Source organism: Homo sapiens, chromosome 6 (assembly GCF_000001405.40).
Source record: "Homo sapiens chromosome 6, GRCh38.p14 Primary Assembly".
Lineage (NCBI taxonomy): Eukaryota > Metazoa > Chordata > Mammalia > Primates > Hominidae > Homo > Homo sapiens.
Window position 1 is genome coordinate 55,041,147 of NC_000006.12, and position 243,793 is coordinate 55,284,939.

Consider the following 243,793-nt stretch of genomic DNA (forward strand, 5'->3'; position numbering starts at 1 on the left):
ATAGGGCCTTGAAAGAGATAATTTAGTTAAAATGAAGTGATTGGGATGGGCCCTAATCCAATGACTGGTGTCATAGATGAGGATATTAGGACACAGACACACACACAGAGAAGGCAGCCATCTACAAGCCAAAAAGAGAGGTCTCAGAAGAAACCAACCCTACTGATACCTTGATCTTGAATTTCTAGTTTCCAGAATTGTGAGAAAAATGAATTTCTATTGTTTAATCCACCCAGATTGTGTTGCTTTATTATGGCAGCCCTAGCAAACTTGGGAGTCATTGTCATACAGAGGGTATTTAAGGATATTAAACTGGGTGAGGTTACAAGGAGAATGACTGCAGATAAAGAATAGAAGGTATCCAAGAAACAAGCCCTGCAAAATTTCACTTTTAGAGGCTGGAGATAAGAACAAAAATGTCTCAACAAAAGAAACTGTGAAAGAGTGACCAGTCAGGAAATTAACAGATTGAAATATCCTGGAAACCAAGTCAAGAAATTGTTTTCTATACAAAGGAGTAATTAATTAATTGTTTTAAATGCCCCTGATTGTGCAACAGGTTGAAGATTGTGAATTTTTAATTATATTCAGAAATGTGGAGATCATCGGTGACACTATCAAGGAAACTTTGATGAAATAGGAGAGGAAGTAAAAGTCTAATTAAAATAGATTTAAAGTGGAGAATGAGAGATGTGGAATTGAGACTAATTTATCTTTTTGTTTTATTATGTGCCTAGCACAGAAGTCTCATTGAATCTATATATTAGATCTTTTAAAAATAAATGTTTTTATCTGATTTCCAAATCTGCAAAGCTGAAGCACAGAGCCTTCATGGAAGTGATCTTTTAAAATACCTTGAGAAGTTCCCTGCTGAGTTTCTCAGAAACCTTTCAAAACATTAGTCATGACATGCTTTTATAGAGAAATTTACTTGTAGAGTAGCATCCCTATCAATAATGTAATATCAGAATGTGCTTCAAATTTTGTTTACTATAAAGAAGTAATAACTTCTTTAGGTAATTATTTGCTGTTTTTCATTTGATACTTTAATGGATTTCCTCAGAGCACAAATAAATTACATTAAATAATTTCAACTGAAGAATTGGTTATATAAATTAGATTTACTAGTAAATCCTATTAATATGCCTTTTTATATCAAGACATAAAGGCATTGTTTTAGAGATACAGACTTTCAAGAGAATGAAAACATTATCTAATGCCATATGGAACTTTTCTGTAACCTAGTAGCTTTAACTACATTAGGTTGTATCTGTTGGTTATTTAGTACATTTTAATAGCAATCTGAATAGTGACATTTTGGTTAATGCAATTTTCAGCTGATAACAAGTGGGTATTCTGTGGTTTATTTTTAAACTTTTTTCTTAGACGTTATTAACTCATTATTAAAAACACTTTATTTTGTAAATAAACATAGTACACATATATATTTAGGAGGTACATAAGTGATATTTTGATATATACAATGTGCAGTGACCAAATCAGGGCAATATGCATATCTGGCACCTAAAATAGTAATCATTTCTTTGCGTTGGGAACATTCAATATCCTCTCTTCTAGCTATCTGAAAATATATAATAAATTATTGTTAACTATAGTCAGCCTCTAGTGCTATAGAACACTAGAACTTATTCCTCCTATCTAATTGTAATTTTATATTCCTTAACAGATCTATCCCTACCCTATCCTCAGTCCCACTTTCTCAGTCTCTAGTAAACATTAGTCTACTGCTTACTTCTGTGAGAGCAACATTTTTAGCTTCTGCATATGAGTGAGAACGTGGCTTTCTCACTTTCTGTTTCTAGCTTATTTTACTTAACATAATGATCTCCAGGTTCATCCATGTTGCTGTGTATTTCATTCTTCCCCACGGCTAAATAGTATTCTATTGTGCATATATGCCATATTGTCTTTATCCATTCATCTGTTGATGGACGCAGGTTGATTCCATATCTTAGCTATTGTGAGTTGTGCTGTAACAAACATGGGAGTGCAGATATCTCTTCAATACACTGATTTCCTTTTCTTTGGATATACACCCAGTAGTAGAATTGCTGGACCATATGATAGTTCTAGTTGTAGGTTTTTGAGGAAATTCCATATCATTCTCCATAATGGCTGTACCAGTTTACATTCCCTCCAATAGTATGTAAGAGTTCCTTTTTCTCCACATTCTCACTACCATTTTGTTGTTGTTGTTGTTGTTTTGTTTTGTTTTGTCTTTTTGGTAATAGCCATTTTAACTGGAGTGAGATGATATCTCATTGTGGTTTTGTTTGCATTTCCCTGAATGAAATGTTGTTAGGCATTTAAAAGATAAATTTGTTGTCCATTTGTATGTCTTCTTTTGAGAAATGTCTTCTCAGATTGTTTGTTCATTTTTAACTGAATTATTTGTGTGTTTGTTTGTTTTGCTGTTGAGTTGCTTGTGTTTCTTGTATATTCTGGATATTAATTCCTTGTTGGATAAAAAGTTTGTAAATATTTTCTCCCGTCCTTAAGTTGTCTTTTCATTCTGTTGATTTTTTCTTTTGGTGTGCAGAAACCTTTTAGTTTGATACAATTTCATTTGTCTATAAAATTAATACTTAAGAGACGATTGCAAACTAAAGACGTTTCTAATATTTAAGAGCAAAAAGAGGCTATATGGTAGATGTTATTAATGTATCTTCACATTTATTCATACATTAAACATGTTTTTGTAGGTTCCTCTTTTGGGCCCTATATTATGCTGGCTATTGTAAATAAATAGGCTAAGCAAACAGGCATGGTCCCTACCTCACAGACCGTGTAATCTAATGGACGAGAAGACTAACAAATAACCAAACAATACATAATTAAAGTTTGTGATAAGCTCTACCATAGTGATAATATTAGGAGTATAATTCCTAAGGTCAAATAATAAAAATGTAATTGCTACTTGGGAAACATTTTATGAGAGAAACTATAAAAAGACTTCAGTGGTCTATAGAATGTAAAGGAAAATACTTTAGATGGCACGATCAAGAAAAATCAGAGATGATAATTAATTTGAGATATGGATGATAAGAGGAAACCCTCTAAGCAAAGAGTGGAAGACAGAGTGCTCCTAGCAAAGTCTTGAGTTAAAAAAGAGATTAGAAGCTGAAAAAGAACAGGAGCTCTCACTCACTAAGAGTGAGAGCTCAGTGGTTTGAAGTAAAATTATAAAGACAGGGAGAAAGATCATCTTTTTTGGCCTTGTAGGATTTCATGCTAATCCCAATGGGAGACCTTCTAAAGGTTTTAAACAAAGAAAAATAATGTTTTAGAAAGGTCACTCTGCTTTCTGTGTGAAAAATGAATCAGAAAAGTACAGTCAAGGAGACTGGCTGGAAGGCTCCAGAAATATTCTAAAGTAAGAAAGGGATTGTGTGGAAGAAATGGTTGTAGAAGTAAGTAGTGGACTGAGCAAATATTGGAAATAGAATTAAATGGACTTACTGATAAATTAGATATAGGAGATGTGGCAGTACACTTCCATAGGAATTACATAATCTTCCACTGAAGAATCCAGTATTTTGTGTGCCTCTCCAATGAACTGAAGAGCAGTTCTTTGCTCTTCTAGAAATATGTCTAAATAAATGAAAGCACTATTTATGATGTTGATGCTTGTTTCCCAGTTATTATGTGCTCACATTCAAAATTCCTTAAAGCATAAAAATAGAATTAAATATACAACTGAGAAATAAGGATACATCCTATTAGTCAAAAAGGAAAGGAATGCTGAATAGGAACTCTCTATAAAACACATATACATGCAAACAAAACACACCCTTTTAGAATGCAACTCTTAAAACATTTTTTTTTCACTCACAAGAAAAAATATATTACCTCAACTTAGAGTTTATTGCGTAAATCATTCATCATAGTGGCCCAAATGAAAGTCATGGCCTTCTTATAAGTAGAATCACTATTAAAAATCTCTTCTTGAATTTCAGATGTGCCAAACTAGTTTAAATATATTTAAAGCTTATATTCATGCTGTTGTATTGTAAAAAGAAAGAGTATTTCTTACTGATTACTTTGGAATTTCATTCTAGCTAAGACAGCATAGTTGAAACCAAAGAGAAAGTTTTACTTAGTCAATAAAACTGCATTTTAGCTTATTTTTAAGGACATTTTTCTTCAATTAAAGATTGAAGAGAATAAATTAGTAATTCTCTCGTTTCTCTCTCTCTTTGAAAGAAAATTTAAAAAAGCACCCCTTTTCAAGAAAATGGTGTAGGAAGGCAAAATGAATATAACTGGTACCGTTCACTTTAGTTTTGTCTTTAAATCGAATTCTTATTCAAGGAGAAAGATCTTTCTGGAAATCTGAGAACCAAATCAGTACAATTTATTCAAACATTATATGACTCTTTTAAAATAACGTAACCCAATGGAGAATCTACTTTTGTCTTTCTTTTCTTTTCCTTTCCTTTCCTTTCCTTTCCTTTCCTTCTTTATCCTTCTTTCTTTCTTTCTCTTTCTTTTCTTTCCCTTTCTTCCTTTCTTTTTCTCTCTTTCTCTCTTTCTTTCCTTCCTTCCTTCCTTCCTTCCTTCCTTCCTTCCTTCCTTTCTCTCTCTCTCTCTCTTTCTTTCTTTCTTTCTTTCTTTCTTTCTTTCTTTCTTTCTTTCTTTCTTTCTTTCTTTCTTCTTTCTTTCTTTCTTTCACAGAGTCTTGCTCTGTCACCTAGGCTGGAGTACAATTGTGAGATCTCAGCTCACTGCAACCTCCACCTCTTGGGTTCAAGTGATTCTCCTGCCTCAGCCCCCTGAGTAGCTGGGATTACAGGCATGCACCATCATGGCTGGCTAATTTTTGTATTTTTAGTAGAGACGGGGTTTGGCCAGGCTTCTCTCAAACTCCTGACCTCGTGATCCGCCCGCCTCAGCCTCCCAAAGTGCTGGTATTATAGGCGTGAGCCGCTGCGCCTGGCCCTGTCTTTCCTTTAAAAATTTGATTTTATTGAAAATAGTTTTAAATTTATTCTCAACTCATTCTCCACAAAACTTAGACTATATATAGAGCAGTTGATGACACAGAGATTTTAAAATGGCAGAGAAATAGGTGTTTATTCTAGGAAGTCTGGTGCACATTTCAAAATACCAGAAATAATTTGTGAGAAAAGTAAAGAAAATTTATTTTAAAAAATTGTTTCTGAGTGCAGAAAAAAATGTTTTCATAAAGACACACATCACAGTGGCATTCTTGTTCACCATTATTTTAACTTTCCTAAATAAAAAACAGAACAATGTATTTTTAAAAAAGTGCCAGAGCAGCAGAGGATTTGAAATAACAGATTAGATATTATTTCATTTAATACATTTTTTAAAGGCAGCTAATTCTTTTGCCCAGTTGGGGAGATGGGAGAATGGGGGGGCAAGGTGGAGTGAGGGTAGAGGTTAAGAGGGAGGGGCCTTAACCTTAAATATGGAAGAAAGGGAAACAGGATTTTTTTTTTACATCAAACTTCTCTGAAAGTGTAGTTTCAAACGTAGACATCATCATTACTCCAGAAGGTCATGGAAAGGCAAAGCATAGTTGAGCTAAACTAGCTGTGATCTCCAATAAGACTACCAATATTGTGTAAATAACACCTAGTTGACAATGAGTTGGAAGATCAGTATCATGAGTAGATGTCAATCATAGGTCAGGTTAGGATATCCAGAGAGGTTATGGTTTAGTCATCATCGAAGCATACTAGGTACACAGTCCCAAGCTCTACAGGGTTTCCAAAGCATTTAGGTAAAGAGCGAGACCAGCCTAGGAGCAAGCCCATCTCAATTCAATGTGATTAACTCTTATAGTAGCTCTGTTCCCCAGTAACAGAGGTCAAATTCTTATCTTTCGTTGTCCCAAACAGCAGGAGCTGCAGCAACTGCTTAACACTTGTTAGAAATACAAACTCTTGGATCCCAGCCCAGACCTAAATCAGAAACTCTGGGGCTTAGGGCCCAGGAGTCTGTGTTTTAACAAATCCTCCAGGTGATTGTGATGCAAGCTAAAGTTTGAGAAACACACAAGAAGAGTTTTCGACCTTAACAGCCTTAAAAAAAATACTGATTCGTGAATCCCAACCTCAGAGTTTTTAATTATTCTTAGGTGCAGCCTGGGCATTGCAATTTTTAAAATCTCTTGAAAGGTTTCTAGTGTTCAACAGGATGGACAATCATTGACAAAAGCAAGATTTGAGTCCCCAAAGGGGCATGTCACTTCAATGGGGCTGGCCTTCTAGGTCATTGTAAGCAAGTCTTTCTTTACCCATATAGCCCACACAATCCCAGTTTTCACCCTCACTTTGAAAACATAATATTGCTACAAAAACTGTGCAGAATGAAACTCTGAAATACTGTGTAATTTCTTACAGACCCAAAAAAGGAAGGTGGCAGCAAATGTCACAGGTTCCTCAAAACTCTTTCTGAGTAAGGGTTTCCTCTTCTCCTTTTTTCTTTTCGCAGAGAATGTGACTCATTCCTGTCTATTCTTGGTGTCCACATTTAAGTTCATTAATAGGTTCTCTCACATGGTGGCTTTGTGACTTTGTGGACTTTAGGGAGTCACTTTTCAGTCATATTCTATTATATATCTAGGAAATCTGGCACTAGATAAAATGATTCATCCTTCTAATTTTTTACTTAAAATATTAAATTACACTATAGTCTGTGGTGTTCTGTGACACCCATTTCCTCTCAGCGGTGACTGTGACTGTCAGCTTTTACATCCCTTATCTTTGTTCATAGTGTCCTATATATCTACAGAAAGAATATAAATTTATATATATATATGCTTTTAAATTGTCACAGTTCTACTTCTAATGCTTCATTCAGTTGATGAAAATTACCAGGTTTTATTGATCATTTTCATGATGAATGACTCAGCCATTTGTACAGATGCTTTGTTTCAAAAATACTTGTGGAAATGACATTTTGAGATAATGGGATGGCAAGCAGATATTCAGAAATATAATGGGTCATGTGTATATATAGCAGTGGCTTCTCTGGACCTTCCAGTGGATGTTTTGAGACAAGATAAATAATCCTTTGTCACTTGGATCATTAGTTCCCTTAAAAAAATCAGCTCCCTTAAAAAAAAAGTACAGTTTAGCGGCTGGGGAGTATAGATTGTGGAGCCAAACGGTATGAGTGAAGTGTGAAGCCCAGCTCTGTTGTCTACTACATCTAGTCTACTACATACAGTGTGATCTCAGATAAGCTATTTAATCATTTAATGCCTCTATTTTACATCTTTAAACTGGGAATGAAAATTATATATTCTCAGTTATGAAAGTCTTATGGATTAAGCCAGTTAACATATGTAAAGCACTTAGAACAAGGCTTTTCACATATTAAGATCTCAATACATCTTATTGTGTGTGTAAAGATCTTGCTATTCTCACATTCAGATTCACGAATCTAAGTTTTGAAAAGTTGTATTCACTGAATAGTATGAGACAAAACATGAACTCAAATTAGATTGCAATCATCTTTATATCTTGGAGAAGATTTTAAACAAATGTGATAAAACTCCTTGCTTTTCACTGTTGTATCAAAGCTCAGCTGATTTGTTCCTGTGGAGACCAGTCACTGGGATTCCTCCATGCCCTCCACTAAATCCCATAAAGATGTGATGCTCCCACAAGGCAGCAAGAAAGGAGAGGGCAAACAAAAGTATACAGTTTTGCTTCAGATTTTTACAGTTTTGCCTCAGATTTTAAGTGCTGGTTATGGACAGTGTCATTACTAGAGTAGAAATTTAAATAACAGTAATAATTGAGAATCACCTGTCCAACAAGAACAAAAATTCATGGTTGAAATTACATCGAAAGCATCAAGCCCATCTAATTATATGGAGTGCTGAAAATAATGAAAACACATTTCTTGCATGGCTTATAGCTCATAAAGCATTCTTTTTATAATAATGCATTTTATTTGTAAAATGTATTATGCTTTACAAATTGTTTTTAAATGTTATTTCATTTCAGTCACCCAACAGCAATGTGAAGGTAAAAATAAATGTCTTATACACAGAGCAAAGGACAATACCAGAACTAGACATCATACCCTCTGAGTTCTAGCCACCTTTTCAACAGAGTGCATTCATGTCATCAATTCTGGTGCTCCATAAAACCTTAATTCTACACATATGTAGAAATTTTTGGATAACCAGTCAACATTAACATTAGTAGTTTTATATTACACAGCATATGCCTTTTAATCATTTATAATTTGCTATTAAATAGTATATACAAAATACTCTGATGGTCTGAACTATTCTACTAGAACATCGGGAAGATAATTTGTATTGTACAAAGGGTTTTTTTTAAAGTTTTTGTTTCTAACATTTTTTGAAGTATCGTCAGTAGTTACATACGTTTTGTGGGAGAAAAGCATTGCTCTTAGAAGGAAAAGCATTGGAAAGTTACTGAGGATAATGGAAAACAATTGACTACACACTTCCTTCCAGAGTAACTACAATAAGTCAATTATACTGAATATATATATATATATATATATTCATATATTTATATATATAGGATAAAATGTATGTGTGTATATATATATATCTTTAGATATTTCTTACATATTCAAATATGGTACTTATTGCTTCTGTATACACTTTTAAAAGAAGGAATCTTAAAACAACTGCTATTTGGGTTTTCAGTTAATTTTGTATTGGCTTACTAATTAAATAACTATAGCATTTGAAGAGAGAGACAGAGTATGGAAAAGTGATGTTTTCTTCATAAGTATGTTGTGGGAAAAGCCAAAGAAACATAAGAAGAAGACCATGTAAAAGATTAGGAACATGTACCATATCAAGCTATTTTTGTGACTGACTGATTGGGACAAAAGAATCAGATCACATCCATGTGGGTATGGGAGGACAGAGCTGCCTTTAGGAGAACAAACATTTTCACTTTCAGTTCTACTGGGAAGAGGTTATTTGTGAGGAAGGATTAAATGGACAGAATTTAAACTATGAATGTCAAGTAAAGAAGTCGGAGAAAAAACTTAGTGTCTTTGAGCAGAGTATTGTCCAGTTATTATTATTATTATTATTATTATTATTATTTTGAGACAGAGTCTTGCTCTGTCATCCAGGCTGGAGTGCAATGGCGCAATCTCAGCTCACTGCAACCTCTACCTCCCGGGTTCAAGCAATTCTCCTGCCTCAGCCTCCCAAGTAGCTGGGATTACAGGCACCCACCACCACACTCGGCTAATTTTATTTGTCTTATTTAGTAGAGACGAGGTTTTGCCATGTTGGCCAGCCTGGTCTTGAACTCCTGACCTCAGGTGATCCACCTGCCTCGGCCTCCCAAAGTGCTGGGATTACAGGCGTGAGCCACCACACCCAGCCTGTCCAGTTATTATTAATAGGAGTAGAGAGACCTAATGTCACTGGGGATGGTGGTGAATTTCTCCTAGCTATTTAGAAAGGCTGGGTTACTAACAAGGGTTTGTTCAGGTAAGGGGGGCTGTGGATGTTTGGGCACTAGTCAAGTAGTATGGATGGTCACCAGTAGGAGAGAGCTTTGACCAACAGAAACAAAATTACCAGCATGGCAGAAAAATGTGGAAATGGGACCAAAACACCAAAGGTCTTATTTGTAGGCTCAGGAAAGAAAAGTCCCTGGAAAACACTCAGAGTTAGCTTAAGCACATTTTGATGAGGACTACATTTTGTTACTAGGATATTTCACTGGTAATTTGGCTATATTTTAAATAAATGAGACCTTTGTTTTCACGTTTGTAGAACTGTGCCAAAGGGATTTTAGATGTTAGAGTCACGCTTCCCAAAAGAAGCAAGGTAACAACTCCTCTCGGTTTCAGTGAGCTTTGTAAGTCTAGCAGGGCAAATGACATCTTTTAAATTAGCTTTCTTAGAATACAGGGCTCCAGTTGTACATAACCATTTTATCCTTTTGAAATGATTAGCAAAAAATATAGCATGTATGCTCCTCTTCAACTTACGTTTAGTGTTGTTGTGTATTCACTGTAATAAACAAAAGAATATTAGAGGTGAGAATTCAAGGCCTAGATAATTAAGTTACTTGTTCAGAGTTTAAAATTAGTTAAACTATTTTTTTTTTTTTTTTTTTTTTTGAGACGAGTCTCACTCTGTCATCCAGGCTGGAGTGTAGCAGTGTGATCTGGGCTCACTGAAACCTCTACCTTTTGGGTTCAAGCAATTCTCCTGCCTCAGCCTCCCAAGTAGCTGAGATTATAGGCATGCACCACCAGGCCAGGCTAATTTTTTTATTTTTAGTAGAGATGGGGTTTTACCATGTTGGACAGGCTGGTGTCAAACTCCTGACCTCAAGTGATCTGCCCACCTTAGCCTCCCAAAGTGCTGGGATTACAGGTGTGAGCCACCACGCCTGGCCAAAAAACACTCTATCTTAGAAAAAAGTGGTATAAAGAATTGGTTATTTAATTTTGTGACTCTTCACTAACATGAAATAATTCTAAATAAGTCACTAGGACATTTTGTCATTATTGAAATAGATAATCACTGCAATTTACAAGATTTTCCTGCTGGACATGTTTGAACAGAGAAGAAAATATATCTTCAAAATAAGTCTTAGTTTTATTTTTTGTAGGCTTAAATTAGGGAGAAGGGAGCGAGTAACCTGTACCATTATTAACTGGGACAGGCAGGGAGATGCCTAGATTGACTTTTGGACTGATGTAGCCTAGAATTCTTCTAGGGGTTTCTCACACACACTGGGGTATCTCTGGATGATTGAATCCTTTCTATACTTTATAGGGTATTCTCAGGCAATCTAGGTCAAATCGAATATCTGAAGCATAACACAAATTCTTAAAGGAAATTCAACCGCAATCTAATCAGATTCCTGGTCTTCATTTCCTAATACCATCCCCTTGAAGACTAAAATGCTAGAAAAACCTGATATATACTAATCTTTCTTACTTCTCTGCCTCCTTACCTCCCTCCCTGCCTTTTTTTGCTTCTTTCCTTCCTTCCCCTCTCTGCCTTCTACCCTCCTTTTTGTCCTTCTACAAGACTTTATTTATTGAGTAGCCACAGTGTCCTTAGATTGCTCTGGACAGATTCAACTAAATAAATTACATAATGTGTGTCACCAAGATGCCTGAATTGCCATACTAAATGACAATATTTCAACACGAAATATATCAAAAGAAAGTATGTATTAAAATAACAAATGAGTGGCATGTAAAGTTTTCTCTAAAGTCTGCCACTTTCTCTGCATCCATGCTGTCAACCTTAATTTATAATAGTATCTTCGGTAACATGAACTACTTCAAATAGTCTTTTAACCATTTTCTCTACCTCAAGGTTGAATTCTTATCAAATAATTTTCTATCCTTCTATTAGATGGCTTTAAAAATACTTAAATAATAGTGGTTAGAGTTTATTCTGCATTTACTTGGTACCAGGTAAGTTATCTTAAAAAACTCTAAGATGGAGTACTATTGTCATTTTCTTTTTCAGACACAGCCTGACACGTGGAGAAGTTAAACATTTGGCCAAATTCACCCTAAAACTAGGGAAGCTGGGGAGCAAGCCTAGGTTGCCTGACTCAGGGGCCTTTACTTTAACTGATCTCTACAGTGCTTCAAATTTAATTTTAAGTTCTACTGCTTCAAACAAAAGCAGCCCGATTTACAGAATGGTTCCCATTGCCTGTTGTTTCAAAGCCCAAATCCTTTTCATGGCTCACAATTAACTGACATCTGATTTATCCCTGGTTTACACACTCTGGTCCCTGCTTTACTCCCAGGTCTCATCTTATTTCTCTCTCATTCCAATTCCATGAACTAAATGCAGATCTGAAATGTTAGCTTCTGCCTGGGAGCTTTTGAGAATACTGTTTGCTCTAACATTCTTATCCATATTTCACAATGGCTAACAATTACTCATTATTTAGGGCTTGTTTAGAGCATTGGATTTTTCTCTCTAGGGTCTCCCCTCTTACTGGAGTGCATTTTCTGCCCTAAGTTTAGCAAAGTCCTCCTGTAGCACCACAGTGTTCTGAGTCTGCACTGTCATACAACTCAAGTTAGCTTATTTGTTATTAAGGTCAATGTCCATCATTAACACCAGATTTTTGGTTCTATGGGCATCCAAAGAGAATTAGGAACTAACCCTAAAGGAGATTGCAACTATATAGATAACAAAAAATAAAATTTTGTACTAAGTGATTTATCAAATTTTTCAGAAAAATACTGTGACATTAAATATGCCTATGAATGGGTAAGACTCATTCCAATTTCAGAAAAATTAAAATGTGAAAAAATACATTTTAGATTTTAAAAATATGGAGTTATAAATAGTTGCCAAATGTTCAGGACACTTTCTGAAAGTTTTTTTTTTTTTTTAATCTTTTAATTGTGATAGTAGCCACAACCATAATGACAAAGATGCAGGCTTAGATATTTAGGAGGTAAATAGATATTTCAGAGGTAAAAAAATCAAGCCCAAACTTCCATATATGTGGTATACATTTTTCTACAAATGTGTACTGCTATTAACATCCTGTTCTAAGTTAGTTATCTATTTTCTTTTTTAAAAAGAGTGATAAATAAGATATAAAAATATAGATGCCTGAGAATGTTGCTGATATTAGTAACCTCTAGCATTGGAGTTTTACGAAGTGCACAGAGGAAAGGAGATGAAGCTTCAAGTTCAGGACAGACATAAGGCGTATTTAGAAAAAAAAGGAGCAGAAAATAATATGCCCACGATAATCGATACTTCAGCGTTGTGGCTTCTGCTGTGACTTAAATAGATAGATACATACATACATACACATTTACCCTTGAAAAGTAAAACCAAATCTTGGCTTCACATGGGTTAGGGTTCACTTTATATGTCACACACATTGTAGGAGAGCCTAAGCTGAAATATGAACCTAAGATTGTCCAGGATTGGTAGAGTCCTGGGGTTCCAAGGATTGGTTCCAGGACTCTTGTGGATACCAAAATTCTTAGAAGTCCCTCATATGAAATGATGTTGCATTTGTATATAACCTGCACATATCTCCCATATATTTCAAAATCTTCTTTAGATTACCTATAATACCCAATACAATGCAAATGCTATCAACATCGTTGTTATACTATAATTTTATTTGTATCTTTATTGTTGTATTGTTATTTTTATTAATTTTCTTTGAATATTTTTAGTCTACTGTTAGTATCATCCATGGATGTAGAACCTGTGGATGTGAAGGTCTGACTGTGTTAGTTTGCTAGGGTCGCTGTGACAGAATACCACAAACTGTGTGGCTTTAACTCATTTTCTCACTCTCTGAAGGCTGGAAGTCCGAGACTAAAGTGTTAGCATGTGTGCGTCCTCCTGAGATATGTTTTCTTGGCTTGTAGACAGCTGTCTTCTTGCTGTGTCCTCACATGGCCTAGAGAATACATGTACAAACCCTTAGCGTATCTTTCTCTTCTTATAGAAGCACCAGTCGTATCATATTAGGACCCTACCCATATGACCTCATTTAATCTTAATTGCATCTTTGAAGTCCTTCTTTTCAAAGATAGTCACACTGGGGATTAGGGATTCAATAAATACATTTAGAGGGGACACAATTCGCTTCACAATAAAATACATATAATTCTTCTTTGAAATAAAGTAACTTCAGCACAGGCCTTAAAAATATCCATGAATTTACATCAGGCAGTTGAATAAACTCTCCAATAAAAAGAGCTACAAAACACCTAAGGAAACAAACCGAGTGAGTATGAGCAGAAACAATAGATGTCAAAATAGCTATCCTAAGGATTTTACAGATGAGAAGATAGGATATATTTAGAATATATAAAAAAAAGTTTAGTCAAAATAGGTAAACTTTAAAAGGAATGAAAATAGCAAAGAACAAGTGAGTATAAGCAAAATAGACTTTTTTTTTTAGTTTACATGATAATTTCAAACTTCTAAAAATTATAAAGACAAAAATAATATAAGGAATATCTCTATAATATTTTCCTAGATTTGTCTATTAATATTTTATACTATCTTGCATATACAAATGTAGCTCGATGATGTTACATCTCAATAAACCCATCATAAGTCAAAAATATTGTAAATCAAAATGCATTTAATACTCTGATAAACCCATTGTACATTGAAAAAAAAAGTGAATTGAACCATCATAAGCCTAGATGCTCCTTGATCTATGATGGGGTTTTATCGACTTTTCTGAGTTCAATTGATAAACTCATAGTAAAGTTGAAAAATCATAAGTCAAAACCATCTTAAGTTGGGAACCATTTGCATGTGTATATATCACGAAAATAAATAAATCATATATATATGACAAGTGAGGGAAACACAATATATGTTTCCATAATGATTAAAAATTGCTAGTATTTTTTAACCCATGAATCTTTAGATTCTAAAGCTTAAAGAATTTTAAAAAGGATAAGTGAAATTTGTTGGTAGGAATTTTAGTGAAAGTTCAGGCCACCAAAAAACTTGAAAGCTGAATGAGTAGAACTATCATCAACAACAACAAAAAAACCCTGACAATTTGAATTGCAGGGGATTCCTCAACATCAACCATGAAAATCAGAAGACAGTAGAACAACTTCCTTTGAATTCAGAGGGAAAATAATTGCTAATCTATAACTTTGTTCCCAGATAAACATCCATTTAGAATGAGGGCAAATAAAAACATTTTCAGATGAAAGAAACAACGATAATTAAAACAAAAATCTTTCCAGAGATATTCCTACTAACAGTACTTTACTATAGGCACTTGTAAAGAATACAATTAAGAATGGAAGAAAATAATCCCAGAAGGAGGACCTGAAGTATGAGAAGTAGGTGGTAAAATGTTGACAAACATGAGTTTAAACCTAAATAAATATTGACGGTAAAAAAAGAACCATTTGTAGATAATAAAAAGCAAGGCAGAACTAAAATACTGTATAGCAGCTTTATGAGATGGAAAAGGACTCCTGTAATGACTGGAATAATGAAAGAGGTATGAAAGAAGAGACCAAGGGCTACAATAAAAATGAAACAGTGGACAATACCAAATGTGAATATAAATGCATATAGATACAAATTATAGATTACTACCAAATTATATTAATGCAGTTTAAAGGTGGAAAAACATGATCTCCCAAAGGATGCAGAAAAAAAAAAATCATTCAGCCAAATTCAGCCCTCATTTGTGAAATATATATATATATATATATATATACATATATATATATATATATTTTTTTTTTTTTTTTTTTTTTGAGACTGAATCACGCTCTTTCGCCCAGGCTGGAGTGCAGTGGTGCTATCTCGGCTCACTGCAAGCTCCGCCTCCCGGGTTCACGCCATTTTCCTGCCTCAGCCTCCCCGGTAGCTGGGACTACAGGCTCCCGCCACCGCGCCCAGCTAATTTTTTGTATTTTTAGTAGAGACGGGGTTTCACCGAGTTAGCCAGGATGGTCTCGATGTCCTGACCTTGTGATCCACCCGCCTCGGCCTCCCAAAGTGTTGGGATTACAGGCGTGAGCCACCGCGCCCGGCCGTGAACTATATTTTTAAAATCGATATATAATAATTGTACATATTTATGGGATGACGTGATATTTTGATACCTGCATAAAATGTGTAATAATCAAATCTGAGTATCCATCACTTCAAATATTTATCATTTCTTTTTGTTGTGAACATTTCAACTTTCCTAGCTATTTTGAAATATAAAATAAATTATTAACTATAGTCACCTTACTGTGTTATCAAACACTAGAGCTTATTTCGTCTATTTAATTGTATGTTTGTACCCATTAACCAACCTCTCTTCACCTTCCTCCCATCATGGTTCATAGCCTCTGGTAACCATCATTCTCCTCTCTACCTCCTTGAGATCAACTTCTTAAGCTTCCACATATGAGTGAGAACATGTGATATTGTTTTTTTGTGCCTGCCTTATTTCACTAACCTGACCTCCAGTTCCAACCGTGTTGCTGCAAATGACAGAATTTCATTGTTTATGGTTGAATAGCATTCCATTAAGTATAGATACCACATTTTCTTTATCCATTCATCCATTGATGGACACTTAGGTTGATACTATATCTTAGCTATTGTGAACAATGCTGCAATAATCATGGGTATTCTTTTGATATACTGATTTCCTTTTCAGTAAATACCTAGTAGAGGGATTGCTGGATCATATGATAGTTCTGTTTTTAGCATTTGGAAAATATTCATACTCTTTTTCATTATGGGTGTACTGATTTACATTCTCTCTAACAGTGTACCAGAGTTCCCTCTCCCCATATCCTTACCAGCATCTGTTATTTTTTGTCTTTTTGATAATAGCCATTCTAACTGGGGTGAGATGGCATCTTGTGGTTTTGATTTGTATTTCTCTGATGATTAGTGATGTGAAGCATTTTTTATATACCTGTTGGTCATTTGTACATCTTCTTTTGAGAAATGTCTATTCTTGATCTGTTGTTGAATTTAGTTTGCTGGTATTGTATTGAGTACTTTTGCATCAATGTTCACCAGGGATATTAATATGTAGTTTTTGGTTGTGTCCTTGTCATAGTTTGGATATCAGGATAATGCTGACCTTGCAGAATGAGTTAAGAAGATTCCCTCCTCTTCAATTTTTTCTTTCTTTCTTTCTTTCTTTCTTTCTTTCTTTCTTTCTTTCTTTCTTTCTTTCTTTCTTTCTTTCTTTCCTTTCTTTCTGCCTGTCTTTCTTTCTTTCTGTCTTTCTTTCTTTTTCTTTCTTTCTTTTTTCTTTCTTTCCCTCTTTCTTTCTTTCTTTCTCTTTCCTTCTTTCTTTCTTTCTCTCTTTCTTTTTTTTTTTTAATAGTTTGAGAAGCATTAGTGCTAGTTCTTTAAAAATTTGGTAGAATTCAGCAGCAAAGCCATCTGGTCCTGGGCTTTTCTTTTGTGGAAGACGTTTTATTACTGATGCCATCTTCTTACTTGTTATTGGTCTGTTTAAGTTTTCTACTTCTTCCTGATTCAATCTTGGCAGGATTTATGTGTCCAGGAATTTATTCATTTTCTCCAAATTTTCTAATTTGTCAATTATAGCTGTTCATAGTAGTCTCTAATGATGTTTTGTATCCTGTGGTATCAGTTGTAATATCTCCTTTTTAATTTCTGATTGTATTTATTTGGGTCTCTCTTTTTTTTTGTCCTTTTCTAGTCTAACTAGTGGTTTATTGATTTTGCTTTTCTTTTTAAAAAACCAACCTTTTGTTTTACTGATGCTTTGTATTGTTAAGTCTCTATTTTGTTTAATTATGCTTTAATCTTTATTATTTGTCTCTGAGTAATTTGGGGTTTGGTTTGTTGTATTTCTAGTTCCTTGAGGTGCATCATTAGGTTGTTTATTTAACATCTTTCTAATTTTTTTTATGTAGCTGTTTATTGCTATAAATTTTCCTCTCAGCACTGCTTTTGCTGTATTCCATAGGTTTTGGTATGTTGTATTTCGATTTTTATTTGTTTCAATAAATTTTTAAATTTTCTTCTTAATTTATTTTTTGAGTTAATGATTGTGCTGTAAGCTTGGATGTTTGTCCCTACCAAAAATCATGTTGAAATATGATTCCCAATGTTGGAAGCAGGCCTAATAAAAGGCATTTGGGTCATTGAGTGGATTCCTCATGAATAGATTAATGCCCTCCCTTGGGGGTTGAGTGAAGGATTAGTTCTCATTCTGTTAGTTCCTGTGATAGCTGGTTGTTAAAAAGATCTTGGTGCCTCCCTCTCACCCTCTTGCTTCCTGATTTGTCATGTGATCTCTGCACATGCTGGCTCCTCTTCACTTTCTGCAATGGGTGAAAGTAGCCTGAGGCCCTCAGTAGACATAGATACCTAATCTTGAACTTTTACAAACATCAGAAACATGAGCCAAGTAAATCTTTTTTTCTTACAAATTATCCAATCTCAGATATTCCTTTATAGCAACACAAAATAGACTAAGATAGTTGTTCAGGAGTATGTTGTTTAATTTCCACGTATTTGTACAGTTTCCAAAGTTTCTTCTCTTACTGATTTCTAGTTCTTTTTTCACTGTGATCTGAGAGATACTGGATATGATTTAAATTTTTAAATATGTGTTAAAATTTGTTAAGACTTGTTTTGTGGCCAGCATATGGTCTATCTTGGAAAATGTTCCATGTGCTAATGAGAAGAATGTGTATTTGGTAGTTGTTGGATGAAATGCTCTGTAAGTGTCTGTTAGGTCCATTTGGTCTAAAATACAGTTTAAATCCAATGTTTCTTTGTTAATTTTCTGTCGGAATAATCTGTCCTGTGTTAAGAATGTGGTGCTGAAATCCCCAACTATTATCGTATTGGAGTCTCTCTCTCCCTTCAGATATAATATTAGCTTTATATATATGGGTGCTCTGTTGTTAGGTGCATATATATTTAGAATTCTTATATCCCTTTGCTGAATTGATTCATTTATCATTATATAATGACTTTATTTGTCTCTTTTTACGCTTGGTGATTTGTCTGTTTTTTCTGATATAAGTATAGCTACTCCTGCTCACTTTGGGTTTCCATTTGTGTGGAATGTTTTATCCATCCCTTCACTTTCAAGTCTATATGCGTCTTTAGAGATGAAGTGAGTTATTGTAGACAGCACAGAGTTGAATTATGGTTTTTATCCTTTAATTCAGTTTATACCTTTTAGATGGGGGATTCAATCTATTTACCTTCAAGGTTACAGTTGATAAGTGAGGACTTATTCCTGACATTTTGTTAATTGTTTTCTATCTATTTTGTATATCCTTTCTTTTTTTTACTTTCTCTCTTATTGTGAGTATATTTTCTGTAGTGGTAACATTTGACTCTTTTCTCTTTTTCATTTGTGTCTTTTCTCTGCCAGTGAGTTTTATACTTTCTTGTTTTTTCCTGATGGTAGATATTATTCTTTCGCTTCCAGATATAGGTCTCCTTCAAGAATTTCTTGTAAAGCCAGTCTAATGGTAATGAATTCCTTCCATTTTTATTATTTGTTTGGAAAAGACTTTATTTCTCTTTCATTTTTGAAGGACAACATTACTTGGTATAGTATTCTTGACTAGCAATTTTTTTTCAGCACTTTGAATATATCATCTCGTCCTCTCTAGACCTATAAAGTTTTTACTGAGAAATCCAGTGTTAGTATGATAGAGATTCCCTTATATGTGACTTGAATCTTTTCTCTTGCTGTTTTAAAAATTCTTTCTTTGTCTTTGACTTTTGGAAGTTTGACTTCTGTGCCTTGGAGAAGGTGTTTTCAAGTTGAATCTATTTGGGGACATTTGAGTTTCCTGTATCTGAATGTCTTCCAAGACTTGGGAAGTTTTCAGCTCCAATTTTATTAAATAGATTTTCTATGCTTTAAATTATCTCTTCTCCTTCTGGAAATCTCCGAATTCAAAAATTTGGGTGCTTTATGGCACCCTATATGTTGTATAGGCTTTCTGCATCCTTTTTTTTTCTTTTCTTTTTGGTCTTACTGGGTTATTTCAAAATGCCTGTCATGAAGTTTAGAAAGCCTTTCTGCTTGATCTAGTCTATTGTTGAAGCACTCAATTGCATTTTTATTTTATTTATTGAATTATATAATTCCAGGATTTCTGGGTTTTCATTTTTTAAAAAATAACTTCTGTTAAATTTCTCATTCATATCATAAATTAGTTTTCTGATTTATTTGCATTTTTTATCTGTGTTCTCTTGTATCTCACTGAGTTTCTTTAATATTATTATTTTGATTTATTTTTCAGACATTTCATAACTTTCCTTTTTGGAGGAAATTTGTTACTGGTGAATTATTGTGTTCTTTTGGAAGTGTTATGTTTCCTTGCTTTTTCATATTTTTGGTGTCCTTCTGTAGATATTTGTGCATCTAGTGTAACAGTTGCTTTTCTCATTGTTTATGGATTGGCTTTCTTAGGAAAATTTTTTTTTCTATAGATGGATTTATAGTGTTGGTTGGGTAAGGTGCTTTGGCTTTGATTCTGTGTGGAGGCAATAGTGTAGTATCCATATGATTTCTTCAGCTGTAATCAGCATGAGTGGTGTCTGTGAGTTCCTCAGTGGCTTGCACTGCACTTGTTAGAGGAGGCCGTTGTTAGGCTTTGCTGGGGATGGGAATGCCAGGCAGGCTGGCAATTGGGCACCAGTGGTAGCAGTGGTGAGCAGGAAGGCCTGTCCTCAGGCCCCCAGATGGCATGTGCAGATGCTTATAGTGGTAGGTGAGGTGGATCAATCACCAGGCTCCCAAATGTTCTGTTCAGATGCCAGTGACAGTGGGTGAGGTAGGCCTGTTCTCAGGCTCCTGAATGGTTTGTATAGGCACTAGCAGTAGTGGACAGAATGGGTGAATCTTTGTGTCCCCAGATGCTGTGTGTGAAAGCTGGTGGCAGCATCAGCCGGTAGTATGGGCTTGCCTCAGGCCCTGATGTTGTGTGGAGGCACAGGCTGTGGCAGGTGGGTAGGATTGATTCCCAGACCTACAAACAATATGGTTGGGCACAGGAAGCAGTGGGTGAGGTAGACTTGTCCTCAGGCCCCAGATGTTAAGCACAGGTGCTGGCAGTGATGACAGTGGACATGGCAACCCTGTCCTCAGACACCCTGAGGGTGTATGTTAATGGCAGTGGCAGCAAGTGGGGTGAGTCAATTCCTAGGCCCCCATAAGATTTGTGTAGGTGCCAGCAGGTGGAGTCGCCTCTCTTCAGTGTGCTATGGGTACCAGTGTCAGTGGGTTGATGTCCAGGCCCCCAGATGGCATATTTGTGTTCAGAAAGTAGTGGTCATGGCAAGCTTGTCCTCAGGATCTGGATGAAATTTGTAGGCCTGGCAATGTCAGCTGTGGGCAGGGTGGGCTTGTCATCAGGACCCTGGATGGTGCATGCAGGCACAGGTTATTGCAGATGGAGTAAGTAGATTCCCAGGGCCCTGGACAACATATGCAGAGACTGATGGTAGCAAGTGGGGCAGGCCTATCCTCGGGCCTCCAAACGGTGTGCGTGGAAGCCCACAGTGGCAGGTGAGGCAGGTTGATCTCCATTGCCCCCAGATGACATGTACCAGATGACATGGCACCAGTGGTAGCAAGGGCAGACCTCTCCTCAGTAACTCAGCTCTGTAAAGCATTTTCCTCATTCCCTGCCCTGCTTTCATGCTCAGGGCCAGAATCTGCCAAGGAGGTGCATGCAAATCATGACACCAGGAGCTGCCATGGGGATTGACCATGTTGCTGTGGTGTGCGCCCACCTGCTCTGGCCAGTGCAGCCAGGATATCCGAGTCATCCAGTGCTTCACACTAAGAGTCAAAGATCTGGCCGGGCACAGAAGCTCATGCCTGTAATGCCAGCATTTTGGGAGGCTGAGGCGGGAGGATTGCCTGAGCTCAGGAGTTCGCGACCAGCCTGGGCAACATGGTGAAACCCCATCTCTACTAAAATAATAATAATAAAAAAATTATCTGGATATGGTGGAGTGTACCTGTAATCCCAGCTGCTTGGGAGGCTGAGGCAGGAGAACTGCTTGAACCTGGGAGGCAGAGGTTGCAGTGAGCAGAGATCATGCCACTGCACTCTGGCCTGGGTTACAGTGAGACTCCGTCTTAAAAAAAAAAAAAAAAAAAGAGCGAAAGAGTTCCTTTTTTTTAGTAAACTAAAACATATGAATTAAATATTTACTTCCCAAAATCATAGGTTTTTGAAATCCTAACTCCCAGTATCTCAGAATGTGAACCTAATTTGGAAAGAAAGTTATTGCAGATGTAATTATAAAAGTTCAGATGAGATCCTACTGGAGAAGGGTAGGTCCTTAATGCAATATAACAGATGTCCTTATAAGAAGAGGAGAAGAAACACAGAAACAGAGACACACAGAGAGAAAACAGTCATATGACGATTGAGGCAGGGATTGGAATGATGTACCTACAAGCCAAGGAATCCTAAGGATTGCTGAGAAACATCAGCAGCTAAAAGAGGCAAGGGAATATTCTCTCCTACAGGTTTCATTGAAAGCATGTGCCTGCCAAAACCTTTATTTCAGACTCTTAGCCGCTGGAGCTGTGAGATAATACATTTTTGTTATTTTAAGCCACTTAATTTGTGGTACTTCGTTATAGCAGCCATAGAAAAACAGTGCACCAAGAATATAAATATTTAAATTAACCTGATAAATTGTATGTGCCAAAACCTATAAAACAATATACTTAATGCTGACATGATACAGTCATTTATTTTATGATAAAACTGCATTTTTCCCCTTACACCATGCAAAAAACTCAAATCCAAGTAGATAAAGCCACTAATGCAAAAAGAACACCTTCCAAATTCTTAGAAGAGTAACTTGAAAATATATTTAAGACCCCCCTTTAATGGTGTAGGAATAGATTTATATTTTTAAAGGCAAACACCATAAAGAAAATATAGTTATGTAAAGACATATCAATTATAACTTTTCATAGCTGCATGATTTGCAATAGCCTCCAACTAGAAATAGGACAAGGAATAATTGGACTGTGGTATTTTTATGCAATACAATATTATACAGTCATGAAAATGCATGAACTAATAATATGCTACCCTTATTAATGTGGAGGAATTTATAAGTATAATCTCAAAAGTAAACATAATTTGCAAAAGAATGCAGAGTATATAGTTTATATAGATGTTTTGAAACATTTGAAATAATAGTATATATTACTTTATAACTTATACTACAAATTTATGTAGAAAAATGCATAAGTAAATGATGGTAATGGTAAATTCATCTCTAGTAGTGGGAGTAGGGCTATGGCCAGATGAAATCTAAGGGAGTTTCCTCTATAATGCCTGATTTTGTGTTTATTATACTTTTCAGGTTCTTCTTTGTGTTATAATGATTTTAAACAATGACACATCTACAGTCCAGGTTGATTACTTCTGACCTACCTGAAATTTTAGTAATTTCACAGAATGTTTGTATATCCTTGAAGGAGATATTTTCTTGGTACCTCTCAATTTTTTTCTCCTTTCTTCTATTCAACAAATAGTTATTGAGTCTCTATTATGTGTTGGATCTAGTATTAGGTACTTAGATTTTTCCCCCAAAAGAAATAGAAATTTATTATAGATCATTATTCTAATTCCTCCCAGGTCTAATAATGTTTGATCCATTTGGCTCAAATTTGGGATGACTCCCTTTTTTCACAGAGATCTCTCTGGAATAGCCTCTCTGAGGGCACTAGACGGTAGATGGATACCTCCCACTTTAGCTCCTTCCTTTTGCCTATAGGTCACCAGCTGAAAGCTTTCCTAGCTGCTATGTTTCTAAAACATGGCTTTGTTTTATATCCCTCTGAAATGAGTCCTTACTTTTATTTATCTCTCTGAACAGAAAAACAAATAACTCCTTTATTAAAAACTTTTCTCTTCTTTTTAAATTGCCCTAAACCTGACAGACATGGAAATATACACATGGTTCATTGCTGAGGACTTTTACATGTTCAGGTAAAGCTTTTGCACCTATAGCCACTACTACAGGCTGAGTGCTAATCATTTTCCAATTCCTACCTGCTCAAAATATGTTTTATTGTAAATATTTCTAATTTCCAGGAAATCTGATAAGTAGCATTCATGCTTTTCATATTTGCTTTTTTAAAAAATGTGGCTTCCTTGTCCCATTGTGAAAAGCTAAAATGACTTGAGGAAATTCATTACTTTTTTTGTACATTCTTACTTAGCTATTTCCTCACATGACATTTGTCTTGAAATCCTCCCACATACCCTTTCAGAACCTTGCTAAGAAGGAGTTGTCATTCATTGGTCATGCAGAAAGGTTATTTGAGGCAAAATACATTTGTAATTTAGGAAAGTTATCTAAAATATATTACTTTTTGAGATTTTTCTATATTGAAGTCACAAAACAGTGGTTCTGCTCAGTCTACCATAGGAATAGATATAGGACATTATATTTAACCTTCCAAATGTATTTTTCCAGTGTTTTTGCCTGCCATTGCAAGCATCAGATGACTGGACAGGGCACCATATAATGACATCATGGAGCTGTCAGTCTTTTTATCGCCATCTGAGGCAGGCTTCCTGGACCTTGGATTAAGTGTGCTGCTCTTGTGAGGAGGAAGAATGACACCAAACAGTGGCTGTATAAACAGCTAGAGCGGAATAATCCAAAGAGGGTCGGTCAAACTCATGCTATATACAAGCACTGAAGATCAGCTTAATGAACTACTGTTGAATTAGAGTTATGGAAACTGTGTTGTCATAAGGGAAACAGAGATGGAAGACTAGACCTGAGTGTTTGTAGAAACATTTCAGGGGGTAAATTTTAAAATCACAGAGAATATAACTGCAGTGGAAGACCACAAGTTGTGTCAAACGCTAAGTGTTGTGTTAAAAGCTAAGTAAAGGGATCTGAGACAAATAATGTGGAAAGAGTCTGTAAGACTTCATTGTAAAAAAAAAAATCAAACTCATTCAGCACCTGTAGATAGGGGTGTATGTGTGTGTGTGTGTGTGTGTGTGTGTGTGTGTGTGTGTGTGTGTGTGTAGGAGGTATAATTGAGCCCTGTTCCAAAAGGTAGTTTGTGCAGTGATTATACTCAAGGTCAAAATCATTCATCAAAGACAAATGCATAGTCATTTAATTTAACAAGGACTTAAGATTACTCACAGGCTTTTTAGCTACATTGGTACTTGTAATGTTTGATTCAAACCACATTTGAAGAGGTTACAGTCATGGCTTTTTGGCTGAATGCTGCAGGTCAGCCCAAGAAAAATAGGCAAGCTAAAGCACTGGGCAAGGAAAAGGGCCCAATGGAAAGCAACAGCTAATATTCTAGACTTGGCAGCAGTCAGGAGGACAGGTGGCAAAAATCTTTCATGCTGAAAACCAGTCTGAAAGGTGACATTGAACATGGGCAATAGAGAAAGGTTTAACAGTCTGATTCCTCAATTTAGAAATGCTACTGAGAACACAATGTTCCATAGAACAAGGATCAAAATTCTCAGCTAAAGACACTTTGTATGTAGAAAGAAAAAGGGCATTGCTATAAATATCAGATGCTTTATTGCATGGCATGCCAAAGGGAAGATAACGAAAGCAGTATCATATTCTCTAACAGTGAAAATGAATCTGGGGTGAATACTTCTACCAGAATCACAGAAGTGTGGATGTTAAAACATAAATGTGGGATCTTTAGCATTTTACAAGTATAGTTGCCTTTAAAATTCAGACAAATTGTGTAGTACTGATAACATAAATGTATAATATAGGGATAAAATGTTCAGATTTTAGGACAATATTAGAGACCTTCTTCCAGGTTTCATGCAGGTGATTAAACTGCCCAAGGACTTTGAAAAGATACATAAGAAAGCTAAAGAGAAAGGGTGAGAACTGGCAGCAGTTATCTAAAGGAGGATGTAGAGAAGGAAGATGACAAAAAATTGAAGGTACTGAAGTAAACAGCCAACCCATGTAGTATTTGATGTAGAAAACTACTGAAATGTAGACTCATGGGTTGTACAGGCTGGAGAAAGGTAAGAAGAAGAAATGAGACTACTGTATCGCCAGAGCTGTAAGTATCCACGCCAAAACCCCAGACTGGCTACCCTCAGTGCCAGAAGAGGCAGGAACAGGATTTCGGATCAGTATTCAAATGCTGCAGATAGCTACCAAGTGATGTAACTTTTGCCATCAGTGTGGCTCTTTTTTATGCCTGGATATTATTTAATTTCCCTGTAACTTGGGAATATTTAGGATTTCATACACTTCTTTTTCCTTCTTCCATCATTGGCACTCGTTATTTTGCCCCGATCCTTTATGATAAGCACTTGGGTTTCTGAGTGAAATATACTGATATTCTGAAACCTGTTTTTTTGTTTTATTTATTTATTTTTTGTTTTGTTTTGTTTTGGTCTGTGATATTTCAGCAGCTTACATTTCTTCAAGGGAACTTTAGATTTCTGAAATTTCTGCTCCAAGATTTTGCCTTTATTCAATTATTTTTACTGCATACATTTAAGGTGCACGACATGATGTTTTGATATACTTATCCTGATATACATACACATAATGAAGTGATCACTACAGGCAAACAAATTAACATATCTATCATCATATAATTACTTTTTTGTGGCCAGTGTATCTAAAACCTACTCTTTTGGAAAATTGTCAGTATATAATGCAATATTTTTAACTATAGTCCTCAAATTGTACATTAGATCTCTAAATATATTCATCCTACATAACTGCAAGTTTGTATTCTTTGACCTGTATTTTCCCATTTCTCCCTTGCTCCAACCCACCCCCGTTAACCACCATTCTATTCTCTGTTTCTATGTCTTCAATTATTTTTTAAGATTCCACATATTAGCAAGAACATGAATTATTTTTTTTCTGTCTTTGGCTTATTTTACTTAGCATAATATCCTCTAGGTTCATCCATGTTGTTACAAGTGGCAAGGTCCTCTTTTTTAAGGCTGAATAATATTCAATTGTATATACATAAATTTTTAATTCATTAATCTGTCAACAGATACTTCAGTTGTTTTCAGATCTTGACTATTGTGAATAATTGCTGTAACTAATATGGAAAAGCAAATATCTTTACTAGGCGGTGCCTTTACTCCTTTGAGTATATACCTAGAAGAGGAATTACTGGGTCATATGGTAGTTTCATGTTTAATTTCTTTAGGATTTCCATACTTTTTTCCATAATAGTTGCACAAATTGAATTCCCCACCAACAGTGTACAAGGGTTTCTTTTCCTTGATGCCCTCACCAACACTTGTTATTTCTTGTCTTTTCGATAAAAGCCATCCTGACAGGTGTGAGATGATATCTTGTTGTGGTTTTTATTTGCGTTTCTCTAATGATAGTGATGTTGAGCACATTTTTATATAATACCTGTTGCTCATTTCTATGTCTTCTTTGGAAAAATGTCTATTCAGGTCCTCTGCTCATTTTTAATGAGGTTATTGTTATAGTTATTCCTATTATATGCTATTGAGCTGTGTGAGTTCTTTACATATTCTTATGTTAACCCCTTATCAGATATATGGTTCACAAATATTTGTTTCCCAACACAAGCCATTTCATTTTGTTTAGTGTTTCATTTGCCCTGGAGAAGCTTTTTCTTTCTTTCTTTCTTTCTTTTTTTTTTGATGTAGTCCTATTTGTTTATTTTTGCTTTTCTTACCTGTGCTTTTGGTGTCATATCTGAAAAATCATTGCCCAGACCAATGTCAAGAAGCTTTTCTCTTATGCTATTTTTCTTTCAGAAGATACAGTTTCAGATCTAATGTTGAAGTCTTTAACACATTTCCAGTTGATTTTTTAAAAGATAAGGGTTCAATTTTATTCTTTTGCTGTGGATATCCATTTTTTCCTATGCCATTTATTGAAAAGACTATCCTTTCTCCATAGCATCTTCTTGCTGCCCTTGTTTAAAATTAATGGACTGTACATACCTGGGTTTATTTCTGACCTCTCTATTTTGTTTCATTGACCTACATGTCTCTTTTTATGGCAGTGCCACACTGTTTTGATTACTATTGCTTTGTAGTAGAGTTTGAAATTAGGTACTATGATGCCTCCAGCTTTGCTCTTTTCATTCAGGGTTGCTTTGGCTAGTCAGAGTCTTTTGTGGTTCTGTATGTAGTGAATTTTAAGATTGTCTTTTCTATTACTGTGAAAAATGTCATTGAAATTTTGGTAGAGACTGCATTGAATCTGTTGGTCACTTTGGGTAGAATGAACATTTTAACAATATTGAAATGTCTTCCAATCCATGAACACGGGATATCTTTCTGCTTACTTGTGACTTCAATATTTTCATCAATGTTTTATAGTTTTCTGTGTACATATATTTTATCTCTATGGTTAAATTTATTCCTAAATATTTTATTTTATTTTATTTTATTTTATTTTATTTTTGGAATAGCATTCCTATACACTAAAAATAAACTATCTAAAAAAGAAATCAAGACATTGCTTTTTAAAGGGCCTGAAGGGCAACCCAGTGCCTTCTCTGGACTGGACTCCTGGAGTCTTCTTGGCATTCCTTCCCTTCTCCACGTTCCAATGAGCACACCACAGTCTCTTCTTAGACTAAGTGCAGGACCCAGACTCTTGGACTTTTTTCAGAACTTCTGTTCTATTCCTATTTGTCTTTTCTCCAGCTGCCTCTCAACCCTCCATCTGTACTGCCATCTGCTGGTTACGAACAGCCTTGTTCTTTAACAGCTTTGTTTTGGATCTAGTTAATATCAAGAAATAACCACGGTAATAATAAACAGTAAAAGATGATATATATTTAAAAATTATTGTGGACAAAACAAAAATTTTTTTATATCATGGAACTTTAACAATAAAATAAATAAAAATGCATTTGATATTAGATAGAGATAACTGCTAACAAGAACAAAATAAAAAAGAGAAAGGAGTATAAAATGTCTTGGAGGTTAAAATTTGTGATGGGGTATGTAGGGAAGATCTCTTTAAGAAAGTGACTTTTGAATAAACATTTGAGGAAGTGAGGAGCCAGCCATGTGGCTACCTTGTGAAAGACCATTCTAGACAAAGAAGAGCAGGAACAAAGGCCCTGAGGTGACAGCAAGCCTGGCATGTTCAAGACACAACAGAGGAGAAGGCATTGTAGATGGAGAAGGAGTGGTAAAGGTTGTGAGTGGTAAGAGAAGTTTTCAGAGAGGTCATTAGAACCAGTGCATGTAGGGCTCTTGTGGTCATTGTAGACATTTTGCATTTGATTCTAAAGCAGGGTTCTGGACAAAAGAAAGATATGACCTGTTTCATTTTTTAACAGTACTACTCTAGTTGCTTTATGGATAATATATTGTGTCTTAGAGATGTCAACAGATTTACTTAACCTTCTGAGACTTAAAGCCTAGGTGCCTAACCAAAAATATATCTAAACTAGTCAAATTGGTAACAAAAGTGGTTTAACCCAGAGCCAGTGAGTAAGACTTACCGACTTTATAGAATAATCATGCTTCTTAAAGCATCACAAGAAGATTGAAAATGCAACCTAAACCTAGGAGGGTAAAGTAGAATGCACAAGCCAGGGAAGCCTTACCTGAAATGCCTCTACGGCAGCAGTTCTCAAATTTCTTGATTTGGAGACTTCCCGGAACTTCTTATTCTTTAAAATTATTGAAGACCCCAAAGACTCTATGATTATGTGGGTTAAATACATTGGTATTTACCATAATGAAAATTATTAATAAATTAAGATACTTTAAAAATAGTTATATGTTTGTTCACTCAGGAAAGACAATAATAAATCCATTATGTTTACATAAATAACATAACTTTTTGAGCAGTAACTATATTTCCCAAATAAAAACTTGAGTGGGAAGAGTGGCATCATTTTACATTTATGTAAATCTCCTTGACACCTGGCTTAATACATAACAGTTGATTTTTTCTAATCTGCTTCACCATTTCTTCTTTTAAGAAAACACACACCATGTAGCTTGTGGAAAACTACACTGTATAATAAAGAAAGTTTGAGAGCAAAAAACACAGATAACACCTTTTTTGATTATTAAAATATTTTTGACCTGTGGATTTCCTGAAAAACAGGTCTCTGAACTACACTTTAATTTTTACACTCCTGTAAAAAAAGACAAGTTGTTATATGTATAAGGATCTACTTTGCTCCTTAAAACCTATGCCAGTGTCTCAGTAATAGAGGTAAGATGAATTATTATAAATCAGAATAAAGCATAATGAATATAGTAAAATTGTGCTTGGAAAAATATCCTAACCACGTGAGATTTGCACACCTAAATTGTCTTATATTGTTTAATTTGGCACATTCTTTGTTTTTCAAGTTTTATTATTTTTATTAGGAAATACAAAGAATATTAAGTTATTTGCGGGGGTTGGGGCACAATCTTTGTCTTGAAGTATAACATTTTGGCAAGAGATAGGGTGAGAAAAGAAAAATTCTAAGGAAGTAAAATGATTTGGGTAAAGACCAATTCCCTGTGAGTAATAATTGGTGAAAGATACTTTTTTCCTATTTTTCTTCATGACTTGGGACAGAGTTTTAGCCATGAGGGCAGTATTTATTATAATTCAGTGGACATGATGAGGTCTCCAAAAGTACTTAAACTAGACCTCTAGATTCAATTTAAAGTCGTATTCTAATATCTCAAACTAAAAAGAAAATTGTGACTTTTAATTCTACTTCTTTGAATTTCTGAGGCAAATTTCAACAAAGATTCAATCATATTTTTAAATTAATTCAATCTTACTTTAAAAACAGTAACGTTTGATACAAATAAATATACAATAAGGAAAAATCTCTACTTCAGGAAAAAAATCTATCAGCTACTGTTTTATAGTGATCTTAATTTCTTTTAGCACATTCAGTGGCAGAAATTATTTTATTTGATTGTGTTTTCTTTAGAAAAATATCCTTTTATTAGTTCTTGAACTATTACTAGCTTTCACAACACAAAATTTAAAAGGATTAACTTTCTAATTTGTCAAAATTATAATAATAACCCATATTTAAAAGATAATCAGAAAAAAACTTAAGATTTGGACATTGTATTTTTAATTTTTATATTACATGGTAGTTATATCATGTAGTGACTTCATTAACAGAGAACTTAGTTCAATAGTTATTTTCATTTTATGTTAATTCCTCAATTATTTGGTTTTATATTATGTAGGACATATAAGGATAAGCAGGTTATATGTAATTTTTTAATCAGCATTTTAATAAAAATAATTGAAGTCAACACTGAAAAGAAATGTGACCTACAACATATCACGGCATAGCAAAGCTTATTTTTGTAGCATGTGCCAGCAAATACAAGGCACTTGCCGTGATGCACACATACATATCTTCCTAGGCACCTTCATTCATTCTGCTCTCAAATTGTTACCTTCAACACTTCGTGCTTTCTTGTTTCCAAACATTGAGATAATAATATTAGCATGATTGTAGACCATTGTTACCAGCCTGAAAGCAAAAAGGGAATTATGAGAGTGGTTATCAAGTATTTTGGCAAGAGGAGGGGAAGCTTAGAGTAGAAGTGCCTTTGTATGTTAGAGGTGGGCCTTAGGAAGAAGAGGAGAGCAAAAGAGATAAATTTGAGTGTGGTTATTCAGAGGAGTTGATATCCGATGTCACAATGATTCTAACAAAATAGATTTCATCATAGTGCTTGACTTTGATACATTTCGCATTTATCAGGAACTGGGCTCTATCATCTACAGTTTCCCTCTACTCCATCCTTAATCCTCAACACCTGTACCCTTTTCTCACCATCTCCTTATGTTAATTTTGAGTTTAAGAATGTATTGCGGTTTTAAAATAATATTTCAAAGGGCCGGCGCGGAGGCTCACACCTGTAATCCCAGCACTTTAGAAGGCCAAGGCCGGCGGGTCATGAGGTCAGGAGATCGAGACCATCTGGGCCAACATGGTGAAACCCTGTCTCTACTAAAATACAAAAAAATTAGCTGGGAGTGGTGGTGCGCGCCTCTGGTCCCAGATACTCGGGAGGCTGAGGCAGGAGAATCGCTTGAACCCTGGAGGTGGAGCTTGCAGTGAGCTGAGATTGCACCACTGCACTCCAGCCTGGAGACAGAGTAAGATTCCGTCTCAAAAAAAAAAAAAAAATCAAATATATCACCCTTTTTTGATTACAAATAGTTTAGTAAATTCACTATGCTAATGCTTTTATTTTCTCTTTAAAGATTTGTAAAGAAAGAAAGAAAGAAAGAAAGAAAGAAATTATATTCTCCCAGTTTCTGGTCTAACATGTAAGGAGCTTGGATGTCACCACTCCACCCTAATAAATGTGGAGATGAACGAACTGAAAAATCAACTCTTCTTGGATCTGCAAGAGAAGTGAGGATTCAGGGCAAACCAGTGCCCCCAGGATTGGAAAGACAAATAGGCAAAGACAGAGAGTCATGGCTTACTGGAGTACCGATTCATGAACTGAAACATGGGAACAAGTGCTGGGGTAGGAAAAACGGAACTGTAATTGACTAATTGCTGGAAACTTAGTGTGGACAAGTATGATAGACAAAAGCTTCCGGTAGACCTAGTCATAGGGGAGCCCATACAATTTTGTGAGTTTTATCTCCTGGAAAACTACTGAGTTCTCATAGTCAGTACCTGAGAAAAATCCCCTCATGATTCCTGCGGTTGGAAGAGTAAAGGAACCATCTTGAAATATGTCAGATAATTATTTCCTGAGCAAGGTTTGCCCTCAGAAGAAAGTATTTAACTAGAGCTAACTTATCTGGGAAAAGGGAAATATTTAATTCCAGCTGGCTCTAGCCTTCCACTTGTAAGAAGAGAAATACTAAACTCAAGCCCACTCTAGTCATTAAGGGGTAAGGGGAGAAGATTGAGAAGCACTTGTGAAGTTTAGTCCTGAGACACACGCTTACTAAAAGACTGAAACCTAATCATAGGACTGTAGAATGCTTTCCCTCCCTACACTCTACCAGCACATTACTAAAGTTCTGTTTACAGCAGTATCTTTTACCCAACACATCATGTCTGGCTACATAGAAAAAATTACCAGGCATACTAAAAGGCAAAAAATACAGTTGGAGGAGACAGAGCAGTCTCCTCAGAATGAGACAGATACGGCAGAGATACTGGAATGATCAGATTGGGATTTTCAAACAACTATAATTAATATGCTAAAGGCTCTTATAGATATAGGAGACAGAACACAAGAACAAATAGGCAATGTAAGCAGAGAGATGGAAATTCTAAAAAAACCTTAAACGTTAGAGATCAAAAACACTATAACACAAATGAAGAATGCCTTTGATGGATTAATTGGTAAAGTGGACATAGAGGAAGAATCTCTGAGAATGAGGATATCTCAATGGAAACCTCCAAAGCTGAAAAGGAAAGAGAAAAAAAGACTTAAAAATGCCCAGAATATGCAATAGCCATGGGAAACTACAAAAGGTGTAAAATACAGGTAATGTGCATAACAGAATAAGAAAAAAGAGAGAAAGAAACAAATGTTTGAAACAACAATTTCTGAAAACTTCCCCAAATTAATGTCAGACACCAAAACACAGATATGGGAAGTTTAGAGGACACCAAACAGAGTAAGTGCCCCCAAGCCCACACACCCAGGTATGTCATATTCAAACTACAGAAAATCAAAGATAAAGAAAAAATCATGAAAGAAGCTAGAGGGCGGGGAAACATACGCTTAGAGGCCAAAGATAAGAATTACATCTGACTTTCAGAAACCAGGCAAGGAAAAAAACTAAAAGCAAAAACAAAATATTTAAAATATATTTAAAGTGTGAAGTTAAATATTTAAAGTGTTAAGAGTAAAAACCCACCAACCTAGAATTCCATTCCCTGAAAAACTATTCTTTAAAAGTGAGGGAGAAATAAAAATCTTTTCAGATAAACAAAAATTGAGGGAATTTGCTGCTAATAGATCTACCTTGTAAGAAATGTTTTTAAAAAGTTATTTAGAAAATAGGAAAAAGATACAGGTCATAAACTCATGTCTACATTAGAGATTAAATAATTGAAGGTAAAATAAAACTTTTATTTTTCTTATTACTAATTGTTCTAACAGATTTTGTTCCAAATAATAATGACAACAATGTATTTGATTATGTATGTTTATGTGTATATATGACATATATAATGTATGTATAATAGATTATATATATGCTTATATACCGTGAAATGAATTACATCAACGATACAAGGGATGGGAGAGAGGAATTAGAATTATTTTGTTATTATAAAGTATTTACGCTTCCCATGAAATGGTATAATATAGAGTTATTTGAAAGTGAATTTGGATTACTTGTAAATGCTTATTGGAAACTCTATGGCAACTACTAAAAAAAAATTAAGAGAATAATATATAGTTTCAACTTGTTAGAAGGAGGATGTCGAATGTTCCCAATACAAAGAAATGATAAACATTTGAGATGCTAGATATGCTAATTACCTTGATCTGATTACTATAAAATATATGTATTAAAATAACACTAAGTACCCCGTAAGTATGAATAATCATTATTTGTTGATTAAACGATACAATTTAAAAAGCAAAAAAGAAGTATAACTGATGTACTAAGAAAAGAGATAGCGTGGAATTATATAAGATACTCAAAACCACTTTTGTGGTATTTTGCCTTTTGGCAGAGAGAGTGAAAGACAAATGTAAGAAAAATGAATAAGAGCAACACAGAAGAAACAGTAACAATTATGGTAGATTTTAATCCAATCATATTAATATTACTTTGAATTTCAGTGGTCTAAGTACACCTATTAAAAGACAGAGATTGTCAGAGTATATCAATAAACAAGACCCAACTATAAGTTGTCTATAAGAAACCCACTTTAAATATAAAGACACATATAGATTAAAAGAAAATCGATGAAGAAAGGTTTGCTGTGCCAACACTAATGAAAAGAAATTAAGAATACCTATTTTCATTTCAGACAGAGCAGACTTCAGAGCAAAGGAAGTTATCATGAATAAAGAGGGGCATTACTTAATGATAAAGGGGTCATTTCTCCAAGAAAATACAACAATTCTTAATGAATATGTGCTTAATAAGTATGCATCATTGCAACAAAGTGTCAAAATACATGAGAAAAAATGTTATAAAATCACAAAAAGAAATAGAGGATTCCACTATTATAGCTCTTCTATTAGAAATGGACAGATTCAGCAGGCATAAAATCAGAAAGCACATAGTTGAACTGAACAACACTATCAAACAAATGGATATAATTGACAATCTATAGATTATTTAACTTAACAACTGCAGAATACACATTCTTCTTAAGCTTATGTGGAACATTCACCAAGAGAGATCACATTCTGAACCACAGAACACACTTTAACAAATTGAAAGAATAGAAAACAAATGGCTGCTCTAAAACTACAATTGAATTTAACTAGCAGTCAATAACAGAAAGATAACTGGAAAATCCCAGAACACTCGGAGGTTAAGCAACACGCTTCTAAGTAATACATGGGTGAAAGAAGTCTCAAGAGAAAATTTTAAATTATTTTTAACTAAATGAAAATGAAAACACAACATATAAAAATTTGTGGGATATAGTATAAGCACTACTTAGAGAAAAATTATAGCATTAAGTGTACATATTAGGAAAGAAGAAAGATCTAAAATCAATAATTTAAGATTCTCCCTTAGAAAATTAGAAAAGAAGAGCAAATTTAATTCAAAGAGAAGAAATCCAACAAAAATCAATAAAATTGAAAATTGAGAAGCAATAGAGAAAAACGAAGAAAACAATAGCTGACTTTGTTGATCTTTAAGAAGATCAATATATCAATAACCCCCTAACCAGTCTAAAAAAAAAGAGAGAAGGGAAAAAAATGACTAATAGCAGAAATGAAAGAGGAGTATTACTGTGGATTCCATGGATATTAAATGGAAGGTAAAGGAGTACTATGAAGAGCTCTATGCCCTTAGATTTGATAATTCACATAAAATTAATCAATTCCTCAAAAGACACAATCAGCAAAACTTACACAAAGAGAAATAAGTGATCTGAATAGGCTTCTATGTATTAGAATACTTAATTAACAACTTTCCAAAGGAAAAAGCATCAGGTCCAGATTGGTTCACTGGTGAATTATAAACAACATTTAAGAAAGAAATTATACCATCTCTTTCAGAATATACAATCTCTTTCAGAAGACAGAAGCAAAGAGAATACTTTCTAACTCACCTTATTAGACCAGAGTTACCCTAATACCAAGACTTGACGATGACATTACAAGAAAATACTGCAGATCAAAATCTTTCAGGAACATAGGTGCAGAAATTCTCAACAAAATATTATGGAATCCAACAATGCATGAAAAACACTACACCACAACCAAATGGTATTTATCCCAGGTATGCAAAACTGGTCCAACATTGAAAAATGAACTAATGTAATCCATCATATCAAGAGGCTAATACAAATCACATACTCATAGATGCAGAAAAAGCATTTGATAACATCTGACGCTCATTCATGATGAAAACTCCCAGTAACATATAACCTGCAGAATGAGAGAAAGTATTTGAAAACTATGCATCTGACAAAAGTCTAATATCCAGCATCTATATGGAGCTTAAACAAATTTACAAGGAAAAACAACCCCATTAAAAAGGGGGTGAAAAAGATAAACAGAGACTTTTCAAAAGAAGACACAGATGCAGCAAACAAGCGTATTTTAAAAAGCTCCATATCCACATGCTTACCTGTGTAACAAACCTGCAGATCCTGCACATGTACCCCATAATTTAAAATTTAAAAAAAGCTCCATATCATTGATGATTATAGAAATGCAAATCAAAACCACAATGAGATACCATCTCACACCAGTAAGAGTGACTATTATTAAAAAGTCAAAATGTAACAGATGATGGTGAGCTTGCCGAAAAAAGGGAATGCTTATACACTGATGGTGGGAGTGTAAATTAGTTCAACCATTGTGGAAAGCAGTGTGGTGATTCCTCAAATAGCTAAAAATGGAACTATCATTTGACCCAGCAATCCCATTACTGAGTATATACCCAAACGAATATAAATCATTCTACCATAAAGACACATGCACACATATGTTCATTGCAACACTATTCACAATAATTCCAAAAACATGGAATCAACCTAAATGCCCATCAATAGCAGACTGGATAAAGAAAATGTGGTATGTATACATGATGGAATACTATGCAGCCATAAAAAGAATGAGATCACATCTTTTACAGGAACATGGATGGAGCTGGAGGTCATTATCCATAGCAAACTAATGCAGGAACAAAGAAACAAATATTGTGTGTTCTCACGTGTAAGTGGAAGTTAATGATGAGAACACATTGACACTAAAAGGAGAACAATAGACACTGGAGCCTGAGGGTGAAGGTTGGGAGGAGGGAGAGAATTAGAAAAAAATAACTATTGGGTACTAGGCTTAGTGTCTTGGTGATGAAATAATCTGTAAAGCAAACTCCTGTGACACAAATTTACTTGTATAACAAACCTGCATATATACTCCTGAACCTAAAATAAAATTTAAAAAAAAAACGAGTAAAATAGGAATACAGGGAAACTTCTTCAACTTGATAAAGAATATCTACAAAAAATCCTGCAACTAACATAATTCTTTTTGGTAAAAACTACAAGTTTTCCCACTAAGATCAGGAACAAAGCAAGGATGTACCTTCTTACCATTGCTTGTCAACATCATACTGGAAGTACAAGCTAATGCAATAAGACAAGACAATAAAGGAAGAGGATACATATTGAAAAGAAAGAAGCAAAACGGTCTTTGTTTGCAGCCGACATGATTGCCTATGCAGAAAATCTGAAATAATTGACAAAAACTTCTGGAACTAATAAATGATTATAACAAGGTTGTAGGATACGGGGTTAACATATAAAAGTCAATAGCTTTCTATGTACCAGAAATGAACAAATGGAATTTGAAATTAAAAACACAATACCATTTACAAAACACTCCTGAAAATGAAATGCGTAGATATAAATCTAACAAATGAGAAAAATGAGAGAACATAGAAAAAGGTCTAACTAAATGGAGAGTTATTCCATGTTAACTGAGAGAAAGACTCAATATTGTCAAGATGGCAGTTGTTTCAAACAATCTATAGGTTCAATGCAATCTAAATCAGAGTCTCAGCAAGTTATTTTTTATGCTATGTATTTCAACATTTATTTTAGATTTGGGGGTATTTTGTGTGATGCTGATATTTGCTGTATGAATAATCCCATCACCCAGGTACTGGGCATAGTACACAACAGTTAGTTTTTCAACCCTTGCCCCCTCCCTCTCTCTTTCCTCTAGTAGTCCTCAGTTTCTGTTATCATCTTCATGTCCACGAGTACCCAACTTTTAGCTCTCACTTATAAGTGAGAACATGCTGCATTTGATTTTCTGTTCCTGTGCTAATTTACTTAGGACAATGGCCTCCAGCTGCCTCCATGTTGCTGCAAATGACATCATTTTATTCTTTTTTATGGTTGTGTTGTATTAAATGGTGTATACATACCACATTTCCTTTATTCAATCTACACTTGATGGGCACCTAGGTTTATTCCATGTCTTTGCTGTTGTGAGTCATGCTGCAATGAGCTACTGCATGTATCTTTTTGGTATGATAATTTGTTTTCTTTTGAATGTATCTCAGTAAAGGGATTTTGGCAAGACACACACACACACACACACACACACACACACACACACACAAACTGATTCTAAAGTTCATATGTATAGGCAAAAGAATAGCTGACATAATACTAAGAACAAAGTTGAAGGGCTGATACTACCCTACTTCAAGATTTAGCATAAAGCTATACTAATGAAAACAGTGCTGTATCGGCAAAAGAACAGATAAGTATATCAGTCGGAAAGAATGAAGAGTCAGAAGTAGACCTACATAAATATAGTCAACTGATCTTGGACAAAAGAAGAAAGGCAATACAATGGAGAAAGTCTTTTTAATAAATGATGTTGGAACAATTGGACACTTGCATGCAAAAAAAAAAAAAAACTAGATGCAGACTTTACAACTTTCACGAAAGTTATCTCTAAATGAATTGCAAATCTAAATGTAAAACATGAAACTGTAAAGCTCTGAGAAGATAACATAGGAGAAAATTTAGGTGACCTTGCTTTTGGAGATGATTTTTTAGATACAACACAAAAGTCGTGATCCATGAAAAACGGATTGGTAGGCGGGACTTCATTAAAATTAAAGTGATTTTTTTTTCTGCAAAAGATACTGCCAAAGAATAAAATGATAGGCCACAGATTAGGAGAAAATATTTTCAAAAGATGTATCCAATAAAGAATTGTTATCAAAAATATACAAAAACCTTTAAAAACATAACAATGAGAAAAGTAACAAACATTTAAAAATGAGCAAGAGATCTGAACACATACATTGCCAAGGAAGGTATACAGATCACAAATAAGCATTTGAAAAAATGTTCCACATAATAAAAAATCAGAGAATGTAAATTAAAATAATAATGAGATATCATATACTTATTAGAATAATCAAAATCCACGACACTGATAGCACCACATGCTAGTGAGGACATGGTTCGACAGGAGCTCTGATTCATTGCTGGTGGCAGCACAAAATGGCACAGCCATGTTGAAAGAAAATTTCACAATTTCTTACAAAACATAACATATTCTTACTATGCAATCAGCAATTGAGCTTCTTGGTATTTACCCAAAGTTGAATACTTATGTTCACGCAAAAAATTGCACAAAATCATTTATAGAAGCTTCATTAATAATTGCCAAAACTTGAAAGCAACCAAGATGCGCTTCAATAGGGAAATGGATAAATTGTAGCACATCCTGACAATGGAATGTTATTCAGTGCTAAAAAAAAACAATGAACTATCAAGCCATGAAAATACATGGGTGAAACTAAACTGCTTATTTCTAAATAAAAGAAGCCAGTTAAAAAGGCTACGTCCTGGATAATTCCAACTATTTAATTAATATTCTGGAAAAGCCAAAACTAAGACAACTGTAAAAATATCAGTGGTTGCCAGGAATTGTGTGGAGGAAGTGATAGGAGGGGCCACAGCATGTTCTGGGCAATGAAACTACTCTGTACAATACTGTAATGGTGAATACATGTCATTATACTTTTGTCCAAGTCCACAGAATGTACAATATCAAGAGTGAACCCTAAGGTAAACTATGGACTCTGGGCAATAATGATGTGTCAAGACAGGTTTATCAGTTCTAACAAATGTACCCCTCTGATGGACTATGTGGGTAATGGGGACGACTATGAATGTGTGGAGTAGGGAATGTATGGAAAATTTCTGTCTTTTTTTCTTTCAATTTTGCCGTGAACCTAAAACTGTTCTAAAAATGTGAGGTCTAATAATTTTTAAAAAATATTTCAAATCTGAATTAAAATACTCTAATATTCTGCTTTGAGGATTATTTTGCACATTTTCTGGGACATACAATTCTTGTTGGAAACAATCAAAGAAAGCTGAGCTTTGGTTTCCTGAATGCTATATGAGATCTGCCATCAAAATACTCTGGTTTTGATAATACCCCAGGGTAACTTTCCTATGTACTCGACTCTGTCATGTGGGGAAAGATTTTCTTGCTAACTGTACCAATAAATAATTAGACCAATAGCAAAAGATTCTGTGGAAGGTCTTAAAGAGTCTCAGCTGAGAAGAACCAACAGTTATTCTTCTGTTCCCGTAATTACTGGGGCATTGTTGTGGATCACAGAACTTGACAAGCAGTCCCTAGCTCACAGGTCATAGCTATATTTTCCTTCTGCTATGGAAATACTGAGATTTGTCATTCTCCCGTAGTTCTATTATGGTCATACTTGACATTCCCTTGTTTCCTTAGCATGCAGATGGCCATAGTACGCAACTAGGCAAATTCCCAGAAAGGGTCAGCTGTGAAAGTCCAGTTTAAGATTTAAGGTAGGTCTCCAGAGCAAGTTGGCAAGTTTAGGTAACTAATTAAGATAAGTACTGTACATGAAGAGGGTTGTTTTAAATCTATGCCTACTAAACTATAAGTTCTATGAGGACAATAACATTGCTTCTCTGTTTTCCCAAAGTATTTGACTAGCTTTACAGCACCACACATATATTTGGCACTCAGTCAATTATATTAAATGTATGAATGATTGAATAGGCAATAGATGAGTATCAGTTTGTTTCTTTGTTTTTTGAGACAGAGTCTCACTCTGTCACTCAAGTGTGCAGTGTCATGATCTTGGCTCACTGTAGCCTCAACCTCCCATGCTCAAGTGATCCTCTCACCTCAGCCTCCCTAGTAGCTGAGAGTATGTGCACACACCACCACGCCTGGCTAATTTTTTATTTTTTATTTCTTGTAGTGACAGTGTCTCACTATTTTGCCTAGGCTGGTCTTGAACTTCTACATTCAAGCGATCCTCCCACCACAGTCTCCCAAAGCGACTCAAGCAATCTTCTCACCTAAGTCTCCCTAAGTGCTGTGATTACAGGCATGAGTCACTGCACCCAGCCCCATGAGTGTGGGTTTTTATGTCTGTAGTTATTTACTACCTTCTTCCAGAAAAGACAAAAGGCAAATAAGTATTTAAGAGAAACTTAGCAAATTAGAGCTTTTGAACCCTGGGACCTGGGTTATTTGCTCTAATCCCAGTTTCATAACACTTGTCAGGTTGAGTGAAGACTAGGTCCACTGGTATAAACAGTGGGAACTCTGAGGACAGCCAATAACAGTCGAGTCAGATAAAGATGCAAAATCACAGGAATCTAAAGTAGAATAAAGAAAGTAAAACACTACGGAACCTAAACATATTTGTAGTGACAATTTTAGTGTGCTGCTCTTTGATGGCTCTTATGGCCCACTGGCTTTATTTCTCATTGTAGAATTTACATCATCTTGTATCATTATTTCAAACCCAACAGGGAAATTAGAAGATGAGCTTAAATAGCACTGAAATATTCTGAGACAAAAAAATTAGGTAGTGGCTAGACACCTATTTAAATGCTTATGCCTGGAGACAGATTCTATATTGCATTTAAATGGTACATGAGAAAAAAATGAGGAAATTTTAATGACAGAGACAAAATAGTTTTAAAATTTAAAGCAAAACACTTCTGTAATTAATACTTTTTCCTAAAATATGAACAGCATGTGAATTTAGTAAATTATATAGTTTCTAAAACTAATGCAATTTAATTATAATGCTTCCCTTTTGTGTAATACTTTGTCTTACTTTGCATATATTTCTATTACCAACTTATTGATTCTTTTTGCCAGGAAGACATTGGTTTTTAGTTTTTATTTGTTATTTTTACCTCTTACTTATATAGGCAGTTTCTCTTTTCTGAACATGTTTAAGCTTATTCCATTCCTGTAGCAATGTGTGTTCTACAATGAGGAGCCTGTTTTTTCCTGTGGGACACAAAATGATTAATGTCAGTGGAGAATAATGTATTTTCATATATCACAAATTGTCTAAGGTTGCAAGAACTCAGAATGCAATGATATTAAAGAGATACTGACAATTGGTCATTATAGATAGAAATAGTGCCTATTCAGATATACTTCCTGTGATTTCAAATAATAATGGTTTACTCTTTTTTTTTTTTTTTTTTTTTTGAGATGGAGTCTTGCTATGTCACCCAGGCTGGAGTGCAGTGGCACGATCTCAGCTCACTGCAATCTCCACCTCCCGGGTTCAAGAGATTCTCCTCTTTCAGCCTCCCAAGTAGCTGGGATTACAGGCACCCACCACCACACCCAGCTAATTTTTGTATTTTTAGTAGAGATGGGGTTTCACCATATTGGCCAGGCTGGTCTCGAACTCCTGACCTTGTGATCTGCCCACCTTGGCCTCCCAAAGTGCTGTGATTACAGGTTGGTTTACTCTTGAGGTAAAATAATATATCTTCCCAATCAGAAAACATGAAGGTTATTTCAATTTAATTTTTATAAATGTTATAAAAGAAACCAGACAAGTCTAAAGATTCGGGGCATCATATATTAATTTGTTTTAAAGATTGGAAAGAAAGATATATTTTTCTTACTCCTAGATAAAATAAATAATTTTGTTTATGAGGTACTTTCAAATAGTAATCTTTTGTATGCTTAATAATTATGAAGCAATGAGTAGAAAAGACCAAGACCAAACTGATTGAAAACGTTAACAAACATACGCATAATCCAGAAGTTTCTCAATCAGTAAATTACTAAGAAATTATTTTGTTTTTAAGGAATTAGAACAATTTACAATTTCATAATGCATGAATGTTTTCTCTGTCCCCTCCTTTTTTGTTGTTTTGGTTTCAGCATATACAGTATATATGGTCCTGAGTTACAGATATATTTTATAGTCAAAACAAAATTGGATTTTAAGAGGTATTTTCTCTTGCACTTTAGATTGCTTTATCATACCCTTAAACTTCAGAGAGAAAACGGCTCCTCCAGTCTAGCAGTTTCTTTGACTAAGCAGTCATTATATCCAATATTTGCTCTTTGCTATCTATTTTCCTCTGAAAGATATGCGAATTTACATATCTATGGCTAAAAGTACTGTTATTCGAAGACATGGTATCAACCTAAATGCCAATCAACAATAGACTGTTAAAGGAAATGTGGTACATAAACACCATGGAATACTATGCATCCAGGAAAAATAACAAGACCATGTTCTTTGCAGCCACATGGATAGAGCTGCAGGCCATTATCCTAAGTGAACTAATGCAGGAACCGAAAACCAAATACCAAATGTTCTGACTTGTAAGTGGGAGCTATGTGGGCACTTATTGAGCAAAATTTCAGGATACAAAATCAATGTACAAAAATAAGTATCATTTCTACATACCAACAAAGTCAAAGCTGAGTGCCAAATCAAGAATGCAATCCCATTCAAAATAGCCACCAAAAAAATAAAATACCTAGGAATACAGCTAACCATGAAGATGAAAGATCTCTAAAGCGAGAATTACAAAACACTGCTGAAAGAAATCAAGACGTCACAAATGGAAAATAATTCCATGCTCTTGGACAAGAATGAATATTGTTAAAATGGCCATGCTGCTCAAAGCAACTTATAGATTCATTACTATTCCTATTAAACTACCAAGGAATTTTTTTACAGAGTTAGAAAAATCTATTTGAAAATTGATATGGAACCAAAAAAGAGCCTGAATAGCCAAAGCAATCATAAGCAAAAAGAACAAAGCTGGAGGCATCATGTTACCTAACTTCAAACCATGCAACGAACCTATAGAAACCAAAACAGCATAGTACTTATACTACAACAGACACATAGAACAATGGAACAGAATGGAGAGGCCAGAAATAAAGCCACACACCTACAGCCATCTGATATGCAACAAAATTGACAAACAAACAAACAAAAAAGAAATGGAGAAAGGGCTTCCTATTCAATAAATGGTGCTGGGATAGCTGCCTAGCCATGTGCAGAAGATTGAAACTGGACCCATTCCTTTCACCATATAAAAAAATCAACTCAAGATGGATTAAAGACTTAATGTAAAACCTAAAACTATAAAACCCGTTGAGGAATACATAGCAAATACCATTCTGGACACAGGCCCTGACATGGATTTCATGATGAAAATGCCAAAAGTGATGGTAACAAAACCAAAAATTGACAAATAGGATAGAATTAAACTGAAAAACTCCTCTACAGGAAAAGAAACTATTAACAGAGTAAACAGACGACCTCCAGAATGGGGAGAAAATGTTTTCAAACTATGCATCTGAAAAAAGGTCTAAAGTTCAGAATCTTTAAGGATTTAAACAAATTAGTAAGCAAACAACAAACAACCTCATTAAAAAGTGGGCAAAGGACATGAACAGACACTTTTCAAAAGTAGACATACTTGCAGTGAACAAGCATATGAAAAATGCTCAACATTATTGATCATTAGAGAAATGCATATAAAATCACAATGAGATACCATCACCCCAGTCAAAATAGCTATTATTAAAAAGTCAAAAAATAACAGATGCTGGTGAGGTTGTGGAGAAAAGGGAACACATATGCTGATACTACACTGATGATGAGGGTGTAAGTTAGTTCAGCTATTGTAGAAAGCAGTTTGGAAATTTCTCAAGGAACTTAAAAGAGTTACTATTCAATACGGCAACCCCATTATTGGGTATATGCCCAAAGGAATAAATTATTCTACCATAAAGACACATGTAAGCATATGTTTGTTCACTGCAGCACTATTTGCAATAGCAAAGACATGGAATCAACCTAAATGCCCATCAACAGAAGACTGGATAAAGAAAATGTGGTACATATACACCATGGAATACTATGAGGCCATAAGAAGAATGAGATCATGGCCTTTGCAGGAAGATGGATGGAGCTAGAGGCTGTTATGCTAAGTAAATTAGGAACAGAAAACCAAATACCATCTGTTCTTACTTATAAGTGGGAGCTAAACTTCGTGTTCACATCGAGGCAAAGAAGGGAACAACAGACACTGGGGCCTACTTGAGGGTGGAGGGTGGGAGGAGGGTGAGGACTGAAAAACTACCTATTAAAGCTACCTTTAGAGACCATGCTTATTACCCAGGTGATGAAATGATCTATATACCAACCCCCCCATGACATACAATTTACCTATTTAACAAATCTGTAGGTGTACTCCTGAATCTAAAATAAAAGTTTAAAAAAAACTTGGTCAAAGAAAAGGAGGTATTAGGAAAGCTTCCCAGAGAAGTTTATATTTAATTTGCATCATAGAGGAGCCATAACTAAGAAAGACAAAAACAAACTAGATGGCATTTAAGTATCTAAAGTTCTAAATTTCCATTATTTTATTAACACATTAGGATGAGTGGTTAATGACAGGTAGGTATTGAATGCTTACTAATTTTCAGTCATCATGTTAAGAACTAAATGGTTTCATGTCATCCACTTGTTGTAGATTTGATTGTGTCTCCCCCAGTTCATATGTAGAATCTGTAACCCCTAATGTGACTGTATTTGGAGATAGGGTCTTTAAGGAGATATTTAAGGGAGTCATAATGTTGGGACCCAGATCCAATTCTATTGGTGTCCATATAAGAAGAGGAAGAGGTACCAGGGATTCTTGCATGCAGAGGAAAGACAGTATGAGGATACAGAATGAATGTGTCTGTCTGCAAGCCAGAAAGTGAGATGTCACCAGAAACCATTCATGCTGGTATCTTGATACTGAACTTTCAGACTTCAAACCTATAAGAAAATAAATTTCTTTTTTTTTAAGCCACTAAGCTTGTGATATTTTGTTTTGACAGTCCTAAACAGACTAATAGAGATTTTAGAAACCTGACTAATAAACCTCTAAACCACCATATGTTGTATATGCTATAATGATTCTCATTTTCAATATGAGAAATCTGTGGTTCCAACACTTTATTATCCATCACTATGATCCCTAATCACATGGATTTCAATCCAGAGAATATGACATCATAGCATATACTTGTTTTCCTTCTACTTTAGTTATTAAATTCTAATTTTATTATGTTGTGATGAAACTCTGTGATTTGAACGATTTCAACTTTGGAGAATAGTTAGAGGCTTTTAATATTGGGTCAATTTTTTACTTAGAGAGCTTGAGTGTAAGCATCTGTTAGAACAAGTTTGTTAATCATATTAATTTTTATATATCCATTTGTAGGTTTTATTTACTTTGCTTCATGTACTTCATGAATTTTGATGCTGTGTTTATTCTATGCATAAATATTCATGTCAGTTAGTTGTTTATTGTGGTGTGTAAATTTTATCACTAAAGTTTTTTTTGCTTTATTGCTCTCTGCCACAAGTTTATTTTTATCTGATAATTATATTATGACCCTACTTTAAAAAAATTCATTCCTTAATGTTTTTGCCAATATTTTATGCTTTATATATTTTCATTCACTTTAATTTAAAAGCTTTTCTCATATATAGCATCTTCACTTTTGCATTTTTAATCAATTAAGGATTAAAATTTTAACCATTTATCACTAGTGGTTTTACAGGTATCTTTGATTTAACACTTTTATTAATTTTATACTAGGATTTCTGCTTTTAAAGTTCCTGTTGCTCTTTTTTTTTTTAACATTTAACTCTGCAGCCTGTATTTTCTTGTCTTTAAAATAAATGATTGAGTGTTTTCCTTCTGGTAATTTGTAAGGTTTATGGCTGTTTTAGCACTTTTGGTGATTAACTTTAAAATCTTAAGTATATTTACCATAAATATTTGATTTAGCAGCTGTGAAGATATCTTTGGGTCTCTGCTCTAATTGAAAAATCATCCGTATTTACAGAATGTACCTCTCTGACTCTGACATCAAGAGTCTGATTATTTCTGCATTATCAAAGTTTATAACATTTATATTATTTCTTGTAACCACATTTTGCAGAATTGTTTACTTACAGCCAGTCCCTTTACCACAAGTAGGCCATCCTTCTATTTATATTTTGTGTGGTTAGAGTTCATCAAGAAATAGCTCTTTCAGGCTGGGCACGGTGACTCACACCTGTAATCCTAGCACTTTGGGAGGCCAAGGTGGGCGGATCACTTGAGGCCAGGAGTTCGAGATCAGCCTAGCCAACATGGTGAAACCCTGTCTCTACTAAAAATACAAACGTTTGCCAGTGTGGTAACCCAGCTACTTGGGAGGCTGAGGCAGGAGAATTGCTGGAACCCGGTAGGTGGAGGTTGCAGTGAGCTGAGATCACACCATAGCACTCCAGCCTGGGTGACAGAGCAAGACTCTGTCTTAAAAAAAAAAAAAAAGAAAGAAATAGCTCTTTTAATGAGGGCAGGTTTTAGGTTTCGGACTCCCTTAGTTTATATACATTTGAAACAGTCTGACTTAGGCTTCAAACTGATTAATATTTCATCAGTGCTTAAGATGTGCAAGCCATTATTTTGAGGATATTACAAATATATAGTTTAATTTCATATGAAATGGATAATGTTATTTCAAATGTTCAGATGAGAGCACTGAGATCAAGCAAGGTTAAGTAAATTACTCAAAGACACAAAACTAGAATTTTACATCCTGTGATGACAACTTGTCTGATTTTATAGTTATTAGAATTCACTTTATTTCTCTGAGGACATTGCAGGTACTATGTGTTAGTCCACTTTGCATTCCTATAAAAATACTTGAGATGGGATAATTTATAAAGAAAAATGTTTATTTGGCTCTCAGTTCTGCTATCTGGAAGATTGGACATCTGGTGAAAACCTCAGGCTGCTTCCACTCATAGCAGCAGGTGAACAGGAGCTAGGGTATACAAAGATCACATGGCAAGAGAGGGAAGCAAGATTAGGAGTGGGAGGAGGTGCCAGTCTCTTTTTAACAACCAGCTTTTACAGGAACTAATAGAGTGAGAACTCATTCATTACCATGAGGATGAGTCACCAAGCCATTCATGAAGGGTGTGTCCCTAAGACCCAAACACCTCTCATTAAGCCCCACCTTCAACATTGAGGACCAAATTTCAATATGAAATTTGGGAGGACAGACATCCAAACTATAGCATGTTGCTATAAAGGAGTCAAAATTTCCTCACTTATAGATGGCTTTATTTATTTATTTTTGCTTTACTATACCTACATTCCTTTTTAAAAATAGAGCATAATATAGCTTTTATTAATTAATAAAAATATTTTATTTCTTACTTTTTATGTTTCACTCCTTTTGTTACACTCCAAAGGTGTTTTACCTAATTTTGTTTTGTGTCTCTTTTATTAATGTATTCTGTTAACTTCTCTAATAAACTTAAAACATAACACATTTTCTCGATTTGTTTACGTAAGCATTATCTTCTGCTCTCCCCATTATGAAAGATGGGAATATTACTATCATTGAAGTTCCACATGCCATCTCTTTCTTCCTCTGCTGCCCTCACCTCCTCTTCCTCTTCTTTTCATTCCTTCCCTTCTTCCTCCTCCATCCTCTTTCAATGTCTATTAGCAATTCTTGGTATTCCTTGGCTTGAAGCTACATAACTCCAATATCTGCACGCATCTTCACATGGCCTTCTCCCCTGTTTCTCTGTATCACAAACTTACCTCTCCTTTCTCTTATAAGGGCACCAGTCACTGGGCTTAGGACCCACCCTGAATCCAGGATGATTTTGTCCCACAATCATCAGAGGAAGGATTAGGCAGCAACATCTGCTGTTCTGCAGCCTCTGCTGGTGATACCCAGGCAAACAGGGTCTGGAGTGGACCCCCAGCAAACTCCAACAGACCTGCAGCTGAGGGTCCTAACTGTTAGAAGGAAAACTAACAAACGGAAAGGACTTTCACACCAAAACCCCATTGGCACGTCACCATCATGAAAGACCAAAGGTAGATAAAGCCACAAAGATGGGGAGAAACCAGACAGAAAAGCTGAAAATTCTAAAAATCAGAGCACCTCTTCTCCTCCAAAGGAACGCAGCTACTTGCCAGCAACAGAACAAAGGTGGATGGAGAATGACTTTGACGAGTTGAGAGAAGAAGGCTTCAGATGATCGGTAATAACAAACTTCTCCAAGCTAAAGGAGGATATTCGAACCCATCGCAAAGAAGCTAAGAACTTTGAAAAAAGATTAGACGAATAGCTAACTACAATAACCAGTGTAGAGAAGTCCTTAAATGACTAATGGAGCTGTAAACCATGGCATGAGAACTATGTGATGAATGCACAAGCTTCAGTAGCCGATCTGATCAAGTGGAAGAAAGGGTATCAGTGATTGAAGATCAAATGAATTACATGAAGCAAGAAGATAAGTTTAGAGAAAAAAGAGTAAAAAGAAATGAACAAAGCCTCCAAGAAATATGGGACTATGCAAAAAGATGAAATCTATGTCTGATTGGTGTACCTGAAAATGATGGGGAGAACAGAACCAAGTTATCCAGGAGAACATCCACAACCTAGCAAGACAGGCCAACATTCAAATTCAGGAAATACAGAGAACGCCACAAAGATACTCCTTGAGAAGAGCAACTCCAAGACACATAATTGTCAGATTCACCAAAGTTGAAATGAAGGAAAAAATGTTAAGGGCAATCAGAGAGAAAGGTCGGGTTACCCACAAAGGGAAGCCCATCAGAGTAACAGTGGATCTCTCAGCAGAAACTCTACAAGCCAGAAGAGAGTGGGGGCCAACATTCAACATTCTTAAAGAAAAGAATTTTCAACCCAGAATTTCATATCCAGCCAAACTAAGCTTCATAAATGAAGGAGAAATAAAATCCTTTACAGACAAGCAAATGCTGAGAGATTTTGTCACCAGCAGGCCTGCCCTACAAGAGCTCCTGAAGGAAGCACTAAACATGGAAAGGAACAACCCGTATCAGCCACTGCAAAATCATCCCAAATTGTAAAGACCATCGAGGCTAGGAAGAAACTACATCAACTAATGAGCAAAATAACCAGCTAACATCATAATGACAGGATCAAATTCACACATAACAATATTAACCTTAAATGTAAATGGGCTAAATGCTCCAATTAAAAGACACAGACTGGCAAACTGGATAAAGAGTTAAGACCCATCAGTGTGCTGTATTCAGGAGACCCATCTCACGTGCAGAGACACACATAGGCTCAAAATAAAGAGATGGAGAAAGATCTACCAAACAAATGGAAAACAAAAAAAGGCAGGGGTTGCAATCCTAGTCTCTGATAAAACAGACTTTAAACCAAAAAAGATCAGAAGAGACAAAGAAGGCCATTACATAATGGTAAAGGGATCAATTCAGCAAGAAGAGCTAACTATCGTAAATATATATTTACCAATACAGGAGCACCCAGATTCATAAAGCAAGTCCTTAGAGACCTACAAAGAGACTTAGACTCCCACACAATAGTAATGGGAGACTTTAACACCCCACTGTCAACATTAGACATATCAACAAGACAGAAAGTTAACAAGCATATCCAGGACTTGAACTCAGCTCTGCACCAAGCGGACATTACAATAGACATCTACAGAACTCTCCACCCCAAATAAACAGACTATACTTTCTTCTCAGCACCACACCACACTTATTCCAAAATTGACCACATAGTTGGAAGTAAAGCACTCCCTAGCAAATGTAAAAGAACAGAAATTATAACAAACTGTCTCTCAGACCACAGTGCAATCAAACTAGAACTCAGGATTAAGAAACTCACTCAAAACCACTCAACTACATGGAAACTGAACAACCTGCTCCTCAATGACTACTGGGTACATAACGAAATGAAGGCAGAAATAAAGATCTTCTTTGAAACCAATGAGAACAAAGACACAACATACCAGAATCTCTGGGACACATTTAAAGCAGTGTGTAGAGGGAAATTTATGGCACTAAATATCCACAAGAGAAAGCAGGAAAGATCTAAAATTGACACCTTAACAACACAAAAGAATTAGAGAAGCAAGAGCAAATGCATTCAAAAGCTAGCAGAAGGCAAGAAATGACTAAGATCAGAGCAGATCTGAAGGAGATAGAGACACAAAAAACCCTTCAAAAAATCAATGAATCCAGGAGCGGTTTTTTGAAAAGATCAACAAAATTCATAGACCACTAGCAAGACTAATAAAGAAGAAAAGAGAGAAGAATCAAATAGAAGCAATAAAAAATGATAAAGGGGATATCACCACTGATCCCACAGAAATACAAACTACCATCAGAGAATACCATAAACACCTCTACACAAATAAACTAGAAAATCTAGAAGAAATGGATAAATTCCTCGACACATACACCATCCCAAGACTAAACCAGGAAGAAGTCGAATCCCTGAATAGACCAATAACTGGTTCTGAAATTGAGACAATAATTAATAGCCTACCAACTAAAAAATGTCCAGGGCCAGATGGATTCACAGCCGAATTCTACCAGAGGTACAAAGAGGGGCTGGTACCATTCCTTCTGAAATTATTCCAATCAATAGAAAAAGAGGGAATCTTCCCTCATTCATTTTATGAGGACAACATCATCCTGATACCAAAGCCCAGTAGAGACACAACAAAAAAGAGTATTTTAGACCAATATCCCTGATGAACATCAATGCAAAAATCCTCAATAAAATACTGGCAAACCAAATCCAGCAGCACATCAAAAGGCTTATCCACCATGATCAAGTTGGCTTTATCCCTGGGATGCAAGGCTGGTTCAACATACACCAATCAATAAATGTAATCCATCATATAAACAGAACCAAAGATGAAAAGCACATGATTATCTCAACAGGTGCATAAAAGGCCTTTGACAAAATTCAACAGCCCTTCATGCTAAAAGCTCTCAATAAACTAGGTATTGATTAGACATATCTCAAAATAATAAGAGCTATTTATGACAAACCCACAGCTAATATCATACTGAATGGGCAAAAACTGGAAACATTCCCTTTGAAAACTGGCACAAGACAGGGACGCTCTCTCGCACCACTCCTATTCAACATAGTGTTGGAAGTTCTGGCCAGGGCAATCAGGCAAGAGAAAGTAATAAAGGTATTCAATTAGGGAAAGAGGAAGTCAAATTGTCCCTGTTTGCAGATCACATGATTGTATATTTAGAAAACCCCATCGTCTCAGCCCAAATTCTCTTTAAGCTGATATGCAACTTCAGCAAAGAGTCAGGATACAAAATCAATGTGCAAACATCACAAGCATTCCGATACACCAATAACAGACAAACAGAGAGCCAAATCGTGAGTGAACTCCCATTCACAATTGCTTCAAAGAGAATAAAATACCTAGGAATCCAACTTACAAGGGATGTGAAGGACCTCTTCAAGGAGAACTACAAACCACTGCTCAGTGAAATAAAAGAGGATACAAACAAATGGAAGAACATTCCATGCTCATGGATAGGAAGAATCAATATAGTGAAAATGGCCATACTACCCAAGGTAATTTATAGATTCAATGCCATCCCCATCAAGCTACCAATGACTTTCTTCACCGAATTGGAAAAAAACTACTTTAAAGTTCATATGGAACCAAAAAAGAGCCCACATTGCCAAGACAATCCTAAGCCTAAAGAACAAAGCTGGAGGCATCACACTACCTGACTTCAAACTATACTACAAGGCTACAGTAACCAAAACAGCATGGTACTGGTACCAAATCAGAGATATAGACCAATGGATCATAATAGAGCCCTCAGAAATAATACCACACATCTACAAACAACTGATCTTAGAGAAACCTGATAAAAAGATGAAATGGAGAAAGGATTCCCTATTTAATAAATGGTGCTGGGAAAACTGTCTAGCCATATGTAGAAAGCTGAAACTGGATCCCTTCCTTACACCTTATACAAAAATTAATTCAAGATAAAGACTTAAATGTTAGATCTAAAACCATAAAAACCCTAGAAAAAAACCTAGGCAATACCATTCAGGCCATAGGCATGGGCAAGGACTGCATGACTAAAACACCAAAAGCAATGGCAACAAAAGCCAAAATTGACAAATGGGATCTAATTAAACTAAAGAGCTTCTGCACAGCAAAAGAAACTACCATCAGAGTGAACAGGCAACCTACAGAATGGGAGAAAATTTTTACAATCTAACCATCTGACAAAGGGCTAATATCCAGAATCTTCAAAGAACTTAAACAAATTTACAAGAAAAAAATCAAACAACCCCATCAAAAAATGGGCAAAGGATATGAACAGACACTTCTCAAAAGAAGATACTTATGCAGCCAACAGACGCATGAAAAAATGCTTGTCATCACCGGCCATCAGAGAAATGCAAATCAAAACCACAATGAGATACCATCTCACACCAGTTAGAATGGCAATCATTAAAGTCAGGAAACAGCAGGTCCTGGAGAGGATGTGGAGAAACAGGAACACTTTTACACTGTTGGTGGGACTGTAAACTAGTTCAACCATTGTGGAAGACAGTGTGGTGATTCCTCAAGGATCTAGAACTAGAAATACCATTTGACCCAGCCATCCCATTACTGGGCACATACCCAAAGGACTATAAATCATGCTGCTATAAAGACACATGCACATGTATGTTTATTGCAGCACTATTCACAATAGCAAAGACTTGGAACCAACCCAAATGTCCATCAACGATTGACTGGATTAAGAAATTGTGGCACATGTACACGATGGAATACTATGCGGTCATAAAAAAGGATGAATTCATGTCCTTTGTAGGGAGTTGGATGAAGCTGGAAACCATCATTCTGAGCAAACTATCACAAAGACAGAAAACCAAACACTGCATATTCTCACTCATAGGTGGGAATTGAACAATGAGAACACTTGGACACAGGGTGGGGAACATCACACACCGGGGCCTGTCGTGGGGTGGGGGGAGGGGGGAGGGATAGCATTAGGAGATATACCTAATGTAAATGACAGGTTAATGGGTACAGCACACCAACATGGCACATGTATACATATGTAACAAACCTGCACATTGTGCACATGTACCATACAACTTAAAGTATAATAATAATAATAAATAAAAATAAAAACAAACAAAACAAACAAAAAAACAAACAACAACAACAACAAAAACTCAGTGGTCTCACTGGTTCTCCCTTCCATGACCTCATAGAGTTGAACCCACATATGTCTATCTTATGGGACAGCAAGGAGCCCATGGAACTCCATGCAAATCCCTGGAGCTCTTTTGTTTTGTTTTTAAATCGAACTCCCTCCAGTCTAAAACTTAACTCTGCAACTTCCAGCTGCCTCAGCTTCCCTGAAATCTGATATCTGTCTACTCAACTCAGTGAAACCAACATGCTCTGCAGTAAGGTATTTCCTTGGGCAGAAAGTTAGAGTGATTATAGGTCTTTCTTTACTTTCTTTCTCTTAGAGATCAAATCATATTTTTAGTAGAGACGGGGTGGTGGCGGGTGCCTGTAGTCCCAGCTACTGGGGAGGCTGAGGCAGGAGAATGGCGTGAACCAGGGAGTCTGAGCTTGCAGTGAGCAGAGATCGTGTCACTGCACTCCAGCCTGGGCGACAGAAAAAGACTCCGTCTCAGAAAAAAAAAAAAAAAAGTGATCACATAATGGAAACTGTTATTTGATAAATTTTGTCTAGTTTTCTGGTTGCTTAAGATGAGAAAAATATTCGCTTTTTGATCCTAGTGTCCCTGTTATATATTCTTACCTCTTTAACATTTTTTTTTTTACTGTGTCTTCAAATTCTATAGCTGTTTACTTATGTCTATTTTCATCTTTTGAGTTTGTTTTCAATGTATTTAAATGTATCTTTCCTTCAGTAAGCCTTTTACTAAAAGACATTTGCCTGCCTCTTTTGTTGTTATGTTCACTTTGTGGGGGGTTGCTGGGGAAGTAGTATCTACGTTTTTATTTCTTTCCAGATATTTTCTGTTCATAATTAATGAGAAAGAGATTTTGTTTGGACCTCCTCTTTTTCAGACTTGTATAATGATGGTCAGAGGAATGACTTGGGCTAAATGTCCATTTGGTCATTCAGTCTTGAAACACTTTCTTATTAACTTTACCATGTTCTCTGCCTTTGTGTTCACTTTTTCCATCATATTTCCACATTTTTTTTTTAATTTTTATTTTTATTTTTGTAGAGACAGTGTCTTGCTCTTTTGCGCAGGTTAAGAGTGCAGTGGTGCAATCATATGGCTCACTGCAGCTTCAAATTCATGGGCTCAATGAATTCTCCTGCCTGAACCTACTGAGTAGCTTGGACTACAGGCACGTATGATCATACCTGGCTAATTTTTTTTACAATTTTTTTTTTGTAGAGACAGGGCTTTGTGATGTTGTCCAAGCTTATCTCAAACTCCTGGCTACAAGCAATCCTTTTGCCTTGGCCTCTCAAAGCACTGAGATGATAGGTGTGAGACACCATGCCCAGTTACCACATTTTATTTTATACATCAGCAGATGAATCACCCAGATGGTAAGTCTGTAGTAACACTTGTGTCTTACAAGTAACAGGTCTTTAGTTTGTATTTTATTCATTTCTTTTTAGCTCACATTGATCATCAGCTGCAAAGCTAATTTTATCTTCTGTTTGTTTCTCCACCCGATTCACAGACATCCAGTTTCTCTGATTTTTAAGTGTTCAGATTGAAAAGCACAATGAGCAATGCCACTATTCAAAGGAATGATAACACCAAAACTTACCTCTCTTTCTGTCCTCCTTCATTTCTACCTGCCGCGAATTCTGCAGTCAAATAACTTATTTAGTTTCCTGTGGCTTGTTCATAATCTGTCCTTTCATTTTTGAATTAAAACCTTATTGATTATGGTTTCTCAACAACTGTTTTCTTTCAATCAAATAAATCCACCCCCTATTGAGATTCATAGAGATAAGCACAATTTTTGTGTCCTTTCTTCTTTTACTAATATAGCTTGAAGATTTTTCTTTTTGTGGTCTGTGGTTGTCCATTCTCTTTTTCTCTATATATAAGATAGATAGATAGATTAGATAGATAAATGGATAAATAGATAGATAGATAGATGGACAGAGTCATTGTTGTTTTTGTTTCTTTGCTTATTTGGGTTATTTCCCTTGATTTTTGAAATGTCCAACTATTCTATGCCAGAATAAATGTGAAATTATGTTTGCACCACATGCTGCGGTGTATATAGCATGAGAGAAAAGCCAAGGTAGATATACCATATCTTAAATCATTTGACTTATTTTACATTGATAAGGTAATTTTTCTGATTCACATAGATTGGCAGATACATGCAGAAAGTAAAGTTAATTGCTTTCCTTGATTTTGAGAAATTATCTTAGCAAAGTTAAAGCCCTACTTTCAAGTGAAGAGTTTGTTTGTATATGCATGTATAAAAATGGAAATGCAAGATAAACATTGCTTCAGCTACATCAAAGAAGATGTTAATGGAGCTACCCTTTAAGGCCTTGTGCTTCTTATTTGTAGTATTATCACAGGTTGGGAATCCACTCTGATTTTTTTTGAGACATGACAAAATTGCATTAACTGTTGTATACCGAAAACTTTTCATCTCTTGAGCATTTATTAATCATTCTACTTCTGGCTAGGAAAACTAAGTTCCCTGTAGCCCTGACTCTTGGGATCTCTCAAAAGAATATTATATGAATCCTGGGTCGTTTAACTGTCAGAATCTCAGTACTACCTATTGTTAAACTAAATATCCTCACGCCCTGGTTGTGGAGATACATCCTGGTCTAAGCATTATTTTCTTCCAAGTGCCTTGTTTCTTTGTTACTTCAGAAAGGCTATAGTCAGCCACTTTGGCAACCGTATGTCATATATCTCAAATCATAAATTACCTTGATTTTGAAGACTGAGTAGGAGAGGCATCTATTCTCCTATTTTATTCATATCTTTCTTCCTAAGAAAAGCTTAATTGTCTCTAATAGGGATATCTCCAAATCAAAGTTTTATAATGCAGTGTGTTAGGCAAACAACAAGAACAAAGCCTGCAGAACATCCTTTATGCTAACACTAACAATGTATAGCTACACCATGCTAAGTGCACTGAGCAATAACAGGAGGAAGCGTAGTGAATTGGAAAGAGGTTTTTCTAGTGTTTGAAATCCTTTCCAATTTTGTTTTAATTATTATATTTCAATATAATATATTCATAGTTACTATCAGATTTCAATCAAGTCTGAGTTTACAGTGAACAAAATTTAAATAATCTTTTATTAGTTTACCACAATTAGAGACAATTGATGAATTAACAATGGGTGATATATGTTTGGATATAGAATAGTGTGCAAATTTTTGCAATCTTGGTGATATAAAGTAGATGAGTAAAAGAGGTATGATGGGAGAAGAGAAAAAAGAAGAGGGAAGTGTAGAGGAAGAACATTCTCATTTTTCATAGAAGAGCCCACAAATTACTGATTGAAGTTAATGGAACAAAAATAGAGCTATAAGAGTATAATTTAAGCCAGGCACGGTGGCTCACGCCTGTAATCCTAGCACTTTGGGAGGCCGAGAAGAGCGGATTGCCTGAGTTCAGGAGTTCAAGACCAGCCTGGGTGACACAGTGATACCCTGTCTCTACTAAAATACAAAAAATTAGCTGGGTGTGGTGGCTTGTGCCTGTAGTCCCAGCTACTCGGGAGGCTGAGGCAGGAGAAATGCTTGAACCTGGGAGGCGGAGGTTGCAGTGACTCAAGATCGTGCCACTGAACACTCCACCCTGGGTGACAGAGCGAGACTCCATCTCCAAAAAAAAAAAAAAAGTATAATTTAAGTTGTAAAAATAACCAAAATAAGGACTTAAAGGACTTAAAATGTGTATGTGTGTGTACATATATAGACAATACACATACATACGTATATAATGGTAGATTAGGAGTGTAGTGTGAGAAATTCCTCAGTTTTGCAGTAGAGAGTGAATTATGTTATTTAAAAGTGATTACTCAATGCATATATATTTAGTTATATTTATATGACATTTAAACAATGATATTGTCTAAAATTGATGCCTCAAGACATAGAAACACACACACATATATATATTTAAAGTGATGGGACCAACTGTTGAAAAGGCTAAATCAAAGGAGGCACACGGTTTTTGCCTCTGGGGGTGGGCTTTCCATAATAAATTCCTTGCGTTTTTTTTTTTTTAAGCTTGTTAATTTGGAATTTTAAGCATCTCTTCATGGTTTCATGAGTACGTGTCTTTAGCTCAGGTTGAAGTATTTAATTCTGATCTCATATCTTTTAATGTAAAAATTAGAAATCAAAAATAAGAATAGATTAACAACACATATCTTCAGGATTTTGTAAATCCAACCACCCCCTTAAAAGTGAACACACACATACTATGTAGGACATTGTCTGGAACGTGTCTTATTTATTATGATGCCATCTTGAAGTAGTGGAAATAGTGTGAACTTGGGGTTAAAGTGACCTGAGTTTGAATACTGGCTGCACCATCTAGCATTGTTACCTTCTGATGCCACCATGAAGATTAAAAGAGGTAGTTCATTTTAAATGACTAGTTCAGTGTCATATAGACAGTACCAATTAATATTAGCTTTCCTCAGCCAATGTAAAGCAGCACATAGTAAAGGAATCCAGTTGAATGAGCACCTCTCATTTAAATGCTGAAGAAAATAAATTGTATAGACTACTAGAAACCAACTTTTGGAAAATAGTAGGTACATTCATATTTTTGTCATGCAAAAACAAAGATAAAAATGCAAATTATTAGTCAACAAAACAATGTGACAGGAAAATAACAGTTGCACCTTTTTCTCTTTTTCTAAAATACAATATAATATGAATGAGAATAGGATACCTTTCTAAACATAATTTATAGCTTTGTATGAGAAAGCTCATTTAACCACATTTATTAAAATAAAATATTCAAATATGTTCCTTTCTCATTTTAATACTCAAAATAAATGATCTTTCTGTTGTGCCTCACTTTATTTAGAGAAAAACATCCAAAGGCACATTTAGGAAGAAAATTAATTATTTCACTTTGGGAATGTTGTGTTTAACATGATGGAAAGATAAATATCTATTTGGGAAGGTATTTTTTTTTATAATAAGACATAAGGGCCTAAAATAAAGTCAGAGAAAACGGGATGTAGAAAATGAGGGATCTATAGCTTCAGATAGAATCTTGTGGCACAGATTCAGAAAATGAAAAGAAATTGAAAAATCAAATGTCAGTGATGCAGGAGAATTAGAGAAACTTAGGGTCACAGAAACTGCAGGATGGAAAGATTTTTCCCAAGTAAGTAGGTAAAACTGTGAATGTGCTCAATAGTGAAGAAAAGGCCATAGTTATAACGAATCACTTACTTTTTAGAGAAGTTCTGTCAGGGTTTAGGTAAGTGACAAATGGGGCTGTGGGAGTCAATCCAGGAAACCACACACTGCTAGTGAGTTGTCCTTGGAAAGATCAAGCTCTAAAACAAAATAAAATTTAGGTAGCTTTGATAGACACATTTTGGTACAATTTGGTCTATTTTCCATAAAATCAGTGTAGTAAAACTGTGTTAGAGCAAGCACAGAGTTGTTGTTGATGAAATTGCCTTAATCTATGTCTTGGTTTTTGAATCTGCTTTAAAATCAGTCAGTGTTAAGCATGACTCCTTGAAAAAGCATCACAATTTGAACGCTGGCACCACTTTAAAAAGTAACTTGTTACTTTATCAACTCGCTGAGTTCATAATTTCAGAGTCAAGAGAGTGATTGCCAAACCCAGCAAAGATCAGAGGCATGAAGGAGTCTGCCTCAGAAGTGCCTATATACAGAACAAACCCAGAAGTGCCACTTAACTCTGCCACCTGGGCAGCATACTGCTTCAGAGCTGTGCTGAAAGACAGAAGAAGAGAAAATAAAATTGTGAATGTCATCTTTGCTTTGGAAAGCAAGGGCTAGATATTTTTATTCCGTGTTTTGCCAGAATTTTGGTGACAAAGTAAATCAATACAAATATTCTCCGGCTGGTTTCTCATTCTTCATCAGATGAAATTCAACAAATATGTGTTGCGTATCTTGCATGTGAGAAGCATTCTCACATAAATTCAATATTTTTAATTTGAGTAGCGCTATTTAAATTGTAAACTTGACCTATTTACATTTCTTTTTAACATCAGTTTTATATAGTGTATTGCTCTCTCTTTTTCTTTTCTGCATTCTTTCTACCAACCACCACACTGGTCAAAACCACCATCATCTCTCACCTAGTCTAGTAGTCAGCACTTTCTAGTTTCCAGTGACTGAAATCCAAATGACCACTTAGCTCTCCTTTCTGCTGGATTTAGCTTGGTTAGTATGCACCCTCAGAAGCTCAGATTGACATGATCTTTAGCATCAGCTTTCCCCAACAAGGGAAGATTTTCTTCCCTCAGCATCTGTATTAGCTCCTCAAAAAGAACTGGTTTTCCCTCTTTGGGTATATTATTAAATCCAGGACCAATATAATGATGAGAAAAGTGGCTACTCTGGGCATCCAACCCCTGGATAGAAAGAGTGGAATTAGCTTCAGCATACCACTTAGATTAGAAATAGGGGTGAGATGGTTCCCCAAAAAGATAAAGGATGAAATTAAAAAAAAGAAAAAGACTCACTCTACCTAAATCACTAGAGTCATACTCATTTCTTCACATTCATTTTTTTTCTCCCTTATCACTTCCTAAGCAAAGGCCTTTTTGTAAAATAATTATGACAATTATCTCAAAATAAAATAAATTTTCAAAACCTTGAACCAATAATAAGAGGCAATATGATTATATGCTCCCCGTATTTGAAGTATCTCAATGGATTCCTATTGCACTAAAAAGCTATATCCAAAATTCTGAATGTGTTTGTAAGACTTTTTTAGGGTAGTCTCTGCCTCTCCAGCTTTTCTGTGTGCCACCCCTTAGGCCCATGCTCTCCACTCAGCCATGTGGGCCTTCTTTCTGTGTCATTACAGTGTACCATGAAGTTAGCGGGTTTTTTTTAGAAATGTCTCCTAAACACATCTCATTCTTTCATTCCCATGCTTACTCTAATCCTCACTTCTCTCCCCTGAACCCATCTTTTTGCCCAGTCCACATTTACTGATTTTCAGATCTTAGAATAAAGATGACTTCTCAGGGCATTCCTTTCCTGCTGTATTAGATTCTTTTGATATATGTTGCCACAGTACTGTGCATTTCTTCCTTCTAACACTTAGTAACACTTGCTATTATTTTCTAAATGTCTGCCCCTATTTTCTTCGACAGATTATTAATCCCATGTGGTTAGAAATCAGTTCTAGTTTTTCTCACCACAATATTGTCACTGTCCAGCATAGTGCTTGGCACAGAGCAGTAGATAAAGAAATATTTGTTGTATAAATATATAGGGATCAACAGGTGCTTTTACTTCTTTGCATGTAGAACCTAGAACCGTTAGCTATGAAGGTGATGAATTATATTTGAATGATCTTACTTTGGTTGGCTTTTCCGAAATATAATTCTAATATTACGAGGTACTCCATGTGTGCAGAGCACGGTCTATAAACAGCCAGTGTATTTTCATGTTAAGTAGATGAACATATTTCATTCTTGAGATACTTTGGGAGGCTGATATTATTATTCTGAATAATTAATTTCAGTTTATAACTGAGGACTATTAAATTCTGATCTTAAAGAACTTAATTCTGGTTCCCTAGCTATTAAGCAGTGATTCGGATCCAAATTAGATTCAGACACTATCTGTTTTACTTCAAAACTTAAATGTGTTTCAATGCCTCATTCTCTGCATTGCTGGTTCCTTTTTCTAGTTTAAAAATTCTTTAACTTGGTCAAAAATTAGGCTGGGGAGTAGTATTTATGATTTATATAATTTAATTCACTTCATTTCAAAAATGTATTGAATATTCATGTTCTGTCAATCACATTGCTGAATACACAGAAGAAAACATACCTCTTACCATTTAAAAGTCTTGATTATCTTAGTTTATTTGAACTGCTAACAAAATGCCATAAACTGGGTGGCTTGTAAACAACAGGCATTTATTGCTTACAGTTCTGGAGGCTGAGAAGTCCAAGATCAAGGTGCTGACAGATGTGATGTCTGCTGAGGTCTAGTTTCCTGGTTCACAGATGGCGCTTTCTCACTGTGTCCTCATACGGTGGGAGGGACAGGCAGCTCTCTGGAACTTTTTTGTACAAGGGCTCTGACCTCTTGATCTAACCACCTCCTAAAGGCCCTACCTGGTAATACTATGACATTGGTAATTCAGTTTCAACATATGGATTTGAGGGGTAACCGTAATCTTAATCATTCAGACCACAGCAATGATATATTAGGGAATAGAGAATTAGGGAAGAATGAAACAAAAACTGAGAGGAGATAATTAGTAAGATCTTCAAGAAAGGAGAGGTCATTGATCATAAATGGCAAAAAAGGAAAGCTCCAAGTCTTCCAATAGCAGTCATTTGGAGAAGGTAGCAAAAATAACTTCAGGTTAAGATAACCATCCATAATAAGATACTTAGGAACCCGAAATATATTATAGTACTAAAAATAAACAACAGCATACCTTGGCAAGATTAGTAAGTACACATAGGTAAGTAAGAAGGTGAAAAAAATTGGGAAGATGACTCTGGTTAGTAATGGCTTAAGTTTGGAAGAAAGGAGAATCAGAAATTAAACTAGGAGGGCTACTGACAGTTATCCAGCCATGAAGTCTTTGGTCCTGGATGAGGGCAGTGGTGGTATGTCTTACAGACACGCAGACTCTGTGACTGATTAGAGTTGGAATTAAAGAATAAAATGGGATAAAAAAAGGTGTTTGGAAAATTGTTTTTGCTTAAACTCTATAGAAATATGTGTGCTATGAACAGAAATGTGGAAATTAAATGATGAAACTTGGGTAAGTGCAAGGGTTGTTAAACTCAAATGTTTTCAAGAACCAGTCAAGCAGTAGGCAGGCATAAAGCAGGCTGAGGGAAGGAGGAAAGAGAATGATGGGAGGCAAGGAGGAGCCAGTTGATATTCAGCTTCAGCCATTGGGAGATAGAAGTAATCAGATCATCTGACTTGCCAAGAGAACCTAAAAATTCAGAGATACTCTCACTTTAACTGTTGGTAAATAATTCATTTTTTAAAATGTTAACACTGTGTGCTCCAAATAAAGTATTTCCATGTGCTTTAGGTAAGCTTTGGGGAATGGTTAATGATATCTGGCCAGGAAACAAAGGCCTTTGGTTAGGTTCTATGGCATTACTATTAATTCAGTGGTTTTCAGGCGTCGCTCTTGATGGGACTCAATGAATTCCTATTTCACAACTCAAGAAAGCAAGAACAAAGGAAAACAAAACCATTTACATGCTTTTTTCTTGTCCTTTGAAGTTCTGAAATATATTGCAGTTTTGAGTGGCTTTCTAAGCCTTTGTATACAATCTCAAATGGACTATATTATACAACCTAAGTTACTCAGACATCTATTTTTTGATATTTTTGATACAAATTCAGTAACAGCTTTGATATGTATGTTTTGTGATGATCTGCTGTATACATTTAGTATGCTTTCTTTAAATGTCTGAAAATACAAATCCATGTTATATAAGGGATACTATTTTGTAGAAATATTCAAGTAGAAACAAATATAGCACATCCTCTGGAAAAAAAATGTATTTACTAAGCAAACATTTCTTTCATAGAAAGTATTAAAAGATGAACTGGTTTGCATGTTAAAAGAAATGGCTTCCTTTTTATATATTAATGGAAAATCTGAAAGATATACATTTGAGGGAAGAAATACAATGACTTTAAGATCATTGATTTGAAAATCCTGTATCTCTCTTTCTGTTAAGTCCATATTTAAAAATGATAGTTTCACCATATGTCTTATTAGAATCTCTTGACTAATTTACACTACCTTTTAAATGTAGCTGCAACTTTAGGGACATATGGTTGTTATGGGGTGGAAGAAATTACTCCCTATTTTTATGCCCTTCCTTCAAATTTGGGATGGATCAAAGAGAAACATAAGCAACAATAATAATTATGCCAGTAGCAATGCCTCTTAATCTTTTCCGTCAAGAAATGCAAGACTACGGAGACAAATGCACATCTCTGAAAATTTCTTTGAAGTTTTATCACAAAATGTGATATTTTACAATCTGCTCTATAATATAAATACTTTATTATCTTAAATGAGTTACCATAAAAACAATAAAGTTTCCTATCCATCTCAGGGAGTTATAGAACAAGGTTTTTCCTGTAGTTAGAACAGGGAGTCAAACATCCTGGGTTCAATTTTGTCTTCACCACTTACAGTCTTGGGCAAGCCACTTACACAATTGGGAATGAAATAGTATGTCCTACATACAGTTGTTCTCCCTTATATAATTAGGAAGAAAGCAGCACTTACTACATAGCAAGTGTTGCTCTGAAGTTTCACTGTAACGTCACATGCAGAACTTAGCCTATTGCCTAGAACAATATTAAACCCCCCTGTATGGATCAGGCAATATTTTATGTGAATTTCAGGCAACTGAATTTTCATTTCATATCATTTGCAGCTTCTTGGAAATTCCTACTATCTATCTAGGTATCATACTATTTTAAGAGTTTTGATGTATATACATGTATGGATTCAAATTATATCATATTTTCACTGATTAATGAATATCTCATAGTAATCACTGAAGAGAAGTATTCAGCATAGCATTTACCAAAGGATAGGGTAAAGCAATATTTTTAGGTTACTGCTGAAAATATCATTAGAAATATCTTCCTTTCGAGAGTAGAGTCGCACATATATATGAGAGTAAAATGGTTTTTGAGCAACCAGTTAGTATTTTCTATTGGTCAAAGGAAATCCCAGCTCAAGTGCTTTCCTCAACTAAATCAGATTACTAATTATGCCTTTTTTAATGTGTAGATTAATATACTCAAATTACTTATACCACTGCAAGAAGCTTTCTAGATTGAAATCTAAAATTCTGTCTTCACTGGAGTGGTCTTGTTAAGTGTACTTAAAAAAGAAAAGAGAAGAATATTATTATAATGCCTTGTAGTGTTAATGGAAATTCAGTCTTAAAAAATTCTGCTGAGTTTGTCAACTATGGACCATTCTTCACTCTTAAAAACGCATGGAATTACTCACCTCCTATAGCTCTTACCCCTTTGTGCTGACTATTTTCTCCCACGGAGACAGATATTAATTCAACCTTGAGTTTAAAAACTCTTACCAGCAACTTCCCTGCCAACCTATCAGAGCACAGCAAGATCTCAAGGTTACTGCTTATGTAATTACAAAAGATCTTATTACGTATAATAAAAGTTACTGTTTTCAGCATTCCTTTTGACTCACTGAAACAAATCAAGAGGTGAATATATTGAAGTGAGTTATTTTTAGTGAAGGTGGAATTTGAGCATTCAAGGTATGTACTTTAATTCATTTACTCTATATTTTTTCTATTTATTCAAGTCAATTCAATAAATATTTATTGAATAGCAACCATGTTTTAGAAATCGTCCTAAGGAATATTCTGATTTATTAAAGACAATTTATTAAATATTTTGCCACCATTTTTCAACTTTTTGTTAACCACCAAGCATTCTACAGATTCCGTTTTCTCAGACATCATCATGGTAAATATATGAAGCTAGTCCTGACAAAACCCTGGGTTAAATTCAGCCTATGTGCTGTTATTTTATACAAATCTTTTGCACATGCCTACATGCCCCTTTTGCTCATATCACTCATGTAGGCTGTAAAGGGGCCTGTGTTTAGCTTGTTTATTGAAAAAGATACTTAACGTTTTCAATCTCAGACAGAGGTGACTATCTGTAATTCAAGGAGTCATGAAAGCACCTTCTAGTGTGACTCTCCAAGGTGATTGTAAGTGATTGCTATGACTGTCTTTCTTTTCAAGGTGATTCTGCAAGTGATTGCAAAGGGCACATAAGCAAATTACTGCTTGCTGGTTTATCTACATTTGTCATTTTCTTACTTTCCGTGTAGATGTCTTGTTTGTAGGTGCAAAATATTTTCTGGTAATTATTCTTTAAAATTTTATGATTTTTAAAAATTGATCATTTATAAAGTCTTATAGCATTATCTTTGAAATGGAAATGAGCATGCTTGAAAAAATATTCAAATACTATAAAAGGATATATGACTCAAAGTAAGTCTTCTTCCTACTCTGACTTCTTGCCTCCCAGTTCTTTGCTCCCCAAAGCAACTCCCGTTACTAGCTACTTGTTTTCGGTTTCAGAGATAATCCATACATTTATGAATATATAGGTATCTTTATTTTTATCTCTGTCTCTCTGTCTCTTTTCAATATATAAAGGGAAAGGCATAAGGCATAAGTACTTACTTACTATACAAATATATGTATTTCTCCCTTTTTTTCTCCCCATAGGTTCTGTAACATATACACTATAGTTTCTCCTTGACCTTTTTAAAAATTGGCAGCATATTTTAAAAGGTCTAATCTTTAAAAAAATGTATATATTAGTATTGTTGCAAAAATAATAGTTTCACAAAATGTTTGACTTGCTTCAGTTTCCTTTCTTATCAAGTTTTACACATACATAAATTTCAAACAATAAGAATAATATTTTAAATATACATCCTGGTATAGTTTTGATTTTCTAAATTTACTGCTGATTTTTACAACCATCTACTCATTGTAATTAGATGAGTGCTTATATCATTTTCTGTTTTACTCACAGTCAGCCTCTGGAAGTATGCTATGACTATTGTAATACTTCATGGGTGTTTCTAAATACCCTTCATAATTTTGTGCATATTCATTGCTTATGATTTGCTGTGCTTAAAATTTTCTATTTTAAACCACCTATCCATACTTTTGGTTGAAAATATAATAGCACTAAAATCAGAAAAGAAAAAAATTGATACATGTTAACTTTTATTATTATCAATAAATTCATGATGATAAGAGGTAAAACTAAATGAAATTTTAAAACTGCATTTAAAAATTGTTTTAAAACATGCTACATGAAATCAAACTCCTATATGATAATCAGTGGTTTTATTCTGAAGGCAACTTTTTTTATTGCTTCATAAGGAGATAAACTTTATACCCTTCAGATCGGGAAAATGGTGGATAGGAGGTAGGACTAACTTGCAGCTCCCACTCGGATGGACAGAACAGTGGGTGGAGACTCACATTATGAGCTTTTGCTCCAAGAACTACCACAGGAACATACCAGTAAAACCAAAAGAATTCACAGACCCTTTGAAAGAAGCAGCTTGTTGCTGCAAACTCCGAGAGACAGCTGAAAAGCTGTGAGTGCCCAAAATGTGAGATGGGGAAAGTCTACCTCTGAACACACATCCTCACCCCAATTCATTTCAGCTCTAGATAAGGTTAAATTTTTCTAGGTAAGGTTAAATCCTTCTAGGTTAAATCCTTCATGAGAGAGAAGGATTTAACCTTACCTAGAGCTGAAATGAATTTAGAGAGCTGAAAGGAATATAAAAGTAGAAGCAGCAGCAGGAAGAGCCCTGTAGGCACTTCTGGCCCCTAAGGAAGCCCAGGGAACCCATTTCTGACTTTATTTCACAGGTGTCCTTGGGGAGGGCTGCCAGTGGAATTGGGGAAAGGCCACAGGGAGAAGAAAACATCTGGCTTTTTGTAATTTTGTAATAATTTCAACAGAGTGCAAATTTTCCAGGGCAGAACTGGGGGGTTGGGGTGAAGGGAGAGAGCACAGAAAGCATTGTGGGGAGGGGCGAAGCCTGAAATCCTGCTTGTTTTCTCAGCAGGGAGGCTTGTAGCCTGGGGCAAGTTCCCAGCTCCACTCACTGGCTGCCTGCATATAAACTCGGTGCTGTTGAGGGAGCATGGCAGTCCACCTCACTCCCCTCCTGCTACCTCCACTGGAGCAGGTGCTGGTATCCACGGCTGAGGGACCTGAAGATTGATCATATCACAGGACTCTGCAGACACTTCCCAGTACCAGCCCAGAGCCTGGTAGCTCCACTGGGTGGCTAGACACAGAAATAACAATCACTGCAGTCCAGCTCTCAGGAAGCCCCATTCCTAGGGGAAGAGGGAGAGCACCACATCAAATAAACACATATTGGACAAAAGAACTGAGATCTTTTCTCTGTCATAATCTACCCAAATGAGAAGGAGTCAGAAAAACAATTCCTGTGCTATGACAAAACAAGGTTCTTTAACAACCCCAGAAGATCACACTAGCTCACCAGCAATTGATTTAAACCAAGATGAAGTATCTGAATTGCCAGAAAAAGAATTCAGAAGGTCAATTTTTAAGCTACTCAAGGAGGCACCAGAGAAAGGTGAATACCAACTTAAAGAAATTAAAAAAAAAAGTTATAGGATATGGATGGAAAAATCTCCAGAGAAATAGGTAGCATAAGAAACAATCACAACTTATGGGAATGAAGGACACACTTGTAGACATGCAAAATACCTGGAAATTCTCAACAATAGAATCAAACAAATAGAAGAAAGAATTTCAGAGCCCAAAGACAAGGATTTGAATTAACACAATCTGATAAAGACAAAGAAAAAAGATTTTTTTTTTAATGAAAAAAGCCTCCAAGAAGTTTGGGATATGTTAAGCAGCCAAACCTAAGAATAATTGGTGTTCCTGAGGAAGAAGAGAAATCTAAAAGTTTGTAAAACATATTTGAAGGAATAATTGAGGAAAACTTCTCTGGAGGTGCTAGAGACCTAAACATTCGAATACAAGAAGCTCAAAGAACATCTGGGAAATTCATTACAAAAGGATCATTGCCTAGGCACATAGTCATCAGGTTATCTAAAGTCAAGAAGAATGAAAGAATCTTAAGAGCTGTGAGTCAAAAGCATCAGGTAACCTAGAAAGGAAAACCTAGCAGATAAACAGCAGATTTGTCAGCAGAGACCCTACAAGATAGAAGGGATTGGGGTTCTATATTTAGCCTCCTACAACAAAATGATTATCAGCCAAGAATTTTGTATCCAGTGACTAAGGTTCATAAATAAAGGAAAGATAGTCTTTTCCAGACTAATAAATGCTGAGAGAATTCGCCACTATCAAGCCAGCACTACAAGAGCTACTAAAAGAAGTTCTAAATCCTGAAACACAAACCTCAAAATGCACCAAAATAGGACTTTCTTAGAGCATCAACCTCACAGGACCTATAAAACAATAACACAACAACAACAACAAAAACAAGGTATTCAGGCAATAACTAGCATGATGAATAGAATAATACCTCACCTCTCAATACTAACACTGAGTGTAAATGGCCTAAAGGCTCTACTTAAAAGATACAGAATGGGAGAATGGATAAAAATTCACCAACCAAATACCTGCAATCTTCAAGAGACTCACCTAACAGATAAGGATTTATATAAACTTAAGGTAAAGGAGTAGAAAAAGATATTCCATGCAAATGGACACCAAAAGCAAGTAGGAGTAGCTATTCTTATATTAGACAAAACAAACTTTAAAGCAACAACAATTAAAAAAAAGACAAAGAGGGACATTATATAAAGATAAAAGGTATAGTGCAACAGGAAAATATCACAGTCCTAAATATAAATGCACCTAACACTGGAGCTTCCAAATTTTTGAAACAATTTATAGTAAACCTAAGAAATGAGATAGACAGAAAACAATAGTGGGAGACTTCAATACTCAACTGAAAGAACTAGACAGGTCATAAAGATGGAAAGTCAACAATGAAACAATGGACTTAAAGTATACCCTAGACAAACAAACTTAACAGACATTTACAGAACATCCCACTGACAACTGCAGAATATACATTCTATTCAACTGCACATGGAACATTCTTCAAGATAGATCATATGATAGGTCACTAAACAAGTTTCAACAAATTTAAGAAAATCGAAATTATATCAAGTACTCGTTCAGACCAGAGTGGAATAAAACTGAAAATCAACTTCAAAAGGAACTCTCAAAACCATGCAAATACATGGAAATTAAATAACGTGCTCCTGAATGATCTTTGGGTCAACAATGAAATCAAGATGGAAATGGATACAGCAAAATGGTGCTAAGATGAAAGTTCATAGCCTTAAATGCCTACATCAAAAAGTCTGAAGGAGCACAAATAGACAATCTAAGGTTACACCTCAAGGAACTAGAGAAACAAGAACAAACCAAACCCAAACCTAGCAAAAGAAAAGAAATAACAAAGATCTGAGCAGAACTGAATGAAATTGAAACAAAAAACATAAGATAAATGAAACAAAAAGCTGTTTCTTTGAAAAGATAAAATTGATAGAACATTAGTCAGATTAACTGAAGAGAGACGATCCAAAGCTAAATTAGAAACAAAATGGAAGATATTAAAACTGATACCACAGAAATATGAAAGATTATTCAAGGGTACTATGAACACCTTTACATGCACAAACTAGAAAACCTAGAGGAGATGGATAAGTTCCTGGAAATATACAAGCTCCTAGATTAAACCAGGAAGAAATCAAATCTCTGAACAGAACAATAACACGCAGTGAGATTGAAGTGATCATTTAAAAATTGCCAACAAATAAAAGTCCAAAACCAGATGGATTCACAACTGAATTCTATTAGAAATTCAAAGAATAATTGGTACCAATCCTGTTGATACTATTCCAAAAGATAGAGGAAATCCTCCCTAAATCATTCTATGAAGCCAGCATCATCCTAATACCAAAACCAGGAAAGGACCTAACAAGAAAATAAGACTAAAGACCAATGTCCCTGATGAACATAGATGCAAAAATCCTCATTGCAATTCTAGCTAACTGAATTCAAAAGCATATCAAAAAGATAATCCATTATGATCAAGCAGGTTTTATAGTAGGGATGCAGGAATGGTTTAACATATGCAAATCAATAAATGTGATGCACCACATAAACAGAATTAAAGAGAAAAATCACATGATCATCTCAATAGATGCAGAAAAAGCATTTGACAAAATTCAGCATCCCTTTATGATTAAAACCCTCAACAAAATCAGCATAGAAGGAACATATCTTAGGGTAATAAAAGCTATCTATGACAAATGCACAGTCAACATTATACTAAATGGGGAAAAGTTGAAGGCATTCCCCCTGAGAACTGAAGCAAGGTGAGGATGCCAACTTTCACCACTTCTATTCAACGTAGTACCATAAGTTTTAGCCGGAGCAATTAGACAAGAGAACAAAATAATGTGAATTACAGTTGGCAAAGAGGAAATCAAAATTTTGCTGTTTGCCAGTGATATGATTGTATACTTAGAAAACCCTAAAAACTCATCTTAAAAGCTGCTAGAGCTGATCAATGAATTCAGTAAAGTTTCAGGATACAAAATCAAGGTACACAAATCAGTAACACTGCTTTACACTAACACGACCAAGCTGAGTCAAATTCAGAATTCAACCCCTTTTACAATAGCTGCAAAAAAAAAAAAAAAAAACCTTAGGAATATACCTAACCAAGGAGGTGAAATACTTCTACAAGGAAAACCTCAAAACACTGCTGAAAGAAATCATAGACAACACAAATGGAAAAACATCCCATGTTCATGGATATGTAAACTCAATTTTGTGAAAATGACAATACTGCAAAAGCGATCTACAAGTTCAATGCAATTCCCATCAAAATACTATCATTATTCTTCACATAACTAGAAATAAAACCTTCAATTCCTATGATACCATGAAAGAGCCCACATAGCCAAAGCAAAAAGAATAAATCTGGAGGTATCACATTACCTGACTTCAAACTATACTACAAGGCTATAGTCAACAAAACAGCAGGGTACTGGTGTAAAAGTAAGCATATAGACCAAGGGAGCAGAACAAATAACCCAGAAATAAAGCCAAATACTTACAGCCAACTGATCTTCAACAAAGCAAACAAAAACATAAAATGGGGAATGGTCACCCTATTCAAGGAATGGTGCTAGGATAACTGGCAAGCCACATGTAGAAGAATCATACTGGATCCTCATTTCTCACCTTATACAAAAATCAACTTAAGACAGATCAAAGACTTAAATCTAAGACCTGAAAGCATAAAAATTCTAGAAGATAACATTGGAAAAACCCTTCTAGACATTGGCTTAGGCAAAGACTTCATGACCAAGAACCCCAAAGCAAATGCAACATAAGCAAAGATAAATAGATGAGACTTAATTAAACTAAAAAGCTATTACACAGCAAGAAAAATAATCAGCAGAGTGAACAGACAACCCACAGAGTGGGAGAAAATCTTCACAAACTATGCATGTGACAAATGAGGAATATCCAGAATCTACAAGGAACTCAAACAAATCTGCAAGAAGAAAACAAATAATCCCATCCAAAAGTGGGCTAAGGACATGAATAGACATTTCTCAAAAGAAGATACACAAATGGCCAATAAACATTTGAAAAAATGCTCAACATCACTAATTATCAGGAAAATGCAAATCAAAACCACAATGTGATACCACCCTACTCCTGCAAGAGTAATTTTATCCATTTTAACCATAATTAAAAAATAAAAAAAAAATAGATGTTGGTGTGGATGTGGTGAAAAGGGAACATTTTTACACTGCTGGTAGGAATGTAAACTAGTACAACCACTATGGAAAACAGTGCAGAGACTCCTTAAAAAGCTCAAAGTAGACCTACCATTTGATCCAGCAATCTGACTGCTGAGTATCTACCCAGAGGAAAAGGAGTCATATGCAAAAAAGACACTTGTGCATACATGTTTATGGCAGCACAATTCGCAATTGCAAAAATATGGAACCAGCCCAAATGCCCATGAACCAGCAGTGGATAAAGGAAATTTGGTATATATAATGGAATACTACTCAGCCATAAAAAGGAATGAAATAATGGCATTCATAGCAACCTGGATGGAATCGGAGACCATTATTTTAAGTTAAATAACTCAGGAATGGAAAACCAAACATCATATGTTCTCACTCTTAAGTGAAAATGCAAAGGCATAAGAATGATACAATGGACTTTAGGAACTTTGGGGGAAAAGTGGAAGGGTGAGGGTTAAAATACTACAGATTGGGTACAGTGCACACTGCTCAGGTTATGGGTGCACCAAAATCTCAGAAATCACCACAAAAAACTTATTCATGTAACCAAACACCACCTGCTTCTCAAAAACCTATTGAAATGAAAAAATAAAATATATCATTCAAATTAAAAAAAAGTGATAAACTTGTTCTACACACAAAACAACACAAAATAGAACAAACAACTACCTATGTGAGCTACTTGGAAACTTCAATCCCTTTTCTCCCCTGATTAGTTAGCGTTCATCCTGCTCACCAACACTGTTAACAGTATTTCCTCCCAGTAATGCTCCTGTTTCCCTGAGCTGAGTACAATCAAATGACAATATGTTTCCACCAAATTCCGATAACCCAGATTATCCAAATATTTGAAAGCCATTCAGAATTTCTACCCTCTGTATTTGCAACATCCACCTACCTTGCACAAAAACAGGATACTAATATGGAAAAGGAAAATGCTGCTAGTTTTGCTGTCTATACAATAGTTGCTTAAAAATTTATAATTTGTCTCCAAAATTTTCAGATGATGAGTATAAAGTGCTGATGCTATAAGAAACACTCCATATTCCAATAAATTAATGCTCGTATTTTTATAATTTGACCTACACAAAAGCATTATTTGAGCTGGTTATCTAATACAGAAACATAGTGCCTATTCTGTAGAGTAGAAGATACTTACCCTAATCAGAGTACAAAGTGCAGCACTCAAGTCTAAGTTTATAATTAAAGGGTGAGTGGGTGTGGAGAAGCAAGGTTTTCACTACCAAAGACCCTTGTTTTCCAATGACACTGCTGCACTTTCAGAGGCATGCAGACATACAAATTAGAAATGTGCAAGCTAAGGTTTTGGAACTGTAGTCAAGTGACAGAGAACAGAGCTGTGGGTGAGAATTTTCCAATAGTGTTTGCAGAATTAAGGTGTACTACCTTAGCATAGTTAGTATAATCCTGAGTTTATTACCTTATCTCTTCTACTTCTGTACCTTATCATTCAAACATTTCTATCTTTCATTTATCCATGTATATTCTATTGATTTTATTAACTTATGAGTTCTCCAACCTACTTATTCAATTTTGACTCTTGTGGCTTGAGCACAGAATCTAGGTGTTGATCACTTCTAGTTCTCAATCCTAGAGATTCAGAGTAGAGACTTTTCATTTAAAAGAATAATCAATCAGGCCAAGTTCAAGTCCTTCAACTGCTAAAGTAGTTGTATTAAATTGGGCTATTTAATCAATTTTCTAAACTTCTGCTTAGTCAACTGTGGCACAAATATAGTAATATCAAATGCATTGTGTTGCTAAAGAGTGTGTGTGTGTGTGTGTGTGTGTGTGTGTGTGGTAGTAGTAGTAGTAGTACTAGCAGTAGTAGCAGCAGGTAAAGTGCTTAGCGTAGTGCCAGGAATATTCTCTAAAATGCTTGCTACCATTTTATTCCAGTGGAATTTTAGAATGGTAGTTACCATTTTTATTGTTGTTATTGTTATTCCATAATCTTTATTAAGTCAAATGGAAAGCAATTGACATGTCCACCTCAATTTTATGTAGATTTTAGTAGATTTAGGGATATCAGCTGTTACTTAATCAGAAAATGATAATAGCTGAACCATGAGAAGATGAAACATAAATAATACAGAGATATTCATTCAAACTATTACTCTAAGTTAAAATTTAAATATATATATATATTTGTATTTTTCAATTACTACATCTCTTTTGTTTGAGGTTGATATTGTTTCCATGATGTATGTGTGTAAAATATCAAATTATCTATGCATGCATATGTTTCCATAGAGCTTCAAAATGTCTCAGGTATTCAAGAATTTTTAAATCCAAATTTATTTCTTGTAGCCTCATGGGATTTTTTGTCTCAAGACATTTCCATTTTTTTTAACTTTTACAAAATATTATCAATATATTGGCTTGTGCTGTGGTAATAGAAATTTACTAACTCCAAAGAGAAACAGAATTATATGTAAAGCTTGAGAAGTTTTCCTCATCTGGAATCTATGGTCTGAATGCAGAAGTTCTTTTATTTATAAGAAATGGCCAGTAAAACAGATAGACTGTATCACATAGTATAACATTGTTTACTGGCATGTATGAGACTTAAATTATTTTGTTAATGCAAATTATTTGAGTCGACTAATTTTTAGTCTGCATAATCTTGAAAATACTTCGATGTATTTAGATTTAATTAGGGAATATATATATTTTTCATCACTGGTTTTTAGTTTTAAAAAATACTAAAAGAGGCTAAAATACTTCTAGGGGGAGATAGAAAAAGAGAGAGTTGGAAGAGGAAGAGGGAAAGAAAAAAATGGGAAGAGGAGAAGAAAGGAAAGAGGGAAGAAGGGAGAAGCAAGGAGAGAAAAGAATCACCAATTTGTGGTTAAAATTAAAAATATTTCTTCTTGAAATACCTAGAATACAATTGATCTAAAAAAAATTCTTTGTTCATATTCAATTAGACCTGGACATCTGCTTCCAAATGATTGTATCAAAAATAGTGGTTATTCTGAACAGTACTGTAAAGAGAGAGAGAAAAAAAAAAAAACTCTTATTCCAGTGGCAACAGATCAGAAGCCTCTCCTCAAAGGTCATAATTATGAAAGGTACTAACAGTCTAATGATGAGCTCCAAGTGACTAAGTTGGTTCAGAAACTCCCCAGAACTCTAATTTGTGGTAAAAGGAAAGTGTGAAGAAGTCACAGGCCACAGGCAGCAGATTTCCATCCTTGCTAAACGTGCTTTCCTCACTCATTAGAGATTGGACATTAAATAAAACATCTGACAAAGACCGGGGCACTCCATCTACAGTTGTATATAAAAGAGAGAACCAATGAAAAACCTACATGTACAGTATGATGTCAGATGATCAAATAACAATTGCATTAAATGGACTGAGAAAAGCTAAGTCATGATAATTATCTGAACTTGGACACCATTCAAATAGTGTCTGGAATATGATCCATATTGTAAAAATGTCAAAGTTCATAAACCAAGGAAAATGTAAATGTGAGCAATACTTGAGTACAAATTTATAATCTTTTAAAGCACTCAAATACCTTGCTATATTAGATATTTGTCATTGCTCTGATAAATTAAGTGAGAAAGTATCATGGTAGCTATTTCATTTTACAAGACAAGCTAAATGCTCAAAGAGGTTGAATCAAACAGATCTAAAGTAGTAAACAAGGGATTAGAATCCAATATACTGAATCTCAGACAAGTGCTCTTTTTTTGTTTTTGTTTTTTTACTGATACACAATCGTTGTACATATTCATGGGGTACATGTGATATTTTGCATTGTGCATACAATGCATAATGGTCAGATTATTTAGAATATTCATCACCTCAAACATTACTATTTACTTGTTCTAGGAACCTGTAAAATCTTCTCTTTTAGCTATGTTGAAACATATAATAAATTATTAACTATAATCACCCTATTGTGCTCTCTTTAATTACAGAGCAATTGCACCTGTTGTAATTATTTTCTGCATACTCTCCATCCACAGGATTTCACTTCCTGATTCCACTGTGTAGAAACTGGAATTTCTATTGAGGTTTTAGCCAACATGCTGCACCTGCCCTTGGGATAAAGTCTCAAAAAAAAAAAAAAAAAAAAAGGGAACTGGAAAACTTATCCTCTTGCCAGTTACTTCTAATTTTTACTTCCCTCCACAGACTGTTTGTTTTTTTTTCTGTTTTTCCTTTATTTAACTTTTATTTTAAGTTCAGGGGCACATGTGCAGGATCTGCAGGTTTATAATGTAAGTAAACTTGTGTCATGGAGGTTTGTTATACAGATTATTTCATTACCCATGTATTAAGCCTAGTATCCACTTGTTATTTTTCCTGATCCTGTCCCTCCTCTCACCCTCACTCTCCACAAGGCCCCAGTGTGTGTGTTCCCCAATATGCGTCCATGTGTTCTCATCATTTAGCTCCCACCTATAAGTGAGAACATGTGGTATTTGGTTTTCTGTTCCTGAGTTAGTTTGCTTAGGATAATGACCTCCAGCTCCATCCATGTTCCTATAAAGGATATGATCTTGGGTTTTCTTATAACTGCATAGTATTTCATGGTGTATATGCACCACATTTTTTTATCCAGTCTATCATTGATGGACATTTAGGTTCACTCCATGTCTTTGCTATTGTGAATAGTGTTGCAATGAACATATGTGTGCATGTGTCTTTATAATAGAATGATTTATATTCCTTTGGGTACATACTCAGTAATGAGATTGCTGGGTTGAATGGTATTTCTGTCTTTAGGTCTTTAAAGAATTGCCACACCGTCTTCCACAATGGCTGAACTAATTTACACTCCCACCAACAGTGGATAAGTTTTCCTTTTTCTCCACAACCGTGCCAGCATCTGTTATGTTTTAACTTTTTAATAATAGCCATTCTCACTGGTGTTAGGTAGTATCTCATTGTGGTTTTGATTTGTATTTCTCTAATGATTATTGAGGATGAGCTTTTTTATTTATATGATTGTTGGCTGCATGTACGTCATCTTTGAAAGGTGCCTGTTCATTTTTTGCCCACTTTTTAATGGGGTTATTTGTTTATTCTTGTAAATTTTCTTATTTATTTATTTATTTATTCTTTTTTAAATTATACTTTAAGTTCTGGAGTACATGTGCAGAACCTGCAGTTTTCTTACATAGGTATGCACATGCCATGGTGGTTTGCTATACCCATCAACCCGTCACCTACATTAGGTATTTCTCCTTATGCTATTCCTCCCCTATCCCCCAACCCCCTAACAGGCTCCAGTGTGTGATGTTTCCCTCCCTGTGTTCATGTGTTCTCCTTGTTCAACTCTCACTTATGAGTGAGAACATGTGGTGTTTGGTTTTCTATTCCTATGTTAGTTTACTGAGAATGATGGTTTCCAGCTTCATCCATGTCCCTGTAAAGGACATGAACTCATTCTTTTTCATGGCTGCACAGTATTCCATGGTGTATATGTGCCATGTTTTCTTTATTCAGTCTATCATTGATGGGCGTTTGGGTTGGTTCCAAGTCTTGGCTATTGTGAATAGTGCCACAATAAACATACGTGTGCATGTGTCTTTATAGTAGAACAATTTATGTGGGTATATACCCGCTAATGGGATTGCTGGGTCAAATGGTATTTCTAGTTTTAGATCCTTGAGGAGATGCCACACTGTCTTCCACAATGCTTGAACTAACTTACACTGCCACCAACAGTGTAAAAGCATTCCTATTTCTCCACGTCCTCTCCAGCATTTGTTGTTTCCTGACTTTTTAATGATTGCCATTCTAACTGGCATGGGATGGTATCTCACTGTGGTTTTGATTTGCATTTCTCTAATGACAAGTGATAATGAGCATTTTTTCATACGTCTGTTCACTGCATAAATGTCTTCTTTTGAGAAGTGTCTGCTCATATCCTTTGTTCATTTTTGATGTTTTTTTTTTTTTGTAAATTTAATTTCTTTGTAGATTCTGGATATTAGCCCTTTGTCAGATGGATAGATTGCAAAGTTTTCTCCCATTCTGTAGGTTGCCTGTTCACTCTGATGATAGTTTATTTTGCTATGCAGAAGCTCTTTAGTTTAATTACATCCCATTTGTCAATTTTTGACTTTTGTTGCCATTGCTTTTGGTGTTGTAGACATGAAGTCTTTTCCCATGCCTATGTCCTGAATTATATTGCCCAGGTTTTCTTCTAGGATTTTTATGGTTTTAGGTCTTACGTTTAAGTCTTTAATCCATCTTGAGTTGATTTTTGTATAAGGTATAAGGAAGGGGTCCAGTTTCAATTTTCTGCATATGGCTAGCCAGTTTTCCCAACACCGTTTATTAAATAGGAAATATTCTCCCCATTGCTTGTTTGTGTCAGGTTTGTCAAAGATCAGATGGTTGTAGATGTGTGGTGTTATTTCTGAGGCCTCTATTCTGTTCCATTGGTCTATATATCTGTTTTGGTACCAGTACCATGCTGTTTTTGTTACTGTAGCCTTGTAGTATAGGTTGAAGTCAAGTAGCATGATGCCTCCAGCTTTGTTCTTTTTGCTTAGGATTGTCTTGGCTATGTGGGCCCTTTTTTGGTTCCATATTTTTTCCAATTCTGTGAAGAAAGTTAGTGGTAGCTTGATAGGGAGAGCATTGAATCTATAAATTACTTTGGGCAGTATGGCCATTTTCATGATATTGATTCTTCCTATCCATGAGCATGGAATGTTTTTCTATTTGTTTGTGCCCTCTCTTAATTCCTTGAGCAGTGGTTTGCAGTTCTCGTTGAAGAAGTCCTTCACATCCCTTGTAATTTGTATTCTTGGGTATTTTATTCTCTTTGTAGCAGTCGTGAATGGGAGTTCACTCATGATTTGGCTCACTGTTTGTTATTGTTGTATAGGAATGCTTGTGATTTTTCCACATTGATTTTGTATCCTGAGACTTTCCTGAAGTTGCTTATCAGCTTACGGAGATTTGGAGCTGAGATGATAGGGTTTTCTAAATATACAATCATGTCATCTGCAAACAGAGACAATTTGACTTCCTCTCTTTCTATTTGAATACCATTTATTGCTTTCTCTTGTCTGATTGGCCTGGCCAGAACTTCCAATACTATGTTGAATAGGAGTGGTGAGAGATCTGTTCTGTTCCATTGGTCTGTATCTCTGTTTTGGTACCAGTACCATGCTGTTTTGCTTACTGTAGCCTTGTAGTATAGTTTGAAGTCAGGTAGCGTGATGCCTCCAGCTTTGTTCTTTTGGCTTAGGATTGTCTTGGCAATGTGGGCTCTTTTTTGGTTCCATATGAACTTTAAAGTAGTTTTTTCCAGTTCTGTGAAGAAAGTCATTGGTAGCTTGATGCGGATGGCATTGAATCTATAAATTACCTTGGGCAGTATGGCCAATTTCATGATATTGATTCTTCCTATCCATGAACATGGAATGTTCTTCCATTTGTTTGTATCCTCTTTTATTTCGTTGAGCGTGGTTTGTAGTTCTCCTTGAAGAGGTCCTTCACATCCCTTGTAAGTTGGATTCCTAGGTATTTTATTCTCTTTGAAGCAATTGTGAATGGGAGTTCACTCATGATTTGGCTCTCTGTTTGTCTGTTATTGGTGTATAGGAATGTTTGTGATTTTTGCACATTGATTTTGTATCCTGAGATTTTGCTGAAGTTGCTTATCAGCTTAAGGAGATTTTGGGCTGAGATGATGGGATTTTCTAGATATACAATCATGTCATCTGCAAGCAGGGAAAATTTGACTTCCTCTTTTCTTAACTGAATATGCTTTATTTCTTTCTCTTGCCTGATTGCCCTGGACAGAACTTCCAACACTATGTTGAGAGAGGGCATCCCTGTCTTGTGCCAGTTTTCAAAGGGAATGCTTCCAGTTTTTCCCATTCAGTATGATATTGGCTGTGGGTTTGGCATAAATAGCTCTTATTATTTTGAGATATGTCCCATCAATACCTAACTTATTGAGAATTTTTAGCATGAAAGGCTGTTGAATTTTGTCAAAGGCCTTTTCTGCGTCTATTGAGATAATCATGTGGTTTTTGTCTTTGGTTCTGTTTATATGCTGGATTATGTTTATTGATTGGTGTATGTTGAACCAGCCTTGCATCCCAGGGATGAAGCCCACTTGATCATGCTGGATAAGCTTTTTGATGTGCTGCTGGATTTGGTTTGCCAGTATTTTATTGAGGATTTTTGCATCGATGTTCGTCAGGGATATTGTTCTAAAATTCTCTTTTTTGTTGTTGTGTCTCTGCCAAGTTTTGGTATCAGGATGATGGTGGCCTCATAAAATGAGTTAGGGAGGATTCCCTCTTTTTCTATTGATTGGAATAGTTTCAGAAAGAATGGTACCAGCTCCTCCTTCTACATCTGGTAGAATTCAGCTGTGAATCCATCTGGTCCTGGACTTTTTTTGGTTGGTAAGCTATTAATTATTGCCTCAATTTCAGAGCCTGTTATTGGTCTATTCAGAGATTCAACTTCTTCCTGGTTTAGTCTTGGGAGGGTGTATGTGTCGAGGAATTTATCCATTTCTTCTAGATTTTCTAGTTTATTTGCATAGAGGTGTTTATGGTGTTCTCTGATGGTAGTTTGTATTTCTGTGGAATCAGTGGTGATATCCCCTTTATCATTTTTTATTGTGTCTATTTGATTCTTCTCTCTTTTCTTCTTTATTAGTCTTGCTAGCGATCTATGAATTTTGTTTATCTTTTCAAAAAACCAGCTCCTGGATTCATTGATTTTTTGAAGGGTTTTTTGTGTCTCTATCTCCTTCAGTTCTGCTCTGACTTTAGTTATCTCTTGTCTTCTGCTAGCTTTTGAATGTGTTTGCTCTTGCTTTTCTAGTTCTTTTAATTGTGATGTTAGGGTGTTAATTTTAGATCTTTCCTGCTTTCTCTTGTGGGCATTTAGTGCTGTAAATTTCCCTCTATACCCAAAGGATTATAAATCATGCTGCTATAAGGACACATGCACACATATGTTTATTGTGGCACTATTCACAATAGCAAAGACTTGGAACCAACCTAAATGTCCAACAATGATAGACTGGATTAAGAAAATGTGACACATGTACACCATGGAATACTATGCAGCCATAAAAAATGATGAGTTCATGTCCTTTGTAGGGACATGGATGAAGCTGGAAACCGTCATTCTCAGCAAACTATCGCAAGGACAAAAAACCAAACACCGCATGTTCTCACTCATAGGTGGGAATTGAACAATGAGAACTCTTGGACACAAGAAGGGGAACATCACACACTGGGGCCTGTTGTGGGGTGGGGGGAGGGGGAAGGGATAGCATTAGGAGATATACCTAAAGTAAATGAGGAGTTAATGAGTGCAGCACACCAACATGACACATATGTACATATGTAACAAACCTGCATGTTGTGCACATGTACCCTAGAACTTAAAGTATAATAAAAATGTATATATATAAAATAATAATAAAAAATAAAAATTAAAAGTTAAAAAAAGGAGTGGTGAGAGAGGGCATCCTTATCTTGTGCTGGTTTTCAAAGGGAATGCTTCCAGGTTTTGCCCATTCAGTATGATATTAGCTGTAGGTTTGTCATAAATAGCTCTTTTTTTTGAGACATGTTCCATCAATACCTAGTTTATTGAGAGTTTTTAGTATGAAAGGGTGTTGAATTTTGTCAAAAGCCTTTTCTGCATCTTTTGAGATAATCATGTGGTTTTTGTCATTGATTCTGTTTATGTGATGGTTTGCATTTACTGATTCGCTTATGTTGAACCAGCCTTGCATTCCAGGTATGAAGCCAACTTGATTGTGGTGGATAAGCTTTTTGATGTGCTGCTGGATCCCATTTGCCAGTATTTTATTGAGGATTTTCCCATCCATGTTCATGAGGGATATTGGCCTGAAATTTTCCTTTTTTGTTGTGTCTCTGCCAGGTTTTGCTATTAGGGTGATACTCGCCTCATAAAATGAATTAGGGAGGATTCCTGCTTTTTCTATTGTTTGGAATAGTTTCAGAAGGAATCCTACCAGCTCCTTTTTCTACCTCTGGTAGAATTCGGCTGTGAATCCATCTGGTCCTGCACTTATTTTGGTTGACAGGATATTAATTACTGCCTCTATTTCAGAACTTGTAATTGGTCTATTCAGGGATTTGACTTCTTCCTGGTTTAAACTTGGGAGAGTGTATGTGTCCAGAAATTTATCCATTTCTTCTAGGTTTTCTAGTTTTTTGTCTAGAGGTGTTTATAGTATTCTCTGATGGTAGTTTGTATTTCTGTGGGATCAGTAGTTATATCTCCTATATCATTTTTATTGTGTCTATTTGATTCTTCTCTCTTTTCTTCTTTGTCTGTCTAGCAGTCTATTTTGTTAATCTTTTCAAAAACAGTTCCTGGATTATTTGATTTTTTGAAGGGTTTTTTGTGTCTCTGTCTCCTTCAGTTCTGCTATGATCTTAGTTATTTCTTGTCTTCTGCTAGCTTTTGAATGTGTTTGCTGCTGCTTCTCTAGTTCTTTTAATTTTGGTGTCAGAGTGTTGATTTTAGATCTTTTCTGCTTTCTCTTCTGGGCATTCAGTGCTATAAATTTCCCTCTACACACTGCTTTAAATGTGTCACAGAGATTCTGGTATGTTATGTCTTCATTCTCACTGGTTTTACAGAACAACTTTATTTCTGCCTTCACTTTGTTATTTACCCAGTAGTTATTCAGGAGCAGGCTGTTCAGTTTCCATGCAGTTGTGTGGTTTTGATTGAGTTTCTTAAGCCTGAGTTCTAATTTGATTGCACTGTGGTCTGAGAGACTGTTGCAATTTCCGTTCTTTTGCATTTGCTGAGGAGTGTTTTACTTCCGATTATGTGGTCAATTTTAGAATAAGTGTGATGAATTGCTGAGAAGAATGTATATTCTGTTGATTTGGGGTGGAGAGTTCTGTAGATGTCTATTAATCTGCTTGGTCCAGAGCTGAGTTCAAGTCCTGAATATCCCTGTTAATTTTCTGTCTCATTGATCTGTTTAATATTGACAGTGGGGTGTTAAAGTCTCCCACTATTATTGTGTGGTAGTCTAAGTTTCTTGTAGGTCTCTAAGGACTTGCTTTATGAATCTGTTTGCTCCTGTATTTGATGCATATATATTTAGGATAGCTGTTCTTGTTGCAGTGATCCCTTTAGCATTATGTAATGCCCTTCTTTGTCTCTTTTGATCTTTGTTGGTTTACAATCTGTTTTACCAGAGATTAGGATACCAACTCCTGCTTTTTTTTTTTTTTCACTTTCCATGTGCTTGGTAAATAATCCTCCAAACCTTTATTTTGAGCCTATATGTGTCTTTGCACATGAGATGGGTCTCCTGAATACAGCACATTGATGGGTCTTGACTCTTTATCCAATTTGCCAGCCTGTGTCTTTTAATTGGAACATTTAGCCAATTTACATTTAAGGTTAATATTGTTATGTGTGAATTTGATACTGTCATTATGATGCTAGCTGGTTGTTTTACCCATTAGTTGCTGCAGTTTCTTCATAGTGTTGATGGTCTTTACAATTTGGTATGTTTTTGCAGTGGCTGGTACCAGTTGTTTCTTTCTATGTTTAGCGCTTCCTTCAGGAGCTCTTGTAAGGCAGGTCTGGTGGTGACAAAATCTCTCAGCATTTGCTTTTCTGTAAAGGATTTTATTTCTCCTTCACTATTGAAGCTTAGTTTGGCTGGATATAAAATTCTGGGTTGAAAATGCTTTTCTTTAAGGATGTTGAATATTGGCCTCCACTGTCTTCTGGCTTGTAGGGTTTCTGCAGGGAGATCCACTGTTAGTCTGATGGGCTTCCCTTTGTGGGTAACCCGACCTTTCTCTCTGGCTGCCCTTAACATTTTTTCTTTCATTTCAACCTTGGTGAATATGATGATTCTGTGTCTTGGGTTTGCTTTTCTCGAGGAGTATCTTTGTGGTGTTGTCTGTATTTCCTAAATTTGAATGTTGGCCTGTCTTGCTAGGTTGGGGACGTTTTCTTGGATAATATCCTGAAGAGTGTTTTCCAACTTGGTTTCATTCTCTCTGTCATTTTCATGTACACCAATAGAACGTATGTTTGGTCTTTTCACATAGTCCCATATTTCTTGGAGGCTTTGTTCATTGCTTTTTATTCTTTTTTTTTCAAATCTTGTCTTCTCACTTTATTTCATTAAGTTGACCTTCAATCAATGGTACCCTTTCTTCCACTTGATCGATTCAGCGATTGATACCTGTGTATGCTTCACGAAGTTCTCGTGCTATGTTTTTCAGCTCCATCATGTCGTTTATGTTCTTCTCTAAGCTGGTTGTTCTAGTTAGCAATTACTCTAGCCTTTTTTCAAGGTTCTTAGCTTCCTTGCATTGGGTTAGAACATGCTCCTTTAGCTTAGAGGAGTTTGTTATTACCCATCTTCTGAAGCCTACCTCTGTCAATTCGTCAAACTCATTCTCTGTCCAGTTTTGTTCCCTTGCTGGTGAAGAGATGTGATCTTTTGGAGGAGAAGAGGTGCTCTGGTTTTTGGAATTTTCAGCCTTTTTTGCACTGGTTTCTCCCTGTCTTTGTGGATTTATCTACCTTTGGTCTTTGATGTGGGTGACCTTTGAATGGAGTCTTTGAGTGAGCCTGCTATTCCTTTCTGTTTGTTAGTTTTCCTTCTAACAGTCAGGCCCCTCTTCAGCAGGTCTGCTGGACTTTGCTGGAGGTCCACTCCTGACCCTGTTTGCCTGAGTATCACCAGAGGAGGCTGTAGAACAGCAAAGATTGCTGCCCTGTTCTTTCCTCTGGAAGCTTCATCCCAGAGATCCCCTGCCAGATGCCAGCCAGAGCTCTCCTGTATGAGGTGTCTGTCAGCCCCTACTGGGAGGTGTCTCCCAGTCAAGGGTTAAGGACCCAGTTGAGGAGGCAATCTGCCCCTTAGCAGAGCTCGAATGCTGTGCTGGGTGGTCCACTGCTCTCTTCAGAGCGGTCAGGCAGGGATATTTAAGTCTGCTGAAACCCCTTGCCCCAGGTGCTCTGTCCCAGGGAGATGGCGTTTTATCTATAAGTCCCTGACTGGGGCTGCTGCCTTATTTTCAGGGATTCCCTGCCCAGAGAGGAGAAATCTGGCAGTTTGCAGCCTTGCTGAGCTGCAGTGGGCTCCAGCCAGTTTGGTCTTCCTGGCTGCTTTGTTTATACTGTGAGTGTAAAACTGCCTACTCAAGCCTCAGCAATGGCAGATACCCCTCCCTCTACCAAGCTCAAGAGTCCCAGGTTGATCTCAGACTGCTGCTGTGCTGGCAGCAAGAATTTCAATTCAGTGGATCTTAGTTTGCTGGGCCCTATGGGAGTGGGACCCACCGAGCTGACCACTTGGCTGCCTGGCTTCAGTACCCCTTCCAGTGGGAGTGATTGGTTCTGTCTCGCTGACATTCCAGGCGCCACTGGGGTATGGGAAAAAAAAATTTCTGCAGCTAGTTCAGTGTCTGCCCAAACGGCCACCAAGTTTTGTGCTTGAAACCCAGGGCCCTGGTGGGGTAGGCACCAGAAGGAATCTCCTGGTCTGCAGGTTGTGAAAACCATGGGAGAAGCACAGTATCTGGGCTGGAGTGTGCTTGGTTCCTCAGGCTCAGTTCCTCACGGCTCCCTCAGGTAGGGGAGAAAACTCCCCGACCCCTTGCACTTCCCAGGTAAGGCGACACTCCACCCTGCTTCAGCTTGCCCTCCAAAGCATTCACTGTCCAACCTGCCCCAATGAGATGAACCAGGTACCTCAGCTGGAAATGCAGAAATCATCTGCACTCTGCGTTGGACTTGCTGGGAGCTGCAGACCAGAGCTCTTCCTATTTGGCCATCTTGTCAGAATCTTTCTTAAAAGCCTCTCCTGCAGTATTTTGTGATTGATCTGTGAGGTCTGAGAAATCTTTGTTCTTGCTTTCTTGTTGTTGTTTTGATTCCTTCCTTAATTGTCTTATGCCTAACTAACTAGAAGCAATTTTCAGCATCTTCCTCACACTTAGGGCAAAGCTACACAGATGAGTAAAATCAGTATCAGCCTCTTGCATTATAGATCTCTGGGGTTTGTTTCAAGGCATGTCATATGCTTGAGCCAGAAGCCAGAAACAATCTCATCAATGTCCAAAAGGAGACTTGCCTACATTTATCACTAGATGAATAGTTTGTAAAATTTTTCTCCAATTTGTTAGATTGTCTGTTTACTCTGTTGGTAGTTTATTTTGCTGTGCAGAAGCTCTTTAGTTTAATTAGATCCAACTTGTCAATTTTTGCTTTTGTTGCAATTGTTTTTGGCATCTTTGTCATGAAATCTTTGCCTATTCCTATGCCCTGAATGGTATTGCCCAGGTTGTCTTCAGAATTTTTATAGTTTTGTGTTTTACATTTAAGTCTTTAATCCATCTTGAGTTAATTTTTGTACATGGTGTAAGGAAGGGGTCCAATTTCAATTTTCTTCATATGGCTGGCTAGTTATCCCAGCACCATTTATTGAATAGGGAGCCCTTTCCCCATTGCTTGCTTTTGTCCGGTTTGTCAAAGATCAGTTAGTTGTAGGTGTATGGTCTTATTTCTGGGTTCTCTATTCTGTTCCATTGATCTATGTGTCTGTTTATGTACCAGTACCATGCTGTTTTGGTTATTGTAGCCCTGTAGTATAGTTTGAAGTAGGGTGGGGTGATGCCACCAGCTTTGTTCTTTTTGCTTAGGATTGCCTTGGGTATTCACGCTCTTTTTTGGTTCCATTTGAATTTTAAAATAGTTTTCTCTAGTTCTGAGAAGAATGTCATTGATAGTTTAATAGGAATAGCATTGAATCTATAAATTGCTTAGGGCAGTATGGCCATTTTAACAACATTGAATCTTCCTATCCATGCTCATGGGAATATTTTTCATTTGTTTAGGTCATTTCTGATTTATCTGAGCAGTGGCTTATAGTTCTTGTAGAGATCTTTCACCTTCATAGTTAGCAGTATTCCTAAATATTTTATTTTTTGTGTGAATCTGCCTGTTTTTTATTTACTTTTCAGAATATCCATGTAGTTTAGTTTTAAAAAAGATATTTTACAGACATTTTAGGTGTAATCAGTAGGAAGAATAGGGAATAGTTAGGTTTACACCACTGTAGCACACTAGTATTTATTTAATATACTGTGGCACACTAGTATTGATTTAATATAATAACATGATCATGAAGAGATTTGGAAACATCTAAAATTTATCAGGAATAGATGTTAAGTATTCCATGCACCATGCTTCCAAATCTAATGGCTTATTTCTGCATCTGATACAGAAGACTTCTCATTCTTGAACATTTTTGGCTTCTCCTGGTTCCCTTCAACAATTCTGATCTTTGTTTTGTTTTGGTTTTATTTTGGTCGTCTCTTTGTCAGCCTAAATCTTAAAACCCAAGTTCCCTAGAAAACAGTCTTTGACATGATGCTTTGTTTATGCTAATTATGCAATTTAATCAACTCTCCTACGTTTGATTACTGCTTACATGCTGATGACTCATAAATATTTCTCTCCAGCTCAAACCTTGTTCTAAGTTTTCTCACTCATGGATCAAAATGTTGACTAATCATATCCCCTTGTGTTTTCAAATCTCCTCAAAATCAACATATCAGAAATTGAAACTCCTTCCTAAATGTGCCAACTTCCTTAATGTATAAGGTAAGGGCTTAAGCCTTACTTGTGGAAATCCAACTCAGTTTACATCTAAAATGGGTTTTGAAATGTAAGTAAGAGTTAATCAAATGAAGATGGCATGAAATCCCATCATAGATCTAGGAAAATATGTGTGAGTTGGTGTTATTAAAATAGTGATGGAACATTGCCAAAAATGGCAGTATTAGTCATAAAAACTAGAAATTTACAAGTTATTCCATGGTCTCCTCTTTTCCAGTCTTTGTGTTCTGACATACACAATATCATGTTCCATAAATATTTTTTAGCACTTTTTTTTCTTTTCCAATTATTCCTTCCACTAGCATCTAGTCTGGATAAAAGCAATGGCCACTTATCTGGTTCTCCTGATGCCAGTCTTGTTTGTTCTTAAATGCATCCTCTAGGCTCTTTTTACTTTGTCCCTATAAAATACAAATCTGATCACATGTCTTCTCAGCCAATATTCTTCAATCATTTCACTTTTCCTGCAAGATGACATTCAAATTTCTATAGAAGTTGCCTTTGAGAATAAGTTCTCTTTTACTTTAACCCCTTAGTCTCCCTACTCTTCTATTTCCGCTGCTTTTCCCTTACTTTGTATTTAGTAATGCTAACCCACGTGTATTTTCCTGGACCCACCAGTGAGTTTCACACCATCATGTCCTCATTTGTTTAACCCCTACTAATGTTTCAAACTCATTTTAAGTGTCAACTGAGATAGACTTCCTCAGGTAAGCATTAATCCCTTCCCTCATCTGTCAGTACTTTCATCCTTATCCATTTCAGAGGCATTGATCTATACTCAGTGACTTAAACATTTGATCACTAATCTAAGGCCTTTCTCTAAATTATGGACCTCTATATCTAGCTTCCTACCTGATCTCTTCACTTGTGAATCTCAAAGGCAGCACAAATTCAGTGGGACCAATATATAATTGCTTCCACTGCTGATTATTTTCCAGTATTCCCCATGCGATGAATGTTACCACAATGTAGTAACTTTTACCAGTTGGAGAATTGGTAACCTTTTTTTTGTTGTTTTGTTTTTTTTTTCATTTTCTTCTCCTTCATTCTTTAAAAGTAATCCAACCAGTTTCTATAAATTTCATCTCCAATATATTCCTATTTCTTTCAAAGCTATCATCACCTGTCACATGGGCTATGGGTTGTCTTCATCCACAATTCTCTTCCTTCTGTTTATTTCCAAGGCTGAAGCCAAAATGATACTTTGAAAGTTAAAATCTGATGGTATCAATCCTCTACTTACAATATTTCAATAACTTCTCATTACTTTTAGGGTAAAGGCAAATATTCTTAACAAAGCACATAGAACCTGGCCTTGGCCTTTAAATCTCCAATCTCTTCCTTGAAGACTAAAATGTTTTCTCCTACCCCAGGGATTTTCTATATTTTATATAGTTTTCTTCTCCTGCATTATTAATATCCCACCCCAACACACATATACACAGAAATGACTTGTAAACACTACTGTTTTAATATCAGGTCAATTATTTTCTCAATGACAGCATCTCTGGCTTGGGCAAATCTTCATGTACAAAATAAAGATTGCTTGAGATTCATGAATCATAACCATCAGGATTTAACAATTTCCAGAAGGAACTGGAAAGAACTAGAGCTAGGTGAATTTCAAAAGGAAAAACAAGATTCCAAGTGGTGAGATTAAGCTGATGATTCAGTAAGAGTGAGGTTGACTTGAATAAAACTAGCACTATACTTCTAATCAACAAGGCTTAAGGGATAGTTTCAAATATACTTAATAGCATGTCAGCATTTTCTGCAATTAAAGATCTTTTTTTTCATGATGTCAAGGAGGTCACATCTTTAGGGATCAGTTGAGTGGTTTTACATATATTATTATTTTATTATTGATAATGAATACACAGTAGTTCCCCTTTTATAAGATTTTACCTTTTCAGATTTTACCTGTTTGGGGAATGTATTTGGGTTAAGAAAAGAAAAACAAATGTAATTTATCTTTAAAGAAAACATTTATTTCAAACATTCAAATTCTAGATGTTCCTCAGAAGGTCCAAAGATGATTTAATTTGTTTGAACTTCTTCAAAGATGTTTGTAACTTAACAATCTTGTGTAGGTATTAAAGTTTTTACCGTCTCCTAAATTCCTGCAATTACTTATGTGGTTTTAAGGATAATAGCTATGAAATATTTTCAAAATTTAAAGTCATTAATACCATCAAGTTTATTCATATAACACTAAAGTCAGTTAATTTAACATTTCGACAAGCAAAAAAAGGCAAAAATTTTAAGTGGAAATAACAATTTTGAAAATAGTCCTTGTACAAAATTTCATTGGAATAAGACAATTAAAATGTTTTAGATGTGCTAAGAATAGAATTAATCTCATGACAACAGAGTAATATAAGAGCACTTGTTGAAAAATAACATCTTATCCACTTAGTCAATTATTTACTCTTTAAGTATTTGTCATGCCAATACTATGTGAAAAACTCTGCATATGGTGCTGAGGAAAATAAGAAACTCCTGTTTCCAAGGAGCTAGTAAATGAACCTGGAAATGAAGCAACTATGAAACCATGTGGCAAGCTTTATAATCAATTTAAAGGCAATGCGTTTTAGGGGCAAAAATGACAGAATAATGCCTTAAATTCATACTCTCAGCAAGGTTTTTCTGTAGACTAAATAAATAGCATGAGTTGTACATGTGTTTGTGGCCAATTCTAAACATATATAGATATCCCTTTAATTAATAAAATTAATAATCTTTGAATAACACTTTAATTTTATATTTTTGAATAAACATATAAAAGTTAATGACTATCACAAAAGTCTATTAAACACATACATATATATGATTTGTTAATTTAATAACAAGTTGTCATAATAAAAGTAAATTTGAGGGCAATCATTGTGTCTCCTAAACTCTTTCATAAAATGCACACATTTTAAGTGAGAATGAGTAACCTAAGGGTAGCAAGTAGGTTTTAGCCTTGATTAACTGCTATAGACTGTCTGAAGTGCAGTAGCGAGAAGGATTCTAAAGATGTCTGGGCAAAGTGGAAAAGAATGTAGTTATTGATTATCTATATGTGCCAGGGGCACAAGAAAAAGGAATATTGACACACTATGCATGCCAATCCTGGAGTACGTTAACAGCATTAGATGTTACACAATTAGCCTCAAGAACAGAGAAACAGATGGAATGTGGTGCATTAAAGTTAAATGTTTTTTGGGAGACATAGATTATAAACAGTTATTCAAAGATGAGCTACCCCAGTAGGACATACGTTTCAGATTGAGGTCAGCTCTTAAGCTTAAGGGAAAGAAGACATGGTTAGGGAGCAAAGGAATGGGACAGTGGAGCCCTACTCAGACCAACTCCATTTATACCTCTCCCTCTCTCTCTCTCTTTTTTTTTTTTTTTCGCTGAAAATTATAAAGAGAAACAAACAAACAAAGTGTTTGAAAGTGGTATTGCTTTATGTTTAGATGGGGTTGATCTTCATGAATCATTCTTTGGGGAAAATAATCAACCAAACAGTTTTTTACATAGACACCAGAGACCCATGATGACCACAGCTTTTAAGTTACAGAAGACTTTTCAAAACCAATAGAGGATAAACTAGTGTTTTGTGCAGTTATATTCAAACAATCCTTAAAAACTGGGATAGCTGATAATCTCAAAGTAAGATCCCTGAAATGCTGATATCCACTGTGCAACATTAGTCTTAGCTTGGTAAGATAACAAGGTTGATTTAATCGTTAATTGATACAATATGTTTGTGTTGAATACAAAATCAAATTACCACCAATAAGTAAAATGGTAGGACTTATTTTTAGAGTAAATTTTTTTTACCTCGGTACAGTCTAGCAAGCCTGACATTTCCTGTCTCCTATGTCTTCTTTGCTCTTGTTTTCAGTCCTTTCTCTCATACATTTTTATGCATGCAAAATTGAAGCTAACAGACATATTCTTCCCCCTTGCTTTGTTTCCATAAATGTATGTGTGTGAGAGAGAGATCATATACACATACACACACACAAAAAAACACACACACACACACATCAAGGCATTTCTAAAATTCAGAAGGGGTATGCATCAAGTTAGGAATAACAAATGTCCAAAGTAAAATTATGATATCCATTTCAAAGCTTTCTTCAATTGCTGCATAGTGATCTGAAAGTCAGGAATAACTTATTGATGACCTCACTAACATCAATTTTCATGCCAGTATGGATATCTGTTGGCAATGAAACATTGTACGTTCTAAGAACGAAGACATAGCTATATATCTACATGTATTTATCTATCTATCTATCATCTATCTATCTATCTATCTATCTATCTATCTATCTATCTATATCTCCATCTAGGCATGTTTGTCTGTCTTGGTATTCTTTTAAGCTCAAACATAGCTTTTTATATTAGGAATAAATCTACTACTTGGTTACCTTTAATATTTCTTTCTTAAATAATTTAATAATTTTAGCAGAAGTGAACCTATATGGCTGTTTTTCTTTTATAAAAAATTTCTTGATTTCATTCTATTGCCATAACATAGTATAAAAAGTGGTTATTACAAACAGTTTTTCTTATACAGCAAGTGAGAATATTTATCATTTAGTTAACTGGTCAAATGTCACTTAGTAAATGAAATTGTCCTAATGAAAATTCACACATCTTAGGAACATATACATTTCTTATTTCTTTTCTTTTTTCTTTGATTCCCCCACTTCTTACGTACCTCTTCATTTCTCCACCAAAATTGTGGCAAAACAAACTAAGCACATTTTATTTCTATGGTTATCTAGTGAATTTCATAAGTTGGGTGATAGTCCTTTTAAGTTGAGGAGACTGATTATTCTGTTTTTGTTTGTTTGTTTGTTTGTTTTTTGCTTCAACTCACTCTAAAATTTTCTATCAAAATCTTTTCAAGCAAAACAGAACACAGTATGATAAAGAAATTTATATTTGTCATTATTTATTTTTCCAGGTTTATTGAGATATAATTGGCAAAAAATTTATAATATGATAACTGGATGCCCATATATATAGTTATATGATTAAAATTACATTAATTAACGCATGCATCATCTCACATAGGTACCATTTGTGTGTGTGTGTGTGTATGTATAGTGAGAGCATAAGATTTACCCTCATAGCAAATTTCAAGTATATAGTACAATATTATTAATTATAGTCACTATGCTATATATTAGATCCCCAGATCTTATTCATCTTATAACTGAGAGTGTGTATCTTTTGACCAACATCTCCCCATTTTCTCCACTGCCCTCCCTCTCCCAGACCCTGGTAACTACACATTTTATTCTCTTTCTATGGGATCAACTTTTTAAGACTCCACATACAGGCGACATCATACAGTATTTGTCTTGCTGTGTCTGGCTTATTTCATTTAGCATAATGTCCTCCAGGTTCATCCATGTCATTGCAAATGGCAGGATTTCCTTCTTTTTTGTGACTGAATAATATTTCATTCTCTCTCTCTTTCTCTGTGTGTATATGAAATATTTTCTTCTTTATTCATTTGTCAGCACTTAGGTTATTTCCATACTTTGGCAATTATTAATAATACTGTGATGAACATGGAGTGCAGATATTTCTTCTGAAATCTATATCCTTGGAAGGAAAAATAAAAACCAAGTCTTCTATTTACTTCAACAAGGATGAAGAAAGCTTCGCTAGTAGCAAAGAATGTGGTGGAAAGCCCAGAGTAATGAAGCAGTGGAAAGATGAGGAATTAATGAAATGGCAACAGAAAGTGAATGGTAAAGACTCTACTGTAAAAAATATTTGTCCAAATTTGGCCATTAATTGGGTTTGGAACAAGGAAATATACAGGATTAAAAATGACTTTGAGGTCTCATGCTAGAGTATCCAGCAAAACACTTAGACTTTTGTTGTAAATAAGGAGAAAAAGATAATTTTGTAGAGAGATTTCAGTTTAGATAAAACCCATAATTAGTTCACCTAAATGTGGTCTCCCATGAAAAGAAACACAAATCTAAGGCCGGAAGATTCAGGACTCTTAAAGACCTCTAGCTAATCAGAATATCGTAAAACCTCTATAATATCACTACTCATCTGTTATGGTTTAAATGTATTCCTGAAAGTTGCCCAAAAACCCATTTATCTCTCCTCTCACAAACTCCTCCATATTTTAGAGCAATCAGTTGCTTCAGTTTGTGTTAGTTGGAGTTTGGAATTTGGGTTAAAAATTTCAAATTTGATTAAAGGAGACAATAGATAAGTAAGCCTTATAGTACTTGCTATATCTTGATCCCCTTTCTAAACACTTTACATATATTAACTCCTTGGTTTTCAAAACAACTGTGTAAGTTATTTGCTATCATTTACCCATGTTATAGATGAGAAAACAGGCATAAAGAATTTACATACTCAAGGTAACTCAGTAAGTAGTAGAGCTGGAATTCAGCCTGATTTCAGAAAGCCCACTTTTAACCACAACCTAGAGGGTCTCTAAGGACCGCAGTAGCGTTGCTTATTCATGGAAAAGGAAATTTGGTGATAACTTGAGGAGTCAAACCATATCCCCAGCATTTCTTATGTTGAGAGGACACAAGACATGGTCAATTTTCATGGCTCTAAAACGTAGAACATTAATTGCATGCCTGCTTCCCTTCTCAGTCTATTTAATTAATAAAGGAAATATCTAATTAGTGCCTAGAAGCTTTGCTGGTCTATTTGCTTTGCTAGATTAGGGAATAGGGTTTAACTATTCCAGAATAGTAGAAATTGATCTCATACTCTCTTAACACAAAATTTACTTTGTATTCCACATTGTGCTGAAAAAAATATAAGGGAGTGTCTTTATTCTCTGAAGCTCAAAGGTACTTAAATGAAAAATATATAGACAATTTTGAAACAGCTGGTTGTCATGGAATTGAGCTTGAGTCTTCAATGCCTGATTCTAAACCTTGAATTTAACTACTAGAGCCGCAGTATGATTATAATAATGAGTCAAACTAACTAATGAAAAATGGCATCCTGTTCACATACACACTCTAACTTTGGTCTTTTTATTTACTTTGTCTGTGGAGTAGAATGTTAGACACTGGGAAAAGAAATTCCTTCAATTGGGAAATCACAATTACAAAAGAATAAAAAATATGTCACCACATTTATGAATTGAATATAAATTACAGAATAACTCTGCGTACACTGTGTAATTTGATTTTCCTAATCATTCTTTCAAATAGATAAAATATATTATATCATCTTGGTTTTAGGAAGGAATAAAATAAACTCAAATTTAGGTGACTTACCCAAGTTGATAAAGCTAAGTTGGATATAATTCAAGTCTCCTGCATCCAATTCCTGTGCACCTTTGACTATTGCCTTAAAATTTTTAATTAGGATAAGCAGTAACAGAGTAACCACCAAATCTCAGTAGCTGGAACCTACAAGGCTCCTTTCTCACTTGCGCTTACATGGCCTTCTGGATTGGCACAGTGTCCTACTGGACATGGGGACCCTGGCTGAAGGAGCTTCTCCACCTTGTGGCTATGGCATCTGGAACTTGATGTGTCCTCAGTTGCTGATACAGGGGTAGAGGGCATTGAAGGGTCTCAAACCAGCAATTAAATGTTTCATCAGTTCTGCTCACAAACCATTATCCAGAAATAGTCACATGGTGGAAAATCTCATTCCTCTGTGGAACCAGAAAGGGAGGAGAATTGGATGTGGGTAAGCATTAGGAGCCTTCTTTCAAGATGACCTTGGATGACTAATAATCAAAGGTATGCAAATGAGCATTAAAAACCCTTATGAAATGATTCCCCATAGCAGGGCTTTCTGCAATTAATTTCTATTTCTATGACAGGAATGCCAGAACTAAGAAATAAAAAACCCTTCAGAGTAGATACAAAACACATCAAGCATGCTAGCCACCTTTAAAGTGCAAACAGCCTGAAAGGCAGCCAGCTAAAACCTTCCTTACACTCTGAAAACAGTAGCCTGTATTGCTCTGAGATTACGGACAATTCTTATTTAGGGACTGGTCTTTTAGGTGCATCTAACTGAATGTCAAAAAAGAGAGAAAAAATAAATATATTCCTTTTTTGCTTTTAGTTAATTAATTAAATTTTTTCCTGAGAGCAAGACATTACAAATTCCAAGATCTACTGTGAAGTATTGTGATACTTCAGACAGGTAGGGCTGTGATTATTAATCAGTATTGCCTTGAACTCAGGAAACCTGAGAGAGTAGCTAGGTAAATGACCTGGACCAATTTATATCTTGGAAATCCAAGAGACAGTGTGATTTAGTGGAAAAAGAGTGATCTGTAGGTCAAATGTCCTTGCTCTGGTTCTTGATTATGCCATTCACTGAGCCTCAGGCTGGCCAACTACAAAAAAGACAGAATATTAACACTTTACCTACTGGGTAACTGTGAGCCACCAATGTGATAGTTTTTATGAAAGCACTCTCTAGGCTGTAAAGAACCAAAAATACCTTAGTTGTTATTGGAAATGTTTGAGGTTTATATAAATTTTAAAAAGACTAAATTTCATGACACACAGGAACCACCATCTGACCATTAAAAATGTGGCCATAGGAACTTTAGCCTTCAGTTTCTTCATTTCCTATTTCTTACTGCTGGCACATTAAATGCAAGACTTGCATACAGGAAGGGAGAACGGGATATACTGCATTTAATGTGCCAGCAGTAGAGCTTATTTTATGATTAGGAGCAATGATCACTTTTAGAAATATATTTTTAAAGCTTATTTTGCATGATCAGCAAATAAACCATGTATTCAGTTAAAAATAAATTAAAAAAAAGAAGCTTTAAGCTTTTAAGCAAGATGAAAAGATAGAATAGTTAATTTTTTTTTGTCCTGAAAGATTTGCCTATAAAGACATTTCATATGATCAGTGTGATGAGACTTAATCCATTTTAAGAAAGATATAGTCTTCATGTTTGCCTCTAGCAAGTAAGATAAACTTCTTTTAACAAAATTCTGTAAATCTGAGATCCTGCTATTTTAACTGCTAAGGTGAACTTGATCAAATTAATGAATAACTTGGTCAAATAAATGAAGACACTATTAGTTCCTTGAATGTAAATCTCTACTGCTTAAAACATGTGGCCAGTGTTGCAAAGCAATATGCGCATGCTGCTTGCCACGGTAGTCGTATTTTATTCAAGCTAGCAGATTGAGAAATAGATGTTAAAACTGTATTTTTTGTTACAATCACTGCTTTACATATATGAATTCCTTCTAAAATCCAGTCCTCACCTTTACATTTTATTTAGAGCCAGAATTTTTACTGTGTCATTTTAAACTGCTTAAGCAGAGGGTTAGAGAGCTCCTGAAAAGAAAGTCATTCTTTCTATAGTTACTCTCCGGCACACTTATTCAAATATTTCTAAATGGGTAGCCTAACATGAGCAAAAACTCAACTTTGCTATATCTCTTTCCTCTCAACTATATATGTTTGTTCATTTATTCATTTAACATATATTTATTGAAACCCATCTTTGCTAGGCACTCTTCCAGATGCTAGGAATAAAGCACAGTAACAGGACAGAAAGTGCCTTTGGGTTTAGGGGACCCTTGACATATGGAAGCCCTCTCTGAGGAGTTGGTAGTAAGCAGAGACCTAAATCACTCAGCCAAACAAAATTGGAAGTGTAAATTGGGAACACAAATTTCATTTGTGTCTGGAAGGAGAAAGTTTCAGGCACAAACATAGAAACCCAAGGTAGGAATGGCCTTGGTGTGTTGAAAGAGAAGTAAATGTGGCTATCCTAGGGTGAGGAAGTTAAAGAAGGGTTCCAAACATAGGTCCTGGAAGTCCTCATAGGTCAGAATGAAAATTGTGGATTCACCTTTAGACGTGGTAGCAGCCGTTTGAGGTTTGGGAATAGGGGAAACGTATGAGAGACTAAGTTTATGTTTTAAGGACTACACTTGCTGCAGCCTAAAGAATAGACTAAAATAAATTAGTGCACACACAGGGACATGAGTTAGGAGAAAACTGAAGCAAGTCAGAAGCCCTCCCCTATCTATCTGAGATTCAATTATTGGTATTTATGGGAAGATTGATATACTAAATTAACTGAAGACTGGAAACTCCAAAAACCTAGTTTTGATATCACTGAGCTTTGTGACTTTATTTGGTTATTTGTTTAATATTCCTTGAGAGAGTTGATAAATTCCAAAATCTTTAAGGTCTCAGCTCCACTTATCAGTAAAATATGATAGTTATGCTCCCTTCCATATGCAATGGTGGCAAGATCAAAGGAGGTAATGTGTAATAAAAGCACCGGGTAAACCATAAACTTCAAAGCATGATGCTTTATAAATGTTGGGCATTATTATGCATAACTATTGGTCTTGATTTGATTTTCAGTTAAAAAAAACCCTGTTTTCTCTAGATTGGTCAAAGAGGAGCCAAGCAACATTCCAGATTACTTGAAATCTTGCTAACTAGTACCCCTAGTAAAGTAGGTAGACTCAGAAGATGACCATTTGAGATTTTTTTCTAGAAAGTGAGTTCTTCCTTGAAATTCAAGAGGCATAAAATTGACCTATTTGAAATACTTATAGCTGTTGGGGTAGCTTTTAAAAATGTCTCTGTGAAATGTCAGAGTTGTCATTATGAAAGTGAGCCATGGTGGTTTAGTAGACTATGACAAAGCTGCATCTCGGGATATGAACACACCCATGCATAGTGGATATTATTCCTGGGCACCCTGACCTCTTATTGAGACCAGCTGAAAAGAAAAAGGATATGGTGCTTTGATTTTTGTAGAATTTAATCTGACCCTTTTTTTAGTGAATGGAAAACCAACCAGATATCTCCCACAATCTCCCTGTCTTTTATTTTATTTATTGCCCAGCCTCCTTTTTTCCATTATATTGAAAATATTAAGGCCTATAGAAAATATTAAGGCCTAGAATTGACTTGACTAGACAAGGAGTTCTAGTCTGTCCTTGTGAGTTTTAGTCTATTAGGGTCCTTTGCTCTGTATTGACTAATTGTTTTCTTATGATTAGATTCAGTTACTCTCCAAGCTCTTCACTCAAATCTTGCCAAGATTTTCTGAGGGATGACTCCACAACCAAAACCTTTCTTTTCAGAAGCAAATGGAGGTGAGGAAGGGTAAAAGGAGAAATCCCTTTTGAAAATGTTGCCCTTCATTCCCAAAAAGACTTTTTCAGCTAGCATCACAGCACATTATTTATAATCACAACTGGCATTTATAAATACTTAGATTTTACAAAATTTTTAACATATATTATCTGTTAAAAAATACTCTCTCTCACACAAACACACTCACACAAAATGAAAGATCTAACATCATTTTGTGATGCAGAAACTGAAGTACATATACAAAAGTATATCATAGAACCAGGAAATTAACCTTTCAATTTTAATTCCAATTTTTTTCTACTGATTCATAGTTGCTTAGAAAAAGTGTTAGTATAATCTTGCAAATGTATACCTACAAGTAATTTAATAATTTACATACAGGCATATCTGCCCTGATGGAGATTAGGCACGTAGAGGAAAAGAGAGTTCGGAAGCTGGTTGTGCCTGAGTTAGAATCCCCATGCTCTTTCGCTTACTAGCCCTTCAACAAGTGCTTATTTATTCAACAAATATTTATTGATCATATATCAAGTGACAGACAATGTCCTAGAAAAATGTGTTAGAGGCCGGGTGCGACGGCTCATGCCTGTAATCCCAGCACTTTGGGAGGCCGATGTGGGTGGATCACGAGGTCAGGAGATCGAGACCATCCTGGCTAACACGGTGAAATCCCCTCTCTACTAAAAATACAAAAAAAAAAAAAAAAATTAACCGGGCGTGGTGGCAGTCACCTGTAGTCCCTGCTACTCGGGAGGCTGAGGCAGGAGAATGCGTGAACCCAGGAGGCAGAGTTCGCAGTGAGCCGAGATTGCGCCACTGCACTCCAGCCTGGGCGACAGAGCAAGACTCTATCTCAAAAGAAGAAAAAAAGAAAAAGAAAAAGAAAAATGTGTTAGAAATGGCTGTTTTTCATGGTCTGGATGAGAAAACCAGGAAAGAGAGGCAGATACCTAAGTTTACAAAGTGAAGTTAGAAGAAGAGATACATATAAATTCTATTTTAATTATCTGTCTCTTATGTCAAACTGTGCTCTTACTGGTAATAAGTATACTAATTTTATTTGTTTAAAGAACATTACTTTTGTAAAATATTATTTCTAGAGAAGAGCTTATAATTTATTTAAATAAAGATATATCCCAAATGGATAATATAGGTTGTGAGATGTTTGAACCCAGCTGTTGGATGTTCAAAAATCTATAATACTGATATCTAAAGAAGCCTAGAGAACAAACAATACAACTGGACAGAATTTAGAGAAATAAGGCAGGAAATAAAAAGGGTATTTTTAACAGAAAATATATTAGGGGTGACTAATAACTTGTGCATGCACATTCAGAACATTGCAAATATTACACATGTACAAAGGAATTATTGCTAAAGAAAAGTAAAAGCTATAGAAACCCATGTAAAATACATGCAAGAATTATTCTTCATAAATTAAAGATGTCAAACACCAAGAAATGGGAAATAAATTGTAAAATTATGTTGATAAAATATTCCACATTATAATCAAAGAAAGTACAAAAAAGTTAAATGTGGTTAATTAAATAGTAAAATCAAGATGTGACATATGCCAACATAAAGTAAATTAAATAGTAAGTTTTATCTCCCAAAAAACTGAAAACAACTTATTGAAGAGAATTAGTTAAATAGTCCTTAAGAGAAATGATGGCATTTGTCAGAGTACTTTTCAACTGACCATTTAAAAAAAAATTTTTTTTTTTTTGAGACGGAGTCTTGCTCTGTCGCCCAGGCTAGAGTGCAGTGGCACGATCTCGGCTCACTGCAAGCTCCCTCTCCTGGGTTCAAGCCATTCTCCTGCCTCAGCCTCCCGAGTAGCTGGGACTACAGGCACCCGCCACCACGCCCTGTTAATTTTTTTTTTTTTTTTTTGTATTTTTAATAGAGAGGGGATTTCAACGTGTTAGCCAGGATGGTCTCGATCTCCTGACCTCGTGATCCACCCGCTTCGGCCTCTAAAGTGCTGGGATTACAGGCATGAGCCACCGGGCCCGGCCTCAACTGATCATTTAATGTTTAAATATTTTTATATTTAATGCACATTAATGGTATGTTTATTTTCTTGGATATAAAGCTGTGTGTCAAAGATTTTTAAAACTTACTATATAAGTATATGTAAGTAGTTAATAGAAAACATCATTTTTGTTGTTTTTGCAGCATCGTTTTCCACATGTGTAGTTTAGCATTTTTTTGAATTAAAGAGGTAGCACAGATAAAATGCACACACCGAGATTTAATAATAATGTATTCTTTCCCCACTGTGTATGTTACCAGACCCATGAATCATCTATGTTTATTTCTATACAAGGAAACACCTATGATTCAAGTCCATTAAAAGTGGTCAACAGAAAAAAAAATTTAGGGTGAAGAAATAACATTTTGAATTGTACATATTTCTATTCCCATAACACCTCAGAATTTGGGCACAATCTACAAATAAATAGATGGATAGAGGCAGATTATGATAGAAAGATGATAGATGATAGATAGATAGATAGACAGACAGACAGATAGAACAGCCTGAATATTATGTGAAACATTATATATAAAAATAACTATTTCTAGATAATCATAAGGGGTTTTAAACTATTTGGCAAAATGTGACCATTCAAATATTTTTTAAGTTAATAGAATAAAAGTTTCCAGTATTTACCAATTATAATATAATTAAATAATGTCCTGGATACCTTAGAAAGTCAACCCTTGAATTATCCTGACTTCTTATAGTATGTTCTAGGTATCTAGCTTTTTAGTTTAGGAACTCTGTCATCCTTATCTACAATGTCTTCTTTTGTATTTTTCCCTAGAATACAGAATAAAATGCTTTTCTCCAGTTTTTGTAATTATGTCAATACAATGTATCCCACAAACCCATCATTTGGGTCTTGCTATTGAAACTTTTATTCCAAATGTCTTTGCCTTCCCTGCAAGATTAAAACAAAAATCAATTTATTCTAAAAGAGGATTTGCCTAAGACCAGAAAGTTATTGCTTTGCTTAGAAAATGTTTTCTATTCCTTTTTGGTTTTTTGTCTTATTTGGAATTGTGTGACTGATGTAACCTTGCAGGATCGCAGCCAAGCTAATGAAACATTTTTATTATAATAATAGCTAACATTTATTTAGTGAATGTGCATTATGCCAACTCTTTCCAAATACTTGACTTTTAGCATCTCATTTAATCCACACAATAATTTGATGAGGATGGGTAACAATGAGATCCATTTAATACATAGAAAAATGAGGCATACTGCGGGGTTAGCACCATGTTCAGGATCACTTATGTACTGTGGGTAGAGCCAAAATATGAACGCAGGTAGCCTGGTGCCAGGTCTCACTGCAGCTTTTCTATGATATGGATTGAAGCCAAGTTTTAGGCAGCATTTAGTAATTATCAGCTTTTGCTCTCAATCTAGCCTTTTATATTAGTTTTATATAATTCTCAAGCCCTTAAGAAAATGAATAGAAGTCACATATTAGTCATGAATCATGTTTGGGAAAAGGGAACCACAACAGAGCTTGATAGCGATGCATTTCATTTCAGTTCTTTTATAAAAATCAGTGTGTGACGCCATTCTTTCCCGTCCTGCCTTTTTTTTTTTTTTTTTTTTTTTTTTTTTTTTGACGGAGTTTCGCTGTTGTTGCCCAGGCTGGAGTCCAATGGCGCGATCTCGGCGCACCGCAACCTCCGCCTCCCGGGTTCAAGCAATTCTCTTGCCTCAGCCTTCCGAGTAGCTGGGATTACAGGCATGCGCCACCACGTCTGGCTAATTTTGTATTTTTTTTTAGTAGGGACGGGGTTTCTCCACATTGGTCAGACTGGTCTTGAACTCCAGACCTCAAGTGATCCACCCGCCTTGGCCTCCCAAAGTACTGGGATCTGTTCTGCCTTTTCACCTTCCACCATGACAGCTCTTTCTCTGTCTTCTGCAGACTCATCTTCTACGCGTCATTCAAATATTGGTGGTCTACAGCAGCGGTCCCCAAACTTCTTGGTACCAGGGCCAGTTTTGTGGAAGACAATTTTCCTAAATACCAGAAAGAGGAAAAGCTGGGGTTTGGTTTCAGGATGAAACTTCCACCTCAGATCATCAGGTTAGATTCTCCTAAGTAGAGCGCACGTTGGATCCCTCGCATGCGCAGTTCACAATAGGTTCACGCTCCTGTGATAATCTGCTCCCTCGCCTGCCCACCCACCCGCCAGTACCCCTGGTCTAGAGGATCTTTGGCTCAGGACCTTTCTCCATAAATTTCCAAGTGATATGACCAGTGGGCACCAAAGACTACCTGTGTGCATTAGTGGCTTCCAAATCCTCTCGTCTAGACCATGCTTATCTTGTGAGCTCTGGATTAATATATATCATTGTTTCTTTAAGAGTTATTCTAAGATCTTCTACAGGAATAAAATGCCAAAATTAAACTCGCCCGTGTTCTCCCTATTCAAACTGTCTTTTCTTCCCATTTTTCTTTTTTAAATTAATTATCCTCTCCATTAGCATATAACCCCAGAGAAAAGCTACCCGTCTACTTTGTTGCTTCTTTTACCGCCCTTCCCAGTCATATTCTTCTAGTTACAAAGTACGTAGATTTTACTTACCAAATTCTGTTTAAATGTGCTCCCTCCTTCTCATTCCTTGTTTTACTCATTTACCTTGTCTTCATATTCTGATATGTCAATTGTGTAACAGACCCTAAATGGTCTTAGTTTTCTTTTCTCAACTGGTTTCATTTTCACCTTAAAACAAGGTATCCCTTTACAAAACAAAGAAAAACCAAAACACATTCTTGACGTTGTTGCATGTCAATGTCTACTCATTCCACGTATCCACGGAAGATGTCCTGGCTCTCTAATGAGGCATACAAAGTCGTCTCATAACATTCTTTGTTTTTTTTTTTGTTTTTTTGTTTGTTTTTTTTTTTGAGACGGATTCTTGCTCAGTCGCCTAGGCTGGAGTGCAGTGGCGCGATCTCGGCTCACTGCAAGCTCCGCCTCCCGGGTTCATGCCATTCTCCTGCCTCGGCCTCCTGAGTAGCTGGGACTACAGACGCCCGCCACCGTGCCTGGCTAATTTTTGTTTTTGTATTTTTAGTAGAGACGGGGTTTCACCGTGTTAGCCAGGATGGTCTCAATCTCCTGACCTCGTGATCTGCCCGCCTTGGCCTCCGAAAGTGCTGGGATTACAGGCTTGAGACACTGCGCCCGGCTGTCTCATAACATTGCTAACCAACCTCCTTTACACTTTCTCCCCTCACATGACACCATAGCCACATACCATACCATATTCTCTCCCCTGTATATAACACTTCTTACTTATTTTTTTAAAAAAAGCTGGTATCCAATCTCTTGGAGCTCTCTTTCCCCATATACTTAGAATAATCCTACATTTCTACTCATCATATAAGTTGTAATCCCTCAACAACAAAAAAATGACCATCAGCAGGAAAAATATTCCTTTTTTTTTTCTCTGTGATAGCACTTTGTTTTCCATCTACTGCTGGAAATGAGTTGTTGAATTTTATTTTTCTTAATTTATTGATTTTCCAACCTAAATTCCAAGTTAAAAAATATAGTATTAGCTGCACAGGCCATGTAAAAAACTTCCCCTGTAAAATTGCTTGGTACACAGTAAACATGCAACAAATGCTACTAAGCTAATAAATGATTGAATAGTGGAGAACAATTATAAGATTTATATGGAATTGGCATATATTCAATGTTTATCTCAGAAAGGGATAATATACAGTATAAGACATCTAGTTTGATGCCATAAAACCTAAAGGAAGGACACTGGCATTAATGCAAAAGTAATAATTCATTTGTATAGTAGCAAACAAATGCCACATGGTTATAGAATTCTTATTACTGTACTAAAAAAGACTTGCAGGCATTAATTTTCACAATACAGATCTATGACAAAACAATGACATTTCAAGGTCAAAAATGCTAATTCATTCCTGGGCAAATGCAAGAATGCCTTATTGGAAAGAAGTTGGAATAATTAATGTTGCAGATAAAGTACCTGACATTTGATTAATAAAATCAGAATATCAGATTAAAGCAAAGGTTAGTTAAAAAAAAAAAAACAAGCTTTTTTTTTCTCCTTAAGATGACTGTTACAACCATGTTTGATGCCAATGTATTTGTCCAAACTAATTTCTCTACATTATTCTGCCTAGGGATTTTGTTTAATTTCTCTCAAAATTCAAACAGTGTTTTTCAAACTTTAGCATACATATGAATTACTTGGGAATCTTGCTAATAATATAGTCTCTGATTTAGTAGGTTTGGAGTGGGGCCCATGATGTTTCTGCTTATCTAGCAAGCTCCAAGGTGATTCCAATGCTTTTGGTCTGTGCACCATACTTTGAATGAAGAGTTTAGGGCAGTACTTCCAAATTTTGTTGTACCTTGGAATAGCCAGGGGATCTTTAAAAACAACTGATGCCTAGTTTTCTCTGCCATACACTCTGATTTAATTGGTATGGGATGCTACCTAAGCACTGAAATTTTTTTAAAAATCCCAAATGTTTCTAAGAGACAGCAAATGTAGGGAGCTATCAGCTTAGGGGATATTTAAAACTATTACATACTTATTTTCTCCCAAAATGTAAGGTAATAATCTATTCTAATAAAGGTCTTTTAATTACTTATATTCAGTTATTATAAATACAAAATATAGCTATTTTATTAGTTATATTTGTAAATTATTTGTGAATTCATATTTGGATAAAAGTATAATATATACATTAATTCATATTTTACCAAAAATCTACGTAATTGATAAAAATAAATACTATGTTGTTACTCTTTCTAGTGAATGTACAAGGGGAATATATGCTAACTAATAAATACAGTGGCTTAAGAATACTATAAATTTGCACAGACATATGCATACACACAGCTATTTACTGATGTATATAGCACTTAGGAGTCAGATAATGACTTAAGTCCTTTACATATAAACTCACACCAACCTTATGAAATAGGTACTGTTACTATCCTCATTTAAGGGTATTGAAACAGACACAGAGAGGTATTTTGGCTAAGTGACACAACCAGCAAGAGGCGGAACTGAGATTTTAACTCAAGGGTCTCTCAGGTTCAGTACAATAGGCTGCTCTATGATGTTATCTTTCTATAATTCATTTTGATGATCTGTCGGGTGGGTTTGATACTTCTTCTTTTTAATGTAGTGTCCCTTTGAAAGTATTTCATAAAGATGATGATGATATATAGTTACTTGCAATAAGAAAAGAGTTGATTGTATCTTACATGACTTTGTATAGGCTCTGGATGTAAACAGTTTAGCTCTGGGAAAGATGTTTTAGTGAAATTATGATGGGAGGTAGAATGAATTTGTAGAATCTGCCTAAATGGAATTGTTAGAGTTTGTTGTTAGAGATCATTTCTTTTTCAACAGAAACTAATGTCATTGATGTTTCCAATGGGAAAGGTGTTTTAGTGAAATCATGATGGGAGGTAGAATGAATTTGTAGAATCTGCCTGAATGGACTTTAGTTAGAGTTTGTTGTTAGAGATCATTTCTTTTTCAATAGAAACTAATGTCATTGATGTTTCCAATGGTGAGGCAAACCAAGGTTTATAGTACCTTTATATAAATTAGCCAAATTATCTAATATTGAAAGAGTGTTTAAAAATGGCAGCAAAGGGCAAAATTAATTTCAAATGTTAAAATACTCAAAAATTGTTTTCTACTGTGAAATGATCGTGTGTGTGTGCGTGTGTGTGTGTGTTTCTACTCATTTATTTTTGTGGGAACTGTATCAATCTCTTTTAAAAGTAAATGATGACCAAAAGAATTCTAGAGGGTCTGTTTTGGTAAACAGCAGCTGTCTTCAAAACTCAGTTCCTCCCACATTATTCATCTAAAATTCTGGATTATCAGTCATTGATTGGAAATTATAGAAGTGGGCATTCCTTGCTCTTATATCAGATGGATGTCAGGCAGTAACAGCCTTACTTGCTACCCACCTACCATGTGCTTCTCCATGCTACTTCAAACTTGAGTGTAAGAATTGTTTCAGAAGGAGTTGACTAGAGTAGCCTGCAGGAAAGCTGCTGAGGAAACTCTGGGATGTGTTGGGAAGCCAATATGCTTCTCCCACAAAGTTTTAGTTAATGGGAGTATCTTATTATGGCTAGAAAATACTGTATCTCTGAGATGCTTCCAATTAAATCTCTATAAGGCTGAGATTGTGAACATCAGATCATGGCTGGGATTCAGGTAATATATGTTTATATGAGCATTTGAAGAGGGATAGATCTATGACATTTTATTTCATGCTTAAACACATATGGGAATCACAAAATTTTAAGAACCAGCATTTTACAGGTATAACTGCATTGCAGTGTAATTTTACAGACAGAGAACTTGAATGATAAGAAAATAAAATGACTAATTCTGATACTTTCTTTTTCTTTCCTGCTTTATGCTTTAGTTGTGAACCTACATATTGCCATAAAATGTGGAAAGTTAATATCTTTCACTCAAAACATTTGCATGAATACTTATAACCTTAAGGCAATTGTCTAGTTGATTAGTGTGAACATAGCCAGAGAACCTTATAAAAAAGTAAGCTTTCCCACCACAGAGACCCTTTAAATCTTCTGTTCCCTGTCATTTCTTATGTTTGCTATTCTTCTAAAGCTGTTTTATTTTTTTTCTCAACCAAATACAGTTTTGTTTTGTGGAAAAAATTACTTTAATGCTAAAAGTCCAAAATATGTTTGCTCATAACTGTTACTGTATTTCAAAAGAAGTCATCAATATGTTTCATATTTGTACCACTATGGTCACCCAACAGGGTTTAATACTACACAGCAGGGATTTTCTCTGAGACAGTGCAGATATGGCCACTCTTTCCAACAAGTGAAAGTGGACACAACTGTGGGTAAAAAGTGAGGTGAGCAAATTGCTATTATGATTAATATTTACTGTGCTTTCTGTTCTCTTCTTTCTATAAAGCATGAGTACAAGAAAGGTCAATTGAGGACATATCAAAATATCTAGACAAAGCCAAACTGGTCATCCATAAATAAACAATAAATTAGAAATTGAATGTAAACCCTTTAATGCAGGTTTTAAATAAAGTTTGCAAGCCAGCATTTATATCTTGATATCATGAAACCAACACCTTGACCATATAAAGAACTTTTAAAAATATTTTAATGATAAAAATAAATGTAAACGTAGTTTGAGGGGGTATTCACTCATATTTAATTCCTATATTTAATTACATCTGTATAAAATGTGAAGACCTACTCTCAGAAAATATTTGAATACATTAGTTAAACAAGACAAATGTACTTGGCTTTCAGAACTTCTGACTGGAAATCATTTAGAATGTTTGATAAAGCTAAATCACTTTAATGTTGTATTTCACTAAACTTTAAACTTTTAAATTCTAATCAATGTTTTTTGTTAAAAACAAAAAATAGATATTGCAATCAAATTAAAGATTCTATCTTTTACAGAAGCACTAAGGAACATTACACTCTCATGATGTCACCTTCAGGTCAACCTCAGTTTCCAGGATGCAGTCCTGAAGTGTGCTTATCAATCAGCTCTCATTCTGCTGGCAACACATCACATACATTTAATATTCTACATTAAAAAAACATTTTATTAAGATATTATTGACATTAAAAGTTGACTATAAATATATACAATGTATACAACTTGATGAGTTTGAAGATTAGTAAACACCCAGGAAGTTGTCACCACCGTCAAATCCATAAACACATTCATTACCTCCAAAAGATTCCTCCTACCCTCCTTGTTCTTTCTTCTTATTATTATTATTATTGGTGTGATAAGAACACTTAGCATAAGATCTACACTCTTTGCAAATATTTAAGTATACAATACACATTGTTAACTGTAAGCACTCTGCTATACAGAAGAACCCTGGAACCTACTCATCTTCTATAACTGAGACTTTCTACCCTTTGGTTACACCTCCCCATTTCCACCTCCCCCGGCCCTGGATACTTCTGTTCTACTCTCTGCTTCTATGAGTTTGACTTTTTCATATTTCTTGTATAAGTGGGATAGGAGTATTTGTCTTTTTTATGTCTGGCTTATTTCCCTAAGCATAATGTCCTCTGGTTCATCCACATCATTGCAAATGGCAAGATTTCCTTTTTCAAGGCTGAATAACATTCCATTTTATGTATTTATCATATTTTCTTTATCCATTTTTCTATTGATGGAAATGGAGGTTGCTTCCATGCTTTTGATATTATAAACAATGTTTTAATAAACATGAGAGTGCAGATAATCTCTTTGAAATTCTGATTTCAATTCCTTTGTCCCTGTACACTTTCCTTAGAGGATACTGCAGGTTTGTTTCTAGACAACTACAATAAAGTGAATATCACAATAAAGTGAATCCCACAAATGTTTTGGTTTTCCTGTGCATATGGAAGTTATGTTTATACCATACTGTAGTCTACTTAGTGAGCAATAGCTTTATATCTAAAAATTAAATACCCTGATTAAAAATATTTTATTACTAAAACAATGCTAACAATCATCTGAATCTTTAGTGAATTATAATCTTTTTTGCAGACCACTGGGTCTTGCCTCAATGTTGATGGTTGCTGACTTATGAGGGCAATGGTTGTTGAAGGTTGAGGTGGCTGTGGTAATTTCTTAAAATAAGACAGCAACGAAGCTAGCCACATCGATTGACACTTACTCTAACAAAAAATTTCTCTGTGTTATGCAATGCTGACCGATACTATTTTACCCACAATAAAACTCTTTCAAAATTGAAGTTAATCTTCTTAAGTCTGCCACTGCTTTATCAACTAAGTTTGTGTAATAATCTAAATCCTTTCTTGTCATTTCAACGGTGTTCACAGCATCTTTACTAAAAGTATATTCCATCTTAAGAAACCACTTTATTTGTTTATCAAGAGAAGCAGATCATCTTGTAAAGATTTGTCATGAGATTGTAGTAATTCAGTCACATCTTCAGGCTCCACTTCTAATTCTATTTCTTTTGCTATTTCTACCACATCTGCAGTGACATCTTCCACTGAAACCTTGAGCTTCTCAAAGTAATCTATGAGGGCTGGAATCAGCTTCTTCCAAACTCCTGTTAATGTTGATATTTTGGTTTCCACCCACGAATCACAAATGTTCTTAATGGCACCTAGAATGGTGGATTCTTTCCAGAAAGCTTTCAATTTACTTTCCCAAGATCCATCAGGGAAATCACTATCTATGGGAGCTATAGTCTTACAAAATTTATTTCTTAAAAAAAAAAACACTTAAAAATCAAAATGGCTCTTTGATCCATGGACTACAAAGTGATGTTTTGTTAGCAGGCATGAAAACTACATTAATCTCCCTGTAGATCTCTGTCAGACCACTTGGGTAGCCAGTGCATTTTCAATGAGCAGTACTATCTTAAAAGGAATCTTTTTTTCTAAACAGTAAGTCTCAAAAATGGGCTTAAATTATTTAGTAAACCATGCTGTAAGCAGACCTGCTGCCATCCAGGCTCTGTTGTTCCATTTTATATAGAGCACAAGCAGAGTAGGTTTAGCTTAATTCTTAGGGGTATGCCTGCATAACCAAGTTCTATTTTTAATTATTTGAGGAATCTTCATACTGCTTTCCATAGTGGTCACATCAATTTACATTCTCCCCAACAGTGTACAAGGCTTCCCTTTTCTCTACCTCCTTGCTAATACTTGTTATCTTTTGTGTTTTTTTAATAGTAGCCATCCTAACACATGTGACGTAAAATTTCATTGTGGTTTTGATTTGCATTCCCTTGGTGATTAGAAGTGTTGAGGATCTTTTCATATACCTTTTGGCCATTCATATGTTTTCTTGAAAAATTATATATTGAGATCTTCTGTCCATTTTTTAATTGGTATTTTTTTGTTTATTTGTCTTTTGCTATAGAGTTGTAGCAGTTCCTTATATATTTTGGATATTAACTCTTTATCTGATATACGGTGCCTTAGTAAGTTTGGGCTGCTTTAACAAAATACTATAGCCTAAGTAGCTTATAAAAAACAGAAATTTATTTGCCAAAGATCTGGAGGCTAGAAGTTTGAGATTAGGATGCCAATATGGTAGGTTTGGTGAGGGCCCTTTTTTGGGGTGGTATCCTCATCTGGTAGAAAGAGGGCAAGAGAGCTCTCTGAAGTCCCTTCGAAAAGTAAAATAATCCCATTCACAAGGGCAAAGCTTCCCAAAGGCCTCACTTTCTAGTATCATCACACGGGCAATTAGCATTTCAACATGTGAATTTTGAGAGGACACAAATATTTGCATATGGTTACCAAGTATTTTATTACATTACATAGGTTGACTTTTCATTCTTTTGTTTTCTTTGTTGCACAAAAAACCCCAATTGTCTATTTTTGCTTTTGTTACTTGTGTTTTTGGTGTCATATCCAAGAAATCATCGCCAGAGCCAATGTTAAAGTTTTTCCCTGTGTGCGTGTTTTTTTTCTAGGAGCTTATGGTCATCTTTTAAGTTTAAATCTAATTCACTGTGAGTTGATATTTATGTGTGGTGCAACGTAAGCATCCGACTTGATTTTATTTTTTGCATATGGATATCCAGTTTTCACAGCACTGCTTGTTACCCTCAGCAAAGAACAGTTGTCTGTAAATTCATGGGTTTATGTCTAGGCTCTCTGTTCTGTTCTATTGGTCAACATATGGTCATATATCACTTAACTGCAGGGAAGGGATACATTCTGAGAAATGCATTATTACATGATTTCATCATTGTGCAAACACTATAGAGTGTAGTTACAGAAACCTAGATGGTATAGCTTACTACACACCTAGGCTATAAGGTATAGCTTTTTGCTCCTAGCCAACAAACGTGTAGCATATTACTGGATACTGAATATTATAGACAATTGTGTAACACAATGGTAATCATTTGTGTATCTACATATATCTAAACATAGAAAAAGTACAGTAAAAATATTGCATCATACTCTCATGGAACCATCATCATTTATGCCATCAGTCATTGATGAAAACATCATTATACAATTTGTGACTATATCTCTTTTTATGATAGTATCATGCTGTTTTGATTATTGTAGCTTTGTAATATATTTTGTAATCAGGAAGTGTGATATCTCTAGCTGTGTTCTTATGATTCAAATTTGCTTTGGTCATTTGAGATCCATACTGGTGGAGTCTAATTATTCAAAACTAGGGAAAACAGACAAACAGAAAAAACTAAGACCAAGTTAGCAGAAGAAAGACAATAACAAAGGTTAGATCAAAAATAAATAATATAGAGAATGAAAAAATTAGAAAAAGTGGACAAAACTACAATGTACTTTTTTGAAAAGACAAACAAAATTAACAAACCCTTACCTTGACTAAAAAAAGAGACTCAAATAAATAAAATTGGAAATGAGACAGGAGACATTACAATTGATGTTAACAAAAAGATCATAAGGTACTATTATGAACAACTATACACCAATAAATTGGACAACCTAGAAAAAAAATGGATAAATTCCTAGAAATACACAGTCTATCAAACTGAAACAAGAAGAAATAGAAAGCCTGAACATACCAGTAACAACCAAGGAGACTGAGTAAATAATCAAAAACCTCCCAAGAAGAAGAGTCTAGGACCAGAAGTCTTCACAAATGAATTCTACCAAACATTTAAAGTATTAATGCCAATCATTCATTCTTATACTCTTCCAAAAAGAAAGAGGGAATATTTTCAAACTCATTTTATGAGGCCAGCATTATTCTGATACCAAAACTACGCAAAAATACTACAAGAACATAAAAACTACAAATGTGGGAATTATCATGTATACATATGCAAAAATCCTCAGTAAAATCCTAGCAAACTAAATTCAACAGTACATTAAAAAGATCATATAGCATGACCAGTGAAATTTCTCCTTAGGACGCAAGGATAAGTCAACATATAAAATTGAATGTGATATACCACTTTAACAAAATGAAGGATAAAAATCATATGATCATCTGAATAGATGCAGAAAAAGCATATAACAAACTTTGACGTTGTTGAGAAATTGAAAGCTTTTCTCTAAGATCAAGAACAAAGCAAGGATGCCCATTCTTGCTTCTATTCAGCATAGTGCTTGAAGTCCTAGTCTGGACAATTGGGCAAAAATAAATAAATAAATAAATAGATAAATAAATAAATAAATATAAATAAATAAATAAAATCCACCAAATTGGAAAGGAAGAAGTGAAATTACCTCTGTTTGTAGATGAGCTGATCTCATGTGTAGACAACCTTAAAGATTCCACAAAAACAAACAAACACACAAACAAACAAAATAGCTAGAGCAAAGAAATGAATTCAGTACAGTTGCAGAATGCAAAATCAGTATACAAAAAGTACTTGTAATTCTATATAATAGCAACAAACTATTTCATAAGGAAATTAAGGAAACAATCCCCATTACAATAGCATCATAAATAATAAATCTTAAGAACAAATTTAACCAAGGAGGTGAAAGACTTGTGTACTGAAAACTATAAAATGCTGATAAAAAAATTAAAGAAGATACAATAAATGGAAGATATTCCATGCCATGGTTTGGAAGAATTAATATTGCTAAATGTACATACTACCCAAAACAACCTGTAGAGTCAATGCAATCCCTATCAAAATACCAATATTTTTTTTTTTACAGAAATGAAAACACAATCTTAACACTATTTAAACCAATTAAACAAACCTATGATTTCAATTTGGTCAAATGTGTTAGAATGGATTTCCTTTTATTGTTTTGAACTTGTCTCTTCCAAATTTCAAAGCCTGGTTCCTAATTTTTACTTGAAATACCAAATAACAAACCCACTTAATGAGCTCTGAGCCAGTTTTAGTAGCCAAACTTGTATTTAAATAGTGTGTTACATATTTGCACAAAAAGCCAACGGAGTCTAAATCAACACTAATTCACATCATTACTAGCAATCTAAAACATCAGATGATAATTTTGCTGTTGTCTTTCAGGCAAGATATTCAACCATTGGTATTAAATGTTTTATATGAATGTGCGGTGTTTTATTTCAGAAACACTTCTCTGAATTCCCAAGGCCTAAGAGCTATTCATCATAGAGGTTTGTGGAGGCGGTAGTTAGACATTTTCTACATGCATAATGTTAATTCATTCAAACATTATAGAAAAAAAGTTTGTAAAGAAGTTAATTTTCAAGGTGACAAAAAAATCAGATTGAATCATGTTTATTTTATTTCAATTTAAACTCGTTGGCTATCTTAGGAAATTCACATTGTTTTTGAAGAATATATGAACAAAGTTTGATTCATCTTATCTATATAAGCATGAGAGAAATACCTAGATGAGAGTGAAAAATGACTAATTTTGTGACCATTGTTATATCATAGATTAACTTGTTCTCTTCTACTTCTAAGCTGTGTGATCTTGAAAAGTCATCTAAACTTCAGGTACCATCCTCACTTGCAAAATGAGGGGAAAAACCCCAGCACCTTTAATATGGTGTTATGTGGATGAAATAAGTTAATATATATTAAGTGCTTAGGTTTCATGCACTTTCTATATAGTATTAATAATATTATTGTTACATTATTATAGTTACATTATTATTTTTATTAATATTATTGGAACATGAATGGAATTGTTGTGGCTCATTTTAAAGATGCTGCAATGGAGACCAAGAGAAATTAAGTATAATAATCCTAGTTAAGGTACAGCCATTTCTAATTACATTTTCCAACTGCTGCTTTTACTCCTAGCACTCACACCAATTCTTCTCATAATCTAATAAATACTGAAATTTAAAACTTATAAAGAACACATAATAATCTTATTTAATTATCACAACAATTTCTGTGGAGTTACTATTAATCCAGAGATGAAGAATCTAAAACTCTAAATTATCAAGCAACTATTCCAGCTTTAAACAACAGTAAAACTGGAATTAAAACTAGAGTTTCTTTATGAGGCCAGTATTACTCTTATACTAAAGCAAGACAACTGTCTCTCTCTCACTCTCTCTTTCTCTCTCTCTGAGACACACACACACACACACAAGCACACACACACACACACCAGATCAATATAACTTATGGATGTTGATGCAAAAATTTTCAAAAAATTAATAGCAAATCGAATCCAGCAGTATTTTAAAGGACTATACACCATGGACAAATGGGGTTTATTCCTGGGATATAAAGTTGGCTAAACTTAATGAAAATCAACCAGTGCAATAAATAATAGTAATTAAAAAAACATAATTATCTCACTAGATGTACAAAAAATGACAAGATCCAACATGTTTTCAATATAAAAGCATTCCACAGACTAGGAATAGAAGGGAACTTCCTCAACTTTACAAAGAACATCTACAACGAAACCACAGCTAACATCATATTTAATGGTGGAAGACTGAAATCTCTGAATATTTTCCCCTAAGATCAGAAAAAGACAAAGAGGTCTACTAATTCTATTCAACATTGGAAAGATAGTTCTAGTCAATTAATCATTAAAAAAAGGCATTTAGATTAGAAAGGAAGTAAAATTACCTCTGGCAGATGACATAATCTTATACATGGAGAACTCCTAGAGATTACATACACACTCACAACTACCAGAGTTAATAAATGGGTTCTACAAAGTTGCAGGATACAATATCAATTCTCAAAAAACACTTGTATTTCTATACACTAGCAAATAACTCTGAAAATGAAAATAACAAAACAATTCCACTTGCAAGAGCATCAAAAAAGCATGAAAATCTTAGGAAGGAATTTACCAAGAATGTACAAGTTTTATGTACTGAAAAATAAAAAATGTCATTAAAAATAGTTAAAGAGAATCTAAGCACATTGCAGTTTTCTGACTCCAGGCCCGGGCTCTTGGATGGCATCTCTGGATCCACTCAGGACCAGGGAGAACTTGTTGCCCTGAAGGGAAGGACACAAGTCTGACTGGCTTTACCACCTGCTGATTGTAGAAGCCTAGGGCCTTCAGGGAACACAGGTGGTAGCCAGATAGCAGTTACCATGGGCATTAGGCATGACCCAGTGCTATGTTGGCTTCTAGTTTGACCCAGCACAGCCCAAGGGTGGTAACCACATGGGTGCTTGTGTCACCCCTCCTTAAGTTCCAGGCAGCCAGCAAAGAGAGAGTGACTCTGTTTGGGAGAAAGTAAGGGAAGAGAATAAAAGTCTCTGTTGGTAATACAAGGAATTCTTCCAGATCTTATCCAAGACCTCTATGAATCTGCAACAGCCAAAGCATTATTAGTTTTCAGGTTTCCCCAGTGCAGATATGACTGCAATGATCAAAAACTTAGATTATAACACTCAAGTCCCATTTGATACCTGAAAAGCTTTCCAAGAAAGATAGGCACAAACAAGTTTGGACTGGGAGGACTACAATAAATACCTAACTTCTCAATGCCCAGAAACTGATGAACATCCACAAGCTTTAAGACCATCCAGGAGGTGGCTGGCAAGATGGCTGAATAGGAACAGCTCTGGTCTGCAGCTCCCAGTGAGATCAGTGCAGAAGGTGGTGGTTTCTGCATTTCCAACTGAGGTACCCAGCTCCTCTCATTGGGACTGGTTAGATAGTGAGTGCAGCCCACAGAGGGTGAGCCAAAGCTGGATGGGGTGTCACCTCACTGGGGAAGCACAAGGGGATGGGGAACTCCCTCCCCTAGCCAACGGAATCTGTGAGGGACTGCCATGAGGGATGGTGCATTCTGGTCCAGATACTATGCTTTTCCCATGTTCTTCACAACCCTCAGGCCAGGAGATTCCCTCGGGTGCCTACACCACCAGGGCCTTGGGTTTCAAGTACAAAACTGGGTGGATCTTTGGGCAGGCACCGAGCTAGCTGCAGGAGTTATTTTTCATACCCCAGTGGTGCCTGGAATGCCAGTGAGACAGAACCATTCACTCTCCTGGAAAGGGAGCTGAAGCCAGGGAACCCAGTGGTCTAGCTCGGTGGATCCCACTCCCATGGAGGCCAGTAAGCTAAGATCCACTGGCTTGAAATTCTCACTGCCAGTGCAGCAGTCTGAAGTCAACCTGGGATGCTTGAGCTTGGTGGAGAGAGGGACGTCCACCATTACTGAGGTTTGAGTAAGCAGTTTTCCCCTCACAGTGTAAACAAAGCCACTGGGAAGTTAAAGTAGGTGGAGCCCACGACAGTTCGGCAAAGCCACTATAGCCAGAATGCCTCTCTAGATTCCTCCTGTCTGGGCAGGGCTTCTCTGAAAGAAAGGCAGCAGCTGCGGTCAGGAGCTTATAGATCAAACTCCCATCTCCCTGGGACAGGGCACCTGGGGAAAGGGGCAGCTGTGGGTGCAGCTTCAGCAGACTTAAATATTGCCGCAAGCTGACTCTGAAGACAGCAGGGGATCTCCCAGCACAGCGCTCGAGCTCTGCTAAGGGGCAGACTGCCTCCTCAAGTGGGTCTCTGACCCCTGTGTCTCCAGACTGGGAGACACCGCACAGCAAGGGTCGACAGACACCTCATACAGGAGAGCTCCGGCTGGTATCTGGTGGGTGCCCCTCTGGGACAAAGCTTCGAGAGGAAGGAGCAGGCAGCAATCTTTGCAGTACTGTAGCCTCTACTGGTGATACCCAGGCAAATAGGGTCTGACGTTGACCTCCAGCAAACTCCAGCAGACCTTCAGCAGACGGGCCTGAGTGTAAGAAGGAAAATTAACAAACAGAAAGGAATAGCATCAACATCAAAAAAACAAAAACAAAAACAAAAACAAAAACAAAAACAGCACATCCGCACAAAAACCCCATCTGAAGGTCACCAACACCAAATACCAAAGGTAGATAAATCCACAAAGATGGGGAAAAACCAGCACAAAAAAGCTGAAAATTCCAAAAAACAGAATACCTCTTCTCCTCCAAAGGATCACAATTCCTCACCAGCAAGGGGACAAAACTGGACAGAGAATGAGTTTGATGAATTGACAGAAGTAGGCTTGAAAAGGTGGGTAATAAACTCCTCTGAGCTAAAGGAGCATGTTCTAACCCAATGCAAGGAAGCTAAGAACCTTGAAAAATGGTTAGAGTAATTGCTAACTAGAATAACCAGTTTAGAGAAGAGCATAAATGACCTGATGGAGCTGAAAACTATAGCACAAGAACTTCGTGCAGCATACACAGGTATCAATATCCAAATCGATCAAGCAAAGAAAAGAATATCAGAGATTGAAGATCAACTTAATGAAATAAAGTGTGAAGACCAGATTAGAGAAAAAAGAATAAAAAGGAATGAACAAAGTCTCCAAGAAATATGGGAATATGTGAAAAGACTAAACCTACATTTGATTAGTGTACCTGAAAGTGACGGGGAGAAAGGAATCAAGTTGGAAAACATTCTTCAGGATATTATCCAGGAGAACATCCACAACCTAGCAAGACAGGCCAACATTTAAATTCAGGAAATACAGAGTACATCACAAAGATACTCCTCGAGAAAAACAACCCCAAGACACATAATTGTCAGATGCACCAAGGTTGAAATACAGGAAAAAAGTTAAGGGCAGCCAGAGAGAAAGGTCGGGTTACCCACAAAGGGAAGCCCATCAGACTAACAGTGGATCTCCCTGCAGAAACCCTACAAGCCAGAAGAGAGTGAAGGCCAATATTCAACATGCTTTAAGAAAAGAATTTTCAACCCACAATTTCATATCCAGCCAAACTATGCTTCATAGTGAAGGAGAAATAAAATCCTTTACAGACAAGCAAATGCTGAGAAATTTTGTCACCACCAGGCCTGCCTTACAAGAGCTCCCGAAGGAAGCACTAAATATGAAAAGGAAAAACCAGTATCAGCCACTGCAAAAACATATGAAATTGTAAAGACCATCAACACTATGAAGAAACTGCATCAACTAATGGGCAAAATAACCAGCTAGCATTATAATGACAGGATCAAATTCACACATAACGATATTAACCTTAAATGTAATAGGCTAACTGCCCCAATTAAGAGACACAGACTGGCAAATTGGATAGAGAGTCAAGACCCAACAGTGTGCTGTATTCAGGAGTCCAATTCATGTGCAAAGATACATATAGGCTCGAAATAAAGGGATGGAGGAATATTTACTAAGCAAATGGAAAGCAAAATAAAGCGGAGGTTGCAATCCTAGTCTCTGATAAAATAGACTTCAAACCAACAAAGATCAAAAGAGACAACAAAGGGCATTACATAATGATAAAGGGATCAATGCAACAAGAACAGCTAGCTATCCTAAATATATATGCACCCAATTCAGGAGCACACAAATTCATCAAGCAAGTTCTTAGAGACCTATAGAGACTTAGACTCCCACGTAATAATAGTGGGAGACTTTAACACCCCACTGTCAATATTAAACAGATCAATGAGACAGAAAATTAACAAGTACATTCAGGACTTGAACTCAGCTCTGGACCAAGCAGGCCTAATAGACATCTATAGGACTCTCCACCCCAAATAAATAGAATATACATTATTCTCAGCACCACATTGCACTTATTCTAAAATTGACCACATCATTGGAAGTAAAAGACTCCTCAGCAAATGCCAAAGAACTAAAATCATAACAAACAGTCTCTCAGACCACAGTGCAATCAAATAAGAGCTCTGGAATAAGAAACTCACTCAAAACCGCACAACTACATGGAAACTGAACAACCTGCTGCTGAATGACTACTGGGTAAATAATGAAATTAAGGCAGAAATAAATAAGTTACTTGAAACCAATGAGAACAAAGACACAACATACCAGAATCTCTGGGACACAGCTAAAGTAGTGTTTGGAGGGAAATTCATAGCACTAAATGCCCACACGAGAAAGTGGGAAAGATCTAAAATCAACACCCTAACATCACAATGAAAAGAACTAGAGAAGCAAAGGCAAACAAATTCAAAAGCTAGCAGAAGACAAGAAATAACTAAGATGAGAGCAGAACTAAGGAGAGAGAGACACGAAAAACCCTTCATAAATCAATGAATCCAAGAGCTGTTTTTTTTGAAAAGATTAACAAAATAGATAGATCACTAGCCAGACTAATGAAGAAGAAAAGAGAGAAGAATTGTATAGACACAATAAAAAATGATAAAGGGGAGATCATCACTGATCCCACAGAAATACAAACTACCATCAGAGAATACTATAGACACCTCTATGCAAATAAACTAGAAAACCTAGAAGAAATGGATAAATTCCTGGACACATACACCTTCCCAAGACTAAACCAGGAAGAAGTCAAATCCCTGAACAGACCAATAACAAGTCCTGAAATTGAGGCAGTAATTAATAGCGTTCCAATGAAAAAAAGCCCAGGACCAGATGGATTCACAGCCAAATTCTACAAGAGGTACAAATCAGAGCTGGTACCATTCCTTCTGAAACTATTCCAAACAACAGAAAAAGAAAGACTCCTCCCTAACTCATTTTATGAGGCTGGCATCATCCTGATACCAAAACCTGGCAGAGACATACACACAAAAAAGAAAATTTCAGGCTAATATATCCCTGATTAACACCGACGCAAAAATCCTCAATAAAATACTGGCAAACCAAATCCAGCAGCACATCAAAAAGCTTATCCACCACGATCAAGTTGGCTTCATACCTGGCATGCAAGGCTTGTTCAACATACGAAAATCAATAAATGTAATTCATCACAAAAACAGAACCAATGACAAAAACCACATGATTATCTCAATAGATGCAGAAAAGGCCTTCAACAAAATTTAACAGCCCTTCATGCTAAAAACTCTCAATAAGCTAGGTATCGATGCAATGTATTTTAAAACAATAAGAGCTATTTATGACAAACCCATACCCAATATCATACTGAATGGGCAAAAGCTGGAAGCATTCCCTTTAAAAACTGGCACAAGACAAGGATGCCCTCTCTCACCACTCCTATTCAACATAGTGTTGGAAGTTCTGGCCAGGGCAATCAGGCAAGAGAAAGAAATAGAAGGTATTCAAATAGGAAGAGAAGAAGTCAAATTGTCTCTGTTTGTGGATGACATCATTGTATATTTAGAAAACCCCATTGTCTCAGCCCAAAATCTCCTTAAGCTGATAAGCAACTTCAGCAAAGTCTCAGGATACAAAATCAATGTGCAAAAATCACAAGCATTTCTATACACTAATAATAGACAAACAGAGAGCCAAATCATGAGTGAACTCCCATTCAAAATACCTAGGAATACAACTTACAAGGGATGTGAAGGACCTCTTCAAGGAGAACTACAAACCACTGCTAAGGAAATAAAAGAGGATACAAACAAATGCAAAAACATTCCATCCTCATGGATAGGAAGAATCAATATCATGACAATGGCCATACTGCCCAAAATAATTTATAGACTCAATGCTATGTTCATCAAGCTACCACCGAATTTCTTCACAGAATTAGTAAAAAACTGGCCAGGCTCAGTGGCTCACGCTTGTAATCCAAGCACTTTGGGAGGCCAAGGCAGGAGGATCAAGAGGTCAGGAGATTGAGACCATGGTGAAACCCCGTCTCTACTAAAAATACAAAAAATTAGCCGGGCGTGGTGGCAGGCGCCTGTAGTCCCAGCTACTTGGAGAGGCTGAGGCAGGAGAATGGCGTGAACCCAGGAGACGGAGCTTGCAATGAGCCAAGATCCTGTCACTGCACTCCAGCCTGAGTGACAGAGCAAGACTCCGTCTCAAAAAACAAACAAACAAACAACAAAAAAAAAAAAACTACCTTAAATTTCTTATGGAACTAAAAAAGAGCCCATATAGCCAAAACAATCCTAAGCAAAAAGAACATAGCTGGAGGCATCATGCTACCTAACTTCAAATTATGCTACAAGGCTACAGTAACCAAAACAGCATGGTATTGGTATGAAAACAGATATATAGACCAATGGAACAGAACAGAGGCCTCAGAAATAACCCCAGACATCTACAACTCTCTGATTTTTGACAAACCTGACAAAAACAAGCAATGGGGAAAGGATTTCCTATTTAATAAATGTTGTTGCGAAAACTGGCTAGCCATATGCAGAAAACTGAAACGGGACTCCTCCCTTACACCTTATACAAAAATTAACTCAAGATGGATTAAAGACTTAAACGTAAGACCTAAAAACCATAAGAACCCTAGAAGAAAACCTAGGAAATACCATTCAGGCCATAGGCATGGGCAAACACTTCATGTCTAAAACATCAAAAGCAATGGCAAGAAAATCCCAAATTGACAAATGGGATCTAATTAAACTAAAGAGCTTCTGCACAGCAAAAGAAACTATCATCAGAGTGAACAGGCAACCTATAAAATGGGAGAAAATTTTTGCAATCTGTCCATCTGATAAAGGGCTAATATCCAGAATCTACAATGAACTCCAACAAATTTACAAGAAAAAAACAACCCCATCAAAAAGTGGGTGAAGGATGTGAACAGACACCTCTCAAAAGAAGACATTTATGTGGCCAAGAAACATACAAAAAAAAGCTTATCATCACTGGTCATTGGAGAAATGCAAATAAAAACCACAGTGAGATACCATCTCACTCCAGTTAGAATGGCGATCATTAAAAAGTCAGGAAACAACAGATGCTGGAGAGGATGTGGAGAAATAGGAACGCTTTTACACTGTTGGTGGGAGTGTAAATTAGTTCAACCATTGTGGAAGACAGTGTGGTGATTCCTCAAGGATCTAGAACCAGAAATACCATTTGACCTAGCAATCCCATTACTGGGCATATACCCAAAGGATTATAAATCATTCTATGATAAACACACATGCACATGTATGTTTATTGTGGCACTATTAACAATAGCAAAGACTTGGAACCAACCCAGATGTCCATCAATGATAGACTAGATTAAGAAAATGTGGCACATATACACCATGAAATACTATGCAGCCATAAAAAAGGATGAGTTCATGTCCTTTGCAGTGACATGAATGAAGCTGGAAACCATCATTCTCAGCAAACTATCACAAGATCAGAAAACCAAACACCACATATTCTCACTCATAAGTGGGAGTTGAACAATGAGAACACATGGACACAGGGAGGGGAACATCACACACCAGGGCCTGTCAGGCAGTGGGGGGCTAGGGGAGGGATAACATTAGGAGAAATACATAATGTAGGTGACAGGTTGATGGGTGCAGCAAACCACCGTGGCACATGTATACCTATGTAACAAACCTGCACGTTCTGCACATGTATCCCAGAACTTAAAGTATTAAAAAAAAAAGACCATTTATGAAAACATGACCTTACCAAAGAACTATATAAGTCACTGGAGACCAATCCTGGAGTGACAGAAATATGTGACCTCTCAGATGGAGAATTCAAAATAGCTGTTGTGAGGAAATTCAACAAAATTCAAGATGACATGGCAAAGGAATTCAGACTTCTATCAGATAAATTCAAAAAAGAAGATGAAATAATTTTTTTAAAAATTCATGCAGAAATTTTGGAGCTGAAAAATTCAATTGATATACAAAAGAATGCATCTTACCAGCAGAATTGATCCTGCAGAAGAAAGAATTAGTAAATTTGAAAACACTCTATTTGAAAATATACAGTCAGAGGAGACAAAAGAAGAAAATTAAAAACAATGAAGCATACCTACAGGATCTAGAAAATAGCCTCAAAAGCATAAATCTAAGAGTTACTGGCCTTAAAAAGGAAGGAGAGAGAGAGAGAGAGTGGGATAGGGGTAGAAAGTTTATTCAAAGGGATAACAATAGAGTATCAGTATTCAAATACAAGGTTATGGAACACCATTCAGATTTAACCCAAAGAAGACTACCTCAAGACATTTAATAACTGAACTCTCATTCAATGGGAAAAGTAAAGTCCTTTCAATAAAGGTGTTGGGATAATTGGGTATGCAAAAAATGAATTTGGATACCTTTCTTGTGTCATATACATAAAACCCCAAAATAGATTAAAGACCTAAGTATAAGAGCTAAAACTATGAAACTCTTAGAAAGAAACACAGTAAATTTTTGTGACCTTTGATTAGGCAATGATTTCTTAAATATGATAAAATATGGTAAAAGCAACAAAAGAAAACATGAATAAATTGGATCTTATCAAAATTTAAAACTTTTTTGCATCGTAGAATACTATCAAGAGTATGAAAAGAAAACCTACAAAATAGGAGAACATGTTTGGAAATCATGTATTTGTTAAGGGATTAGTATACAGAATATATATATATATATATATATATATATATATATATATATATATACTCTTACACCTCAACTATAAAGAGACGAATAACCCAATCTAAAAAAATAGGCAATAAATAGCTATTAGTTCTCCAAAGTACATACACAAATGACCAACAAGTTCATCAAAAGATGCTCATCATCTTTACTCAGGAGGCAAATACAGATTAATATTACAATGATATTAGACATGGATTTGTCATATACAGACTTTATTAAGTTAGATTCCCTCTATGCCTAATTTGTTGAGAGTTTTTATCATGAAGAGATGTTGCATTTTGTCAAATGCCTTTTCTGTGTCTTTTGAGATGATCATATGGTTTTCGTCCTTTATTTTGCTGATATGATGTACCACATTTATTGATTTGCATTTATTGAATCATCCTTCCACCCCTGGGATAAATCCCACTTGATCATGGTGTATTATCTTTTTGATGTTTTTTGGATTCACTTTGCTGATATTTTGTTGAGGATTTCTGCATCTATAATCATTAAGGATATTGGCCTGTAGTTTTCTGTTTTTATGTTGTATTCTAGTCTGATTTTGGTATCAGGGTAATGCTGTTCTTGTTGAGCGTGTCAGGAAGTCCAAAAGACTTCTTCTTTAGTGTTTTGGAATAGTTTGAGAATTGTTAGTTTTTTTTTTTTATAAGTTTGGTAGAATTCAGCAGTAAAGCCATCCAGTTCTGGGCTTTTCTTTGTTAAGAGACTTAAAACACACACAACGCACACACAAAATGAAATATCACTTTCCACCCATTATAATTTACAAAGTGGAAAATAACTCGTGTTGATAAGAATGTGGAAACCTTGAAACCTTCATGCATTGCCAGTGGTAATGTGAAAGAATCTTGCCATTGTGGAAAACAATTTGTCAGTTCCTCAAACAGTTCAACATAGAGTTACTGTATGAAATAATTCAACTCCCAGGCATGCACCCAAGAGCATTGAAAACATAAGTACACACAAAAACTTGTACAAGAACAGTCAGATCAGTATTATATATAATTGGCAAAAAATGGAAACAATCCAAATATTCATCAACTGCTGAATAGATAAAATGTGGCATATCCATATAATTAAATACTATTCAGCCACAAAAATAATAAAGTACGGATAGACACTAAAACATGGAAGAACCTTGAAAATATTAAGCTAAGTGAAAGACATAAGACACAAAACCCAACATTTAAAGGAAATTTCCAGAATTGTCAGATCCACTGAAGAAGAAACTTGAGTGTTTGCCAGCATGTGGGAGGAGAGGAAAATCAGTAGTTATGAGGTTTCTGGAATTAGTAGTGCTGATGGTGACACAACATTGTGAATATACTATAAACCACTAAATGATACCTCTCAAAATGGTTAAAACATTACTGTTGTGTTATGTGAATTTTACCTCAATTAGAAAAGAAAAAAATCTTATCAATAACAAAGAGAAATTTCCACACAAGGTGGGATCGCTTCCACAGTGCTACTCAATGCAGTTTAGCGATTGCATTTGTATTGGAGTAAAAGCATGTCACATTGCTTTTAACATTGGAGTCCAATACATAAACCTCTTTCACCATAACTATATGGAGTTCATTGTATGTATATTTATTAAAATGGAATTAAGATGAATTTCACAACACAATGGATCATTTTTTTTTTCATGTGGAAAATCAGAACACATGCCTTAATGGTTACATGCCCCACCTGCTGCTCACCTAAAAGTAAATTTCCTCTAACTCAGACAAATATGTTATTTTCAAGGAAAAGAAGCCCAGAGAACTGAGATCCAGAAGAAATAACATGTATTGAAAGCACACAGAAGTATTTCAATGAACTCAAACCCAAGATTGTAGAAAACTCTCATGTGCCCCTGGGACTGATGTTTGAAAATACACATATTTTGCTCCTACTCTTTCCTTCCCCAGATCCCACCCTTCAGAGCACCCGACGATAATGGATAGTTTCTAGCAGGGTGTCTGGAATGGGCAAGTACCCCCAAAGTTATAGTTTGTACTGCAAGACTTGAACCCACTCTTTTTCTGCCCTCTATTATTATTTTTGCATTTTAACCATTTATTATTTTGAAAAGAAAAGAGAATTTTTAGAATATGGAAAGAGGAAGTGAATTAATAAAATAGCACACCCTACATAGAGACTGCTAATCCATCTCCAGTCTAAAGATTTAGTAATAGGCAAGAATATACATATCCAGGAATTTCCTTGGTGTTACATAAACAAAGGCGGCACATATGTATATTTTTCACAAAATATTCACTGTTTGAAGAAGGAATTACTCCCTTCAATTGAGTTCAGGCCTGATCAACAAGTAGTGATTGGCCAACAGCTAAATGCAAAGTGCATGCTAAGTCTGGGGATACAAAGATGAATGAGAAAACATTTATGCCCTTAGGAGAAAAACAAATATCTTTATCTCAGAGAATAGAGAAGGAGATTGATTCTCTTTGGGGGAGATGTCATCCTGAAGAGTATAACAAGTTCCCCTATAATTCTACTTTTCAGTACTGTTTAAAATACAACTGGATTTTTTTAAATATGTAAAATTTATATAATTTTACAAATGTCTTTGTTAAGAATTAAAACTATCATTAGTAAAGGACACAGCTGGAAAATTGAAAACATTTTGGTTCTCTACTGTGGAAACAGAATAGAGTAACAGCAAAAAGCGTATTTCTGGAATTGGACCCTGACAACTCTGCTTAAACACTCCACCACTTTCTAGCTATATGACCTTGGGTAAGTTACTTAACTTCTTTGTGTGTCAGTTTCTTCATTTGTAAAATTGGAATAATAGATGCTTTTTTTGAGACAGTGTCTCATTCTGTTGCCCAGGCTGGAGTGCAGTGGCGTGACCACAGCTCACTGCAGCCTCAACCTCCTGAGTTCAAGTGATTCTCCAACTTGAGCCTCCCAGATAGCTAGGACCACAGACACATGCCACCATGCCTGGGTAATTTTTTTTTTAAGTTTTTCATAGAAATAGTGTCTCACTAAGTTGCCCAACCTGGAAAATTGGAATAATAATTCATAAAATCTTCCTCCTAGATTTGTGAAGATCAATTGAGTTAATGTATGTAACGTACTTGGCACAGAGCTTGGCCCATGTAATCTCTCAATGAGTGCTAACATTACTTGTCTCACAAAAAGTTACTTACTTCCGTCTGGCACCAACTCCCTCTCTCACTTCCCACAATCTGGTTACCATTCATTCTTCAGTTCTCAGCTTAAACAATGTCTTTTCCATATGGTTTCATTGACGCCACTTTGGGAAAATAGATGTCTCTTCTGCTTGCATTTTCAGACCTTTTTAGGTGTATACCTTAGGGCATTTGCTTTACTGACCAAAATTATTTGCCGGCTACTCTGTGCTTTTCATGACACACTGAATAAGACAGGAAGAGTGTTTATCTATGCTCAACATAAGATAGGCATATAATGGAAGCTTCGTATATATTTGTTGAATAAAAAACATAAGGGGAAAATATCAGATCTAATAATGCAGGACAGGAGGCAAGATGGAACGGAGAGAACCTTGTCTGAGAAGAGACATAATTAAAACAGGGCATGGGAGGTAATAGAAAGATTGGAGGAAAAAGAGACAGAGAGACAGAAATGTTTGTGGTAATTTGTGACAAGTAGCTTTGATTGTTCATGGCCTAATCTTTTAGGGCATGAGGTTATTTCATTCTCTGTAGCCCACCGAGAGTGCGTACAGTGACACATGTTATGTAAGTCCCCTTTTCCCTTTTTATAAATGTCTAGACCCCCTGTGATTTGAGACTTTTCTAGAAGAATTTAGCTGAAGACCATATTGTTTTTTAAATGTAGTATTTGGAGCCTAGAGGTGCCAGATAACTTCCTGCAAAGCTAATGCATTTATTTTGGGAATATATAAGCTCAGTATCATCATTACCAACAGTGCTCAGACTTGATTTTATTTTCATTCCAACAGCAAAGGAAAGAAAGCAACTTCTTTCATGCTTCCATGCCACTCTGCATCTCTCTACCTTCACAGAGTTTCTCAATAATGGCAACATTTCCAGTTCACCAATGGACTGAGAGATCATTGAGGCTAGACTAGTCTTATTAATCCTTATACCCCAGCTCCTAGCCGAACTCCTGGACACACAATAGATACTCAGATACATTTACTGAAATGCATATAGAAAGTTACACCTGCAAAAAAGATGATCTCTCACCAGGAATAAGAAAATATAATCTGGGACAGCCCATATATGAGATCTCTAAACAACCTACCTATAACCACCAAGAAAAAAAAATACCTGAGTTTGAGATTTATTTTTCCGTCTCATTTTTAATATATTCCAGTTAGTGAAAGAGCTAAAATAAATGACAAGAAAAATTTAATCTAGGTATTTAAACAGAATTATTCTGAATGTTGTGAGCTACATTTCTTTTTTACCTTTTATTTATACATAGTATTTGTATATACTTATACAATATATTTATTTTGTATATATAAATATATTGTATTTATTTATACATGTAAATGTATAATATATTTATTTATACATAGTATTTATATATACATAGTATTTGTATATATTTATAGGGTACATGTAATATTTTGTTACACGCATAGAATGTGTAATGGTCAAGCCAGAATATTTAGAGTATCCATTACCTTAAGTATTTATTATTTCTCTGTGCTAGGAGCATGTTAAGTCCTCTCTTTTAGCTATTTTGAAATGTACATTGATGTTAACTATCATTAACACAGAGTAATTGATATGTATAGCAAATAATATTTGCAGTAGGATATCACATGTTTACTTATTTATTTATTTATTTATTTTTATTATACTTTAAGTTCTAGGGTACATGTGCACAACGTGCAGGTTTGTTACATATGTATGCATGCGCCATGTTGGTGTGCTGCACCCATTAACTCCTCATTTACATTAGGTATATCTCCTAATGCTATCCCTCCCCCCTCCCCCACCCCACGACAGGTTCCAGTGTGTGATGTTCCCCTTCCTGTGTCCAGGTGTTCTCATTGTTTAATTCCCACCTATGAGTGAGAACATACGGTGTTTGGTTTTTTGTCCTTGCGATAGTTTGCTGAGAATCATGGTTTCCAGCTTCATCCATGTCTCTGCAAAGGACATGAACTCATCCTTTTTTTGGCTGCATAGTATTCCATGGTGTATATGTGCCATATTTTCTTAATCCAGTCTATCATTGTTGGACATTTGGGTTGGTTCCAAGTCTTTGCTATTGTGAATAGTGCCGCAATAAACATATGTGTGCATGTGTCTTTATAGCAGCATGATTTATAATCCTTTGTGTATATACCCAGTAATGGGATGGCTGGGTCAAATGGTATTTCTAGTTCTAGATCCTTGAGGAATTGCCACACTCTCTTCCACAATGATTGAACTAGTTTACACTCCCACCAACAGTGCAAAAGTGTTCCTATTTCTCCACATCCTCTCCAGCACCTGTTGTTTCCTGACTTTTTAATGATCGCCATTCTAACTGGAGTGAGGCACTGGTCTGAAAATATCAATTCATTTAATTCTTTTAACAACCTTAAGGGGATATCATGGTACAAATTTAGAGCTTTCTTTTGTGTTTGTAAAATGGATTGATTCCTTTTCCCTACATCCAGCAGAAATATTTGAATTGAAGAGAAGAGTAATACCTAAGAACTAGAAATTCCTTTCTTATGTTTCAAAAGATATCAAAAGATCTAAGGAAGATATTCACATCAAAAATGAGTATTATAATATTTATTATCTATGGTGCACTTGCAAAAAAGAAAACAAGTAATAATCTGAAGATTTAAGTGAATATTTTATGACATTGGAGTACCACATATTTAGAAGAAAGCACCAGAGAAATCATAGATAGAAGGAAATGGAATATTTGTAGGATCAAGATAAATACAGCTTGTCATAAAATAAAGCAGGTATCAGGATAAAATCTTGAAAATATTTTCATTTCTCGTTATTTATAACTTCAATTTACTGTGATGATTAATTGTAGGTGGAAGATTTACGAAGAGAAGACTGAAGTATAGACAAGTTGAAGTGCCACAAAATGAAAGCTAATGACACTGACTACTTAGGAAATAGCAGACTGGGTCCATATTTATAGATTGTCAATGACAAGGAATTTGCAGATGTTAATGAATATAGATCCGAACTTAAGTTGCAACAACCTTTCCCACTTTGAGATGAATAGTGCATGGAAGAGTAAAATGCAGATGTTAATAAATCAGAGGAAGACATCGTGCCAGAGTATAAAGTTGACAGATTTATGCCGATGAACTTGAACAAAGCCACAGAAGGCCTACTTGTCAAATTTACTGGTGACAACAGGTCTGGAGAAATGGCTAATGTTTTGGATAATAGCATTAGAATTTAAGGTCTGTTTAAACTTCAAATTAACAGAATGAAATTAATATATGCACATATCAATTGGGTCTTTTGCTTATATATCATCTCTTAATAGAGCCTTTTTGAACAATCATTTCTAATGTGACCTTTGGGATTTTCTACTCATCATCACCTCATCCTGTTTGGTTTGCATTATAGCATCTATCCCTTCCTAACGTTTTCCCTATGTATTTGTTAGTTTGTTTTTTTTTAATCTAACTTTACTAGAAAGTAAAATGCATGGAAACAGCAACCTGTTTAACTTTGTATCACTAAGAGTGGAAAAATAACCCTCAGGAAATATTTGGTAAAATAATAAAATGCCCATTGATGCCCTTCTCTTAAAAAGAAATTTAATTAGTGCAGATTGGGGAAATACAACAATATTTCTCATAAAATGTGATATCTATACAATAACAGAAGTACTATGTCCCAAAAAGTATTCTATAAATAGAAGAAAGAACAGATGGTTTTGCTGCTGATTAATCCATTTATCTTTCGTAAATCATCTAATTTCCCCAGGAACAGCTTCCTCATCTATTAAAGGGGGTTAGTAATAGCTAAGCCCTCAGGGGTTTAAAAATGCATATGAAATAATTTTATAAACCATAAAGCACAAAACAAATATGAAAAATTATGATTGGAGGAGGGGGTGGGGTAGTTAACTAAATCTCAGTGTAAACCACCAATGTCTTGTGTGTGTTGAAAAAATAATTACATATAAAAACTGGTTGCATCCAAAGAATAATGTACTTTTTGCACTGGCAAGACTCAAACCATATTATTGTTACTTCCTCCCAGTTACATATTTTGCAAGATATTGACAATTGTCTAAAGGAAGACCAAACAGATGTAGGTGGGAGCTACTGTCATTTGAACAACATTGAAAAGAAAAATACTAAAAAAGAAACATGAGGGCATATAAAGGAGCGCTGGGGCTGTGATGTTTATTTTGAATCTGTGAAGCATTGTCATGTGGAAGATTTATTCTGTGTAGCACCAAGATGCAAACTAGGAATTAGAGGTAAAAGTCTCAAAAAGACAAATCGTGGCTTGAGACCTTGGTTTAATGTAAGAAACAGTTTTCTCACCCTTAGAGCACTCCCATAAGGATGGAAGTAGTGAATTGTGGTGGTCACATTCAAGCTAGATGGGGACATGTCAGCAATGTTATCAGGAGGCTTCTACTCTGAAGCTGAAGTTCAGACAAGATTTCCAGGCTCTTCCCAAGTGCAAGATTGTAATTACTTAAATGCAATATTTTTACCATGTTTATTAAGAATAAAAGGATCATGAATTCACATTCTGACAAATGCTAGAATACTTATTATTAGAGACAAAACCAGTGCATGAGAGAATGGCAGGTGACATCAGCCCTGAATCAATGGGAAGAAAGACCCAATGGGATGTGGTATTTACCAGAGAGAGCACTTCTGCTTAGATTGCTACATCCTACAGTGAATGTTTAATATCATTGAGTATATTGGTGGTCTGTCATGCTTGACAACATTAACTATGATCATATTTATGACACTTGGCGTCCTTCAAGAATTTGTAGCTCTATTTCACATGACACTTAACTATCGCAAATACAAATTCCAGCTAAATAGACCCTTCAGTTTAAAAACAGTCTCATTCTCAAATTTTAAGGAGAAAGTGAAGACGGAGATGTCTTAAAGACTCGGCAAGTACTAAGTTGGCAAATGTCAAATGTTAAAATAAGTTTATATTAAATGTTAAAGTGTTTGCCTGGAATGACTTTTCCATTGTCCTGCTTGAGAAACACAGAGGCACCTCCTTATTGCTTTTATATTTGCTTTACAAAGACAAATGTATCAACATGCTCTGTATTAATTGTATGTTGACATTTTTGTCATATCCACAGACTGATGCATGTCTGTGCATGGTTTATAATAAGTGCACGTAAAAATAGAGAAAATAAGTAGAAAAAGAGAGAGATTTAACTCTCACCCCCCACCCCCCAAAAAAACAGATTAAATTAGTTTTCATTACTTTTTTTTTTTTCTTCAGCTTCAGCTCTCCCTCAGCGAGGGAGGAGGCTGTGGGCTGCGGACTGAGTGCTGGAATGAGGAGTAATTGAGCTTCAGCTGAGCCGGACGTAGCTTTCTCCTCCTGGTGTCATTGCTGCAGCCTCCAGTGCCGGGTCCCTAGTTCCTCAGCTGCCTATCTTCCCGGTGCAACATCGCCTGTAAAGACAGCAAAGCCACCGCAGAAGTTGCCCGGCAGAAGACTCCGGAGGCATTGGCTCAGTAACTTTTCACGTCATTTTCTGCTCGGGAGCCCCTTCTAGCCTCTCCGCGCAGCCTTTCCCACCGCAAATCACCAGTGCTCATGGGGCAGGCGGAGAGGAGCTTGCAGCATTGAGCGGAACCGGACTTGAGCCCGTGATGTCCGGCACCAAATTGGAGGACTCCCCCCCTTGTCGCAACTGGTCATCTGCTTCGGAGCTGAATGAAACTCAAGAGCCCTTTTTAAACCCCACCGACTATGACGACGAGGAATTCCTGCGGTACCTGTGGAGGGAATACCTGCACCCGAAAGAATATGAGTGGGTCCTGATCGCCGGGTACATCATCGTGTTCGTCGTGGCTCTCATTGGGAACGTCCTGGGTGAGTCTCCTCCCGGGCAGCCCTCCTAGGGGCTATCACCCCCTCTCCGCCCCGGGCTGAGAAGGCTCTAAAGAGACCCCTCCCTCCCCCGGGAAGCAAACAAAGAGGTCGCTGCTCTCGGATGGGGTTTTCTAATAAAATAATAATAATAATAGAAAGTTTTCTGATTTTCCGAACCGGGACCGAGCCCTGGAAAGGTTATTCCCTGTTTTGCAGGAATAACGGGGAAACCGCGTTTCTTTTTCGAGCACCTAGATTACAAGCGCAGGGAGAGGGGCCGCGGCAGGGATCTCCAGGTGGATTTTGTTGAGTGTGTGTGTGTGTGGGTGGGTAGGTGGGGGAGTCAGTCATCCCTTTGTGTAACGTGGCTGGGTGTTTCAGGGGGGTTGGGACGAGACAGAGCTTGCAGAATACAAAGCTACATCCCTAAGGAGCAAGCTCTCTGTGGCTGTGGAAGTCACAAAGCATTTGTGAGCTAGGTGGCATTGCCCTTTGGCGAGGAGGTTTAGTCTCCAGTCAAGAGGTGGTAATGAACCAGCAGGGAGTGGAGACGGAGGCAAAGCAGGGAAGTGCACTCACTCATAGAAGCTGAATTAAACAGGATCCATGCCTGGAGCAAGAAGGAGGGGCATCGGAGAAAAGTACCACAGAGATCTCAATCATCCATCCATCCATTCATTCTTACATCCATTCAGCCAAATATTTTTTTTTTTCAGTCTGCTTGTTGCCAGGCTCAGGAATTATTCATGTCAACTGTTTGTTGTTGTTTTGTTTTGTTTTGTTTTCTCCAAAGATGAGACTAAGCTTAATGCTAGGCTATTTGTCCCGGTCTAGGTCTGTATGCAAACACGGGTTTCCTCGACCCCTCATCCCCCTCCCCCTAAACAATTTCTGAGGGTTGGGGAGGGGGTGAGATGGCAACATGGTGAGTGCGATGATGGAATGTATTAGGGCAGTTGGGGAATATACCTCCAGAAAAGGGGCTTTGGAAGGGAGGGATAACTTGAAATAAATTGTGAATGGAAGGAGAGTGTACCTTGATGAATGAAGAGTAGAAGGCTGGGAGACTTTTCACATGCAGAGGGCAGTGTGGAGGAAGTCTCTGCTGAAAATGACAGGAGATGGAGGAGGCTAGGAGTTGCTCTTGATTTTCATTTATAAAAGAAGAAGAAGGTGAGTGAGGTGAGATAGGCTGGGAGGCTTTGCAGTCAAAAGCAAAGAACTTGTAGCTGCAATGGGGACTGACAAGGAAATTATCAGGCTTTCAGACTAACCTGATTTTTGCCTTCTCTCCCAAGTGTGTTGGTCTGGGTAGAAATCATCCCGAGTAGTCTCTCACCAACTCAGCAGGCAGAATAGATGATAGTATGTGAATGACAGGAGTTCTCCAGAGTGTTGGTAGAATGTTATTTGAGGAGACAAGAAACCTCTGAGAACTTTAGTACATTTTTAAATATTATTTTTAGACTGTTTTCCTTTGGTTGATTTAAAAGTAAAAATAAAGGAAATCTTTTTGGGATACTAACAAAATGAAACAAAAGTGGAAATACACAAGATTAGGATTCTTGTTATAAGCATAATTCTGTTGATAATAATCCTAATCTTGCTTTCCTTCTTCTTGTTACCCATCCTTAGGATTACATCTCTTAAGACACATGGCTACCAGCATAGCAACATTTTACTGCATTATGCCAACACTTATTGATAAGTGAATAATCAAAATTGAACATATATTGAGTACCTACTGTGTGCCAGAGCCCTTCATGTACATTCTCTCCCTTAAATATCAAAATAACCCACATTAGCCAGAAGAAGAAACAAGACTTAGAGAAATAAAATGACGTATTAAGGGACATAATTTAAATTCAGTTCCATTTTTTCTGACCTCAGATCCAGAATTCTCCATTGTTATTCCACTCTAGAGCTAAAAAGCATATAGAGAATAGATTCTCTGCTCCTGATTGTCTGCAAGTTTATTAGATGTGTTCCTGTTCTCCTCTGCATCAACGCCCACTGCCAATAAAGTACAATGAGGGATTAATGGCACTGTCATTCTCTTCACCAAAAACCTTTCCAGAGAAGCAGTAATTTTTTTATGAATAGCTATCAATAGTAACTATTTGCCTTCCTTATTTTAATTTTCGGCTGAATCTTTGTGGTAAAATGTGCTCTTCTTTGTTGTTATTGCATTTTTACCTTGCATAGACCTTGTAGTGAATAGTCTCCATATCCTAATTGCATAGTTTAGGGATACATGTTTGCTAGCCTGGGGAGTTTTAGTTTCAAGAAGGAAACACCTCTACAGTAAGGCTACTTGTTTCATAATGTCAAGGAAGATAGCACTGTCCACAGCCCCAAGTGCTGAAATGGCCAATTCCATTCAGCCTAAAAAGAAAGATTTACTCAAAGCACTCTGCCTTAAAGAAACTGACAGCTATTTTCCTCAGGACTGAATAACACTGAAATCCTCTCTGGTTGAACTGAAATGCATTCTTTTCTGACATACTGCCTGAAAGTTGATGAGGTTTAGGTTTGACATTTAAACAAACGAGTAGTGTCGTTACTCACAGACAACTTCCTGCTCTTTGATGTCACTGTCAAATTTGCAAAATGAATTAGATTGAGAATTGCTTCTTTGCCCCTCTGGTATAAGTAATTTTGCACATAGAGTGGTAGGACAGGATGTCACATGATTTATGCAAAATAAAGATGCAATATTAAGTATGAAGGTAAAATACCACAGTGTAGGCAGCAGATGTAATCACTGAGCCTTCAGGTCCAGTCACCATTTGTACTTTCATATAACTGCTTGGAAAATCTCAACCTTTTTGGGCTTACAAATATAATGCCATCAGTTAGAAGTCATCTTCTCCACAATGTCCTTTCATGAAGTGATGTAATAGGATATGCTGTGGGTAGCATAACAAAGTCTTGATTGTCCTCATCTCTTTTTCTTCTCCCCATAGTCCCTCTTTATCACTATGCCACCTCTCCACTCTCATATACTCCTCCCAAAGATGGAAAGCAGTTTCCTGGGGGAGTAAAGTTTTAAATAGAATGTTATGAGTATTTACATTCAATGAAAAGCTGTAAGCATGTTTAATGTGAAATTTTAAGTTCTAAGGAAGGAGCATAGGGTAAGGTTCTTTTTGGAAGGAGTATCTTTTCAGTATCTTCAGAATAATGCCACCTATAACCTATTCCTAACTATGTCTTCTACTACAGCTAAGTAGATGTATCAACTTATTCAATTGGTATATTGTGAGCATTATCATTTTTTTAAATTAGTGTGTATATCAGGGGAGCCTCTGGGGAAATGTAAAGAAATGTGACTGATGTTAATTTTTACTCCTGATTCCTTGAATGACAATTGTAGGGAGAAATGTGTTCTAGTCAGTTTAAACATTAAGTACCTAGGGAAAATGATCAATTTTCTGCTTCTCATATCTGCATTCAAAGATATCATATGTTTCATCTGGTATGCTTCTGTCATATCTGTTGTTGTCTCCATATGGAAAATAGGAAAACATCAGTCTAGCTATGCTTCTTGCTTCTTGTGTGCCATTAGCAAGTTATTGAACTATCCAAGTCAATTTTTTTATAATTACAAATTAAAGATCGATAATGACTGCATTATAGAAATAGTATCAGGATATAATGTACGTATACCCTCTATAAAGACATATAAAGGGACACAGGCATATACATATTTTTCTTGACACATAGACACTAATTAATGTCAATTTTTATCCCTTAATTTTCATGACTGAACTTTTTGTGATGTGGTGTATAGCCAGCTTCTGCCTTCATGGGCCAGTCTGTATCTCTGTAGCTCTTTATGGCCTCTGCCCCAGCCTTTTCCTTAATTGCATATTTTCCTAAAAGGTGTGAATAAAATGGTGTTGGCACACATTACTCTCCTTTTCCACACTAGCTCCACCCACCCATCTCCTTCATACTGATTGCTTAACATTGCCTTCTTGCCTTTAAATGAAAGCCATTCCTAACTATTGGAATAGTTTGCTTTCTCTCTCAACTTAAATTTGCCTGTGCTGGGTCCCATTCATTTAGAGTTTTTGAGTTGTTAATAGGTTGTTGATAGGCAGGTCTATCACTACTAGTGTTTTAAATAACACACACATTGGTAATATGTTGATTTAACTCATACATTGTTAAAATACATTGTGAAGTATTCATAGTTAAAATAAATTATCCATTAAGTAATTTACCTAATAACAGTTTACCCAAGTTAGGTGTGTGGAATGGGGAAATATTTGTAATAAGTTTGCTTCCTACAGAGTTAGTCTTGTGTCAGATATGTAAGTGGTAGAATTGCAAGTTCATGTTACTCCTAAGCCTAGAGACATTTATTTTCTGCTTCTCCGAATGCCCATTTTAGTTTCATGGGTGTTTGTAAACCCATCCTTACCTACACAGGAAGCAAAAAGGGGTTATTTCTAAACCCTTTTTAGATATAGAAATAATACATCACTCATCTCGGCCAAGACTCAATAGAATCATGAATAGTGACTGTAAAAGGTAATATTAACTATTAGGCTTTAAACCTATTGTGCATTTTAGTTTTAAAATGCAAACATGCTAATCTGAATAAGAATTAATCTGATGCCTCTACATTTTTGCTAAAATCATAACTGTTTAGTCTTACTTAGTAAAATAAATTATATCTTTGACTTAAAATCCCAATGATAACTTTTAAGATGGCTATTTCATAGATAACAGCAACATTTATCATGGACAGACAATAATGAGAATAACATGTGCAACTGATAATTTAAATGCAATGAGTTATTTCTGTATTTGAAAAAATATATTTGGGAAATGGGATAATTAAAAAATACCAGTTTTCAAGAGACCAAATCTAAAACTCAAACATAAACACAATGCTCCAGTTTTTAGAAAACTGTCTTGATTGTAGTAGTGCCTACATACTAAATTGTATCATATGATTTATATTAATTTTCCTTATTTTGTATTTTAGATTATATTTGAAAATTTTCATGTACTGCAGCTATGTTAGCATCTCAAAGTCTCCATATTCTCACTCCGCTCCGAAACATCCACTGCTGATGTTATTTAACTAGTGAAAGAAGATCCTTCCATGTTTCTTCTTATAGCATTCTGACATCTTCTCCACCCTAAGGAATGCTGGCTTTATTAAGTATGTTTCAGTCAATGACATGTGATTGGTGAAGCTGACGGTATTTGTCTTCAGTTCCTTTTTTCCCTGCAAAGGAAATTTGTTGAATATTTATTGGGTACTATATGCCAGGTACTATATGTCAGGCTCCACTTACATATACTCTATTGATGCCTTACAACAAACTTATAATGAGAAGATTAATAGGTTTTACAAATAAGAAAAATGAATTCAAAGAGCAATGCTAACTTACTCAAAAGTTTAGTCAGGCAGTAAATAGCAGCACTAGGTTTCAAATATGGATTTAACAAATTCCATGGTCCATGCTTATTCCATTACTTCATCCTGCCTCTTTCCTTAGCTTCTAACCCTGACTGGAGATGCATAGGCAAAAAGAGGAAGGAAGAGATACTTAGATGTGCCCTCTAGACAATTTACAGAGTTGTTTGGGCATGTTGCCATGCTGTTTTTCTGATAGACTACAGTTCTTCAGCTCTGAGGATGAGCTCATTTGATAAGCCAATCAAGGTCGGGCTAGGGTTACTTTACAAGAGAAAATTTCAAGGTAAAATAGGTGCTGCCAAAAATGCTTTTACCTGTTCAGGGGGTTGACTCACTGGAAAAAAAATGTTAGATAATTGTGGCCAAGGATTATTTTGTTATTGAAAGTGCTATTTTTAGACACAATTTGAGCCTGAGAGCCTAAACACTTAACACTTCACATAATCTACAGATATTTGTTTATTTTTCTTTTTGTCATGCATTGCCAAATAAATAGTATTTATTTAAACAAATCATGTTGCTATTGATTTTATTAAATAGATGAACTTTTTTTAATTTTTTTTTTTTGAGATGGAGTCTTGCTCTGTCACCCAGACTGGGGTGCAGTGGCACAATCTCGTCTCACTGCTGCCTCCACCTCCTGGCTTCAAGCTATTTTCCTGCCTCAGCCTCCCCAGTAGCTGGGATTACAGGCACATGCCACCATGCCCAGCTATTTTTTTTTTTTTTTGTATTTTTAGTAGAGATGGGTTTCACCATCTTGGCTAGGCTGGTCTTGAACTCTTGCCCTTGTTATCTACCCACCTCAGCCTCCCAAAATGCTGGGATTGCAGGCATGAGCCACTGTGCCTGACGTGAACAGGTCAATTTCTATATCACCGGACAGTGTTCCTGGATCAGAATAATATATTATATGTATGAAGAATCATTACCTATTACATCAGACATGAAATGACCTTTAGATACTGACTTTGAAAGAGTTTGAGATGCTATTGGATGAAACACATGACCCATATGACCAGTCTTTTGAATTGCTGACTCTGAGTATAAAATGTTTTCATTTCACCTTTGTTCACAATGAGAAGTGATCTCTTAACCAAGTAAATGAATTAAATCGATATTTAAAATAACATTAAATTTCTTGCCAGAAAAACTGTTCTTTCATAAACAAAAAACAAATTGCTCAAAATAAATGACTATATCTTTATTTCTAAAAAATGTTTAGAGATTATTATTATTGGGTCTTTACAAGTAATTTGCCTTCAATACTAAACACATGAGAACAATGTTTAATATTTATATAGTATTTTACTCTTCAGAAGATATTTGTCCATATTCTCTCTCAGTTATTCTTCACAACAACATTATGAGGTAGGTCTTTTTTAATGAAAAAAAACTCAAGTGCTTGAAGTGATTTAAAATCACTGTGGAAGAAAAGCATGGGCATACAGAAAAGCCAAGTGGTTGTGTGTCAGCTTGGGAAAAGCTTGCAAATTTCCTGTATTTCAAGAGGCCAGGATGAGGTGTGTAATTATCTTTTACTGGTCTTCAGCTATCCTGTCTTTGATATGTGATTGTGTCAAAACTATGAGGAAAAACTCACATTAACAAACTTCATAAACTTGTTAAACATAAAATAATAATTTCGATGTTTTAATTTACAGTAAGAGTTTATTCTTACAAGTCCTTAAATACCCAAAGTTCTTTCAGTTATCATAGTCTTTTTCAGTAGACAGAAATCCATGTGGACTGTTATTGTTCTGAATAGCTAGGCTATGCCATAGTAGCAAACAAACCCTGAATTTTCATTGGCTTAGTATCACGAAAGTTTATTTCTTGCTCATTTAACATCTGAGGTGGGTTGGAGAGTCTCCTTCATCCAATGACTCACAGTTCAGGCAGCCTCCACATTTTGTGCACTATCCCTAAAAGGTGGACTCTGTGGTAATCAGTTTCCAATATGGCTTCCAATGACCGCCCCCGGGCCCCGGCCCCACTTCCTGATAGTCACATCATCGTGTAGTCCCTTTGCATATTATGCCAGAATTGGTCTGGGTGACCAACAGCTCATAGCAGCAGTGAAACGATGTCACTTTCAAGATTACATAACAGGAGCTTACAGCTTCTGGCTCAAGTACCCACTTTCTCTCTAGCTCTTGGATCTCTTCTTCTGGAGGAAGTAAGCTGCCTTGTGGTGAGCAGCTGTTGGCTGGAGTTAAAATCTCCAGCCAGCAGCCAGAGAGGAAATACGGTCTGTTAACAACCTCATGTGTGAGCTTGGAAGCAAATCCTTCAGACCAGGTTGAGTCTTGAGGTGACTACAACAGCCACTACCCCAACCCACCCCCAGCTTCAGTGCAACTTAGTAACAGACACTGAGTCAGAACTATTCAGCTAAGCTTCTTGCAGATTCCTGACCATTCAGAAGCTATGTCATAATAAATTTTTGTTGTTTGACTTCAGTTTCGGGATAAGTTGTTGCACAGCCTCTAAAGTTGTGAACTAGAAGAAGTATACTGGCTCTTAACCACCTTTGCCAAAAATTAACACTTGTCAGTCATGGTCATATTCATTTGGTCCAAATCAATCATATCGTATCAACCTAACTACAAAGGGGATTGGGAGATGGTGATGTCTCTGTCACAGAATCTATATAATAGTTAAAAGTATTTTTAACTTGCATAGACTCAGAACAAGATAATTTGGAGGAATTCAATGCTTAATGGCATACCACTAAGATAAGCTGATAGATATATCGTTGCGATTTGGGTCTCTGACAATAGAGGCAATTGATAATATTAAGAGACTATGTGCCAATTATTGTGCTTGGATTGAGGGTACAAAGGTAATAGAATCCAAGGAACCTGCACTCTTTTTGAAAGATAGACACATAAACACATACTTTTAAAATAACGTGGTAAGTGCTACTATGACAGATGGTTGCACAGAATGTAGTGGAAGTATTTGAGAAGGACACTTAGCTCTGCTGGGGGATTAGAGAGAGATACAGGAGGAGATGACACCTAAACTGAGTTTTAATAGATGAATTCAAGTTACCCAGGTGAAGAAAATTGGGTAAGGATGTTCTAAGCAGAGGAAACAACATAAGCAAAATCAAAGAGGCGTGAAATAGAATGAGCTATGAAGAAAGTGTTAGGCAATTGGGTAAGTCCAATGTAAGTGCAGATGAGGAGAGTCTGGAAATGAGGCTGAAGCAGTAAATAAGGATTGGCCATAAAAGACCTTGTGTACAATTCTTAAGATCTAGGCTTTGACACTGTTGTTTAGGGGGAGCTGTTAAAGGATTTTAAATTAGAGTACCATCATTGGTTTGCATTTTCCATGAGAGCATTTTGAGGAAAATGCAGAGAATAAATACATGAGGGGAAAGACTAGTGAAGGTTTTCACACTGGGGTTTGCATCCTGTTTTGGCAATAAGCTTGTTTTAATGAAAACAAACAAACAAACTGACAATAAAGAACATAATCCAAATTCTCCAGATAATTACTTCCAGGAGGCTTTCTACGTGCTGCATACAAAACAAAGAAAGAAAAACATAAAGTGAGAAAACGAAGGAAAAACAAGGAAAGAAGAGAAAGAAAGAATACATATTGGAAAAACTGTTGCTGTTTTTGTTTTGCTGAATATTTAAATTTGAGAAGCAATTTCTCTTTTTCTTTTTACTTTTTTTTTTGAGATAAAGTCTCACTCTGTTGCCCAGGCTGGAGTGCAGTGGCGCCATTTCAGCTCACTGCAACCTCCGCCTTCCAGGTCCCAGTGATTCTCCTGCCTCAGCCTCCCCAGTAGCTGGGACTTCAGACATGCACCATCACGAGCAGCTAATTTTTTGAATTCTTAGTAGAGATGGGATTTCACCGTGTTGCTCAGACTGATCTTTAACTCCTGAGCACAGGCAATCCGCCCACCTTGGCCTCCCAAAGTGCTAGGATTACAGGCGAGAGCCACTGCACCCAGGCGCAGGTTTTCTTTATGATGTTTTAATTATATCTTTCTTGGAACATATATGTATGAATCTTGCATGCCATAGGTCTATTAATATTTTCCAATATTCTACATGGTTTTTTACTAAAATCATTTTTATGATTAGTTACTGACTGAGGTTTCAATGCATCACTGTACTCCTAGCTATCTCTCATTTTAGCTTTTACATCACATTTTGGCCTCACACTGAAACACAAAATATTAAAAATTTGAGATCTAATAAACAATTTTCACATTTTCCAACTAAATCCCCACTTCTTTCTAAATTTTCTACAACTTTCTAAACATTCTCACTTGAAAATTTATTTTAAATGACATGTATTTTATTCAAACAATCAATGAAGATGCTACATTGACCCCAAGTGAGCCCTTAGGGAATTTCCGTGAATATTTCCCTACAGGTTGGCATGGTAACACACTTCACAATTTCTAAATCTGTGGATAGTTTAGAAGCTTTTATTTGCTGTTCCTAGTTCACAATGGAAATACAACAATGATTAAAAATTATAATATCCTTTTGTAGATTCTTAGCTTTTATTCCTACTCAGTGACTCTAAAATGAATTTATAAGGCCCATGGTTTATAACCATGTGAGGCCTTGATTTTGTCACTACATTGCTAGAAATGGGGTCAGAAGGCCACCAGCTTTAATAATTTAATTCATCAATTCGGAATGAATTTGATGAGTCAACCACTTTGGTAGAGAACCATATTGCTCATAAATACTGTTTTGAAGGCAATTCGTCTTTCATAAAATGTGAAGATTGTGCTGATCTTTCTGGGCAGGGTTATGGAGGTGTGATTAAATGCTTAAGAAACCATTTTGTTATTATATTAAACCGAATCAACTTTTTATTATTAAAAATAGATAAAAACTTAGCATCCTCAATTATAATACTTTATACAAAAGTTTCCCAATTTTATATAGACTGAAGATAAAAATACATTAACAAATCTTACCAGCTGGTTCAGGAAAATAACTTCATAATTATTGAGACATTTATGTGTTTGGGCTTGATTTATACTTTGGACACAGGAAAACCTAGAGAGATCTGGTTCTTTGAAATCATCAGAGATGGTGATGGTGACTCAGAGATTCCTGAAAATCAGTAAGATTACCCTAGTTTATAGACGTATGTGTTATTTTTTCCCCCAGGCATAATGAACTTTATAACTTGTCATTGACAAGAAGCCAAATCATCTTAGAGAAAAGGGGGAGAATAAAAATTTAAGAACTTAAAAACACATAAATAAAAACATGTACATACCTCACACATGTGTACACACACAGTTTGGGGATTGGATGATATGAATAATATAATTAATACACCCTAATTTTTCATGCAGGATTAAGAAAGTATCTTCCAAACATTAAAAATGCTGAAAACTGGACATAAGGCCTTGAGTTTCCCAAATTCAGGACATATTTTCAACTATCCCCTGAGTAAATGAACTATAACATTTACAGAAGTAAAAATGATAAATACACTAAAGATGAATAAGTCCTTGAATTAACAGCCAAACAAGAAGGCGCATCCTTTGGATGATTGATCACTGTAGCATGATTTCTTTTCCTTGAATAGACAATATTCCTTGACAATCTTTCTGTAAACAGAATACAATGTTTCCCTAAGCAATATATGCGTGCTCTAGAGTTTTCACAATTTCTGATCCTCCTATGACTGGCTCCTGCTCAGCTCACACTGCACTTTCATGGAAGTTCTCTTAGAATGCCAGCTTTGAATCACTGCTCCCTCATGTGCTGTGTGTGATAGCATCCCATTTTAGTTTTGTCATAGAATTGATTACCATTTCAAATTGAATTGTTAATTTATTGTTCATTTTTCTGTTGTCTCCCTTAAGTAAAAGGTAAGCTGCATGAGAATAGTTTCATTTTTTTTCCTGTTTGCCAATGTATCCTCAGTGCCGAGAACAGGTTCAGGAATACAGAATTTTTAGTTAGCAAATGAATTAAAGTGTAAGACTTCCAGCAGGAGGAATTTTTTACATATAAGTACATTTTTTAAATTAAGCATTGCAGGCTTTAAATTTCTTCTATATAAATATTTAAAATAAAGCTTCAATAATTTGAATTGCTTTTGTGATTATTTTGTTTTATACCTTGAGTAACTTATACATCAACTATTTTGTAGTTATTCTAGTAATGATTATGAAAGACCATTTGAAAATCTTTCCCCAGCACTGAGATCTCCTTGACATGACTAAGTGATTTATACTATGCAATTATATTGCTCTTCTCAAGAAAAGCAAAATGAAATTTACAAATTTGGTAGCTTTTTGTTCTTTTGTTTTCTCAAGTAAGATACACCAAGATTTCTTTAAATGATACGCTATATTTCTGCAATAACTGAGAAGAACATGTAATGTGCAAAACTCTTAAACTCTTTTTGTTTCAAAATAATTCTTGGTTGTTTTTATAAAAGTCTAAGCAAATACTTAATGAACTGTGTCCCAAATGAGGTGAAACAGCTGTGACAGAATGTTACTATGACTCTGTACTTTCTATAATAAAAAGGGACAGACATATCCTCACCTGAGCCTTGGGATGTTTCAGGCATGCCCATAGAGCCTAAGCTTTAGGAATCCTCTGTCATTCTTTTCCATTGCCAGTGACTTGTGCCAATTCTAGGGTTCTGGACTGTGCAAACAATGGAAAAAATAATAACACTTTCAGGTGGCGCACAAAACCAATGTTCATAGTAGATGGATAGTTCTAGACACTTTATTTAATAGAGAATAGGAGAAACACTAATCCCATCTAATTCTGCCTTCAAACTCCTAAAATATTCATCATTATGAATTAAAAAAAAAAATCAAAGTGTAACCTCACCCAGAGAAAGAAGACATTGGGGCCAGGTCTGGTGGCTCATGCCTGTAATCCCAGCACTTTGGGATGCTGAGGCGGGTGGATCATGAGTTCAAGAGATCGAGACCATCCTGGCCAACATGGTAAAACCCCATCTCTACTAAAAAACAAACAACAAAAAAATTAGCTGGGCTTGGTGGCATGCGCCTGTAGTCCCAGCTACTTGGGAAGCTGAGGCAGGAGAATCACTTCAACCCGGGAGACGGAGGTTGCAGTGAGCCAAGATGAAGCCACTGCACTCTGGCCTGGTGACAGAGTGAGACTCCGTCTCAAAAAAAAAAAAAAAAAAAAAAAAAAAAAAAAAAAAAAGAAAACGAAAAGAAAAGAAAGCAGATATTGGTAATTCTAGCAGATCCTGGAACAACTGAACCAAATTTATTAATATGTATTATTACTGAAAATCAGTAATGAACAAAATTTACAGAATGGGCTTCTTGGAGTTGTTACATTTCCCTTATTACATAACTCTTCAATAAAAGTGTTTGTCATACCTATTTTAGTTAATTCTACAACAACTAGTGTGATAGGGCTATTATTTGATCTTTTTTTTTTTTTTTTTTTTTTACAGGTAGTGACATTCAGTATTAGACAGCTGCTATTGTGTTAGTTGTCTGAATACCTTTACATATTATCAACTGGCCTTTTCATTCCTGAGTTGTGAGTAAATGCTCTGTCTCCCAGACTGGAGTGCAGTGGCGCAATCTCGCCTCAGTGCAAGCTCCGCCTCCCGGGTTCACACCATTCTCCAGCCTCAGCCTCCCGAGTAGCTGGGACTACAGGCGCACGCCACCATGCCCGGCTAATTTTTTTTTCTTGTATTTTTAGTAGAGACAGGTTTTCACCATGTTAGCCAGGATGGTCTTGATCTCCTGACCTCGTGATCCACCCGCCTCAGCCTCCCAAAGTGCTGGGATTACAGGCATGAGCCACCACACCCGGCCATAAATGCAGTCTTGTGTTCCCCACTTCCATTCCTCCTTTGACAGTACAGCTATGCTAGTCTGCGTAGCAAATTGAAAAAATATGACCTGTGGGATTTAAACAAAACACAGTGTCATACACATTTTCTGGTAAACTTAACCAAAAGGGACTTGGGTTCCATAACTAATCACCAATGCCTCAGTGATCTGTAACTCCTTGTAGGTACCTGATCACAGTTACTAAAGGGAAAGAGGAGCGAGGAATACAAGAGCAAAGTCAAGCCAGACATAGATTTTATCTCTTTGTAAACAGGAGTTCAGAAGACCGCTCTGAATGCTGAGTTAGCATCAGCAATAATAGAAATATATGCAGATTGTTGATTTGAAGTCATGCAAAGATATCTTTTTCATCCAAATGGAGGCAAAAGCATCATAGAGCACCAGAGGGCTAAATCCAACTGTAGCAGCAAAAGGTACACAGAAAAATAAAGCATCCTGAACCAACGCACTGACTTTCTAGGGCTTATCTAATTTGGAGCTATTTCCTTTTCTTATTTCATTCAGCAAATATTTATTGAACACCCACAATGTGTAATCTGTTCTATTACATTCTGTGGAGGAAATACAGAAGTGAATGAGGCATGGTTCTTACCTACAAGGAATTTCTAATCTTGTGGGGGAGACTAACATGTAAACAATAAACTATAGTATGAGGATTACTGAAGAGGCATATGCTAAGTCTCAGAACATTGAAATATAAGAGTTGGGTTTGACATGGGGAAAGAAATACCTTCTTCACTGAGGAGGTAGCATTTTGAGTTATTGTTGACATGTGAATACGATTTTGAAAAGTTCCAAAGAATGAAAAATTCCACCTACATTGGTGAAGTACTAAGATTAAATGCATGATAGCTTGAAGACACAAAAATAATTATTTATAAACCATTCCAAAAATCATTCAGGGAATTCCAATAATACACAAGTTTTTAAACACATTTCTGGGTAATTTTGAGTAATAAGGTCTTAATCTCCTCTACTGCTTTCAATTGTTTTTGTGGCCTTCTTTATTTTGTGGGTATCTGGCCCAGTCTTGTCTGTAGTGTATTATGGTGGATTGGATTAAACATGTTTTGCAATCTCTGGAGTGATTTTAAAATGACTTGTGTTATATCAGAGTTTCCTAAAGGGAGATTAATTTGGCTTAATGGTAAGAACGGATTAAAGTTATGAGATACCAGACACTGGGAAAACAGTTAGAAGCCTGTTGAGACTCTTCAGGGCAGTTGTTGTGAGAATGAAGTTAAGACAATGGGATAGAATATGAAAAAAAATGAAACAAACATGAGAGGCAGTCTGAAGATGGAAGTTGGCAACTCATCAAATGTGAGAAATTTATAGGAACAGAAAAGAACCTGCTGATTAATATAAATTTTCTGCCAAAGAAAGTACAGTGGCTCTCCTCAGCAAACTAACATGGGAACATAAAACTAAACACTGCATGTTCTCACTTATAAGCAGAGCTGAACAATGGGAACACATGGACACAGGGAGTGGGACATCACACACTGGGGCCTGTTGTCGGGACTATGGGAGGGAGACCATCAGGATAAATAGCTAAAGCATGTGGGACTTAATACCTAGGTGATGGGTTGATAGGTGTAGCAAACTATGATGACACACGTTTACCTATGTAACAAACCTGCACGTCCTGCACATGTATCCCAGAACTTAAAATAAAATTAAATTATTAAAAAAAGAAAAAGACAGTGCTTGTCTTATTCGTTTTTTTCTTAAAATGGGAAATATGTAATATATATCAACTGTAGTGTATAGAAGGGTCATGATGAATTGGACAAAGATACGTGGAGTTTGAATTGCTAGAGGAGTACCCACGTGCAGTTGTCCAGCAGAAATCAGGGCTTGTTCCCCAACATGCTATTCACAATCAGTCTACTACTCTCAGGTATTTGTTTTTCTGTGTGGCTATGCAAGCAATAGATACAGTTTATGTGAAAATGTTTTAGAAAATGTCTTCTGGAGTAATTAAAAGCATACAAGGGAATGTAAATCTCTTAATGTGACAAGACCTTTTTGCCACAATAAACAAATTCATTAGTTCAAAAAATATTTATTGTGTGCCTATTGCAGCAAACAAAACAGACGAAGCTCCTTCTTGTAGGGAACTTATACTCTAGTGATATTTAGTATATATTTTGACAACTGAACCAATAGGATTTGATGACGGATTGCCTTATGGGTATAAGAGAAAGAGAGGAGTCCACACTTTCATGCCAGGTAGGTTGATGGAGGTGCCATTTACTGAGATACAGGGCCGTAGAGGAGGAGTGTGTTTGCAGCAGGGAAGGAGAAGACTCAAAATTTGGTTTTGATCATACTAAATTTGATATAGTACAGGTAAGTGTATGGTGGCCATTAGAACATGAAGGTAAGAGTTTAGATAAGGAGACAGGTATGGTGAAATACATCCAATATTTATAACCAATATTATCTTTTGTGTCTGTACCTTTTTATACATTCCCCATATATATCAAAGACTATAGAAGGGACTGGATAGTGAATAAGTGATTATACATAAATTCTTTTTTACAGATTATTTTGCTCTTGATTTCTCCTATGTAAATCATCACAGCTACATTTTTTAAAATCTTAAAAAGGATTACTTTGAACAATGCATTTAAACATCCAGAAAACAAAAACAGGAGTGCATGGTAAAAATTCTGATTTCAGAACGTATGCCTGACTTATCAAGTCAGAATTTCAGGGAGTGAAGACCCTGGAATCTACACTTTAAATAGAGCCTCAGTTCACCAAGTATGAGAAGTCCTGTAACAGGGAAAAGTAACCTCCTGTTATATTTGATGGAGGCCAATTGACAAGCCAAGTAGTTTTCCATTTGACAAAAATTCTATTGTACCAATGAAGAGCTATCAGAGGGGAGTAGATTAAAACACCTCCCTTGAAATGGAATTTGGCAAGAAAGCAAGAAATTACAGCAAAAAGACCAATAAGAGGAATTAGGGGCAATGAAGGAAGGAGCAAAGATGTGGGAACCCAAAAAGTTTTCCTAGTAACAACTTTGAAATTATATTTTTAGTATATTAAATTTAAAGTAGAGTTATTAGTGCGTACATTGGTGTAATTTATTATTATATTAAGCCAACAATATACTTTTAAACTTATACAACTTTGCAAAAAAGTACAAATCAGAAGTCTGGGCTAAGTAGAACGCATAATAGAATCAGTAGTGCAAAATATTGTTCTATATTTTCTAGCTTATGATTTTCTATATAAAGTCAGTCTTTCAGGATTAAAATGAATGTCACTTCTTTTTACCATGTGTCCTTTAAATTATTAAAATCTATACACATATTGCTATACATAGTAAATATAGTTAGTCAATTATGTCATGGAAAGAATTGAAGGGTTGTTATAAATTTAAAGGTGTTTCACTATACAAAAACATTGTGAAATACTGGTGCTGATTTAGTCCTAGTATCTCTGATATATTAAATCATAAATGTCAGGAGTTATTGGTCACAAAATAAACACCAGAATTATATGACAGTCTAAAAACAAAAACAAAAAACTTCAGCAACAATATTGAAGATATGGAAGTGCCAGAAGAATAAGGATTAAGACAATGAATAAAAATCTCTTCCAAGGACTGGTCTACACTAAGAGTTTAGAAATGCATTTTTTTTTCACAGAAATATCCTTAATCCTCTATATAGAAATGAGAAGAAAACATAAGACTTTAGCAAGCTCCATCTAATCCATTTGCAGACATATGGTTACCTATCTTTTCTTCAATATATTGGAGTTTGCAAATATTCTACCTTCAAAGAATAGGTGTTACCAAAACATTGTCTGCAAGATTTCTAAGATTTGAAATATATTTGCTATAGTAGGTTAGAGATGAGACATTTTTACTTTAAATTGCAATAATTCAGACTTAAAATATAAAATGTGTAAGTCTAAATTTTTTTTCTATTCATTGCAAATATATCTTATATATACATAAAATCCTGTGTATACTCATATGAACTTTAAGGAAATATCAGAGGCATCAGTAACAGATAACTTGCATCTCTTTTACATTCAGTTCAAGCTACTCAAATTTTAATCTTTTGTTTTCATTCCAACAAAAAAAATTAGGATCTGCCTTGGCTTTTGCTAAGAAAGTAATTATTGGCTGGACATGGTGGCTCACATCTGTAATCCCAGTACTTTGGGAAGCTGAGGTGGACAGATTGCTTGAGCTCAGGAGTTCAAGACTATCCTGGGTAACATGGTGAGAACCTTTCTCTAAACACACACACACGCGCGCGCGCGCACACACACACACACACACACACACAAATTAGCTGGGAATGATTACACGCCTGTGGTCCCAGATACTTGGGAGGCTGAGGTGGGAAAATCACCTGAGCCCAGGAAGTCGAGGCTACAGTGAGCCGTGATTCCACCACTGCACTGCAGCCTGGGTGACAAAAAGAAAGTCATTATCTTCAACACTGTGCATACACACTTTTCTGCATCTAGATCCCAAATTTTTGTTTTGTATTTACATAGAACATTGATAAGTAAGGTAAGTATTGATTGATAAAACATTTCAAACTCATTTTTCACTAAATCCAATGGCCTTCCTCTTTTGCATGAAGTCTCTAAGAATCATGTTAATCTACATACTCAATCTACGTAACAACTGGATATATCCTGTAGTTGTTGCCCATTTTTCTGCTAAATGTTATCTTTAGCACTAAGCATGAGTATGAGGAAACAGTATCTGTGCTCAGATTTCAGAAATGAAGAAAATGTACTGGAGGTCTTTTGGATAATGGCTACAAGGTCACAGGGACTGACTCCTTTGGAAGCTCAGCGATAACCATTTTCAGAGAGAATATGTCAACATCTTTCAGTCTAGAACTTGATGTTCTGCTGAGATCTAATCTGGGGGTGTCCTACTATTGAATAGGTATAAACTAAATAAAAATAGTGAGAGAACATTCATGTGTTCACTCATTCATTCCTTCATCAAACAAATATTGAAAGTCTATTAATTGGCAAGCACTCTTCTGACATTAGAAGGAGCAAAGATAAAAAAGATATTATCATTAACCTCAAGGACATGACAGCATCATGGGAAGGCCAGAAATGCAATATGTTAAAGTAAAACACAGTGTAGTGTTTACTACTAAAGAGATATAAACAGAGTACTGTGGTCTAAAATCATATATATAACATTTGCTTAATGGATGAGAAGGAAACTTTAACTTCAGGAGGCAGAGCATTAAGAAAGTGAATGACAGGAGGGTCAAAAGAAAAAGCCGACAGTGTTGCAGAGGCAGGGCATAAAGGAGCTAAACCTTTGCTACCTTCAGTTTTTATTATCCACAGAACGACAAAGAAACAACAACAACAACAAAACTTTGGATTTGAGGGTTTTTTGTTTTTCTTTTTTTTTTTTTTCCTCTCATTCCAAGCATCAAACCTTGGGATTTATTTACCTTCTAGCAAACCAAAATTTATGGGGGCATTCCTATGGTCCTCACCTCACCCCATTTTTCTGTTTTACCTATGAAACTTGATCAAAATACTGTCTCCACATTTCTCATAAAATACATTAGTTTAATTTTCTACTATTACTTTCTTTTAGTTGATTTAAAAAAAGGTCATTTATGACCTATTTAGGTTAGCATCATTAATTTTATCAATGTAAGAATATGGTAGTACAGTGTGAATTCCATTAATGGATATGTTGATACCATGGGTTTCTCTGACCTTTCCTCTTCCGCTCCTCCCTGATGATTGGTTCTGAGCTTATTATCATGTCAGCAATGAAACAGAAAAGGGAGAAAAATCTCAAGTAGGTTGTCTGTCTCTTTAACACTGAATAAAGATTTTTTTTTCTCTAACAGACTTAAAAATAGTGCCCTAAAAATGTTTTGTTTCATTTGTCTGAATTCCCATTCTTTCCCGTGATCATAGATAGTTGAGCTAAAAAAAGAAAAAACAAAAAACAAAAATAAACATTGTGTCCTACATTTGTATTAACTTTCTTAGGAATGAGAAGTAGAATCTTAAAAACCTTAGAATGGGAGTTTCCAAGCTAGCTTGCCGGCTTGAGTTTTATTGATAATACCTTTAGGATGCATGTATTATTAGAAACATCAGTTATTTACAAGTTCACCTATTTAAAAGTCTAATAGGAAAAAATATTTCATGTTGCTAAGTATGTGACTTCCCTTTAAAAGATAATAATGCTTTCCCTTTAAACAACAATAGTAAAAGAAGTAGAGTTCCTTTTAAACACATACTTTTATATTATAACCCATTCTGTTTAAAAAATAGCAGGCATATAATCTAGAAATGCAAATAATTTAGTGAAATTTTTAAAATTATTCTACATATAATTAAATATGGATATTTGTTTTCAAATATCAAATAATAAAATATGTCTGAGATGCTGACTAATCCTTAATTATAGGTGTGATTTCTACTTCACCATCAATACTATGGTACTCCAAATCTTAACATGAGTCTGATTTTCTAATAAACATGATGAAAAAAGTTATGGAAAAATTTTGAGATTTACTTTGGGAGGTTCTATTGTGTTCTGTTCAGCTTCATAATATTCAGTTTCTATGAGTTTGGTATTTAATTATGTGTGTTTGTCATTCAGTAGGCTGGAAGTATGACCATTGGGAGATCAAAACGATAAGACATTAATGACAGTGCTTTATCACTGAATCTAGTACTTTTTTTAATGAAAGAGATGTTGGCCTCTTGTATTGTTATAAAACAACACAATTTTATGGCTTTAAATTAAAGTACAATCATAACAGAAGACAAAATTAGATTAAAAAACAAACATGGAGTGACTCATATAAAATATTTAGAAACCAATAATACAGATAGAGACACATTAGTTCCTCTAGACATTGTGTTTTCCAGTAAAATGATCACCAAACTTACCAGGAAAATGATAATTATCAGATTATTTACTTTCAGAATTAAAGGCAGGAAGAGAAAAAAATGAATGAAGAGGAAACACAGTAACCATATAGGACAATAAGAGTGAATGAAGATAAAATGAAAAATCAATAAGATATCGACTTTCTTAAAAGACAAATATCACAATAGGAAACACCTCAGAAAGGGAAATCTCAAGAAAATAATAAACTGAAAGAAGAAAACATATCAAAACAACTTGAGGACTGACAAAGTTTTAAAATGTATTTAGATAAAGATACCATGAGGAAAGTGATCAAGGTGTTCTAGGTAATCACTGAAGATAAAACTAAAAATAGCTTAAATTAAAATCAGATAGAGAGAAGGTAACTGAAACAGGCATAGAAAGAAAGTAAGAAGGAATACAATCCTGAACATCTTAACAATGTCTCAAATGTCAGGAATTGATCCAGTTTTTGGCTGCACAACAGAGTGGCTATAGTTAACAATAATTCACTGTATATTTCAAAATAACTCAAAGAGTAGAATCGGAATGTTGCTAACACAAAGAAATGATAAATTCTTGAGGAAATGGATATCCCAATTACCCTGATTTGATCTTTACACATTGTATGCTTATATAAAAACAGTATTCATGGCCGGGCGTGGTGGCTCACACCTGTAATCCCTGCACTTTGGGAGGTCGAGGTGGGCGGATCACAAGATCAGGAGAATGAGACCATCCTGTGAATGGTGAAACCCCGTCTCTACTAAAAATACAAAAAATTAGCCGGGTGTGGTGGTGGGTGCCTGTAGTCCCAGCTACTGGGGAGGCTGAGGTGGGAGAATGGCATGAACCCAGGAGGCAGAGCTTGCTTGCAGTGAGCTGTGATTGCACCACTGCACTCCAGCCTGGGCGACAGAGCGAGACTTCGTCTCAATAAAACAACAACAACAACAACAACAAAAACAAAAACAGTATTCATAATAATTAAAATAAATTATTTTTAAAATAAAATAAAATATCAGTAATTTAAATTTTTCCTATAGCATAGAGATCTGTAATTAATACTTGTCGATCATTGTTGTTTCTGTCTTCCCAACAACTACACTCCTGTTTCTTCACATTCCCCCTTCTTCTAACAGCACTACATCTTTCTTTAGGAAACTATCCTTTTGCCATTTCATGTATATGGTGGGGTGGGGGAGTTATCAATCACAGTACCCCAGCAGATGGGACCAGAGGCAAAAATGCCTGACCTTCTCCCATCCCCCAACCACAGCAGCAAATGAATTATAATTTGATGCACAAGGAAGTATCGGAGCTTTTGTGTTGGGTTTTACATATCACCTGTGGGAGATAAATGAACTTTTCCCCACCTAACCTTTAGCCACTTGGGATGATTAGACATAGAGGTGCCTAAGATCTTTCCCTTTGCCACATTAAAAACAAATCATCTATGGCACGAGCATACAAGACCAGCTTTCAGAGACACAAAATGATGGAGAGAACCATGATACTAGTTTTAGACCTAGTCACTGAGACTTTCTCTGCTCCTTCCCAGTTACCTGAGCTTTATTTTGTTTACATTCATCAGATTTGAATGGCTGTACTTCAAAGTACTGATTAAAATAGGAACCAACCTATATGATTCAGGTGGTGAGAAGGAAGAAAAAGAGAGAAAATGAGGTTAACAAAAGAGAATAAAGAAAAAGAAAGAAGGAAAACAAGAAACTCTGACTACCTCTCCTCTTTGACATAGTTTACACTTCTGACAGATTGTTCTTCTCTAAATTTATGTAGAGATTAGAGTGAGGATGATGTATGCACTGTAGCATGGGTGGTCTTCCAGGAAGCCTTGACTGAATGAGGCAAGGAGTATGTTGCTCCCTCAGTAACCTCAAATTTACCTGCAAGCCTGATAAAAATCTAACACTAACACTAAACCCAATCTTATCTACAGCCCTAACTGCACCCTAATATTAACAACCCTACCTCTGTACTTCAAAACTAAAACTAATTCTGATTTTACTCCCATCTGCCCCTTTTACCCTAAAACCAACTGTAAAACTAAATTTAACTCTAAACGTAATCCTAAAACTAAGAATTAACTAACAATTTTATCTCTATACCCAACTGTTAACCCCAAGCCTAACTCTAATCCTATCTCTAACCTAACATTAACCACAAACCTACTTCTAACTCTAATCCTAACCATAACCTCAAATCTAACTCTGATTCCAATTGTAATCTAAACACCAACCCACCCTTACCCTTTTATCCCAAATCCATCTGAAACCCTCATCAGAACACAAATTCCAATTCTACTTCCCACCCTGACTCTGACTCTAAACATAGGCCCAAATATAACTCTAACTCGAAGTCAAAAACTTAACAAACCTTATCTTGAAACTCAACCTTTACACTAACCCCAATTCTATCTGTAATCCTAACCCTAATATTATCATCAAACCTATGTCTAACACGACCTCTAACCCAAAACCAAAACTAACCTCAGACCTAACTCTACATCTAATTATAACCCAAACCCCAGGCTGCTACTTACCATAACCCTGAAACTAAGCTTGATCCTTTCTCTTTTTTTTGAGATGGAGTCTCGCTCTGTCTCCCAGGTTGAAGTGCAGTGGCGTGATCTCGGCTCACTGCAAGCTCTGCCTCTCAGGTTCATGCCATTCTCCTGCCTCAGCCTCCCGAGTAGCTGGGACTACAGGTGCCCGCCACCATGCCTGGCTAATTTGTTGTATTTTTGGCAGAGATGGGGTTTCACCCTGTTAGCAAGGATGGTCTCAATCCCCTGACCTTGTGATCTGCCTGCCTCGGCCTCCCAAAGTGCTGGGATTACAGGCATGAGCCACCACGCCCAGCCGACCCTTTCTCTTAACCTACACTAACACTAACTGTAAACCTAGCTGTAACTCTAATTGTAAACCTAACCTGATTACTCACTACAAAGGTCCCTCTAATTCTAACAAGAAACTCAATCCTATCTCAATTCCACCCAACCCCAAAAGTAAATCTAAACTTAAACATAACTCAAAATGTATCTCAAACCTTAACCTTCACGAAACTACATGTAGCACTAATGTAACCCTAAGCCCAATCCTATCAGTAACACTAATGCTAAAACAAACCCCAATCTGTATCTCTACCCCATCACTGACACTACCCAAATCCCAATATTTAATGCTAATCATTAAGTCTCAAACTAACTCCAAACTTATCTTTAACTATATCTCCAACCCTAACCCTAACATTAACCCCAAACTTATCATTAATCATACATCTAGCTCTAAACCTAACCCCAACTTTAACTCTTACCCTAGCTCTAAAATTAACCCCAACACTATCTCAAACTGTAATCCTAATGCTAACGTTCAGGCTACTTTTAACCCTCACCCTACACAAAATCCTGCACCTAAACTCAACCCTAACTTTAAACCTACCTCTAATCCAAACACTAAATTTAAATCTGGATCACGACTTGGGCATACTAGCACCCACTAGTGTTCTGGGTGTCATTTCTTTGCTTCACTCTCATCCAGCTTTCTTTACTAATTTTGGATAATGAATCAGAAAATAGTGGTGTGGAATCAGGGTCTTTGAATTATTGTATTATCCAGAGTTTGTCCTGCTGCAAATGATAAAACACTGAAAATTAGCTTAACAAGGAAAAAAATAAAAATGTGTGTGCAGGGGAGAAGTAGGAGAGTTATTGGCTCAAGGAACAGAAGAATTCAGTACTGAGTTTCACAAATACCTGGATTCCCTAGTCCCCATACTGCCATCAGGATCCAATCTGTCACTCACTCCAATCTCTTCCTCCTCCCTGTTGGATTCATTGTTAGGTTTCCTGTGGCAAGATGAAATGGCCTCAGGCCTGTAACACAATAGGATCAATTACAACAGAAGATAGTATTTCTGTTTTCCTGGTTGCTCAAGCCTAAATTCCAAGATTAGTTTATATCAAACCTAGTTAGTTTTGCTCATGTAAGGGATTACTGCAACTGGGTACACTAATATGAAGAGTGGGAGAGTTGGTTAAGGGGGTTCTCTGAAAGGAGAATTAGGTTACTGTTAATGGGAGAATGAGAAATGGGTATTGTAATGACAAAAACACACACGACTACCACAAATGTTGAGGAAGAATTTTCCTTTATGATCATCTAGCCCAACTTTTTAATTTCTAATTTTGTGGTTTTGACCAGTTTTTTGTTTTTTTTTTTAATGCAGCATGTCATAAAGTTGGGAATACTTCACATTTTGTCTTTGAAAATTTGGAGAGTACTTAAAAAGATTTACAAAGGGGAGGATTGAATTATTTTAGGAATGTAAATGGTGGTCTTCTGTCTCAGGCAATGTAGATGCTTGCTAGAAAACAGCTGACTCATGACTGTTTTCTTTCTAATTCATTAATATGAATTATTTCAAACTGCAAAGTTATCTCCTTTCTTCTCCTAATCTATCCACTTAGAGTATACATGTTCAAATTAATGTATTGAACTAATTTTTCTAGTAATACATTCTATGCATTACAAAAATAGCAGTGGGAAGGTGAAAACAAAATGCAGTTATGCATTTATCTCTAAATGTGTTCAACATCTCTTATGCGTACTTCAAAATAATTACATTTGTTTAATTTCGAAAAAAATATTAACAAGAAGTTGTAATTTGGGGAAAATTTAAAGCTGGCGAAAAAGGCTTCATCATAATTGACAATATGGGAAAATACTGTATTAAAATCCTAGGTTTCTCCCTTGTTTGCATGAAGGAAATGAAAAATATATAAGGGAAGGATTTAATCAGTCAGGCAAAAATCTAAATTCATCACAGGTTTATTCACTGCATACTATCAATGTGCCCAGTACCTGAATGAATATATTAAAGAAATCCACCTCTTGTACAATGAATGTAAATGAGCAGAGTGTGGTGATTAAAGGTTGGTATTTGGTGCTGGGTAGACCCAGCTTTGCCACTTACTGCCCAAGTAAATATTGCCATCCATCAGATATCTCCACCTATCAGACCCACCCTGTTGTAATAACAAGATTAAAATCTGTATCACTAAAACTTTAAAAGAATTTATAGCCGAATCTAGAAATCTTTCACTATAATTTATCTTTCCTTAAAATGTCGTTTTTTTTTCAATTTTACTATATATGTTTTTGTACTTGTTTGCTGTCTTGTGTGTGTGTGTGTGTGTGTGTGTGTGTGTGTGTGTGTGTGTTTTTGAAACGGAGTCTTGCTCTGTCGCCTAGGCTGGAGTGCAATGGTGGGATCTTGGCTCACTGCAACTCCCGCCTCCTGGGTTCACGTGATTCTCCTGCCTCAGCCTCCTGAGCAACTGGGAGTACAGGCGCACACCACCACACCCAGCTAATTTTTTGTATTTTTAGTAGAGATGGGGTTTCACTATGTTGGCCAGACTGGTGTTTTTTGAAAAGACTTTTTCCTGATTCAGAAGGTGGGACTCACAATTGTAATTCTGCTAATGGTTGTCTTTCAGTCTATCAATTGCTTCATAAATGCATCCACTGTTCCTTCTTCTTCTGCCCTGCTTATAATTTTCCATGAGTCCATATATCTTTTTACACTGTCTTTAGTCTTATTCACTAAATTAAAAACTAATTTTTGATATTTGGTATTCATGACAAGACAATTAGTAGAATTTTGATGCTTCTTGTCTGCAATTACAGAATCAATATATTTTCTATATTATTGTATATTCTCTAAATCTTATTTTGTATAATAGCTTTCAGCATGTTCTTTAATTCTGTTTAGATATTTAGAAAGTATTTGTTGTTATTCTGTAATTTATTTCAATATTCAATTATAGTTTAATATTTTGTTATCTAGTGTTGTCTTGATTTTGATATACGTACTGATTTTGTAGATCCAAATTCCTCTTTCCTATCAGAGAATGCAATTTTTTACTTGGATAAATAAGAATCATATCGCCTCTGCTTGCTACCATATTGCATACATTCATGGGTAGAGAAAGAGTTAAGCTGATGAGAGTAGGAATTAAGGTAGACCTGTTTGGTAGGTTCTCCCAGATTTCAGAGGACAGACATCTTTTTTTCCCTGCCTTGGTCATTTAAACTTTTTGGATTTTGGATTAAGTGTAGGCAGGGAAAATATATCAGATATTTTTATTTTTCTTTGGTGCCATTTGTCCTTCTCTGCTTTAGGCAGAGAAGCATATGTAGTCCAAGAATGTGCTTTTCTATCCAGCTACATCAATAATAACAATTAGTAAAATTCTACTTAAACTTAGACCTTTGCTGTTCTCTTTTCTCTGCTTGTGTTAAGTCATGCTCATGATTCTGGCAGTTTTCCACAGTACCATGTACAGAAAGCTTGAATAAGGTACATCTAGAATACTCATATATGTTCACTTCAAAAACACATTTTTGTGGAATTCTAAATGCAAATCTCAATAGTGCAATTCTAATTTACAATGAGAAAAAACTAAGGGATTTTTTCTGGTGATTCTTTTTGCTCATTTATAAATATGTTTTTAAATGATAAGCAAATATATAAATTAAGCTTTTCCTTACGTAGCTACATTGATTTACTAGTGGTGGAAAAGGTTAAGCAAAACTAATTTTCATGAGTGTAAATGAATTAGTAAGTGACATATGCAATGCTTAAGGGGAATTTGCATAAATCTATGACTGATACTCAACCTCTTGCTTAGCGAGAAGATAATTAAAATATTTTATACTTCAAGAAGACCTAGTTTTCCAAATTATTTACATCCACAAACTCAGATTTTATAGCAAGTAAGAAAAGTTAAGTCAGAAGCATATACTATTAACAGCTACTTACATTGCTCAAATTTAATATACGATTGCTGCTTTTGTTGGTTTTGAAATGTTTCTTGACCATGGATCTGAATAATGAAGTTATTCAAGAAGCAACTTTAAGAATGTTATATTCTTAGAAAGAAGCTATAGATACAATAATATTAAAAAATTAAATGTAAGTTCCTGCACTCACAGTAGAGGTAAGTTCAAGGTTATAAGAGAGCTTATAGATTCTGAGATTTGGAAAGAAGAGAATAGAAAAAACTTTTCAGATTAAATAATGTGTTAATTGTGCTTCTAAAACAGCTTTGGTGATCTTAATAAAATAAATATTGTTTTTATTTCCATTTTTGCTTTTCAGACAAGAAATGCTACTTGATGGCTGCATATATTTGTTTTGTCTCTTTTCACCACCTACTCTTGCTAAATACTCTCAACCCACTCATGAAATTAAAGCACATTGGAAAACATTTATCAACTACCTGTAAATACAACCTATGCTCTCTTTTGTGGAGGTGATAGACATTCATCAATGGAATAGTTGATCTAAATCCTAGTCTTCATTATCTTGTTTTATACATTCTTGTCTTAATCAGTTTGGGCTGCTCTAACACAATACCATAGACTAGGTGGCTGATGAACAACAGAAATTTGTTTCCAACTGTTTTGGAGACTGGGAAGTCCAAGATCGAATTTTATGTCTGGTGAGGGCCTGTTTCCTAATTAATAAACATCTGTTGTCTCATATGTCCTCACATGATAGAAGGGGCAAAGGAGCTCTCTGATGTCTCTTTTTTAGAATATTAATCTCGTTCATGAAGGCTCTGCTCTCATGACCTATTCCTTCCCAAAGGGCCCACTTCCAAAGACCATCATATTAGGGATTAGGTTTCAACAAATGAAGCCGGGGGAGGTTGGTAAACATTCAATCTATAGCAATGCCTATCTCCAGGAGCTGCCTGTGGAAACACTTTTATCTGATATGGTAGTTTAAAGCATGGCAGGGATAAGTGGTATGAGGAAAACTCTCCCTGCCACCCAACGCACACATCCCACTTAAGCTTCAGCAGCTCCAATTTTATCTGTGTAATATTTGGTTCCACATCAAAGTTGTTTTGAATATACTTCCATTACCTTAAAAAATGTAAAAACACTGCTTTAAAAAGCCAAGCCTATTCCCTTTTCATTATTCAGAGTTCTTCCAGTTTTACCGTTACATCAAATTAGAACTACATAATTAGGAACCCCTCTCTAAATTTGCCTCTATACAGAGAAAAACTGTGCCTGAAACTTTATTAAAACTCAATAAAGGAAATATGTATGAATGTATATATATAATTTCTCTGAAGGATAGAATTTGTACTTCGTTCCATACATAAAAACTCATTTGACAAATAACAAGCATAGCTCCAAGCTCAAAGAATAGCTTAATTTTTCCTGATTAGTTTATATCTCTCTTATTAATCAATGACATTTAATATTACAACCATAGCTTGGGGTTTTAGTTTATTTGCTTTCTATCTTTTTTATACTGTCGGCCTACCTGTGCCCAACTATGTTATAGTCAGGGGTTGGTAAAATAAAGACAAAACAAATCCTGTCTTCCTGGAGATCACCTTCACTGGGGGTTGAGAAACAATAAGAACAAGTAGTAAGTAAAATATGTACATTAAAATTTTAGATGAAGTTAAGTGCTATGGAAAAAAGTAAAATGGAAGAGGTGTTATGGAGTACCTGTTCGGGTATGGGTTCAATTTACAAGTGGATGGTCACCTTCTCACTGATAAGGTGACATTTGAGCAAAAGTCTTCAGCAGGAAGGGAGAATGCCATGCAGTTATCCTAGGAAAGAACATTTCCAATATAAGTAACAGCCAGTGCAAAAGCCCTGATGTAGATGCATACCTTAGGTATACGAGTAACAGTAAGAAATTAGTGGCACGAAAGACAGATGTACTTGGAAACCAAAAAGAATCTCTGGTAAGAAATTGTAAGTCATTGTAAGGACTTAAGGTTTTTTTTTTTCCTCTCCAAATGAGATGGAGATCCATTAGAAGGGTTTGCGTAGAGAAATAATATGATCTGACTTATATTTAACAGGACTACTCTTTTGCTGAATTGAAAATTGTCTCTAAGGGTGTATATCAGATCTTATATTGATCTTACCCTTCTCTGTTCAATATTTAACACACAAGCCTGTTAAATAGTCCATTCCCAACTTCTGTGACTTCTTGCTTGAGAGCCTTTCTATCCCCTCTCATAAGGGCTGTGAGGGCCTAATCTGCTTACCTATCCAGCAGGCTGGGAATGACACAGAGCACTCACCAGGAGCACTCTCAACCTATGACTCATGGAAGTTGGTAGATGAATACCCCAGCTCTCATATTCCTTGGGTGGAAGAGCTCTGAGATGTGTGTTCTACACCATTACCCAGAGGGCACCCTCTGGATTAGGCTCAAGTTGCTGACAGTAGTATCTTGCTGACTAACATAATTTTTATTAATTTTCTCCCCATTTGACCTTATTTCTCCATTTTTCTAATAGTGTTCATTGGTATCACTTCCAAAATAAATTACCTTTACTTGAATATTTTTCTTAGAATCTTCTATACAAACCTGAGCTAATACTGGGGCAAAGAGTGGAAGCAGGGAAATATTTTGTAGGTGTTGTGGTGATGTAGGACAGAGCCTGATAGCTTGGATCAAGGTGGTAGCAAAGGAGATTGTAGAAGCTATCACACTCTTTATATATTTTGAAGACACAGCCAAGAGGTTTGGTGGAAAAATGGATTGTGAGAAGTAATAAAAAGAGTGGGAGAGAAAGTCAAGGATGTCACCAAAGTTGTCCTAAGCAAGTGGAAACTTAGATTTGGGAGAATCAAAAATCCTAAAATATCCAAATCCTCTCCCCTGCCTTCCCCTCCCCTCCCCTCCCCTTCCCTTTGGAGATAGGGTCTTGCTCTGTTTCACAGGCTGTAGTCTAGTTTCGCGATCTCGACTCACTGCAGCTTCGACCTCCTGGGCTGAAGTAATTCTTCTACTTTAGCCTCCCAGGCAGCTGGGACTACAGGATTGCACTAATGTGCCCAGCTGATTTTTTTTAGTTTTTTTTATTTTTAGTGGAGATGAGGTCTCGCTATGTTGCCTGAGCTCAAGCAATCCACCCTCCTCAGACTCCCAAAGTTCTGGGATTACAGGTGTGAAACACTGTGCCTGGCCCAACATTTTATTTTCAAATATTTAAGTTTTGAATGTCTATTCGATAACCAAGTAAAGAAGTCAACTAGAATATATGAGAATGGAGTTTTCTAGAGAAGTCTGGGTTGAGGATGTACTTTTGGGAAATGGAGCACATACTTGGTATCTAAAGCTGTGAGCCGAGATGAGATCACTAGGTAGGTAAATATAGATAAATTAGAGAAAATATCTAATAATTGAGACATGGAGTACTATCATAAATTTTGAAAAGACAAGAAAATGTGAGAGATCGAGAAGAATGGCTGGGGAAGAAGGAATCTAAGGTAGTGAAGAGATTGAAATGTGTCAAGGAGAGAAGAGAGTAATTAGCTCAAATGCTACTGATAAGTAAAGTGAAATGTAGAATGAAAGTCAACCATAAAATTTGGCATTATGGGGATCATTAATGACCTTAAAGAAAGTGCTTTTAGTGTAGTAATAGAAAGATGCAGAAAGTAAGTAGAGTGAATTCAAATTCAACAGAGAATAGACAGAGAGGAATTGAAGACATTTATACTGACAATTCCTTCCAAGACTTCTGCTATTAAAAAAAATAAAAAAAGAAGGAGAAATGGCAAGTGTTTGGAGGCCAATTTATACTCAAGAATAATTTCTTGAGTTGGTTTTTTGTGTTTGTTTGTTTTTGATTGGTTAGTGTGTTTATTTTTTAGACGGGATTGGAGAAATACTTTCATTTGTGTTTTTACCCATGTTTTCAGCCTTGCCCTGGCTGCCTGGTATAACGCAACTCTATTTGTTATTCTGCTATTATAGTTTCCCTAGCTTGAATTTTTTTACACCCTTATTATAATTGTAGCGTTGCATGCCTATTTCAAAACATCTCATGTACCCCATAAATATATACATCTACTATGTACCCACAAAAATTAGAAATAAAAAAATTTAAAAATTATGATTTTTTAAAATTTGTTAAATAATGTTTACTGACTCTTTTATTTGTTGAAATCATTCATTTTTTGGAATATCAGGTCCAATTAAATATTTAATCAGACTTTGAGAAGGATTTAATAAGACCAATAAATAACCAAGTATTAGTTGAAGGAAATTTCAGATATTTTGGTAGCAGAAGGAACTGAGTTATGGCTCAAGAGCTTTTTAATAAGTGTGAGTGGAGTTATACAAACTACTCATTAAAATCTTTATTTGAATTTGTAATATCTGAAACCATTTTCATATTGAAGAATCACTTAAAATAGTCATAAAATGTAAAATTGCAAGACAATTAAAAACAAAAATATGATTTCACGACTGTGATAGTACCTGAGAAATTTCTTCGTCTCCTTAGTAAGAGAAGTATTACACCTATTTATAGTTATTTTATGAAACTAGCTAAGATGAATTATGTAGAAAAGATACAGATTTTCAAACAGAAACTAGAATTAATGGAAGCTATGTGAGACTATAAAGAGTTTAATAGTTATTTTGATTTTTTTTTATGAGTGCAAGGAGTATAGCGAAAAATAGCATCTACCTATAAGGATTTGCAAAGCCAGTAATCTTTCTAAAAATATCAGCAAACCCAGAATTAAGGCTTATGTTCTTAGCTCATTGTAACTAGATCAAAAATAAAGAAGGCCAAATAAAGGTATGTGACATTTGTTGAAAACCTGAAGTGTCCTATATGCAGAAATATTTTTATCATTTAATTAATTTCAGAAACTTCTTAACATGACATGATCCTCTTGAAAAGATCACATCAAAAAAGGCAAAATAATTGCATAATTATTGTAGAATAATTTTTGTGTGAGTATTTTTGACTTAGTGTAAGTTTCCAAGTTCAGGATTTATCATGCAGTGAAAAAAAATACACTTGTCTAGAAGACAGGAGACTTCATTATATTCCTCTCTTTACAATTAATTAACGTAAGACCATTTAAAATATGCCTAATTTTCCAGGCATTGGTTTGCTTTGCTATAAAATGGGAGGATAGAAAATAACTTTCAAAATATCTTATAAATCTAAGAATCTTTGCATCTTATAAATCTAAGAATCTTTGGAAATTCATAGATTATTGAGATGGAGTCTCGTTGCTATGCATTGTAGCAAAGTTGGAAATAAATTCTAAATTTTATTTCATTTATATTGATCAATAAATTGTTACATTTCACTAATACAATAAGGAAAATTTATTTTACCTGAGTGTATGTCTAGCTTGTGAAATAAAAATGCTCAATTATGAAAGCATTTATTGCCATTTTGAATGAAAAATGTAATATGTAGAACAGAATTTTTTTTGCCTTGAACTCAGTTAAATGTAGAAATTGATAAGGACTTGCATTTTCATGAACTTAATAATTATCTGTCTTTTCAATGGTCTCCATATCAAGTCTGAGAAATATGGATGTGATTTATTTTAAGCCTCACCATTTGAAGTAAATCTAAAGATTCCATTAGGTTATGAGCATATAGGATACAAGGACCATATTGACAGTTTTGTGGGATTGTATTAGGATAAAAGGGTAGGAACAATGGGGAGAAAATTATAGCTTACAATAGGGAAGAACCAAAAATTGTTGCAAAATGATGGAACAGGCTGAAAGAATGATATAACCTCCTAAACACTTCAAATGTTTAAGCAGTTCATTGTACCAGGGCCATTGTAGCAAATATTTTCTGTCTTGGGTGGAAGGTCAGTCAAGGTGACTGATAAAGTTTCTTCTAACGATAAAATAGCACAACTCACTTTTTTTCTAACCTCTAAGAGTATATTAATATCAAAAGAAGGCAAGCAACAAACTACTTCTGAATGTTAATATATATCTGCATTCATTTTAAAAGTCTGCTACAACTACAGATAGAGGAACAGTTTGTAGTATCCGTGATCCTAGAACAAATTTAGCTTTTAATATCTTGTCAACTTTTTTGTTTTAGTATCTCTTCCTTGGAACTAGCTGAGCTTTAATGGCATCATCATGTGATATGACTTGAGATTTATATTTGGAAGAGCTTTGAAAAATCACGGATTGTTACCCTAATGAGGTGTTATTCAGTCTTTTAAACAAGAGCAATTTCTTTACAAAAAGGAGCAGAATTCTTAATTGTATCTGTAAACCTCCATTTAAGAATGAATTACTTGGCTGGGCATGGTGGCTCACACCTGTAATCCCAGCACTTCGGGAGGCAGAGGCTGGTGGATCACTTGAGGTCAGGAGTTTCAGACCAGCCTGGCCCAACACGGTGAAAAACAGTCTCTACGAAAAATAAAAAAATAAAAAAAAAAAAAAAATAGCCAGGTGTGGTGGTGTGTGCCTGTAATGCCAGCTACTCGGGAGGCTGAGGTGAGAGAATCACTTGAACCTGGGAGGTGGAGGTTGCAGTGAGCCAAGATTACACCATTGCACTCCAGTCTGGGTGACAGAGCGAGACTCCACCTCAAAAAATAAAAATAAAAAAAAAAAGAATGAATTGCTCATAAATGTGCCTCACTGATGATTAAATTTAATCCTGCAAGATTATGTCTTTTGATGGAAATGAGAGGGTTTATACAAAGTTTTATTCGTGATGTTATCTATGTCATCTATTGATTTCTGCTCTGATTCATGTGGATGAAGTTACACCTCACACTTTAAGCTGGTGTCAGTCTTCCCATTTTCTGCTGTGATGTGTACTCAAGATCTCCAGATTACATCTGTAATGTAATGCAGCCATGATTGTTTATAGGTACATTTAGATGAATTCAATGATGAGTTATGTTGTAATAAGTGTCAGATTTAGATGAACCATACAAATAAAAGAACCATGCATTAAAATGACAAATGTGTAAAAGCATTATTTGGGCCTTAAGTCAAGGCCCAAATGTGGATACTGGTACTGAGACATCTTTCAGAAAGGAGGTATGAAGTACTGAAAAATATTTACAAAATGAAGACTACTTTTATCTTACTTATCATGATTCTTTTATTACATATGCATTTTCTAAGATAACTATAGTGCATTAGTTTGTACTATGTTAATATAATAATAGGGTAAATCAAACAATGTTTTCTAAATCCATTAAAATAGAGTTCCCTAAGGGAGTTAAAACAATTACGTTCTACTGTATATTATTGGCATGCTTCAGGAGACATGATTTAATCTCTAGACTATCAGAATTCAAGAACTAGTGAGTCATATAACAAAGGAGGCTTAATCATGCCATTTAAGTGTCATGGAAAAAGGTTTATTGGTCAGGAAAAATTAATTAGAAAAAAGTTATAAAATACTTCACTAAGAAAATAAAATGTCAGGAAGCCCACTTAGACAATGAGTGAAAATGAAACAAATTCAAGTTTTTACAATATTTGGTTTCTATAGGATTGCTTCATTGTTTTGGTTTTTGTTTTTCCCCATAAGCTGATCTCAGAAACTTTTCCTCTACATGAAGAGGCTGTCATTTTTTCATGGTGTGTGTTTGTTCACATGCCACACAGACAATCAATTATGAAGAAAGGAGAGACTCGTGGGAGGCAGGGCCAGGCTGTTCACACTTTTAAACTAGGTAGCCACAAATGAGGCTTAGTTACAAAAACTTGAAAACTGGATTCTTCCCAATGTATTATACATCCCCAAAGAAATGATGAAGTTCCTTACTCTCTTCTCTTTGTTTTTGTAAATCTTACCACTTCAAGTGTTGGCAATACTTACTTTAAAGTAGGTTTTCATATTGGCTTAGATTTTTTTTTCATTAACTTGCAATTTGTGGTTGGGAAATGATCTGCTTTTTGTTTCAGGTTGTTTAATGTTTTCCAATGTAATATTCTTCTTGCACTCCAGTGAGTTTATTTACAAAACATTTAATGTCATTTGCGTCTTCGAAGAACAATGTATTCGGTTAGAACAAAAGTGAGCTCCTGCATAGAGCTTATGATGGTTTATAATTGGTAAATTATTACCTTGGTCAAGTTTGTAAACTAATAAAGGGAGTAGAAAACTTTTAGATAAAAAAAACTACCTCATTCAAAGGGACCGTTCACCCACAAAATGCCTTTTTGTTTATCTTTTGGAATGACACCATTGGAAACTCAGTATGGCCACTTTTATGGTAATAATAAAAGTCATATATAAAAAGGATTATTAGAAATGTGTTATTTCTTAGGCAGGTATGCTTATTTAAAGTATGTATGCATACATACTTTAAACTACTAAATACAAATAAATTAGTAGTACAGTCATTAGGATTGCTCTTAGTTTGTTAGTGTTGGAATAGACTTTTGGATTTTCTTCCTAGCTTAGATTGATACAATGTGATGGGGACTTGCTCTCCAAACACAGGAATAGGTGGCCTGCAGACACACTCTGTGATGCTGTAATTCTAATCCTCACTGAATATATCAGGGGTGGACATCTGGCCTGGGGCAATTCAGATACTTTTTCTTAAAATTTATACTACAAATTCAAAAGTGGTAACTCATCTCTGCCATCACTTATAGTAGAATAAGACCCACTGTTGCAGTGGGGAATTGAGAAACCCAGTCCACAGGGAGAACAAACATGGAGAATAAAATAAGTAAATTAGAACAGGAAAAATGCCAAAACACACAGACATGACCCTGATAGTTTTCCATTTCCTGATCACTGTCCCTTCCTGTGGCTGGATAAGGAACTGTCTCTAGGCTCTGTAAGACATATTTGCATCCTTACGACAAATTTCTACTCCTTTTCATAAACTAGACTTGGGTTCTTTAACTTGCAACAGCAACAACAATAAACGATTTTGTTGGGTACAATCTGATTTTATTAACTTCTGGATTTAAAAGCCCTTCTAAATGTTGATTGGCATTGTTTTTACTTCCTAAGAGTACGCTCATGCACCACATAGTGATGTTTTGGTCAACGACAGACTGCATTTACGACTGTGGTCCCATAAGATTATAATACCATGCTTTTCTGTACTTTTCTATGTTTAGATATGTTCAGATACACAAATGCTTATCATTGTGTTATAATTGCCTACAGTGTTCAGTACAGTTACATGCTGTACAGGTTTATAGCCTAGGAGCAATTGGCTATACCCTATAGCCTAGGTGTGTAGTAGGCTATACCATTAGATTTGTGTAAGCATACCCTATGATGTTTGCACAATGATGAAATCACCTAAGGATGCATTTCTCAGCATATATCCCAGTCATTAAGCAAAGACTGACTCTATTATTAGGTCTATTTTATTCTATAGCATTTGATCATGAGATATGTGAAAATAAATATAATTTTTAGAAGTACAATAACTTTCAAATCCTGAATGTTCTGTACTTTCCATCTCACAAGCATTTTGCAAAGCATCAAATGGTATAAGCCAGATTACTGTTAAGGCAACTTGGAATTAATATGCTGCTCAGTTCTGGAAAAGGCATATTCTGTAAATATAGATGAGAGAATATAGACTTTTTCCCTCTCTTCTTACAATCCACATTCTATTCAGTATTTCATTTACTTGAGGGGTTATATGCTACTTATCTTTATCTGTTGTGGAGTGAGGACACATTCCAAATGCCTTGGTATTATTAAAAGCCCTTCATGATGTGGCCCCATCTTTTATGACTTTTCCTTTTCAACTGTGCCCTCTAGCCTTATTTGATTTCTCTCAAATTCTTAAACACAGCATGCTTCACTGACCTTTAAGCCTTTGCACATACAGTGTTGATGTGGAGCTTCCTGACCAACTCCTAATTCTCCTTCAGGCCTCAATTTAAACATCACTTCCTCTGGGAAGCTTTCTATTATTCCCAAGGTACTGGGATATGTTCTTGCACAGCATGCTGTGCTAATGTCACAATGGCTACCTTGTTTTATTGTTAGTATTTGATCAGCGACACCTTGCCAGGGAGCCCCTGAGTATTGTCTGAGCAGAAACTATGGCTATCTTGTCCCCTGTTTAGCACAGGGCTTCTCTAAAAGTGGGCTTCTCTAAAAGTAAGTGCTCAAGAACAACAACAAAAAGTGTTACATTAATAAACACACACACATACATACAAAGAAATACCTGTCTTTCTCCATATCTCAAGATCATGCTGAAAAGCCAGCATTCATGAACAAATTCCTGTGCGAAGATTGAGAATGAAAGATGAATAAGAGGTATCTTTAGAACCCAATTATGGCTGCCGTTGTTCCCTGAGTGTGAGGCTTGCTGTTAGAGTGACAGAAGGAATTTTGACTACTCAAGACCATACAAATTTGGAAATGACTCCAAAGTAAACATGGTTAGATAACTACACATTCCATTCCCCCTTTTTTATTTCTATAGAATCCCAACTTTGTTCAAGTAGTAACATGCCCAGCTTCAGAAATGAGTCATGATTTTTCTAAAGCAACAATATCAATCTTCTTTCCCTTCCCCAGTGATTGGTATGGAAGTGGACATTTCAGCAAGTTTTAGCCAATAACGTGAATTCTGTTTTGAAGCATCTAAGAAAGATTTTGCTTTCTGCTGTAAATCAAAAGCAGAAACAGGAGAAGATTCTTTTGGGCCTCTTTCCCTCTTCCTGGCGTGGAAGTAGTTGTGAGAGCATATGATACCCAAAGTTTCGGTAGACATTTTATAATTATGTGATGAATAACCTAAGGATAATTAAACATATAAAAGAATGGAGAAAGACTGAGTCTGTTTTACTCCACAAGATGCTGAACCAACCCTGAGACATAATTTATCTGGATTCTTAAATAACTAGTGTCTTTGTGGTTTAAGCTGTTCTTTGTAAACAAACATATCATAAGTGATTAAGTGATGTTATCTTCCTTTAAGGCAATCAAAATGCATCTGACAAATGGCCATCTAATTTAAAATTCCAACTATGTAGACATCTCAAACAAAGTCAGTATCTCAAAAAATATACTACAAAAATTCTCATGTGTCCATTGGGGATAACTTCCAATGCTCTTTCATTGGTATTGTAGCTATGGCATTTGATTTCCAATTGTATGTGGATCAGGTAGTTGCAGGGTGACTCTCAAGGGCGAGAAGAAAGTAAGAGTACATGAAAAAAAAGAGGAAGAGAGAGAGCAGACAAGAAGGAAGAACAAGACAAAGTCAAACCCTAGGTAGAAATAAGAAGGAGCTAGTACAGAAAGCAAATGCCTAAGGTGTTGGAGAACATAGAAAGGTAGAGTGGAATGAAAAAGAAAAAAACACTAAATAGCAGCACATAGAATCTTGGGGTTTCAGGGATATTGTTTATGAAAGGTTAGAATAGGCAACAATCTACCTTGTGGCATCTTCTTAAAATTATCAACATATAAAACAAACAATAATTATTTAAATTACCTGTCATATGGGTCTTGTCATTTATTTATAATTTAAGGAGAATTAAAACTGAACTAGTTGCTGGGGAGTGACATCAGCAAGATGGAGATATAGAAATCTTCAGGACCTCCTTCCGTCCATGGAACCACTGACTCAAAAATGACAAATGGAAAAAATTTACTTTCTGAGAAATCAAGAAGCCAGTTAAGAGGCTCCTGTATCTCAGATGAGTGCAAAGCCAGCTGCAACAGAGCCAGCAGAAAATTTGTTGTACTCACTCTTCATGGTCACTTCTGGCATAGCACAGTGCAATCTAGAAGAAATTCTTGGCTCCTGACTACTTTCTTGGAAAAGAAAGAGAAAAATGTACCATATGTCTAATATTCTGATGGGGATGGGGTGTGGGCTGCTCAAAGGACTAGCTTCCGTCATGCCTAAATACAAGTGCTAATTGGGAAGTCCACAATGTTGGGGGCTGCAGAAAACAAGGGCAACAGTTTGGACTAGCATGCACTCATTTGCCGCAGTTCCTCCTCTCACTTCATAGAATGAGTAGAAGAACCCTTAACTCTCAAGGTTTTTTTCCTGGGGAGAGAAAGAGTCAAAGCAATTATACAATATTATGGCTTTGTGGGAGTGATGTATCCAAAAAAAAAAAAAATGAGTTTTTACCACACCAATCTCAGAGTGCAGATGGAACCTAGCATATTCTAGATGCCTGGGGGCCATTGAGAACAAAAGAGAGCTAGGCAACTTTCAGCAGCTCCAGAAGAACTGTGGTACCACAGATAGACACCAAAGGGAGGAAGAGATTACAAGCTCCTGAAAAAAGAAATGAGCAATTCATTCTAATTGAGAATTTACACACACTGGTACAGATAAGATGAATTTGCAAAAAAAGAATAGAGGCCCCAGAATTTCTAGCTGGGTTTTTTGGTGAAGGCCTTTCTCTGTATCAAGCTAGTCCCTAAAGACTGGGTGAGGTGGTTTTTGTTTGTTTTACATTTTTATTTTAAAAGATGGGGATCTCACTTTGTCACCCAGACTTGAGTGCAGTGATGCAATCATAACTCACTGCAGCCTCAAACTCCAAGGGTCAAGTGATCTTTCCACCTCAGCCTCCTGAGTAGCTGAGACTAGAGACACATGCCACTGTGCTTGATTAATTTTTATTTTTTTATTTTTTTTCGTAGAGATGTGGTCTCACTTTGTTGTTCAGGCTGGACTTGAACTATTGACTTCAAGGGATCCTCCTGACTCAGCCTCCCAAATCATTGGGATTACAGGCATGAGCCACCATGCCTGACCTGTTTTGTTTTGTTTTAAAAAACTCAGAAAAATTTCAAAATAGCAATTATAAAGACAATGAGCTTAGAAAACCAATTAATGGACAAAATGTAACTATAAGTAAAGAGATACATGTAAAAAGAATCAAACAAAATTTGCAGTGGAAGAATATGATAACCAAATTGAATATTACATTAAAGGAGTTTAATACTAGATTTGAACAAGCAGAAGAAAGAATCAGGGAACTTGAAGATGGGTCATTTGTAATTATTCAGTCAGAGAAACAAAAAGAAGACTAAAAAAGAGTGAAGAAACCCTAAGGACATCATCAAGTAGACCAATATGTGTTATCAGAGTTTTAGAAGAAAAGGACAGAAAAATAGGCATAAAGCATCATTGACAAAATAATGACCCAAAACCTCCCAATTATGAAAGACAATAGATATTCTGAATCCAGAGCACAATGGCCTGCAACTAAGATGAACCCAGAAAAGTCTATACTTCAGCACATTATAATCTAATTATCAAAAGCCAAGGACAAAGAAGGAATTTTGAAAGCAGAAAGAAAATAGTGACTCATCAGATACACAAGGGCTGTCATGAGAATATCAGCAGATTTCTCAGCAGAAAACTTGCAAAACAGAAATAAGTGGGATTACATATTCAAAGAGCTGAAAAAAAGTCTGCCAACAAAAAATCCTTTATCCAGAAGAATTTTCTTCAAAATGAAGGAGAATAAAGGATATTCCAGATAAACAAAAGCCAAGGGAATCCATCACAATTAAACCTGCCTTACAAGAAATGCTAAATGAAGTTGTTCAAGTTGAAATAAAAGAACGCTGAACAGCAACACAAAAGCATATAAAAGTATAAAGCTCATTGGTCAAAGATAGATATAAAGGAAAAACAACGGGATATTATAATGGTGGTGGGTAACTTACTCTTCATCCTGGTATAGAAGTTAAAAAAAACCACAAGTATTAAAATAACTGTAACTATAAAATTATTAATGAATACACAATGTAAAAATATGTAATTTGTGATACTGATAACATACCATGTGTGGAGGGGAGAAGTCAAAGTGTAGAGTTTTAAATAAGACTGAGGTTAGGTTTTTATCACCTTAAAATAGATTGTTATAATATGTTTGATTTAAGCCCCATGGCAACTACAAAGAAAATACCTACAGGTAATAAACAAAAGAAAATGAGAAAGAAATGAAAGTGTGTCTCAGTCCATTTTTATTTTGCTATAACTAAACATCTGAGACTAGGTCATTTATAGAGAAAATAAATTTATTTCCTGCAGTTCTGGAGGCTGTGAAGTTCAAGACTGAGTTGCTGCCTCTGTTGAGGGGCCTTCTTATTGCATCATAACATGGCAGAAGGCATCACATGACAAAAAAGCAACAGCAAGAGCCAAACTGGCTTTTATCATAGGCCTAGTTTGTGACACCTTACATAGTCCTATGAAAACACATTAAGCCATTAGCCCATTAATCCATTAATTCATGAATAGATTAATACATCCATGTGGGGAAAGCCCTCATGACTCAAACCTTTCTCAAAAAACCCATCTCTTAATACTGTTACATTAGTATTAAGTTTTAACATGAGTTTCAGAGTCTAGAAATATTCACACCATAGCCTTTCACCCATGACCTCCCATAATTTATGTCCTTATCATATGCAAATACCTTCATTCCATTCCCGTAGCCCCAAAGTCTTAACCTGTTCTAGCACCAACTCTAAAATACGAAGTCAAGAGTCTCATCTGAGACTCAAGGCATGATCCATCCTTGGGCAGGTTCCCTTTCAGTTGTGAAATCAAAACAAGTCATATAATTCTAAAATACAGTGCTGGTACAGGAATAAGACAGACATTCCCTTGTCGAAAGGGAAAATAAACTAGAAGAAGGGGTTAATGGTCCCCAAGCAACTCTTTAACACAGCAGGGCACATATTAAATTGTAAAGCTAAAGAATACTCTTTTTTGGGTCCATGTTAAGCATTCTCTGCACAATGTGGGGAACACATTGAGCCACTCTGCCCCTATGGCTTTGCTGTGCTCAGAACACACTTCAGCTTTCTCAGATTGGAATTGCTCATTGGTGCCTGCAGCTTTCCCAGGTGGGCACTGCACACTGCTGGTGTTTCTATAATTCTAGGATCTCAAAGGCAGCTCTGGCTCTCACCCCGTATTTTTACTCAACATTGCTGTAGTGGGGCTCTCAGCCATGGCTCTGTCCCTGTGACAAGTCTCTGCCTGGGTCCCCATGCTTTTAGATACATCCTCTGAAGTCTAGGTGAAGGCCATAGTGGCCCTACAACTCTTGCATTCTGTATCCCTGCAGAATTAGCACCAGGTGGACACTGCCAAGGCTTATGGCTTTTGCTTTCTGGAGCAGTGAGGTAAGCTACACTTGGAGCCTCTTGAGCCAGTTGGAGTGGCTGAGGAATGATGCGCTCACATGAAGGGAGCAGAGGAGTCCTGAGCAGCCCTGGGCAGCAAGCTGTGGAGAGTACCCTGGGCCTGTCCCCTGAAACTATTCTACCCTCCTTGGCCCCTGGGCTTTTCATGAGAGGGGGCAGTCTTAAAAATATGCAAAATACTTTTCAAACATTCTCCTCATTGTCTTAATGAATAACATCTGACTCCCTTCTATCAGTGCTAATCTCTTTAGCAAGCAGTTTTGCTGTTTACATGGCTAAGCAAGCTGCAAACTTTTCAAATCATTTTGCTGTGATTCCCTTTAATTATACATCTGTCTTTAAGTCATGTTTTTGCTCCTGAATTGGCCAAAAGTAACCACACAGCCAAAAGTAGCCAAACAGCATCATGAATGCTTTGCTCCTTAAAAATTTCTTCTATAAGATATTTTACTTTATTATTGTCAAGTCTGGCCTTCTACACAGCCCTAGAGTATGGACACAGTTCCAGTAAGCTTTTTGCTACTTTATACCAAGTATGACCTTTATTCCAGGTTCTGATACCTTGTTCCCCCTTTCTGTCTGAAACCTCATAACGGCCTTCATTGTCTATAAGTTTACTAGTATTTTGGCCATAATCACTTAAATAATTTATAAAATGATTCAGACTTTCCCTAGTCTTCTCATCCTCTGATCCTTCACCAGAAGCACCCTTAACACTCTATTTACAGCAATATAAGATTTTTTTTGCCTGCTCCTCCAAACCCTTCCAGCCTTTGTCCATTACCCATTTCCAAAGCCACTTGCACATTTTTAGGTTGAGCATCAGCCTCACTTCTTGTTACCAAAGCCTGTATTAGGGTTCTCCAGAGAGACAAAACCAATGGGATATACAGAAGGGGATTTGTTAGGGAAATTGGCTCACACAGTTATGGAGACTGAAAAGACCAAGGTCAAGGGTACGTATCTGGTGAGAATCTTCTCATTGTATCATAACATGGCAGATGGCATCACATGCTAAAAGAGCAAGAACAATAGCCAAACTGGATTTTATAACAGACCCACTCTTGACGACTATCCTATTCCTGTGATAAGCCATTAATCTGTGAATCCATGAGTAAATTAATCTATTCATGAGGGCTCTGCCTCTATTGTCCCTTAAAGGCCCCACTTCTTAATACTGTTACATTGGGGATGAAGTTTCAATATGGGTTTCAGAGGAGACAAACATTCAAACCATAGTGATGTCACTACAAAAAAATTAATGAAACACAAAGGAGTACAGTAAGAGAGCAAAATACAGATAAAAGTGCTATATGATATATAGAAAACAATAAAATGGCAATAGTAGGAGTTTATCTGTCAGTAGTTACTTTAGCCATAAATGAACTAAACTCAAACAAAAGACAAAGATTAGCTGACTGGATTTAAAAAATACTATATGCTGTCTACAAGAAGTACAAGGAGCCCACTCCAAATTTGTAGACACACATAGGATAAAATTAAAAGGATGGAAGAAAGTATTCCATGTGAATGGTAACCAGATGAGAGCAGGGCTCATTATACTTATATCGGACAAATAAATTGTAAGTCAATAATTGTCACAAGGAACAAAGAAGGACAATATGTAATATTAAAAGAGTCAATTCACCAGAAAGATATAACAATTTTAAACATATATGTATTCAATCTTAGGGCTTTAAAATATATAAACAAATATTAATGGAACTGAAGGGAGAAAGACAGCAATACAACAATAGTAGGAGATTTTAATTCTCAGCTTTCTTTTTCTAGAGACAGAGTCTCACTCTGTCACTCAGGCTGGAGGGCAATGGTACAATCTCAGCTCACTGCAATCTCCACTTCCCAGACTCAAGTGATTCTCCCACTTCAGCCTGCTGAGTAGCTGGGACTGCAGACATGCAACACCATACCCAGCTAATTTTTTAACCTTTTGTACAGATGAAGTCTCGTATATTGCCCAGCTGGTCTTAAACTCTTGGGCTCAAGTGATCCTTCACCTGGGCCTCCCAAAGTGCTGGGATTATAGGCATGAGCCACCGTGCTCAGGACCCAACTTTCAAAAATTGATAGAACATCCAGACAGAAGATCAATGAGAAGCGGATTGAACAACGTAGACCAAATAAGCCTAACAAACATATGCAGAAAATTCCATCTAACAGCACCAGAATATGCATTCTTCTAATGCACACACATATATTATCCAGAATAGATCATATGCTGTGTCACAAAACATGTTTTAACAAATTTAAAAATACAGAAATCATATCAAATATCTTTTCTGAACACAGTGGAATGAAACTATAAATCAATTACAAAAGGAAACTGGCAATTTCACCAATATGTGTACATTAAACAATAAATTCTTGAACAGTCCATGGGTCAAAGAAGAAATTATAAGGGATATTTGAAATGTTTCAAGATAAATGAAAATGTCTCAAGATGAAATAAAAAGACAACATATCCAAATTTATGGAATGCAACAAAAGTGGCAAGAGTTAAGTTTATAGTGGTAAGTGACTACATTATAAAAGAAAAAAGATTTTAAGTAAACAACCTAACTTTACACCTCAGAAGTGGAAGAAGGAGAAAATACTAAGCCTAATGTTAGCAAAGAAAGGAAATAATAAAAATTAGAAAAAATAAATTAAATAGAAAGTAGAAAATTACTATAATAATTAATGAAACTAACAGCTGCTTTTTAAAGATCAATAAAATTTACAAACCTTTGGCTAGAATAACTAAGAAAAAAGAGAGAAGACTCATAAATAATATTGTAAATAAAAAAGGAGCTATTGCAATCAAAGAGGCAGGAACAATAAAGATTTGCAGGCTATTCTGTATAATTATACACTAACAAATTGGATAACCTAGAAGAAATGTATAAATTCTCAGAAATACACAACCTACCAAGACTGAATCAAGAAGAAATACAGAATCTGAACAGATCTGTAACTAGTAAGGAGATTAAATCAATGATCAGAAACTTCCCAAAAAAGAAAATCCCAGGATCAGAAAACTTCACTGGAGAATTCTGCCAACATTTAATAGAAAAAAAAATGCCAATTCTTCTCAAACTTTTGCAAAAAATTGAAGAGGACGAAGCATTTCAAACTCATTTTATGAGTCCAGCATTTTCCTGATACCAAAATGAGATAAAGATATTACAACGAACACACACACTTTCAAACAAGCTACAGGCCACTATCTCTGATGAATGTAAATGCAAAAGTTGTCAATAAAAAATAGCAAACTGAATTCAACAGTGCATTAAAAGGATCACACACTGTGACCAAGTTGAATTTATCTCTGGAATGATGAATGGTTTAACATATGAATATCAATCAATGTGATACACTATATTAACAGAACAAGGGATAAGATCACATGATAATCTCTATAAATGCTGAACAATCATTTGACAAAGTTTAATACCCTTTCGTAATAAAAATACTCAACAAACTATGAATAGAAGGCATGTACCTCAACACAATAATAAAGGTCACATATCAAAAGCTAACAGATAACATCATACTCAATGGTAAAAACTGAAAGCTTTTCCTCCAAGATCAGGAACTAGGTAAGAATGTCCATTCTTGCCATTTCTCATCAACGTATTACTAGAAGTCTTTGCTAGAACAATTATGCAAGAATAAGAAATAAAAAGCACTGAAATCAGCAAGGAAGAGGGAAAATTATCTCTATTCCCAGATATAATAATCTTATATGTAGAAAATTCTAAAAATCACACAAGGAAACTGTTGCAACTAGTAAGTTCATCAAAATTGCAGAACATAAAATCGAAATGCAAAAATCAGTTATGTTTCTATACAATAGCAGCAAACTCTCTGAAAAAGACATTACAATCCCACTTACAATATTATCAAAAATGACTAAAATGTTTAGTAATAAGCTTAACCAAGGAGGCTAACGACTTATACACTGAAAACCATAAAAGCATTACCAAAAAATAATTTTAAAAGACACAAATAAATAGAAAGATAATTCTGTTTTCATGGGTTAGAAAACTCGATATTGTTAAAATGTGCACACTGCTGAAAGCAATTTATAGATCCTATACAATCTTACCAAAATTATGATGTCATTTTTTTCAGAAATAGAAAAAAAATCTGAGAACCATGGATACTTAGAAAATCTGGAGAAAGAAGAGCAAAGTAGAGGGTCTCATGCTTCCTGACTTCAAAACATATTCCAAAGCCATTGTAATAGAAACAGTTTAGCACTGGCATAAAGACAGATATATGAACTTACAAACCAGCATAGCGAGCCCAGAAATAAGCCCACACATACATTGTAAAATAATATACAAAGCACAAAGACTATGGACAGGATAGTCTCTTCAACAATTGTGTTGGGAAAACTAGATAGCCATATTCAAAGGACTGAAATTAGACCCTACTCAAAAAATCAAGTCAAAATGAATTAAAAATTAAAGATCTGGGCCGGGCGTGGTGGCTCACGCCTGTAATCCCAGCACTTTGGGAGGCCAAGGGGGTCAGATCACGAGGTCAGAAGATCGAGACCATCCTGGCTAACACAGTGAAACCCCGTCTCTACTAAAAATACAAAAAATTAGCCGGGCGTGGTGGTGGGCGCCTGTAGTCCCAACTACTCAGGAGGCTGAGGCAGGAGAATGGCGTGAACCTCAGAGGCAGAGCTTGCAGTGAGGTGAGATCACGCCACTGCACTCCAGCCTGGGGGACAGAGCAAGACTCCATCTCAAAAAAAAAAAAAATACAAGATCTGAAACTATGAAACTCATAGAGAAAAACAGGAGAAAAGTTTTATACCATTGGTTTTGGCAATAATTTCTTGTATACGACACCAAAGAACAGGCAGTAAAAGCAACAAAAAATAGATAAGTGGAACTACATAAAATTAAAAACTGATGCACAGAAAATAAATAAAAAGAAAAAACAGAGTGTAAAAGCAAACCATGAAATGGGAGAGAATATTTGCAAACCATATATCTGATAATGGGTTAGTATTCAAAATATATAAGGAACACCTACAACTCAATAGCAAAAAACTAACCCAATTAAAAATGGACAATGGACCTGATGGATATCTCTCCAAAGAAGATGTAAAAACAGCCAACAGATACATGAAGAGTGCTTAACATCATTAGTAATTAGGGAAATGCAAACCAAACCACATGAGCTATCATCTTACACCTGGTAGGATGACCATTATGAAACAAAAGAAAGAGAATTAAAAAAAAAAAAAGTGTTGAAAGGGATGTGGAGAAACTAGAACCTTTGTACAGCCACTGTGAAAAAATGTTTGGAAGTTCCTCAAAAAAATTAAAAATAAAACTATACGATCCAGTAATCCCACTTTTAGATACTTTTCCAAAATATTTGAAAACAGGAACTCAAAGAGATATTTGCACTCTCATGTTTATTGTAGCCTTATTTACAATAGTCAAGAGGTGGAAACAAATGAAATATATAATGACAGATGATTCAATAAAATGTGGCATGTACATATCATGGAATATTATTCAGCATTACAAAAGAAGAAAATCTTATAATATGCTGCAACATAGACAAACCTTGAGGACCTTATACTAAATAAAATAAACCAGTCACAGAATGACAAATACTGCATGAATATACTTCTATGAAGTATCTAAAGTAGTCAGTCATAGAAGCAGGAAGCAGAACGGCAGCTGCCAGGTCCTGGGAGTAAGAGTAAGAGGAAAGTTGCATTTCAGTGGGTATAGAGTTTAAAGCATGCAAGATGAAAAAGCTCTAAAGATCTGATGTACAATAATATGCATATAATGAACAATATTGTACTGTTCACTTAAATATGTGTTAGGTCCATGTTATGTGATTTTTACCACATTTTTTTGAAAGCAAGTTGCTAAAGAATTTGCCAAATGGAATTATAGTGACACGAGTTCAAATAAAATTAAAAAACGAGAAACAGTAGAGTTTACTTAATTTGTTAATATATCCATATTATCATTTTAGGGAATTTTTACTAAAGCAGAGTATATAAACTATCTTTTTTTGTTCTAATGATCCATTTGTTTTAGTTTGTTTCCCATTTTTATGTAGCTAGACTGCCAGTTAATCTCCTAAAATTATTGGCACCATATTTCCCATTTTTTCTGGCTTTTTTATTAGTAACTGGGATCCTTGCAGCTGTATCTATGTGATGCCAAACAATTAGGTTGATCAATTCTGTGACAACAAGCCATCTGGTTACTTTAGTGAATAGGCCCTTACTTACCTTTCATAAGTTGATTCTATTCTCCTTTGTGCCTTCTCTTTAAATTACCATTATCCTGTAACCATAAATTAAAAATACAGCATCGCTTTTAAAACATCCTGAAGTAATTTTTAACACTACAAAAGAGAAGAAATTTCCTTTGTTTGGTGTTCTTTGACCCTAATTAGCATTTAGGAACAAACTACACTTGCAAAATTATTTTCGATTGGTAGAGGGAAGAAAAGGGTCTTTTTATTACTATGTATTTGTAATTACTTTTGTCACTTATGTTATTCTTGTGTCTAAATTCAACTCTAGATTTATTCTCTGTTGATATTTTTTATCACTTGAGAATATTTTAGTTTTTCAACCTCTATATGGCGGGCTATCACTCCAAATTTAGGTTAAACTGTAGGTTGATTTAAAAATCTGGCTATGATGCAGAAAAATTCGGGCAACTTACCTAGAAAAAAAAAAGTAGTTATATTTCAGTACTTCTTTTACCTAATCAGCCATTTTAAAATAATTTTGTTCATTATCAATATGGAGGAAATTATTTATATGCAGGGAAGTTATTTATATGCAGAGCTGTTAATGGCAGCAATCTGCATGACAAATTTCTACTTAATAAGCAATGAAATAGTTGGATAAATGTGTATTTCTACATGGGTGAATTTCCCAAAATTCACACTTCAAAGACAGTTGCTGACATTTTTTCAATGAGAGATTTTATTAGATAATGAGTCATCTTAGAGTTATCTTGTAAGTATTCTTTAGTCTTAATTTAAATTTAAATGAAAGTCAATTCAAAGTGTTGTATTTTCTTAAATAAATTTTGTTTTATAAACATTAGAAATTAAATAGGACTACCATATGGTCTAGCAATCACACTTCTGGGTATATATCCAAAGAAAATCAGTTCAGTATGTCAAAGAGATGTTTCGTATTCATTGCAGCTTTATTCACAATAGCCAAGATATAGAATCAATCTAAGTGCCCATCAATGGATAAACGTAGAAAACATGGGCTGGGTGCGGTGGCTCACGCCTGTAATCGCAGCACTTTGGGAGGCCGAGGCGGGCAGATCACGAGATCAGGAGATCCAGACCATCCTGGCTAACACGGTGAAACCCCATCTCCACTAAAAAAAAATACAAAAAAAATTAGCCGGGCATGGTGGTGGGCGCCTGTAGTCCCAGCTACCCGGGAGGCTGAGGCAGGAGAATGGCGTGAACCCGGGAGGCGGAGCTTGCAGTGAGCCGAGGTTGTGCCACTGAACTCCAGCCTGGGCTACAGAACGAGACTCCGTCTCAGTTAAAAAAAAAAAAAGGAAAGAAAACGTGGTATATATACACAATGGAATACTATTTAGCCTTTTAAAAGAAGGAAACCCTGTCATTTGCAACAACATGGATGAACCTGAAAAACATGTTAAGAGGAACAAGTCAGGCACAAATACTTAATGATCTCGCTTATATGTGAAATCTAAAAAAGTTGACTTCATGGAAATATAGAGTAGAATGGTGATTATCGGGTGCTGGGAGTTGGGGTAAGATGTGGTTGGGGAAACGGTCAAAGAATAAAAAATTTCAGTTAAAGAGGAAGAATACATTCAAGAGATCTATTGTACATGTTGAATATAGTTAGTAACAATATTTTGTATCCTCAAATTGCTAAGAGAGTAGATTTTAAGTGTTTTTGACACAAAAACTGATAATTATGTGAGGTAATACATTTTTTAATTAGCTCCCTTTAGCCATTCCACAATGTATACATCTTTTAAAACATCATGTTGTACATGACAAATATATACAATTTTTATTTGTCAACTTAAAAAATATTAAAGATTTAATGTAGATAAATGAAAGAAAATTAGGAATTAAGGTACAAAAATTATTTATAGTGTTTATTATTGGTCTATGTTTACATAGTATTTCTTTGTCTCCATTAGTGTGTCATACAAATACCCAACTAGAAACATGACTTTACAAATGGTGTATCTGATCTTTTATGTCCCTAGTTATTATTTTAGCCCTGTCTTTTTTTTTAATAAAACATATTCTGCTTTTTCTTGTCCTCATCCTTCTATGAGTTGAATTAGTGACTCTACTCCAAAGTAATGGTGTTGCTTTCTCAGACCATATGGTGATACAAAGGCATATGAGTTATCATAAGCATGGTCTGTGTAGGCAAAGCATGTAACTCCACAAATGCTTCTTGAGAGATTCTAATATAATCTGTGCCAGACCTGCACAAGGCATAGAGAATAAAAATTTGCACCCCACACAGTCACTCCTCATTCATTCATTCAACAATAATCAAGTACCTGGTAATGCTAATGCAGTGTACTATAATTCCATATACATAAACTAATATTTTTAAGATACATGAAGGTTATGTTATAACTAATAGTCAATGTATTTTTAAAATTACTGTAATCAAATTGTAATTGTAATTAAGTATTTTCTTAATCAACAGAAACTAAAAGTATAATTTCCATCAACTCCTTTTAAGTATAAATGTAATTAAATGCCTGGCACATTCTTCACATTATATAAGGATCTTTATACTTAAGACATTTGGGAAACCCTACTTAGGCTTATCATTGACAAAACATTTTCAAAATCTTTTCATTTGGTCCTCACCACAATACTGTTAAAAAGACAGCCTAAGCTGTTTTGTGCTTCCTCCCTAGTTGGGCATCCCTGTGCAATGAGAGGGACAAACAAGGTGGTTTTAAGGTCAGAAACATCCAATTGCAGCATCATTGGGAAATTTGTAAGAGCAGCTTTTATAAAATGTCACCAACTCATGTATCTTTAAAAGATGTGCTGAATCTTATGCCTTGAGATTTTTCTTAGTTTCCTTATTTTCTATTCCCCTCCCACTTTCTCTTTGTCCCTTGGTGGCTTCATTAATCCCATATTACAATACAAAGTAAATAATAGTGCTCTGAAGTGCTTCCTATTTGTTCAGGATGAAGTCTGAAAAATGAAACTGCAATTTTTTTTCTTTTGAGACAAAGTCTCACTCTGTTGCCCAGGCTGGAGTGCAATGGTACCATTTCAGCTCACTGCAACCTCCGACTCCCAAGTTCAAGTGATTCTCCTGCCTCATCCTCCCCAGTACCTGGGATTACAGGCATGCACCACCACGCCTGGCTAATTTTTGTATTTTTAGTAGAGATGGGGTTTCACCATGTTGGCCAGGGTGGTCTCGAGCTCCTAACCTCAGATGATCTGCACACCTTGGCCTCCCAAAGTGCTGGGATTACAGGTGTGAGCCACTGAGCCCTGCCAAAAACTGCAATTTTATCTTAGGGGACAGGTAAGCATAAAAACATCCAAAATCATGTATTTATGTTTAGGCTCTGCTTGTAGAGTGATACCAAATTCCAGGTGTTTTTTTTTTTTTTTTTTTTTTTTGAGACAGAGTCTCGCTCTGTCGCCCAGGCCTGGAGTGCAGTGGTGAGATCTCGGCTCACTGAAAGCTCCGCCTCCCGGGTTCACACCATTCTCCTGCCTCAGCCTCCCGAGTAGCTGGGACTACAGGTGCCCGCCACCACGCCCGGCTAATTGTGATTCTTTACATTATCAAAGAATTCATGAAAACAGGATATGAAGATTAGTGAAGGATTCTTTTCATTAGCAAAGTAACTTTTCTTATTTCAAATTTAACACATCTATTTATAAAAGTTATAGAATTTAAATTTTAAAATATGAATGAAGAAAAACAAAATCAGCATAACATAGTAATACATATAATTGATATGTACTATTCTGTTACTTGGATTCATTACTTAACCCTTGCAGTATTCTATGATTTTTTTTTAATCCATGTGTTACAGTTAGGGCTTAGAAAGATTTAAGCACCTAGCCAAAATTATGCATTATGTTAAGTGGTTGATATCCACTTATTGACAAATATGTATTGATTGAGAATTAGTCATGGAGATATCAATGGGTTATTTTGATTACTTTTTCCATTACTCCCAAGTGGTCAGGATTAGTTTTAGATTATTTAAGTAGGTTGGCTGAGTTCACAAAAGCTATTACTATGGGGACCTTAATTGAAATCTAACTCTATCCAATTCTATTTCTTTTCCCTATCCCTCGAATGGGTGTATGTGTGTGTGTGTGTGTTTGCACACATAAAAACCTGTTCTAATTTTATGCAACATGGAAAGCATTAATGTTTAACATGTATGTTTGAACAGGGAATTTTGTACTGCATTAAAGATTATTCCTGTGTATTACATACAATCAAATATTTGACTATTGACTGTCTTAGTATGTTCATCTAATTGTTTCCTATTCCCATGAAAACTGTATCAGTCTGAGAACAGCTACTATATGATATGCATCACTAGTCTCCCCATGGTGCATAATACTTGATATAAATTAGATGCTGTTGGTTATACTTGGCGGGGGGAAAGGGGACACTAAAAAGGAAGAGTCAATTTCTACTGTGAACAAAGCAAAAAGCAAAAGGAGAGATAAATGGAATTAAATTAAAAATGAAATTGAGAGTGTAGATAAATCTATGTAATGAAGATGCTAGTAACATAGGAAGAGAAATAAGATAGGGTATAACAGTGATTATTTTTCCTAATAAGTAGTGTCATGGCAGTTGGAAGACAAGAGATTATCCAAGCACTGGTTATAGTCTGAAAGATGAGGTGGTAGCTTACTTGTTTGGGCCTCAGGCATTGCAGTACAAACAGACAGTGAGGGAGGAGTCAATTAAGACTTATACAAATGCAGAAGTCATGGTTGAGGTAGTGAGAGGATTTCCAGGACAGTGATGAATAACAGAACCTCAGCAGAAGGAGCATGTGGACCCAAAGCATCATACGAATAATGATAGGACCAAGGGAAAAGAAGTCAAGCGGAATGGGGATAGACAAAAGTTTTGAAATTTATGTGTAAGAGTTGAATGAAGAAAGTTATTAATAAGACTTACACAACAAAGAATTTCTACATAGAAGTTGAAAAGACAGCAACAGAGTTTAGAGTTTAGGAAAAAAAATTAAATATTAAATTTTAATATGTAATATTGTAGGATTTGAATACCTTAAAGCTGAAATTCAGTTTTTGATGCTGCTTCTTAGCATCTTTGTCTTGACATGTATATCAAAATGTAAGAATGTCTGTATCTTACAATCTGTGATTCTTGAGAAGTCAATGCCATATTATTCACTACATTCATTCTTTCTTATTGGAACCATAATACTTTCTTCAATAATAATGTCAGTAGACATTCTAAATAAATAAAAAATATCCAATAACATGCCCCAATGTTTCACAGGTATCACACCAATAGCCCCTGAGATATTGTCACATTCCATTTATCTGCAGAAGTCTTATTCAACTTTCTGTATTAAGTACCAAGAAATTTCTTAGGCAATTAGTAAGTTCACTTGTATTCTTAAAACTTCACAGAATGAAAAATTAAAAATTTTAATCTCTTTTTCTAGAACAATTGTTTTACAAAGACTTTTCAAGGTTTTTTAATCCTATTTTTTGACAAAATAACATATTTTAATGAAAGTAAACATGTAGAAATGACTTAACCAAAACTAGCTATTGACAACTTTTCAGCACTTTTTTTTGGGTGAATTCAGGAACAAACTTTGTATTCATTTTATTAATCCACTAAGTAGGGTTGCTTCACTTCCTTGGTTACTGTGCATGTGGACGAGGCTGATTTTCATGGTGGGATGTTAAAAGGAGGGATTTTTGCAAATCAAACCACAGAACCATCACCTCACACTTGTTAGGATAACAAACATTAGCAAAACCAAAGATGACAAATGCTAGCAAGGATGTGGAGAAATTGGAACTCCTGTATATGCTGACAGAAATATAAAATGATGCAGCCACTATAAAAATTTTTTGTTTTTGAGAATGTGTCTTGCTATGTTGTCCAAGCTGGCATCAAACTCCAAGACTCAAGTGATCCTTTCACCTCAGCCTCCTGAAGAGCTGGAACTATAGGCATGAACCACTGTGCTGGCTTGGAATATTTTTATTTTCCTCAAAAAATCAAAAATAGAATCACCATATGAGCCAGCAATTCCATTTTTGGGTATATATCCAAAATAATTTAAATCAAAATGTTGAAGAGATATCTGCACTCTCACATTCATTGCAGTAGTCTTCACAAAACAACCTAAATGTCCATCCATGGATTAATGGGTAAAGAAAATATGGTCTACACATACAATGGAATATTATTCAGCCTTAAAAAAGAAGGGTATCTTTCTGAATGCAACATCATAGATGAACCTGCAGGACGTTATGCTAGGTGGAATAAGCCAGGTATAGAAGGACAATTATTGCATGATTCTACTTACATTAGGTATTTGAAATAGTCAAACTCATGGAAACAGAGACTAGAATGGTAGTTGCCAGGGGCTGGGAGGAGGCAGAAATGAGGAACTGCTGTCCAATGAGTATGTAGTTTGAATTATGAAAAAATGAATAGGTTCTAGAGATCTGCTGTACAACATTGTGCCTACAGTTAATGATGCAGTATTATGCACTTAAACATTTATCAAGAGAGGAGATGCCATGTTGAGTGCTCTTTTCACAATGAAAGTACAGTAAAATGAAATGAAATATACAGCAGGCTTTACACACACCGCTTCACAGGCAAAAACTACTTGGGAAACAAAATGGAAGGTCCCCAGAGTCGTGAGGGAAGTAAGGTATGGTACAGGGTCAAAATGGCTGTACCTGGAGCTCTCTGACTGGTCAGGCACCAACCAGCAATACTCTCATGCCTTAATTATAGTTTACTGCTGAGATAATTGAGAATGAGAGCTCATATTTACTAACCAGGATATGAATAGACTGAGAACTTTAAATAACTTTCCTTTAATTCCATAAAAATCTCCATTCTGTTTTAAAGTCTTTAGTACAGATTTTAGATGTAATAAACTGCTAAGATTTGAGCAACAACTATAAGCATAATAAATGGTTTGCTTTATGGGCAGTTTTACACTAATGCCTCTAATAATAATAACAGTAGCAATAACAAAAATGACAGGATTCTTAGGACTTCATTACTCAGAGCATAATCCCTAGAAAGCAGCAGTCATTATCTAACCCAGAAACTCCCAAGAGTTTGCTTAACACTTTAAAATGTATAATCTAAATTAAAGAAAATATGAGTAAATGGTATTGTTTCCCCTGAATTGAAGTAATATGGGATGTGTTGAAAGAATACATCAAGACATTTTTCACTGTCACCTAGCCTGATGACTGACATAGATTAATTACTACATAAATTTCCTCTTCCATTTAATACTGATAAACAGATTTATGGGACTTAAACCACAGTACACAGTTTTGTATTTTGTACGAAATGGATAATCACATTTTAAAACATGTGTAAGGCATATTTGCAAACTTGAAACGTCGTCTTCCATAAATATATGCTGAACGAATGAATTAATGAATAAAAATTGAGGCAAAAACTCAGGTGTGGCTCAGTCATCTGAATGTTATTATCCAATGAAACAGGTCAAAGATTTTTTTTTTTTTTTACGGTTCATTTCTAGCCAATAAGACCAAGGTTCATTCACTTCACCTCTGTATAGAATCCTTTGTTGGGGGCTGCGAGGAGGCAGTAAGAAGTATCACATCTAATCTTTTCCATAATTAGCCAAGTTAGTTGGTACTTCCCATAACTCTGATACCCATAGGCCCTTGCTATTTCTAGACTTGAGTGTCATTCAGAAATATGGTTTAGGCGAGCACTAGGAAAGATACACAGTTTTTCTAAAACACATTATCCAATCAATATTCTACTTATAAAAGTCAACTACACACACTTCAGTCATGAGGTAAAAAAATGAAATTTATACATAACACTCACTTATGTTTATCACTCACTTATATTTATAATAATAGACATACAGGTATTCTATTAAAGGAACTTTTTAATGTTTGACCAGAAAAAATTTCAATATCCCTTTTTATTAAGTTTAAGTTACTGTAATGAAATTAAACATGTGAAGGGAGACTAATACTCTCTTTTAAGAGAAGTAAGAATGAAATATCCATATAAAATACACTGCATTATTCTCTTTGTTTCAATGGCAAATAGAATCAAAAGGAATAACCCACTTTATTTAACGGAATATCTGAAAGTGTTCCACTTATTTATTTCTAATTTTAACTATGGAAAGTACTTGCATTTTTTTTTAGGAAAGAAAGCCAAGATTTTATAAAGTAAAAATCTGCTTTGTGTGCCTTTCCAAATTAGAAGAGAAATGTATCATCTTAATACAGCAGATTCAGTTATTATAAAGACCTACTCCATCCAAAAAATTGAGTGAAATAAAAAGAAATTGACTTACTTGTTAAAGAGAAAAGATTGCCAAGGCTTGCAGACTTGTGAGGTGGTTAAATAACAAACTAAAGACTAGCGAATATGAGCTATTTTGTTTGACGTGCCTTCCATTTAATAAATGCTGTATCAATCTAGCTGTTTCTCTATTTTTAATCATACATTTTGTTGTTGCTCTAAATTTAATCTTACCTTATACATTGTATAATAGATGTCCCTTAAATACATCAAATTTAACGTGTTCCAAAGAAAACTCATAATCTCCTCATCTCCATCCACCTCACTCCTCCTGCTGTGATCAGTCTCTCCGTTTTTGTTCATTGTCCATCATCTTCTACAGAACAGATGTGTCCTAACCCACTTTCCTAAACACATTTTTGTATACAAAATAATTTCCTTTTTTTAATTTCAGAACTCTATTCTGACAAACATTTGGCTTCAACCTGTAATTAAAAACTTAACAATACTTAATAGTTGCCTCAAAGAGCATCCCCTCTTTGTCAATGTGAGACTATTTACATTAATTTACATGTAATTCAGTTTCATACTCATTCACTGGGGTGTGAATATTAGTCAAACGGGCAATTAATTAATACAATCTTTATATATTCACTTATTAAAATGCACCACACAATTCCTAATTTATTGAGAGTTCTCACTAAATCTATGGGATGTAAATTTTGAAACAGCTGCAGCTGTTTATGCCATTGCTCTTGTTGTCCAATAGAGCCAAGTGGACATTCTTTTTTGTTGTTGTTCTTTCCTTGAATAGAGTCGAAATTATGAATCTAACTTTCTCCGACATGTTGTCTAAAAGGATATCATCTTACCTTACTCAGTGTGAGCCCTAAAACTAGGAAATGTTTATCAATCTCTGATTGCAGATCAAGTTTAACTATCAAATACAGATTAACTTTTCAGCAAAAATTTGTTAAATATTCAGAGATAGAAATCTTGATGTTGGATGACAAAGATCACTTGTGAAGAACTTTATTAAGTTTTATTTGGTTGAAAAATCTATAATTTTTAGTGAACAACTATCATCCATTATGTTCCAAGCTTTGTGACAACTGTTTTTATGTCCATTAAAACAGTCCTATAAAATAGGTACAAGTATCTCAATCTTATACATGTCAAAACTAAAGCACAGAGATGCTAAATAACTTGACTAAACAAGATATTGAAGGTGAAGTCTGAGATAGATTTTTAACTCCGAAGTGCATAAACTTTACCTCTATATTATCTGTCTTCAAAAAGAATGATTTTAAAGATTAGGCTTTTTTATTTCAGAAGAAAATATTTTTACACAATTCTAGATTCTTAACAGTAATTTGAAGGAATGAATGTCTGATGATTCAAGAAAAGTGAGGTACATTTTAAAGGAAAAGTGACAGACAAAAAATGGATTTTTGAAAAATGAATAAAGCTGCTTTTTTTTTTTTTGATGGTGTCTTGCTCTGTTGCTCACGCTGGAGTGCAATGGTGCAATCTCAGCTCACTGCAATCTCCGCCTCTCGGATTCTAGTGATTCTCCTGCCTCGGCATCCCGAGTAGCTGGGATTACAGGCGCCCACCACCAGACTCAGCTAATTTTCTGTATTTTTTAGTAAACATGGGGTTTTACCATGTTGGCCAGGCTGGTCTCAAACTCCTGACCTCAGGTGATCCACCCACCTCGGCTTCCCAAAGTGCTGGGATTACCGGCATGAGCCACCACGCATGGCCAAAGCTGGTTTTTAAAAGGGATCATTGTACATTATTATCAAATTTCATTTGAACGTCAAAAATTCTGAGGCAAGAAGGAAATTGAGCCCAGGAGTTTGAGACCAGCCTGGACAAAATGGCAAGACCCCATCTTTACAAAAACAAAAATAAAATAACACTAGCCAGGCATGGTGGTGCACACCTATAGTTGTAGCTACTTGGGAAGCTGAGGTGGAAGGATTACTTGAGTACAGAGAAGAGGTTACAATGAGGGAGGATCGTGCCACTGCACTCTAGCCTGGGCAAAAGAGCAAGACCCTGTCTCTAAAGAATAACAAATAAATAAATAAAGTCTGGACAAGCCTAAAATCAGTAATATTTGGGGAATATGCAAATAGTCTTTGCTTTATTTACTCAATTATTGAAACTATATTCAAAAATAGGAAGTAAAACATGATTTAATATTATTTAGTAAGTTAAACATGTTATAATAATTTGGAAATCCATGTATGTTAGTTAAATATACATTACTATAAAATGTAAATCAGTGTGGTTTGTAGCAGAGACCTGGATTTTTTATCTTTGTAGTGTACCTACACCATCACAGAAAGGTTTGCCATCAGTCTCTAGATTAGGTGCAAATTCATTTAATGTGATCCATCCTATTATCTAAAAGGTCATTCTGTTGTTTTCAGCCTTCATCTAAGACACTCTCAGATACTATTTCAGGAATTTATGACAGCAAAATGATATAAGGTGACAAAGTAGAAATAGGTGCTATGCTGCTTTACCTATATTGAGTTATTTTCTTCTCTCCAGGATCAGATATTAATGATAAATTCTCTAACATCAAAAAATAAAACCTAGGTCATATAAATTTTACACAATCAATGTCAGTCACTCAGCAACCATTGAGAATCTACTATGTTTAGAATGGAACACCTGACTTATAGAAAAAAAGGTAAAAGATTGGTTTTGTAAAATGACACATACAATTTAAGAAAAAATAGGCTATCTATATTAGATAGTTAAAAGAAGATTTTAAAATACGATAAGAAGAGAGGGGAGAAATGGCTAGATTAATTTGAGGATTACCTAGTGTTAAAATAAGTCCAGATTTAAATCAAGTTTATTAATTCTGAAAAAGATCACATCCTAAAGAAGGCATCAAATTGACCCATAAATGTGGATAAAACTTCTGTAAGATAATGAAAGCCCTAGAGAGTAATGTTCAACTCCATTTTCTAATTGGCAACAAATGTATAATATGGGTACACCAGAATATCTAACTCAAAAAGTGGGGAAAAAAACTCAAAAAGTACGAAATGTTGGCAAAAATGCAGACAGCTAGGACACTCATACCAGCTGGTAAGTGTAAAAACTAGTACTGCACCAAGCACTTTAGAAAACTTAACGGCAGTTATGTAGTAATGGTGATCATATGCATACTCTATGATAGCAATTTCACTGTTAGATATATAACTAACAGAAATTTGCACATATGTGTCAGAAGACGTACATAAGAATGTTAGTAACAGCCCTGTTTACAATAGCCCTGAATTAGAATGAACCAAAATTTCCATCAATTGTAGAGTATTTCAATGATAATATAATCACACACTGGAATGAAAATGATGGAACTACTACTAAACATACAACCTGGATCTTACAAACATAATCATAAGTGAAAGAAATTAGACACAAAATAACACATAAATGTTGATTCCACATAGATAAAGTTAAAAACAGATAACAATTAATCTATGGTGTTACAAATCAGTATACGGATTTCCTTTTGTTGGCAGGGGGGATGTTGTTGGAGAGGAAATAGGAAGAGAGCTTCTGGGGTGCCGGTCATATTGTACTTCTCAGTCTGAATAGTAGTTACAAGGGTATGTACACTCTGCTGTAATTTGTCCAGTGATACATGATGGTTTGTACATTTTTATACATGTGTGATAATTCAATAAAAATATCTGAAAAGCTACAACAGCAGTGGCAACAACAAAGCCCATTAACCACAAGAAATAATCATGTAAATTGTTTTCTTCAAATAAATGTGTTGTAAATAACTTCTCTCACTCTTTGGCATATATTTTTGTCCTCTTTTGATATACCCTAATTTTAGGTTTGTTTAATTTTTCAAACATGTCCTTTATGTTTAATACATTTGAGGAAATCTGCTTAAGAAATGCTTATCTACTCCAACATCTTATCAATGGGAATTTTATTTTTTTAACTGTCAAATTTAGATCTATAAGTAACCTGGAATTTATGTTTGTATATGATGTGATGTAGAAATCAAATTTTTATTTTTTCTATGTAGATATCAATTTATTCAGTATCATTTGTAGAAAAGATACTTCTTTGATAATGCAGTACATGGCACTTTTGTCATATGTCAAGAGTCCTTATATACGTAGGTGTGGATCTCAACTATTTTTGTTTGTTTTGTTTTTGTTTTGGATCTCAATTTTTATTCTATTCCCTTGATCTACATTTATATCCTTGTACCAGTACTATACTGTTTTGTTTACTGACACTTTGTATTAATATTTGATAGCTAATGTAAATCCTTCAAATTTGTTTTTCCATAATATAATACTGACTAATTTTGGCCCATTATATTTTTATATAAATTTTGAAATCAGCTTGCCAGTCTTTACCAAAGGAAAGCTAGCATTTTAATTTGGAATGCATTGAATCCATATATCAATTTTAGAGAAAACTCACAGCCTTACAATACTTATTCTTCGATTCCATGAGTAGGGTATATCCCCCTATCCATTTAGGTTATTTTTCATATTCCTCATATTTTACAGTGCAGAAATCATGTGTTTCTCATTATTTTTTTCCTAGATGTTGAACATTTATTATTCTATTGTCAATAGTATCATCTATTTAAATTGCATTTTCTAGTTGTTTTTATTTAATAGAAACATAATTGATTTTGCATATATACATTATATTTTATATATCAATTTCATGTGCTCTTATGTTACATATTGTTTTATATTCAGCAAGTGTTACTAAGGTATTTATTAAGATTAGTAGTTTATCTGGAGATTCTTTCACACTTAATAAGTATGCCCTCTGTGGATAATGATAGGTTTTATTTAATCCTTTCCAAACTTCATTATTTTATTTATTTTTATTGCTTTATTACCCTTGCTCCAGCACAATGCTAAATAGAAATTACCATAAAAGACTTTGTGCACTTACTCCTGATCACTGAGGGAAAGACTATTTATGTGAATTAGTATTTGTAGATATTAACTTTTGAGAATTTAGCTGTCAATCCCAATATGACAACTTGGAGGTGATGCATTTTTTTCTTCCTGCTTTAAGATTTTTCCTTTCGTCACTGGTTTTTCAGCAGTTTTATGATAATATAAGTGGGTGTGATTTTCTCTTATATTTATCCTGGTTGAAATTTATAGCACTTCTTATATCTACAAATATATACCTTTAATTCGTTTTGAAAAATTCTTAGATAATGTATTTGCCTTGCCAATATCTTTTTAAAGATTGCTTTTGTCTCATGCTACTTCTATACACACATATTGAGAATCCAATCACAGGTATAATAGAATTTTCACCATGTGTTATGCACACTCTTCTGCATTTTCCTTTTTTCCTCTCTGTTCTTTAGCTTGGATATTTTCTATTAGTTTGTATAATCCTATTAGATGGTTTTATCTAATCTTTCTTTCTGTTAAATCTCTTTGTTGTGTTTCCAGTTCACATATTTTTAAGTTCTATAATTTCCTTGGACTATTTTTCTATTTTTTATATTCTTTATAATATATCTACTTTCTTGACATTATTAATTCAATCATTTTAAAATTTCTGAAATATTTTATGAAAAATTGTAGAAATTATTTTATGTTCTAGATAATATTATCTTCTTTCACAGAGAATTTGCTTTTGCTTTGGCCAGCAGCTAGTGTTGGGACAGAAAACCACTATCCCGTCAGTCACTGGAGGCTTTGGAAGCTGGGCTTCATTCTTTAGGAGAGCTTGTCTACTTCAGATTTATCCCTATCAGAGTTCATAACTTGGAGTTACAGCTGAAAGCCAGGGTTGTTTACCTACTTGATAGGCCTTGAACTCCAATTATCATCTTATTTTTGGTTAGGTACTAAATTTCCGGCTCAGCATCTCATATTATCAGCTTTGTTCTCTGTTTCTCTTCTCCTGTTCTTAGCTAGAGTTTGCAAATTGCCAAAAACTTTGAGAAGAAAAGAGGCTAAATGCCAGAGCATCTCCCTCTTGCATTTTCTCCAGGATATTGGCCTTTGATGTCCCTTCTGCCTTAGTAGCTTTCCAATGTCTTAAAGAAATGTGTAACACTTCTGGTTGTTTTAGGTGGGAAGTTTGTTCTGCAGTAAGCTTATCTGCCGTTACCAGAAATAGAAACTATTTTGTAATAGTAAAACAAATGTATACTTTCGTACTACAATATTTAGTACTTCAGAGAACAATTGGCACTTTCTGGATATTCTCAACCAGGAGTATGTGGTTGAAACTGCACAGTTTTCTGGAGATGATTTAGGTTCTTCCCTTCTTACTCTAATTCTGTCACTGGTTGATCTTATCCACTCCACAAGCTTTAATCACAATTTCTATTCTGATGAATCCCAAATATTTACATGTAAAGAAATTATATCCCCTGGAGTATAGAACCATAAATCTAAATGCCAACTGGGTATTGACACTAGGATAACTCACAGGTGCTTCAAAATTACATATACAAAGTTGAATTTCTCATCTTCTATCTACTCTTACAAAGCTACCTCATTATCCTTTATCCCCTAGCTCAGTGAGCATCCCCAGCTGTCAAGCAATATACCTGCTAATCATCCTCAGTTCTTCTTACTCTCTCATCCTCATATCTAATCCCTCACTAAGGCCTGATATTTCAACCTCGTTATTATTTTTGGCATTCACCTTTTTCCATTTTTTGGTTACCAACTTGCTTTCTTGGAATTTTAAAACTGTCAGTATTAATCTCTCTGCTTGCAACATAAAGACATATATTTTCCACATATTCCGCCTAAGTAATCTTTGAAAAATAGTAGTAAGATATTGCCATTCTGTTGCTTAAAATCTGTCAGTAATTTTGTAATTTTCCAATTCTCCATAGTCTGTAGGACAATATCCAAATGTTTTAACTGAATACACACACACAGAAACACACACACACGCTCACACACATTTTATGATTCATACTTTGAGTTTAATTGAAAGATAGAACATCTATAAGATGAAAACAGTTGTAGTCAGAGATTCTGGTATGCAAAGTAGGAGAGAGAGCCAAGAACTAGAGGTATAACTTTGAATTATAATATTGGGTTGGTCTTCTATAGATGAGACATAAAGTTGTGAGAGTCAATAAGAACAACTAAAGAAAGATAATGAAAGAACAAAAGACAAGTGGATTAAAGACAGATATGCGGTGAAAGAGAAAAGCATTTCTACAGAAAAGACCCCCAAAATAAGTTCATTGCAGGTAGTAAGATGAACAGAAGTCAAATGTCTTGGGGAGGATCGGATTGGTTGCTTGTGTATGTTAATTAATGCAAAAGGGTCAAAGAGAAGGACTGACTTTATGGCCCTGTAGAACTCTGAGAACAGGGTCAAAATCCAGATGCATTTCTAAGACATCACACTGGGAACGGGGACTTGTAATGAGTTATCTACAAAGTGTAAAAAGATGTGGGTGACCAAAAGGTTGTCATTTCCTCCAAAACAAATTTTCCTGGAGTGAAACTGTAACTACCAGGTATAGTCATTAATAGAACTGCAGACACTAAGACTATGGAACCTTCCGTCTTCCTAACCTTTTCCTCAGGCCAGCCTTAAAGGCCTGTGAAGATCTATTAATAACACTGCTGTTTTGTTCTCTGGCAGCTCTTGGTGCCAGAAGGCTTGGTGCCAATTTGTGGTTGAGCCCCTCCTTGGGAGAAATCATGCCATTCAGAGACAGCTGATAAGTCAAGCCTATTTTCCCACTTTCTTCACTGTATTTTTCCTGTCTGAAGAACTTGTTTATGGATTTGATTTCTGTAGAGATAATAATCACAGGATTCAGTGGTATAGCATTCCTCTATGCATTTTCTCCCTGCACATTTGTGTGTGTGAAGATACTCTTTCTAAATCCCTTTCAAGACAAATTATTAATTGTGATATATTAATTATTCTCCACTGTACCTAACGGTTATCAACACTACAGAGGCACCATTGGTTGACAAAAGTGAGAGCTTTTCTCAACATTAACATAATGAGCAAGTGGCAATGAGAAAATATTTGTCCAATTAGAGACTTTTATATTTTCTTTTCTTGAGGAAATAAAACCCGAAACACATTTAAGATACATTGCTGTTTGTGCATAGGCGGTAAATTTTTTTTTTTTTTTTTTTTTTTGAGACGGAGTCTCACTCTGTCGCCCAGGCTGGAGCACAGTGGCACGATCTCGGCTCACTGCAACCCCCGCCTCCCGGGTTCAAGCGATTCTCCCGCCTTAGCCTCCGGAGTAGCTGGGATTACAGGCGCATACCACCATGCCCAGCTAATTTTTGTATTTTTGTAGAGATGGGGTTTCGCCATGTTGGCCAGGCCGGTCTTGAACACCTGACCGCGGGTGATCCCCCCGCCTCGTTCTCCCAAAGTGCCGGGATTACAGGTGTGAGCCACCGCGCCCGGCCAGTAAATAGTTTTGAAGTTTTATTTAATCCCAGCACTTTGGGAGGCCGAGGCAGGGGGATCACGAGGTCAGAAGATCTAGACCATCCTGGCTAACACCGTGAAACCCCGTCTCTACTAAAAATACAAAAAAATTAGCCAGGCGCGGTGGCGGGCGCCTGTAGTTCCAGCTACTCAGGAGGCTGAGGCAGGAGAATGGCGTGAACCCGGGAGGCGGAGCTTGCAGTGAGCCGAGATAGTGCCACTGCAGTTCGGCCTGGACGAAAGAGCGAGACTCCAGCTCAAAAAAAAAAAAAAAAAAAAAAAAAAAGAGTTTTATTCATATTCATATTAGATAACCATTTGGGTGGCACATTTCACAACACAGATGCACTTCTTAAGAGTCCTCCATCCGTCAGCGTTGTAAAAAAGGAAGTGGCACGTTTGCATGTAGTTCTTCTGAGACGGAGATTTAGGGACAACTTTGCCAAGGTGTGTAGGTGGAGAATGGGAGATTGAGACAGGCATATTGGCTCAGGAAGACAAGGGAGTAAAACTAGCAATAGAAAGGAGGGCCAATGCCGTAACAGTGTGATGGAGTGAAAACAAGAAAAAGGAAAATGCCTCAGGATTTGGTGGAGAGTTTGTTTTACCTTTTTAAGATAATACTCCTGGTCAGCTTCCCAGGTTCTTAAGTCTGGATACTGTAATGATTTTGGATGACTGCATTCCATGACCTGTTTCAAGGTAGGTTTTTTGAAAATAGGAGTTAAATATAGGCTTTCTTCCCTATGTATTCAGTTGCGTTTTTTTCTTTTTCATTTAGAAATGTTGTTTTATTTCACGTTCTCTTATTTATATTTAATTGAGATGGTGTTGGCCATTTTATCCTTCTTTTTTTTTGTTTTCTTTTCTTTTTTTATTTTATTATTATTATACTTTAAGTTTTATAGTACATGTGCACAATGTGCAGGTTAGTTACATATGTATACATGTGCCATGCTGGTGTGCTGCACCCATTAACTCGTCATTTAGCATTATGTATATCTCCCAATGCTATCCCTCCCCCTCCCCCCACCCCACAACAGTCCCCAGAGTGTGATGTTCCCCTTCCTGTGTCCATGTGTTCTCATTGTTCAATTCCCACCTATGAGTGAGAATATGCGGTGTTTGGTTTTTTGTTCTTGCGATAGTTTACTGACATTTTATCCTTCTTTAAACATTATTTTCTATCTAGAAAATCCAACTTCAAATAAATATACTCAGTTCTACATTATAAAAAGTATTACAATGAATTTAATGCTTAAAACTCATTCCGGAAGTGACGATGGAAGCAGGTTCAAATGCTTTCACTGACACTTTGTGGCAAAGTGTGGAACTACAGTATATTTTTCCAAGTTGTTTCCTGATATATTTTTTATGTACATAACAATCAATAAATTGTTATGCTATTTATTTATGTACTTATATGTAAATTAAACAACCAAGAAATCGCAAAGTGTTTTATTAAGATGATATCTAAACTGAAATATCACAACTTACTACAAATAATACTTTGTTTCAAAAATAATTTGAATTGCATATAAAAATCACAGTTGCTGTGATTAACATTGCATTGATATATTGGAACTAAGGTTTTTGGAAAAATTGTGTTTTCTTTCAATCTTTTAAAAAATACCATATTTATAAAATGAGTCATTAAGATTATCCCTAGGCATTTTCATTCTGTATTGAAGGTTTTTGAGGGACATCATTATTAGTTCAAAGTGTGTTTCACATTTTGTAGTCTGTCTTACTATGGCAACTAATTTTTTTTTTTTTTTTTTTTTTTGTGAGAGGGAGCCTCACTCTGTCGCCCAGGCTGGAGTGCAGTGGTGAAATCTCGGCTCACTGCAGCCTCCACCTCCCGGGTTCAAGCGATTCTCCTGCCTCAGCCTCCTGAGTAGCTGGGATTACAGGCTCCCACCACCAAGCCCAGCTAATTTTTGTATTTTTTAGTAGAGACAGGATTTCACTATGTTGGCCAGTCTGGTCTCGAACTCCTGATCTCAGGGGATCCACCCACCTCGGCCTCCCAAAGTGCTGGGATTACAGGCATGAGCCACCACTCCCAGTCGGCAACTAATTTTTAAAATTGTGGTAAAATATACATAATATACAATTCAACAACTTAATCAGTTTTAAGTGTATAGTTCAATGACATTAAGTATATTCACCTTATAGTGCAACCATCGTCACTATCCACCTCCAGAACATTTAAAATTTTTTAAAACTGAAACTCTTCACTCATGGAACAATAATGTCTCCTTCCCCTCTTCTCCTAGCCCCTGGGGGAAAAAAAAATCTACTTTCTATCTGTCTGATATGATTGCTCTGAGTACCTCATATAAGTGGAATCATGTAATCATTGTCCCTCTCTGTTTTTACCTTATTTTAATATAATCAAAACTAAATAAATAAGCAAATTCTTAAAATAAAATTGATATATTTAGTACAGATCCTTTTGAGACACTCAGTGGTCCACTAATTATGTACCATATCCAATCACATCACAATATCATAAATTTTATAGTCAATTATTAGTTGGCATTTCAAGGCCCAAGTATATGTTTAATAAGAGACACAATCTTACATATGCAGTTTACATGTTTTTAATCTAGTCTTAGCACCAGCATATCACCTTAGTTTACATTTGTCTAAGTGCAAGTATTGGTTTTGGAATGTAATTTTGCTCATATACAATCTGTAAGATACTAAAACAAAAGCTAGTTTATTATAAGTGAAATAATGGCAAAGGCCATTTTAAAAATATTGTATTATTTTCCCATTTGAAAATCAGTTTAGTCTTTAGCCCACAAAATAACAGGAAAATAACTTAAATCATAAAAACTATATCTGAATATTATTTAACATATTTTATAAAGATATCCTTCTTTGGATCATGGCTGCAGATGTTTTCATGCAGCTTGAGCCACTTTCCATGTCTTACGGAGAATGTGCAGGAGCTATATATCATCAGATTCTTTCAGAGAAAGAACCGGTAAGACAAATGACAGTCTGAAAGATAAAGGAAAAAAATAATTGATATCTTCTTGGCACCTCTGCATTTCAAAAATACTATTTCAATAAAGTCCATGTTAGAGGTGGAATTCAAGAATTCACTGAATCTGCATTCTTGCCTTCTGCTATCCTCTTTTGCCCTCATTTGCTCAATTATTCCTCACTCCTGGTTAATGAAGGCAGGCTTTTAAATACAGACTAACCATAAATTGACTTTAATATTGGTGTTTAATGGTTATTCACAGAACTGATTTAAAATGTGGTATCAAGTTCAGGTCCTGGGATTTACCAAAGTTCATCAGAGGACACAGTACATGGCGAATTGAGAACCATAGCCTACTTTATGTCTAAGAGAATATTGACAAACAGCTAAGTTCTCTGTGAGCTCTCAGATTTCACTCAAAAGAAATGAAGAAAGTAAATTCTCTGTTTAGACTTTGTGCCTTTTTTCTCCTTTTAAAGAATTTGCTCATCGGAAAATATACCATACCAATGGCAGCAACATACTATAAGTTTATGAGCAAATCAATTCCATCCATAGTTACTGCAGAATGTATTATAGGCAGTATTTTTGTTGGGAGAAAAGCAGCAGAAACTTAGCAAAGTAAGGGAAAGAGAAAAAGCAGCTTATAATGATAAAGAGCCTTTGTGCCCGTAGAGAGATAAGAAAAAATACAAAAGAAATCCATAATGATCCACAATAATTTTAGAATGCAATTTATGGCCATGAAGGGTACAACATGTGATTGGGTATCAAAGAAGAAAGAAGTCATGTTAATTTAGGCTAATTAAAAGATATTTTGTGAAGCAGAAAGTTTTTTATTTTGTTGGTTGACCAGTTGATTTTGGACAGTTTTGGATACTATTTAATTGGTTAAAAAGCTATTGAAATGGAGTATCAACCATTTCCAGACAGAGGAATGGCATGAGTGATGGTCTGGGCACGGAATATGTTTGACACACAGTGAAATATCAGATTCACTCTGATGCTCTGTGTATTTTACGGGAAACATTATAAGGGATAAAGGGCAAAAATTCAACAGAAACCCAGTTACTATTGGCCATCTGAGAATTTTGTACTGTCCAGGAGAAAAGAGAGCTCTCATTGAAATGGAAGAGTTAATACAACAAGACATTGTGCTTGTCTGTACTCCTATATATTTTATCCATTAAAGGAATTAATGGATTTTATCCATTTTATGACATTTATTATTTTATGACACTTATCCATTAATGACATTAATGGATAAAACATATAGGAGTACAGACAGGCACAACGCATGGGGAAACTATTAGGAGGTCACTGCAATACTCTAGCTAATGGTTACAACAATCTGACATTGGGTATTTGCAATAGGAATAGAAAGAATATAATAGAGGAAAGAGATATTTTGGAGATTTCAAGCATAATTAATGGGAGAAAATGGAAGCTTATACTTCAGAGAAGCACAAAGTCCAGTGATAAGTTTAAGTTGTATAAATTTAGTGTGCTCTCAGGAGAAGGTGATGTTTACTTTGTACTTTTACAACCTTGCACGGGTGAGTGGGTTACTGAATAAACAAATAAATGTTTGTGTAACACAAATTTAGAGAATGTGCAGTTGTAGATATATATGTAGTTCTGAATAGTCCATTTAAAGACAGATACTAGGTTTTCTTCCAGGGTTTCTAGAGTTTCGGGTCTTACATTTAAGTCTTTAATCCATCTTCAGTTGCTATTTGTATATGGTGAGAGATATGGGTTTAGTTTTGTTCTTCCGCATATGGCTAATCCAATTTTCCCAGCACCATTTATTGAGTAAGGCGTCCTTCCCCAGTGTCTCTTTTTGTTGAGTTTGTTGAAGATAAATTGCCTGTAGGTATGTGGTTTTATTTCTGGGTTTTCTATTATGTTCTATTGATCTATATGTCTATTTTTATACTATTAATAGTATCATGCTGTTTGGGTTACTATAGGCTTATAGCATAATTTGAAGTCAGTTAATACGATACCCACAGCTTTGTTCATTTTGCTTAAGATTCATTTGACTATTTGGGCATAGCCACAGTCTTTAAATATTTGAATGGACATAATGTGAAAACCACACTTAAGATATGTTTAAACGGCACAGTAATATTATCTAACACAAACTCAAAATTCAAATGTATCCAGTTGTCCCAATAGCTTTCTTTATAAATATCTTTTTTTCTTTTTATTTCTTCTTAGGATTGAAAGGTAAATATCCTAGCATCTACACAAGGGAACCGATGTGTGTGTGTATATATATATATATGTATATATATATACACACACACACACATAGGAATACATACATGTATATATACCAGTATACACATAGAATACATAGGAAGATTTTATATATATATATATATATATATATATATATATATATCTTCCCCAAAAGTGTGCCTTGGCTTTTAAAAAAGCTTACAAGATCTCAAACTGTCTTAATAGACTGACAGTAACCAAATCAATCATCCTTCTCATTGTTGCTCTGAGTAGATTGCACCTGGAGAAATGATTGCAGGTATGGATAGCTCACTTAGAGCTATTACTGATAATCTGAAGTGTGTTCAGAATAAAATAACCAGGGTGATGGGGAATGAAAAGCCCATAAGTTTCACATGATGGATTCTGATTATCTTTAGGCTGGAGAAGCATAGGCTAGGGAAGTGGGCATAGCTGTTGTTGTTAAATACTTGAATGAATGCCTTTTTGATTTGAATTGTGTTTCTCCAAAAATATATGATTAAGTCCTAATGATCATTACTCAGAATGTGACCTTATTTGGAAATGGGGTCATTGCAGATGTAATTTGATATGGTAAAGTCATATTGCAGTAGGGTGGGCCTTTAATCCAATATGACTGGGATCCTTATGAGATGATGGCCATGTGAAGATAGAAACACAGTAGAATGTCATGCACTGACAAAGGCAGAAATTGGAGTTATACTGCACAAGCTAAAGAGCACCAAAGATTGCCTGAAAACCACAAGAAAATAGGAAGAGACTAAGAAGAACTTTACTACAGCTTTCAGAGACAGGACAGCCCTGCTGACACCTTGATTTGAGAGTTCTAGCTCCAGAACTGTGAGACAATAAGTTTGTATTGTTTTAAGACACCAGGCTTATGGTACTTTTTTACAGCAGCCTTAGAAAACAAATACAATGTACATATATAGGTAAAGCTTATTCATTCAGTTCCAAGAAATAATTAGGATCTTGTAAGCAGAAACGAAGGGAAAACAGAACATGAACAAGAACTTGCTAGTAATTAAAGCCACTGCAAAATGAACTCAAGGGCTCCAGCAGGTTTTAAATTACCTGGTATTATAAATGTTCAAGCAGGATGAATCAGAGATGGTGCAGAGGTGATTATTCATGCATCAGATGGAAGGTTAGACTGAATAATCTCCAAGTGAAAAAATTATATGATCCTATCTTAAAGCCCTGTCAAATAGAGGTTGGTAGCTTCCTTTTCATTTTCTGCTTCAATCAAGAGGATATATGGATGATATAGCTTGGTGGATAACACTTAAATTGAAGACCTAGTACTTAGTTTTACTTTTACTTACTCTAGTACTTAATTTTTCTTAGGTAGGCCCCTTAACTTCTCTCTCCTTATTTTCCCACCTGTTAAACAGAGATATTAATGCTATTCACTTCCTAGTGTTATTATGATGAAACTAGTTAATAATTTAAAAAATGCTTAGAACAAGGCACAGCACATAGTAATGACTAAAGAAAGAAGTGCTTTTGAACATATATTTGCTCTACTATTGTCTAGATTGTCTAGATATAATGCATTAAGTCTTCCCACCAGTGCCATTGCTCGTGTCCAAAATACAGAGTTAAAAGATTAGAAATAATTGCATGTTTTCTAAGAGTCCTGCGCATTTTCCTAGATCCAATATTGTACTATTTGGACAATTTATTGACCAAGTACCAGAAATATAATATTTTTGCCAATTTTCTCATAACAAACTGTGATAATGTGTATGTCAACTGCTAGGGTGGGTTTGTGTGTGTGTGAATATGTGTGTGTGTGTGTTTCAAGTGTTTATAGAAAATAAATCACTCAATGGCATAATTTTCAAATAATAAAGACTACAGTTACCCTGATTAAGGTTCACCTGAGTTTTGGATATTACCACGTGAGAGTTAGAGGACAATGTGAAGTTTTCAAAATTAAATCCTCTGAAATCCAGGTATCTTGTTAAATTGACATCTGTTGGTAGCTGACAGCCAATTTCAGCTTCAGGAACTAGTAAGAACATTTTCCAGCTTATGAAACTATTAATAAATGTTACATAATTGTCCAAAGAAATCCTCATTCAGTGATTCAAATTTAACAAAATTAGGTTTTATTTATTCGCTATGTAAAGATACTAATCCCTGCATTATTTGGGTGCATGGGTGACAGCTCTGACAGGTTTGTGATGCCCCAGACAAATTCAGTAACTTTCAGTGAAGCAAACCCATGAATAGATGTGATGGCAGCGTGTACACCTATATAATTCCAGAGCTAGTGATTATGTAACTTTTATATACGTCAGACCGAAGGAAGACAGAGAATGGAGGAACTGGGTGTTCTTTCAGTAAAGAGCAACTGAATGAGACAGTACATCTTTTGAACTGGGGATATACTACAAGGCAATGAGGGAGGCTGGCTATGAAAGTATTGAAAAATATGTTTGATTGCTGGGTGATGTTTAGAGGCCCTAAGGTAATAGAAAGGAGACAAAATTGAGAGTCTGGAACTTATATGTACTTTATTACAGTACTCTCATTTTCACCAAAGAAGGCAACCCATGTGGTGAAAAGACCACAAGCATTGGAGCTAAAGCCAAGTTATAGCTGTAGTTTTATATTTTGTGAGCCCATATGTCCTCAGACAAGTTTTGTGAGTTAATTTCCTTTGTCTCAGCTTCCTCTTTTATAAAATGTGGGTGATATCATTGTCCCTTAAGATTGTTGTCAGCATTAAACAACATAAGTATATGAACCATCTAGCTCGGTATTTGGCAATGGTAGGAGCTGAATAATTGTTAGCTCTTACCTTAAAAAATTATTTGTTAAAAGTTCCAAATGCAGGGTTCAGGAGAAGATATGGGTCAAGGTCATGGATGAGGCAAACACTACAATTCAATAAAAATTGTTAGTTCTTAATTTATCTTAACTCAGCAACCGTTTCTTGAGACTCTACTACATATTGAGTACTGAGGGAATAGAAAGATGAATCAAAGACCATTTTAAAACATCTGGCATTTGCAATTCAAAATCAAGTAAAAATAAATACAGCCTTATGATTTATTGAGAAATGTCATGCAAGGTAAATGAACTGATTTTAAGCATGTACTTAGCATTCACACAGATTGACAGATTCAGTGAAAACACGGCACAGCCTTCAATTATTTTTCTTTTTAAATACATATTTGTGGACTTTATAGAAATACTGACAGTGTTTCCTCACCAATACCTATTTTCTTTGTTGAGTGCCTATTCCTTTTTCTTTTCAAATTAGTTTGTGTGGCAGTGTGGAAGAACCACCACATGAGGACGGTAACCAACTACTTCATAGTCAATCTTTCTCTGGCTGATGTGCTCGTGACCATCACCTGCCTTCCAGCCACACTGGTCGTGGATATCACTGAGACCTGGTTTTTTGGACAGTCCCTTTGCAAAGTGATTCCTTATCTACAGGTAATTGTTTTTAATGCTTTTTTGAAGCTACTAAAAAGAATGTTCAGCCATAGCGATGGCCCTTATGGTAAATTAACTAGTGAGTTGAGAAATATATTTGCCTAAGGCATTGACAAACTGAAGGAAAATAATACTTGAGAATTTCTGGAGAAATAAGTTAAGTTCTGGGTAAAAATTAAGCAATGAACTGCCAAATCATCATTAGATGCTGCACAAACATTTTTGCACAACTTTTTTGATTACTAATTTGATTCCAAAAGTTTGATTTTGCACAAACTTTTTTTATTCCAAATTTGATCCCAAAAGTTTGATTTTGCGCAAACTTTTTTGATTCCTAATTTCCCCATTGTTAAATAAGAAACTTGAACCAATTAATGATTTAACCAATTAATGATCTCCCCAAACCAATTATTGATCTTTCTCTTGAACCAATTAATGATCTGCCAGTCCAAGTCATTGAGCATATTTGTTTTTACAAGTGATTTTATTTTATACTGAAGAATTAAGACCTACTTGGTCAAATCAGTGCCATGAACAGGTTTTAGTGTAGATTCTAATTCAAACTACCGGATTTGGAATCTCCGTTCTGCCATTCACCAATTGTATGCTATCAAGCCAAATAGTTGTAATTCACTTATTTAAAAGAATAATTTAAATGAGATCTACCTCATATGGTTGCTGTGACCATTTACTTACATAATTCATATAAATAAGTTGGCACAGTGATTACCCTCTGGAAGAGATGATCTTATAAAAACAGTATATTCTCAATAAACATCAATTATCAGCATCAGAATCATCATTACTAGGTGTTTTTCTTTCCTTAAGAGTGAAAACAGCTTCTTTTTCTATTTAATTGCCATTTCAGTAATTAAGAATGAATACTTTCAGAGATTAGTGTTCTGATTGTTATTATAGCTCTAAAATTTTTGAAACAAAAGATTCATCAGATAATGTTCACATTCACTCATCCATCCTAAAAGATGGATTTCCCTTAGGAATTGGACAGCAAATGAAATGGTGACCACTCTCTGCTTGTCTTCCCATAGCTTTCCTGCACCCTCAGTTTTTACGCCATGCAGTCTCCCAGATGGTGCCTATAATATTTTAAGAAAACAGAAAATAAGCTCCCAGTAACAAAAAATTAGGGAGGGGTCACAAATAGCCTATTACTAGACATTATGCCGATTAGGCTTTTGGAATGAAATGTTGCAAAGAGATATTTAGTTCAATAGTTCCTCAATTACCTCTTATAAAAAGAAGTGAAAAATTTTTAAGGTTAAACATTGTTTATAGAATAGTAAGTGGAAAATACTATAGAAGTTATAAGCTCCATGCATATATTATGTTTAATTATAAAGCTAGTTTGGATCAGCCTGCTGAAAATCATGAATGGATTACAAAACGAACAGTAGCACATTTTTTTGTGTGTGAGGAAAAACTACATGGGACAATAGAGAAAAATATTCTCATAGAGGAAAAGTTAGTAAGAAATGAATGGCTCTGGTGGTGTTTGCATAGAGGCACTAGGAAAGTAATACATTTCAGATAATTCTAATATTTCATTATCTCTGTGGTACTTCCAGAAAGCCTTTTACCTCTCTTGGTTTCAATAACTACCCAGGAGAATATTTTGAGGATTCTCTTAAGTTTTGGGATGGCTGCAGTTGCCCAGAATCTTCAACTGACTGGTAACATTTCATGTTCTCTCTGTGAAACAGAAGATTCCCTGGTGGGAAGTGAAGTGATAAGGGCAGGTGCAGTCATGTGCTAATGCACAGCGATAGCTTTCTGCAGAGCAGGCATCTCAGAGTTTCCTGTGAGTATTTGCATTAGAGGACAGAATGGAAGCAGTGTAACCAGTGAGTGATGCAGAGCATGGGTATCTCTTATAATCACTTACAGTCCTCTTTCACACAGCAGAACTATTTAACAAGTCCTACAGTTCAAGGAATATCCTCATCTCTGGAAGGATTCTGTCTGCCTCTCTGCACACAGTGTCCAATCTAATCAATTCCTTAGCTGCTCCTCTTCTCCATAGAGCAAGGGAAAAAACTACTGGGTAACCACATGATGCAAAAGACTAGATCCATTTGTTACCCCATCTAACATTACTTCTTGATGGAAAGGTGTAAATGCACCAAGAGATTGGTGCACAGGTAAAACTAGTATCTCCAAATTCTTCATATTTATTGCCTCATTTTTCATAGAATGTTCCCAAATGCAATGAACAGTGCCAATGGGCAATAAACATATAATTTAAATTTGAGCAGATTTTCTCCCTAGTTGTGACATTCTGTAACTAATGACTTATATCCCTGATATGATATTTATGTCTTACTGAATATTTAAAAACATGTTACATCATGCCCAGCCACATTTTAAAGTTATTTGGTTGCATTTTAGATTACTTGGACGTTTATTAATTTGCTATAATTTATATGTTCTTTTTCTTCTAAATACAATACAGCCTTTAGATTTATGAGTGATATGCTGTAACGCATTGGCAAATGCACAAAAATCTCAAAAGTCTCACAAATGTTATAAAGCTTAGCTGAATAATTAAAATGACTCTTTTGTATCTTTAATAATTGCATAACTCCAAGACCATTAACATGTATTCAGCTATTTGCTGAACAATTATCATGTATTTCACTTCTCTTCCAACAATGACAAGAGCATTGGTTACTTTTTCAGAGTGATTTTTTTTAACTGCAGAAGACGCCCTACACAGAAAATGCCAGAAAAAAAAGAAGCCAAGTGAGATGTGGGAGGTGGGCAGTGGGTGGTCAAACAAGCTCCCTCTCTTTCAGTCATACTTTGAAACCTTTCTACCTATTAGTGCTTATCATCCAAATCTGTGATTTGGCAAAATTTTCATTTCTCCTTATAGTGAATCTTTAAGATACCTTTGCCGTATCTATTTGCTAGTATAAAACAGTGGACTTCTCTACTAAAGGAAATCCCCAAACATTATCCTGTGCGAAGGGTGCCCATAGTATAGGTCAAAGACCAAGTACCTGAAGGCAGAAGAAAGTTCCCATTATCTCACTCCACTTCATTCTCAACATTCATAATCCACACTAGATTCATTTCTCAAATGACTTACTATTCAACAAACTTGAGCTAATATCAGAATCCAAATGAAAAAGACACCCAGAAGTGCACTCTTAGAAGTTAAAAGCAACAACAAAACTTTCACTTATAATTACTTATGATAAAATGCAATTTTACATCACCTCCAAGAAAATCTTATACATTGCACATAATTGTATATTAATGTGTTAATTGCACAAGCAAATATAGTAGGTCAAACAATGAATATTAGCTCACTGATTGTCAAGGGTTCATTCAATGGATTGGTTCATTCTACTGTTAGATACATCACACTAGCATATTCCTCCCTTTTCTGTGTGATGAAGGGCAGTGCTCCCTGGGTCACTATTGGCACTGGATGTCAGTCTTCCAAGTGAACTGATATGAATTGATTATTATGACCTAATGGCATTAGGAAACACTAGAAATGACATTGATATTTGAACCATGCTACATCTATCCCATTTATCCATGTTGATTAAATTAATGGATTATAAATTACTAAGGCTTGATGAACACTTTGTACTTCTAATTGCTAGAGAGGATTGATATATCTCTAGCCCAGAAGCTATGAAAAGGCGACTGTGCGAATCTATACAACCATAGTTCTATTCCCAGGTTAGCAATGGTATTGAGGGGCCCTAGGTGCTTAACTTATTTGCAGAGAAGGAATGGAGGTTGTAGAGAATAAGGTGATACTGGTTTGAGAAAGAGAGTTGAAGGTACCCTCAGGTAGCACTAAGAAATTTCTAGGAGTCACTAATCAACTTAAGCCCATTCTCATAGAGTCCAGCCCCTTAAAATTACACTTAAAATGAAATTAGCCTCCAATAATTTAGCAAAGGTTAGGCTTTCACTTGTAATTTCTATGAATATTCTTCTCTGAAAAGCAATCTGTTCCAATTAAAATATAGAACTTCAGACTCAAGAATGAAAGATAAAACTAATAGTATCATCATCATTATTATTATTATAATCATAAGAAATAGTAAACACACAGCACTTATATGCCAGCCCTGGAATAGACATTTTCATCTCAACTAACTGTCCATACAATTCCATGGTTAGGTACTATTAATCATCCACATTTTACAGATGAGAAAACTGAGGAATGGAGAGGTTAAATAATCTCCTTAAGATCACTCCATATGTCAGATGGGATTCATGCCCAGAAAACCTGGTTGCAGACTCGATTCCAGCTATACTCTTCTGCCTCTCCCATAGAGAAACAAAAGAATCATACTTGATAAGAATCTTATCCTGTTGATTTACTTCATTTAGCACACACACACACACACACACACGCAACACACAACACACAACACACACATTAGGCCTAAAGCTGTAAAGTGAGTGACTCAATAGTGTGCAGCTAGCTGATCAGAGAGAGAGAACAGATAGTTCATCCTGACAGCCCAGAGACTTTCTGCACTGTTGCACTGGATCTTAGATCTCTTTCACTCATTTGTACCTATAATCAACATATCAACAAGAAAGGTCCTCATGTAAAAGACAGAGATAACTACCCTTTCCACATATTATGAGATCAATATAACCAGGACAGAAAAATAGAAGAAGATGACTGGACTATATCTACTGCCTTCAATTAAGGCTCACCACTATTAATGGATTAACAAATATTTGTTTTAAAGACACATGCAAGTATACGTTCACTGCAGCACTATTCACAATAACAAAAACGTGGAATCAACCTAAATGCCCATCAATGATAGACTGGATAAAGATAATGTGGTACATATACACCATGGAATACTATGCAACCATAAAAAAGAATGAGATCATGTCCTTTGCAGCAACATGAAAGGTGCTGGAGGCCATTATCCTTAGCAAACAAATGCAGGAACAGAAAAGCAAATACTACATGTTCTCATTTATAAATGGGAGCTAAATGATGAGAACACATGGACACATAAAGGGGAACAACACGCACTGGGGCCTTTCAGAGGGTAGAGGGTGGGAGAAGGGAGAGGATCAGGAAAAATAACCAGTGGATACTTGGATTAATACCTGGGTGATGAAATAATCTGTACAGCAAACACCCATGACAGACATTTATCTATGTAACAAACCTGCTCATGTACCCCTGAAATTAAAATAGAAGTTAAAAACAAAATATTTCTTAAATGCATAATGGATATCAAATGTTGTATCAGATATTGGGGACACAGTTGTGAAAAAAACAGAAGCAGTCCCTCCTACCACAGAGCTTTGTTCCAATAGAGAAAACAGATGATAAATAAGCAAATTAAGCAAATAATTTACTACATTATACATGCTGAAAGAAAAATAAATAACAATCTGTAAAAAAAAATGTAAAAGAAATCAGAAGTCTTTTTAAAGGGAGAGGGGATTCTGAGAGTGATATCAGAATCAATATTTCATCCAGTATAAGAGAGCACATTGAACATAATTACATTAACTAATAATGTGGATATATGAATTTTTAAAATTTTTTGTTGTTGTTATTTCCTTAAAGTGTCAAGTTAAAGAATGATTTGTGGCATTGTTAATTATATACAAATTTTGACTGGGTGAACTTACCTAGTTTTTGGAATCACATTGACTAGGCTAGCAGTGAGCAAACTGTCATAAGGAGATTCGCATACAAAATTCTCTTTTAATATGACTCGTAACTTTCCTTGGGTGCTACATGTTGAAAATGCACTGATGTACAAATAGCCCTTATTATTTGAAAATATGAAATAAGCTACCCATAATTTAAAAATGTTAATTAAATATAATTTCAATCAAATTTCTATGTGGTAATTTAGAAGAAAGACATATTATTCTTTATAATTGAGGCTTTTCCAGTTTGGACTAAACATATGTGTTTTTTTTTTTCTATATGAGGGTATGATTTCTTCCAATCAATGGAAAAATTACAGGACAAAATAATTACAGTAATTATTTAAAGAATGCCATATTATAAATTAAGACATTTGGAGTAAAAAAAGATTGCAAAGTTTTCATCATACCTTTTCATGTTTAACAATAAATTTACATTTAAAAGTATATTTCTAATATTTCATTTTTGTGATATAATTTCTTTTTAAATAGAAAGCACTTGCATGGATTGTTTATTTTTGGCAGCTTTGAATTTGCTTATATGTTGTGACTACCTTTCTCATATAGTAAATATATTAAGAGTAATTCTTTTAACAGCTGGTGCTTCTCTATTACTATGATCTTTCTTTTCTCTAGACCGTGTCGGTGTCTGTGTCTGTCCTCACACTGAGCTGTATCGCCTTGGATCGGTGGTATGCAATCTGTCACCCTTTGATGTTTAAGAGCACAGCAAAGCGGGCCCGTAACAGCATTGTCATCATCTGGATTGTCTCCTGCATTATAATGATTCCTCAGGCCATCGTCATGGAGTGCAGCACCGTGTTCCCAGGCTTAGCCAATAAAACCACCCTCTTTACGGTGTGTGATGAGCGCTGGGGTGGTAAGTACCTTATGGCCCATCAACTGACATTTATATTACAGCAGCAAATTGAAAATTGGATTAGCATAGCCATTGTAAAGCTGGGCTTATATATTTTATTGACATTTGTGAATACAGTTTTGCAAGAGCATGAAAACCAACTTGAATTTCAAAACAATTTCACAGAATAACTCTACCTATCTGAATCCTTTGGAAATGTTATCTATTATTTTCTCATTTTCATATCTTTTGGATAGGAAATGAAAGGAGATTATTCTACAATTCAGATTTGATTATTTTAGTTTTTCTTAAACTCTTTAAACAAAAAGCAATATGGAATACAAATCCGATTATGTATTCTGGAATGATCCACGATTTATAAGATGGTTCAACACTGTGTTGTCTAGTGTCAGGGTCCCTAATGGGCTTCAAATACAACTGAATTTTTTCATTTTAAGACCATGTCCTGGATCACATGGTCCTGGGAACATGGCCAGAGTCAGCATGTGGTTCTCTAAGTCAAATAATCCAAATTTGTTTTCTCTATTCATAATACATTATTGCTACTCGCATAATTATTATCCAGTTTAAGAATTATATTAATTATGAATCAATCTGGTTTCCCATCTGACAAGTATGATGTGAAATTTAAGCAATCAGGTTTGAAGGCTTTATGTTTCTTTGGTTAGAAATTCTTAGAGTCAGTCTGAGGTTTTTGTGTAACAGTGAGAATACTGCTATCAACACCTGGTGCTAGCACAAATCTGGGCACAGGAAAGAATGACAGAAAATAAAATAACCCTGCATTTCAGCATAGCATGCACTGATTCCAATATATCATATGAAATATATATTTAAAAAAAAACCAATCTGACCTCTTCTAGGTAAGTATACTAAAATGGCTGATATTTAGAGAATTCATATGTTAACATTGTTTTTTATTAGAAAGATGTATCAAAACAAGCAGTGCACACCAGGGACTGATTAAGGATAATATTCTTAAATATTGTAATCTTTGAATTTCTGTTATTTCCTACCTTGGTGTTTGTACTAGAACACCGAAAGGAAAAAAAGCCAATCACTGATATATTAGGCATATACTACAGGATATATCTACAGCAAGATAATATTTAAGAGAGGCTGGGATTATTTCATATATTGTTGCAAGACCTATAATAACTAAAATTTTATAATTTGCTTTATCTATTACCCCAAATATCAAATATCTGTCTTTTATTGGGATTTACTTTTCCTTTTTAACATTCCAACTTTTTTTTGCTGTATTTTTCTCTGTATCATTTTCAGTTTTTTCCAATTTTCCAAATTAATAGTGCAGACAAAAAAAAAATCAATGGAAATTTCCAAAATGGTAGGAATATTTATGAAGTGTCTTATGTCCCATTCATTTAATGCTCAAACACCACCTTGAGAACTTAGTATATGTCAGGCATTGTGCCCACCTGGAGAGAAACAGACTCTGCTTACGGGAGCACACTCTATATAATAAGGCTCAAAGGCCAATAAACAAATTTTTATAGGGTAATCAGTATTTTAATATATTTATATACAAAATGCTGAGAACACAAATGAGAGAACAAACTCAGTTCTGGCCATTTGAACAAAAGTTTACAGAGGAACTGCTAACATTCCAGCAGAACATTAAAGATAAGCAAAAATTCTCCAGACTGAGAAGAGGGAAAAGGATGTCCAGAAAGCAAGAAAATCCACATCATGGATACTACATTACAAAGCAGAAAGAGTGAATCAGCACTTGTAGTTTCTGGAACATAGGGGCAGATAGTGTAAATAATTGAATTTTGAAACAAGATGGGTTGGGGACTGACTGTGACATGTCTCTTATACGATCCTTTTACACTGGTTTATATTTAGAAAGCCTAAAAAGGTCTTTCTCAGAATCCTGTATTAAACTCGAGACTAAATTTAACCCTAGAAAGATTATATTATTTTTTCAAGATTATGAAGCAAATAGGTACATTTAAATCTAAAGCTTCCAACTTGTAAGTTGGGATTCCTTAAGTTTTATAGGGATTGCTATTAGATAAAATATAAAAATATTTTTCAATATGTGTCAGCAGTATTTTCTCTAATATTCCGGCAATTAGTTTCACTTATATGTTTATGGGTTGCTTTTATAAGCTTTTCTTTTTTTAATGTTTCCCTGAATAATCAAGTAACAGTAACCTCCATTAACAAAAAGATTGCAAAGTCATGGATTCCTGTTCAGTTATTATGATTATGTAAATAGACGTATGATTTTTAAATTACCTCTGAGTGGTAAATATAAATACATAAAGCTCATTTCTACTCTGATATTTTATTACATAACTCTAGCATGGACATTTTCATTAAAAAAAGGAAACAATTGTTGAATATGTAAAAACCTAAACTTAGCCTTCAGAAGTCATTTAAGAAAACTATTTGAAGGTGATTTTATAATAGCCTATAATTAAATGCTTGTAAAGACTAAAATTAAGTATTATTGGACTGAATTGATTAGCTACAAAATCCAACTTAGTAAAAGCTATACAGTCATTTAAATATTAAATGAAATTGCTAAGAATATTTTTAAGAAAAAATAATTCAAGGCAGATTTTTATCTTTCTTATTAGATATTTATTATGATGATTTCTACATAGCATGTAAAATCATTGTTCATGTAAACTATTTATAAGTCCATGTTCGACTTATAATGTTAAACCTTTGTATATGTGTGATTGTCACAACTTTTTAAAAAACCATAGGAAAGTATATTTTACAGTGTCATCTCTCTAAATTCAAATATTTTTAAAGGCCAACTGTCATTTAGCCTGATTTTTAAAACTATTGTAAAATATCTTCTATTTGAGATTAATTCATAATCTGTGTTTCTTATCTTTATTCTAAGTTAAATCAATAATGTAGTTATAAAAGTAGAGAGTAGAATCATAATTATCCTACAACCAATGTGGCAGTGGAAAAAAATTTGGAAAAGCAATTTGGTCAGTTGATACATATCTATCAAATAACTTTTGGAAAAGTTCTGTAAATGCTGTTTTACTCATGGTGCAAAATAACTGAGAACTCTGTCTAACTAAAAAATTTACCAGCAATATGTAATTATATATGGATAAATGATTTCTAAAACTAATTATATTCATTATTGCCTATTACTTCTTCATAAAAAGAACCATAAGCCATGATTTCTGGCAGACACACACAACACTCAAGAACATATAAATAATGTAAATACTTATTTTAATAACCTTTAAAATATACATTTGTATGTGTTCACTGTTTGCTTCAGTCACATCATTTCATACTTCTAAAATTATTAAATTAACCCACAATTTCTTGCTTGCTTGGTTTGTAAATGCATAGTTCTACAGGAAAGATCCTACAGAAAGAAATTCTTTGCTGGGTGTGGTGGCTCAAGCCTGTAATCCCAGCACTTTGGGAGGCCGAGATGGGCGGATCATGAGGTCAGGAGTTGGAGACCAGCCTGGCCAACATGGTGAAACCCCGTCTCTACTGAAAACACAAAAATTAGCTGGGCATGGTGGTGGGCGCCTGTAATTCCAGCTACTCGGGAAGCTGAGGCAGGACAATCGCTTGAAACCGAAAGGCGGAGGTTGCAGTGAGCCGAGATCATGGCACTGCACTCCAGCCTGGGCAAAAGAGCAAGACACCATCTTCAAAAAGAGAGAAAATAACTCTTTTTGTACACTCAATCAAAGTTATATTTTCTTCACTATTCATTCATCCAGTGTTTAATTAGCATGTACCCTTGGTCAATTGTTCTGGACACTGGAGATTAGTAGCATCTCTCTTTTTGAATATTACTGACAAATTGTTCTTTGGTAGGCTAAAAAAAAAAAAATGGAACCATTTTTACAGTCAAAGTAATTATGGCATCTGGCCTATTATGAGGTTTGAAAGCATATAAATATGTGTATAAGTCTATTAATGGGAAGATTTATTAAACATATTTATTAGGGAGAAGATAGTAAAACATATTAAAGATTCAGGTAAACTTAATGAACCCCTAAACTTTGAAAAGACATTCCATGTTGAATATTGGGAAATTATATTTAATTTACTTGTTCATTCAATTCCTGATAAGTGTACCATGAAAGAGGAATGTTTCTAGTTTCTAGATAATTAAGATAACATGCTGGCTGAATAATGAACCTTAAGTCATCTGAGAGAAATTAAGTTTTGCCTGTCAAATATACAATATAACTCTTTAATCTCTGATTTCAAAGACTAAAGATCCACATTTGTTCCTTATTAGTTAGTTTCATATATATATATATAAAATTTATTTAGATTGTGCTTATTCATCAGTTGAGTAAAAACAGTAATTTTTAATGATTATCAATATTTAAAACTTTTTTAAATTAAAGTAATGCTTATGTGAAACAAATTTTGTGTAGTTATATTCTAGGTTATATACAAATGTCTTAAATACATTGAAGACATTGCTTATGAAGTACAGAAAGACTTCAAAGATATTTTCATCACACATAATTTAAAATTTCAATGGCATATCTGAGTTTTTAATCAGCTTAGACTATCATGTTTCCCTAGTTATCTATTATAATCTCCTTATTCAAACAATCTATCCTACCCTGGAAGGATAATTTTGCTTGATCTTTTTTCCATATCAGTGTTCATTATAATAATTTGCATTTAGCAGTCAATTACATATTTTTTCTAATTATTCATAAATATACCAACCACATAGGAGCTTTTGCTACCATCTATTCAAAACGCCAAACTGTTATCACAGTGATGCTATCCATAGCTGCAGTGGAAAAAATTTACCTCTCAAATCTACTTTCCTCTATCCACTCAATTGGTCTTATGCAGACAACAGGGCTTCGCAGGTATGTAAGCTTCAAAGTTATATAGATTTTGTCATGAGGAAAGCTCATGTGACACCTCTTCAAAACAAATAAAAGTTCAAAGCCTCTTAGGTGCCTGGGAAGTGCTGAGATCACTTTCAGATTCCTTTGAAATTGGCCCGCCATATGCTGTGTAGGCTGTGGCACTTCAAAGGGAAAGACTGTTATTTCTCAAGTCAGAATGCTTGAATGTTATCACTTTTTATGTAACTGGCCTGCTTTACAGGATCAACTTGAAAGAAAGTTGGAAACTGATGAGGTAGGTGAGTGCTACCTGGGCCAGAGAGTAGCTAAAAATGACACCTCAAATTGGTCTCTTAGACCTGCCAACACATGCATCCTACTGACCCTGCTGAAGACTGCAGCGGATAAAGACATCTAAACCAAAAGAGAAGATGGGTTTAGAAGCATGAATATGGAGAAAATTAGACTCAAACTCAACTGCATCTGAAAGACAGCCTATGGAAATAAGATTGTGGAGGATATTAAACTCATAAATATGTTAAAATATATCCAGCAAGAATCAAATGCATGATTGCTCAATAAATATTATCTATTATTATGACAATCATCATGCTTATTATTGATTAATCCTGACTGTAAACTGCTCTTATCACAAATCTGATCACATAACCAAGCTTTCATGCTTCTACATCCCCTTTATGAAGTAATGAAAAGAATAAAATACATAGAGGTAATAGCATTATTCCTCAACAATACTATGGGATAAACCCCCTTGTCAATAGAAAAGTCAAAACAAAGTATGTAAATTTTAGAAGAAAAACAAAACAGCTCTGTTGTGTTAGCATTCAATTAGAATTATAATGAGTTAATTACATTTAATATCTATGGAATCTATGCAAGATATATTGCTTCCTCTTTTACATTGCAGTAAAAGTAGGTAGACCATTGTGATATATTCGAATACAAGTACAAAAATATCTTCTAAAATCTACAGGGAACTCAAACAAATCAGGAAGAAAAAATGCAAACAATCTTATCAAAAGTTGGCTAAGAACATGAATAGACAATTCTCAAAAGAAGGTATACAAATAGCCAACAAGCATATGAAAAAATGTTCAGTATCACTAAGAATCAGGGAAATGCAAATCAAAACCACAATGCAATACCACTTTTTTTTTTATTTTTTATTTTATTTTTTGATGGAGCCTCGCACTGTCGCCCAGGCTGGAGTGCAGTGGCATGATCTCAGCTCTCTGCGACCTCCACCTCCCAAGTTCAAACGATACTCCTGCCTTGGTCTCCCAAAGTACTGGGATTACAGACGTGAGCCTGTAATTGGTGTCTGGCCAATACCACCTTACTCTTACAAGGATGGCCATAATCAAAAAGCCAAAAAATTAAGGACATTGGAATGAATGTGGTGGAGAGGGAACACTTTTACACTGCTGGTGGGAATGTAAGCTAGTACGACAACTATGGAAAACAGTGTGGAGATTCCTTAAAGAACTAAAAGTAGATCTACTATTTGATCCATCAATCTCCCTACTCTGGTAGCTACCCAGAGGAAAATAAGCCATTATACTAAAAAGATACCTGCACATGCATGTTTACAGCAGCACAATTCGCAAATGGAAAAATATAGAACCAGCCCAAATGCCCATCAATCAATGAGGGAATAAAAATATGTGGTATGTATATAGCATAGAATACTACTTAGCCATAAAAAGGAACGAAATAATGGCATTCCCAGCAACCTGGAGGGATTTGGAGACCATTATTCTAAGTGAAGTAATTCAGGAATGGAAAACCAAACAACATATGTTCTCACTCATAAGTGGGAGGATGCAAAGGCATAAGAATGATAAAATGGACTTCAGGTACTCAGGGGAAAGTGAGGGAGAGGGGGTGAAGGATAAAAGACCACAGATTGGGTAAAGTGTACACTGCATGGGTGATAGATGCACCAAAATCTCAGAAATCACCACTGAAGATTCATGTAACCAAACACCAACTGTTTCCCCAAAACCTATCGGAATAAAAAATTAAAAAAATACATACATACAAAAATTCAGATTCCCGACATAATATATAAATATATATTATATGTTATATATAATATTATATATAAATATATAATGTATTATAGTTATATATAATATTATATATAAATATATAATGTATTATATGTTATATATAATATTACATATAAATATCTATTAATATATATTATTTATATTATATCTAAATATATAATATATAACTTATTATTATATATTATAATATAACTTATATATTATATATAATATATATAATATAATATAACTTATTATATATTATATATTTATATATAAATAAAATATGTACTATATTAATATATGAATATATCTAATATTAATATACAATATATAAATTTATAAATATATAATGATTATATATTATATAATATATAAAATATATATTATGTAGGGAATCTGAATTTATTTATGTATTTATGTACATATATAAGGTAGGGAATATATATATATGTATTAGGTAGGGAATATATATATATATATATATATCTTCTAGAGCATTTACAAAGTTAGTAATCAATATAATTTAGAAAAGCTAAAATATTAAACCACAATGCCATGAAGTGATTAATCGACTTATTCGTAAGTGTCTAATCTGTGATGTGTATCATTTGTGTACATAGGATTAATTATAAATAAAAAATTACTACAGTCCTAGAGGTGTTTATGCTTAATAAGTGAGAAAATATTCATATTGGATTGGAGAAAATAAATGTTATAAAGCCTTAAAATTCTCATTTTTATTAAAAGTATATACATGTATTTTTAATAAAAGCATACACACACCACAGACATACTATGCTTAAAGAGGAATTTTGTATATGTTCCAATAAGTCAACAAAAATAATCATTGTCAAATTTGTATTGTATTTAGTTTTCAAAATTTTTTTCACATTTGTATTTGGAGATACAACTGAGAATAGCCTCCCATTTCTCAGGGAACTTACATTCTAATAAGGAACAACCAACTGAGTTTATATTTTCTTCCCATTTTAACCAAAGCATTAGTTTTTAGGTTTTCATTGATTCATGTCCCTTTTTGTAAATAAAAGTTTAGAACAACCCAAATTAATTTTGTTAATTAGCCAGATGTAATCAAGTCAAATAAAGGGCCTTTTAATAACTGAACACTTGACTTTGGGTAGCACAAATTAAGAAATAGCTAATGCTTATTTTTCTGAGTACATTAAGTGAAATTACGACTTCACATTTGGCATGTGTATACCCATATACTGAGTAAAATAAGTTGTTAAATATTATGAATTATTTTTCCCCTTTGCATACATAATATGACAATGAAATCATATAAAAGGTAAATATGCACTTTGAAGAAAAGCATTGACATGTATCTTTTTTAAAAGTCCATCAATTGTAACGTAAGGTTTTGTTGTTTTGACTTTCATCCTAGGTGAAATTTATCCCAAGATGTACCACATCTGTTTCTTTCTGGTGACATACATGGCACCACTGTGTCTCATGGTGTTGGCTTATCTGCAAATATTTCGCAAACTCTGGTGTCGACAGGTATATAGTTTCAAATATTTTGCGTGCATTATTCCTCCACACATAATTTGTTATTTGTTATTCCTTCCAAATATTTTGTCTGTGCTTTTTTTTTAGGATGCACTTATAAACAAAATTTAAGAATGCATTGAACCAATATAACATGTTCATAAAAGTATTATATTGTGTGTTCTTTTAAAGTAATGAGAACCCAGACATAGAAATATGTCTAGGCATTTTTAGAGTAATATTCAGGAAATGTATTTTATAAACTGATTAAGTACTTTACATTTTAAATAAAATTTAACATCTGTGATTAATTGTCTTTTGTCTAGGAATAACACTAATTTCGCTTTCTATGAGAAATAGCAAATAAAAATTCCTTTAGAGATTTTTGAGACTCTAAGTCTGAAAGGTTATATTTGTAATCAGATTTATTTAAAACATTGGAACATATAGGTTAAATCTCCAACTTCAAAGATCTTATTTTTTAGAATATTATAAGAATCAGGCAGAATGTATAATTTTAAAAACTGTATATAATGCTGATTTGGGGTTACTACACTTTGTTAGATAATTCTGCTGTATCAGTGAATGTTTGTATTCATTCACTCAGTTATTCATTCCTGAAATACATATCATGAACTTTTCACATACATGTCTCACACAAAAGCTAAAAATTCTACTTTTTGCCATTGAGGAATTCATAGTCTAGAGGAGGGGCATCATCAGATGCAGGGCGAAAATTACTTTAAATATAAGCACAGAGAATCAGAGCAAAATGTACTAAAACCATATCTAATACAGGAAAGGTAACATTTAACTTAAACCTTGATGATTTGAAGGATATTACCAACAAACACATTTAGTGGTTTGTAAGATAGAGACAAAAAGGATATGGCTCAGTCTCTCCCATTTTGTAAAATGTATCTTAAAATGCCACAATTCTTAGAGATGTATTTCTCTCGTTCTCTAAACTTACTGCCGATACTTACTTTATCAGGCTTGTGGAAGGACATGCCATTAGTCTGTTTTCTCTGACACATTTTATCCAACTGAAAAGATTTACTGGAGTCACCTTAATTCATTAAAAAGATTTCACAAACACTTTATTTGGTCTTTGAGGATGTGTCTTTGTTTTTTTAATCAACACTTGTTATTCAAAGCATTTTTCAAGATCATCTTTCACTGACTGGATATGAGCAACACTCATTTTTTTTAACACTATATGGCTCATAATTTCAATATTTTCTCTTTTCCTCTGCTATTACAAAGAAGTCATTTCTTTTATGACCTTACAAGTGAAACCAGTAGCAACATTTATTAACATTTTGTTTCCCATCATTTTTTACTATAAAAACTAATGTGGACCACTATAAAATATGAGTGGTGATTTTCTAGATGTTGGTGACAGTTTTCTCAGCACTCTCCACCTCCCTATGAAGCCAATGCTTATATTTTAGGGTGTTTGTTACTGCAGCATCCTGCTTCCTAGTACCTATTATTGTATCTGTCAGGTTTTGCTAGGTTATTATTCTTCTATTAAAAAATGTGGTTTGCAACAACAGTTCTGTTTCACTCCTATTACAGGTCAGTGGGGAGGGCTGGCTGGGGCACTGTGCTCCATTTGTTTTCTCATTCCAGAACCTAGTCTGAAGAAATGGCACTTTCTGGGACATGGCATTCTGAGACTGAGAGAAAAAGAAAACTGGAAGAAAAGTATATTTTCTTTTAATGTCTTTTATGAACCGGCATGTGTTACATCTCACTTTTCATTGGCTAAAACAAGTCACGTGGTTAAACTTGATCATGAAGAGGGGACACATTCTTCTCTGACAGAAAGACATCACACATCACAGGGTAATGGGGAGCTTCCTACAAGCTGGGGATGAATGATCTGGAATGATACACTATACAGAAGTCAAAAACACAAGGGCCAGACTGCATGAATTTAAATCCTGACTCCACCAAGTAGTAGTGACATGAATTTTGTAAATGGCTTAAATTTTTGTGACTCCCTTTATTAACTTTAAAATGGGGTTGTATAGCATCTTCCTCATAGGTTTGGTACATGCATTCAGGTGTGTCCAAGGGAGAGAACACCGTCGTGGGTTCTCAGTTTCTATTTCTATTTGGGCCAGTAAAACCCCTTCCTATCCCTCTTTTCTGCTTATTACTAGAGACAGAAACTAAAAACCAGGGCTTCAGGCTGCTAAAAGCCTAAAACAAAACAAAACAAAACTACAACAACAAAATAAGGTGGGTTGGACAAGCTTGCTTAGATGAATTAACTCAAGTGCCTAAATATAGACAGTGCTCATTAAACAAAATATCTTAATGGATGTTGTTTAATAATGGCCTCTCAACTAATTGTACTTACATTTAAATAGCAAGCATGTGTTGAATTGGTATATGTGACTATTTTTTAAAAAATGCACATTGAAATACCAGTATGGTGCTTCTTATTTGTCTGGTTCTTCTACTCTACTAAGATAAAGATAGTCTCGCTGTCATCTTTGTATCCCTATAAATAGCACATGCTCAGCACACATCAGTTGCTTTTTTCATAAGAACAAAGTGAGTAGAATAGGAGAAAGTGCTGGGAAAGTTTAGAGAGGACATAGAGAATCTATTGCCCAGTTACTCCGATAAACATTTGTAGAAATGGATTAGAATCTGAAAAATTTCTTGAAGGGGAAAAAGCAATTAATGAGCATGTAGGAATAAAGATATTTTAGATTTAGATTCAGATTTTGTTGGGGAATGTTCAGTGTTAAGATTATCCCCTATTTCCTTATTTTTACTAGTTAGTGTGCATTGTATAAAAGGTATGCTTATAATTTCTTATTCATTTATTTACAAATTGACATACCTTTAAAACTCTTTCAAGGTTGCAATGTATCTGTCTTGTTACTTTTACATGGTAAAACTTTACCATGATACCATGGTTACCCTAAAGTTTACATGGTACCATCAGAGAAAATGTTTTAAAAAGTTTGTTAAATGAATGAGTGACACCAAAATCCAAACATTTTAATTTTCCACCATTTAAGCATATAGTTTGACATTTCCCAAACTCTAAAATAAATTTTAAAATAAATTGCATCACAGATTCATAAATAATCCACATTCTTTTCATGAATTATCCTCATTAGTACAAGCCACATGATTCAGAAGATTTGCAGTAAAATGCTTGGGCTGTGAAACTAAAGTCATTTACAAAACAGATTGGAATGGAAAATACCAAGTTCAGCTGAACTCACTTTAGCAGCCACAATAAAGTGAATTAACCCCAAATGCGTGATTACATAGAATTCTGCTTGAGCAACTCTCAATTTCCAACTGTTAGTGTCTATAAACAAAGTTGTAAGGCATTATGCGTGCCATAGGCTACATCAAGTGAGCCATCAAATGAAGAGCTTGTCCTATTTGCTTAAAATTACAGAGATGCATGAAATCTGTTATGTACTTTTGAATTAGTAAGTGTAAGATTATTAGTGAGCAAATTGTGTGTCCTTGTCTGACTTTCTCAAGAAGTTTAAGCCTCATTAAAAGAATTAGCTAATGCATTGCTGTGAACTACTTAAATTCTCTCTCTCTCTGTTTTTTTTTTTTTTTTTGGCAATTCGACTCAGAGTACTCAGGAAATTCTACAGATTATTTGCTAAAACTTATTTTTTTAAAGAACTTAGCTTGCTTGACTCTTTCATTTATCTGTCAGCATTTTTTCTAGTTCAGACCCTTCATATAATTCAACACTAAATCTTAATCGTCATGTGCTTGTGTTAATTTATTTCACATTTATTAAGCACGTACTCTGTGTCAGCTATGGTGTGAGGTACTGAGGATGGACTGTAATAGATATTTGGGTCTGAAACTATAGTTCAGCTTTTCAGGGCCTTTGAAAGACCTTCTTGTTCCCAGCTCTTATCACAAAGTTTTCTGCTGCTCTTTATTCAGCACTCTTCTAAGGGAACTTAAGATAAATAATATTTGATGATGACAAATCAGTCTAGTGTGAGAAAATAGGCAGCAAACAAATTACAATTGCAGGGGCAGAATCAGGAAGGCAGTAACTCGAGTCCATACAAAAAAAAATAAGGAGCACCAGTAAAGGTAACTACATAGGTAAATACTGTAGACAGAATAAACATATTTATCTTCTGTTATCTGATGTAAAGAACAACTGCATAAAATAATAGCTATAAAATTGTGAAGATTCACCTTATAATGTATACAGATGTAGTTCAAAAAAGGAGGAGGAAATGGAGCTGTATTGGAGCAAATTTGTTTTATACTATTGAAATTACATTGGCATAATCTAAGCAGCTTGTTTAGATTAAGTTGCTAATTTTAATTCCTGGTGTAACCACTAAGAAAATAATTTTTTGAAGAATGTAGAAATATAGGTAAAGTAACAAAAGAATTAAAATAGTATACAGAAAATATTTAACACAAAATAAAGCAGTAGTGAGGAAATAGAGGAAGACAAGAGATACAATATATATAAGTCACAAATAGTAAAATGGCAGATATATATTATATTTTCTTAATAATTAGATTAAATGTAAATGGATACAATACTTCAATCAAAGGGCATAGATTGACATAATAGATAAAAACCAACCAATAATTTAAAAAAACCCATGATCCAACTTTATGCTGTCTACAAGAGACATACCTTGTATTCAGATATACAAATAGGTTAAATGTAAAATAACAGAAGTAGTACTAAAATAATCACAAAAAGGGAGTTAATGTGGTTATACTAAAATTAGACAAAATAAATTTTAACAAAATATTACTATACATAGAGAGGGACATTTCATAATGATGATGGAGTTGATCCATCAGGAAGATATAAAAGTTGTAAACATACATGCATTTAGCCACTGAAACCCAAAATATACCAAGCAAAAAGTAGTAGAATTAAGGAGACAAGTAGGCAGCTAGACAATTATAGTTGAAAATGTTAATACTCACTTGTAGTAATGGATAGAAAACACAGGCAGGGTGCGGTGGCTCACCCCTGTAATCCCAGCACTTTGGGAGGCTGAGGCGGGTGGATCACGAGGTCAGAAGATTGAGACCATCCTAGCTAACATGGTGAAACCTCGTCTCTACTAAAGATACAAAAAATTAGCCGGGTGAGGTGGGGGGCACCTGTAGTCCTAGCTGCTCAGGAGGCTGAGGCAGGAGAATGGCGTGAACCCGGGGGGTGGAGCCTGCAGTGAACAGAGATCGTGCCACTGCACTCCAGCCTGGGCAACAGCAAGACTCCGTCTCAAAAAAAAAAAAAAAAAAAGAAATAAAGAAAAAACAGGCAGAATAGCAACAAGGAAATAAAAGATTTAAACAAACTATGAAACCACTGGGCTTAACAGATATTTTAGAACACTCCACCAAAAACAGAAGAATGCATATTTATCCCATTTGCACATAAAACATTTTCCAGGTTTTCTGACTAAAGTCAGAAACAAGACAAGTATGTCTGCTACAACCATTTTCATTCAATGTTGAACAGAACTGATTCTTTTCAGGGCAAACAGGCAAGAGATAATATTAACAATAATAAAAAATAAAAGGCATGACGATCACAAAATAAGAGGTAAACTATTTCTACTTGTAGGTTATGTGATATTTTATATAGAAAATCCTAACGAATTATTTTGCAAAAAAATACATTAGAACAAATAAATGAGTTCAGCTAGTTTTCAGGATGAAAGATTAATATATATACAAAAATCAATTTCATTTTTATACATTAGCAAATAAAAATTTAAAATGAAATTAACAAAAAATAATTTAAATAGCATCAAAATTAATCAAATACCTAGAAGTAGATTTAATAAAAGAAGCTTAATAAGAGACTTCATCCAGGCTTGATTGCTTATGCCTGTAATCTCAACACTTTTGGGAGACTGAGGCGGGAGGATCACATGAGGCCAGGAGATCAAGACCAGCATAGTCAACGTGGTGAAACCATGTTTCTACTAAAAACACAAAAATGAGCCAGGCATGGTGGTGCAGTGCAAGACTATAATCCCAGCTACTCAGGAAGCTGAGGCATGAGAATCATTTGAGCCTCAGAGGTGGAGGCTGCAGTGAGCTAAGACTGCACCACTGCACTCCAGCCTGTGTGGCAGAGTTAGACTCTTGTCAAAACAAAAAAAATTCTTCAGCATAAACATGTATATTTAGGGAATGTCCAGAAATTATAGAGACATGGATTCCATGCAGCAGTTATAATTCCCTAAAAAGAGAATTATGAATTCACTGTATTGCTGAGGATTCTAACATAACCACCAAAGATCCAGGGAGAAAATTACCCTATTTTTGTATTTAAAAAGATGCATTTATTAAATGATGTGGTACTAGTCTCTATATAGGCAACAAAAATAATGAAAAGGAAATAGCTCTGGATTATTAAAAATAAATAGTCTGTTAATCAAATCAATTAAATAGATAATGTTCCTTCAACATTTTCAAGTCCTATACATGAATATCATTTACAATCATAATTATTAGCAACTTCAATGAGTAGGCCACAGTTATACAAGTTTCTTGAGTCAGTTTGGAACTATTTCCATTCAAGCAACATATAGTCCATTTCTGTAACATTTTGTTCTCCATCATTATATTCAGTCTCAGAAAGGTTACCAACACAGTCCTTGAATCACATGTAGTACAGGTTAAGCATCTCTAATCCCAAAACCTAAAATTCTAGCTGCTCTAAAATCCCAAACTTTTGAGAGCTAACATGATGCCAGAAGTGGAAAAGTCCCCTGCTATCTCATGTGACAGGTCGTGTCAAAAGTCAACAAAAACTTTGTTTCATGCCCAAAATTATTAAAAATGTTATATAAATTTGTTTAAAGACTATTTGTATTGGGTGTTTATAAAATGTAAGTAAGTTTTGGGTTTAGACTTAAGTCACATCTACAAGATATCTTTTTATGTATATGAAAATAATCCAAAATCCAAAAAAACTCACATCTGAAACACTTTTGGTCTCAAGAATTTCAGATAAGGGATATTCAATCGGTACACAACATATACACCTACAATTACAAAATATCATTGAAAAAACTTAAAGAAGGACTACCTAAATTAAAAGATATTCTGTGTTTATGGATTGGAAGATTCAATCTTGTTAAAATAGAAATAATCTTCAAATTAATCCATGAATTCAATACAATTCCTATGAAAATCCCAGATGGCTTTGTATTTTGGACACAAATTGACAAACTGATCCTAATATTAATGTGGAAATGCAAGGGATAGAGAAGAGCCAAAATAATCTTGAAAAAGAAATGGAAAACTTACTTCCTAATGTCAAATCTTAACAAAAAGCCACAGTAACTAAGACGGTGTGGTACTTCCATACAGTTAGTCATATAGATCAGTGGAATAGAATTCATGGTCCAGAAATAAACTCATATTTATGATTAATTGAGTATTGATAAAGGTTTTAACACAGTTCAATGGCAAAAATCATAGTCCTGACAACAAATGGTGTTAAGACAATTGTATATCCACAAGCAAAAGGATGGAGTTGAACCTCACCTCACACCACATTCAAAACTTAACTCAAAATGAATCATAGATTTATATGTAAGAGCTAATCTCTTAGAAGAAAACACAGAAGAAAATCATCATGACCTTGGCTTAACCAATAGGTTCTAAATATGACACCAAAACCAAAAGCAACAAATGACAATGTAGATACATTAGACATTATCAAAACAAAAACTTTTGTGCTTCAAACTGCACCATTAAAAACGTTAAAAGTCAGCCCATATAAATGCAGAAAATATTTGCAAATCATATATGTGTTAAGGAATTTGTATCCAGAATATACAAAGAACTCTTATGAATTAATAATTTAAAAAAATTACAAGTAGGCAAAGACTTGAATAAACAATTCTGCAAAGAAGATATACAAATGGTCAATAAGCACATAAGAAGGTGCTTAACATCATTACTCATTAGAGAAATATTAATCAAAATCATGAGAAACCTATTCACACTCAACAGGATAGATTTGTTTTAAAAGGCTGTAATCATTATTGGTAAGGATGTGGAGTAATTGGAATCCTTCTACATTGTTGGTGGGAATGCAAAACGATGTAACTGCTTTGGAAAACAGTTTGGTAGTTCCTTAAAATCTTAGAGAATTACCACATTACCCACTAATTCAATCTCTAGTTATAGACCCAGAGAACTGAAGACATGTTTACACAAAAACTTACACATGAATGTTCATAACAGCATATAATTCATAGTAGCCAAAAAGTGGAAACAACCCAAATGTTATCAATGAGTAAATGGAATAACTCATTGTTCTATATGCAAGCAATAAAATATTATTCAGCTACTAAAAGAAATGAAGCACTGATATATGCCACAAGATTGATGAATCTTGAAAACATACTAAGTGAAAGAAGCCAGGCACAGAAGGCCACATATTACATAATTCTATTTGCATGAAAATGTTGAGAATAGGCAAATATATAGAGCCAAAATAATTTGTCCTTGGCACGGGCTGGCAGAATGGGACAATGAGAAGTGACTGCTAATGGATTTGGAGCCTCATTTGGAGGTGATGAAAATGTTCTAGATTAGTTAGTGATGATGTGATAGTTGCACAACTCTGTGAATATTCTAAAAATCATTTTTTGAACCCCTTAAAGCAGTGAGGTTTATGGTATGTGAATTATATCGCAATAAAATGTTTTCTTTTAAAAAGAAAGAACAAAAATGATGGGATATTTTAAAATTTTAAAAATTGAAGACTTTTTTTTTTTTTAGAAAGTTCTGCTGCTGAAACCACAGGGAAGCAAAAAAGGTTGAACACACAATTTGACATGTTAATGTAATGAGAGACTATAATAGGAATTATCCACGGGTTGTTTTATCTGTACTTTCTGACTAAAGTTTTTTTCCGTACTTCTATAGACTTTAAAATGGTCCATAGATGTGCAAAAAATGAGAGAACCTATTCCATGAAACCATATATCAAGTCCCAGAGAGCAGAGGGAAAACCTTTTTTTTTTTTTTTTTTTGCAAAGAAGAAGTCATAGACTGTGTGAAAGAATAATGTTGCGAGACAACAGATCTGGAGTTGGACAGGGGCAGGAGGCATAGTGAGAAGATCAGTTATTGCAGTTGTCATCCATAAGGGCCATCTGTACACTCTGAAAGTGGAGCTATTCATAGTGAGAATGATGTTAAGAAAAGGAACAAATAAAATTACAGTCCTCGTTATAAGAATTTAGCATGCAAATCTTATCAGAGCAGTACTGAGGTAAACAAAAAGTGTCAAGAAATCATGGGATTTAATGTGAAAAACTCCCTCAGTGTTGGAATACAGTCATCTTCATATGGTGGTGGGTGTAAGGGGCAAGGAAAATTTTCATGGTCCCTGCTGAACAGGGAAATGTAAGGGGATTATTGTTTCATAGAAGACCGCCAGTGCCTACCAAATATCTGTTATACTCTATTATGATGAAATGGGTAATAGGTTAAGGAATACCATAAGGGGAAAGGAGACTTGTCCTACAAGTTTCTTAGCACTTAGCAAATGGAGCAGGCATTTGCTATGCATTAAAAAATAAGCATCATCCAAACTCTCAGACTCATCCAGCCACAAACTTAACTTTTTGTTCCTCCTCCTCCCAGATAAAATTCTCGACTTATTTCCATTTGTCATCTTTTTCTCACTAACCGCCACCTCCACTGATGTCTCAGCCCACTTCAGTGTAGCTTCAGCTTTCATCATTACAGTGAAACAGCTTACATGAAAGTTACCAATGATTTCTAAAGAATATATATTTTTAAAGTTTATTTATTGATCTTTTGGCAGCATTAAGCAATGTTGTTTGTGGTTTCATTGCTCATATACTTTCTTCCTACTTTGATTTGAATACTTTTTGCTTTGAATACTTACCTTTCCTTCCCTGACCAGTAAATGCCACTTTGCTAGGTCTCTTCACAGCTCCATGCTTTTTTTCAGGTAGTCCCTTGCCCAGGTACTTTTTAAGTGAGGTGAGTATCAAATATATATACACATCAGACTAGTCCTCTGGGATACACACAATCACAAATACACTTAAACACTCAATGTACCTTTATTATAAATCTTGAAATGAGTTTTTATAAGTCTTGCAACCAAAGTTTAAAAAAGAATAAATTCTTTTTTTAAATTGCTTTGGCTATTCCAGGTCTTTTGCACTTTCATAAAAAATTAAAATTAGTACTTTCATTTCCAGAAAAAAGACTGTCGTGGTATTGAACGTGATTAATTGCATTAACTCTATAGATCAATTTGGGGAGAATTGCCATATTAACAATACTAAGCCTTTTAATGCATGTCCACAATGAATATATTTATTTAGGAGTTCTTTATTATCTCTCTGCAATGTTTCATCATTTTCAGTATATATATATATATATAATGAAATATATATACTTATACATATATTTTATGAAATATATATACTTATATATATATTTTATGAAATATATATACTTATATATATATTTTATGAAATGTATGCCTAAAACACATTCTTTTGATATTGAAACTTTTAAAATTTAATTTTCCATTTATTGCTAGTATGTAGAAGTATAATTGATTTTTTTGTTTATTGATTTAATGACCTGCTCCTTGCTAAATTCTTTTATAAGTTCTAGTGGGTTTTTGGTAGATTCTTTAGGATGATCTTTGTAAGCAATAATTTCTTCTCAATAGAACCAATCTGTAGGCATTTTATTTATTTTTCTTTTCTTCTTGTATTGGCTCAAAGTCCAGTACAATGTTGAGTACGAGTGGTGAGAGAAGACTTGATTTTTTGAGTGGTAAGCCAACACTGCATTGCTAGAATAAATCTGATTGAGCAAATGGTATTATCCTATTTATATATTGCAGGATTTAATTTGATAACATATTTTTAAAGAGATTTTTATCTCTATTCATGAAGGATATTTAGTTGTTAGCTGTCTTTTGTTGCCATATCTTTGATTACAAAGATAAATGTGACCTCATGAAATTTGTTGGAACATATTATATTTTCTGTACATTTCATTAAAAGTCTGAACAAGATTGGAATTATTTATTCTTTACTGTTTGATTGAATTCATTAATGGACCTATCTGGGCCTGGAGATTTTCTTGTAGCATAGTTTGTAAGTACAGAGTCAGTTTTGGTCATCTTTGTCTTTCAAGGGCTTTGTCCATTTCATGTAAGTTGGCAAATTCATTGTTTATTCATAATGTTTTTAATGTTTGTAGCATGTTTGCCTCTTCCTCATAACTTTATCCTGGTCACAAACATTTTTTAAGACAGAGTAGGTTTTAAGGTCCATCATGTACATGCTATTTCCAATTCATAACTGTGGTAATACATTTTTCAGGGTGTATTTTTGCATTAAATATGATTTATAAAGTTTATTCATAATAGTGAAATAAAAGTGGGGTGCATGTATTTTACTTAATCCTTCTCAGTGCCTGCTTGATTGAAACCTCTGAGATTTACAATAATGTACTTTTAGGGATGCATTAAGGATTACTAGTGCATAGTTCCTGGAGCTCAGTAATGTCAGTTATTCCTCTTAATTTTATACGGAGTTTCTCTGAATTCTCCATGTCTCTAGACAGCTTATCAATGGAGAAATTTATGTGTCCTCAAAATGAATGCAGGATTCAGCATCTTCTATCCTTATTTAGATCATTATCTAAAAAGGGCATCACTACATTTTTTTTTTCCCGATTTCAGGGACCATAGCTTTCTCTTTATGAAAACTGTATTTTTTTTTTTTTTTTGAGATGGAGTTTTGCTCTTGTTGCCCAGGCTGGAGTGTAATTGTGTGATCTCATCGGCTCATTGCAACATCCACCTCCTGGGTTCAAGCGATTCTCCTGCCTCAGCCTCCTGAGTAGCTGGGATTACAGGCATGTGCCACCACGCCCAGCTAATTTTGTATTTTTAGTAGAGGCGGGGTTTCTTCATGTTGGTCAGGCTGGTCATGAACTCCCAACCTCAGGTGACCGAAAACTGTTTCTAATGGCGGCAGAAGTCATCAGATGCAGAATGTAGATTCTCTCCTTCAGGGGAACAGTCAGTGATAGAATCACTAAAATTTAATTGATCTATCAGAGATCATTTAGAAGACAGTTCAAGATCATTTAGCAGACACATACAGGCTTTTCATGATAGGAGTCTCCTGGAACATTCCAGCATCCATTGCTCATTCTTTTCAGTTATTTTTTAAAATTGCTTTTTAAAATGAGAGTCACAGAAGAGAAAGTTCCTATCTCTCCCCAACCAGTGGGTTAAAAGATTGAGTTGAACCACTACTATGTAAAAAAGATTGTCTACATGACAAGACATACAGAGTGAGAAGAAAAATAATTTATCCGATATTTTCCATTCAAGGGCAGGTCTTTGTTAACATCATTTGCCTCTTCAAGAAAGAAAATGGTCAAAGGAAATGTCATATTAATTTATCTGTGTGGACATATAAGTAAAATTCTGTTCTCAAATTAAAGATTATCGAACAGACTTTGATCTGGTGGTGTAAAAAGCAACAAAATCTATCGAACATCTATTCTGAGAAACCACAAGGACACATTGGTCAGTACTGGTTTGCCGCACAGAGACAGAAAGTAAAAGCTGAATAATCTTAACAGAGCTAAGGTGGCCTTTTCTTGTGTTTGTTGGCACATTTTCCTCTTTAAAAAATTATGCATGCTGAATTTTATTGTTCTGTTCACTAAACCCTATCAATCTTCATGAGCTTACAATTAAGAGAATATTGTACTTGGAGGGATTCCCTGCTATTATCAAATAACTTTGAAAAGAAATGGAAAAGTACAAGTTGTGTAATTACTGTTACAAATTCCAGCTATTTGAAATATTAATGTAAGACCGCAAAAAATCCTCAATGGGTTTGTGTGCATTTTAAAGGGCTGGACCACAAAACTGATTTCAAACAATTTCATAACTACAAATAGTGAACAACAAAAAATACTTGATTTTTTAAAAATATCCTTTCATTCAAAGGTTTGCTTTGTCCGAACTCGAGAAGCAGAAAACCTGAAAAGCTACAGGTAGTTAAGTTCTATCTCTCTGGCAGCAGATGGCAGTATTGATGCGTGAAAAATCCATAACAGGTTGCTTGACGTTACTTGCTGGGTTTTCCTCTGCTTTAAACTTTGGTATCTGAGCTGAACAAAAATTCCTAATAAGATAATATGGCTGACATCCCTTTATCATTCTCCTTTCCCAAGCTTTGTTCTTTTTACAAGGAAATATCTTTTCCACTTGCAGCTTTCTTTAGACATTGACAAAATTTTGATGTTTTAACTTTTTTTTCCACACAAACTCCTATTTGGTATTCGTCTGAATTAACGCCAAGCACATACTAAGGTCAGCAAATGCTCTGGAGAAACAGGCGCTCAAACCTCCCACACCTCAGGCGTCTGGAAGCCTTTCCTTACTGTGTTTTCTAATTACTTCCCCAAAGTGGAACTTTCCTAAGTCAAATTGCAATAAGGGTCTGTCTCTTCTCCTTTCAGATCCCTGGAACATCATCTGTAGTTCAGAGAAAATGGAAGCCCCTGCAGCCTGTTTCACAGCCTCGAGGGCCAGGACAGCCAACGAAGTCCCGGATGAGCGCTGTGGCGGCTGAAATAAAGCAGATCCGAGCCAGAAGGAAAACAGCCCGGATGTTGATGATTGTGCTTTTGGTATTTGCAATTTGCTATCTACCAATTAGCATCCTCAATGTGCTAAAGAGGTAAAACTTATCTGTTATTTGAAAATGAAATAGCCTGCCTTTTCTTGATTCTTAATTAACTTTTTTTTTTTTTTTAACTAAGCCAGAGAAAAATCTAAACTTTCTGCTTAGATACCTTGTCAGGCCAGATGACTCAGTTATGTTGTTACCAGCAGGTAAGGCGAACAGCCTTTAAGAGTGCTCAGACATGTGCTTTTGTCATGCGTATTCTCAGTTGCATGGCAGACATAAAACAGATGTTTCTCCAATCTCTTCAAGCTAGTTGCTAAACCTTAGATGCAGACAAAGTTCTAATGCGTAACAACTCATTTACAGCTTGCAGTTCTTTCTTGATGAGAACAAACGGGTTTTTCAAAACTTCGTTTCCAAAAACATAGGCAATTGTGAGAGAATTATATCTTAAGGATAAAAAGAGATAAGAACCTTATGTTAGTATTCTAATTATACTTAAAAGTGCATTGGCGAGCACTTTTTAAAAAAAGCCATCAAGGCAGATATGTATGTCGAATGTCTAAACAGAAGAATTCATTTCCTGAAGTCACTGAATGAAGCTCAGGGCAGATAGTAATAAAAATCAATGAGGGAAAGTATGCTATTTGCTACAATGCAGGCACAACTATTAAGTTAAAAATTTTGACCCATGACATGAGCAGCAGATGCAGAGGCAGTGGTACACACTAAACTTCATGGCCAGCCAACTTTATTGGGAATTATCGAAACTGTTCCACATAGACTGGTCCCAAGGCAATACCAATTCTTGTTTACAACAGGCTTCGAACTTAAGCTAGAATTGCTCCTCTCACTTTGGCCTGATTCAGAATCAATATTATATTCCTCACAGCTGGGAACTCTGAAGAACAGCAGCTTTGGCTGGAGTCAGAAGAAGTGGTATAATCAGCCGCAAAGGGTTCTCATTCTCTTTGGCCCCTGTTTTTGATGGTTTAACGGCTTTTTCAATGGAGAAGAAATGGAGAACAAACTTCTGTTCAGTGATACTATTTACTACAGTCACAGCCTTAAAGATATATGATTTTTTTTGTGGCCTGGGTCCTTGAGACATATGCCAGCTCACAAGAAAATAGAAATTATTTTGCCCTCCATATCTTTTTGTGCTTTGCTTCTTATTAATTATTATTATTATTATTATTATTATTATTTTTGCTAACAGAAATTTAATACAAATTTATTATGGCCACCTGCTAGATACTCTCTTCTGCTTTTAAGAACTTTATAAACATGTTATGTTACTGGATGGGTTTTATTCTTTCTTTCTCTTTCTAATCTTTTTTCTCTTTTAGTCAGTCTAAATTCAATGAAAATTGGATTTACCTCTCTCTGGGTTACGTATTTGGATTTCCTGTATCTCAGAACTTGCTCTTTCCTTTTATTTCCAACTACTTTTTTTGTCAATAATATATGTCTTATTCTTCTGACTCAAATCCCTTCCTTTCCAAGGAAAACAAATAACTTTCAAAGGAGCAAGGCTGTGTTAAATTTAAGATATTTCAAGTTTTGGGGCATTCTACTCTTTTCCACAACATAAAAACTTTTGAAAAAAAGAACTTGAAAATTGTTTTTCTTGTTACCACACACATTTTTTTTCAAATGCTTATATTTATTTATCCTTGCATATGAAATTTGTTTTTTCTTTCTCCCACAAAAACCATTCCTAGCTTTTTCTCCTTAAAACTTAACTTTTTGCCGAATTAGTCAAAAGCAATTTCTTTACAACAGTTCAGGTTTGTCCAAGATTTCAAAGACATTTTGAGGTAAAGGGTCATAACATAGTACAAATTTCTTTTGTCCGTATTATTTCACTCTATATAGTATTTTTGTAAAACTCTAGTACTCTTTATACCAGAAATGGTATAAGGTACACCTTATACCAGAAATGCATTGTTGTCATGCCTTCTTGCTGTAACACACACACACACACACACACACACACACACACTGATACAGACAATCGAAGATGGAGACTTTAGCAGGAAATATATATGATTTTTGGCCTATAATCTTATTGAGTAGCTGTAAGTTATCTGTTATAGGTTAGTGATTAGAATTTATAGATGGAATATTTCTAAGTATGGAGAAAATTTTTTAATAGTCTTTAAGGATAGCATAACAAAACATTTTTTAAAGTTTAAAATAATACATGAAAAATTAACACTCATTAATTTTTAAAAATTACCAAAATTCTGCCCATCGAGAACTGTTTCTTCTCTGGGTATTAAGGAGTCCCAGAAGGCAAGTTTCAGATAGTCCAGGAAGATTGGAGTTGAAGGCATATGATACTTTGATCAATACATAAATGAAAGTAGGAAGAAGTACTTGAAGACTATCATTTAGGAGTGATTTTTAAATGATACACATAATAGAATATTAATACAACATTATTCAATTGTATTTAGAAAGAAAATGAAATAAAGAAGATATATATTCAACTTCCATATTCTTATTTACAAGAAATACTGCATCTGCTATTTGTGGGAGGGAGAGACCCTTCTCTGACCTGATTTGGCTTTTGATTTATTGATTGTGCTGTGGAGGTTCTGTTCAGGCACTGAAGTTATTCTAAACCAATTATGGGGTCAGAAACCAATCTGTGGTCAATTCCTGCAACTGAAGAGGACAGGAGTCAGACCATCCTCTACCAATAGCCTTGTTCACCTTTGAATTTAATTATTTAAAAGACACTTTTCTGTTGTTTCTTTTCCTGCAGAGTATTTGGGATGTTTGCCCATACTGAAGACAGAGAGACTGTGTATGCCTGGTTTACCTTTTCACACTGGCTTGTATATGCCAATAGTGCTGCGAATCCAATTATTTATAATTTTCTCAGTGGTGAGTTTTCAACTGTTCTTCCATAAGCCACAATTGTAACCAAGGATGAGGAATCAATGAACACTCTTCAACTATATGAGGAGTTTAGTTGCTATGTGAGTTGTATTTTTTCCCTGACCTGATTTATCTTGAGTTTCTTCTCTTTTGAGGCAAAGTATTTGTTACTGAACTCATCAGAGAAAATGAACTGATTTTTCCATGTCAAACGTATAAGAAATGTTATAATAGAAGAAAAGTAAACATTCTGAGAAATCAATAACACAAAATCTTACATGACATACTTTAAACTCATGATTTACAAAAATATAAAATACTTTGTTCTGTTTTGCCTTGCTATATTATTCCTTTGCCAAAATGTGTAGCCTAATTGAGACAGAATTGGGATCTATTCACTTTTAGATATTTTACTATATTTACGTTTCTCTTGTGAGTATCATCTCTTGGATTTATCTCAATATTTCCCACTGACTACCAAAAATAGTATTACTCCAAAATAACACATAAGTTAAATGATACACACATACATATATGTGTAACTTATACAATTTGTATCTGTTTATGGAATCAATATAATTATAAAAGTCATTTAAATCACTATTGTTTATTCACATTTTGCCCGACTGACTTTTAGAATTATGTTTTAATTAGCTACCTTTTTACATTGCCTTAATCTCCAACTCATTGGCGATTTCTTTGTTATTTCTATCTTCAAATATATGGTGATTTTATGTGGAAGAATAGAAATTCATTTTGTGGCATATTTAATAAAGCTTCTGCATCTTCCAACTTGATCTTTGGCCTTCTGGTTTGCATAGGTTTAAAAAAAAGGCAACAAATTAGATTGATGAGAAATAATTTTGTTCTATTTAAAAAAAAATCTAGCACAATGACTAAAGCTCTGAACCTCGCACTAAGCAGGTAAAGGCTATGAGGAAGTTGTAATGAGAAGTGTTTGAAGCAGAAGTCACAGAACCAGGTCAAAGTCCTAGTATGGAGGATAAAAGTGAGTTAGAGGAGGCAACTGATAATCACTGATAACTCATTATGTGACTGCTATTGTGCTGGGCCCGTGAACATTCATCTTCTCATTTAATCACTGATAACTCAGTGCGTAGCTGAGGCTAAGAGAGAAGAAATGATTCGCAATACTGCCATTCACACTAATAAAAGTGATTCATTCATTCTCATAGTTCTCCAATATCTCCTCCATAATTTAAAGACAAGGAATAGCTTCTACAGTATTTTTCCCCCTTCAGTTTTTGTTCTTTCTTATATAGATTATGAAACTGAAAATTTTCTGGATATTTGAGTGTATGTTTCTAGGTATTTTGTGGATTTAATTGTTTCAGTATCAGTTATTTAGAGTAAAATGCAGGAGTAATTTTTGTATAATTTTGGCTTTGTATGACATAAGTTTCATTGTGTTTAATTATTAAATATCTCTGAGAGTTCTTCTACTGATGATCACTTCCATTATAGTTATGTAGATAAAATATACCAATATGCGTAAATATATGAGGTTTGACTATAAAGGAATGAAGCAAATTCCAAGCCCCATATGTGAAAGGCAGCCTCGTTATTTTATGAAAATATTCATTGTTTCAAGAGTCTACCAAGCTTCCAATAAACTCAATTTCCTTATTCTATTTTACCCATCTTTGCAAAATATTACACCTCATTGTTAGTTTGGCTCAAGGGAGCAACTCAGTTGTACCCTATTCATAATTTGTTGAAGCATTTATGTATAATTCCTTTTCCTTTCATTCTCTCTGTTTGCCAGGAAAATTTCGAGAGGAATTTAAAGCTGCGTTTTCTTGCTGTTGCCTTGGAGTTCACCATCGCCAGGAGGATCGGCTCACCAGGGGACGAACTAGCACAGAGAGCCGGAAGTCCTTGACCACTCAAATCAGCAACTTTGATAACATATCAAAACTTTCTGAGCAAGTTGTGCTCACTAGCATAAGCACACTCCCAGCAGCCAATGGAGCAGGACCACTTCAAAACTGGTAGAATATTTATTCATATGACAAGGATACCTGAGTAAAACTATCCTTTTTAAAATCACTGGGAACAGAAATTTTATTATCCTATGATGTGAAGCTAAAATTACTTGTGGATCTTTTTTTTTTTTAATCTATTGCTCTTTGGAAATAAAAAAAAAGTCAGTTTAAAATGATTTCTCAACTTTTGATTTAAATATGTTAGAAGTTTAACCTTCAATTGAGCTTATTTCAGGCTATTTCACTTTTAGTTTCATGTATTAAAATGTGTCAATTAAATGTTTAAACATTTCTAATTCTTTTTATAATCCCTTGTTATTTTAATCTCTCACATTCAGATTGGTTCCTAAAAATTACCAGAATCTATCCAATGATTTTTTTTGCTACTAAAAGAAGTAGCAATTACTAATTCTGAATTAACAATAGACATGTTAGTTGACTTAATAGTTTTTTTAAAAAAAATCACAAGACTGTTGTTATAATGTGATATCTGAGAAAATATTTATATATAAAATAGCATATTGTGTTAGGTAATTCAAAAACTATCTTACAAAACTATATACTCACTCATTTACACAATTTTCTCAGGTTTGCAAATTGACCATTGCTAACATTTCTTGTCTCAACATATGGCCAGTAAGACTCTATCACAGTAAAAGTTTTAACGTAATTTCCATCTCTAACACTTTAACATTTAAGAATAAGCTAAATCACATCATTATATTCTTTTAACAACAACAACAAAAAGTGATATAGTCAGCCTTGCTGGATTAAATTAAAAATGCACCACTGTGCTAGGTGCTAGGGAATGAGATGGCGTCGATGCAAACATGCCTTCAAAAGAGCTTCAGTCTAGTGAGGGAGACATGTTGACAGAGTGCAAGGCAGCAAACAATCTGGGGGACAATTCTTGGTCATGGCAGAGCAGTGAAGCTACCAAGGACAGTGGTCTTCACCAGAAAGTTTGTAGCGCAGTTGCACTTTTTTTTTTTCTTCAATTTAATTACAATGACAGTTGATGTCAGTGGATTCCATCTGGGCCTGGGGCTGAGTACCAGGTGGTTAAAAAATAGAGGGGCTTGCTCTTAACTCACACATACATGAATAGACTATCGTATATTTTGTAGAAAATGTAAGATCTGGGAGTCAAAGCACTGAGTATTCAAACTTATTCCCCTGAAAAATTCTTCTGATTCAAATATTTACTTGAAAATTAAACTAAAAGTAAAAGAAGTGTTTATGAAAGATGATTTTCATCTCCTATTATGGTAACAGGTGTTCTGATTGTATTGAAACAAAAGATATGGGGCACAGTGTTTAAGAAAAACTTTCATAGAAAATTAATTTTTGTTATTTTTTCATTTTTCCATTACACTCAGAGAAAAGTAAAAGAGCCTAATTATCCACAACTTGTTTTCAAATCTTGGAATTTGGGATTCTGTTACCTTGTGCCTTTTATGACTCAAAGCAAAAACTATCTTCTTATACAAGGTTTATTGAGATCATATTGTAAAATATCAGCACTATATCAGTGAAAGCAAGGTATTTTAACTCTCTCCTTTCTCCCCTTTGTATATTTTAGAACTTCTTTTCTTATTTATGCTGCATGAAAGGAGAGTTGTAATTTTCGGATCGTGATGACAGCACTTTAAAAAGTTTGAGGATAACTTCAAATAACGTTGATAATATGCCTTAATAGCCAGTAATAGCTCAGAGGAAGAGTAAATTCCTTAGACCCAAATATACCTACTTATAATTTAAAAGAGAGAAAAGGGAGAGAGATTGAGAGGGAAAGGGGGAGAGAAGGAAAAAACTGACTCAGAGAGCAGCAGTTATGTGACGTATGGGAAGTCAGAATTCCTTTGCTCTAAATCAGTGATTCTCAAAATGTGGTTTCTATACCATCGGCATCAGCATCATCTGGGAACTTAGTGGACATGCTAACTTCCACCCTATCCCTCACCTACTTAACCAGAAACTTTAGGGGTGATAGCCCAAAAGCTGTGTGTTAAGCACTACAGGTGTTTCTGAAGCACTTTAAGATTTGAGATCCACTGCTTTAAGTGATACCATCTGACATCAGTTTATCTGCCTGTGTGAAATAAAGTCTTTTACTGCACAGGTGTCTACAACAGGGGCCACCATCATCGCTACCGTCAACGTGGTTGGATGTCTGAAAGAAGAAGCTGAGTATCAATGTTGACTCTCACTCATGTCATCTTATTAAAAAAAAAACAGTTTACAAAACAATTGCTACTGATAAATGCAGTGTGAAAGACTGGTTTTAAGGCACTGGTTTAAGGCACTGCTTTATGTCCACCCAGATAACTTGAGTTTTTAACTAAAAGTTTCAAATCACTATCTTCTTTATACTTACTAAAGTTCGTTTTGCAGAAGCAGATAGTTTCTAAGAATGATCATTTCATGGAAGGAGATATAAAATAAAATAAAACCAGTACTTAAACTCTGGGAATGTAATAGGCCATGTACATAGC

General features: G+C 35.2%; 1 protein-coding gene and 1 long non-coding RNA gene across 4 annotated transcripts; one reads left to right on the forward strand and one right to left on the reverse strand.

The window, feature by feature from the left end:
* On the forward strand, window positions 65,323-243,567 carry HCRTR2 (hypocretin receptor 2). 3 transcript variants are annotated; one of them, XM_017010798.2, is made up of 9 exons: window positions 65,323-65,399; window positions 133,065-133,664; window positions 207,493-207,671; window positions 213,990-214,233; window positions 222,561-222,676; window positions 236,234-236,454; window positions 239,177-239,298; window positions 241,079-241,304; window positions 243,421-243,567. In XM_017010798.2, the coding sequence occupies exons 2-9, from the start codon at window positions 133,442-133,444 to the stop codon at window positions 243,473-243,475; spliced, it is 1,386 nt and encodes a 461-aa protein (XP_016866287.1). In that variant the 5' UTR covers window positions 65,323-65,399; window positions 133,065-133,441; the 3' UTR covers window positions 243,476-243,567. The 3 variants fall into 3 exon arrangements, with proteins under 3 accessions (XP_016866287.1, NP_001517.2, NP_001371201.1); NM_001526.5 differs by lacking the exon at window positions 243,421-243,567 and having other exon boundaries at window positions 241,079-241,471; NM_001384272.1 differs by lacking the exons at window positions 65,323-65,399; window positions 243,421-243,567 and having other exon boundaries at window positions 133,369-133,664; window positions 241,079-241,471.
* On the reverse strand, window positions 102,522-104,323 carry LOC124901491 (uncharacterized). Its single transcript, XR_007059924.1, has 2 exons — window positions 103,960-104,323; window positions 102,522-103,390 (listed from the first exon to the last, which is right to left on the reverse strand). It is a non-coding gene; the product is annotated as an uncharacterized LOC124901491 (long non-coding RNA).

Excerpts from the sequence above, each read along its gene's own strand:
- HCRTR2 (XM_017010798.2), top strand. The coding sequence starts at position 133,442 with ATGTCCGGCACCAAATTGGAGGACTCCCCCCCTTGTCGCAACTGGTCA. Across the intron at positions 222,677-236,233 it reads GCAAACTCTGGTGTCGACAG|ATCCCTGGAACATCATCTGT; the intron begins GTATATAGTTTC and ends TTCTCCTTTCAG. Across the intron at positions 236,455-239,176 it reads ATCCTCAATGTGCTAAAGAG|AGTATTTGGGATGTTTGCCC; the intron begins GTAAAACTTATC and ends CTTTTCCTGCAG.